At 34.6% G+C, this 245,469-nt stretch overlaps 4 protein-coding genes and 1 non-coding gene across 6 annotated transcripts; 3 read left to right on the top strand and 2 right to left on the bottom strand.

Moving 5' to 3' along the window:
* Window positions 1-1,730: 1,730 nt before the first annotated feature.
* Window positions 1,731-10,327, bottom strand: RBBP9 (RB binding protein 9, serine hydrolase). Its single transcript, XM_051975870.1, has 5 exons — window positions 10,186-10,327; window positions 6,927-6,969; window positions 6,136-6,241; window positions 3,076-3,161; window positions 1,731-2,078 (listed from the first exon to the last, which is right to left on the bottom strand). Exons 1-5 carry the CDS (start codon window positions 10,285-10,287, stop codon window positions 1,852-1,854), a joined length of 564 nt encoding a protein of 187 aa, XP_051831830.1. The 5' UTR covers window positions 10,288-10,327; the 3' UTR covers window positions 1,731-1,851.
* Window positions 10,328-28,472: 18,145 nt separating this feature from the next.
* Window positions 28,473-64,123, top strand: SEC23B (SEC23 homolog B, COPII coat complex component). 2 transcript variants are annotated; one of them, XM_051975864.1, is made up of 20 exons: window positions 28,473-28,563; window positions 31,806-32,040; window positions 32,868-32,925; window positions 34,002-34,088; window positions 35,738-35,974; window positions 36,066-36,151; window positions 38,086-38,230; window positions 39,463-39,621; window positions 40,161-40,276; window positions 42,144-42,267; window positions 43,782-43,862; window positions 45,920-46,009; window positions 47,319-47,425; window positions 48,093-48,246; window positions 49,197-49,274; window positions 49,603-49,764; window positions 51,096-51,182; window positions 54,517-54,672; window positions 55,523-55,588; window positions 60,647-64,123. In XM_051975864.1, exons 2-20 carry the CDS (start codon window positions 31,820-31,822, stop codon window positions 60,734-60,736), a joined length of 2,304 nt encoding a protein of 767 aa, XP_051831824.1. In that variant the 5' UTR covers window positions 28,473-28,563; window positions 31,806-31,819; the 3' UTR covers window positions 60,737-64,123. The 2 variants fall into 2 exon arrangements, with proteins under 2 accessions (XP_051831824.1, XP_051831823.1); XM_051975863.1 differs by having other exon boundaries at window positions 28,535-28,638.
* A 1,160-nt stretch (window positions 64,124-65,283) lies between these two features.
* SMIM26 (small integral membrane protein 26) lies at window positions 65,284-67,711 on the top strand. Its single transcript, XM_051975872.1, has 2 exons — window positions 65,284-65,482; window positions 67,384-67,711. The coding sequence occupies exons 1-2, from the start codon at window positions 65,365-65,367 to the stop codon at window positions 67,548-67,550; spliced, it is 285 nt and encodes a 94-aa protein (XP_051831832.1). The 5' UTR covers window positions 65,284-65,364; the 3' UTR covers window positions 67,551-67,711.
* Window positions 67,712-74,215: 6,504 nt separating this feature from the next.
* Window positions 74,216-231,903, top strand: DTD1 (D-aminoacyl-tRNA deacylase 1). Its single transcript, XM_051975869.1, has 6 exons — window positions 74,216-74,500; window positions 91,569-91,659; window positions 106,123-106,358; window positions 128,262-128,362; window positions 216,643-216,816; window positions 231,302-231,903. The coding sequence occupies exons 1-5, from the start codon at window positions 74,458-74,460 to the stop codon at window positions 216,793-216,795; spliced, it is 624 nt and encodes a 207-aa protein (XP_051831829.1). The 5' UTR covers window positions 74,216-74,457; the 3' UTR covers window positions 216,796-216,816; window positions 231,302-231,903.
* LOC127552591 (U6 spliceosomal RNA) lies at window positions 151,425-151,530 on the bottom strand. Its single transcript, XR_007951460.1, has one exon. It is a non-coding gene; the product is annotated as a U6 spliceosomal RNA (small nuclear RNA).
* Window positions 231,904-245,469: the final 13,566 nt, after the last annotated feature.

The raw sequence follows: 245,469 nt of genomic DNA, 5'->3' as shown, positions 1-245,469 counted from the left end.
GTGGTGGAGACAGGATTTGAACTGAGATAAGTGCTCTATGACACTACATATGCTCTCCCTATCCTTAAAAATTTTGGCTATGCTAAAATGGCACTTTGCCCTCCACAAAGAGATAATATGGAGATTCACATTAATGCCTTAAATGACATTGGAATATCAAGCATAACAATCCAAATTTCTTTTAAAAAAAGAAAACTACATTCCCTTTTCCAAACAGATCTGTCCATATTTCAGAGTTATATGAGAACAAAAAAAAAAATTGGTAAAGCTGTAGTTGAGCTAAATGTACTTAATCTTTGAAGGAAGCAAAAATCTAGAGACCCAGTCAAGGAACCCTTAGGATTACTTATTGATGTTCAGGTGTTTTCAGTCATATATGACTCTGTGACTCCATCTGAGGTTTTTTTGGCAAAGATGCTGGAGTGCTTTGTCATTTCCCTCTTCAGCTCATTTTACAGATAAGGAAACAGGCACACAGGGATAAGTGACTTGCCCAGAGTCATAAAGGCTAGGAAGTATCTGAGGCCAGATTTGAACTCAGGAAGAGGAGTCTTATTGATTCTAGGCCCCAAGAATTATTTAATCAAAGCAGCTTATATTGATGTTGAGTGGAGGTTTTTTAATAAAGAGAGAGAGGCAGTATTATCTAGTGAATAGTGTGCTGGAACTAAAGTTGAGACCTAAGTTCAAACCCACCTCCCACACCCCACAGACCACTGGGCAAGTCACTTAACCTCTGGGTGGTTCAGGCAATTGTCTAGGCTTAACCAGTTTAAGGATTATAAAATGTGTGGGCTAATGGAGATCACTGATGAAATCCTCCTTGTAAAATGCAAGACTAGTTACAAATCCCAGTGGAATTGTTTCTCTCAGTATCTTCCCATTAACTCTTTTTCTTTTAAAATTATCTTGACCTATTTTAGTCCTTACGTCTCTACGGCCATTCATCTAACAGACATTTTCCTAACCACCCAGTCTATATTGTGTTAGGGGCTGAGGGATAAACTTTATTAATTTTCAAAGACCAGTCATTTGACTGACTTGAATTTCCCACTCTGCACTTGAGCAGACAATTTTTGTGAGGTGCAGTGGCCCCAGAAAGTCTCCATCCAGTATCCCAAACCTGTGAATGTGAGCCTTTAATATGATACACACAGCCAGTCACTAAATCCATACCAAATCGCACTCACAGGGTGCTAGCATCTGGAGGCCAAGGATTTCTTAAGGAACACCCAGGCCTTCATTTTATAGATGTAGATAGATTCTGAGATTCAGAAATGGGTTCTCTGACTTTCCAGAGTTTTCTTCCCACCAAACCTGTTTGTTCTCACCACCACCCATAGCCCGAGGCGCCCTCCAGTAGAACAGGTGATATTTCTGTAGCTACTCCCCAGGTAACGTGCACAGCAAGAGGCACGCCAGCCTTCGTACCTTGGCTGCAGGAGCCAAGGAGAACCTGTGCAGGAGAATGGGACCCATCACTCTCCAGGACTGGGCTACTTTGTTAGGAAGGGGAGTCTTTTCCCACTCTCCACAGCACAGCCACAGAATATCTGTGGTCTCTCTTAATAGCCTTTGGTTAATGGCTGTGCCCTCAATCAGCTGCTACTCCCTGGAAGCACGGCGTGTGCCCCAGCTTCTAAAACTTCCCTCCCTGCCTAATGCTAGAAACTTCATGCCCAGGGAATAATTATTCGCAAACCTAAAAAAGAACACTGAAACAACTGCGCTTTGCTTTGAGCTAAGTATTTGGGCAGTGTTACTTAATCTCTGCGGTTTATTGTCCTTTAATGAGCATCCAGACTATAAAATACAGATCTGGTCATGACAGACTAACAGAGTTCACCAAGGCTAAGCAGGTACATTCAGCATAGACTGCACCACACTGACTAATTCATTAAACTCAGTATTTTGAAAGTGGCCACGGTCCGTGAATTTGTGCAATTTGGCTCCCAACTCATTGGCCACTTCCTGCTGTTCACTCCAGGGAAGGAAAGGATCATCAGTGGACCCAAACTGTACTATATGTTGGCAATTGGACTTGATCTTCTCCCACTGCCAAGGACGATTGAAGTATCCTATGAAACACAGGGGGAAAAAGCTAATCATAAGTCTGGGAAAACAACTTTTAGTATTAACTAGACACTTTACTCCATCTAAAACACAGAGGACTAAAACTTTCTGCATATAAGTCAAAATGCACTATTTTTGTACCTGATAATCAATAGGGCTTGAAACTATATCATAAATGAGGAGAGAGGAAATTGTTCCACACTCCTATTGAGATGACAAGAGTCCTATACCTATAGACTAACTAGATATAAAAGGCTTGTGCCTAAAAAGAGACCTAATTTTCCCCTCAGTGAATAAATGATAAATAGTTTTGCACAGAGAGGCTTTTTAAAAAAGTCTTCTTATACTGAATCACAGGCTAAACATGAAAACTTAAATAAGGCAAAGACCTCCCTCAACTAATAGCTTTTTTATAGTCTATGCTTGGGTGAAGAAAACAAGAAATACAGGTTGCATTTCCATTTCTTCCCCATTATGTGCTCAAAGTCCAAATTTGTTCCTTGCATTTTGGGTCCTTCCTTTTCTCTCTCCATCCTTACCTCCCCTTCATTGCATTGGTAAATATAATACATTTTTTTCTCTTTACTAATGTGGATCAGATTTGACATTATTATCAGAATGGTATAATAAAACAGAATGAATTTAACTTGTGCTGTCATGTAAAAGATGACATTAACAAAATTGGTATTACTTATGTCTCTCAACAGAGGATATATAATAAATTAAAAAAAGAAATGAAGTCAAATATAATGGATATTATTGCTTGCCTTCTCTATGAATAAGGCAGGGACAGGAGAGAGAGTTTGGAACTCAAAAATCTTCACAAATGAATGATTTTTTTTATGTAATTGGGAAATATTTTTTTTAAAAAAGCAAGGATTATAGGTGAGAATAAGAAATTTGATAATTGACATTTGAAAGCAGTGCATAGATAAATGAGAAATTAGGAATCAAAATAAATTATAGGAAAGTAGACATGAAAGGGAATAAAACCTAAATTACCACTTGCTCGTTCATTCTCATCCCCCAAATCTGATGTATATGCAGACACTAATATGATAGCATATACACGATGTGTTTCTGCATACCTGGAGAAAAGAAAATAGTGTTAACTGAGCTCATATCACAATACTTCTTTCCTAGAGTTGGTCAAAGTCAACCAAAAGGAAAAGTTTAAATCAAACTTTACTTTCTTTTCAGAAAGCCTATGACAATTTATTATGGAAGGAACTATATCCTCCCCTTCAAAATCCCCGCTTTGAAGGAAACTCAGAATCCCCAACCCAAAGGTTAATCACTGAAACTGTCTACAAACTCATAGGCTAAGTGGCTTCTGAAAATTTCAGTAAATAACAATTTAAGAGCAGCTTTTGTGGCTGAGCTACTTTTCCTGCATTACTAGGTTATGTTTGCTTTTGAAAAATATATTTCTGCCTAGAAGAACTGCACATGTTTAACCTATAATGGATTGCTTACTGCCTAGGAGAAGGGGAAAAGGATAAGGAAGAGAGAAAAATTTGGAATGCAAGGTTTTGCAAAGGTGAATTTTGAAAACTAATTTTTTGCATGTATTTGGAAAAATAAAAACCTATTATAAAAAGAAAGGGAAAAAAACATTTCTGAGCATCCTCCTACCTTTGGTCAGCTGCAGGGGCTTTTGAAAATATATATATTTTTATAAGCTTTTATAAGCTAACTTTTTCAAAACTAGAAGGACTAGTAATTTAGATGATAAGGATATCTCCTTCTTTACTAACACAGAACTCAGTTCCTCTGTAATTTCAGTAAAATCCCTCTAAATGTGTAGCAATGGTCAGCTGCAATTGCTCTGAAAGTTTTAACCCTTTTGTCTCCACAAGTTCTCCCTTCCTGAATTACCCCCATCCCTACCTTCTTATCCTTACTTGTGACTGTCTCTACTGGTCCATAATTTCAGGATGCTCCAGTCATGTTTCACTTTAATCCCTACTCTCATGCCTTCCTCTGGATAGGATAGTTTCACTAACCTCCTTGCTTCCCAGGCACCCTCTTCAACTCTGCCCCCATCTCCTTCCAGTTCTAGAATACTGATCAAATCAATTTTTCCATTGTTTCTGATTCCTGAAAATGGTATATCAGTCTCTTCCCTATAACCCCACTTATTCCAGCAACTTTTAGGATCAAAGTGCCTCTTTTTGCCTAGAGGGTTACCACTTACTAATGTGTATTTTTCCCCCATTAGAATGTAAACTAGAGGGAAGGGAACTTGTAATTTATATTTATTATACATTTGTATTTATATTTGTATTCCTCATTTGACACAATGCTTGACACATAGTAGATATCTAATAAATACTTTTTCAATCATTTATTCAATTCCCCACTGAATAAGTAATAAACATATATGAATAAAAAATTCTTTTAAAGAATTGCTTCTGATAAGCTTATGAAAGACAACTTTAAAGCATTAATAAGAAATGAAAAGCAAAACCACTTGGAGGTGGCAAAGATCATAACATTTGGGAATAATTAATTCCCATTGGCTCTTGAATTAATTCCCATTGGCTCTTGGGCTTGTGGTGGGAACTTAGGCACATTAATATACTGTAGGAGGACCTGCAAATTGATCCATTGGAAAGCAATTTGGAATTGTAAAAAGAAAATGAATAAAATGTCCATAATATTCTGATCAATACATCCCATTTCTAAGACTCCAGGTAGGTCAAAAATAGAAAGAAAGGTACTATGTACACTAAAATATTTATAGCATATTTTTTGTAATCATCATGATTATAACAATACAGATAGAAAGAACATGCCAACAACAATAAAATAGAAATTAAAACTAGACTGTAAGTATAAAGATCAAGCTTACCCCCAAATAAGAGACAGAAGAATATATTCATCCTTTTTCGCAGAGGTATGAGACATGGAAGTGGAATATAACATATATATATTCTAGACTTGAATGATGTGTTGGTTAATATTGACAAGCTACTTTCTTTTTTATTCTTTGTTATAAGAGATGGATGGCTTTTTCGATAAGGAAAAGGGGAGGAATATATTTTGAAGTGGTCATATAAAATAAAAAGCTAGCAATAAGAAAATTTCTTAAAGAGTTGCAGAAGATAAAAAATTCATTGCCCTACAGCCAACCTAGAAAGAACTTCGAAAGCTGGCTAGATTGTTACCAGATCAATATTAAAAGCTTTTCTGGCTTTGTTTAATCTTTCAGAGCTTATGTTCTACTGGCATAGTCTGAAAGAATCCAGAGTCTCTTCTCTGCCATAGTGAAGTCTCAGAATAGGGATGTGAATGGGTTTTAAAATCTTTGAGAGAATATAGCTTAACAGGACTTGGGACAAGTTGCCAAAAGAAATATCTTAATTTTTCAGGTATCCCATTTTAATTTTGCCATTTCACGGTTTCATATTTGACCCCTTCTTTCATTACACTGCTAATATGAATTTATGTGACTAGAAGATTATGATATTTGGTGACTAATTCTGTAATGTGGAACAAATACAATACTTTAAGCTGCTTCTGGATGTAAGAGGCTAAGCAAACAAAAATATTTAGTACAGTGAAGCCCTGTAACCAAGAAAGAAACCCAGCCCTAAATTGCTTATCCAGCCTATTAATTTCTACCCTCTCTTCTTTATGTGGGATAAAAGGAAAGAGTACCGAATTGGAAAGCAGCTATTATTTACATATTACAGTTGAAAACTGTTGATAATGGGTGACAACCCAGAAGTGCTGCTATTCCAATTTCCCTTTTCTTTTATAACTATGGAATAACAGATGAGAAGGGAGCGCATTCCAAGCATGGGAACAGCCTGTTTGAAGAGATGAAGATGGAAAATGCAATAGTGTGTCTGAGGAATGTGATTTTGACTGAACTGAAGAATGCAGGAAGGAGAGAGAATAAGGCCGGACAAGCAGGTTAGAGCCAACTTATTTAGGGCTTTTAATGCTAACAGAAACAAAAGCTTAGGGTGCAAAGAGGCAGGCAAGTAGAAGACATTCGGGTATACTTTTGTAGGTGTGGATAATGGCCATGAACTATTTTACAAGCAGTTATACCTCATGGCAGCAATGGCTCCAGAACTGTGTCCTATGATGATTGTCTTCTCATCACAGTTGAATTCAGACTCCATGAAAGGCAGCCAGATACTTTCTCGAGCTACAACTAATTTTAAGCATATAGATGAAAGTTAATACTATTTAATAATGATAATTACAATCATTTAAGATCATGCTACTCTCTTTAGAATGAATAGTACATAGTTTTGTGAACTTTTAAAATTGCATAGTAATTTCAAAAAAAGAGAATTTATATATTAGACAGAAATCAGGACATGGGATCAGAGCCAAGAATTTCTTGGTGCAACAGTTTGATAAGTGTCATCTGGCAGATGCTTTTATTTTGTATTCTCATGAGAAACCAACAGCCATAGATCAAGGCAATAGATAATTTTAAAATTCTCACAATACTAGTAAAATATACAGCAACATAGTCAGTACATACACTGTATACTTTAAAAACACCCTCTTAAACATATACTCTCCCCAACTATAATTTCTTTTATTCTTCATGAAAATGTGACTTTTAAAAAGGCATTTTTTCTGAGAAACTATTATAAAAATGAGAACAAAAGATCAGGCTGAAGAAAAAAAATAGAAAATTGAATTTTGCCTCATGACTCAGTGACAATTGTCCTTGAAGAAACTCAAAATGCAAGTCTCTTAGAACCATCTGTTTTAGAAAATTATTATGATGATTTTTCTTCTCTTACATCATTCCTATGCCTATGGTAAAAAAATGAGAACAGATAAAATAAGGTAGAGAGATTTTTAAAAAAATAAAAACTTACTTGGGTCAGGCATATTTTGAGACAAACACTGGAAATCGGGTATCTACAAGAGAAAGATATCTTAGGAACCAAATTGATTAGATAATACTAGATAATTTCCATAACAAATGGTTTCTGATATTACTATTATCAATTCATTTAATTATTAGTGCCTACAATGTAACAAAAATTGGCTAGGTACAGGGAAGGAATACATAGGTTATATATATTGTATGAGGTCCCTGATACATAGATTGATATTTTTCCTTAAAAGGCAATGAAATTATCCTTAAGATTTAATTGGTCCAGTTCACTTAGGCTTAAATTGTAGAAATAGCTTCCTGGTTGCCTAAGTACAAAGGCCTAGTAATTGAGGGCTCCTCAGGCTTAAAATGCTTCTAAAATGTACAACCAGCCTGGCGAATGTGAGGAAGGGAAGCTGTGTCCACCTGAATCAATTCTGCCTCCTTGTTTGCCATCCTTTCCAGCTAGTCTTTTTGTTAAGTGGTAGATGGGTGCCCATTTCATTCTATCTTGAGCCTGACAACCAAACAGCTCTGAGCCAGGCTCAGCCCAGAACACACACACACCCACCCACCCACACACTTACAGAGAATCATAGAATTTCAGAGTTGGAAGTTCTAATCCAACTTGTCCCTGAGGAATGATTCCCTCTAAAACAACTCTGATGGGGATCATCCAACTTCTACTCAAACACCTCCCAATGAAGAGGAGCCATTACTGCTCAAGGCAGCCCATTCCACATTTGGGTAGTTCTAAATTGTTTTGAAATTTTCCACTGACAATTTACAGTCTCTCTCTGCAATTTACAGTCATCACTTCTAGTTCTGCCTTCCGAAGTCAAAGGGTCCAGGGCCATATGACGGCCCTTTAAATTACTTGGAAGACAGTTATGTTTTCTCTCAGTTTTCTTTTCTCCATTCTAAACATCTACATTTCTTTCAACTGAACTTATATGGCTTGAATTCAAGGTCTTTTACCCTGATTGTCCTGCTCTAGATAGCTTCAGTCTGTTAATATTCATATACATAAAATAGGGGACTGTATTAAACCCAAATTAAACAGCTGCTCTGAGATAGCAAAATATGACAAATTGGACTAAACTTCTGATGTAGAAATTTGGGGCACCATTGACAGACTCCCTAAAAAGATAAATCAGATTTCTCAGCGCCCCAGCGCTTTATTTAAAAAAAAATTACTAGTTTAAACATTTACTTAAAAATATTTTTTTAGTGCCAACTTCTCTCCCTCTTAAATATTCCTCCCCTCATCCATTGAGAAGGCAAGAAATGTGATATCCGTTAGACATTTGAAATCTTGCAAAACATATTTCCATATTAGCCATGTTACAAAAAAAGAGAGGCAAGAAAAATAAAATGAAAAAATTGTGGTTCAATCTGCATTCAGATTCCATAAATTCTTTCTTCAGAGGTGGATAGTATAATTCATCATATTTTATCCTAAGTTTCTCAGAATTGAATTGGATCATTGTATTGATCATAATAACTAAGTCACCCCAGTTCTAAATTTTTGTGAGTGCCTCTATCCTCGTTGTTCGTTTATGTCTGAAATTGTACAAGACTCCATTTGCTTAAAGCAGGTAATTCAATTACAATCAGGGATAGGGAGAGGAAAACCAATAAGACAGTATTGGCCCTGACAGCACTTACCACTTAGGAGGAGGATGTAATGAATACACAAATACTTACATCGGAAAATGAATGAAAACAGGTTCATTAGAGAAGTATTAGCAAAGTACAAGGTGTCCCAAGCTTTAATAGCTTAAAACAACAGAGATTTTTGGGGAACTCTGCACTATTTAGTCAAGAAAGCTTCACAGCACTTACATGAACTGATACTAAGTGAAGTGAATGAATCAAGAGAAAATTGTACACAATAAGATTATGTGATAATCAACTTTAATGGACCTGGCTCTTTTCAACCATGAGGTGATTCAGGCCAGTTCCAACAGACTTGTGGTGGAAAGAGCCATCTGCGTTCAAAAAAAGAACTATGAAAATAAATGTGGATCACAACATTTCCACCTTGTTTTTTTTCTTTCTCCTTTTTTTTCCCCTTTTTGATCTGATTTTTCTTGTGTAGAATGATAAATGTGGAAATATGTTTAGAAGAATTAAACATGTTTATCCTATATTGGATTACTTGCTGTATGGGGGAAGGGAGGAAGGAAGGAGAAAAATTTAGAACACCGGGTTTTACAAGGCTGAATATTAAAAATTATCTTTGCATATATTTTGAAAAATAAAAAGACATTTAAAAGATAATAAAATGACTAGGAATTAAAAAACAAAACAAAACAAAACAAAGTTTTATAGCTTAGTAACATTTCAGGCAACCTAGAAGAGACTTCCTACTCTCACTGGGGAAAAAAAGCTGGGGCTGAGGAGATGAGAGAATTTTGAAAATTAAGTAAAAAAGGCTGAGGAAAGAGGCAAAGGGGAGCTAGTGGCTGGACTACTACCAGATTTCCATCGACAAGACTGGACTTGAGTAAGAGAGTTGTTCTGTTTTCCTTAGCATGAAGCAACAAAGTTTTAAGCCCCCTACTATGGGACATGTGCCAAAAAGCAAAAATGTCCCTAAGGAGTTCATGTTCTAATGGGGGTAAGAAGGGAAGGAAAGGAGACAACATGAAAAAAAAATATGCATACAGTATAAATCATATATTCTTTCAAAGAAGGTACCAGCAGTACAAGGAACTGAAGAGGACTTCTTGCAGAAGGTAGGATCTGACTACAGTCTTTGTAAACCATCCTCTGGAAACCTATCCTGACTCCTCACCACTTGCTCAACAAGTTGATCTCAGGCAGGTCACTCACCTCTCTGAGGCTCAATTTCCTTATCTGTGAAAAGGGATGTAATAAAATGGTTTTACTAGATACCTCACAGGTTTCCTCTAAACTGTCAAGCCTTCTATAAATAGGAGAAATTAGGATGATGATTTCAAAGGAGGAAAACATTTAAGACTTGATGTATATATAGTTTTCAGCAAAGTTTTGGGAGTAGAAATATTTCTAAAAAAGAAAAAAGCATAACTAGCATTGTTTCTCCCTGTCTAAAAATAAAGATGTAAATGAGACATGCAGGAAGAAAATAAGAGGAACTGTAGAGAAAACTGAGAATTCAGGTAACTATTTGCCTGTGACCAGTGCACAAGTCTCCTGGGACTGAACTAAGAAGGGAGTAAAAACCACATGGCTAATTCTTAAAGAAAAAGCAACATTTCTTAGAGTCTTACCTTCTCCAGCCTCTTTTTTACCCATCCGTACCAACCATGGGTCACCACATCACCTCCTCCATTTCCAGGAACAATCACAGCTTTGCTAGGAGAAACCATCATCCCAACTAGGAATGTTTCTCCAACGCACTTCTATTTCTTCACTGAGGAAGGCTGTACCTATCACGAGAGGGTAGGAGCTTAAGGCATCATGGGACTTGTAGTCTTTACAGCAATAAGGTCCTAGAAATATTAGCACTCTAGCTCAAGACTTTTCAATTCAAAATACAGTAGAAGGATTTTTTTTTGCATTTCTTTGCAACATGGCTAATATTTTTGCATGACTTCACATATATAATAGGTATATTGTTTGCTTTTTCAATGAGTGGGGGAAGAACTGAAGGAAAGGAAAGAATTTGGAGCTCAAAATTTTCAAAATGAATCTTAATAAAAATAAAAAAATAAAACCTAGTATGGTAGTAGGTAATTTGAAAGGAAGATCAAGCCAAAAAGTACAACATTTTCCTGCTAGTAACAAAAAAACAACCTGTCACATAAGATGAAAAGTTTATTTTCTGTCTTGTAAACTGATTAAAGTTAGTCTGTAACTAACATAAGACAGCCCTAGATGGCGTCTGTGTTTCCTTCTAGCTCTGTGATTCTATGGTCACTTATCAGTTCTTTGATAAATCACAGTCTCAGATCTTCCATCTTTAAAATGACAAAATAAAATCTGTCCTACTTCTTTCAGAGGGCTATTGGAGACAATCTACATACAGCACTTTGCAAGCCTTAAAAGGGATATTAGCTACACTATCAATATTTTTATGATTTTTACTGGTGTAGGACCTCCTTACAATTGGGAGATAGCTATATAACTATAACTTACTATCTTAGTTGCCTGCGGCTCATTAACTTGTTTATGGCCATACAGCTAGCTAATAGGTACCGGTAGCAAGTTTTGAAGCCACATGTTTCTGACTCCAGACCAATGCTCTAACCACTGTACAACATGGTCATCTTGCAAATTTTATAAGCCTATTGAATGACTTTTGTGATTAATATTATCTCCCACAACCTGCTGACATAAAACCAAATTTCTGTTTTCCTTAAAATAAAAGAATAGGAATTGGACTTGTGATTTCATTAAAACAGGGAATTCCCAGTTGGAGGACTGCCTTTACCGGCAAAAGTCATCCACTTCTAGACTTAGAATTGCCTATCACTGACAAGTGAAGTGACTTGCTTTGGATCAAAGAACCAGCATGTGTCAGAGCTGGAACTTAGCCCTATTTCTGGGTGGTTCTGCACTAAATTGCAATTGCCTCTTTTCTTTACAAAAAGCTTGTATTTTTCTCTTGTGAAAGACTTCTTTCTTAGTCATTTCTACTAAAATGCGTTTTTTTTTTTTTGGAAAATAGTGGTTCCAACATGATTGATATATAAGGGAACAATTTGAACATAATGAATTTTGGTATATTTATTGTTAATTTCTTCTCACAAAGACAAGAGGCTAGTGAACCACACTCATCCACATTTGGTATTACAATTGTCTACTCAATTTCAGATAACTCTCCTGCCACTTCACAATCATTCACAAGTTGCAATCCTTCTGACTCCCACATCTACAAGCAAACTTCTGTTCTTTATTCAAGGTAAAATGCCATACTTATTGTATATCTTTTGTTGCAGTAGGAGCTGTGGGCAGAGGAAGGCTGACCACTAACCCAGGAATTCCCCCACCCACCCGCCTCATGCAGACTTTCAGCCTTGGCTGAGGCCCTGGCCTCTAGTTCTGGAGTTTCTACTGCCCTCAAATGTAGCTGGGATCATTGTACTGAAACTCAACTGAAATGTAGGCTGAATAATATCTCTGTGGATCCTGCTCCTATTTATGATATTTATGTATTTCTTTAAAAAAAACCATTCTTTATTTTTAATACACATTGCTTTATGAATCATGTTAGGAGAAAAAAATCAGAACAAAAGGGAAAAACCATGGAAGAAGAAAAAAAAAAAAAAAACCCAGAAAAAAGAAGTGAACATAGCATGTGTTGTTTTATATTCAATCTCGATAGTTCTTCTGGATGCAGAAGGCATTTTCTATCCAAAGTCTATTGGGATTGCCTTAGATATTTTTGTATTTCTTAACCATTTAATATGTATAAAACTGTATTACCATTTTTTTAAAAGTTCCTATCTTTTTAATGTGTTACTAGTGATGTTTTTGAGTGTTGCTTCCCCATTTTGTTTCCCCATAAGCACTGTGGTGTGATTTTGTGGTGATTTTTAATGCATATGCCATGTTGCAGCAGAACAGACTGTAATAGTTTTTCTTTTTGAGCCTAAAGCAGCTGTTAGCATAACAATAAATTAAACATCCCCTTGGTTTTATTATTCATTTCTTTGTACTTTATATTTTCCAGAGGCTGTTAATAATTGAAGTCTGCAAAGTGCCTGTATCACAAACAGATGATATTCTTTTGAAGTCATCGCGGGGGATAAAGGCAACTCTCAGGTGACTGACCAAGGAGATAAATGTGGGACAAAGATGCCCACACAACTCATTCCTGTCAGCTCTCATGAAGTCCTTTAAGTCTGTCTCCTGTAGTTGATGGTTATACCTGAGGATTAGGGAAATTGAGATGAAGCAAAGGCAACTGAGTATCCTCCAGGAGGCCAGAAACCAACATTATCTCAAAAATCTAGTTGGGGTAAACTCCAGCTTCTGAAATAAGAACTCACTATTTGACAAAAATTGCTAGGAAAACTGGAAAATAATATGTCAGAAACGTGGCATAGACCTACACATCTCACACCCTATACTAAATAAGTTCAAAATAGGTACATGATTTGGGCATAAAGGATGATACATAAACAAATAGGAGAACAAGGGATGATTTACCTATCAAATCTTTGGAGAAGGAAGGAATTTATGACTAAAGAAGAACTAGAGAACATTGTGAAGGGCAAAATGGACAACTTTGATTACATTAAATTGAAAAGTTTTTGCACAAATAAAACTAACAGAAACAAGATTAAAACGAAATTACAAAGCTGGGGGAAAAAAAATCTTCACAGCCAGTTTTCTGATAAAGGTCTCATTTCTAAAATATATCAAGAACTGTTGTCAAATTTAAGGGATATATGCCATCCCCCAATTTATAAATGGTCAAAGGTTAGGATATCTCTCCCCTGGTTTCTCCCTTTTGTTCTGATTTTTCTCTTCCAATATGATACATAAAGCAATGTGTATTAAAAAATAAATTTATCAGAGTGAAAATATTTAATTGGAAAACATTTAAATAAAAATACAATAAAACATTTAAAAAAATCTAGTTGGGGTTTTAGGGCTGCTGCTGGGGGGGGAGGGTGTGATCTCAGATAAGAGATTAGGCAAGATGAAGGAGACAAATATGGAGATAAATATAAGGCAGGAGAAGGAGGCAGAAGTTTTAAGATTATGACAGAGGATATATAGCTTTATCCTAGCTCTTTATCATAGTCCAGGATTGAGGGAAAAGTCAGGGAAAGGAACTAGGAACTAGTCATTATTGTGTCAGGCAAGGAGTAGTACTATTCAAACTTCAGAGGAAACAAGATTGGTGCTTTGTCACCCCATCCAAGAATGCAAGAAGGGGCAAAATATGGTACTGACACTAATTCCTAACCCAGAAGTTATGCCTTTACATGAGTAAAGAGAAGAAAACTCCTAATATAATGAAGAAATACTATGGAGTAAGCAAAATCTTGAGTTAAACCCCAAAGAAAGTAGTGACTCCACAAAAGTACAAGAGATTAAAATAAAAAAATCTTGACTTCAAGGACTTGGACAGTGGATAGAAGAAAGGAAGCAAGAGATAAAAAATTAAATTGTGAAGGTCAGAACTAAATTTGATACTCATAGGCTCATAGATACAGAGCTGGGAAGAACCATCACCAGCCATGTCCTTTGGTCTCATCATATTACAGGTAAGAAAACAGAAGGCCAGGAAATTTAATTGACTTGTATAATATTACAAAAATATTAAATGTCAGAGGTAGGATTTGAACCCAAATCCTTTCCTTCCAGATCCAGTAATTTTCCCACTATATCACATTATCTCCCATACTCCAAATGTTATTTAACTAACCTGTCTAATAGACAGAAAGCAGGACAGAATTGACTTTCATGTCTCTGAGATTCATAGAAGCTAGAAGAGAGAAGAATGAAACCTAAGATTGCCTTGGTTTTCTAATCTGCTTTTTCACACTATTGACTCACAATCAAGTTTATGTGAATGATTAAAATCCTTTTCAGGCAAAATATTGTCTGAGTATATCTCCCCATTTTGTACTTGTGAAATAGATTTTTTTTAATCTAAGAGTAAGAGTTTACAATTAGATTCACTAAATTTCTTTTTACTTGAATCAGACCAGTCTTTATAAGCTATTGAATCATTACTCTCTCATTAAATGCACTAACTATGCCTCCCAATTTTGTATTATCTACAAATTTGATAAACTTTCCATCTATGCCTATGAGTCATTTTTTAAAGTATTAAATAGCACAGATATAAACATAGATCCATGGGAACCTTCATTGGAGAAACTGTCTTATAAATTGACCTTGAACTATTTATGACCTGTTTCAAATTGTCTGGTCCCAAAGTCAGATGTGCTGCCTACCTATGTGTTGCCCCCCAAAGTCCCAAGTGTTTCCTGAAATAGATTATAATATAATATTTAAGAAAATAAACTATAATAGAATATATGTAATGTTAACACGTGGTTTTCTTTTTTAAAAAAACAGGAAGATAATATGTATTTTTTTTCCAAGCTAATATGCATCCTGCAAGGATTCTTACATAGTTTAGTGGCTCTGGTTCTATTTGAGTTTGACCCAACTAATGTAATGCACACCATTCCATTTTCCCCACAAAAATAGCTTGAAAAGTTTTTCCAAAGGCTTTGCTAAAATCTAAATAAATGGTGTCATTCAGTATAGTGCAACAGAAATAGTGTTTTATTTTAGTCAAATGATTTGAGTTCAAATCCTGTCCCTTACCCCTGCATTCTTGATCGTCACATAATTGCTGTTGGACTGTTTCCTCATTTGTAAAATGAAGAAGTTAGACTAATTGACTTTACCTCCTAGACCTAAATTTTGATCCTATGATCCCTGATCTATCAATTTAGTAGCTAGAATTAGAAATTGGACCTATGATTTAATTGGAACAAGGGATTCCCAGTTGGGGGCGCTCCCTCTATTCATGAATATCCGCACTTTATTGGCAGCTTAAAATTTTTGAAAGTTTTCTCTAAGTTAGTTGTTTTTATTGTTGTTGCCCCCTCATATTTGAAGAGGAAATAATACCACGAGGGTATTTTGACTTGTTCATGAATTGGATTTAAGTGAGAAAGCTACACAAAGTTGTCAGACTCACTCTCTCCTCCAGAGTTATCCAAGTCCAGTGGCAAGACAAACATTTAGAAATTAAATGACTTGTATAAGGTCACACATTCAGTAGGAGGATTTGAACCCAAGTATTTCTTAGTCAAAGGTCCACTTTGTAGCCACTATGTTTCTTTGACTATCATCAATTTAGTGATGTTAATAATAGTATGGTATAACTTTTTCTTGATAAAGCCATACTGAAAAACCAAGGCAAATTAACTCAGTACTCTGGGATTTCCAAAATGTCTTCAATTTACCTTTCCTGGCTTCTCATATATCATTTATTATGATCAGATACATTGGCTTAAAGAGTTCTATGTTTTTTCCCAAACTATAAGACTCTGTATTTCTTATTTTCATCTTGCACTTGCCCTCTTCTCTTTCTGCATGCCATTCTTTATGTTTGACACGATCTTTCTTCATACAATTAATATTTTCCATTATAATCTGTCCTTTCTTTGTGAAAGCATATTTTTAAAAATCTCCTTTTTAGTACAACTGAAAATAGCAAGAAAAATATTTCTGCAGCCAAAACTTTTTCCAGATTTTTTTCTCTTTAGGAAAATATTTAAGAGGTCAAGAACAAAAAGCTGAGGCCTGGGGGGACTGGATTAATAATGGTGATCAAATTTAAAACAAAAAAAAAAATCTGTTCTAGATAAGATCATTGTCTTTTCCAAATCTGCAAGGGATTAAAATATCAGGGAAGTTATCTTTGATTACACCAAGAAAATGCTTGTAGGGAGCAGTCAAGGATAGAATTGAATAGTTATTAAATTGCTTTTAATTTTGAGATTTTTCTGGAATGTATTGACTTAAAAAAAGGTTTATGAACTTGTATGGGAAAAATATTAATTCTATTTTCACTAGTTTCTGACTAAAACTTAGCATTTCCTTCGATTATGAATGTAGGCAGCAAACCACACTAGAATGAGCAGTATCTGTGATTTGATACCAACAAAAAACAGATGTTTTCATATCACATTACTATTATTACAGCTATCTTTAAATACTGTTTACTCTCATCGCTACTTCAAAATTATTGTTGTACTAAACCTACCACTAGACTGCAGTAGATCCCCATAGAAGTTTTGAATTGAAACAGATAGATCAGCTTCATAGGTTGAACCAGAAGGAACCTTTGGGGATGGGGAACTCCTTTCCCTCATTTTACAGATGAGGAAATCGAAGCGCAGGGAGGTATAAGTGGCTTGTACAATGCCTCACACCTCTGAGTGGCTGAGGTGGGATTTAAACACAGGTCTAGTCCCTTACCAAGGCTGCTGACCTATTTGTCCATGCTGCTTCTAGGAATAAATTACTGAAATAACTAGCCAAAGACAACCCTAGAGGGCTCAATGAAGAGAAGACTCGTGCTGGAGTCAGAGATCCAAATTTTAATACATCAGACGCTTTTTAGCTGTGTGACCCTGAGTCAGTTCATCTTTCTCAGCTTGAGTTCCTCGACTCTAAAATGGGGGTAACAGTGACAGCTGCTTCCCAGGTTGTTGTAAACCTCAGAGGAGATGACATTTGTACAGTATCTGACACGTAGTAGGTGACGTGGACTTCATGCCTAATCTCTTTCCGTTTCAGGAAGAAGCCCGTCTAGCTGTCATCACCCATAACCAATCCCAGACTATGCTGTCTGTACAGAGTGATGTAAGACTGGGACTCTTTGTCTATGTCTCCAACCTCTGGGCATCTTTCAACAGTCTGAGATGTTGATGAGCATATATTTAGACGAGTTTGGGACCTGGTCAGCTGGGACCTTCCAAATGGCTCCTCTCTGAGCTAACTTCCCAGAGCTACCAAATTCTCCCCTGGCTTCCCTTAGAAATCTGCCCACGGTCACATCTTCTTTTCTGAGTTCCTTTGGGTTTGCCCGTTACAGTCCTCTGCCTGGAGATGGCTTTCCTCTCCTCCCCAGCATGCCTCATGGTATCTTTCTCCTTTCTCACTAACTCTGGCTGTGGATTTAGCCTGCCAGTCAATGGCATACTTACATCTCATAGCATATTCCTTTAATGGATTCTTCCAAATCCTATCAAATTTTTCTTGTAACCCTATTGTTCTCCCAAATCTATTCCATATTGACCACTCCTGGAGCCGATTTTACCTCTTTATTTTGTCTGTGACCTCTTCTCGTAAATAAATGTCCTCTTTTGGCAAAAAGAATGTCCATTGTGAATTTGTCCCATCATTTATTTTGAACTAGGAATTGCTATCCTGACCTCATCAGTTAGATATTTAATAAACGCTTCTGATGAAGTCCTGGATTACTAGGTGAGATTGGCAGAGAGAGCCTGAAGTATTGATAAAATTACTCTCTGAGACAAGCAGGAAAGGGCACTGATGGGATATAATCCTTATAATCCCACCCTCTGTGGAGGTCCTGGGTAGCCCACCCTGCTGTGTTCAGTCAGAAATGCAAGTTACAGCAAACCCAGAGGTGAAATCTCCTCTATAAATCTGTCCATGGCACACTGTCTTTCTCCTTAGCCCTCCTGCATGCCTCATGGTGCCCTCCCTCTCATTTCCCTACTATATTGATGTCTTTCTCCTTCTTCCAGCGAACTAATTCTTTAAGGTGCTACCCTTCTATATGAATTTAGCCTGCATGTCAATGGTATACTTCCATCTCGTGTAATATGTCCTTTCTCCTAATTAATTGTGAATTCTGTTAGGGAACTTGTCTTTTCCATGGTTAATTGCTAAAACCTCTTTCCTTGCTAACTATATGCTGTCCCGATTTTATTTCATACTTAATATTTCTGATGTTGATTGTATCTCTTAATTTTGTCTGTCATCTCTTTTCCTAAATAAGCCTACATTTTGGCAAAGAGAATGGCCATTATGAACTCTTAACGTTACCATACCCCAATCTCATCATTTGGTGCTGAACTCCAAACACATCATTTGGACTTAGGAATTGCTTTACTGGACATATCACTTCCTTCCAGGAAAAGCTTATTTTTCCATAAAGTGGAAATTCATGTGAATCATGAATTTAAACTTTTTAAAAATAAGTTAACAGTGTAAATAAACTGTATTAAATGTGAAAGTGAATATATCTGTACTTGTAAGAATTGAAATAGCATGGCATAGATCACTGATAGTTAATGTAATAGTGATACAATTCTCATAAGAAAAGGTGAAGGCTTTTGCAGTTTGGGCTCATAATTTATTTTTTCTAAAGGTCACAATCAGAGCATTATTTATGATTGGCAATCCAGATTTTTAGTAAAAGCAAGCCCTGGAATCTGAGACTTTTCTGAGAAGGTCACCTTTAAATTTTATTTATTTAAGAAGCTGCTGCATGAATTACATGGGCTGAATTGTTTGCTTAATGGAGTAAGTTCCTGGAACAATAACATCACTTCTAACCCGGATCTGAAACCTGAAAAAGAATTTATCTTTCTCAACATCTGCCCTTAAGAGAGTTTAGTCTTAATGCTTACATAATGTGCTTTTCTGAGTTATAGAGCAACTAAATCAAACTTCATTCATTTAAGTTTATTCAGATGTAATATAGTTATGATGTTAGTCCATATGATTTTATTTTGTTATTTTTTTTCTAATGAGTGGCACAAATATTTTATGACTGCCATCATTTAAAAAATGTTATTTTTAGTTGTGGTTTGTTTTCTGAGTTGAATCAAATTAGCCAACTCATTTGGAAAATGTAAAAATAATTCTGAAAAGTCAACATTGGACTTGTATATGTTATTTTCCACTGTTACTTTAATGCCTACTATCTGATAGAGACATCAGTATTGTAGATAGAATATACAATAGGTTTGAGGTCAGAAAGACCTCCAGATTTTGTTTTTGACACTTACTGAATGGTTCTGGACAAATGAAAGTGAGGCAAGTATTTGTGCTGAAGGCAACTTTCTTACTATAAAGTCAAAACTCTCTTTTGTTAAAGGCTCCCCTGAATTTGTTTTTTTCATTTGCCATATTTTCTAAAAACACTAAACCCAGAGTGTATAAAAGCCTGGATGTGTCTTGAACCAAGTTCCTCCGAGCTGACATAATTTGTTGTTGCACCCTATGGTGGAATTATTTGTGTGTCCTTGGGAGGCATCTCTCAGACACCAGCCAGTCTGTGTGTCAGGCTGGGACAATGCTTGTACAGCTGGGGTCCTTTGCAAATAGGCAAACCCTCAAATCTTCTTTGACTAGCAGTTCCCAAAGGAAAAGAATGAAACTTTTGCCATCACCTTGCTCCTGCCCATGGGCAGCATTTGCTGTACTGGTCCCCCTCCCATGTCACACTCATTCCTGGTATCCTCTTCTCCCTTAGTCCTTCTATTAAAATGTAAACTTCTGTGAATACTGGGAACTTTTTGAGTTCCACATGCATGTTTATTTCCCCGTGTAATAAACCTTACAAAGGTTCCTTTGTGTAATAAGTCTTGTGACATTGTAATGCCTATTGACAGTTTCCATTGACTCTGATTTCAGTACCCAGAAATCCTTACAGCGATTAAATCATTTCCCAGCAGTCATAGCCTGTGTAAGCATTGTGCCTTGTATTGTACATGGTAAACATTTATAAATGTTTGTTGAATGAAATGCTTTTGCTGATTCCTCAAAGAAAGATGGCTTTCTTACAAGTCATCCAGGATAGATATCAGATTTTTTTTGTGTGTGGTTTTAATTGTCATCTTGATTCCTTTGTTAACCTTTACTTGTTTTACCAATATACTATACAAATTATTTTTGTCTAAACTTTTGAGGAAACTCCTTTTATTATTGCAGATCAGATATTATTCTGCAATTTATAATCTTAGAGAATGCATGTGACCTGCCTAGCATCCCACAGCAGGACTTGGACATAGGTCTTCATAACTCTGAGGCAGCTTCTTTCTGGTGTCAAGTAGCCTTGTCATTATCATTGGTACCATCATGATTGTCATCATCTAAATCCCTTTTCTTCTGACCATCTTCATACAATTCATCTCCACTCGTTTGCTCACTTTACTGTCTGTCCAAATTTCTATCTTTTTCTTTCCCTTAAGGTAAATTTTTTATTTCTATTAGTGTCTAGTCAGGAGGCAATTAGGTAGTACAGGGGATAGAGTGGTGGGTCAGGAGTGAGGACTCATTTTTCTGAGTTCAAATTTGGCCTCAGACCCTTACTAGCTGTCTGACCCTGGACAAGTCATTTAACCCTATTGATCTCAGTTTACTCATCTGTAAAATGAGCTGGAGAAGGAAATGACAAAGCCCTCTAGTATCTCTGTCAAGAAAAGGCCAATGAAGTCAAGAAGAGTCAAAGAAAACAACTGGACTACAATAATCTAGTCATAATCTTGGAGAAGCTTTTTTTAAATCTAATAGTTTGAGGCCAAAGGAAAAGAATTTATTGCTCACAAGCTATGCATTTAAACAAAATGTTTGTCTTGCCTAGTTTCTAAATGGCTTATTTGTCTCAGACCTACTCTAGGATGATTGTAGAGAAAAAAATTTCATTGTTGATATAACAGTGAGGAAGCACTACTAAAATGCCATTGTTAAAAATCATTTGTGAAGATTCAATTAATAAATTAACAAAATCTCCCCCCTCCTTTTTTAATCAATGTTGACCTCAATATTAAAGAAGTTGGAAAAGTTCTTGAGTCTAAATTGTCAGTGTCTAAAAGATCAAGTAGAATTGTGGAATTCCTTGAATTGACACAAATTGTAACTGACTCCTCTGTGCCTAAATAGCATCATAGCTAGTCTTTGTGAGCTTTTATGGCTAAAAAATTAGTCACTGAAGGCAACCTGATGCTGAATCTCTCCAAACTTATGTAGGTTGGTTCTTGGATGATATACAGTCCTTTGTCAGGCCAATATTGAAAGCCTTTGTAAGTATTAGAACTGGCCAAATATTTAGATTCTGCCATCCTAACCTTAGGTAACTAAAGGTTATCTTCATGAATTTGTACAATATTGTTTTGGTTTGTTAATTCTTACTTAGTTTTTTGATACAAAAAGGAGGCTCACAATGTGCCAGTAGTGGGGATATAAAGATAGAAATGATACAGTTCCTGCATTTGAGGATCTTATGTTCTTTCAGGTAATAGTTTATCGGTATAATCATATTCAAAATAGATACAAAATGCAAGCTGATTTCCAGAGGGGGCACTATTAATGGGGAGGAGGGATCAGAAGGTTTTAGGTTAAGAGACGGTGCTTGTGTTGATCTTTGAAGGAAATTGGGACTTCTGAGAGGCAGAGGTGAGGGGGTAGTATATTCTAAGGAGCAACAGCATATGCAAAAGCACATGGAAGAAAAATTGAATGTAATGTAAGAGGAAAAGCTATGAGGCCAGTTTGACTGAATTGTAGAGTGTATGAATGGCAATAATGTAATAAACCTGGAAAGGTAGGGTGGAGTCAGATTTTAAAGGATTTTAAATGCAAAACAAAAATTTGTATTTGAATCAAAATGAGTTAAAAACTATTGGAACTTCTTGAGCAGATTTTTAAAGATTATCTTTTTAAGCTTTTAAAGATTATCTATCTTTATAGGTCTATATAAGTATTTATAGTAAAACATTGATATAGAGCTATAGAGATAGATATTACTTTGACAGTTAAGTAGGACTTCAATCCACTTCCCTGGATTGAAAGGAAAGGGACTTGAGTCAGAGAGACCAAGTAGATTATTTCTTTCTTTTTTTTTAATTTCGTAATATTTTTCCCCCCAATTATATGGTAAAACAATTTTTTAAACATTAAAAAAAAAAGTTTTGAGTTCCAAATTCTATCCCTCCCTTCTCTTCTCTTTCCCTTTTTCTGAAACAGTAAGCAATCTGATCATTTATATATGTACAATCATGTAAAACAGTTTCATATTAATAGTTTTATACAGGAAGACTGGAATATAAAAAAAGATTGTGAATAATAACATACTATAATCTGTATTCAAACAGTATCAATTATTTCCCTGGAGGCAGATAGTATACTTCATCATGAGTTCTTTGGGATTGTCTTGAATCATTGTATTACTGGCTAAGCATTTTATAATATACTTCATCATACAATATTGCTGTTACTATTATGTGGGAAAAGGTGAAGAACTTACAGATTTTAAAGTAGATCAAGCCTTATAAGCCTCAGTTTCGGCTTTTCCAAAGTCACATGATTTTAGATAAGGTCTGGACTATGTGGCTGAAGAAGCTGTATATCATCTTGTCTACTACATTTCACTGACCAACTAGGAGAACAGTAGATTTATATGACCAATCACAACATATAGAGGATGGGATTTTGGAGGTTCTTTGTCTGAAATGGATAAAAGCTGTAAGCATTTTCAAGGCTCGGGCCCTATCCTGCTGTGAAATTTTGCTTGCAGACCAGGATGGGGTCCGCTTCTCGAGATTCTAATAAATAATTCTGCTTTCTATGAGTGATCTCTGTAGTAGTCAATTTGGGTAGGTCTTTTTGTCCCAAACACTATATACTAAGTTCTCTTGGTTCTGTTTATTTCACTTTGAATCAGTTCATATCTTTCTGTTTTTTTAGGAGATTATTTCAAAGTCAATAAGAGTCTGAACCAGGATAGTAACCATGTGAAGTCTCAAGAAGGAAAGAGATTCTGGCTCTCAAGGAGATCACATTCAAATGGGAGAGCAGCACATGGCTGCTAGTTAGATTGAAAGTTGCCAAGATCCTCATGATGCTGTTTGAGTGGTCTAGATTAGTGGCTATGAAGGAGTTGTTAAGAATCCGCTTTAAATTGGCTCCAGGTTTTAGGAGTGAAAGAATTCACTCATTCCTGAATTATTAGTTGCAAAATGAAAGTTTATTGTTAGATAGAAATCAGTTTACCAAAAGACTGACTTCTATAGTGGCAGATCTATTGGAAAATGGAGTTTTGCACAGACTATGCAGTTCTCAGTGGACAGAAAGTCCTGGCAGCTGAGTGAGCTACAAATCCCTCTGCAAAAGACCTTCGTTGAAGGAAGCCATTATATTGGGTCTTAGAGGGGGCTGGGACAGCCCAAGCAGGTCAGACCCAGTGGGGGCTGAGACAGCCCAAGTTGGCTCATCTATAAGCTGGGTTTCACTTTGAGCTGGAATTTGAATAGAATTGAATGAGTTTTAATTCAATAGGGTTGGAATTCTTTTGTTCAGGATTGAACCAACTCCACCTAGATAACAGAATGAAACTGCCATATTTCCCTCGGGCAGGGTCCCTCCCTGAGGTAGAGTTGAAGATTTTCTTCTTCAAGGAATTTGAGTTTCGGGGGTCTCTTCTTCACTCAGGGTACAACAGCAAAGTAGATGGTAATGTAATGCTGCTTCTTGAATGTTATTTGTCCAGATAAAATCCTATTTGTTTCTAATGATGAATCAATCATTTGAAAGTGCCAAGGACTATGATAAGAAGCTTCTTTTCTGAGTCTTCAGTAGCTGTGAATCCTTTAAGAGCAGTTAGTTACCAGGCTGTATCTCCACCTCCTAGGATGATGCTTGTAGACACTGGATGGGAAACCTTGCTAAGGCTCTGGGGTTCAGAGTTCTTGGTTGTCCTTCCCCAGGATGCTGTGCAACTTAGTTTTTATAGTTTTCTTGGAGGCATCCATCCCCTAAATGATTCTTTTAAATATTATGAGTTTCCAGATGATTTTTTTTCTTTCCTGATGTGGTTCATCCTGCTTCTGCTATGGCTGTTTATGGCAAGGAGAGGGGAGGAGGTTAAACATGTGCAAGGAGTGTCACACTAAACATGTGAAGTAGGCATGTTACAAATACACAGCATGGTTCCACCCCAGGTTTCCTTCCATTCAATCCTTCTTTCTCTCCACCGCACCTCCCTGCCCCACCTTTTCCCAAACCAAGATTTTGCTCTTGGAGAATAAAAGGATTGAATTTAGAGCCAAAGGGATCTGAGTTCATATCCAAACTGCTATTTTTTATCTGTGTGAGCCTATTAGACAAGTTGACAGTATTTCTTATTAAGCAATTACGATATGGCTGGCATTTTGTAGATAAATACCAAACAAACAAAGGGACAAAAGGCAAAATAAGTTCCTGCCCTCAAGGAGCTGTCATTTTGATAAAAGGAGACCTGTATGCAAACAACTATATATAAACAAGGTATCCCAGTCAGTACAATCCAACTCTATTTGACCCCATGGTCATTGTCCTGGGATTTTTGAATTTCGATCTTCTTGCCTCCAGACTTAGTGGATCTGGATCACCTAGCTGACTCTACAAGAAGTTATAGAAAAGATAAACTGAAGATAAGCATAAAGGCAGTCGAATTAAGGGGACTAGGAAGGCTCCTTGTATTAGGTGGTATGAGGGTTGACTTGAAGCAAAGAATCCTGGAGGAAGATATGAAGAAAAGCATTCCAAGCTTAGGAGATAAGGATATAAAAAGCATAGTATTTGGAGATGGAATTTTTGCTAGGAACTTTCCAGGGTTTCAGTTTTTTTTCTTTTCTTTCTTTTCTTTCTTCCTTCCTTTCTTCCTTCCTTCCTTCCTTCTTTCCTTCCTTCCTTCCTTCCTTCCTTCCTTCTTCCTTCCTTCCTTCCTTCCTTCCTTCCTTCCTTCCTTTCTTCCTTCTTTCTTTCTTCTTTTTTTCCTCCCTCCCTCCCTTCCTTCCTTCCTTCCTTCTTACCTTTCTTTTTTATAATAGCTTTTTATTTTTCAAAATACATGCAAAGATAGTTTTCAACATTCATTTTTGCAAAATCTTGTGTTCCATATTTTTTTCTGTCTCCTCTTCCCCCTTCCCCTACATAGCAAATCCAATATAGATTAAACATGTGCAATTCTTCTGAACATATTTTCACATTTATCATGCTGCACAAGAAAAATCAGAATGTTGAGGTCTAGCTTTGGGGTTAATGAAATGAACCCCAAAATGAAATTAGGATTAAGGTCTAGTGGCAGGTTTGGGGTACAGATTTGGCACAAGGGGGTCTAGTAGCGGCGCGAGTTCCCAATAAAAGCATTTATTGGCCCAGAGAGCTAGATTGATAAAAGAGGTTTATTATTGGATAAGCAAAGTTAAAGTATAGGCGAAGGGAGAGATAAGGAGGGCACTGGACAGAGGGTCCAGTGGACAGAGGGTCCTTACATGGTAGCCATGTTTGGAATCTCTGCAAAGAGGGGTTCCCAGCGTGGACTTTTTATAATAGGAGACTTAGCTCGAGGGGCTTTCGGGTGTAGCCCCAAAGTTGGCTCATATCCGGGTGGGGCTGGGAACAGGTCAGATCTTCTATTGGAATTCAAAGGGACTAGGATTTGTGAGTTAAAGGGCAATTTACATTATTAATTAGGAGAGGGTGGGAATCTAGAAAGGAATCTTTCCCGGATCAAGATCAAAAAGGAGAGAAAAAATAAGCAAACAACAACAATAAAAAAAGATGAAAATACTATGTTGTGATCCACATTCAGCCCCCATAGAACTCTCTCCATTACAAGTTTATTGGAATTAGGGTGAATCACCTCATTGTTGAAAAGAGCCAATTCAATCACAGTTGATCATATAATTTTGTTGTTGCTGTGTACAATATTCTCTTGGTTCTCCTCACTTAGCATCAGTTCATATAAATTTCTCCAAGCAGTTCTGAAATCATCCTGTTGATTGTTTCTTATAGAACAATGATATTCCCTCATATTCATAAAATATAATTTATTCAGCCATTCCCCAATCGATGGACATTCATTCAGTTTCCAGTTCCTTGCTACTACATCCTTGCCATTACAAACATTTTTGCACATGTTGGTCTTTTTTCCTTTTTCATGATTTCTTTGGGATACAGACCCAGTAGAGACCCTGCTTGATTTTCAAAGGGTATGCACAATTTGATACCCCTTTGGGCATAGCTCCAAATTAGAATATAAAGGGCTGAAACTTTGAAAAAGTATACTTGAATCTGACAGTTTAGCACTTAAGGCTAATTACCTATTTGATGTGAGACAATGACTCTATTAGCATATGTTTTGGATAAATGGCTCTTCTCACTGTTTGGTGCTGGCTTAATGTTTGGTGTTAAAATAATCCTAGGCAAGGAGTAGAGGGTGAGGTGAGAGAGGAGAGACTCACTTGGCAGCAGGATGAGGAGAGAAGTTGGTGACTTTGGACTGGAGAATTGAGGATACATCTTTGACCAGCCTGTGTCATTTTGTCTGCCTTCTTCACTTCTCCTAAAGACCAAGGACTTTAATTTATCCTGACTCTAGCTGACCCCGAGGCCTCAGGGAGCTAGCTTGGACTTAACATTAGAGCTTTAGTTTTCTAAACTGTGAAATAGAAAGATCTTTGTGTGGGGGAGAGGGGGTAAGAAGGGGTAGTTAGGTAGAGCAGTGGATAGAGCACCAGTCCTGAAGTCAGGAGGACCTGAGTTCAAAGTTGGCCTCAGACACTTAACACTTCTTAGATATGTGACCTTGGGTAAGTCATTTAACTCCATTGCCTCAGCCCCGCCCCTCCCCCCCCAAAAAAAAAAGAAATAAAAAAAAGAAAGAACTTTGTCTTGAAACAGGTTTTCAAAGTGGGCCCTAAGACCATTTCAAGGGACTTATTTTCATTATAATACCAAGGCTTTATTTGTTTTTAAAAGTAATTCTATTTTTCAACCACATATTGTGGAAGGGTAGGTTTAAAAAAAAAATCACACCAGGCTGAATGCAGAAGCAAAGATAAGAATTTGTCCTCTATTAAAGTGACATTCAGAGATTTGCAAAAATATGTAAAATACTGCCACATATATTTTTTTGTTTTGGAAAATATGTTTGTCATAAAATGTTGATAATCTAAATATGTAATGTTTATTATTGTTACTTCAAATGAATTAATATTTTATAATTTATGATATGTAATGTAAATTTAGTAGTTATTTTAGTTACATTACTATCACAAGTAAACAAATCTCTTTGGCATTTTCAATAACTCTAAATGTCAAGAAAGCCTTATTTAAAAAAATCGTATTTTATTTTTTCCAATTTTATGTAAATATAGCAGGGGTCCTCAAACTCCGGCCTGCAGGCCAGATGAGGCAGCTGAGGACGTTTATTCTCCTCACCCAGGGCTATGAAGTTTCTTTATTTAAAGGCCCACAAAACAAAGTTTTTGTTTTTACTATAGTCTGGCCCTCCAACGGTCTGAGGGACAGTGAACTGGCCCCCTATTGAAAAAGTTTGAGGACCCCTGAAATATAGTTTTTAACATTCACTTTGTTTTTTTTCCTTTTTTTTTTTTGTTATACATATACATTCCTTATTTACATATTTCCATATGAATCGTATTGGAAGAGAAAATCAGAACAAAAGGAAAAACCTCCCTTTGTATTTTTTTAAACTGATTTTTTTAACCTTATATTTTTCCAGAAGAATTGTTATTATTTTTTCTAACTCAATATTTTTTTGGCAATTTGGTTGATATGGCACTGAATAAACAGACACCATTACGCCATCTGATATAGGAACCCTCATTTTTTAAGCACCAAAGTGGGTCCCGAGAACTATGGTTCCAGGGGCCCACGGAAGTTGCCTCCTTGAAAGGGAGGCCAGGTCTCCCTCAGCGCCTTGCCGAACTCCCTCAAGTTCCTCCGGGTCCGCCCCGCCCAACTCCGGGGCTTTGACGTCATCAATTCAGCTTGCTCAGTCTCTAGGTGACGGGCAGATTCGGTCACTGGCTGCAGGCGGATCTTGCAGAACTTGGGGGCGGAGACGGGACGAGAGAGAAAGAACTAGAGGAGAACTCGAACTTCCTGAGTCTTCTGTTTACCCTGACCCAACGTGGCGGTTCTGGCTTCGCCCGACCTTCTTCCTTTTCCCTTTTTTGGAAGGGGGGAGGTGCTCTTCTCTGATTGGTCGATGATAGGGCGACGTGGCGCTGACGCGCTCCGGCTCCGGGTCCAACCGGCGTCCAGCTGAGCTGGACTTGGCGCTGTGCCCAGGCGGCTGCCGGTCGCTTCCGTCTCAGGGTGTTCACGGCCTGGCTTTGGTGAGTGGAATTGAGGAGCTGGAAATTGATGGTCTGCCGCGCCTGGGGCAAGAAAAGAGAGAGGGAGACAAGAGGGTGAGAAGGGCGCGGCCCGGGGTCGGGAGTAGGATTCTGGGGTCCCCCGGCCCAAGTTGGAGAGAAATGAGGAATTGAGGGCAATTGGGGACCCGGGCAGCCCGACCCAGCTTGTGGCCGCGGATTTGTCCCGGAGGCTTTCTTTCCTTCATCGGGACTCACGGTGCTCGTGGTGTGTCCCGACATTCTAGCCGGTCCTTGTCTGGGCTGGGAAGCTGGACTGTCCGGATCATGACCCTCGGGACCTTCCCAGAGCTTTCCTCCTAGTTTCCAGATGCTCTCTGGTCTGAGGAAGAGGAATCACTAAAGTTGGGAGGGGGAGGAAAAGCACCTCGCCTGAGAGCTTTTAGTAGGTGGGCGAAGTTCTCGGGGGAAGAAGGGGAGATTTGGTCGGCATCCTGTTCGGGAGAGAACTGGCCTTTAGATTTAAGTACTTTGATTCAAGTTGTGATAGATTGCTTGGGCAGTGTTACCTAGTCATTTTGTTCCTTTTTGAATCTTCCCCTTTTGACATTTCAGTCGAAACTTGTTGGAGTACTGGCAGATAGAATGCCATTGAAAAATCAGAAAACTAAATGCGTTTCCAGCTACTTGTGTGATCTTGAGCAAATCACTTACCCGCTTCTTCATCTATAAAATGGGTATTTAGGCTCAAATCGCTTTATAAAGCCTCTTTTAACTTTAAATTTGTTACATAATTATTACTGTGTTTAATATTTGCTTAAACTACGGTATGGATCAGAATAAATCTAATGTCGTTTCTCATCATCAACCAAAATTTCTTAAAAGCATGTGTAATAGCTTAGTTTTACTGTTTGCGTTACTTATACTCTTTTTATCTGAAGGTTGGAGATGGTATTTGGAGTGTTATCTCAGTGTGGAAAAATAAAGGTGATGAATGTGCTATTTTTCAGTGTGGAAACATTGGCTAAAGAGGTGATAAATAGGAGCTGAGACTATTTCGAAGTCATGTTTGAGTTGTATGCTTGCATTGTAACAGTGCAGGGACCGTTTTACTTAAAGAAATATCAATCCTAGGATATTTACGCTAGGATCATATACTTGAGCTAGAAGTTTCCTCTTCTATAAAATGAGGTTTGGGGAAGCTTAGTGATTTGCTATAAGTTACATTTAAGAGATAGTGACTCCAGGTCCTCTAATCTCCTAGCCGGGAATCTTTTCACTATTCTTTTTACCATTTCCCAGTTACAACATGGTGTTTAAACGAATTAGGCTACTTTTTTTTTTTTTTTTTTTTTTTTTTTTTGCTGAGGCAATTGAGGTTTAGTGACTTGCCCAGAATCACACAGCTGGGAAGTGTCTGAGGCCAGATTTGAGCTTAGGTCCTCCTGACTATAGAGCTAGTGCTCTATTTACTGAGCTATGTAGCTGCCCCGGGATATTTTCTTTTCTCAGAGGAATTGGGCTTTATTTTTCATTATGTGAAAGTGCCATTACAGACCACTTTGCCAATCTTTAACTTGATGCTATAATTTTTAAAAAAAATTTTTATTATAGCTTTTTATTTACAAGATATATGCATGGGTAATTTTTTAGCATTGACAATTGCAAAACCTTTTGTTCCAACTTTTCTCCTCCTTCCCCCAGATGGCAGGTTGACCAATACGTGTTAAATATATTAAAGTATAAGTTAAAATACAATGTATGTATACATATCTAAACAGTTATTTTGCTGTACAAAAAGAATCGGACTTTGAAATAGTGTATAATTAGCCTGTGAAGGAAATCAAAAATGCAGGTGGACAAAAATAGAAGGATTGGGAATTCTATGTAATGGTTCATAGTCAACTCCCAGAGTTCTTTGGTTGAGTGTAGCTGGTTCAGTTCATATAATTTCTTTTTTCTTGGAGGTTTATCCATTTGGTTCTGATTAGCCAAATTCTGTGTTGTTTTAGGCTTTTACCTTACGTTAGTTATGAACAGAATATGAACTGACTAATAATAATAATAATAATATGAACTGGGATTTACATAATAGAACAGCTTTGAATTTAGGCTGAATTAACAAAACAGTAATAAACATAGTAAACAGTAAGATTGTATATAGTCGAACACTTTGGCCAAAGATTACAGTGGCATAACCATTAGGAACTAAATAGAAGATTCTGCGTGTACTTCTTCAAAATTAGCAGCATAGAAGAAATGGAACAGGGAAGCACAGTTCACAAAGGAACACAATTTCACATACTGATTGAAACCAAGTATTACAGAATAGAGAGGAACATATTTTTATATAGACTAGCTTAGTATCAAAGAATCAAGCACCAATCCTGATTTTCAAATGCTAAACTCAGGTTTTTTTTTTTTTCTTTTTTCTTTTTTTTGGTGAAGGAATCTTTGGATAGATTTGAATTCAGGTCCTCTTTGACTCCAGAATCAGTGGTTCTACTCACTAGGCCACCTAGTTGCCTCCTCAGATCTTATAGGAACTATATATTTGACCAGCCAAATAGCAGAACCCAAAGGAATATTAGAAATATCTTGATCTATCAAGCTTAAATTATACAAATGAATCCTACAAAGTATACCTCATATAATCACTTTTTTATGATCTCTGTGTCAAACCTCTTGAGGTAATGTGATGTTGTAGTTAGCCTGAGTAGATTCCATGAGGCTAGTGATAGAATTAAATGAGATCATTATAATATATATCATTATATAACATATAATAATATAATAAAATAATACATATATTTAAGGAATGTATTTTCTAAACAGTGTTGTATATATTTGATGAAAAGGAAGGAATTTCTATATATGTCAAATATTATAATTTTTTTCAACCTCCATTTTTTTGGGGGGAGGCTAAAATAATGTTAGTTGGTGAATATATCTATTCAGACTGACAAGAGCTGTGTTTCCTTTTCTGGTTAGTTATGATGTTTTACTTTAGGGTGATTTCACACTGATTTATGCAATATTTGAAAAATAACAAAAGACTTTATATATCTAGGTTTAATAGAATTAGTCTTTTTTTATACTAGTGACATCCCTTTGTGCAGCGAAAGGTACAATATTAATCCTAAACAGAAAATGGGGCACTGAGGGGAAAAACTATTGATATGCCTACATCTGATTGGTAAGTGATAATTTAGATTAGTTTACTACTAGTGATAAATGTGTTTATAATAAAATTTTAATGTCAGTTCCTTTTCAGACCATGGCAACATACCTGGAGTTTATCCAGCAAAATGAGGAGCAAGATGGCATTCGTTTCAGTTGGAATGTATGGCCATCTAGCCGCCTTGAGGCTACAAGAATGGTTGTCCCTCTGGCATGTCTATTTACTCCCTTAAAAGAACGTCCAGATTTACCTCCAGTACAATATGAACCTGTACTTTGTAGCAGGCCAACTTGTAAAGCGGTTCTCAATCCACTTTGGTATGAATTTTTAAAATGTTGATAAAATGATAATTAGAATAAAATATGTGTGGTACTTTTGTGATGCAGATTAATAAGTCAGTCTATTTAGAATAACATAGTTTATTAGAACTCCAATCAGTAAATATTCATTAGCATTTGTTATGTATAGGGATACACTATGCACTAGGAATACAAAGAAGGGCAAAAGCATGAGCTGTGCTTTCTAGGAATTCATATTTTAATGGAAGAGATATGAAAAATCTACATGCAAAATACATATAGTACATAGAATGTAGTCTTAGAGGGAAAGGACAAGCAGGGAGCGGAAGAACCATTGTTGTGAAGGGAGAGAGAAAAAAACCTGCAGATGGTGGGATTTGAGCGGAATTTTGAAGAAAGTTTGGAATTCGAGTTGAGGGAAAATATCAGACCTAGGGGACAGCAAATGCAAATGCACAGAGATAAAGTGTTGCATATGAGGATCAGCAAGGAGGCCATTTTTCACTTAAAAATTCATTATTAAAATAATTTTTGTAACTTCTAGGAATATTGAGAAGCATACTACCTTGATAGATAGAATTCTTAGCTGTTAGATTTGGGTTGAATGTTAGCCAAATAGATCTTTATGTGAAATAAAGTGTAGTTTCCATAGATGTGACAAGGACATGTTTAAATGATGAACTGGTATATCTGATTAGGAAATTTTATGCAGAATTTTAAAAAATCATTTCAGTAAATTATAAGAATGTCGATATATTGAGATGTATCTTAAATTTGCAAGTCAGTATTCCTTCTTTAAGGATAGTAATTATATGTCTAAATGTTTTATTTTCTTTTTATAACAGTCAGGTTGATTATCGAGCTAAGCTTTGGGCCTGTAATTTCTGTTTTCAAAGAAATCAGGTAAGTGAATTATGTTTAAAATGAAGCGACTAAAAAGATGTTTTTAACATATGTCCTTCTCATTTATGACATTGTGAGACTTGATTGCTGGAATAATAGAAACCTTCTCTGACACTCCTTTCAGGAGTCATTCTCTCAGTTCACATTGTCATTGTCTGGTTGGTTCTCCAGAATGTTGACTGTTGACTATTCCAGGATTTTAGAATGACCCTGTGGGTGTTGATCCTCTTAGAAGCTAACTCTTGAGCTCCTCTTTGGTGTGCTTGCCTTTAATTAGACAGTAGATCCAGTTCTTTAGCAAAGGCATTTACTCAAATGGCATAGCAAGAACAATAGTTACTAAGCATCCTCAACACCAGGAGCATAGTCTCCTACAAACACAATCCGGGGGGGGGGGGGGGGGGGGAAGAGTGGGCACAAAATTAAAGTACATAGCAATGAGGCACACATATAGGAAACACAAGTGGCCCGGGCAATTCACAGCTTCCGAACTAAGGTTCTTAATATATTTTCTCTTTCTAAAGAAAAGAAGATACATACATTGCAGATGATCAAGTTGACATATGTGCTACTTCTAAATTTTTAAAACAAAGGTTGTTTTGAAAACAACTTGTGCTTACACAATTGGAAAGAATACACAATAATTACTAAGTTCAGTCCTGGCAGGAATGCAGAAAATAGGTACATGCTTTTTATTGGTGATAATACTAAGAAATTAATATTTTTGAAGAGAAAATCTGAATATGTACTAGAGTTTTATAACATAAAAAACAGGGGCGGGGATAGCATCTGTTTGCAAAATGGGTTAACAAATTGGGATATTAATGTAATGTGATAATTAAGAAGGGAAAATATGAAATAATAGGAAAAATAGAAACTTGAAGTTCAATATGTGCACTGACATTTTTATCAGTGGAAAAATATAAAACTAGATAAGAAAATGAGTGGAGTTTGGAAATTAGCTTAAAATATGTTTGTGGTTATTTATAATTTAAATTATTTTTGTATTATACAATTGAGAGCTTTATAATTTTAATTTTTTCTTTATAAATACCTTAGAATGATTTTCTTTTTAGTTCCCTCCAGCATATGCAGGCATATCCGAAGTGAATCAACCTGCAGAATTGATGCCCCAATTTTCCACAATTGAGTACATAGTACAGGTAATTTGTTAGTATTACTTTAACAGTGTTCTAGAATTCTCTTTCTGTGTGTATATATTTTAAATCTTTTGCTTTTATTACTAGTCAGAACTAGGGAAAGGCAGTAGTGTTAGAAGGTTTTTGTGAGAGTCAAAACACTAAGTTTTTAAGTCTTGGGAGAAATGGTGTCGATCCTAGCTTTAGGCCATGGAATTAGTATGGTTCCCAGATAGGCTGAAATCTATGTTTATTTGTTTGTTTTTTAAATTCTAGCTTTGATGTTTAACTTGGTAATCATAGGGTTTATATAGCTATCTTTCCCTTAAAGAATAAATATTAATGATAATATTCTATTTTTATTTATTTATTTTTTTATAGATTGGGATCTTTGAATTTTTGCAATATAAAAATGAATTCACTTTGAATCTGGCTTTTTTATAAAGTTTGTCATTAAATTTTTAAAAAATGATTTAAAGTTGTGATAGTAAAGCTCAGACTCTAGATTGAATGATGATCATGAACATTTCTAGTAAAGAATTTCTTCAGTAACATAGAACAACAAACATAGAACTCTAAAAGAAAGCCGTGAGACTTTTCTGATATCTAAGTTTCTAAGCAGGTTAAACATCAAGCAGATTCATTTTATTAGAAAGAAATTGTGAGTGCTGAGTAAATTTCTGGCCCCCTTCTACTTTCCTTTACATTCGTAAAGTCAGCCTCCATTGTGCTGTGGATCTGGAGTGAGATGACCTGTGTTCAGCCCCAGCTCTGTGACTTACTCCCTACGTAATTTCAGACATGTTACCCCTACCTCTCTGAGCCTCACTTTCTTTAATTATAAATAAAGGTAAAAAGGCTGGACTGGATCAGGGTCCTTAGTATTTTTGTGTCATTGACCCCTTTTCCAAGCCTCCACAGAATAACATTTGTATTTATGCAGGTGTATAAATGCATGCAATTAAATACATAGGCTCATAGAAGCTTTGAAACTAGTTAATATGAAAAATAGTTATCAGAAATTTTTTTAAAAAGTTAAGGACCCTGCTTAAGAATCCTAGGTGCTTTTGAAGGTCCCTTCCAACTCTTAATTGCTTTTATTTGGTCATAATAGTCAGCTTGCTATTATACTCTTAACTGATTTAATAATTCCATTATGTTCAAATCAATCTCATGTCATCCTTGATATGAGAGTTCATATTAAGTGAATACCAAGATTAAGTTACCATTATTGCTTATAGTTACTTTTAGCATTAATAGTTTGAGACAAATCATTCTGATTTCTGCTTTCTTTTTTTCCCCCCCTAAATCCTTCGTGTAGACTTCTAAATCTAATAGCTTCTAGCTATTTCCTGCCTCCACACTGCTTTAAAGAAAGGATCTGATGTTAGGGAGAATGCTAGACTTCCTGCTACAATAATTTTCATTTTCTTATATGCTATTCTAGGATGATTTTTTTTCCCGGCTCATGCAAATTAAGAGGAAAACATGTTGCTTTTCCTTGCTAGACTTTTTTTTTTTTTTAAATTTTCTTTGTTTATTGAAAGTAATACTAATGATAATATAAGTAGTTTTAATTGCAATTAGAAATAGCTTTCAAGACCTTTTCTTTTTTTGGGGGGAGGGATAGATAATTATTTAAAGTTTCTTATGCCATGTTCTTTCTTCTTAAGCGAGGACCTCAGACACCCTTGATTTTTCTCTATGTGGTTGATACTTGTCTGGAAGAAGAAGACCTTCAAGCTCTAAAAGAGTCTCTACAGATGTCCTTAAGCCTTCTTCCTCCAGATGCTTTGGTGGGTCTAATCACTTTTGGTAGAATGGTGCAGGTTCATGAGTTGAGCTGTGAAGGAATCTCAAAAAGCTATGTCTTTCGAGGAACCAAGGATTTGACAGCAAAGCAAATACAGGTTTGTTTCTTGGGTGTGAAAACTCAGAACATTAGAAACTTTTTCAAGATTTAAAATATTTTGTAAACTGAGTTGTTTCTTCTCTTGTTAGGATATGTTAGGCCTTACCAAACCAGCTATGTCTACTCAGCAAACAAGACCTGTTCAGCCACAGGGACAACCTTTTATTTCAAGCAGGTAAGGTCAGATTGTTATTTGACCCATAATAAAAGAAGATTCAAAATGTTGCCAAATCTCTTTTATTTTCTAAAAAACAAATGTTTGAGCCTGTAAATTAAATTCCCAAGGCATGTTTTTTTTTTTTTTAATAACTTTTTATTGATAGAACACATGCCAGGGTAATTTTTACAGCATTATCCCTTGCATTCACTTCTGTTCCAATTTTTCCCCTCCCTCCCTCCACCCTTTCCCCCAGATGGCAAGCAGTCCTTTACATGTTGAATGGGTTACAGTATATACTAGATACAATATATGTGTGCAGAACCAAACAGTTTTCTTGTTGCACAGGGAGAATTGAATTCAGAGGGTTTAAATAACCCGGGAAGAAAAACAAAAATGCAAGCAGTTTATATTCATCTCCCAGTGTTCTTTCTCTGGGTGTAGCTGTTTCTGTCCATCTTTGATCAATTAAGGCTCTCTTTATCGAAGAGATCCACTTCCATCAGAATATATCCTCAAACAGTATCATTGTTGAGGTATATAATGATCTCCTGGTTCTGCTCATTTCACTCAGCATCAGTTCATGTAAGTCTCGCCAGTCCTCTCTGTAATCATCCTGCTGGTCATTCCTTACAGAACAATAATATTCCATAACATTCATATGCCACAATTTACTCAACCATTCTCCAATTGATGGACATCCTTTCATTTTCCAGCTTCTAGCCACTACAAACAGGGCTGCCACAAACATTTTGGCACATACAAGTCCCTTTCCTTTCTTTAGTATCTCTTTGGGGTATAAGCCCAGTAGAAACACTGCTGGATCAAAGGGTATCCAAGGCATGTTTTTGATATTTTTTAAAAAGGCATTGAGAACTTTATTTCTTATGTTCTGGACCTATAAAAATTTTAAATTGGTTTTTAATCCATTATTAATCAGATTTCCTTATATATGTGTGTGTGTGTTTGTGTGTATATGTGGTTTGGATTTTTAAAAAAAAAAATATTTTTATTGATCTGTTTTGTCCCAGTTTGTAAATTCTTTTCCCTGCTCCCAGAGAGTCATCCCTTATTATAAAGAATGCAAAAACTCTTCCAGTTTAAAAAAGATAACTATCAAAAATCTGACATTATCTTCAGTATTTCTATGTGTAGTATCTCTGCCTCTGCAAAGAAGGGGTGAATGTTCCTTTTCATATCTCTTCTTTGAAGTTAAGCTTGGGCATTATAATTTCACAACATTGAGTTTCATCTGCTTTGTTGTTCTTTCCATTTCTATTAATTTTGTCATCCATATTATTTTCACGATTCTGCTTTCTTTACTTTGTTTCATTTTATATGTCTAAACTTGCTGCTCTATAATCATTGTATTTATTGTTCCCTTAAATTCAAGTTTTAGAACTTGTTTAGCCACTCCCCAATTGGTGATCACTGCCAATGTTCTTCACTATCCCAAAAAGTACTACTATATAATCTTAGCATATATATCTTTTATAAATATATTTTTCCTTGACTTCCTTGAAATACATGCCTAGCAATGGAACCTTCATATTAGGATAGTTTTTAGTTTTGAAAAGAATGCTTGGGGTAGCTAGGTGGCGCAGTGGATAGAGCATCAGCCCTGAAGTCAAGAGGACCAAATTCAAATCTGGTCTCAGACACTTAACACTTCCTAACTGTTTGACCCTGGATAAATCACTTAACCCCAATAGCCTCAGCAAAAACAAACAAAAAAAAGTGCTTAATTTGAATATGGAGAATGAGATTTATGAATGATGTGTTTTGGGAAGCATATATATTAATAAATCATTCTGTCTGAATTCCTTGGAGAGGCATATTATTAGAAATTATTCACTACTTAAGGTTGAACAGAGGTTTATTACTGTTCATGCTTTTAAGACCAGAGTGCTTTTTTAAACTGATACTGATGGGGCTCATTTGAAATCTTGTAGGTTTCTGCAGCCTGTTCATAAGATTGACATGAACCTGACAGATCTTCTTGGGGAATTACAAAGGGACCCATGGCCAGTAACTCAAGGAAAAAGACCTTTGCGATCTACAGGTGTTGCTTTGTCCATTGCTGTTGGCTTATTGGAGGTAATTTAGATTTTTCTGTGACTTCTTAAGTGAAACAGTGATTCAAACAATGTTGGGTAGTTTTGGTTGGTGTTACCAGTTTATTAGTTGTTTAGTTTATTTGGAAGTGTTAATTCATTATTACCTCCTCATATTTGAGTGTATCATTACATAGTGAGAAACAGAGGGGGACTGGCAAGAGAAGTGGGTCATAAGAAATGCTGGCAAGTTGGTCCAAGGTTTGAACTGGAGGAATATATGTCTTGCTGAATGGGAAATATTTTCCTTTTTTTAAAAAAATTTATCTTGTTAAAATTTTATTTTCAAAACATGCATAGATAATTTTCAACATTCATTCTTGCAGAATCTTGTGTTTCAAATTTTTTTCTCCTTCCTTCCACCACTCCTTCCCCTAGATATCAAGTAATCCAGTATGTTAAACGTGTGCAGTTCTTCTATACTTATTTCCATAATTATCATGCTGCACAAGCAAAATAAGATCAAAAAGGAAAAAATGAGAAAGAAAACAAAAAGCAAGCAAGTAACAAGAAAAAATGTGAAAATATGTTGTGGTCCACACTCAATCCCCACAGTCTCTGAGTGCAAAAGCTCTTTCATCATAAATGTAATGTCCGGACTAGCTTTCTGGAGGTCCTCTGGATGGGCCTTGTTCTAAGCAAGATAGACTATTCCTGTCCATCCTCTTGGTGATTAAAGTCTTTATGGTCTTCTTCACAATCTGTGTCTGTCCCAGTCTGATCCAGTCTCAGTCTGACCCAGTCTCTTCCAGCAGTCTGGTTTAGTCATAGTCTTACTCTGTCCCCAGTTCTCTGCCCTTAAATACCCTATTATAATTACATTAACTGTAGAATTATTACATTACCATGTTCAGTACTAAGTATATGTAAATTAGATAGTCATTATCTCATCAATTCTACTAAGTTAACACTTTGGTGTAAATATCTTTGTTTCAAGTATACTTCTCCAGATTTCTGGCCCTTTACATACAAGACCATTGGAACTGGCCTGATTCACCTCATTGTTGAAAAGAGCCACTTCCCTCAGAATTGATCATCATATAATCTTGCTGTTACTGTGTACAGTGTTCTCCTTGTTCTACTCCATTTAGTGTTGGAAAAATCTTAATGTTTATAAATGTGGAGGAAAAATCATTCAGATTTTTTTTGGGAAAACTGGTAAAGCATATTTTCCTAATCTGTATGTTTTTAAAACAACGTAACTAATATCCTTAGGGCACTTTTCCAAATACTGGAGCAAGAATTATGTTGTTTACTGGAGGTCCACCCACTCAAGGACCAGGCATGGTAGTTGGAGATGAATTGAAGGTTCCTATTCGTTCCTGGCATGACATAGAGAAAGACAACGCACGTTTTATGAAAAAAGCAACCAAGGTGAGTACTTGAAACATTGGTAGTTTACCTAGTAACAAACCCATGTTATACCTACAAATCATAGAAACTGTTGTACTTGATCCATGTTGTCATTTCAGAAGGATCAATATGTGTTGGGTACTTGGAAGGTGGAATTCAGAGATCTATGATAGAGTTCTTCACTTTTAATAAATAATCTTACACTCAGTCTGCAAGTTATTTCAAGCACAACTTTTTTCCCCCATTGCCTATGAAGAGTATCCATAAATATTTGTAATTTGGCTGACATAAATGACTAATGATTGATGACTTTATTGATTTTGGCCACATTTAATTAATTTTTAAATTTGTACTTTAGTTAATGTAAAATGTCATTATGTGTAGGATTTGTAAGTTGCTTTTCTGAAGAATTAACATTATTTTAAGGATAAAATGAATATCTTTTTCACAATTAAATATAAATTTGAATTTGCCCCCTTATAAGAATCAAGAAACATATAAAAGAATATAAGGAAATATGTTGGTAATGTGATTTGAAACAGCTTTTCTCTTTGTTGCAGCACTATGAAATGCTCGCTAATCGTACTGCTACAAATGGTCACTGCATTGATATTTATGCCTGTGCCCTTGATCAAACTGGTCTTCAGGAAATGAAGTGTTGTGCAAATCTTACTGGGTACGTAAACATACTATGGGAGAAAAAAAGTTTTGTTGAAGGAAGAGAGATAGAAGATAAACCCTGTTTGATTAAGGATGGAATTTTAAATCCTAGATACAGTGTTGCATGACATCTAATTTTTTTTTTTTGGACCCTGGTCAAGTTACCTAACTCCTCTGTTTTAGTTTCTTCATTTATAAAATGGGATGAAATTTTTGTGAAGATCAAATGAGATAATAAGATGCAACTAGATGGTACAATGGATAGAACACTGGCCCTAGAGTCAGTAGGATCAGAGTTGAAATCCAGACTCACTTAACTCTTACTAGCTGTTTAATCCTGGGCAAGCCAAGAGCAGGGGGTAGGGGAGTGAGGAGTGGACGGTGAGGAGGGGAATGAGATAAAAAAACATAAAACACTTAGCATAAAGTCTGGCACATATTAAGTGCTATATAAACATTAATTATCACTTTAACAGTATTATGTTGTTTCAAAACAGTGCCTTAAGGACTATTTTCCTTTTGTATTTTTTTCTTTGAAAGTGTTCTTATACTACAGATTGAACCATACTATTGTTCAGCAGATCACTCTTCATTTGCTAAATTGCATGAGATAAAAAGGGAATATTGACAATAAAAGCTTTAAGTTACACGTATTTATAAATATATATCATGTACATATACACATACATGTATGTATATGTGGGCATGTGAATATATATTATGTGTGTATGTTATAGATAATATCTTGATTCATGGTGGAAGAAAATTCAATTAATTTAATTCTGGATTTAAGCTTTTAAAAACCTGTCCTGGACAATCTAATTTTATATTGATTCCCTGTTAAACATTCTGAAAATGGCCAATCGATTAATTACTTTATTAGCTGCTGAATCAAAGATTTTAGCAAATGAGTGGAAACATAATTTCTCACCTCTCGAGAGAAGTAAGGGAACAGATCGGTTGATTTTGCTTAAGATTTGCAACTTTAATACTTAAGAAAATTTGATTTCATTCTGTTGGTACTCTTATTACTGATGCATATTGCAATTGATAACATGACCAAGGCACTTTTCATCCTATGGCTTATCAGCTTAACTTTGTGATGAAGCCCTTAATTTCGTGAAAAAGTTTTAATATTGCTCTTTCCCCCCTAAATTTTCTCCTTCCTTGTCCTCCCTCTCCATTGAAAAGGTAACCAGTTTGACATAGGTTATCAGGTATGTAGTCATGCAAAATAAATTTCTTTGTAAGTCATTCTGTGAAGAAAAGACAGACAAAAAAAAAAAAAAAACCCAAGAAAAATAAAGAAAAAGTATATTTGATCTGCATTCAGGCTCCACCAGTTCCTTCTTTGGAGATGGACAGAACCTTTCATCATAAGTTCTGAAGAATTGTTTTGGATAATTGTATTGTTGAGAATAATTAAGTTATTTGTAGTAAATTATCATACAATTTTGCTGTTTACTGTGTAAAATGTTTTCCTAGTTCTGCCCATTTCACTTTCATGTTTCATGTAAGTCTATCCATTTTTTTCTGAGAGCATGCTGCTCATCATTTTTTTCTCAATAATATTTTTCGAAATATATGTAAAGATAGTTTTCAGGTTCATTAAAATTTTTTTTAAATATAATTTTTTGTTGGCCAAATACATGTAAAGAGAGTTATTAACATTCATTTTTGCAAGACTTTGTGTTCCAAATTTTTCTTCCTCTCTCCCCTTACCAAGACAGCAAGCAATCTGATAGAGATTAAATATGTGCAATCCTTTAAAAATATTTCTATATTTGTGATTTTGTACAAGAAAAATTAGACCCGAAAGGGGGGGGGGGGGAACCACAAGAAAGAAAGAAACAAACCTTTCTTCTTCCTTTTAAAATTCCTAGTGGACATATGGTGATGGGAGATTCCTTCAATACATCTCTCTTCAAGCAGACGTTCCAAAGGGTTTTTAGTAAAGACTTCAATGGAGATTTTCGAATGGCATTTGGTGCTACTTTGGATGTTAAGGTAAGATATGAAAGTCTTCTCCTGCCCCATTTTTTTTTTTTTAGTGTTATGAATATTAGCACTTCTTATACCATCAGGTTATATAAGTGCACAGGAAAGCATCATGGTACTTGTACCAGGAAGAAATGAGGAATGTAAATATAATAACGTTCTACTTATTTCAGTTGTCATAGTTCTGGTAGTTTGAATACATACACCAATCTTCTAGTAAATGGAAAAAAGTCATAAGGAGCTTTAAAAAATAGCTCCTGTGAAACTTTACATTTCATTTTAATCATTCATTTCTTAGACACAGAGCAGGCCACCTCAAGTTCTATCTTACCATATTTTCAGATCATGAGTATGGGAAAGCAAAAGAAGAGGCCAGTTAAGGAGAAGGTATATTCACCATAGTATTAGATGAAAATATACTTGGTGTCCAGTGTCCAAGTATGCAGAGAAAAACTAATATAGCCTAGAGGAATATAGTACTCTGGGACATTTCATTGTAGTGGCAAATGGACATTACATGTCACAGTTCATTGATGGTCATGAGGATGACCCTGATATATCAAGAAAAAGTGAAAAAAAAAAGGGATGTTGCAAAACAGAATTGTATATTGCAGGTGACAATTGAGAACTATATATAATTTAGTATCTCACATTTATATATGCTATAAAGTTTACAAAGAATATTCCTAATGACCATTCTTAAAGCATAGTTATTATCATGACCATGTTTTAGATGAGATGAGATTTAGATGAGAAAACTGAGACTGTGGAAGGTAAATTATCTTTAGTCAACCAACCTACAAGTTTCTCAGACAAATTTTGCATAGTCTGATACCATGTTTTTGTTGCTTTCTCTTAATTGCTAAATCCTAATGTTAAATTTGATAACTAAATTCTTAAAATTTTTGTTGTATGAATTTTTCTGCATCATGAGTTGAAAAAGTAGTTATTTGTTATTCCAAGAATAGTGATAAAATACCATATGCAACAACAGTTCACATTTATATAATGTACAATTTGCAAAATACTTTACAAATATTTCATTTGATTCTCACAACCACTTTTGAAGATAAGTGCTATAATTATCCCAACTTTATAGATGAAGTGAGGCAGACAGAGGGTAAGTAACTTGTATAGGATAATACAGCTAGTAAGTATCTGAATCAGAATCAATTCAGAGCTTTCTGACTCAGGCCCAGCACTCTGTCCACTGGGCCACTTTTGCTTCCTTAAGACAGTTGAATTAAATTTCACAGATGCTGACAGCAGTCTTACTTTGGATATGTAAGTTATTTTTAACATAATTTATATATAATTCATAGAGGGAATTATTAACATTTTAATCCAATAACAGTTATCCTACAGAGATCTTCAAGAAAAATTACATATTGTATATATTATATAATATATAATTTTTTTCTAGGGAGAACATGCTTTTGAATTTTTTCTGACAAACTTTATTGGGTTTGTGGGATGAATGTGGTTCTCAATTTTACATTTTGTATTCTGTAATTGTGTTTTAGACTTCTCGAGAATTAAAGATTTCAGGAGCGATTGGTCCATGTATATCTCTAAACGTGAAAGGGCCATGTGTGTCAGAAAATGTAAGTAGAATTTTTTTCTTTATTTCAAAGAAGTTGGAAAATTAATAATTCTGATGGCAGTGCATTAAATTGTTGTTTTATATTTCTTTAGATAGGAAGGATTTGTTTCTAAAAGAATTTTTTTTATTCTGATAGACTATGAACTTAGAAGCTTGCATTTAGGCAATGTCCCTAAGAGGAAACAATTTTTTTTCCCCACTCATTATGAAATTAAAGACAGTTGAGAGAGAGAGAACTTAGCTTCAAAGTGCTTATTTTCTTTTTTGTGTTGATGGCTTATTGTTTTGCTTCTTTGAAGAACTGATTTAAGTGATACTTGAGTTTTGTTGTGTGGAAAGTCCATGCTGCCTAAGAGGATTAGCTGTATTTTGGCAACAACAGACCGTCAAGATTGAGCATCAAACAAACATTTAATGATTAATTTAGTGGAAGAAGTCAGATACTGTTAGCCTCCTCATTTTCTAAGAGGGAAAACCCAGGTTATGCCTGGAGTTCAAAGAAGAGACCTAAAGCTTCTCAAAGGGCTTTCCTCACGATGACCCTATGAGATGTCCGGCACAGTGTACTTGTACATGATACTGCTTTATATAGTCACAGAGGATCATGAGACCTGTATACATCTGCAGTGATAAATAGTAGGACTGATTCCCAAAAACAAACTTTATTAGCTTTGCAGTTTTGCTAATAAGATTGACCCTGCTTCTTAACTTTTCCCAGAGAATAGGCAATGTGAGCAGATAAGATTTTGGTGCTTGATAGCCATACATAGTTCATGTCCCTTTACTTCAACTTATTTGCCTTTTTCTGATCTCTAAAGAACAATACTCAGCATATTCATTGTAATACAGGAGAAATTGAGGCAATATAAAGATTAGAGAGTTTTTAATATTTTATTTGGATTTCTGAGAAGGAAAGATTTTCTGGGATCAAAGGATCCAGTTTGGTCCCAGGGCTAAATCAGACTTTTGTCTCAAAGAATCCAATGGCGAATGTGAGATTCCAATAATTTTTATAAATATGGCTCCAAGATCAGGGAGAAAGGGATGGAAAGTAGGAATTTCCAGGGATTGATCATCAATCTAATTCTGACAAGTTGTGTGTATGTGTGGGGGTAGGACCATAAATTCTTGATAGCTTAGGAGAAGTTAGGAGCCAGGCAGTCTGAACTTAGGGATAGAGGATACCAATTAGGTAAGTGAGATAGGAAATCTGGAGTTTTATGACTCTTTTGGACTATCAGAGTGGCCAGCTACAGTCCTAATTATCTCAGTCCTAATGGTGAGGAAGGGGGAGGGGGTTTGCAACCAGGGGCATTGAGGTAGAACAATGAAGCTGAGGCAAGACAATTAGGGAACTGTGGCACAACATCATGAGATGAATTAGTAAGAACAACACTAAATGTTGGTTTGGATTTTACCGCTTTCTTTAGATGCTAGAAATATTTTGCTCTAGAATAGTAAATGTAGTATTTTTATCCTTTGGTCAAATGAATATTTTCCTCTTTCTAAAGAATTCAAATTCTAGTCTTGTATTCTCTGAATCTACAATTGTGAAAGTAAGCATTGGATTGTAAATAGGCATTTTTGCTTCTGTTATTAAAAAGTCTAAAGAAATCATATGCTTTTGAAAAATCATGTGCAAATCTTTCTGTGGACAAATTTTATTTACAGTTCGTTTTCATATAGTCAGTACACTTAACTTTTTTCTTAAGTACATATGTATATATCAAGAAAGTAAATCCTGAAAAGAATTAAATAGATCTCTCTTAATCCTTATTCATTGCATTTACTATCAGACTTGGTTCTTTTAAGTTCCCTTCAGTATAATTTGTCACTTGTATCTTTTTAAGTGATATGATGAGAATTAGTCCCAGTTTCACTTGAGATATATTAATTTTAAAATAGCACTAACTAAAATTTATAATTTTATACCTGATTAAACAAGTTACAGTTCTGTTCATTGAAACTTAAATGGAAAGATAGTTCTAAAAGTAATATTCTAATAAACTTTTTTCATTAGCAGTTAAGTACCTTTAATTTTTGTTCCTCTTCTTTTAGGAATATGGCATTAGTGGTACTAGTCAGTGGAAAATCTGTAGTCTGGATCCCACGACAACCCTTGGCATCTACTTTGAAGTAGTTAATCAGGTCAGTCTTATTCTTTTATTGTGTGTGCAAGGAACTGTACCAGGTATTGTGAGAAATATCATTTTTGAGAGCCTAGGGAAGAAGCTTGAGTAGATAATCTGATAGAAGATAGCATATGAGTTCTGTAAAAGTGGTACAGAGAGAAGGCTTTGTTGGCCAAAAGGAGGAGAGTGAGAAGATAGAGCAGATAGCATTTGAGCTGATCCTTGGAACACAGGAAAGATTTGATAGGTAAACAGAGGCTTTTCTAAGGGAAGGGAATATCATGAACAAAGGGAAATGTATAGTCATTCCTTTTGACAAAAGTAGGATGCTTGAGATTAATTAGTGGGAAATAAACCTGAGAGAGGGTAGTTTGAGACCTGACTATAAAGGGTCTGAATTCTTTGCTTTAAGACTTTTATTCTGCAGGCAGTAGAGATCCAAGAAACAGTGTTACATAGTGAATGGAGGGTCAGCCTTGGAATTAAAACAGTGGGATTAGGTCATACCTAACACATAGTGCCTCTATGTGATCATGAGCAGATCACCTAAATCTCTCCTTGTTCTAGGAAAACTCTCCAAGATCATAAATCATAGACAAGTTGCTGTTCTGCTTCAGTGAAGGAATTTCCATAATCCATATTTCCCGTTGTAGTAAAATCATAGGTGTAGATCCCAGCTTCTTAAATTGTGGGTTATGGCCCCACATGGGATTTCGTAACTGAATGTGGGAGTTGGAAAATATGATTTTTATTGTCAGTAAATATTTGACTTGTATACCTATTTTATATACCTAAATATCTAGGATAATATAAAAATTTATGTGAAAATGTGAAAAGGATTTGTGAGTGAAAAAAGTTTAAGAAGCCCTAGTCTGTATTACAGAGGTGGACAGAAAAAAAAGTTTTGAACGTATTGAAGGTTTTGGGCTAAGGAAATGAAAATCACAGCCATATTTTAGTTGCTTCCATATCTATTACCATGTTTCATAATCTTTCACCAATATAAGATACTTTAAGATACTTTTCCTGTACATCATTATTAATGTAATTATATACTCTGGCTCCAGTTTAGCACAGTTTTATTTATGCTTCCTAGGACTTGCTTCATAATTAAACAGATAACTTAAATCTCCACACTGGCAAATTACTTTGATGGTTTTTGAGATAGCATTATTTTTATGATCTTTTATTATAATATTTATAAGCTTCTTGCTAAAAATTCATGGTATGTTGCTTGTGATAACAACAGGACAACTTGCAGATTATTTGTACCTTGCAGAGATGGTATAAAGTAACAAAGCAATTCAACACCATTTTTCTCATAGCACAATGCACCAATACCTCAAGGAGGCAGAGGAGCAATTCAGTTTGTTACCCAGTATCAGCATTCCAGCACTCAGAGACGAATCCGAGTGACAACGGTTGCCAGAAGGTGAGATTTTCTCATTTGTTGTTATATTGTGTTAATGAATAATTCCTCCTGTGAATAAAGGTTTTATTATTTATTAATGAGTAGTTAAAATTCTACTGAATGATCTTGAGCCAAATTTTCATGTTTGACTTGAGTCTACAGAAAAGACCATGCTAGTTAACTACTCTCATTAGCTACTGCATTCACTTGCTTTAGTAATCATTATACCAAATTAATAAATAAAAATCACTACTTCATTTTATTCTGTGTTTTAAGCCAACCCATTAAAACAATTTAATGAACTCTTAAATGTTTTAAACTTATTTGTAATATCAGTCTAGAGGATAGAACACTATTAGAACTTTGGAGACCTTCAATTTAGTCTTGTTTTCTTCTCTTATTACTTTAGAATACTGGACAGGTTACTTATGTATATTTCCTTTAGAAAAATAGAAGTAATTATTCTTCAGGGATGATGCATGGCTAATTGATAATGTATAAATCTGATAAAACTTCAAATTTAACAGTTACTGAAAATAACAAAGATATAATATGACAAGTTCCTAAAAAACTGAGCTTTTGAGGAGGAGAAAAAATGTTACAAGATAAATTCTTTTTCTAAGTTTTTTTTCTTACATATATATATTGAGTCAGAGCTATACCATTAAATTAATTCCGGAATTTCCAGTTGGGCAGATGCACAGAATCAGTTCCAGCATATAGAAGCTGCTTTTGACCAGGAAGCTGCTGCAGTATTGATGGCTCGGCTTGGAGTGTTCAGAGCTGAATCAGAAGAGGGACCTGATGTTCTTCGATGGCTAGACAGGCAATTAATCAGACTGGTAGGTGTGAACAGCTACATTTTGGTTATACCAATGTTTGTGCCAAAAAGACCCTCTAATAATGAATCAGAAAGATTAATGATTTAGCTGGATGTGAGAGGTGGGGGATGTGGAAAGAGTTTAAGATACTGTCGAGAGTATAAACATGAGAATTAATAACACTAGTATACAAAGTGTTTTAGAAAGAAGAGAAACTTGTCAGATCAGCTGGAGGGGTTTGTAGGAATTCAGGCATAACTTGATAGGATTAGGACTAGGGTAATAAAGCAGGGAAATTTTTAAAGGAAAAAATCGGCTTAGTGGCTGATTATATGGAGTTAAAAAAAAGAGTAAGAAATAATTTAAAAGTTTGAGGTGAGACCTGGGTGATTGAGGATAAAGTGGTATCATTGAGAGAGATGGGGGAAAGGGCATCACTTTTAGGAGAAAGGCCATTAATTTAATTTGTGACTTGAATTTGAGGTAGAAAAGGAGAATATAGAGGTGGGGAGAAGGGAATAAACATATTTATATGTAATATTTATATTTGTTTTTATTTATATAAATTGATTTATGACATTTTATTTATATTGTCACATATATAACACATTTATATAAGCAAAAGGAGCCAGCTTAGATCAATGGAAGAATTTTTGAAGAAGAGGAGATGGTGAATGAGAACATGTAGTAAGGGATCAAGAAGTCTGAAGATTAAATGATTCTTTAAATTTGTCAAGAAGGATGTTATTGATGACTGTAGAGAGAACAGCTTTATTAAAGTGTGTGAGACAGCAGCCACATTGCAAGGCAGTCACGAAGAAATGGTCATGATGAAGCAGGGAAAAGAGGAATACCACAGAATCCATGTGACAATGAAAAGAAGTTGTCACATTGAGAAGAGGGGCAGCCCTAATGTCATCACTCTTATTGCAATCAGATTAACTTGTACTTGTTTTATGTGTCTTCACCAGTGTCAGAAATTTGGACAGTATAACAAAGAGGACCCCAGTTCTTTTAGATTGTCAGATTCGTTTTCTTTGTATCCTCAGGTAAGCAATAAATATCTCATTAAAGTATTCCACTTTAGAAGTTTATCCAATAATTTAAAGAATTCATTCTTTAGAAGTTAAGTCTCTAGGTCACTAAAGCTGATTCTTTCCCAAAGGGTTACAATAAAAAAAGATGTATTTGATGAAAATTTTTGTTAAAAGTGCTTTTCTGATTTTTTTAAACAGAATATGCTGACTATAATTTAGCCTCTTCTTTATGATTCAGATATCATTCTAGACAACATTTATTAACTTTTACAATACATTAATTTTCTTTCTTTTTCCTTTCTCCTGTTACTAATTTCCTATTTTTTCTTTGAATATGCAGTTCATGTTCCATCTTCGAAGATCCCCATTTCTTCAAGTGTTTAATAACAGTCCAGATGAATCATCTTATTACCGGCATCATTTTGCCCGACAAGATTTGACCCAATCCCTTATCATGATCCAGCCTATTCTTTATTCTTATTCTTTTCACGGTCCACCTGAGGTACGAATTGATGAAATTTATTTTTAGTAATCTTACATGATGATTTTTTCAGTGAACTTAATTATATGATAAGTCATTTTAAATTGTCTTTTTTACAATACCTTAACAATATTTTTATAGTAAATTTCTGAAAAAATTTTTTCACTGAAGCTCACTATTGATTTCTTTATATTATGAACAAATTATATATATGAAAGGAAATGTAGTTCTTAGTAATGGATAATAATGTTTCCAAAGCCCATTGATTTTACCTTTATAATGCCTCTTGCATCCTTTGTGTTCTCTCCTCTGACCCTGTTATCACTGATGCAGGCCCTCATCTCTCACTGGGTTTATTACAGTAACCTGCTGGTTTCTCTCTTAGCCAAGAGACTCTCTCTATTCCATGCCCTCCTCCACTCACCCATCAAAGAAATCTTCCAAAACAAAAGCTCTCGCCATATCACCTGTCTGATACAATGACAGCAATAACTGTCTTTCACCTCTAGGATGAAATATAAAGTCCTTTGTTTGGCATTCAAAGCCTTTCAAAATCTGTTGCCCTGCAAGTCCTCCTTTCCTCCCTCCCTATTTTTCAATCTTACATATCATCCCTTCCTTGTGTACCCGATACAGTAGCCTCTTTTCTGTTCCTCAAACAAAATACTCCATGTCCTGACTTCAATGGCACTAGCTATCCTTCATTCCTGAAATGCTTTTTCTCATCTCTGTCTTCTGACTTCTTTGGCTTGCTTCTAGTCTCAGGGGAAATCCTATTTTCTACAAGAAACCTTTCCTTATCCCTCCTTAATACTCTTGCCTTCCTTTAGTTGATTATCTCTAATTGATCCTGTACATATCTCTATATAGTTGTTTGCTTATCACCTCCCTCATCAGACTCTGTACTCCTTGAGAGCAAGGACTGCTTTTTACCTTTCTTTGCATATAACTGCAAGGCCTGTCACAAAGTAGTCAGGTAATTAATGTTTAATTACTGACTAACTGGAACTGGAATAGAAAAAGAGTTTTCAGCAGAGGTCAGAGACTCTTAGGAGTGGTTTCTCAGTTTATTATTGTATTTTCTCCATAATGGTCAGGGATTTTTTAAAATGTATTTAACATATTAATCCATGCTATTGAAATTTAAAACTGTCAAGCAGAAAGAAGAAAATATACACAAATTGAGAGAGAATGCAAAGATTTGTCATTTAAATTAATATGTTTATTCAGTTTTATAATCATCTGTAAAACCTAGATTAAAGTGTGAATATTTAGTAGGCAATAAAAATTTTCTTTTTTAAACTTTTCTGATAATTTCATCATTTTTATTTTCCCCCCTATTCTTTCCTCAGCCAGTACTTTTAGACAGCAGCAGTATTTTAGCTGACAGAATTCTACTGATGGATACCTTTTTCCAAATTGTCATCTACCTTGGTGAGGTAAGGTGACATAGTTACTTGCCTGATTTATTCTTTATGAACATTTCTGAGACTTCAGATAGGACCTGAATAATAATAATGATGATGGTGTTGATAAGTCTTGGATAGAAAACAGTTATCTTCATACTGTGAACAATTTTCAGGGGATGTCATTTTTTTCATATTTCCAAATTGCATTTAGCTTGATGAAAAGAGACTGGAAACATCTAGAGCTAGTTCTTCCCTAAGGGGTTATTTAAAGCAGAAACTGTTCTTTTAGACTCTCATATTTGAAACTACCATGCAACGCAGCTTTAGGTGTCTATGTATCACTGGCAGGGAGGTATGACCTTGAGTAAGGGAGCTGTAATGAAAAAACTGAAATAAAAGAAAATATGGAGATAAGTGGAGATATAGAGTAAATGAATAAAAGTTTAGCATTCAAGCAGGTAAATAAAACAAAAATCTAAAAATAGGAAGAATGAGTAAAATTTCATTAAAAAATTAAGTATATTTAGGAATAAACACAATATGAAAGAATGTGAATCCATAGTGTTGATAAAGGAATCATGTAGATTCCCTAAAAGTCATGTAACAATAACAAGCAATCCCAGGAATAATTCAAAAGGGAACTATTCATAAAAGAAGAAATTAGTAATGAATTTAGCTCAGAAATTAGAGGTCTCATTGCAGAATTAGAGTAAACACAATAGGAAAAATTGAATGAATAATGGAGAATCTTTATAAAGAATTGAAAGCTCTAAAAAACAGTGACAGATATGGAACAGAAATAGAGTATAAGAAAATTTGGCAGAAGAAAAGCCAAAGAAAAGAATTCTAAAAGAATAGGTGACTTTTATGCAAACCACAATAACTAATCTTGAAAATAAAATGCACAGGATATAACTTAAAGTTTCAGAGTTTTAGGCCTGGTATAAAAAAAGAAAAGTTTTCTCATAATTACAACATCCAGAAGTGAAATACGATGCCTCTGAAAATAGCATGTTCCCCTTAAATCTTCTCTCAGAGGATATTTGAGAGTGCGATATTCCTTTGAAGAATGGATTGGATTAGGTGCTGTTGGAGTTCCTGGCTCTGAAATTTCCCGATTTTGTATCATCCCACACAGACTCCTGTTAGATTAAATTCCCTTTCTTGTTCTAAATCTTGTACCACCAGCTGAACTATTTTCTTGATGTGCTTCGATTTCTAGAAATCCATTTATAGAAGTGACTGATAGATTCTCCTCTTCTGGGGGATGCTGAGGCAGCTTGATGGTGATATAGTCGGGAAGGCCTGAGTTCATGCTCAGTCTCAGATACTTAATAGCTTATGTGACCTTGGGCAAGTCACTTCATCTGTGCCTCAGCTTCTTCTTTGTTAAGATGGGGATAATGATGGCATCTCCTTCTCAGAATTATTGTAAGGATCAGTTGGCACAATATTTCTTTTTTTTTCCCCCTGAGACAGTTGGGGTTAAGTGACTTGCCCAGGGTCACACAGCCAGGAAGTGTTACGTGTCTGAGGTCACATTTAAACTCAGGTCCTCCTGACTTCAGGGCCAGTGCTCCATTTGCTACGCCACTTAGCTGCCTCCTGGCACAATATTTCTAAAGTGCATAGCACAGCAGTGTTTGGCACAATAGTAGGAACTTGATAAATGCTTATTCCCTTCCCCTCTTTTCATGCTATACATCATACACCCTGAAAGTCCTGCCAAACCAGAGGCATAGTTGACTTTTTAGAGCATTAGAAAAATGAATATACACAAAAAAGTGAGGGTTTGTGTTTACTTTGGTTCTTTTTACACCTCTTATTCCTTTTCCTAATACCGTCTCTACCATTATCCAGGATAGGGTGGTTTAAATTTTTAGCTCATTTGTGATCCCAGGAAATGTACTCCCTTAGAGTAAATCATGGTTTTTTGAGGGAAATGTGCCCAAATACTGAGTTCTGATGACAACGAAGCATATGTGATGCAGGAATAAATTGAGTAATTAAATTAAAAAGCTTTAGCCACCATTTCTGATGGATTTAAAGGAGAAGCAATCAGTTAATAGTAATTGTTAGAATTTATATAGTGCTTTAAGATCTGCAAAGCCCTTTACTTACTTAATTCAATCCTTTTAAAATCCCTTGAGGTAGGTACTATTATCTCCATTTTATAATTTGTAGTTGAAGAGACAAAAGGAGTCCAAGATCAGATAGCTAAGTAAATTTCTGAGGCACCATTTGAATCCTTGTCTTTCTGAATCCAAGTTCAGTTCTGTATCAAATGTGCTGCTGTCTGGTTGTCATGAGGACCCATCCACCACCTCATTTCTGTCAATGACCTTCTAGGCACTTCTGTAGTCCAAATTAAAACATGGCAACTGTACTAGGAAGTTAACCCAGGCTAATACTACTAGGAAGTTAACCCAGGCTAATACATAGGATCAAATAGCTGGCCTCTAAACAGATTCCTAGTATGATCTTTACAGAATTTTTAGGTGGTAAAAATCTTTGTAATTATCATAACTTAAACTAATATTTTCTGTGTTGCTTTGAGACAATAAGGTAGAATGGATGGGGGTGCTAGACTTAGAAGACCTGGATTCATATGCTACCTTTGGCATTTATAAGAAGTGTGACCTTGGACAAGTCATTTAACTTCTGGAACTCTCTAGGTGAAAAACAATCAATAGGTTGCATTCTATATTTATGGAACATGGGTACCATACTTAAAAGTTCCCCCGATTGAAACAATTGTTATTCTTCATGTGTAGCCTTCATTTATTTGCATGTTTCTGCTATATTACAAAACAAAGTAGCCTGGGTGATTGAGAAAGAAAGTAAGGCCTAGATGCAACAGATTGTTTGAAAAGGTGACTAGAGGCAATCTACTGGAGAAGAAAAAATACTCAAAAATAGTGTTAGTTTTTAATCCTATGAAGTGGGAGACTCTTGACAAAAATGTCAGGAAAGGGAATTGATTATGGGGTGTGGACAGGAACATTATGCAATGAGTTTTTTTTTTTTTCCAGTTTCGTTTATAACATTAACAAAGGTTAAAAAGTGCTGTACTGACTTGTAGCTTAGAATTGTACATTAGGAAATTTTAAAAGGTTCTTTGTGATTATGTGATTTAAATGTAGTTATCAGCTCCTTTGTGATATGGGATGCTTTGGGTCTCTTTTGCTTTATCATCACCTTAGAATTTTACTTTCTTGTCTTATAATATTGGTGTTTGAAATAAATTGTTATTTATTTCACTTTTGTTGTTGGGATGTCAGATAAGTTTCACAGAAAATTAAATTTTACAGGATATTAAGTATTTTCCCATTAAATTTTTTTTTTTTTTTTTTTTTTGATGTAGACCATAGCGCAATGGCGTAAAGCTGGCTATCAGGACATGCCTGAGTATGAAAATTTTAAGCATCTTTTACAAGCTCCATTGGATGATGCTCAGGACATCCTGCAAACTCGATTCCCAATGCCAAGATACATCAACACTGAACATGGAGGTAGTCAGGTAAGTTCAGAGACACTCATCACCAAGTTAGCAGAAAGTTGAAAAATTTGTTTTTAGCTTCAACAACTCTTGAAGACTATTTCTTAAGATACAAAAATATTGTGGTAGATGTGAGCAGAGAGAATAATATATGCTGATAAAATGAAGATTTTGAAGTAAACTTGCAAAATAGCTTTTTAAAAAATTATAGCTATAATGCTATAGTTAGAGAAGTTGACTTAAGAATAGAGAAATATTTTGCAAAATAAAGTGTTTCTCATTACTAAAACCCAAATGGAAGAAAACTGGATTTAGTAAAGATTTCTTAGAGTCTTAGTTTTGACATTTACTGAATATATTACCATACTTAAGTCACTTCACCTTTTATGAGCTTCACTTTTTTTCCAAAAGTAAATTGGGAATAATTAGTTACATCAGCTGAACTCCAGAAATTCTGTAAGAAGCCTTAAATAAAGTAGTGTATAGAAAGAGCTTTTTAAACTAGAACGTATCATACAAGTGTAAGTTATTATTTTGGTCATTATTTTTACTGATTAAGGAAAACAGGTTCTTTAGCAGGAACAAATTTTTTAAAAAAGGAAGTCCTTGATGGCCTGCTTAATCTAAGGAGTGTATTTTGGAATTAAAGAACTTTCAGTTCTACTTATTAATAGTGCATCCTCAGAAAAGTAACTCTTAGCCTCAGTTTCCTGATGTCAGATGAAAATAATAATAATAATAGCTGTAATAATTTAGCAAAGTTGTGATGAAGAAAATACTTTGTAAACATAAATATCAGGTGTTATTCTTTGTACTCACTAACATAAATAAAATTTATAATCATTAAATAATGTGTTTTTATATTTTAAAGGCTCGATTTCTCTTGTCGAAAGTCAATCCATCTCAGACACACAATAATTTGTATCCTTGGGGACAGGTAAGGAATGAATTTCCAAAATTATGGCAAGACTAGATATCTCTCTCCTATTCCATCATCATCTCACCCCTTCCTCTCATCCTCCTTTTGCATTCTCCAGCACTACCACTAATCAACGTTCCCTTCCATCAGTTTCAAGTACACTATCACATTGCATTACCTCAGTCCGATCATTTAACCTTTGGATTTATTTTCTCATTTGTACAATAAGAGTTGGCCAAACTAACATTTTCACAATAATATCGTTGTCAGGTTATCCACTATAGCAGTGTTTTTGCTAAAACAGATGATGATTAGTGGGTTTTGCCTTAAGTGAAATTTGATTGTCTTTATGTCTGTCCATCTGTTTGTCTCTCCCCCCCCCCCCCCCCATAGTATTATTATGTTAAATTCAATTCTGAGGCACTGAACCTTCACAATAGATATGTAGGAGCAATAAAAATTTTATGTAATTATAAAATAATTATTTTCTCTAAGATAAGTTTACATTGAAAGCTGATACTTACAAAGAATCTGTCCAAAAGTCACTGGAATTGTCTATGAAAATCTGGTTTGGAATTAATTTTTGTAAATTATTTTGAAAACTGTCTCAGTTGTATAACAGGGTAGAAGCAAATAAGGTAATTCTAAGATATGTCCCTTTTAATTTTTAAAATTTCTTTGGTAATTATTATTTCTGTTTGACTTCAGTGAAGTATCAAAATTGTGTTTTAATGTACTAAATATAAGTATTAAAATAAGTACTAAAAGGATATGAGGAATAGAAATGAGAAAGAGGAATAATAATAATAATAATAATAGTCTTTGATAACTGGCTGAATATGACAGGAAGAAATCACATGAAGATGCAGTTGCCATTCTCTTGAAGTTTAAAAATGTAGAAGGAATGTGAACTCAAATTAAGAATTATGTTCTGCTTATGTTTGTGTCTCTAGCATCTGGTATGGTTTTCTTTACACAATATGATCAATAAATGCTGTTGACTAATCAATAGGCATTAATCTGATATATTTTATTGGTCATACGCATAGACTCTTATTATTTGCTTAGCAGACTCTTGCCAGGAGTGCTGGAAAAAGCTGCAAAGTTTAGCTAAGTTATGCTGTCCTCAGTCATGAAGCTGGTAAGAGCACAATAACACTAGAATAGTATTGAGTGTAGTTTTCAAGTTTCCGTGCAGGTTCAGAGGAATTCATCAGGCATGAGAGAAGAAAATCCTAAGCATTGGGAATAGAGTAAGGAGATATTTTTAGTCTCGTTTGTCTGGAGCTCTGAAGTGGGTAGAGGGTAGTAATATGATAGAAAGATAGACTAAGCCATACTAATTAAACTCCCAAGAAATTATTTTACAGATCTAGAAAACAAAGTTCATCTGGAAGAACAAAAGCTCAAGAATTTCAAGGGAATTTAATGGAAAAAAATGCCAATGAAGGTAGCCTAGCTGTGCCAGACCTAAAACTATATTATAAAGCAGCGGTCATCAAAACCATTTGGTACTGGCGAAGAAATAGAGTAGTTGATCAGTAGAATAGGTTAGGTTCACAGAACAAAATAGTCAATGACTATAGTATTAAACAAGCCCAAAGACCCTAGTTTTTGGGATGAGAAATCCACTATTTGACAAAACTGCTGAGAATATTGGAAATTAGTATGATAGAAACTAGGTATTGACTCACACTTAAATCCTAGACCAAGATAAAATTGAAATAGGTTCACAATTTAGACATAAAGAGGGATATTAGAAAAACATAGGATAGTTTACCTTTCAGATCTGTGAAGAAGGAAAGAATTTGTTAACAAGAACTGGAACTCATAATTGAACACCAAATAGATAATTTTTTTCATATTAAGCTAAAAAGTTTTTATACAAACAAAACTAATGCAGACAAGATTAGAAGAAAAGGAATAAATTGGGGAAAATTTTTTATATTTAAGGGTTCTAATAAAGGCCTCATTTGTAAAATATATAGAGAATTGATTGAAATTTATAAAAAGCTATTCTCCAATTAATAAATGGTCAAAGAATATGATAAGACAATTATCAGATGAAGAAATTAAAATCATTTCTAGTCATATGAAAAGGTGCTCTAAGTCACTATTAATCAGAGAAATGCAAATTAAGACAACTCTGAGGTACCACTACACACCTCTCAAATTGGCTAAGATGACAGGAAAAGATAATGACAAATGTTGGAGGGGATGTGGGAAAAGTGAGACACTGATAGATACATTGTTGGTGGAATTGTGAATGGATCCAACCATTCTGGAGAGCAGTTTGGAATATGCTCAAAAAGTTATCAAACTGTACATATCCTTTGATCCAGCAGTGTTTCTACAGTTATACTACTAGTATATCCCAAAGAGATCTCAAAAGAGGGAAAGGGACCCCGTGTATGCAAAAATGTTTGTGGCAGCCCTTTTTGTAGTGTCAAGAAACTGGAAACTGAGTGGATGGATGCCCATCAGTTGGGGAATGGCTGAATAAATTATGATATATGAATGTAATGCAATATTATCATTCTGTAAGAAACGATCAGCAGGGTGATTTCAAAGATGCCTGAAGAGACTTGCATGTACTGATGCTAAATGAAATGAGCAGAACCAGATTATTATTGTACACAGCAATAACAAGACTATAAGATGATCAATTGTGATGAATGTGACTCTTTCCAACAGTGAGGTGATTCAGGCCAATTACAGTGGTCTTGTGATGAAGAGAGGTATCTGCATCCAGAGAGAGGACTGTGGGAATTGACTGTAAATTACAACATAAGATTCTCTTGTTGTTGCTCATTTTCATTTTGTTTTCTTATTCATTTACGTTCCTTTTTGATCTACTCTTTCTTGTGAAGCAAGAGAATTGTATAAATATATTTACATACATTGGATTTAACATATATTTTAACATGCATAATATATATTGAATTACTTGCCATCTGGGGGAAGAGGTGGTGGGAAGGAGGGGAAAATTTGGAACAAAATGCTATGCAAGGATCAGTGTTGAAAAATCATCCATGCATATGTTTTAGAAATAAAAACCTTTAATAATTAAAAAAAAAATACACTGATGCCAGGGGATCCTTGAACAACCAAGCAAAGTAATGGGAACTTTACTTTTCGATGGAGATTTTTGAGGTTGCTAGTGGTAGTTGAGCATCAGTGTTGAAGAATGTATTTGAAGATTGTAGAAGTCGAGGACAAGAAGACCTGTCAGGAAATTACAGTGGTGGTTTAGGCAGGTGGTAAGAAGAACCCTGTAATAAAGAGGTGGGAGGGATGTGGATCTGGAGGGATAGAAATGAGAAATTAAAGAGGGAGAATAATGATAATAATAATACTCCTTGGTAATTGACTATTAGAGGAGAGAAAAAGGAGAATCTAAAGATAATGTCAGGATTTTAAGCACAGGAATTAGGGTGAATATTTGTGCCTACTGACAGAAGACATAAAGAAGAGCAAGTTAAGAGGGAAAGAAGCTCAGGAAATATTTTGAATGTAAGCTTCTAATGGGACATTCTTCTTTTTACAGACTTTGCATTATGTCGTGAGAACTTAACTATAACTTTTAAGTTATATACCTCCAGTTAAATGTTAACTCCTTTAGAGTTGAGGCTTTTGCTTTTGTCCTTGTGTGCTCTCCAGCTAGTACTGTGCTTTGTTAAATTGAGAATTCAGCTGGAGAGGCCATAAAGACTGCAAGTCTGGAAGTTTAAAATAGAAGTGTCAAAGATAACAGTTTGGAGTAATCTGCATAGCTAAAGCTGAAAGAAATAGTAAAGTTGTTCAGGAACAAGAAAAAAGATGATTAAGCACAAATCCTTAGGAAATATCTCTGTGAGAGGTGGGAAGAGATGAGGAATCTAAAGAATGAGAAGAGTGTCCAGAGAAGAGAAGTTATACTGGAGGGGCTGCGAAAGTAATTAGTGTCACAGTTGTAGAGAAGTCAAAGAGGATGGGACTGAAAAAAAGATGTCATTGACCTTTGAGAGATCAGGGTTAGTAGCATGGTGAAGCTGGCCATATCTGCAAGGGGCTGAGAAAAAAAAAAATTACTTGGTGAGGAAGTAAAGTATCAGGTGTAGATAATTTTTTTCTGGAAGTTTAGCAGAAAAGGAAGAATGATCTGGGATTCAGGAATCCAGCCATGATAGTATTTGGATTTGAATGACTTGAGAGTTTTTGCAGGTAAATGGGAAGGAGCCATTTGTTAAGGAGGAATGGAGGAATCATGACAAGGTGGAGTGAAATGATGGCTTTACTGCTAGAGCAAGATCCTTAAGAAGGGAAGCAGAAAGGACTGGCATCAGGAACAAAGTAGGGAAGGAGGGGAGAGAGAGAGAGAAGGAGGGAGGAAGGAAGGAAAAAAAGTATGGAGGGGAGGAAGGAAGAGCCATTTGTTTTTCTAGTCTTATGTCACATTGTTCTCTTCTGTATACTCTGTATTCAGTGACGTTCTATCCTTTTCTTTGTCTTTGCTCGACCTGTTCTTGAAGCCTGATCTCTTCATCTTTTCCCTCTGTGCCAGTTGAATTCCTGTGTCTTTTAAAGCCCATCTCAATTGCTACTGCAACATTAATTTCTCGTGTCACATATCCATAATAATGACCTTATTTCCATGGCTCTTACATAATAGTGTTTTGTTCTTTGCTTCTATATTTCACTTATGTATTATAGCTTTTATATATGTCTTTCCTGTCAGACTGTCATAGATGTGAATGAGTGAGATCAGGGGACCTAAAACTAAACCACAAACTCTTTGTGAGCTATGCCTAGCATAGTGTCCTGCAAATAGATAAACTTAGTAAATATTTTTTGAATTGGATTGGGTCAAATTGAATAACGGGAATTTCCTTGGGGAAATAGGAAGCTAAATTATCTATTATTTCTGTAGTAGAAAGGGAAAGGTTTACAATGGAATTCTCATCTTGCAAAAGTATCTACTAATTGTTCTACTGAGTTTTGTGTTTAACAAAATAATCCTTCCCCCCATAATCTTATTATTTCTTTTTTCAAAAAAAAAAAATGAAACCTAAAATATCTTTATTTTTTGCTTTTCAGGAATCTGGAGCCCCAATATTAACAGATGATGTTAGTCTGCAGGTATTCATGGATCATTTGAAAAAACTGGCAGTATCAAGTGCCTCTTAAATTGAGAAAGTAGCAGGAATATTCAAGAAAGAAGACAATAACTAGACTATGTTCATAACTGTTTGAAACATTTACTACATTCCTTTTACTTTATTGTAAAGATTTTAAAATGTCATCATGTATCCCATATATTCAAAAGCAGTTTTTTTTTACATAGTTTTGATTTTTAATTTATTTGTACTCATCACTTTGTTCTGTCTTTTTTCATGAACTGTAACGTAGTTCATTGATGTTTTGGAACTTACAGGTTTTTAATCAGCTTTCTTTATCCTAACATTATAATATTCTGTAGAAACTATGGAAAACTTTTGCAACTCCCTCAAATGAAGGAATAATGGGTGTGAAGAAAATAAACTGGATGGGGAGAGTACTAGCTAAAAAGGTATTATAGGAAACTTGAGTTCCTGTTGTTTTGTTCAGAGAATTTACCCATATTACCCATAATGTACTTCCTAGAAAGACAATGTATCTGTGTATAGAACGCTGGTCCTGGTACCAGGAAGAAATGAGGTCAACAGTCATACTTGGAAAACTTCCTTACTCATGTTTCCTTGGCTAAGACACTTAATGCCCTAGGCAGCCATTTCACTAAGATTGCAGAGTAGGTGCCAACCTGCATTAGGAGAGGAAGTTTTTCATTGAGGACTATATATGGGGGGTGGGGGAGGGGGAGAGTTTCACACTAAGAAGGAGATCCCTGCAGGCCACACATTTGATACCTCTGGCCTCAGTTTGACACATTGGGATCACAGTTCCAGTCTCTGTCCCTGCCTTATCTTTCCTGAACTTCATTCTTTATTTATCCTCTAAATAATAATAGGAAAAGCACGCCAGTAGTGTCACATTAGAATAACATGATTGAGGGGGCCAGGTCCAAACTGATGCCCCCTGAGCCACCTTGACAGCGCTAAGCAAGGAGTAAGTACAATCTGAATACGTCTCTAAATTGAGTCCACAAGCATTTAAAAATATTTATTATTGGTGTATTGTTGCATATATGTGCTAAGCACTAAGAAAGGCAATCCTCTTACCCTCCCTTCCAAAAAACAAAGCCCTACAATCTCTGTTTTCAAGAATTCATAGTGTTAATGGAGGAGAGAGCATGGAACGAAGGATAAAATACAGGATAAATTTGAGAGAGGCCCTAAGGAAGAAACATTTATGAAAGTTGAATGTGCTAGGCACTCTGCTAAGGGGTCTAAAATTAGCTCATTTCATCCTTACAACACCCCTGAAAGTGCTATTATTATCAACCACATTTTACATGTGAAGAAATAGCTAGACAGAGACTGAATGATGCTCTGACGGTCATACAACTTACTAAGCATCTGAGGCTGAATTTAATTAAGGCTTCCTGCCTCTAGACCAGATCTCTGTGCATTTTGGCACCCCTTGGCTTCTTTGGCTCTAAAATGGAGCACAAAAATGGGCTTCTGACATAGGGTAAAACTTGGAGTTGGAAGGCTTTGAGATGATCCAGGCTTGGGAGAATGCCCAGAATCAGGAGTTAGTGTTTTGGTTGAGGTATAACTAGTAAGAGGTCAGTGTCATTGAATGATGGGAGATAAGACTGATGATAGAGTATAATGAGTGGTTGTCATAGTCATGTGCCACTAGAGAAAAGTATTTTTCTTTTTTTCTTTTTTTTGATAATTACCAGATAATTTGTAAGTAGTAGTAATGCCATTAGAATAATAGCTCTCAAAAACAAAACAAAAACTTTGGGGTAAGCCAGGTGGTTCAGTAGATAGAATGTTGGGCTTGGAGTTAAGAAGGCCAGACTTCATATGTGGTTTCAGACAGTAAGCTGTGTGACCCTGAGCAAGCTATTTAACTCTAATTGCTTCTAGAGTGGGGGAAATCCTTGGCTTTCTCTTTAAGGAAAGACCTGTCTTGTTCTCGTTGGGCTTTGTCAGTAAGAACAGTCTTCAAGTAGAAGGAGATTCTTTGTCTCACAACTAAATATCCATGTAAGGCCTACTCAATAAGTTCCAGGGCCAAAAACACCTTTTAGTCTACCTTTTAGATGACTGGCAGGGGGATGGCATTAGAGATAAAATGAAGCTGATGGCAATCCTACCTACCTATGCATTTCCTCTTATACCCAAACCTTTTTGGTGGGTTCTTACCATTCTGTCTGTGTCTAGTTGAAAAGCCACTCTCCCTTCCCCTCTCCTATCATGAAGAGGTGTCTGAGAACCTCTAACAGACTTTAGGATCCCCTAATAGTCTTTCCCCAATGATTATTGTTAAGTACATATTCAAAAGAAGGCTATTAGTGTTGAAAGAGTTGTGGGAAAATAGATAATACATTTTTGGTGAAGTTTTTAAAAAAATAGAATCATTTTGGAAAGTGATTCACAATTATACAGCATATAAGAGAACAAGACAGTAAAAACTAGAGCCTCTATTTGAATTGGCTTACCTTGTTACCTTGAGAACAGAGATTACATGTGTTTTATTTTTCTATTTGTAACACCAGCACTTGGCCTTGTGCTGTACTAATAGGAATAAATGTTTTAGTTAAAGACAATACTTTCTGTTCCATTTCATGAGGACAAGGATTTTATTTATCTCAACTTTTTCCCTTATCCTTAAACCATGTGATATAGTGGTCCCATTTCTATTTGACTTTGATGCAATTCTTTGAGTACAGTGATCCCTTCCACATCTCAGGGGTAGGGGTGCACTACCTCCCTGATCTGAAAAAAATCTGTAAAGTCTTTTGGATCTCCCTTTGTACCAGGGAAGTCTGAAATTTGTCTCTTTTATGAGGTGTTTACAGTATCTTATTGTAAAATTTGTTGTAAAATTAAGTATTTGATCAAAGATTGTGTCATCTGCAGCTTCTAAAAAATCCCTCAAGTTCCCATTTAATTTCATATGCTAATGCAAGATGTATTGAGATGTGGATAACTGTACTGGGTTTGGAGCAACTGTTTGTTTCAATCATTCACAATGAGAAAGCTGGGAACTGTATTGAGTTTAGAGACAGCTGGGAACATTTATATGAACTGATTCAAAGAGAACAATTTATACAATAACAATATTGTGACAACTCCATCTTGGATCAATGTAGTGACCAATCAAATTCCAAAGGACTCTTGATGGAACATGCTATCTTTATTGACAAATGAAAAATGAGACTTTTAAAAATTAGTTCATATAGAAATTTGTTTTGCTTGACTATACATATTTGTAATAAATTTTTTTCTTTTTAATGAGGAAGGGAGGTAGGAACAAGAGAAGACAAATTTGCTTGATTGAACAAAAATTTGTTTAAAAAAAGATGAAAAAAATTGTTTGCCAGACATTGTACTAGATGATGGAAATATAAAGACCAAAATGAAACAAGTCTTGCTCTTAAAGGAATTTATTGGGGGGGGGGGGAAGAAAGGGGAATGAAAGAAGAAATAATTGAATTGCCCCATACTTGAAGTCAGAAATTTGGATACTAAGAATTATATAACACCAGGCAGTGAGGTGGCACAGTGGATGGAGCACCAGCCCTGAAGTTGGGAGGACCCGAGTTCAAATTTGCCTTCAGACACTTCCTGGGCAAATCACTTAACTCCAAATGACTCAAAAAAAAAGTATAATCAAACCTTTTATAAATGAGGAAATAGAAGTGAATTACACAAGATCAGATAGATAGTAAAAGGATCAAAAACAATGGTGTTCTTGCCCAATCCAATGCTTTTTTCAGAACAGTTGGTTTGATTTCATTATGAGGCACGATTTCGAATGTTAAAAAGGTAAAAACCAAAACAACAAAAAAAAAAAAACCTTGAATTTTTGCAGACCCTGCCATCAAGTGCTTCTGGCTTCACTGGGCCCTTGGATACTGGTGGGGCTTGCCACTGTCTTCAGATAGCTCAGTTAAATACATACCCAAGGTTAATTCCATTATGTTCTTTAAAAATAAGCCCGGAGGGAGGGGTTTTGCATATAAGAAATGCTACTTTAAAGGAATCATTCCTAGGTTCGTTTGGGAGAGTGGTGACTTCTCGGATTAAAATGGTGCTGATGGTTCATTGCTGATTATGAACACCACTTCTAAGTAGTTATTTTGTTTTAACCACCAAATCATCACTTAGTGAGTAGAACATCTCCCAAATCCAGTCTGCTTTCCTTCTTAATATATCATTCTTCTCTTGCTGCATAATTCCGAATTGCTTTCCCAAGTGATTATATTTTTAAAAATAAACTAGGAGAAACGTATTAACTATTTTTCCATAATCCTTTCAACATTGACTTGCCTAGTCATCTCTGCCAGTTGTAGGTATGAAGTGAAGCCTCCAGATTAGAATTGCATTGCTCGTGTTAGAAATTTGTAGTAGTTAGTGGTATGTATTAGTCTTCCATATAATTATTCAAAGACTTCAATTCTTTTGAGAAGTTTTCACTATAATTGACTATTAAAAGGTGGCTTTCGGTTTTACACGTTTCTGCAAACTGACTACATTTCCCAAGATGCAATGCATCCCGGAGGTGTTCGTTGATGGGGAATTACACCAATCAGGAGGCCTGTTACTGACGCGCCTGCGTCTTGTCTCCCTTGCAGGCTAGGCCCTAGGACGCTTGTTTGCTCCCTGAGGCCGGTGGACCTGCTCCTTAGTCGGGGCGTCATGAGGGAGTGCGTGCCCTCCCTCTGGTACCGGCGGATGTCCTTAATCTATGCCCTTGGGGCCTGGACCTTGGTGGGCTCCATTTGCATTTCAAGCTGGAAGAGGAAGCAGACATTAGGTACCTACAGAGGGTTCCCTGGGTAACCCTAGTGGGAGGAGAGGACCAACAGCGGGTTTTGGAGTCTGAGGGACCTGGGTTAATATCCTGTCTCTGACGCTGATCAGCGGTGCGGTCTTGCGCCACTCACCTCCCAGAGCTTCAGTTTACTCTTTTTGTAAAAGGGAGGCGGGGTGGGGAGAAAGGAGACAAGAGGAGCCCCTCTTAAGGAGTCACATGTGTTAATGCCTCTACCAGCGCAGCTCTTCTCCACCCCGTGCTCCCCCTCCCCCTTCTCCCTCCCTTCCCTCTCCCTCACTCCCTTCTCCCCTCCCCCCCCCCCCACCTCGGTCTCCCCTTCTCCCCTTCCCCCCATCCCCTTCTTCCCTCTTGGGCCTCGAGGCTCGATATGGTGGGACTACCTTTGAATGGTGATGAGTAAGACTTGCTCCTCCAAGTTCGGTGGTGGTGGTGGCACTGAGCTTGGAGTTAGGAAGACCTGAGTTCAAATTCAGCCTCAAGCATTTATTAGCTTTGTGACCCTGGGAAAGTCACTTAACCTTAACATCAATTGACTTATCTATAAACTGGGGTTAGTTACAGCATTCACTTCCCAGGGTTGTGATGAGGATCAAATGAGGTAATAATTGTATAGTTTAGCACAATACCTGGCACTTAGTAAGTACTATATAAATATTAACTATTATTATTGTTGGTAGTAGTAATGATAGTAGTCCATCACATCTACTTCAGAGATGCTAGAAGAAATAATTTTATCTCCAAGAACAGTTGAGTCAAATCACAAATTGGAGAAAAAATAATTTAATTAAAGATAATAACAGCAACAAGATAATATACCAGAAATTTTGGGATGTAGCTAAAGTAGTCCGCAGAGGAAATTTCATATTTCTAAACATTTTCAAAAATATAAGGAAGGATGGATCAGCAAATTGGACAATTAACTGAAAGAACCAGAACAAAAACAAAACAAAAACATTAAACAGTAAAAACTGGATTCCTGTGAGAAAAGTATATAGTTATGGTTTGTTATGAGAGTGGGCAAAAAAATAAATGAATCCCCTACATTTGCTACCAAGTTTGGTAGGAAAGGGATTTATTGGCCCTTGGGGAAAAAAGACTGAAAAACAGTTCAGGAATACTTTTATTTTTAAAAATAGACATAAATTGACCTGTTTTAAGTTTTCTCATCTGCAAATAGTTTGTTATACTAGATGACCTTTTAGACTCTTCCAATATTAAATCTATTGTACAGTAAACCCAGATTAATTCTCTAAGAGTAGTTAAATGTTTACATATAGTATCATTTATATAATCTCTTTTTGCTTTTTGGATCAGTTTTGGTAGGGTTTTCCCTTTTTTCTGAAAACAGGTTTTTGTTATATAGGATGACTCTGGGATAGAGGGTGGGAAAGAAGAAAGGATGCAATCGGAAATTTTGGCTGTATAAAAACAAAAGACAGCAGTAAAATGTATTTTTAAAAAAATTATTGTTTATATACAGAAAGTCTAATAGAGGTTGGGAACTGCTCTCTTTAAATTCACTATTTAAACTCAAATTAGTATGCCCAGCTTTTTAGTAGGTGGTAGTAAAAGGTAAAGAGTTTCAAGGTAAAAATTAAAAGGGGCTAAAGATTGATGCTAATTCACAAGCAAATTCTTTAAGGCCCCTGATAACCAATATAGTTTGAAGCACTAAGTTTGGAGAAAAAAAAATTCTGTTCTTTAGAAGTGTTTACCAATCCTTCCCATGCTTATCAAATAAATGTATATGGCAACAATAAATATTAGTAGCTTGAAGATTTATAATATTGGTGTTGTTTTTTAAATAAAAGTCTAAAATCTATTTTCATAGCCTCAGTTTATCTACTTGTAATGATTGAGATTTATAATTCTTTTCTTAGCCAATGAAGAGGTACTTAAAGACGAAGACTCTGTTGAGAAGGCTGAATCCAGAAGAGGATTTTATGTGGAAACAGTTGTGACATATAAAGAAAATTTTGTACCATTTAGTACTAGATTCTACAACTACTGGAAATCGTGGAGTAATGGGCCTGGTCCATCAGAATGACTAATTTCTTTAATGCTCAAATCAGGATTTTGGCATGGTGTATAAATTTGACAGAAGAATTTACTTAAAAGCTTAAGTTTGTTTAAAAATATGTAAACCTTTATAATGTTTACATTTGATTTTACTGTAATACTATACAATAAATATTTTCCTTGAGACAACTATATTTGCATTTCATTAATAGATATGCTTCTGAAGTTATCTCAGGTAATTGTTGAAATAGGATTTTGTTAAGCTTAGTATCTTGAAAATGCATTCATTGTAGCTGTAATTTTCTTTTATGGTGCAGTGATATATAGTTTAATGGATTATTTAATGTTTGATGTAAGCACCTCTCCATGTCTTTCTTCTCTTCCAGTTAAAGTAACATTGGTGAGGCAATTTTGTAAATATGTTCTGAATTAGGTCATAAAGCCTTCAAAGGTTTAAAAGACCATGTACAATGTTAACTAGGATCCTCCAGTACAATACCATAAATTGGAGGAGGAGGAGAAGGAGGGTGGATTGGTGATATTATGATCTTGTTGATATTTGAATTCTCCTTTATAGATTACTCAACTGATATGCTTATCATTGAAGTATTTTTAAGGAAATTAAATGATATGGTAAAAGGAAAGGAACAATCATTTATTAGTGCCTACCATTAGTATCCTTGTGCCAGGCACAGTGCTAGGCTCTTTACAGTTGTTATCTCATTTGATCCTCTCAACAACCTGAAATAGGTGCTATTATTATCACTATTTTACAGATAAGGAAACTGAGGCAAATAGAGGTTAAGTGACTTACTCAGGGTCATACAGATAATAAATGAATTGAATTAAATCCTGACTCCAAGCTAAGCATTTTATCCATTGTGTCACTTCGCTGCTTCTAAGAAATTTTTTTCAAATAAATTACTTTCAGAGTAGTCTGAAAGCAGCATAATGGAACTGACCTAACACAATTGTGGGCTACATTTTTTTTTTTTTTTTAAAGCTATCTACTATTTCAGCAATTTTTTTTTTTCTTTTTATGTTTTCATCATTTCATCAATATACTGCTTGCCTTCTCAAGGACTGGGAGAAGGCAGGAAGGAGAAAATGTGGAATTCAAAATTTTTAAAAATGTAATTGGAAAATATTTAACGAAATAGGAATAGAGATAGTCTGAGTAGGAGACAGTAGAACATAGGGGAAAGAATACTGGTTTTGGAATCACAAAATTGAGGATTAGACCCTATCTTTTGACACATCTTACTTATGTGGCCTTGGACAAGTCACTTAAGCTACATAGGCCTCAGTTTTCTCATTTGTATAATGAAGAGATAAGAGGTCTACTGAAGTATCAGCTCTAGATCCTATGATTCACTGATAATCTACATCGATTTAATACAGATTCAGTGCAGTTTCCTAGATCTATTATATTAATATTTATATAATGATGACTATGTTCACCTGGGGCACTATAAGATACTGAGGTGCATTGCAGATATCAAAGAAATAAAATTATGTTTAGTAATCGTGTGCAGAATAGTGTTTGGTTTGGAGAAGAAGTGAGAACACTTGCACAGTATTCTTTTTTGAGTCAGAGCTTTGTTTTGCCAAAGTCATTGGGCCAAATAGCATGGGGAGCTAATTGGCAATTAGGGCCAGGGGTAGAAAGCTTATATACCAGAACTCCTGCTTGAAGCCATGTTAGGAATGCTAAGGCTGCTAACAGCAATCTTTTGTCAGATAGTAACTTGTTAAAACCAGTCAAAACAACAATTTAGTTACCTGAGTTCAAGGAAAAGTTTCCTGGGCAAGTGTTCCTTCTCAGGGCCCAGCAAGTCCAAATATTTATGTTCAACCTGGTTATCTGGGTTCAAGGAACAGTTTACTGGATAAGTGTTTCTTCTATGGGTCCAGTAAGTCTAAACATATTTATGTTAGTGATTTTAGAAAATGTTAGTAATTTTCATAAAATGCTCCAGCACCCAAGGTCAGGTTCCAGCATGTCCCCTACAATAGTTTTAGGCATTAGATTGCCAACTGTTGGAGCACAAAGCATGTTTGCTTTTTTAAAAAAAAAAGCCCTAGCACCTAAGACATAAGGGCTAAGTAAATGCTTCATTTTCTTTTATCGTGCATCATCAGTCAAGTGTCAGATTCTGTCATCTATCTTACATGGACCATTGGATTGACCCAATTAATCTCCCTACTTCAAAGCACTTTCCAATCCTCTATAAAGCTGCCAAAGTGATGTCATGTCACTTTCCTTCTCAATTAAATCCAGTGGCTACCTATTACTTTAGAGTAAAACTTGTCTTTTACTTCTCAGTCTGGTCACAGCCTATCTTTCCTGACTTATGTGTTAGTCTTCCTGAGCTCTAAGTTTCAGCTTTGCTGGTCTCTTTGTTACTCGCAGATGGCACTCTATCCTCCCTCTCCTTGCCTTTGCACTGGGTGTCCCTCAGAATTTTCTTCTCCATCTCATAAACACTGTCTGAGATCAAGTACCACCTTCTGTACATTCTTGATCCTACAATTTGTGTCCTTAACTACCCTGTATTTATTTATCTATTATATTATTATTATTTTTTTAAATTTTATTTTATTTAATAATAACTTTGTATTGACAGAATCCATGCCAGGGTAATTTTTTACAACATTATCACTCGCTTATGTTTCGTTTTTTCCCCTCCCTTCCTCCACCCCCCTCCCAAGATGGCAAGCAGTCCTATATATGTTAAATATGTTGCAGTATATCCTAGATATAATACATATTTGCAGAACCAAACAGTTCTCCTGTTGCACAGGGAGAATTGGATTCAGAAGGTAAAAATAACTCGGGAAGAAAATCAAAAATGCAAATAGTTCACATTCGTTTCCCAGTGTTCCTTCTTTGGGTGTAGCTGTTTCTGTCCATCATTTATCCATTGAAACTCAGTTAGGTCTCTTTGTCATAGAAATCCACTTCCATCAGAATACATCCTCATACAATATCGTTGTCGAAGTGTATAATGATCTCCTGGTTCTGCTCATCTCATTTAGCATCAGTCCATGTAGGTTTCTCCAAGCCTCTCTGTATTCATCCTGTTGGTCATTTCTTACAGAACAATAATATTCCATAACATTCATATACCACAATTTACCCAGCCATTCTCCAATTGATGGGCATCCATTCATTTTCCAGTTTCTAGCTACTACAAACAGGGCTGCCACAAACATTTTGGCACACCTGTATTTATTTTTTATATGGTTTATAACCTCCTTGAAAGCAAGGATCATTTCTTAAACTCAGTGCCTTTGAAACATTTTTCAAATGTACATAAGAAAATTCAAAAGAAAACATAGCTAAATAGTATAGTTATGAAAGTAATAGGCAGAATTATATACCTAGTATTTATATAGTGCTTTAAGATTTACAAATTGCTTTATAATTGTTATTTTATAACAAAATAACTTTGAGAAGATAACTCAGTAGTTTCTTCCTGACTTAAAAAAGTCCAGACCTTTGTTCCTTACACCTATCATATGTGCTGTATAAGCTCTGGTCCCACTCTATCAGGACCAGGCTTGATATAGATCCCTTCAGGGTTCCCTAGAGGATTTGTCTTTGCTACCACTGGTTTTAGCTCCTACCATTTATATTCCCTACATTTATTAGGGGCCAGTGATTAGCACCTTAATTTCATTTAAACATGAATTTATTTAATATGCATTTCATATATACATATATGTAACATTTTAAAAATCAAGATTTAGCCTCATAGAGAATAATCTTTTTGTATTCTGCTGGGCATATAAAAATGTTCTCTTTTTTGGGTGATTTAGTTAATTTTAAAAATAATTTTAAAAAATAGCCAATTCAACACTGAATATCGAGAAATCTGTTAATCTTGGCATTTATGAAGATAACAATGGGTTCTTTATAGATTTTTGTTTAGGAGCATAATTTAAGCTAAAATGGGAAAACATTTGAAACTTTTAAATATCTTTGTACTTCATGGTTTTGAAACCTCCAGCCTTTACTTTCATCCAGACTGAAGGCTCCAGATTTGTAACCCGAGGTTCTGATTGGTGAGCATTTCACTTTCTCTTGCTCATTATCAGATCCCTCACAACTTGTGGTCATTTTCATCCTGGGAATGGCATTTACCAATCCTTCCCTATATCAACTACCAACATCTCAATCAATTACTTCATTCACCATCATCTCCCAACCTCCTTGTTTGAAAGCTACCTCTATGCAAAGTGTGTTGTTTTTCCCTAGTAGATTGTAAGCTTCTTGAAGGCAGGAACTGTTTGACTTGATTGTGTTTGTATCTCCTGAAATTAGCAGTGCTTGGCACATACTAAGCCCATAATAAATCTATTTTCTATTCATTTTTTTCCCTATAAGATGCTGAGAGCCTTGACATACTTTATCTTACTGGTATTAACTTCCCTCCCAGGGTCATTAAGTGAAATATTCTTATTTACAGATGGCAAAATAGAAATAATAGTTCAATTAAGAAAATACTGTTACAGAATTAGGCTGACTTGTTTCATAGGGATGATCACTTAGTAACTTAAAACAAGTTATTGTATTCATTTTTGCCTTTTTTGTTCCTTTTGTTCTTGCCTTTTCTAATTCTTTTCATAAAATTTTTATTCATTTTGAACTTAAATATGGAAAGATAAAAAAGGAACATTTCCACATATACAGCACAATATAAAGAATTCTCTATAATATGAATTTAAATTTCAGTTAATTTTTTTTGAAAAATATATAAGTAGTACAATTTGGTTTCAAAGCTATTATGCTTTTTAATGCCTCCTAACTTTTCTTTTATTCTCTGTGCACTTTCAAATATATTTTCCCTCCCTTCCCATCCAACTCTAGAGATGGCTACCAAAAGTTTTTTTTCTTTAGAGGTAGATAGCATCTTTCTTCATAGAAAGTAGTTGATTTGAGCATTTTTAGTATTTAATTGCTCAAAGTTGTTTTTAAAATCATATTGCTATTACTGTGCACAATGTTCTTTTGCAAGTCTTCCCATGTTTTTCTAAAATCAATGAGCTCATTTCTTATAACAGAAATATTCTATCACAATCATGTACAATTTGTTTAGCCATTTTCCACTTGTCATCTTTGAAATTTCCATTTCTTTTCCACCACAAGGAGAGCAGCTATAAATATTTTAGAATGTTTTCTTTTATCCTTAATCATTTTGGAGAACAGAACTACCAGTAGGATTGCTGGGTCAAAAGGTATAGGCAATTTAATTACCAAAATGATTGAATCAGTTCACAATTTCACCAATAGTAATTTTCTTCCCTCCACATCTATTCTTAATTCTTCCTCTCCAAATTTTAAGGATCCTTTCCAACTTTTTGTGAAGGGAAGACACGCTAAGGATTTCCAAAGTGAAAGAGACTAGTAGGACCAAATGATTAGTTACTGGTTTTTTTCCCCCAGGATACAGACTTCCTTGCCTATACAGTTTAATTGTGCAGCTGCACAGTATAGGAAATAAAACTGCAAAATGAACTTTCTTTGTCACTAATCTACTTTCAGTTGTCACCTCTAGCCTGCTTCCAATTTGCTTGCCCAAAGTAATCAGTGGTTTCCCCAATATTAAGAGTGACATCTTGAATTTCATCAGGAAATCCCAAGAAGCAGCCAAATGAAGTAGTCTTCAATTACTGCTGTTTTCATTAATTGAAATTCTTCCTTATTGATTTATAACTCAGATTAGATCTAATTTCCCTGAATGAAGCTTCTAAATAAGCTTATTCCGTTTAAACTGATTAACCTATTACTAATCTATGCTTCTTTGAATAGAATTGGTTAAATTGTCTTCATGGATGACAAAATGACAAATTTGGAACTGGAAGGAAACTCAGCCACGTAATCCCACCAATATCTGAAGAAAAATCATAGGGATCGCAGATTTAGGTTTGGAGAGTTCTTAGAAGTTAGTTTAACCCTCCCATTTTACAGATGAGGAAATTGAGGGCCACAAGTTAAATGTTTTGCCCGGGTCACATGAGCAATGAATAGCTTTTGTGAGGAGACCATGGTCTGTAGTTTGGAGACCATCTCTCTCAGCATCTGTCTAATTTTTCTTGAACCTTCTTCCAGAGAAGTTTTTTATGAGACCAAGACTTTGTTTTTAATATATTTTTCCCAATATCAAGCCCAATTTGGACTATTTCCAAGTTCTATATATTTCTATCAGTTCTGGCATGTGCTAAACAGAACAAATTTGTTCCTTCCATAGGACAGCCCTTCAAATATTTGAAGATGGGAATATTTGAGTCACCCAAGTATCGATTACTGGTTGAAAAAGCCCTGTTTTTTGTTGTTTTTGTCTTACAAGTCTTAGCATAGTGTGGAGGGCTTATGTTTTCAGTAGGTGACCTAAACCCCAAACTTTTATTTAAAAAAATCATTTACAAAATACTATATCCATACAATTACTTTGCTGTTGTTCATCTTTTCCACGTTGAAGACCTAAGTAGGTCACCCCAACGATACTAATGAAATCACAGTTCTTTGAAATAATCGGTGTTGAATTAACTGTACGAGCCAGGCGCTCTCCGCCAGTCCCAGCGAGAGGGAGTCTCTCGCTCCCAGCGCTGCGACTGGGGCTTGCTCCGAGCCTTCCCGCGCCACCTCCCCAACGGAACGGGGATTGAGCTCAGCCCGCCTCTTGCCAGGCAGGTGAGCGCCGCACCTGAGGACGGACGCGGACGGCTACCGCTGCCGGGGGTGGCCCCTAGAGGGCGGCAGGGGCTGCCGAGACGCCGGCGCAGCGTGGGCCGATGGGGAGGACTCGCTAGGGAGACGGAGGAGGAACAGGAGGAGGTGGAGGTGTAAAGTGAGGAGTGGGGAGCGGGCCAGGTCCCATTGCTGCTTCCCTTGTCCCTATTTGGGCCGCCCTCGGTGGGACGGAGCCGCCATGAAGGCCATCATCCAGCGCGTCACGCGGGCCAGCGTCACAGGTCAGTGCGTGGCCGGCCAAGGCCTGTCTCCTCCGCTCGGACCCCGGGCCCCGGCAGGGTGGGGCGGCGTTGGGGCCCCCGGGCGCCGGCGTGCTCCTCCCGCCTAGGCTCATTTTGGCCCGAGAGAGGGGTTTGCCTCCCCCGGAGAGACTCGCTAGCTCCGCCCGGTCCACCCTTGCTTTGCCGGGGCAGGAGGCGACCAGGACTCTTGGTCGACTCATGGAGCAGTACTGACCCTCCGGCGTGGCGTCTGGCGTGACTCGGTCTGGCCCTCTGGGCGGACTCGGTGTCGAGATCACCCCCACCTTGAGAAGGAAAATCCCCTCACAAAGAGAGAGACCATCCCCAGAGAGAGTGACAGAGACAGAGAGCATCCCTATCTGGACACCGCCATCTATAGAGAACCCACCTTTGCCCAGAAAGAGACCGTCCTTACGTGGCGGCCACTTTCTCGTGTAACAAATTGGGTACTTGACCTCCTTCCTGTAGACTGAGACTCTTTGAGAGTAGGGACGACTTCTCCTTTCTTTGTAACCCCGGTGCTTCGAGCCGTGTTTGACTGGTAGTAAGCCCTTGCATTCGGCGTGCTTCTGAGTCTCCCATTTAGGTTCCCGTTCCTAGGGCCACAAGATCCACAGGTCGGAAAGGGGACCCCAGCCGGATCCACAGTCCCTCCCCTAATCCCTTTTACACCCTCCCTTGGGTGTTCCTTTCATTTTTGTACCGGAAACCCGCTATGAAGAAGGCTCCCCACATCTCCTTTTCTTAGTTCTAAGAGAGTATCCCAGCCTTTCCACTTAATGGCCTATTTGATAAATTGCTAAAGTCAATCTCATAGAAAACAGCTATCAATCATAAATACTTTCTGCTCCCAGGCAGCTTACATGATAAAGGTAGGGCAGGGAAGAAGAAACAGCATGTACTTTTGTGGGAATATATATGCATACATATGCAAATGAGTATATGCACACATATATAACACATTTAAAAATATATATGAAACTATGGAAAACTATACCCTACATATTATGCATATGGTATTATGTATAATGCTATATACATATGTACATATAAATATGTACATAGGCAATACATAGTAGTTTTGGGAAGGAGGGATGGCATCTGTAGAAGGTGGTGCTTGAATTGAGTGTTGAAGGAAGTTATAGTTTCCTAGAAACAGAAAAATGAGATGGGGGTGTATTCCAGGCTTTGGGGTCATGGAGGGCACAAGGGCCAAGAGGGAATTTCGTTGCTGTTTCTCTTGTGTGTAATGCAGTGAGTAAGCCAGCCCGACTGACATATAATATGTGGCGAATAGTCAAGGGTAAGAACACTGGGAAAGTGTGAAGGAGTTAGATTGAGAAGATACCTAAGTGCCCAACAAGATTGAGAGGGAGACATAATTACAACCCTAAATCAATTTTAGGCAGTGAGTTGAGGACAGATTCATAGGTAAAGATGAGATTGGGAGACCAATATTCATGGGAGGGGAGATGAAGGTCAGAACTGGGGTGGAGATTGTGTGCGTGTAGGGGAATGATGTGTAGATAGAAGCAAGACCTCGGAACTTCCTGAATCTGTGGAGTGTGGAGTAAGGAATTGAAGATACCTTGAAGTTAAGGATCTTGGTGACTGGAAGCCTGGTAGTCTCCTCTACAAGAATAGATGTATTTTGGGGGGAGGAGGTTTTTATAAAAATTTTTTGATTTTTTTTATTTTTAAGATATGTGTTATGAAATACCCATGGGGCATCCAGATTGAAATGTCTTTTAGGCAGTTCAATATTTGGGACTAGTGCTCTGGAGAGACACTGGTAATTTGGATATAATCATGGAAACTATCTGCCTACAGAATAAAAATTGAACCTATCAGAACTGATAAAATGATTAAGTGATAGAATATACATAAAAAAGAACAGCCATGTTTGTTCTCACATACTGCTTAAAATAAGATTAGCTTGGAAAGTAACCCTAGAATAAATTTACTTTAAAGGCTTCTAAAAGAAACAGAACTATAGAAAAACCATGAAGTGAATAAGAATCAAAGTCCTGAATACTTTAACTATCCGAATTGATTTCTTTTGCCCATTTCTATAGCCCAAACCAAAAAGCAACCATTTTGTGCCATTTCCCAATTAACAAACAACTCTGTTTCTATCTGCCATTCGCAGACCTGACAAAAGTATTAGTAAAATTTCAGTAAGGTAAATTGTGCCCTTATGCGTGACTCTTGTGAGCTTCAAAAGGTTAACTAAAACACATGTAATTTCACTTATTAAAGAGTGGAATTTTTTTGGTATTAGAAATATGTTCATTTATTTGGAAAAAAAATACCAAAAATGTGTTTTGTTTTCTTTGTAAAACCCAGTATCCATCAAAATATTTTGATACTTTGCTAGATCATTTGTCATTCCATAAGTTTGGGAACCTTTCTTTAATACAAATTGCAATTTTTCCTTGCATTCTTATTTTATGAACATCTTTTTCATGTTTACACATACATCCTCCATGGAATACCTCCATGGAGTATATTACTCCCCCTTATATGTGGAAATGCCAAACAAGTCTAGTCATTAGGGCAGGATAATGGTGAACATGACTCAAATGGAAAGATAATTCATTTTACAGGGAAGGAAAAGGGACCTGGATGGATTCCATGTTGTAGGGGAAAAGCAGCTTGGGGAAACATGGCTAATTAGGTCCTGAGACAACTTTGTCTTTGTTTCGTGATGATTAAAAAGGTTCAAGAGATAAAGTGTCTAGGTAATTTAATTATTTTATTAATAAATCCAATATGTTATTAATGAAAGGATAATCATTTGGCTGTCAGACCAAAGATAATCATGGCAGACTATGCTTAGGGCTTAGACGTTCTTTTAGAACCGGATTTGCAATCAACTCTGATTGGTTAACACAATGGGAAGTTGGCTCTAGTAAAATGATGGATGGAGTGACATCATATCTCCCCTGGAGAGTCATCTTTTTATCCTGACTCCATAGCTTTGGGCAATCTAATCAAAGAATTTACCCCCACTCAAACTAAAGTAGAACCCAAAGTTTTTTTTTTTTTTTTTTTTTTTTTTTTTTTTTTAATCTTAGATTAAATTCTTTATAAGGTTGGGTAGAGTCTTGACCATGATTGAGAAGTATTAATTTAATCTGATTATTTGTGATATCTTGCAAGATGCTGAATTTTTTACTTTTTGAATTCAGAATATTAGAAGGGAAGAATTCTGGATCTATCTAAATAATTGGTTATTAATAATCATTTCTCTCAGCTTAAAAAAAGTAATCCATGTCACAAGAAAGGAGTCGGGTACATTGTGGGAAAACTGTTATATATTAATGCTGTTATTCTCCTATAGAGAGCCCTGCCTTGTAACAGATAAGTATAATTAAGCAGAATGAATCACCAAGTGTTGGTCATGTTAGACAATACATATATACATACATATATATATATATAATTATATATAATATATAATTATATATCAATATATCTCATATTAATTATATATAATAATATAATGATATATGTCATTAGGCATATTATGTATTATATATGTTATATACATAATATACCTAATGACATATATCAGTATATCTCTATATCTCATTCCACAACTAGAGTCTTTCACTTTTTTCTGAGAGCAGAGAGGGCCTTGTCAATCTTCTAGAGTCAAAATTAATCAGATGTACTTTTTTTTTTTTAATTTTTATTTTTTATTTAATGATTACTTTATATTGACAACATTATCCCTTGCACTCGTTTCTTTTCCGATTTTTTTTTCCCCTCCCTCCCTCCACCCCCTCCCCTAGATGGTAAGCAGTCCTTTATATGTTGGATATGTTGCAGTATATATCCTAGATACAATATATGTTTGCAGAACCGAACAGTTCTCTTGTTGCATAGGGAGAATTGGATTCAGAAGGTATAAATAACCCGGGAAGAAAAACAAAAATGCAGATAGTTCACATTCGTTTCCCAGTGTTCGTTCTTTGGGTGTAGCTGCTTTTGTCCGTCATTTATCAATTGAAACTTAGTTAGGTCTCTTTGTCAAAGAAATCCACTTCCATCAAAATATGTCCTCATACAATATCGTTGTCGAAGTGTATAATGATCTCCTGGTTCTGCTCATTTCACTTAGCATCAGTTCATGTAAGTCTCTCCAGTCCTCTCTGTATTCATCCTGCTGGTCATTTCTTACAGAACAATAATATTCCATAACATTCATATACCACAATTTACCCAGCCATTCTCCAATTGATGGGCATCCATTCATTTTCCAGTTTCTAGCCACTACAAATAGGGCTGCTACATATCTTATATCTTTGGGATATAAGCCCAATAGAAACACTGCTGGATCAAAGGGTATGCACAATTTGATAATTTTTTGGGCATAATTCCAGATTGCTCTCCAGAATGGTTGGATTCGTTCACAACTCCACCAACAATGCATTAGTGTCCCAGTTTTCCCGCATCCCCTCCAACATTCATTATTATTTTTTCCTGTCATCTTAGCCAATCTGACAGGTGTGTAGTGGTATCTCAGAGTTGTCTTAATTTGCATTTCTCTGATCAATAATGATTTGGAACACTCTTTCATATGAGTGGTAATAGTTTCAATTTCCAGATGTACTTTTCAGTGTTGTTTTTCTTTAAAGTCATTTTGTAAATTGTTTTTCTGGTTCTGTATACTTGGTTCTTCATCTGGTCATAGATATTTCCTCAGATTTCTTTTAATTCTTAATACTTGTGTTTTCTTAGAGCACAATAATATTCTATTACATTCACATACTACAGTTTGCTCCTTAGTTGGTAGTCATTCATTTTGATCTCACTCCCCTAAATGCTGCTAAAAATCTTTGACCTCGTTGTAGTTTGTACATAGTAGTTGTATTGCTGAATCAAAGGATGTGGAGAGTTTAATGGAGTAATTTCAGAATTGTTTTCTGGGATGGTTAGATGAGTTTACAACTCAGCCAACAGTGTAATCATGGTTGATTTTTTCAAAACACCTCTAACTTAATCCATTTCCATCTTTTGTTATCTTTGCTAGTAGGATGACTATGAGACAAACCAGTTATTTTAATTTATTTTTTATTTTTAGTAATTTAAAACTTTGCTTTGTATCAATCTAAGAACTACATGTTCATATCCTTTGACCACTTGTCTTTTGGGAAAATTTTTTTGTTATATGTATTTAAGCATTTCCCATGTATTTTGAATATCAGATCTTTATATTTTCTGGGAAGACTCCTTAAATTGGCAGTTTCTTTTATTCTAGCTACATTAATACTGTTTGTTTAGAAACATTTACATTTTGTATGTCTAAAAACAGCCTGTTTTATAATTACCTTAATTAGTTAAGAACTCTCTGCCTAGAAAACCACCTATTTGAGTGAAAATGGATGCCTGACTTGAATTAGTACATATGGAATATTACTGTCACAAAAACATGAATTTGAATCTTGCCTCAGATACATCTGTTACTGAGGGTGAAGAATTGAGGATGGTATCTAAGTAGTGCACCTGAAGAACTGGGGGGGTGGGTTGTTGCTTGCTGTGTGCAGGGCCATGTGCTACGTGCCAGAGTTCTAGATCTCAAGAACTGGTAATAATAGCTAACATTTATCTGGCATTGTAAGATTTGTACAGGGCTTTACAAATACCTCATTAGGCCCTTACAACAATCCCAAGAGGGAGGTAAATAAAAAGTAATTTTAGCAGAAAGAGAACTATTAACTAGAGTGAATAGCACAGGTGTGATATAGGAAATGGTTCCTGAGTTATGTTTTGAAGGAAGTTCTAGATTCTAAGAGATGGAGGAAGGAAGAAGTGTTATGGGAACTGACTAGGCAAAGGTTAGGATCATGGGGTCTTAGAGTTGTTTATTGAAACCTAGAAGGGAGTCCAGAAACCATCTGGCAAGAAGGGAATAAACATTTATATAGTGACCAGTATGTGCCAGGTGCTGAGCTAAAGATTTTTACAAACATTATATAATTTGATCTAGACAAACTCTCTCCTGTTACAATTAAGGAATCTGAGGCCTAAGAAAAATGCTTTAGAATCAATTTAGGAGTGAATTTACCAGCCCAGGACAGTTTTGGGGGGGGAAGGGAGGGAGGCGGTTTCAGCAGGAAAGGTTTATCTGGATGGAGTGGGAGGGAGCTTAGTTAGTGAGCAGCAATGGCAATTGGCTCCCTAGGAAGCCTGAAGCAAGAGTCTGGGCAAGCCACCAGCTAAGTCCTCCTCCTCCTCTTACCCCCTCACCTCCTTTAAACCAGTAGCCTTGAGTCAGGTCAGCAGTCAGTGCAGCCCCGCAGCACAATGCCTATTCCTAGGGGAGGCCACTTGTGCTAGCCAGAAGTAAGGCCCTGCCTCTGTGCCTAAGCGAGCCCCCATTACAGTTGTCCCATTAGCATACTGTCCCTTTCCTGAAAGTCAGTAGCTAGGATCTGAGGCCTGACAAAAGAAGGTTGGGATGATGCAGGAATGGATCTTAATTCTTACATAAAAGTACAAAGTCACAGAAGAGGCAGGGAAAAAAAAAAAAAAAAACCAAAAATGAAAAAAGAATCATAGAAAGTAATTGTAGTGACCAGGGAGGATCAGGGCACAAATTTAGAAGAGAACAGTGGTGTCAAAGTGGCTACCATGAAAAGTCTCAAAGAAAAATGTAAATTAGTTTCACTGTCAAAAATAACTCCTGAAGGAGCTTAGAAAAGATTTAAAAAAGCAAATTAAAGAAGTAGAGGAACAGTTGGGAAAGTAAAATGAGAATAATGCAGTAGAATCATGAATAAAGTCAATAGCTTGATAAAGGAAGCATAAAAAAGGAGAAAATTATAAAAATTTACTGAAGAGAACAACATCTTCAAAAGTAGAACTGAGCAAATGGAAAAGTTTACTGAAGAAAGTAATTGCTTAAAAATTAGAATTGGAGAAATGGAAACTAATGATTCCATGAGACCTAAAAAATGATAAATGGATGGAATGGATAAATGAATGGAAAAAAAAAAGAAGAAAATGTGATATTCTCTTATTGGAAAATCAACTGACCTAGAAAATAGATCCAGGATAGAATTATTTTATGCAGGCAATTGGGATTAAGTGACTTATTCAGGTTCACACAGCTATGAAGTATTAAGTGTCTGAGGTCAGATTTTAGCTCAGATCCTTCTGACTCCAGGGCTGGTACTCTAAATACTAGCTGCCTCCACAATAGAGAATTTAATAATTATTGGGCTACCTGAAAGCCATGATCCAAAAAAAGAGCCTAGATATCATATTTCAAGAAATTATCAAGGAAAACTTCCTGATATTTTAAAATTAGAGGAGAAAATAGCAATTGAAAAAATCCACTGAACACCTTCTGAAAAAGATTCCCCAAATGAAAACTCTCAGGAAATTCCAGAGCTCCCAAGTCAAGGAGAAAATATTTCAAGCAGCCAAAAAGAAACTATTCAAATATGGTGCCATAATCAGGATAATACAAGATTTGGTAGCTTTTACATTAAAGAATAGGAGGGCTTGGAGTAGGATATTCAAGAAGGCAAAGTGCTAGGATTACAATGAAGAATCATCTACCCAGCAAAATTTAGTATAATCCTTCAAGAAGAACAAAAGGGATATTCAGTTTGTTTGAAAGTCTGGTAGGTGCAAATTTGTCTATTTGTGGGAGAAATCAGGAGAGCTTGAAATTTACCGGCCTATTCCATTATCTTTCCAGAACCCCCCCCATAATTTAATTTTTGATAAACCCAAAGATCCAGACTTTGGGGATTCATTATTTGAAAAAACCTTCTGGGAAATTTGGAAAGCAATATAGCAGAAACCAGACATAGACCAATATTACACTACATACCATAATAAGGTCAAAATGGGCTTTAGATATAAAAGGTGATACAATAAATTAATTAGGAAGGCATAGAATAGTTTATCTGTCAAATCTATGGATAAGGGAAGGATTTAGAATCAAACAAGATATAGAGAGCATTATAAAATATAAAATGAATAATTTTGATTATACAAAATTAAAAAGTTTTTGCACAAAGAAACTAATGTAACCAAAATTAGAAGGAAAACAGAAAAATAATTTTTTTTTTTTATAGCAGGTATCTCTGTTCAATCTCAAATATATACAGAATGGAGCTATTTACATTCCACAAAATGACTGATATGAAAATTTTTCACATGATTGAACATGTATAATCTTATGTCAGATTGCTTATCATCTTTTGGAGAGGGGAGGAAGAAAGGGATAGAATTTGAAACTTAAAACTTTAAAAAAAGTTAAAATTTGTTTTTACAAGTAATTGGGGGAAAATAAAATATTAAAAACTGTCAGTTCCATTGATAAAAAACCATATCAATTTCTAATGTTGAATCATTTGATAGTTCTAATGATTTTGGTGGTGAGAACTTTCTTTTTTGTGTCTCAAGTAGCTGTGGGTGTTGAGGAGATAGGGGCAACTCCTGTAGGTGTAGTTGAAAAGTTGTACCACGATAAAAGTTGCTTCCCAGGTTATGGCTGTGGGGTAGGATAGCAAGTTAAATGCATGTCAGGTGTTTGGAGGCAGGGCCTGCTGCTATTCTCGGGTTTTTGGATTTATGTGCCAGTCAATGTTGATTCGGTTTGGCATAAATGTTGGGCTCTTTCTCTGCGGGGTATACTGCTCTTGATGATAACTCTGGAGGCTGGGGTAGAAGCTGGATGGTGGTGGTAGGGAGTATTGCTACTGCTGGAGCTCTTGGACTCCATCGGAGTCTGATGAGAGGTGATGGTAGTGGTTTGACTCATTTGGTGTATGCTGCCTCCTCTCAATGGTTTGCTCCATTGAAGGAGTAGTAAGAACCAGTCCTAAGTGTGAAGGGATGGGTCAATTCTCCAAAAGTCCCCACAGCTGTGAATCATTTAAGGAATTACAAATCAGCCTTTGCTGACCCAGATGTTGCTTGTGAATTGGGAATGAAATAAATTAGAGAGAAGAGGAAGGAGGTCAGAGAAATGCAACTATCTCCAGTCTCCTTGTATCTTTTATCATCCTCTCACATAAAGGTATCTTCTGTTGGTCAGAATTGTATTCCTAGCAGCCACTAGCAGATTGTTCCCATAACAAAGGAGGAGTGAGAAAAGTATGTTTAAGTAAACTTAAAGAAGTAATTTAAATTTGAGACATTGGAATAATGTTGGCTTTGCATTTTTGAGGATTGTTAGAATAGTCATGTTTCTTGCTTTTATGAAATTCCTGATGTGCAAAAAAAAAGAATATTTTCTGTTTTTCTATGTATACAAAAATTTACAAGGAAAAAAAGAAATGAAATAATATGCTTAAATCCAAGCTAATAATATCTAAGATGTTTCCTTTGAACTATTTTTAGTTATTTTTGGGTTTTGATCTGATTCCACAGTAATTACAAAAATATTTAAGAACTAGATTAGCAAAATGATTGTATGTTATAAAAATAATATTTAATTGTCTTAGATTCTTTTTTTTTTAAGGTTTTAGTGATAGAGATACAAGACTAATTACATAAATTATAATTGGGGTAAGATTGAATTAATTTTTTTGGGGGGGGTTATTACCATTGTTTGTAATGGCTTCTTTTTTTATTTTTTATTTTTTTTATTTTATAATAACTTTTTATTGACAGAATCCATGCCAGGGTAATTTTTTTTTACAACATTATCCCTTGCACTCGCTTCTGTTCCGATTTTTCCCTTCCCTCCCTTCCCCCCTCCCCTAGATGGCAAGCAGTCCTATATATATGAAATATGTTGCAGTATATCCTAGATACAATATATGTTTGCAGAACTGAACAGTTCTCTTGTTGCACAGAGAGAATTGGATTCAGAAGGTAAAAATAACCTGGGTAGAAAAACAAAAATGCAAATAGTTCGCATTCATTTCCCAGTGTTCTTTCTTTGGATGTAGCTGCTTCTATCCATCATTTATCAATTGAAACTGAATTAGGTCTCTTTGTCAATGAAATCCACTTACATCAGAATATATCCTCATACAATATCATTGTTGAAGTGTATAATGATCTCCTGGTTCTGCTCATTTCACTTAGCATCAGTTCATGGAAGTCTCTCCAAGCCTCTCTGTATTCATCCTGCTGGTCATTTCTTACAGAACAATAATATTCCATAACATTCACATACCACAATTTACCTACCATTCTTCAATTGATGGGCATCCATTCAGTTTCCAGTTTCTAGCCACTACAAACAGGGCTGCCACAAACATTTTGGCACATACAGGTCCCTTTCCCTTCTTTAGTATCTCTTTGGGATATAAGCCCAGAAGTAACACTGCTGGATCAAAGGGTAAGCACAGTTTGATAACTTTTTGGGCATAATTCCAGATTGCTCTCCAGAATGGTTGGATTCGTTCACAACTCCACCAACAATGCATCAGTGTCCCAGTTTTCCTGCATCCCCTCCAACATTCATCATTATTTTTTCCTGTCATCTTAGCCAGATTGAATTAAATTTAAATGGAAAAGGATTTGAGTTTTCCATCACAATTATAGTTTGTCCTTACTACAAAGAACATCATGAATGATATTTTATTTCATATATTAAAATGTCATTCTTTGATTCTTTTGTGATTGTCACAGAAGAGAGAATATAAGAGATTTTACACATGTAATTACACAATGTAATATAGATAGGAGAAGGTGCCAGATTTAGAATCAGGAAGACATGAATTTGATTCCCATCTCCTGTACTTACTAGATTTAAGACCTTAGGCACATCACTTAAATTTTCTGAGCCTCAGTTTCATCACTTACATAAATGAAGATAATAATACTTGTACTAACAATAATACTTGATATTGTAAAGATCAAACACAATAGTATTAGCCATAGTTATAATGATGATTATATCACCTTTCATCTTAGCTATAGCAATAGTCTTTAATTTTTTTTTTCTGTCTCAAATTTCTCCTTTCTCTTAAGCCATTTTCCATATCATTGCCAGGGTGATTTTCTTTAAATTTAGGCATTACCATGTCATTCCTTTCTTTGATAAATTAAAAAAAATTTTTTTTGCTCTTTATTTTTTTTTATTAGAGCTTTTAATTTTCAAAACATTAATGGATAATTTTTCAACATTGACCTTTGCAAAACTTTCTGTTCCAAATTTTCCCCTCCCTTATCCCCATCCCTACCTTAGATGGCAAGTAATTCAATATTTGTTAAACATGTTGAAAAACACATGTTAAATCCAATATATGTATACATATTTATACAATTATGGTGCTGCACAAGAAAACTCAGATCAAAAAGGGAAAAAATGAGAAAGAAAATGAAATGTAAGCAAACAACAAAAAGTGAAAATGCTGTATTGTGATCCACACTCAGTTCTCACAGTTCTCTCTCTGGGTGCAAATGGCTTTTATTATCACAAGTCCATTGGAACTGGCCTAAATTGTCTCGTTGTTGAAAAGAGCCATGTCCATCAGAATTGATCTTTGTATAATCTTGCTGTTGCCATGTACTCTCTCTGTTATAATCTCTCTGTTAATCTTAATAATGTTATAATCTCTCTGTTGCCATGTACATCTCCTGGTTCTGCTCATTTCAGTTCATGTAATTCTCTCCAAGCCTGTCTGTATTCATCCTGCTAGTCGTTTCTTACAGAACAATAATATTCCATAACATTCATATATTGTAACTTATTCAACCATTTTTCAATTGATGGGCATCCACTCAGTTTCCAGTTTCTTGCCACTACAAAGAGGGCTGCCACAAACATTTTTGCACATGTGGGTCCCTTTCCCTCCTTTAAGATCTCTTTGGGTTTCTACTGAAGGGAAGAAGGGACCTGTATGTGCCAAAATGTTTGTGGCAGCCCTGTTTGTAGTGGCTAGAAGCTGGAAAATGAGTGGATGCCCATCAATTGGAGAATGGTTGAGTAAATTGTGGTATATGAACGTTATGGAATATTATTGTTCTGTAAGGAATGACCAGCAGGATGAATACAGAGAGGACTGGCGAGACTTACATGAACTGATGCTGAGTGAAATGAGCAGAACCAGGAGATCATTATATACCTCAACAATGATACTGTTTGAGGATGTATTCTGATGGAAGTGGATCTCTTCGATAAAGAGAGCTAATTCAGTTTCAATTGATCAAAGATGGACAGAAGCAGCTACACCCAAAGAAAGAACACTGGGAAATGAATATAAACTGCTTGCATTTTTGTTTTTCTTCCCGGGTTATCTATACCTTCTGAATTCAATTCTCCCTGTGCAACAAGAGAACTGTTCGGTTCTGCACACATATATTGTATCTAGGATATACTGTAACCGATTCAATATGTAAAGCACTGCTTGCCATCTGGGGGAGGGAGTGAGGGAGAGGAAAAATCGGAATAGAAGTGAATGCAAGGGATAATGCTGTAAAAAATTACCCTGGCATGGGTTCTATCAATAAAAAGTTATTAAAAAAAAAAAAAAAAAGAAATTGGCTGGGGGGGAGGGAGAAGGCAGCCTTTTGGTGAAATGGATAGAGCATCAGCCCTGAAGGCAGGAGGACCTAAGTTCAAATCTTGTCTCAGACACTTAACACTTCCTAGCTGTGTGACCCTGGGCAAGTCACTTTGCCTCAGCAAAAAAAAAAAAAAAAAAAAAAAAAAAAAAAAAAAGATCTCTTTGGGATTTAAGCCCAGTAGAAACACTGCTGGGTCAAAGGATATGCACCCTTGATAAATTTCTGATAACTTCTTAGTACTAAATCAAATCCCTAGATCCAATATATTTAAAAAAAAAAAAAACCCAAAACAATAATAAAACCAACTTCTTTTTTTTTTTTTTTTTAATTTTATTTTATTTAATAATAACTTTGTATTGACAGAATCCATGCCAGGATAATTTTTATACGACATTATCCCTTGCAATCACTTATGTTTCGTTTTTTCCCCTCCCTCCCTCCCCCCCCCCCCCCCCCAGGATAAAACCAACTTCTTTAGTTACTAATGCCCTTTACAGCCTGATCCCAATTTTATCTTTTCAATATAACTAAATAGATCTATTCCATGCAGAATATAGTCCAGACAAACTGCCAACTTTCTGTTGTTCATTTCTGATTCTCTGTTTCAAAACCCAGTGTATTTGTACTTGTTCCTCTTTCCTGGAATGAACTCTCCTTACCTCTGTTTCTCAAATTCCCTAGTTTCTTTCAAATCTCAGTTCAGATAAAATTGTTTTCAATGGAGGAATGGCTTTTGTTCTTATGACTGTGAATCAGTTCCCTGTGTATTTTAGAAATGAGATCTTTATCAGAAAAACTTGTCACAAAGACTTTTCTTTCCATTTACATGCTTCCCTTTTAAAAATTTAGATATATTGCTTTTGCTTGTATAAAACTTTTAAATTTTATGTAATAAAAATGTATATTTTACTTACTGTGATCCTCTCATTCTTGCTTGGTCATGGAAGTCTTTATCCATAGATCCATAGAAAGGTAATTTCTTTCATGCATCCTTTATTTGTTCATTATGTCATGCTCTAAGTTATGAACTCATAAATGTTTATTTTGGTATACAGTTTAAGATGTTGTTGTATACCTAGTTTCTTCCAGATTGCTTTCCACTTTTCTTACAGTTTTATCAAGAATGAATTCTTATCTCAAAACAATTCCAACTATTGGGGATTGTTGGTATTATTAAACATTAGTTTGATGTCATCATTTTCTTCTATTTGTTATATGCCATATCTGTTACATTGATCAATTGCTCTACATCTTACTGCAATCCAATTTTTTTGTTTGGGCGATTATTTCTTTAAGATATACTTTGAGATCTAATAATTCTGGGTTCCCTTATTTTTACTTTTTTTTTTTTTTTTTAAGGAGAGGGAAATAATTCCCTTGAGATTCTTGACTTTTTGTTCAAGAAGTATTTTTCAATATCAATTCTTTGGGATTAAGAGTTCATTATAATTCATCAATTTATGATTCCCTTTCAGTTAGTCAACAAATGTAAAGTGCCTAATATAAGAAGGCAAAGGCAAAAAACAATTTTTGCTCACACTCTGATGTCTCAGACATTAATTTAACTATATTAGCAATATAATTAAAACATAACAGTATGCTGTTTAGGTACTTTTAGGAGCTTGATGGAGATGTTTTGGGAACATTTATACATTTATTCTTCTCAAGAATAGACTTTAATTTTGGAAATTTGGAAAAATTGGAAATAAATTTTTCCAAGATGATTTCTTAATTTTAGTTTTAATAATATTCTTTTTAAAAATAATTATAACTTTTTATTGACAGTACATATGCATGGGTAATTTTTTACAACATTATCTCTTGCACTCACTTCTGTTCCAATTTTTCCCTTCTCTCCCTCTTCCCCCTCCCTTAGATGGCAGGCAGTCTTATACATGTTAAATATGTTATAGTATATCCTAGATACAATATATGTGTGCAGAACCGAACAGTTCTCTTGTTGCACAGGAAGAATTGGATTCAGAAGGTAAAAATAACCTGGGAAGAAAAACAAAAATGCAAACAGTTTATTCTCATTTCCCAGTGTTCCTTCTCTGGGTGTAGCTGATTTTGTCCATCATTGGAACTGAATTATATCTTCTCTTTGTCGAAGATATCCACTTCCATCAGAATACATCCTCATACAGTATTGTTGTTGAAGTGTATAATGATCTCCTGGTTCTGTTCATTTCATTCAGCATCAGTTCATGTAAGTCTCTCCAAGTCTTTCTGTATTCATCCTACTGGTCATTTCTTATAGAACAATAATATTCCATAATGTGGAATATACCACAATTTACCCAACCATTCTTCAACTGATGAGCATCCATTCAATTTTCAGTTTCTAGCCACTACAAACAGGGCTGCCACAAACATTTTGGCACATACAGGTCCCTTTCTCTTCTTTAGTATTTCTTTGGGATATAAGTTTGATAACTTTTTGGGCATAATTCCAGATTGCTCTCCAGAATGGCTGGATTCGTTCACAATACCACCAACAATGCATCAGTGTCCCAGTTTTCCCGCATCCCTTCCAACATTCATCATTATTTTTTCCTGTCATCTTAGCCAATCTGACAGGTGTGTAGTGGTATCTCAGAGTTGTCTTAATTTGCATTTCTCTGATCAATAGTGATTTGGAACACTCTTTCATATGAGTGGAAATAGTTTCAATTTCATCATTTGAAAATTGTCTGTTCATATCCTTTGACCATTTATCAATTGGAGAATAGCTTGAATTCTTATAAATTTGAGTTAATTCTCTATTTTAGAAATGAGGCCTTTATCAGATCCTTTGAATGTAAAAATGTTTTCCTAGTTTATTGCTTCCTTTCTTATCTTGTCTGCTTTAGTTTTGTTTGTATAGAAACTTTTTAATTTAATATAATCAAAATTATCTATTTTATGATCAATAATGATCTCTCTAGTTCTTCTTTGGTCACAAATTCCTTCATTCTCCACAAGTCTGAGAGGTAAACTATCCTATGTTCCTCTAATTTATTTATGATCTCGTTCTTTATGCCTAAATCATGGGCCCATTTTGATCTTATCTTTAAAAAATTATTTTAAGGCCATACACAATTATTTCAAGGTTACTTGTTTTTAAGCTCTTTGATAATGAGGACTATGCCACAGGTATTGAGTGATCTACATTATTCTGCATGTAGTAGTCACTCATTATGCATAATGATTAATTTTTTGATTAATTGATAAATTGAGATTCGCTTGCTAGCTAGTTTTAGTTCATTTGAACTAGTGCTTCTCTGAGACATTGTAGTGCTATGATCATATACTTGAATACAATCATTCATATTTTCACTTTTTCCCTTAAATTCTGTACTGTTTGTCTTCTTTTTTTAAAAAATTCTTTATATTTGTCATTTCTTACGATTCAATAATATTAAATTTTATTTGAGAAAATACCTAGTTCACCTATTTCCTACCTGATAGAAATCTCTTTTGTTTCCATTTCTGTTATACAAATGATGATGCTATGATTTAAGAGATTGATCTGTGTAGATATATTTGATATAGAGATGTAGATATACGTACACATAAGTATAGATATGTTATGCATATAGGTGTACATATACATGTACACAACTCTAAAGGCCAGAGTCAAGAAGACTGAGTTCAAATCCTCCACATTTACTAGTTCTGTGACTCTAGACAAGTCTATTGATTTCTTGTTTGCCTCAGTTTCCTCAATTGTAAAATGGAGATAATAATAACCCCTATCTCACAGGGTTGTATTCAGAAAATAGAATATATTTGTAAAAGTGATAAGCACTTTGATATATATGTTTTTGATATATACTTAGCACAGTGCCTCAGAAAGTAGGTGCTATATAAATGTCTATTTCCTTTCCCTCTTTGTTCTTTATTCATTTGTGTGTGTACATATGAATATGTACATATTCACATACAGAATATATTATGTGTAAATTGATGCATATATGTGGGCATCCTTTCCTTTTGTTATTTATCTTCTTGGAATATAATGGAAGCTACATTTTAGAAGGTATAGTTTTTTTAGAGGAGTGAGAACAAGATGTTGACTGAATTTGAAGCCCTACTTCTTAATGATCTATCAAAGGAATTATACATGTTTGTCCTGTAATGGGAGTTTCATTTAATGCCACCAGAACTTCTATTTGCTAACTCTTTTCTGAAGAGAAGAACATTATGACTTTTTAAAAAATTTAACCCAATTATATCCCTAAGGTATAGCTCTTGTCAGTTTTGAAATAAAAAATTCAGCTTCAGAAATTTTTCTAGATGATTTATCTTATGCTCAGATTTGTAATTCATCATTCTTTTCAAATAGTTAGCACTTTCTCCAGATATGAAATAGGAATGAAAAGTACATCAGTTGATTATTTCTTTAGCTCCTGCTATTTTGTATTGTATTCTTATAATGCTTTAAGAATTATGGGAAGTGAAAAGTTTTTTTTAAAAAACATTCTTTTATAATTGTTACTTATAACCATAACATTTAATACTTGTTCCTTAATTTCACTGTAATTTATTTATTTACTTTTCTTTTTTTTTTTCTTAGTTGGAGAGGAGCAGATAAGTGCCATTGGACGGGGCATTTGTGTGTTGCTGGGTATTTCTATGGAAGATACACAGAAAGAACTGGAACACATGTAAGATATGGACTCAATTTAAATTAGTGTTCTCCAAAAGATATTCATTATAACTGTACATGGAGCTTCCATAGCTTTGTGTTAATAAAGTGAGTCACAATCAATTATTGTCTCTGTATGGTATGACTTACCCATTTTACAGATGAGGATACTGATATAATTTGGATTACATAGTATCTCCCACAGTAACTTAGTAGCAAAAGTGGTGGCATCCCTCTTCATAGTTCTGTCCTTTTTGACATCACGGTTTCTAGTGAACTTTGTCTTAATTTATCTAAAGATAACCCTTTCTTTTCTACTTAGACTACATCTATTAGTTTTAACTTGGGATTTTCTGCTTTCATCTAGGGCTCTTATACAGCTTTCTGAAAGTAAGAAAAACATTTAAATTCCCTTTAATTTTAATGTTAAGGTTTGTCATTTTAGTAGTTTAGGAGGTAGGTTTTTTTTTTTTAGATATTTTAAATGCATTTAAGATAAGAATAGGCTTAAAAATTTCCAGTGATTGCTAAATTTTAATAAAAAAATACTCTTTAAAAATTATTTCAAGGACATCTAGTTTTTAAGCTTTCTGGGCATTACTGTATCATAGACATTATATATTCCATAATATTTTGTACATAATAGGCATTTGACACATATATATTGATTAATTGTTATACTGAAATTCTGTTCCTCATCTGTTTTTACCTCATTTGAATAATGGCTTTTCTGGGGATAAAAATTATACCCAGCGCTTCTTTCTACCAAGGTACATTATAATTTTTTACTTAGTTCATTATGTAAAAAAAAAAGGGGGAATATATATCAGCATTAGTCAAGGAACAAAAGCACAGTCACATTCACTTCTAACCAAACTTTAGAATTTATTAATAGCCTACATTAGATTATTTTATTACAAAAAGGGGTTAAGAAGGTATACACACACATGTATATTTATATGTGTGTATATGTATGTATTCACATCTTTGGGTCCCAGTCTTCACCTAGTTCTACAACTGAATAATTCAAAAAATATTCCCTCTTCCTGTAGGGATATAGAAGCAAGAAGTAATTCTTATACTTACATAAACAAAGGGAGAAGACATCTTTTACAAATGTATTAATCTAGCACAAGGATTCTTAACCTGAGGTTCATAGATTTTAGAGGAGTCTAAATATATTTCAAGGGGTATGGGGGAGGTCTATGAATTTGTTTTAGAAATATTTTTGTAGCTCTTTAGATACAGTTGGTATATTTATGTCCTATATATTTTGTTGTATGCATTTTAAAGCACTGTTCTGAGGAGGGATCCATAGGCTTCCTCAGACTACCATAGTCAGACTACCATACCTCAGACTACCTTAAGAATCTGTATTGGAGAGTAATACCATTTTGAATGTCTTTGAATTTACTGGTCTTGAGTAGGATGGATAAGGTTTCCCCAAAGATTTGTAGTATTCCTTTGATATCAGAGGCTGTTTATATGAACTCATTCTAATTCTTACTTTCTGTCTGTCCCCCCTCTTCCTTCTTGTTGAAGGGGCTTAATCTAATCAGTATTTATCATTATCTTTTAAAAAAGAATACTCCAATCTGTAAAATTATGGGCTAGCTCCCTGGAGGGCTTCAGGGTCAGCCAGAGTCAGGATAAATTAAAGTTCTTAGTCTTTACGGGGGAGAAGTGAAGGAGGCAGGCAAGCTGCCACAAGGCTTACCAAAGATCTCTCCTGGATTCTGGAGTCCAGAGTCTGCAGCCTCTTTCCTCCTCATCCTCCTGCCTCCAAGTCACTCTTTTCTCTCCTTCTACCCCCAAATCCTTGCCTCTGATTATCTTACCACCAAACATTTAGCAAGCACCAAAAGTGAGGAGAGCCATGATCCAAATATATGCTAATAAAGCCATTGTCTCACATCGAATAGGTAATTAGTCTTAAGTGCTCTGCATTCTCAGATTCAAGTACACCTATTCAGAGTTTCAGTCCTCTGCACCAATCAGACAGAAATTCTGTAGGTTAAAATTGAGTGTCAAGATATTCCATTAAATAAATGCTTAAAAATAATGAGCAGATACCATAAGAAACTAATAGCATGGATCTCAATTTTTGTTTTGCCCACCCTCTGGAGTGTCTTTAGTGCCTCTAGAAAACTTACTTGCACAATGGGATGGAAAATACTCAAAAAATTAAATTTAAATTCATTTGCAATTAAAAATAATAATAATATCATTTCAATATTTCTGAGACCTGGGTTTTTGGGAAGTTTCTTTTGTAAAATCAAATAAACAATAACAATTTATATCATCAACAAAAGGATCAGATGTTACTGAGATAGTTTTAACTCAAGTTGAGAAGCTTCTAGTTCCTTAAGAAATATTGGAAGAATATTTCCAATACTTCTTGTTATGTCAGTGTTTAATTTAATTTAAAATAGATATTTAGGTTGGGGTGACATGAAAAATGATTGGTGTCAGAATTGTCAGTTTAAATATTAAATGTATTCTGTGGTATGTGCAGAGAAACACTGGACCTGTGCCTTGTACTAAGAAGAAAATGTAATTGGGAATTAAAACATAGGCCAACACTTTGAAGCTAATTAAAGCAATATCATTGAAGCTAGATGATCATATTCTTTCTTTTCTTAATGGTATTATGTTTGAGTTGATTGTAGCATGTATAATAAAATGCTTTTCTGTCTAGAATGAAAATGATGTGCCATAGGAAGATGTATATGAATAAGGAGAGAATGAAATCACATTGTGTTGTAATCCCTCTGCATTTATTTTTCCTTTCCACTCCAGTTTGGGACTAGGTTCCATTTAAAAATTAGCATTCATATAATAGTTAAGGAGAAAATTATTTGGTGGCAATAAGTCTACTAGGAAAATTGTGGTATAGTCAAAAATGGGCTGAATTCGGAGTCAAGTCAACTTGGTTCCCTTCTCTTCTTTGTACTTATAATAATTAAGTCCCTTAAATTTTTTGAACCTCATGTAACTCACTAATATTTATCTTCCAAATTATAGAGAGATTGGATACAATCTAATGGAAGAAGCTCAGATAGACCAAACCATGTACTGAGAAATTTTCTTTGTCTTTCTCTAAGTTATGTGATCTCATTTATTTGGATATTCTCATGATCAGTGAAGATTACAACTCATCCATACCTTCTCATTCTGTGTTTTTCTTTTCCATGTTCTTTCATAGATTTTTTTAGAGTGTCTCTAAGAGTTGGAGGTCCATTTTTTAGGTCTTTTTTGTAGTTTATGGGTACTAGGGTAAGTTTTGCTGTTAATTTGTTATCCCCTTTGTTTCACTGTGTGATTGGCCCACCTTCTCTGGTTTCAGAAACTTGATTTCTATATTGAACTTACTAAAAAATGTAAATATGCTGTTGGTCATTCCCTTTGTTAATACCTAGATGGATGAAATATGTGAAAATGTGTGGATGAAATGCTTAAAGAATGTTGAAAAAGAGGATTAATCAAGTTGTTTATTCTAACTGCTATCATTCTTCATAAGACCTGGATTTTCAAGGTGTTATTATGACTTTGTACCTAATTTAAATATATGTAAAGAAAATATGTCAGGGGATCCATTTTAGTAAAGTTATCCCAAGGCCATTTAAGGGTAAAACCAAGATGACAATAAACATGAAAAATGGAAAACAAATTTGTAAAATTTTTTAAAAATGTATTTTTATTTTTACCATTATGAATTTGACAGACATTAACAAACATGAACATTTTCTTATAAAAAGAATAGAAAAGGAGTATTTCATATGATACTATGAATGTCTGTTTTTCCCCAAGTATGCTTTAAATTTAACTCAATAATTTCAACACTGCCCTGCTTTTTTTTTTTTTTTTCACCTTTTAAACTGCATTCTACTCTATTCTGTGCAATTTTTTTTTTCTTCTTTTAGTTTTGGCATAACTGTCATGCTCCCATAACTATTTTCTTTGCCTCTCCTTCCTCCCACCTACCAAAAAAAAACTTTCCCTTGCAACAAATAAATATAGCCAAGTAAAACAAATTTACTCATTGGCCTTTTCTGAAAGTATGTGCTTCATTTTATTCTAGTTCATCACCTCTTTAAGAGGTCTTTCAAATTTGTTTCACTTTGCACTCTTGTGATCATTGTATAAATTGTTTTTTTTGTTTTGTCACTTCACTTTGGATCAGTTCAAACTAGTTTACCCATCCCTTTTATCATTTCTGTATCATGATGTAATTATATTCCTCATATTTTTATGCCACAATTTGTTTTGCCAATTATTGAATACTCTCTTTATTTTCACTTCTTTGTTACAACAAAAAGTGATGCACACTCTTTCTCTTTCTCTCTTTATATATATATATATATATATATATATATATATATATATATATATAATATATATATATATATATATATATATTATATATATATATTTTGCTGAGGCAATTGGGGTTAAGTGACTTGTCCAGGGTCACACAGCTAGGAAGTGTTAAGTGTACTAGAGGCTAGAGGCTAGATTTGAACTCAGGTCCTCCTAACTTCAGGATTGATGCTCTATCCACTGCACTACCTAGCTGCCCCATGCTATAAATATTTTTAAAAATAATTTTGTTACATTAAAATTCCAAGCTGTTTCCCTCTCTCCCTCCTAATCTTATACTAGAGGGACCCAATATTTGAGACACCCCCCCACCCCTACCCCGACTTGTGAAAATATATCATTTCTTTTTCTGGAGGTAAATAGCATCTTTCTTCATGATTCTTTTGTAATTGTTTTGAATGTTTATATAACTTAGAATTCCGTAAACTTAGAATGTTTATATAACTTAGCTTATTCATTACATTTACTCTTTGAACAGTATAGTTGTTACTGTATATAGAATTCTCTTGGTTCTGCTCATTTTATTTCATTATTTCTAGCAAGTCGTTCTATGATTTTCTAAAAGTAATCTGCTCACCATTTCTTATAGGATAGTAGTATTCTCTCACAATCATATGTTAAAATTTATTTAGCCTTTCCCCACTTGAGCATCCTTAAATTTCCAGTACTTTACCACCATAAAGAGAGTTGCTTTACATATTTTAGAATATATAGGTTTTTTTCCTTTTTCCTTGATCTTCTTGGGAAAAAGACCTAATAATGATACTGCTGGGTCAGGGGATATACACAGTTTTATAACTCTTAAAGTGATTATTCTCCAGATTATTCTCCAAAATTGTTGGATCAATTTGTACTTCTACCAACAGTCTATTGATGTCACAATTTGCCATATCCTGTACAATATTTATTTCCTCCTATCATTTTAGCTAAGGTAGGTGTGAATTGGTATCTTCAAGTTGTTGTAATTTGCATTTATTTAGTCAGTAATGATTTAGAGAATTTTTTATATGATAATTTATAGCTTTGATTTCTTCTTTCAAAAGCTGCCTGTTCATTTTCTTTGTTCATGTGTCAATTTGGCAATGAAATGTATCCTTTTTTTTTTTTTTTTTTTTTTTTTAATAATAGCTTTTTATTTTCAAAACAAAGGATTTGGAACTATGCTTTTTTATAATAATCGTTTTTTTATTTTTCAAAACACACACAAAGAAAATTTTTAACGTTCAACTTTTCAAAGATAGTTTTTAACATTCACCCTTGCAAAACCTTATGTTCCAAATTTTTCTCCTTTCCTTTTCCCTTCCCCCTCCTCTAAATAGCAAATAATCTAATATAGTGTAAATATGTGCAATTCTTCTAAGCATAGTTCTACATTTATCCTGCTATACAAGAAAATTCAGAACAAAAAGGAAAAAATTAGAAAGAAATGAAAAAGCAAGCAAAACACCAACAAAAAAAAATGAAAATATTATGTTGTGATCCACATTCAGTCCCCATAGTCCTCTTTCTGGATGCAGATGGCTCTATTGGAATTGATCTGAATCACTTCATTGTTGAAAAGAGCCATGTTCATCACAGTTGATTATCACATAGTCTTGTTGCTATGTATAGTGTTGTCTTGGTTTTATTCACTTCATTCAGCATCAGTTTATGTAAGGTCTCTCCAAGCCTTTCTGAAATCATCCTCTGATTGTTGCTTATAGTACAGTAATGGAACGACTCATATTATTAAAAATTTGGCAGAGTTATTTGAGATATGAAGCCCTTATCTGAGAAAGTGTCTGTAAAATCCTATGCTCCCTTCCCCCAATTTTCTGCTTTTCTTCTAATTTTGGCTATATTGGTTTTATTTGTACAAAGCCTTTTAAATTTAATATAAGAGGGGCAGCTAGGTGGTGCAGTGGTTAGCACATCAGACCTGAAGTCAGCAGGAGCCGAATTCAGATTTGATCTCAGACACTTAACACTTCTTATCTGTGTGACCTTGGCGCAAGTCACTTTTGCCTCAGCAAAAAAAGAAAAGAAAAGTTATCCATTTTATACCTCACAGTGCTCCCTGCCTCTTATTTATTCATAATATCTCCTATCCATAAATCTGATAGGTAATGTTTCATATTCTTCTGATTTACTTCTGATATCTTCCTTTATGTCTAGGTTATATATCTGTTTTGAACTTGTCTTGGTAAATAGTGTAAGATATTGGTCTATTCCTAGTTTCTGCCAGACTGCTATCCAGTTTTTGCAACAGTTTTTGTGAAACAGGGAATTTTTATCCTGAATGCTGAAATCTTTACATTTATCATACACAGGTTTACTAAAATAATTTAGTAATGTGCTTTGTATATCTATATTTTATTCCACTGATCCAACCTTCTGTTTTTTAGCTAGTGCCAGATAGTTTTGATAATTACCACCTTTTATAATATAGTTTAAGCTCTGGTACTGCTAGAGTTCCTTTCTTTATCTGTTTCCCCCCACTAATTCCTTTGATATTCTTGACCTTTTGTTCTTCATATGAATTTTATTATTATTTTTCTAATTCAATAAAGTAATTTTTTGGTAATTTAATTGAGATCGCACTGAATAAATAAATTAATTTGGTAGAATTGTCATTTTTATTAAATTGGCTTGGCCCATTCATGAGCAATTATTATTTTTCCAATTATTTAAATCTGATTTCATTTTTATAAAAATTATTATATAATTATGTTCATACAGGTCTTTGGTTTGCCTTGGCAGGTGTGCATCTTGGCAGATATATGTTTTTGACAAATAATTTAGTCAATTAATGAACATTCTTTGTTTTCAGTTCTTTTCTACAGCAAAGAGTGATGTTGTAAATATCTTTGTTCATATGAGTCACTTGCCTCTTTCTTTGGGCTATATGCTCATTTGTTGTGTCACCAAGGCCCAGTGTAGTGCCTTTTAAAGTATACTCCCACAGTGAGATGATTCAGACCGATTCCAATAGACTTGTGATGGAGAGAGCCATATGTATCCAGAAAGAGGACTTGTGAGAACTGAATGTGAATCACAACTTATAATTTTCACCTTTGTTGTTGTTGTTGTTTGTTTTTTTCCCTTTCTCACCCCCTCTTTTGATCTGATTTTTCTTGTACAATATGATAAATGTGGAAATATGTTTAGAAGAATTGTACATATTTGACCTATATTGGATATACTTTTTTAAGGGAGGGGGTGGGAAGAAGGGAAGGAGAAAAATTAGGAACATGAGGTTTTGCAAAGGTGAATGTTGAAATTTATCTTTGCTTTTGAAAAAAAAATTATTGTAAAAAAGTATAGTTCCATATCCTTTGAATTTAATAAATTATAGTACCAAATTATTATCAATTCATAGCTCTCCCAATGGTAGGTTAATATGTACATCTTCCTATGATCCTTTTGGATACTGTCATTATTTCTTTTTTGTCATCTTTTACAGTCTGATAGATCTGAGGTAGAATTCTTGAACTGTTTTATAGATTTTTATGACATTATTCTCAACGACAGTGGAACTACCATTTTTGGATTTGAGGATCCTAGATCTGAATATATGTAATATATGTGTGTGTGTGTGTGTGTATGTCAAGGCCTATTTGGCCTAAATATATACATACACACATTTTACCAAAACACCTTTAAAAGTAAAGTTCTGAACAAAAACTCCTGAGTTAATTTTGAACTGTTTGTTACCTTTGATGTGCTTAAGACAATGAAGACTGACTCATAAGAGTTAAGAATTAAATTTAAAAATTTAGGTGATGAGCAAACTTAGTTACCTTTTTTTTTTTGGGTCATATAATCCCTTGTAAGCTCATGCTTTCCTATGCAGAAGAATGGGCACCTAGGTGCTGGAAAAATTCATTTTGAAGCTTAGCCAGGGCTATGAAAATAGGCCACAATCTTTATGTAAAATTTTCCAATAAATCTGCCAAATTAACCTTGAAGGTGTGTTGGTTTTTAACTTTTTGTCTTCCTTTGTCCTCTTTAGTCAGTTTCATTGTTCAGAGATCTCAAAATATAGATCTGGGCACAGAACTACTAGTATTGATTCATGTATTTGTTGTTTACCAGTTTCTACCTTAGAGTTCTTGGGGGGAAAAATTAGTAAAACATCATAAATCTATGTCAGAGATGGACCCATTTCTGCACAAAAAAGAAGGAATGAGAAACTTTAATTGTAGCCTTCCTGAGACCTACAATTTTTTTTTCTTATTCTTTTTTTTTTTTTCCCTTGGGGGGGGGGTCTTTTCCTAGTAGTATTTTATTTTTCCAATTACATATAAAGATAAATTTCAATATTTATTTTTGTAAGATTTTGAGTTCTAATTTTTTTTCTCCATCTCCTTTACCTTCTCCTTCCCTAAGACAGCAAGCAATGTGATATATAGGTTATATATGTACAGTCATTTTAAACATATTTCTATATTAGTCATGCTGTGAAAGAAAATTCAGAAGAAAGGGAAAAATTACAAGAGAGAAAAAGCAAACAAACAAAAAGGTGAAAATAGTGTACTTTGATCTGCATTCAGGCTTCATAGTTCTCTCTCTGCATGGACTTGGCATTTTTCATCTCAAGTCTATTGGAATTGTCTTAGATCACTGTATTACTGAGAAGAGCTAAGTCTGTCATAGTTGATCATCACATAATCTTGGTGTTATTGTGTACAATGTTTTCCTGGTTCTGTCTTCTTCACTTAGCATCAATTCATGTAAGTCTTTCCAGGCTTTTCTGAAATCAGCCTGCTCATCATTTCTTACAGAACAATAACATTCCATTACATTAATATACATAACTTACTTAGCCATTCACCAATTGATAGGCATCCATTCAGTTTCCTCAAAAAGTGCTGCCATAAACATTTTCACTTGTGGGTTCTTTTCTCATTTTTATGATCTTTTTGAGATATAGACCCAGTGGAAATATTGCTGGATCAAAGGGTTTTAATAGCCCTTTGGGCATAGTTCCAAGTTGCTCTCCAAAATGACAGGATCAGTTCACAACTCCACCAGCAATGCATTAGTGAGACTGTTTTAAAGAATATCTTTTTTAAAACTCTTACTCGACTATGTGAATTTTCTTTGTGCTTTCCTTTTTCTTCCCTATTTTGGATCCTGATTTATCATAAACATTCAATTGGTGAGACATCTGCCACCAAATCTAGGGATTAAAATTGGTGGAAGAGCTTGATGAATTCTATTTTTTATGTTAAGGAAAAAATCATGTAGTCTTAGGAAAGTGGCTTATAGAGAACTTATAGAAGAAATAGAAATGGCCCTGAAGAAAACAAAATACCGAAAAATATTTGGTCCTGTTAGAGGCTGTACATTTTTGAGCATATTGAGGGATGGATTTTTTTTTTTAATTAAAGATTTTTATTTTTCTCTGTATCTTTTTCCCCCCTGAGGCATTTGGGGTTAAGTGACTTGCCTAGGGTCACACAGCTAGGAAGTGCTAACTGTCTGAGACCAGATTTGAACTCATGTCCTCCTGACTTCAGGGCTGGTGCTCTATCCTGTGCGCCATCTAGCTAACTCTAAAGCTTTTTATTTTTCAAAACACATGCATGGACAGTTCTTTAACATTAGCCCTTGCAAAACCTTGTATTCCAATTTTCCCTCTCTTCCCTCACACCCTCTCCCAGATAGCAAGTAGTCTAATATATGTTAAACATAGTAGAAATATATGTTAAGTCCAACATTTGCATACATATTTATACAATTATTGTGCTGCACAAGAACAAATCAAACCAATTTAAAAAAAGAAGCATAATAAAATGCAAGCAAGAAACAACAAAAAAAGTGGAAAATGCTATGTTGTAAACCATAGTTCCCACAGTCCTCTCTGGGTATATATGGCTCTCTTCATCACTGAATAACTGGAATTGATTTGAATTACCTCATTGTTGAAAAGAGCCACATTCATCAGAATTGATCATTGTATAGTCTTGTTGCCAGGTACAGTGATTTCCTGGTTCTCCTCATTTCACTGAGCATCAGTTCATCTAAGTCTCTCCAGGCCTCTCTGAAATCATTCTACTGATCATTTCTTATAGAACAATAATATTCCATAACATTCATATACCATAACGTATCCAGCCATTCTCCAATTGATGGGCATCCACTCAGTTTCCAATTTCTTGACACTACAAAGAGAGCTGCCACAAACATTTTTGCACATGTGGGTCCCTTGAGGGATTGATTTTTCTAGGATTATGAAAGACAGAAGGATATCAAATATGTGAAGGGAAATCTAAAACCGTATTATTATCAAAAAATAGTAGCCAATATATTTATAACTATTGGTCCTTATGTTTGTTTTGCTTTCTGCACAACTTTTTAATGAGAATAATCACAAGCATTTTGAGATATCAGATGGGAACAGGTATGTTTTGTGAGTGATAATCCATGATAGACTTTATTATTACAAAACTGATTGAAAGTTATAGAAAAAGTGCAGCATTCTATTTGTGTGGTTTTTCTTAACTATAAAAAATTGTGATTCAGTAGCACAAAAAATCCTATTTTACAGAGCTTCCCTTAAAATGTTCTTCTAGGTATATATATCAAATTCATAGAAAATAGTATGAAATATATTAGCAATAAGGGCAGCTAGTAATAGGTGGCACAGTGGATAGAGCACCAGCCCTGAATCCAGGAGGACCTGAGTTCAAATCTGGACTCAGATACTTAACCCTTCCTAATTGTGTGACCCTGGGCAAATTCCTTAACTCCATTTGCCTCAGCAAAAAAATAAAATAAAATAAAATAAATCTAATAATAGAACTTTGTTAGTGAACCTTTATTTTTTAACTTGAAGTGAAACAAAACAGAGATGTAGATTTGTCAAAGATAGTTTGCCATGGTCACAAAGTAGGTCCATTTCAAAATCTAAACTTCAAAAGGATTCTCTCTATATAAGGTCTTTCAGATGGTCCTGATTGTGATGAAAGAAGGAAAAGAATTTATTAAATACTTAATATGTGTTAAGTAGTATGCTAAATAATGGATGACTTTGTGCTCATTGTATCAACCAGTAGGGCAACATCCTACATGAGATCTATAATTCAAAAGTTTTGTTAAGGTATTTACTCCAGAACAGCTAAGTGGATAAAGAATACCTATTATCTAGACAGGCTATTTTGTTGGATAGAAAATTTTCAAAACTTTTCTGTCATGATATGTCTTTTTAACAACTGTTGTAAACGGCAAGATTGTTGAGGCCACATTTGAATTGGAGGAGGAGAGCAAATATGACTGACATCAAAAAAAATTACTCATTTTTTAAAATAGCCTAAACTACCTGAAATCTAAGGTCCTTCTTTTTAAAGTTATTGATGTCTTTTGTTTTTATATTATAGTAATTTCTGGATATATTCATCTTTTCCTGGTGAATTTTTCCTTGTAATATTACCAATCAATTAAGCAAACCAATCAATACAATGATTTTATCTGACAGCATGTATAACATTCTACGCTCAAGAGCCCCTAGGAGGAATATACATTTCCTAAAAGCCCATCCATCTTATAAATTCAAGTACTCTTCCAGTGAAGTTGTATACCTGTGAGCCATGGTATACTGTTGCTGAAAAGTAATATTGAAGACCATTTAAATAGTGATAAAAAGGTGTATATGTATACTACAACATATTACAAATGAGGAATTTCACAAATTATCATCACAGCAGAATCACCTATGGAGAATTCAAACTCATTCATAAGAATTTGGCTCGCCTATCCACACTGGAAAAACCAAATGGATAAAGAATGCCAACTCTTTAGGTTGCAATGTACAATTTGATGGATAACCTGTAGAGTTCCCCTATTAACACTGTCTAGGACAGATACTTGAAAAGCATGATTGGAAAAAATGGACTTATTACATAGAACAAGGAATAACCAGTGGTCATTCTGTATTTACGTTCCATTGGTATTACATAATGCACTTATTATTTAGAATTAGATTTTTTAATTTCTAATTGGATTTTAGTCTATCTTTACCTTATTGAATTTTTGAATTTATTATTATTGAATTATTGAATATAAAAGAAAACATTTACTATTTTTGATTTTCTGCATTTATTAATTTTTTCCCAAAGATCTATCCTAAGTTTTCTAAGATTCTATTAACCTCCCTTGTTTCTTGTTTATTTTGTGGTTAGATTTGTCTAATTCTGAGAGGGAAAGCTTGAGGTCCCCTATTAATATAGTTTTGCTGTCTAATTCTTCCTATAGCTGGCTTAATCTTTTGGATTTGGATGCTCTATCCCTTGGTGCATATGTATTTAGTAGCACTTGATTGTTTGTGGTACCCTTTAACAAGATATAGTTTCCTTTCTTATCTCTTTTAATTAGATCTATTTTAACTTTTGCTTCATCTTAGATCAGAATTGCTATCCCTCTTTGTTTTTTTTGTTTCAGCTGAAGCATAATAAATTCTGTTCTAGACTTTTACTGTTACTCTGTACATGTTTCTGTGTCAAATGTGTTTCTTGTAAACAACCTATTGCAGGATTTTTGTTTGCTTGTATGTTTCGGCAATTGGGGTTAAATGACTTGCTCAGGGTCACACAGCCAGAAAGTTTCTGAGGTCAGATTTGAACTCACCTCTTCTGACTTCCGGGCTGATGCTCTACCTACTGCGCCACTTAGCTGCCCCAGGATTTTGTTTTTTAATCCATTCTGTAATTTACTTCCATTTCATGGGGGACTTCATTCTATTCACATACACAGCTCTTGTCTTTCCCTCTGACAGATTAATGAACTGAATGAAAAAAGTATTCCGTCAACCACTAACTTGAATCTCATAGATTTTTGACTCTTTAATATTATTGACATGACTATGAGATTCAAGTTAGTGGTTGACGGACTATGAGATTCAAGTTAGTGGTTGACGGAATACTTTTTTCATTCAGTTGTTAAATAGATGCAAAGCTAGGTAGCATGTGCTGTATCTCTTTAGCCGTGCAAAGAGTTTGGTTAGGTTTATGAGAAAATATCAATAAAGACAGTATAATTTATTGTGAAATATAACCATCTCAGTTTAAGTTGATATGCATTTTTATATAGAAATTAAAGTTTTTATTTAAAGGGAACTCCCTGTTACTTAAAGTGACAAGTAAAAGGTAAGACTTGTACCAAAGCCGGGTTTTTTTTTTTTTTTTAACTCCCCTTCTTATTTAAATTTATTTAATCTTATTTAAATTTAAATTAAAAACATGTTATTGATACCTTTTGGTTTTATATCATGGTAATTTCTAAACATAAAATTTTCCTTCTTTATAATAAAGGAAAACTATTAACTGCAAAATCAGGTTATATATCAGACTAAATCTGATGGCATATATGACATTTTGTAGTCCAGTATAGTTTTCAACCTCTCTGTCACAACTCCATTGTTTTGTATATGAGAATGAGGAAATTTTTTCACACATGAAGAAAAAATCATAGTGACTTATATGACTTGCCTATGGTCATGCAGTTTGTGCCTGTGCAGAGTATGCTCTGTGTAGAGTAATCTTTCCCCTTATCTTCTATTGCCAGTGTTATTTTCCACATATCATAGTATAATTTCAGCAAGTGTTTTTTCTACTTGCTTCTTTGGAAAATATATTCTGGTAGGAATAAAGGTGGAATGATTTTTGCTCACTAGATGCTTATGTAACATTAGATTGGAGGTGAAAGAGTGATGCTGTCCATAAATTCTACCTAGGTAGGGATCAGGATAAAGCAGGCTTAGTTATTGTTCTTTATGGTATGCATGTTAATCTAAATTTTGGGGAAGATTTTATTTTTGATCTTAAAGATTTAGTACTTGGTTATATATTTGAAGAAATGTCTTCCACCCAAAGAAGATAATGATTCTAGTTGGTGAGTTATCCACTGATGAGTTATTCACAGTTACATTCTATACCAGTTCACAAACTATTTCCCTTATTTCATAGAATCATAGTCTAGAACTAAAAGGGACTTAAGAAATTATCTAGTCCAGTTCCTTCACTTTACAGATATGGAAACTAGTAACATATTCTTAGGTGGGTGTGTTTTGAACAGGGGAAGTTGCTTATTGCTCTACAAGTAGCTTTCATGTTTTTCTTTTCAGGGTTCGAAAGATTTTAAACCTGAGGGTATTTGAAGATGAAAGTGGGAAACACTGGTCAAAAAGTGTGATGGACAAACAGTATGAAGTATTGTGTGTCAGCCAGTTTACTCTTCAATGTATTCTGAAAGGGAACAAACCAGACTATCATATGGCGATGCCTACGGAACAAGCAGAGATTTTCTACAACAATTTCCTTGAGCAACTTAGAAAGGCTTATAAACCAGAGCTCATTAAAGGTATGTTGTGCCTATAGAATAAGAAGGTAAAAAATGAAAGAAAGGCCTCTTTATGAAAATTACAGAAATTTTTGGGGAAGGTTAGTTAGCTTTGTCATCTCATCAAAAAACTGATAATATGTTAGAAATAAATACCTTTTTACCCCTACCAATTTCATCTTTTTTTTTTTTTCCTGGTTATTTTTTAACTGTGATACTAAATTATTATTCAACTTGTAGTTATTATTTGTGTTGTTTCCATTATTCACCACCTGTTCTTTTGGTCATTCATACAATTGTTCAGGCATTTAAAATGTTGGGGGAAATGCTCTAAGTGATAATAGAATTTATATCTTTTTAAAAGTTTAGTGTTTTCCCTTTCCATTACTGCCTTGTTAGAATAGGAACATTTTTGTTCCATGAAGAATATCTTGTTTTTGATATTGTGAGAAAAAATTAACAATTAGGATATTTACTAGTAGTTCATTCCCTGCCTTATATTACGAAAATTAATATGTATTAGGGCAGCTAGGTAGCACAGTGAATAGAACACCAGCCCTGAATTCAGGAGGACTTGAGTTCAAATGTGGTCTCAGACACTTAACACTTCCTAGCCTTGTGATCCTGGGTCAGTCACTTAAGTCCACTTAACCTCAGAAAAGGAAAAAGAAAAAAAAAAAGGAAAGAACTATGTATTTATTTATGTGATTAGAGTATTTGGTTGGGCTATCACTTGCGTTTTCCTACATGTATACAGAGAAGATTTGGTTTCCATGAATAATTGTTCTTTTTTTAAAAAGACAGTCCTTTTTCCCTCTGGGACTCATTGTCTATTGGAACTAGAGAATTCAGTGGGAGTTTATGTATCAGAGCTCTAATTGAGGTGCCAGCAGCTGGTAAATCTAAATTCTCTATTATTGTTCCTAATCAAAATGGCAGAGAGAGTGTTTGTGAAGGAGTTTACATTTCTCTAAAAAACAGCCAGTCAGTAAATAATTATTAAATGATTGCTATGTGCCAGGCATTGTGTTAAGCATTGGGGAATAAAAAGAAAGGTAAAAGATGATCCCTGTTCTCAAGGTGATTATATATATATGTATATACAGGATAAAGTGGAAGTCACTAGAATCAAGGAGCATCAAATAGGCTTATTCTAGAAAGTGGGACTTGACAGAATTAGAGTATAGAGATAAGGAGGGAGAGAATTTTAGTCATGGAGAAATATTTTGAATTGAGGGAAGTATTGAAGACTCAATACTTTGAGTATGGGGTGAATGAGAGGCATAAAGAAATGGGAAAAGGGAGGCAGGTTCTAAAGGATCTTGAAACACCAAAAAAATTTTTTAAAAATTTGATTCTGAAGATGATAGGGAGCAACTGCAGTTCTAGGAAGACCAGTTTGATAGCTGAGTGAAAAAACAAAAAGAAGAAAAAATAGTTTAAAAAAATGAATAAAAATTTGCCAAAACAAAAAGTAAATCATTTGAAAAAAGTACAGAGACAGTATATAAAAATACTTAAGAGAAATGGAAAGAGGTAAAGTACCCAAAGAAAGAGAAATATTTATCCATTGGAGGAAATCTCAAGATAACTGACACTTAAAAGAATTTAAGCAAACAGAACTATAAGAGCATATAAAAGAGCTCTTGGGAATTTAAAAATCCCAGATTCCCTTAATAGGACAATCTCAGAGAATGGGCCTTGCAGGCCATGTGGGCTAATCTTTATGGGACACTGACACAATTTATAGTTGCTACTCAGTAGATTAGATTTCTCTGAATGGAACTCACAATTGCTCTTGACAGCTCATTCTACTTTCTCATACCATATCTGTTAGGAAACATTTTTTACAAAGAGCCTATGTCCCTTTGAAATATTTAGTCACTACTTCTAATTCTACTCTTTGGAGCAAAGTGGAACAAGGTACCATCATTCTGCATTTAAGTCTGTCAGATATATGATTATAGATAACATGGATAACCTTCTACTGCTATAAACTGAGGGGAGAAGAAAAATTCCTCTTTGAAAGCTTTTTTTCTGAAATTCATGGCCTTGCCCTTTCATTTTTTCCAGAGGCATCCATCCCATGTATCCATCATAATACATGCAGAGTTTTTGAACACAGAACCATTTTTACTTTGGTGCTGAGAATTTTTGCCCTACAAATGGATGGTGTAGTACAGAACAGAAAAAACCCTATTTCTGGTTCGAATTCTGGCTTGTATTGCCTATGTGACTTTGGGCAAGTCACTGAATTCTCTCATCCTCAGTTTTCTCATTTGAGATCATAATGTACAGTGCCTGGCACATAGTAAATGCTTTGAAAATGAAGTTTTCTACAGGAAGATTATTTAATGATCAACTGTGATGAACTTGGCTCTTCTCAGCAATGTGGTGATCCAAGACAATATCAATAGACTTGGGATGGAAAATCCTATTTGTATCCAGAGAGATAATTATGGAGACTGAATGTGGATCAAAACATAGTATTTTCATCTTTTTGTTTGTTTTTTTTTGTTTTTCTTTCTTGTGTTTTTTTTCTCTTTTGGTCTGATTTTTTTCACAGCAGCACAGATGTAGAAATATGTTTAAAAGGATTGCATGTGTTTTACCTATATCAGATTGCTTGCTGTCTTGGGAAAGGAGAGATAAGGGAGGGAGAAAAAAAAATTTGGACCACAGCCTTACAAAAGTGAATATTGAAAACTCTAAATGTATTTGGAAAAATAAAATACTTTTTTTTTTTTTTTTTTTTTTTTGCTGAGGCAATTGGGGTTAAGTGACTTGCCCAGGATCATATAGCTAGGAAGTGATAAGTGTCTTGAGGCCAGATTTGAACTTAATTCCTTCTGACTTCAGGGCTGGTGTTGGAATGCTTACTAACTGCTAACTAATTCGAGTTGATCTAATCTTACAAGAAGATGTTTTGGGCAGAACCTGAAACATGGTACTAAGTAGAACTAATTAATACAAGGCTTGTGTTCATGAACACTCTAATTAGTTAGCAGTTAGTAAGGATTCCAACAGGCTGGTACTCTATTCATTATACCAACTAGTTGCCCCCATAAAATGCTATTGAGGAAAAAAAAAGAAAATGTTAGTTTTAGAGCTAGATTCTGTGTTCCTTCTAAATCTTTTCTTTTCTAAGCGAAATATATTCAGTTTCTTGAGCTAGTTGTTAAATTGGGGCCCTTCATTATCTGATTGTCCTTCAGCCCTTTCCTACCTTTCAGTGTTTTTCACCTTACTCCTGTCTATATACCCTGATCCAACTATATTGCTTTGCTTGTAGTTGCTCAGATATGTCTTCCATTACCTGTCTTTTTGCATTAGCTGTCTTATTCCTGGGATGCTGTTATTCACTCTGTTATTCACCTGGGTTTCTTAGTGTTTTTGATCATTATTTACGAGTCTTCTGCAGGAGGACTTTCCCTGGCTTAGTAGCTGCTCATGTTTTCAGATTATTTTTATATATCTTCCTTATGCAAAGTAGTTGTCTGAACATTGTCTCCTTATTAAACTATCAACTTCTTGAACTTGTATGATTGTATTTGTTTTTTCCTTTTCTTTCTTTTTTTTTTTTTTTTTTTTGCTTTCGTGCCCCTAGCACTTAACATAATGCCTGGGTTAGAGGAACCACTTAAGTGATTATAGACCGACAGAGTAAGGCATAGTAACCTGTTTTGTGTGTGTGTGTGTGTGTGTGTGTGTGTGTGTGTTTTGTTTTACTGAGGCAATTGGGGTTAAATGACTTGCCCATGGTCACACTTGCCCAGATTAAGCGTTAAGGATTTGAGGTCAGATTTGAACTCTGGTCCTCCTGACTTCAGGGCTGGCGCTCTATCCATTGCACCATCTAGCTGCCCTCCATAGTAACCTGTTTTAAGATTCTGGTTCCAAGTTTCCTTTTCAATATCAATAGACAAATATACAAGCAGTAAAGCTACTTGAGGAGATGTAAATAACAAAAAACATTCATTGATTTTGGAGGTGGATATAATAACATAAAAACATTGAAAAGTTACCAGAATTCATGAGGATTTCAAGCTCTCAATAACAAAATTAATAATTGAATTCTTCTCCAAATATTTCTGAAAAAAAAAATGTTGTCTAGTTCATTGATGGAATGGTGTCTCATGGCAAAGCCCTTTTTTTTTTTTTTTTGGCTTTTGTAGTCCCTTTAAAAAACAGTTGCTTCTTAACTCTCTCCAGCTGCTTCTCAAATAGTCATTTTCATCATTACTGAACCTAAATCAATGATGTAGAGTGTTTCTCTTTACCGAGCCCTCATTACCTGTTTACTGGGGAGGGATTTCTGTCAGAGATGTTCAGTAAAATATTTTTTCCTGGGACAAAGATGATGTGTGGGGCATGAAGAAAGAGTGTTGTAATGTTGATTACAGTGGTAGGTCCAATTTCTCACTGTGTGGGGTACAGCTCATCCTTCCCCTATAAAATCATGAAGTAGTGAAAGGATACAAGGTAAGACATACAGGAATTGTGATCTCTTCATCACTGCAGGAAGGAAATACATTCCCCAGATAGATGCCTAGTGTAAAACTAAGGTCACTTCACTTTAGTTATGGGTCTGAGAATTATTGACGTCTTGGATAGTGGGAAATTAGGATAGAAGTGTAGAGCTTGCATCAAGGCTTTTTCTGAAGCTCTGTCTTCTTTTTGGTGAGTAGTTCTATTTCAAAGTAGGCTCTGAAGTTAATGTGACACAGAAGAGATGGAGTACAGGAGCTAGCACTCTGTACCTTCCCTCAGATTCTGTTGTGATACCTCTTTGGGGGAGGTATGTGACTGTCTGTTGCACTCAGCCTCTAGAAGGTTCCCCTGGAATGGAAGTACTTTTAATATGATCTTGGCAGTAAACTAGGGATGCTTCATAAGGGCGAGCCTTGTAAGTACATATAGACTCATCATCTGGAAGCTGGCCATTTGGTAATGAAGTTTTGACTTGTGTCAATTCTTGAAACAAAGAAAAACACCCAGGATGGTCCAATAGTATTACGCAGGCCCTTTCTGTGGTGACTTTTGACACAGTGATAGAAAAGGGCATATAAATCATTAGGAATCTCATAATTTTAGAATTTTTTCCTTTCTTTAACACATTAATATCTTTAGTTGTTGCATCATCTTTAAAGCTTGGTTGGCACTCCTGGGGTTTAGTTCTTGAGGTTGTAATTGAGCAGAAAAGGGGTTTGAGACAAAATAATTTATTCAGTTCCTCTGCCAAATGGAAAAACGGTTCGTGATCAGATGCTTGAGAATGTATGGAGGAGACACTGATATCTGAGAGATAGAAATAAACTCTTGAAAGGCAACATCTGTGAAAACTGAAGGAGTTGACAAACAGTAGCTTTGAGTAACAGTGAAAAATGCTTCCTTTGCAAGTTTGTACCCAATAGAGCTTTTCCTTAACCCTTTTTCCTTTATGATTTGAGTAAAAAACCAACTTTTTTCTTAAATTAGATTTTGGTTAGCATTTAGAATATAAAACAAATACAAAATGGGAAAGCAAGTAAGGCAGATTTTAGGTACAAGTAATCTTTTTCTAATCCAACATGCCGTGTACATTTGAACTCTAAGCAAATTGTGAAACAGTTTGCTTGGTATTATATGAAGAAGTTGTACTGGAACTAAATAAAATGAATTTTAGAAGAACAGATAGACTAAATCAAGTACACAAAACTGTGTTGGATGTGACAAGCTGTAAGATCATCGAAAGATAAAGTTTCAAGATATCTTAAATAGTTGGGGGAATGTCAAAGATATAAAAAAAAACAAACAACCCTACTTGGATGTTATTACTTCTACCACCACCACAAAAAACAAAAACAAAACTGTGAGGGGAAAAAAATAATATATATATATATATATATATATGTATTTATTTATTTATGAGAGAGACAGAGGGAATAGTAAGAAGTACAGTTAAGCTCATCTACCATATCTCTTCCATAAAGATTTAGAAAAGACACAAAAACTTCTGTTCAGAAAATCCAGAAAAAAAAAATCATAGTCATTTATAAATCAGGAGAAACCTAAAATGAAAGCTCTGTTTTTTAAAGTAGTGATTGCTAGATCCTTGTTGATTCCAATTCTGGCTCATTGATACTTTCAGTATTGCTTAGGTATTTTTTTCTTTGAATTAGAACGTCTGCATTTTGACTCTAGTCAAAATCCAGTCTTTTGTCAAAGACACCAGAATTCTTTTTTTTTTTTTTTTTTTTAAATAACCTTCCATTGACAGAGAACGCATGCCAGGGCAATTCTCTACAGCATCATCCCTTGCATTCACCTCTGCTCCAACCTTTCCCCTCCCTCCCTCCACCCCCTCCCCCAGATGGCAAGCAGTCCTCTACATGCCGAATGGGTTACAGTATATCCTAGATACAACACGTGTGCAGAACCGAACAGTCCTCCCGCTGCACAGGGAGAATTGAATTCAGAAGGTATAAACAACCCGGAAAGAAAAACAAAAATGCAAGCAGTTTATATTCATTTCCCAGTGTTCTTTCTTTGGGTGTAGCTGTTTCTGTCTATCTTTGATCAGTTAAGGCTCTCTTTATCGAAGAGATCCATTTCCATTAGAATACATCCTCAACATGAGCTGGTGGAGCTGATTCAAGAGAAAGCAGGCTCTAGAGCAAGGCTGGCATGCTGGAAAATGGCAGACTACCAACCATAGGCAGAGAGACGTTGGGGGTCTCTGTGGTGTGCCCCCCTTGAGTGCCTCTCCATGTTGGAAATGCCCAGTGGTGGGAACCTAGAAGCTGCTGTTCCTCAAGTTGTACTTCAACCATTTTCTTCTTTCAAAGAAAAGATGGGAGACCTGGACGGGACCAGATGCTGCCGTCCAGGGGACAGAGCTACCCCTCCTTGAACCTTCATTGAGGACTTTTCTTCTATCACATTTTGATAGTTACTCTGAGTCAAAAGCACAGGCCATCAGATCTCTTAATCTCCTCTTCCCCCTCCTTCCCAACTGCACTGATTAGGAGAGATTTTTTTTTGACCTGTCTGAAATAGAGGGAAGAATTGTTTTGTTTTGTTTTTTTAACTTTTTAAGAAAAGTTAATGTGAAATAAGTAGTTTAATACTATCCAAATAAATAGGCCATAGGGCCATGCTGACTCTCTGGTATCAACATACCAATATAAGTCTTATCATATAGATATAAATTTGTTGAGTATGAAACGTGGAGATGGGAATATGATAGAGACAGAAAAAAGGGATAGTATTGGATAGTGCACATTGATGATCTTCCAGGAGAATTTAAGATAGGGATTTGGGACCTCTTTGGCTTCTTCCATTGTGTACATGTATCATGCATGTTTGCCATTGGACACCCACCCTTTCTATCTATGCCTTTGACCAACTTGTTTCCTTCAGATGGAATTTCTGCTCTGAGTTTATTAAATGTGTGGGACTGGTCTCAGGTGTTCAGGGAAACATTTGGAAAGGTATATAATCCTCTTCTTCTTCTTTTTTTTAATCAGTTATCCAAAGGAGAGAAACCTTCAGCACATTCTTTTAAGATGTGGGATTTAGAGTTCCTTTCCTACATTTAAAAAATGCATATATATACATATATATTGATATTATTCTTAGTATTGATCAATTCCTCTGAGCTTAGCAGGATTTTTTTTTAAATAAAATGCATGGAAAACTAAGAGTGAGACATTCACTAATGCCTAAAAAAAATCCTGGTTTCATCCCGCTGAGGGAAAAAGTTTCTTTAATGAGAGAGACAGCTAACCAGGACAGTAGAACTGAATTTTCACATTAAGGGAAGAGCTGAGAGAGGAACAGATTGTTTTTTCCTGTTTATTTCCATGAAAAATTTTCTCTCTTTTTGAAGAGGAAGCTATCAGGTCTCACAAAAAGAAGAAGAAGAAGAAGAAGGAAAATGTGTCTTCCACTGTGTAACACCTCTTTCTCACCACTGGCATATTTTCCTTCAAATTTTCATATATCATGCTACCAGCTTTTACTTCCATTATGAAAATAGGCTCTTAAGCCAAGAGGAAATAATGACCTACCATCCTTCCTTTCCTGAGAATTGAAGGTTAAGGTCTTTGGTGCTTCCAATCTCCTGCCAACCCAAAGTGTACACACTCAAGTCCCTTCAGCAACAGAAATAAAATTCTGCCTCGGCTGGTGATTTGGAGACTTCTTGTGGTTTTGGAAGACCTCCTTTGTTGGAAGAATGATGCTGAAGGTGTGAAGTATTGGCTAGCTTACGGCAGGAAAAACCAGCATTGGCAAGCCAGGCCACTGCAACCCAGGGCTCTTCCTTTGGAGCTACTGGACTATCAGTGACTCACTGTGTCCCTGTATTATACTAACCTGTATATACTGTGTACCATTAAAAACATCCTTTGTATTTCCATGACCTTGGGCCATGTAACTAGGAGCAACTAGTTTCACAAGATTTTGCTTCTTAACATTTCATCGTTGTGACTAGGACAGCTATTTTTAACGCATGTAAATGAAACATTTTGGGAGGCTCCTGAAGGAGCAAAATGGGAAAACCTCTGCCTGATTGTGGGTAGTCCTGCCCAGGAGAAAGAAATAAAGACTTGTACCGATTTAAAAAAAAAAAAAAAGAATACATCCTCAAACAGTATCGTTGTTGAGGTATATAATGATCTCCTGGTTCTGCTCATTTCACTCAGCATCAGTTCATGTAAGTCTCGCCAGTCCTCTCTGTATTCATCCTGCTGGTCATTTCTTACAGAACAATAATATTCCATAACATTCATATACCACAATTTACTCAACCATTCTCCAATTGATGGACATTCTTTCATTTTCCAGCTTCTAGCCACTACAAACAGGGCTGCCACAAACATTTTGGCACATACAGGTCCCTTTCTTTAGTATCTCTTTGGGGTATAATCCCAGTAGAAACACTGCTGGATCAAAGGGTATGCACAGTTTGATAACTTTTTGAGCATAGTTCCAAATTGATCTCCAGAATGGCTGGATGTGTTCACAATTCCACCAACAATGTATCAGTGTCCCTGTTTTCCCACATCCCCTCCAACATTCCCCATTATCTTTCCCTGTCATTCTAGCCAATCTGACAGGTGTGTAGTGGTATCTCAGAGTTGTCTTAATTTGCATTTCTCTGATTAATAATGATTTGGATCATATTTTCATATGTCTATAGTTTCAATTTCTTCGTCTGAGAATTGTCTGTTCATATCCTTTGACCATTTATCAATTGGAGAATGGTTTGATTTCTTATAGATAGAGTCAATTCTCTATATATTTTGGAAATGAGGCCTTTATCAGAACCTTTGATTGTAAAAATGTTTTCCCAGTTTATTGTTTCCCTTCTAATCTTGTTTGCATTTGTTTTGTTTGTATAAAAACTTTTCAATTTGATATAATCAAAATTTTCTATGTTGTGGTCAATAGTGATTTCTAGTTCTTCTTTGGTCATAAATTCCTCCCTCTTCCACAGGTCTGCGAGGTAAACTATCCTATGCTCTTCCAATTTATTTATAATCTCATTCTTTATGCCTAGGTCATGAACCCATTTTGACCTTATCTTGGACACCAGAATTCTTGTAATCATTCAGGTTTGTAATCTCAGTCATCCTCTGCTTTTTATTCTTCTCTCCTTCCTTTTTCCCTCCCAATAACATATGAATTTTCAAATTCTGTGTCTGCAACATCTCTGGCATTTTCCCCTTTCTTTCCATTCATAGGACCACTATTTTTATTCAGACCTTCATTATCTTTTGACTACACAATTAATGCAATACGATCCTCCTGTGATAAGCTTTTTTTCTCTCTTTTATCTGTCCTCCACAAAACTGTTAAATGGATATTTTTAAAGCACAAGCCTGATCATGTTATTGCTCTCCTTAGTAAACTTCATGATTTTGTTTTGTTTCTGTTTTAAAGCTTTTCTAACTAAGATTCATCCTTTCTGGATAGGTTCTGTGTTATCTTTCCAGGCTTATACATTATTCATATACTCTATGTTCTGAGTCAGATTGGCTTATTTACTTTCCTTATACATATATTCTAGCTCCTATCTGTATTCCTTTGACATTCTTTGACTAGAATGTTTTCTTTCTGCTTTTAGACTCCCTTAGTTCCTTCAAAGCTCAATTTAAATACCTTTTCCTACATGAGTCCTTTCTTGATTTATCCCATTTGTTAGTTTTTTCCTTTGGGCTTCTGCACCCCATAACCTCTGAAGTTTAAGTCCTAGCTTTGACACACAGTACTTCTCACTGTTCCCTTTTAAAATATAAATTAAAAAAAAAATAACACTAGAAGCTTTAAACAGTTCTGTTGAAAACAAGGATATTATTGTGTAGTTAATTAGAACTTAGAGAAATGGGATACTTTCATTTATCAGATCATTTAGATAAAAAGCAACATGTTTTGTCAAGAAATGTTCATGAAAATATATTTTTAAACTATATGGATTTCTCTCCTCTCCCTTTTATCCTCCCATGTAACTTCTATTTAAGAGGGAGTTAAGAATTTAACCAGTTATTGGGAATGTAATTTAAAAAAATTTAGTTTCAGTTCACAGAACAAAACAAATTATTTCCCTAACATAATACAATAAAAAAAGATGATTGCATCTGGAATTATGCCCAAAAAGTTATTAAACTGTGCATACCCTTTGATCCAGCAGTGCTACTACTGGGCATATCCCTTAAAAAGATACTAAAGAAGGGAAAGGGACCTGTATGTACCAAAATGTTTGTGGCAGCCCTGTTTGTAGTGGCTAGAAACTGGAAAATGAATGGATGCCCATCAATTGGAGAATGGTTGAGTAAATTGTGGTATATGAATGTTATGGAATATTATTGTTCTGTAAAAAATGACCAGCAGGATGAATACAGAGAGGCTTGGAGAGACTTATATGAACTGATGCTAAGTGGAATGAGCAGAACCAGGAGATCATTATATACCTCAACAACGATACTGTATGAGGATGTATTCTGATGGAAGTGGATCTCTTCGACAAAGAGAAGATCTAACTCAGTTCCAATTGATCAATGATGGACAGAAGCAGCTATACCCAAAGAACACTGGGAAATGAATGTAAACTGTTTGCATTTTTGTTTTTCTTCCCAGATTATTTCTACCTTCTGAATCCAATTCTCCCTGTGCAACAAGAAAACTGTTCGGTTCTGCACACATATATTGTATCTAGGATATACTGTGACACATTTAACATGTAAAGGACTGCTTGCCATCTAGGGGAGGGGATAGAGGGAGGGAGGGGAAAAATCGGAACAGAAGTGAGTGCAAGGGATAATGTTGTAAAAAATTACCCTGGCATGGTTTCTGTCAATAAAAAATTATTATAATAATAAAAAAAATGATTGCACATGATTCCAGGAATGAGTTAATCATTGTGCTAGGTTTCATTTCTTTGAAGTTTATAAAAACGTGTATTTAGCAAGCTTCTTCAGGGTGGATCTGATTCCTTTTTTTCTTCTGTATCACGGAGCAAGTTTTAATAAATGTTTGTTAACTGGATATGAAGCAAAGTAATATTAAGCAACTAAAATGAAGAAAATATTTTTCTGTTAATTAATTCTAAGGATTTAATTTCTCTCTGAGTAGTAAAGAGATAACTTTGACTTGAAAAGATAGTTGAAAGGGACAGCTAGGTAGTGCAGTGGATAGAGCACCAGCCTTGAAGTCAGGAAGACCTGAGTTCAAATGTGGGTCAGACACTTCATACGTCCTAGCTGTGTGACCCTGGGCAAGTCATTAATCCCAATTGCTTCAGAAAAAAAAAAAAAGGTAGTAGAAAATAGATGAGCAAAACAGTTTTATTTCAAAATTCTTTTAAAGGTTTTTTTTTTTTTTAATATTTATTTTTATTTAATAATTACTTTATATTGACAGAATCCATGCCAGGGTGATTTTTTTTACAACATTATCCCTTGCACTCGTTTCTGTTCCGATTTTTCCCCTCCCTCCCTCCACCCCCTCCCCTAGATGGCAAGCAGTCCTATATGTGTTGGATATGTTGCAGTATATCCTAGATACAATATATGTTTGCAGAACCGAACAGTTCTCTTGTTGCACAGGGAGAATTGGATTCAGAAGGTATAAATAACCTGGGAAGAAAAACAAAAATGCAGATAGTTCACATTCGTTTTCCAGTGTTCTTTCTTTGGGTGTAGCTGCTTCTGTCCGTCATTTACCAATTGAAGCTCAGTTAGGTCTCTTTGTCAAAGAAATCCACTTCCATCAAAATATGTCCTCATACAATATCGTTGTCGAAGTGTATAATGATCTCCTGGTTCTGCTCATTTCACTTAGCATGAGTTCATGTAAGTCTCGCCAGTCCTCTCTGTATTCATCCTGCTGGTCATTTCTTACAGAACAATAATATTCCATAATGTTCATATACCACAATTTACTCAATCATTCTCCAATTGATGGGCATCCATTCATTTTCCAGTTTCTAGCCACTACAAACAGGGCTGCTACAAACATTTTGGCACATACAGGTCCCTTTCCCTTCTTTAATATTTCTTTGGGAGATAAGCCCAATAGAAACACTGCTGGATCAAAAGGTATGCACAATTTGATAACTTTTTGGGCATAATTCCAGATTGCTCTCCAGAATGGTTGGATTCGTTCACAACTCCACCAACAATGCATCAGTGTCCCAGTTTTCCTGCATCCCCTCCAACATTCATCATTATTTTTTTCCTGTCTTCTTAGCCAATCTGACAGGTGTGTAGTGGTATCTCAGAGTTGTCTTAATTTGCATTTCTCTGATTAATGATTTGGAACACTCTTTCATATGAGTGGTAATAGTTTCAATTTCATCCTCTGAAAATTGTCTGTTCATATCCTTTGACCATTTATCAATTGAAGAATGGCTTGATTTCTTATAAATTTGAGTCAGTTCTCTATATATTTTGGAAATGAGGCCTTTATCAGAACCTTTTAAAGGTATTGTTACAATTTTAATGGAATATTATTTCTCTAGTACCAAATAAAGATGGTTTTTAACATTCATTTAAAAAATAGTTTTTTATTTTTCTGAATACATGCAGAGATAGTTTTCAACACTCATCTTTGCAAAACCTTGTATTTCACATTTTCTCCCTCCCTTTTCCCCACTTCTTCTCAATAGAGGGTAAAAATGCACAATTCTTCTAAATATATTTCCACATTTGTCATACTGTGCAAGAAAAATCATATAAAAAGGGAAAAAAAACCACAAAAGAAAATAAAACCAAGCAGACAGATAACCACCACCAAAAAAAAAAAAAAAAAAAAAGGTGAAAATACTATACTTTGATTCATATTCAATATCTAGTTTTCTCTGTGGATGAGGATGGCTCTTTCCATCACAAGTCTATTGGAATTGCCTTGAATTACCTCATTATTGAAAGAGTCCATCACAGCTGGTCATTACATAATCTTCTTGTTGCTATGTATAATGATCTCCTGGTTCTGCTCATTCCACTTAGCATCAGTTCATGTCAGTCTCTCCAGGTCTCTCTGTATTCATCCTGCTGGTCATTTCTTACAGAACAATAATATTCCATAACATTCATATACTATAATTTATCCAGCCATTCCCCAACTGATGGGTATCCATTCAGTTTCCAGTTTCTAGCCACTACAAACAGGGCTGCCATAAACATTTTGGCACATATAGGTTCCTTTCCCTCCTTTAAGATCTCTTTGGGATATAAGCCCAGTAGAAAAACTGCTGAATCAAAGATGGTATGCAGTTTGATAACTTTTTGAGCATAGTTCCAGATTGTTTTTCAGAATGCCTGGATCATTTCACAATTCCACCAACAATGTATCAGTGTCCCAGTTTTCCCGCATCCCATCCAACATTCATCATTATCTTTTACTGTCATCTTTGCCAATCTGACAGGTGTATAGTGGTACCTCAGGTGTCTTAATATGCATTTCTCTGATCTATATCATGATTTAGAGCATTTTTTTCATATGACTAGAAATGGCTTTAATTTCTTTGTCTGAAAATTGTCTTACATTCATTTTGAGTTCCAGTTCCCGCCCCTGCCCTCCTTTCCTCCCCAGTTTCTCTTACCTCATCCCTCACTAAGACAACAAACAGACTGAAAGAGGTCAGTTTTTGACGTATATCCATGAGAGTTATTTTGGGAAAGAAAAATCAGAACAAATGGGGAAAACCACAAGAAAACAACAACAGCAAACAAATAACAACAACCAGTTATCACAAAAAGTTGAAAATAATATGCTTTGATCTACATTTAGTCACATTCAGGCTTTATAGTTTTTTCTCTGAATGTGGGTGGCATCTTCCATCCAAGATCTATAGGAATTGTCTTGGATCACACTGTAGTGTTAAGAAGATCTAATTTCATCATGTTTCAAGATCCTTAGCATTTTTTAAGAATCTCTGTTTTAAACTAGCATTGAATAAATTTGATTTTCCTTTCAACTCTCCTCTTTTTATGAATGAACCTTTATTTAAAAATATTAAATCTTACTATAATTGATTTCTAGCTGAAAGAGAACTTTGAGGGTATCTAATCCAATAGATATCCTTATAGATAAGGAATAAGGCTTTTTTTGGTCTAAAACAATTTCTGAACCAAACTTTCCATTCATTTTAATTTATTTCTATTTAAAAAAATTGTGAACTTAAGAAAAAACACATAAAATAGACATTTACATATATTTAGTAGAACAAAAAAAGTATTTTGCAAGAAACTAGATCTGTTATATACAACTTTCTTTTCCTTTTCAGTGAATATATGTTCACTTAATAGTTTTCAAAGCTATTCTGCTTGTCTTTCTTTTTGGCCTTCCTTCCATTTTCTTCTTTACATTAAAAAATGGCTCGATGTTTGTTTTGGCTGTCTTACTCCTTTTATACTATTAACCTTCCACTTGGAGGAAAAAACTCTTGTTCCCCCCCCCCCAAAAAAAAAAAAAAAAAAAAGCATCTGTATACTGCCTTAAGGTTTCTAAAACACAAATGTTATATCACTTGATTCTAATAGAAACCTTTGGAGGTAGGTGTTATTACTACATCCATTTTACAAATGAGGAAATTGAGGCAGACAGAAATTAAATGACTTGTGCATAGTCATCTAGTCTTTCAGGCTCTATTTGGAAACTCTGATCTTTATGACTCCAGATCCATTGTTCACCATCTAGCTGCTTAGGTTATATGTGCTCAAACAATTCAAATTGCCACATTTGGCTGTTTTGAAAAAATATTTTTCTTATTTTGTGTCTTGTCTCTCTGTCAAGAGTAGAAAGAAGGCTTCATCATTGGTCCTTTTTACTCATTACTGGTCATTACATTGATTAGAATTCATAAGCCTTTCAAAAAAAATTTTTTTTTTTTTTTTGGTAATGTGTTACTGTATAATTTATTTTGGTTTTGCTCACTTTTCTGTGCATCAGTTCATGTAAGGACTTTCCTTGTTTCTCCTTTTTGTTATTTCTTATATAACTCAATAATATTCTGTTACATCCATATACTTAGTCATTCCATGTGAGATGGAAATCTTCTTATTTTCCAGTTCTTTACCACCACAAAAACATCTAATTACATTTTTTGGGGGTATATTTGGATCCTTTTTTTCTTTCTTTTTGTTTATGTAGTGCTGGTAATAGTATGCTTGAGTTGTAATACTTCAGTAACTTTTAGGGACTGGTTCCAAACTGTTTTCTAGAATGATTGGACCAATTCACAGCTTCAGCTCAAGTACAATAATGTGGTTGTTTTTGTGTAATCTCTGTAATTATAATTTTTGAGGGTCAGTTTGCAAATGTGATATTTTTGCAATGTGAGGTTTTTTTTTCCTTATTGACTTGGAGTATTTTTTCATGTTTGTTTAGTTTGTTTTTCTTTTTCTTTTTAAAATTTTCTTTTACTTTTTTTTTTTACATTTTAAGTTCCAAATTGTTTTCTCCTCTTCCCACTCCACAATATAGAAAGCCACCATCTTTCTCTTTCTTTCTGTCTTTTTCTCTGTTTCTGTTTCTCTCTCTTTCTCTCTCTCTCTCTCTCTCTCTCTCTCTCTCTCTCTCACACACACACACACATATGTAAAACCATATCATGTACACTTCTATTTATCATTTCTTTTTCTGGAGGTAGATAGCATCATCTTTATAAGTCTGTTTAGTTGATTATTTACAGTATTCAAAATAACTTTGTTGTTCACAGTTGTTCTTCAAACAATACTACTGTTCCTGTGTACAATGTTTTCTTATTTCTGCATATTTCACTATTTCATGCAAGTCTGTCCATCTTTTTCTTAATAAGTTCATCGTTTTTTTTATAGCACAGTAATATTCCTGACTTGATGGTCATCCCCTCAATTTCCAATTTTTGCCACCACAAGGGAGAGCTGCTATAAATATTTTAGAATTTTTCTTTTCCTTTTTCAGCTTGATTTTTTTTTTTCCTATGGAAATAGCTTGCTCAAATTTTTTGCACAATATCGATTGGGGGATGATTTTTGTTCCTGTACATTTGAATCATTTCTGTGACAAAAATTGTTCAAGGACCCATTGATTGGAATTGCTGCCAGTCATAAAATAAACAATTCAGAAATAGGGAAAAATTGAAGCTTATTATACCCAGAGCACAGGTATCAGTGAACAATAAATTGGTGATCTGAACACCTTGTTTCTACAACCTTATGGAGGTCTTGGTTATAAAAGCAGTATAGGTACAATGGACTTTAGAAGAGCAAATAAGAGGGAAAAGGACCTATATGTGCAAAAATATTTGTAGCAGTTCTTTTTGTGTTGGCACAGAATTGAGAAATGAGTACATGCCCATCAATTGGAGAATGGTTGAATATGAAAATAATGGAATATTATTGTTCTAAAACAGGTTGGTTTTAGAAAGGCCTGGAAACATCTATATGAACTGATGCTAAATGAAGCAGTCAGAATCAGGAAAATGTACACAGCAACAGCAGGATTATGCCGTGGTTGACTATGATAGACTTGGTTCTTATCAGCATTTCAGTAATCCAAGCCAGTTCCGATAAATTTTGGATGGAAAATGCCATATGCATTTGGAGACTAAATATAAATCAATACATGCTATGTTCATTTTTTGTTGTTGTTGTTATTGTTTTCCTCTTGTGGTTTTTCCTTTTGTTTTGATTACCCTTCCAACATGATTCATATGGAAATATGTAAAAATTGAATATCCCCCCCCATGTTGTTTTTCATATAACAGAGGAAAATTTTAAAAAAGGAAAAAAAAAAAAAGCAAATAAGGAGGATGATTTACAAATCAGAGAACAGGAGAATCAGTTAAAATAGCAAACTAGGGGGAAAAAAAATAAATAAAATAGGATACTAACTCATTAACACTGAACCTGTAGTCAGTAAACTTTACACAGATCTTAGCATGAATAAGAAAAGTAAGCCAGAAATTATCTCATCACAGTTCCTGTTTTGGTCTTAGGTCATATAATATATAGATCTAAATCACAATCTTGCAAATCCTGCTGATCTTTTCACATCTCATATTAATAGCATTTCTTATGCAAATTGTTTTCCAAAATCATAAAGTAACAATTATGACTGTCTTAGCATAAAACTATCATGGTTTTAAAACAGACTGGAAACAAAATTTATTGCCATTCAAATAACATTTGTCCAGTTGGATGCATTTCTTAATTATTTTGTAGAAAAAAACTCACTTATCTTTTATTTTAAGCATTCTATACTATTTACATTTAGAGGTTAGCATAGAGATTGCATAGATATCAGCATAATAATTATAATCTGTTTGAATTTAAAATTAGAAAAGTGACCAAAAGCATTACCAGTCAGGGCATAGATCAGCCATGTTGTGAATAATGATTTTCTTGATTAATTTATCACAATCTAATATAAATAAATTTTTTCAAAGTTGAAGGTCTATGTCAGCTATCCCTCAAATCTTAGTGTGACTTAATTTTGATAGATTACACTTACAATTCTTATTCTTATTATCTACAAGCATTTTAACTTAAAAGTTTTAAGTATGTTTTCCATCAATATTTGTTTTACTTGTAGAAGGTCAAATATCATATTTGTCTTAATAGGAAAAACATATCTCACTTTAAATGAGACTACATTATGATTTTAAATAGGACAAACTCAACCGAAGAAAATCTAGATTTATAGTTACAAATGGTACCATGTAGAATCTCAATTTTCCCAAGGGCTCTTCACTGTCATCATTTCAAATGATAGACTCTATTACTTATACTAAATCTACTGCTAAAGATTAAAGTGGCAGTCCTGAAATTTTAATTCTCATGTTTTTATTTATTTATTTATTTTGCTTAGGCTGTTGAGGTCAAGTGCCTTACCCAAGGTCACACAGCTAGGAAGTGTTAAGTATCTGAGGTCACATTTGAACTCGGGTCCTCCTGACTTCAGGGCTGGTTCTCTATCCACTGCACCACCTTAATGCCCCAATTTTCATGTTTTGAGATACATTCTTGGCTCTTTTGATACACTGGAATTGCAAACATAATCTTTGTTAACATAGTAATGAAACCATAAATGGATTTTCTTTGCATAGATTAGAATATATCCATTTGTTGGTCTTTCAAGGACAGAATTTTATTATGTTTCATTCAAATAATTCCATGTTGTGAATTTGTTTCTGTATTTACTAGGGAAATGTAACTGGTTAGAATTCTGACTGTCAGTTTTGTAATGCTGGAGAAACTGAGCAAGACAGAGATTAGAGAACAATTTAATAGTTTATTAAATGGAGAGATTTACTGGGTCCAAATGGATGCATGTTTAGTCCCAGGGCTGAATGAGACAATCCTCTCACAGAATCCAGCACTGAGTATTAGCAAGATTTTTATAGGATAACAAGAATAATGACATATTGGGGGAGGTACCTGGATGGGGATAACCTAATTGGGGGGGGAGGCACCTAGGATAGCATAATGGAGGGAGGTACTGGAGAGGTTATTGATATTCTAATGATATCTAAAATGGATAGATCTTTATCCTGTCAAACATTAAGAAGGAATGATTATAGCCTAAGAATATAAAACCTTTATCTCATCAAACTTTTTTTTTTTTTCAACAATTTATTAATTATATCTCATCAAACTTTAAGAGGGAATGATTATAGCCGGGAGTTTTAGGGCAGAGCAACTGAGGTAGACCTTTATCTCATCAAACATTAAGAGGGAAAGGTTATAACCTGAAGCAGAATAACTAAAATGGACAATTAGAGAAACTGGGTCTGGACATTAAAAGGGAACTGTGGCATGACATAATGAGAATTAAAAACTAATAATTGTTTTCCTTGTCACACTGTCCTTTTTTCCAATTTAATCTCCATATAGCTGTCAAAATAATTTTCCTAAAACTCAAGTCTGACTATTAGATTCTAGTAGCTTTACTACTATTTTAGGATCTTGACTTTAGGATCAAATTTTTATTTCATATTTATAATATACTTTCCTACTTCTATGTCTGTTTAAGTTTTAGAATATATTAAGTTTCACAGCATATAATGCATAAACAAACATCCTTATGGCTATACTCAGACTTTTTTTTTTTTTTTTTTTTTACTAATTGCATGAAGACAGTCATTAATTTTTAGACTATCTTTAGTTTCTGGCTATCTTTCACACATAAAATTTTCATAATATATTCTATGATTTGATTGTTTTGGAAGTATCACTTCAAGATCTGAGATATTTTAAAACATAATATGTAAATAAGTACTCTTAGTTTCTGTTCTTAACTGGAGAAAAAGCAGGAAAAGAAAACAAATGCCATGTGATTTTGAATACTAGAAATAAAGTTGGAAATAATACCTTTGCCTTTGAGCCTGTATTTTGTTCTTCAGAAAAGAACAGTATTTGAAATTTGTTACTAATTATAGCTCTAATTTTAGTTGTCAATTAAATACACAGTTTCCTTTTCAACTGATGCCTTTCCAGCCAGTGGGACATGGCTGGTACATGGATAAAAATGAAGTATTTAATTTGAATGACCATTTAAAACTAAAAAGTTATAAAGTCCATTATTAAAAATACTACTAGTATAAAACTATTCAAATGTGAACACTTTATTCTGTATATTAATGGCTGAAACTTAATTTTTGATAAGAAATGTCAAAGGTATAGATGTTTTTAAGAATTTAGGATTATAGAAAAAGTGAGTGATCTGGAAGGAACCTCAGAGACCATTTAGTCTAACCCACTAACTTTACATGTGAAAAAACCCCTTAGTTATACAGTTATTAAATGTCAGCAGTGGACTTGAACTTGAACCTATATCCTTTAACTTCTAAGCTAGTGATCTTTTCAATATTTTGTTAACATTTGACTTAACTAATAGTTCTGACAGGGGTCTATGAAGAGCTACTTTTCATACTTTGTTTCTGCTGCTTAGGAGGAAAGGGTGAATTGGAGAGAATGAAGCTAACGGGTAATAACAACTGTTATTAGAACTATTAATTAGAATTATTAGTCCATGATCTAGGTAATCTATTGCCCTGAGAGAGCCATTGTTGTTTCAGGCATTGAGATATTGGAATTTATCTGATGATCAGTCATTCCTAATGGAAACTGAAGTCCAGGCAGACTCTCCATCTTAATATTGCTGTTCCTTACCTACAACACTCCATTTCTTATCTTGATACTTTTATCCTGGCTGTCTCACAATCTGGAAGCATTTCTCCCTTTTTTTTTTTTTTTTTTTTTGGTGAGGCGATTGGGGTTAAGTCACATAGCCAGGAAGTGTTAAGTGTCTGAGGCCAGATTTGAACTCAGGTCCCCCTGACTTCAGGGTTGGTACTCTGTCTACTGTGCCATAGCTGCCCCTGAAAGCATTTCTTTCTTCCCTCTATCTTTTAGAATCCTTTTTGCTTTCAAACATTTAAAAAAGTATCACCTTCTGTTTGAAAGTGTTTGAGGTCACTCAGGATACTGATACCTTCCCAGCCAGGGTAACACAGAATCTGAGAGTTGGAGAAGTTAGCCTACTTCATTCATGAAATTCCTATAGCATATCTGTTATACGGTTTCTGCTTGAAGACTCCTAAGGAGGGGACCCCTCCCCCCCCAGCTGCTTCTTGAAGCTTATTGTTAGGACATTTTGTCTGATGTCATAACTGAATTAGCATCTCTGCCACTTTTACCTATAATTCCTTCTTCTGCCCTCTAGGGCCAAAAAGAACAAGCTTGTGTCATCCCTCCCTTCAACAGACCTTGAAATTCTTGAAGGCAGCTCTCATGTTTTCTTTGAGTCTTTTCTTTTAAAGCCTTAATATGCCCAGATCCTTCTGCAGAGCCTCATATATCATATAGACTGTCACCATTTTAGTAGCCTTTTTAAAAAAGTAGTACTTTTTAAGAAAAATCTTTTTTTTATTAAAACTTTTTATTTACAAAATAAATGCATGAATAATTTTTCAACATTGATCTCTGCAAAACTTTTTATTCCACATTTTCCCCTCCTTCCCCCAGATGGCAGATAATCTAAAACATGTTAAATGTATTAAAATATATGTTAAATCCAAAATATGTATACATACTTATACAGTTTTCTTGCTGCACAAGAAAAATCTGATCAAGAAGGAAAAAAATTGTGAAAGAAAACAAAATGCAAACAAACAACAACAAAAAGAGTTAAAGTGCTATGGATGCTGTGATCCACACTCAGTTCCCACAGTTTCTCTATAGGTGCAGATGGTTCTCTTCATCACAAGATTATTGGAGCTAATCTGAATGATCTCATTGTTGGAAAGAGCCACATTCTGGATACTGTGTAATTCATTGATGTTGTTCTTAAGTTTAGTGGCCAGAAGTGAAGTTATTTTTGTGCTTTTAAAATGAGATTCTTTGATAGTTATTTTAGTATCTTCATTTTTTCTAATATGTCCTATTAATGTTTCAGATGGCAAGTTTGGAGCCTACATGCAAGTACATATCCAGAATGATGGGCCTGTAACTATAGAACTAGAGTCCCCACTGGCTGCCACTGCAGATCCCAAGCAGGTAAAGCTTCTACAGACTAACATGCTGGAGAATGAAGAAGGCTTGTTTAGTTCTTAACTATCCATTACTGCTTTCACTATATAGGCCTCTCCTAATCATTACGTGTGATAATTCCTTATTTTATATATTATTTTTCTTACTAAGAATTTTAATCACTTTTTTACATGCTATCTCTTATAAAGCAGTTGAATCAGGGAATGCTTCTGGAATATGGTGGTTCTAATCTCACATGTGATAAATTTTTGTTCCCTGGCAAAGTGTCATGGAGCTCCCGGGACACTAGGGGGCAGTTGAGTAACATCATATCCTCTATTCTTTTTGTGTTTTCAATTTAGACCAGTTCCTCGTAGTGTTCCTGGAACAGATTGTATGTCCGGGAAAGTGGGAATGTGGCATTATGAGGGTCTTCCCTAATTCATGATTTCACAAGAAATATCGGTCCTGGATTTGCTGACAATTATGTCTTCCATGATAAAGGAGAAGGTTTAGAAACCAAAGACAAATTCTACATTTCTCTTAGAAAATGATAACTATTTTAAAGACCTTAATAGATTTTGAGCTATATAAGCAGGTGGAGAAGACAAAAGAGAAATTCCCTTTCTTCCCCTTTTCTTTTGAATAGTTGACTTAATTTTCTTAAAATTCTTTATGATCTTGGGAGGAAAATATTGTTTAAACTTATTGTGTGCTGAGGGACCTGAATTCTTTTGGAGAATTCTTTTTGTAAAGACAGAAATGCATAGAGAAGTGGCTGCTGGCTAGTCAGAATTGGTGAAAGAGTTTGAATTAGAACTTATGTTTCAAGTGGTCTCTCTCCTACTCAAGAAACTTATATTGGTGACTGTGCTGGATAGGGTAAGTGCTCAAAATATATTTGCTGAATTACTATTTCCTTTCATATATGTTTGGTTATTTCAAATTAAGATTTCTTCAAATGGTGTTTCTTTTTTCTATAGTTAACATTTGGTTATCAAACCCTTTAATTCAAAGACAGCAAAGAAGAGTAGTGCTTTTTGCCAGTTTTTGCCCTTGATCTTGTGAAATGTCTAAGGTAATTATTATTATTAAAGGATACTCATTTCATTCTCTTTTTTGTTTGTTTCAACTTTTAGAAAATCATGCTATATTTGAAAGTACTTTAAAAGATTGTAAATACTAAACAAATATAAGGATACAACATTATTATACTTGTTCCAAATGTGAATCTTTCTACCCTTACCTCCCTTTACCTTCCCTCTGCATCTAGGTGTCTTTAAAAAAAAAAATGGATTAAATGAGAAACAGTATAGTGTAGTGTATGCAGTTCTGGTCTTGGAAGCTAGAAGAAAAGACCTTCAGTTTTCATCTCTAATACTTCCTTCTTATGTGACAATGAGAAAGATACAACTTTTCTGAGCCTTAAGCAGTTCTCTCAGACTACAAATTATAGTAATGAAATGAAAGGAAAGGGAATAATAATATTTTTAGTTTCTTATAGAGTTGGAAAAATTAACTCTGAATTCACTCACAGTTCTTCAACTTCCTTTTCTTCTTGCTTTTAAACTGGGTCTAATTTGTTTTCTTATATTTTTAGCTTGAGTTATTCTGTTTTCTGTATATTTAAAAAAAGAATACAAAAGAACCTTTGCTGAGTATGTGAATTTTTTTTTGAATGGTTTTTCTTGAAATAATGAAAAGAGGACAGCATGTCTTTTGCATATTCATAGTTTCACCAAAGTCAAAAAATGAAAGTAAAATTTTTTCTTGATTCTAGAGAGCATTCTCAACTCCTTGGGGCATAGCAGAAACCTGCTTTAATTATGATAAATAAAGCCATTATTCATATTTTATGGCGTTATGTCTTTTGGTTAATTTTTTTTTTAATCTTTTAGAAGTTTTTACTGAAGTTTTTTTACCAGTCAGATTTAGAAATATCCTTGTATTATTTTGGATTATTGCCAATAAAAACTAAATTAATGAACTATCCTAAAAGTTGAAATTTGCATAAATTTGTTTTGTTTAGTTTTTTTAACTTAAAATAGTGATTAGTGTGAAAACATTCATTTTTTTGTTTTTATCCTAGTGCTAGGATTGGCTTGTTGTGAAGTCGTGCAATGCTGAAGTTAACCTTTAGGAGTTCTTCACAAAAGAAAATGTTAGGGGAAAAAAAACAATTTCATTATTACTATTCCAAAGTGGCTTCTTGGAGAAGTTCTGGGTTTCCCCTTCCTAGAGGTCTTCAAGGCACAAAGTTCGACAACTACTTGACTTGTTATAATAAAGCTTTCTTTTATTTATGTTTTATATTAGATGAACACTGAGATCTTTCTAACCCTATTCTGTGAATTTTGTCATAAGGGTAAAAAGTCAGCTCTTACAATTTCCCTTGAGGCATTTCAAAAGATGTAGGCATGAATTTATTTATATTTTTTGTTTTGGTATTTGTTTGCATCACATTTCTTTCTTTCTAATACCCATGCACATATAAGGAAGAATGGCCTGACTGCGATAAGAATCACAGACCTCAGAAGAAATTTTTTCCAATAAATGTCTGCATAAAAATGTGTTTTCCAACATATCATCAAGTCCTCAGTTGAAATTCCTTGAGAAGAAATACTTTATTCCCCAAGGCATGTCATCTTCATTTTGTCAAATGTTGAGGTTCGTCATGTGAAGAATTCACAAAGACCATTCTTTGCCAAAAAGCAGGTTTATTTAGGAGAAGAGGTTGAAGACAGAATGAAGAGATGTAATAGACACCAGAAATGGTAAATGTGAAATATAGTGAGAGAGCAATAGGGTTACCAGGGAAAGGGGTTTTAACAATTAACAATTAACAATTAACCAGGAGAAAGAGAATATACCATGAGGTAGGTGTATTCCATTAACTGGCAAGCTAAATTTGTAGAGGGATTTAACATCCCGAAAGAGTTAGTTTTCTGTAAGTAGGAGAAAGAAATGATGAGAGGATGAGAGGCAGTGGGCCATGTTGGGCTAAGGGAGTTAGGGTTTGCAGAGTTCTGCAAAAATGGCATGGGGAAATATAACCCTGGGGTTTGACATAATTTGGATTTCTGAGTGGATGCAGCAAAGTGAGGCTGTCCACAACCTCCACAGAGGGTGGGACTGCAAGGTTGAACTGATCTCTATCAGTGCCCTTCCCTGCTTGCCTCAGGGAATAATTTCATCAGTACTTCAGGCTGTTAGTCCCACCTAGTTACTCAGGACATCATCAATAAATACTTATTCCTTTTCCTGGCATGACAGGACCAAGAGGCCTTTAGATTGTTCCAGTAGGAATTGATATATTAGATAGATTAGATAAGTCTTATCAATCAGTAAACATGTATTAAATGCCTGTTATCAGCCAGGGGAAGGAATAAGCATTTATTAAAGTGCCTACTTTTAAAATACTATTTCATTTGATCTTCATAGCAGCTCTGTGAAGTAGGTATTATTATTCCTATTTTATAGTTAATGAAACCAAGGCGCACCAAGGTTAACATAGCTAGCAAGCCAGAGTTTCACAGTTAGAAAGAGAGGATTTGCATTCTGGTCTTCCTGACTCCAGGCCCACTCTCTGTCCATTGTGTCACCTTTGTGTGCCAGGCACTGTGCTGGTGCTAAGGATACAGAGCAAGAGCAGAAATATCCTTGCTTATAGTCTAAAGGAGGGAGACAGCATTTCAGGTACTAGATATTGAGAAGGTCTGGACCAGGGTAGTGCAGGAGGAGAGAATGCAGTGTTCAAGAGATGTTGTGAAGATAGGATTTACAAGACTTGGTCACAAATGTTATATAGAGGTGAGATAGACCAGGGAGTTGAAGATACTTAGGTTGTGAGCCTTGGTGACTGGGAAGATAGGTTGGATGGGAGAGCAATAAAGAGACTTGTGAGCAAGGTATTGTATTTGCTTTGGAAAGAGCTAATGACCCCAAAATAAAGTGTCCACCATGTAAATGGAGAAAAGAGGGTATTACTGGTTTGGAAATAGAATTGACAAAATATGACTAATATTAGCTATGGAGGATGTATGTGTGAAAGTGAAAAGTTGATTCTGAGGTTGTGAACCTGGAGTGACTGAGAAGACACTATCATCCTCAGCAGAGATATGGAAGTTTGAAGGAAGGATGTATTTTAGGGAGAAGATAATTATCTCTTTTGGAAATATTATATTTTAGATGCAGATGAGATGTTCAGATGAAGAGATCCAATAGCCCAAAGCTTCTTAAACTGTGGGTCACAATCCCATATTGGGTCACATAACTGAATATGGGGATCATGAAATAGCAAAATATTGATAAACTATGAAAACATTGAAGATTCTCTATGTTCTATAGTATCAAATATTCCAAGATTTAATTCTTTATATGAAAATAAACAAACATCCATCTCATTAGTATGCAAATTTGCTTTCATCTTTAATAAATGATAAAAGTACATGTATACTAAATAATTATTTAAATAATTTTCTTTGTGATTTATTATCAGTAAATGTTTGATTTCTGCTTGATATACCTATGTATCTGGAGTTATGTAAAATTTTCTTGGGTGAAAAGGAGTTGTGAATAGAAAAAGTTTAAGAAGCTCTGCAGTTGACAACTCCAGCTAGAGTTACTGGAAACTTAGTTGTGTGTGTATGTCTACATCTATGTTTGGGAATCATCTGCATAGAGATGAGCATTAAACCTATGGGAGCTGATGAGGTTAAAGGAAGATGGTATAACAGAGGAGGAAGTACTGGATTTGGAATTACGAGCACTTGTACTTACATCTTATGCACTATTTAAAAGTTATCTGACCTTGGGCAAGCTATTTAATCTCTCTGAGCTTCATAACCTCTGAGCTTTCTTCTGGCTCTAAATCTGTGGTCATATGAGATAGAGTTTCTAAACCTTAGACTATAGACTGCTTCTCAAAATCATGTTTTAAATGTATAAAATAAATTTTGTAGGATGACAAAGGAAACCAGTTATATTGAACTAAAATTATCAGAATATTAAAAAACAAACAAAAGTTCATTGACTTTAGGTTAAGAATTTTTGTAGTAAGAGGACCTACTATAGAATTCTGGTGGGACATGTACAGATAATGGATGGAACTTGGGATATTGATCAAGCAAAAGGCATGGAAGCAGGAACACATGGGCATGGAAACTGAGGGAAGAGAAGGCCTCCTGGAGAGCGAGAGCTCAAAAGTTTCAGAAGCAGTGTCAGTCAAGAAAGGTAGAGCCTCAGGAATATCAATTAGATTTGATCAAGACATATAGAATATTTAAAGAAAAAGGTGGAATGGGAAGAGAAACATTTGCCAGTGAGTTGGCTATACATGAAATGGTGTGACCTAATACCACTTATTTTGCATCTTTTCCTAAATTAGTACGGAGTTTTTTAAAAGAAAAAAAGACTCAAGTAATACATTTCCCAAATGAGTTAAATTTATAGATGTTACTATAGCTATTGTTGTCAATAGACTTAAAATTTGAGTACAAGAAACCGCCTATCAATTAACCTGTGGCAGAAGTAAAAATAAAAATTTTTATTGAAAACATGTTTTTTAGAGTTCAGTGTCTATAATTTATTGAATGTAAATAATAGAAGAGAAACATATGCTCAAGATATCTTAATATAATAATTTCTTTGAGCTGCTGCTATTTTTGTTCTCAGTTTAATTTTTCAGTTTTCTCTCAGTCTTTTTGTAGAAAGTCAGCATTTAATTGCCCTAATAAAAATCTGACTTGTTTACCTCTTATTTTTGAGAATATGAAACTCAAAATAACAGTGATTCAGATATGTCTGCAATATTTTTCATGTAACATTTTTTTAAAAATTTATAATCATGAAAAGAAAACTTTGAAGACCAATTTCTATGTAGCATCCTTTTAAGTTTATGGCTTTTTTGTTATGGGCCAGAACTTGAAACAAGGTACTAAGTGGAATTGAGGAAACAATGGTTAAATCTAGTTTAACATTGATTTAATCCTACAACAAATAATGGTTTCCTAGTGATGTAATGATTGGTTTATTTATTTTCAGTGTGGAGTGTATAAGCTCAGACCAACTCAGCTAGAATCAGAACTAGGGAAGACAGAGACCATGGTAGTGGTGGTCCTCCTGCCTCCCCCATAGAAACCAAGATAAATTCAGGAGGACCTCAAGAAAGCTGGCCCGGGCCCCAGGCAAGGAGATAATAAAGGATTTGGACTTTAACACCTGGCTACACTTGTGGTGATTACTGAACTGAAATGAAGGCTGCTCCCAGAGACCCCAAAGAAACTGAAAAAGAGAACATTACACCTTTTAATATACATTTTCCTTTTTCCTTTTCCATTCAGGATCATGCTGTCCATATGAAATCCCCAAAGCAATGGTTTAGTATTCACAGAGAAGCAGTGTTATTTAATGGAAACACAAAAGCAAAATCCTATTATTTATTTCCAAGGTCATTATGATGTCATCATGAAACCATCAGTGTAGAGAGATAATTAATGTGTGATCTCCACTAAACATCTATATTTTATTCCCTGTGGATTTATTGAAGTTTAATAGTATACATTTACCCACTTTATATTCCACTAGGAAAAGTCTCTTTTTGTTTCTCCTTAGTCTCTGTGTTCATAGACACTTTTAATAATCTTGTATATTTTAAACTAAACTTATAAGCTTGGTAATTTTTCTATTTAATATTTAGGTAAAATAATGTTCATGGATACAAATGTTATATTCATCATTTAATTAAAAATACCAAGAGATAGAGATGAGTCCTATTTTTGTTTTCTCCCATTTATTTCTTTTTCCTTACTAGGTCTTCAAATAATGAAGAGAAAGATAAAGAAGCAAGAGATATTAGAATAATAAATCTGAAATAATTATAAATAGCCTTTATTTTTGTCAGTGTGTAGCATAAAGAAAATGTATCTTAACTGAGGAGACCTGAGGTTGAGTTCTGTCTCTGCCAGTGGTAGTAATGTGAGGACATTGGGCAAAATAATTTCATTTCTCTGAGCTTCAGTTTTCTAGAACATCTATAGAATGAAAATAATGATAATAGTTGGCTCTTAAATTGTATTTTATTATATTTAAATTTATTACATTTATATAGCATGTCATTACATTGTAAGGATATTGAGGATAATTGTTGCTGATTTTTTATTTCCTTTGCATTTAGCACAGTGCCTGGTACATAGTCAGCACTTAATAAATGATTATTGATTGATTGACTTTAAGCTTTACAAATATTTTATATTTGTGTTACAGGTTTGAGGGTTGACAAGTATACTGTTATTTATGATTCAGAGGGAAAAGCATTCCTTTTTTTTTTGGTCCAGAGAGCAATTTGGACCATGGTGATTTCTGATGGACTTGAGTCATGTCCAAGAATGTAGGAATTCTTAACTCAAGATCTGTGAGTTTGTTTTTAAAAAAAAAATTCTGCTAATTGTATTTTAATATAATTAATTTCCTTTGGCAAAGGGGCAGCATTTGAAAGGAGAAACTGAAAAGAGCTGAACTGGAGCAAGGAGATGTTCTTTGTTAAGAGAGACAAATTTTGTTGAGGTCTGTCATCATCTGTGAAAGGTCATCAGGCATCTGTGAAGAGAAGCCTCGGACTGAAGCTTTTGGTCATACTTAGCTTTTCAAGGACTGAAGGAAGTTCTAAAATGTTATGAGCCAGAACTTGAAACAAGGTGTTGTCATTAGAGTTGATAGAAATGATGTTTAAGTTTATACCTTTAAGAGTTTACACATTAGAGGTCACACCTTAGAGCTCACACCTTTAAGAGAGTTTACACATTAGAGCTCACACATTCACAAGTACGGGAGATTCACAAGTTACACTTCCCATAATCCCACTCTTGGATGAGGAGTCAACCTTTGAATTTACACCTCTAAAAGAGCATAAAAGGAGCTGAGTTAGTGAAGTGAGTTCGGTTAGGAAGATTGTCAAGAATTGGAGTTGAGCTAGAGGCAGAAGCTGGCAGAGGCAAAAGATTAGCAAGGAGAGCTCTTGGAACCAAAGAAAGCTAACTGGGGTCTTTTGGAAGAGACGATAAAAGATTGGATTTTAACTCCTGGCTGCATTGGAGGTGATTATTACTTTGAACCGAAACTAAAACTGCCTCCAGAAAACCTCCCCAAGAAACCTGCTCCCAGAGAACCATTATATATATTAAAAAAGAAGAGAACACTACACTTAAAGATATTTTCCCTCCAACTTCCCTTCTCTGTGCCTGTCTGGTAACTGGCATGATGATATAATTCACTAGCTTCTTTTACTTGAGATTTCCCCTCTATCTTGGTTTTTCCTCAGATATGTAAAAGCCAAGGTTTAGCTGGAAATGGATGAAATTTAAATTGGGCATAGCATTTATCTTACTTTTAGTCTAGGGGGCAATAGGATGACTTTCAAGTCTATGTGATCTCTTTCTCTGTAGCTAGGTCCCAATTAGGATGAATAATGAAGCCTGTAAAATGATTATGCATATTTGAATTTGCACTATTTGAAGTCATAATGTATAAAATATGGTAATTGGTTCCAGCCCAATGGAATATGCAATACACATTCAAATAATGGGGCCAGTTTGTGGAATTCATTATTCACATTAATTAGGATCTAGCTATCAGTTATTAATAAATACAATAGTTCATAGCCCCCAGTTAGTAGAGTTCTTAACAGTTAAAAATTTACCTCTTTGACCTAACTGCTTGATGGTAAAGCTGAGATCCACTCTGCAATATCGCTAACAGAAACTTATCTGTTCCCTTGTGATTCCTTTATCAGTGATGATGTGTATGTGTAGAATATTGCTGTAATAAAAGTTTCTATGGATAGGAAAGGGATAGGATCTATGCTTTCATTGATGGAAGGTAGTTATAGGTGAGGACCCTCCTCCTACCAATGCAATTTGAAAATTTTCAGACATTTGTAGTCTTAGAAAGTTGCCTATGAAAATGGGAAGCTGGGTTCCCAGCCCAAGGTCATGCCAGCAGAATGAGTCAGAGGCCCATGATAAGTCCAGATTACCTTGATTGAGGCCATCTTTCCATCTGTGGGGTCCTGTAGGTTCCCACACAGGTAGCAATCTTTGTACAGGTCCATGGCAGTGATTCTTTTTTGTTCTTTTTGGGCAGTGATTAAGTCCATGCCTTTGAGTAGCTTCCTCTTCCTCATAATATCTCCTTACTCTCAGTCATTCCACTTTTAAGCTGTGTATACGTGATTTTTCCTAGCTGCTTTTCTCGTCTTCCAATACCAGCTCACTTTAGGACTGAACAAGTCAGTTTATGGTAATTGGCCTTGGATAAGTCATTCTTGGGGCCTTGGTTTCCTCATGTGTAAAAATGAGATAGAAGGCTTCCAGGTTCCTTAGTAGCTCTAAATCTCCCGATTCCTCCTCTTGTTTAGAACAAAATCTCAAACAGAAAAATTCATATTTTATCACAGAGGCAAAAGGGAATTACTGAAGCTTCCTGGGCTAGACCTCTACTTTAAGAATACCATTTTGACAGCTACATAGAGGATGATTGGAGAGGGTGGGGACTTAAAACAGGGAGATTTAATTGGGAGGCTATTGCAGTAAGTCTAGGTAAGAGATGATCCCCCTCCTGGATCACTGCCTTATCAAGTGGAAGAGCATGAGAGAATGGTGAGCTATACTGTGCAGAGGTACCTAAGGTGGGCTGGTCACCAGGAGAGTTCTGGCAAAAGGAAATCTACTAGAGAATCAAATTGCAAATCACTCTGCTGTCTTTGCCAAGAAAATCCCACAAATAATATTAGCATGGTAAAAGATTTGAAACTGGAAAATGAGTCTTTCCACTCAAGAGGTGTATCTGACACATTGTTGGAGTAGAGCAGAGGATGACTTCTACTAGCTACAGAAGAATGAAGCAACTGGGTCAAAGCTGAAAGCTAGTTTAGTACAGATGGATCTGGTAATAAAAGAAAAGTGATGCTGGAAACATCAGTGTGGCCCAGGAATCTGGAATAATAGCTATTAATCTATGAATCAAGGTAAGCTGGATGTGATCGAACAAAAAATAGAAGTGTTAAACATCAACATCTTGGGTATCACTGAATTTAAATGGATGGGACTGGTTGAATTTAATACTACATTATATACACTACTATGAATAGTATGTGAGCAGAAGAAATGGAGTAGATCTCATAGTTAATAAAAAATATAATCTCAAAAATGACAGAATCATAAATTTTTGAATCCAAAACAAACTGTTCAGCTTCACAGTAATGTAAGTCTGTATTCCAGTCTCTTTTGCTAAAGAAGCCAAAGTTGCTCACTTATATGAAGAACTAAAATATCTTTCATAAATAACATAAAAATATGTCATATCCATCATAGATGATTTGAATATTTAAGTAGGAAGTCAGAATACTTAGAATAACAGGCAAGTTTGGCCTTGGAGTACAAAATGAAGTAGGGCAATGCAGAGAAATAGAAGAAAACAATAGAATGGATTAAACAGATCTTTTCAAGCAAAGTAGAGGTATCAAGAGAACATTTCATATAAAAATGGGCATGATAAAGCATAAAAATAGTAGGGACTTAATAAAAGCAGAAGAAATAAGAGATGGTGAGATTATACAGAAAACCAACACAAGAAAAATCTTCATATCCTGGAGAATAAAGTCAAGTGGGGAAGCACTGCTAACAAAAAGGCTAGTGAGGTGATAAAATTCCATTTGAATTATTAAAATCCTAAAACATGATGCTATTAAAGTGCTGTACTCAGTATGTCAGCAAATTTGGTAAACATGGTAGCCACTAGATTGAAAGATTAGTTTATGTCCCAATCCTAAAGAGTGCCAAAGAGTGCCAGTTACTGAATGATTTTACTAATTTCTCATGTTAGCCCAAAGTTATATTTAAGATTCTGCAAGCTAGGCTTCAGCAATTTGTGAACAAAGAGTTACTAGGATTGTAGGCTGCTTTTCAAAGAGATAGAGGAAGAAGAGACCAAATTGCCCAATGTTTGCTGGACTATAGAAAAAGCAAGGAGGATTCCAGGAAACATCTTATGCTTCATTGATCATATTAAACTTTTGACTATATGGATCACAACAAAATGTGGCAATCCTCAAAGAAATGACAGTATGAGGTCATCTTATTTATCTTCTGAGGACCCTGTATGTGGGCCAAAAAGCAGTAGTTAAAAGTGAAAATGGAAAAACATTGGTATTGTCACCTTCTTTAGAGTACAGCATATAAAATGCCATGCTGAAAGCTGGAATTAAGACTGTTGGGAGTAATATCAACAATCTCAGAAACACTCGGATACTACTTCTGATGGCAGAAAGTGAAGAAGCCTCTTGATGAGGGTGAAAGAGGATATTGTAAAAGCTATCCTGAAGTTTAAAACAAAAACAAAACAAAATAAAACTTGATCATGGCAATTTGTCCCTCCACTTCCAAGCAAATAGATTTTATATTCTTGGTCCTAAAGTCCATTGTAGATGGTGGTTGTAGCCATGAAATGAAGAGAAATTTGTTCCTTGGAAGGAAAACTATGGCAGTTTTGGACAGCCTTAACAGAGACATCACCTTGCTGACAAGGCTTCTTATCATTAAAACTTTGGTTTTTCTAGTGGCAATGTATGACTGTGAGAGTGGGTTAATAAGGATAACAGTGCTACAAAATTAGTGCTTTCAAATTGTGGTTCTAGAGAAGATTTTTGAGAGTCTTCTAGATTGCAAGGAGATCAGATAGGAAAATACTTAAAAGAAACTAACTTAGACTATTAGTTGGTAGGACAAACTGAAGCTGAAGCTTAATATTTTGGCCACAAAATTGGAATAAAGAACTCATGTAGTAATGCTCACTTTGTGAAAGCTTATGTAGTGTGTTGTCTGTAATCTCGAATTTAAAAAATACCTTTTTTTTTTGAATGCCTCTTTTGTTTTTCAAACAATAACAAAATAAAACCTACATTATTTTCTTCTACAATTTGCATTGTGATATCTTACAAAATGATTGCCAAGCGAAAGTAAAGTGTCTGATCATAATTCTACATAGATTGTGAGGCAGATGGTATTGGGAAGTTTTAACCTGGCTAGCTTAGTCCTCTTCTCTGCTCAAAGAGGGCCTATTTTCTCCATCATTCTCTTTCTTGGAGTGTTATTGGAGTGTGTGTGTATATATATATATATATATATATATATATATATATATATATATACATACATATATTGAATTCAGAAGGTATAAATAATCCGGGAAGAAAAACAAAAATGCAAGCAGTTTACATTCATTTCCCAGTGTTCTTTCTTTGGGTGTAGCTGCTTCTGCCCATCTTTGATCAATGGAAACTGAATTAGCTCTCTTTATTGAAGAGATCCACTTTCATCGGAATACATCTTCAAACAGTATCATTGTTTTATATAATGATCATCTGGTTCTGCTCATTTCACTTAGCATCAGTTCATGTAAGTCTCACCAGTCCTCTCTGTATTCATCCCGCTGGTCATTCCTTACAGAACAATAATATTCCATAACGTTCATATACCACAATTTACCCAACCATTCTCCAATTGATGGACATCCTTTCATTTTCCAGCTTCTAGCCACTACAAACAGGGCTGCCACAAACATTTTGGCACATACAGGTCCCTTTCCCTTCTTTAGTATCTCTTTGGGGTATAAGCTCAGTAGAAACACTGTTAGATCAAAGGGTATGCATAGTTTGATAACTTTTTGAGCATAGTTCCAAATCACTCTCCAGAATGGCTGGATGTGTTCACAATTCCACCAACAATGTATCAGCGTCCCAGTTTTCCCACCTCCCCTCCAACATTCCACATTATCTTTCCCTGTCACTCTAGCCAATCTGACAGGTGTGTAGTGGTATCTCAGAGTTGCCTTAATTTGCATTTCTCTGATTAATAATGATTTGGAGCATGTTTTCATATGTCTATAAATAGTTTCACTTTCTTCGTCTGAGAACTGTCTGTTCATATCCTTTGACCATTTATCAATTGGAGAATGGTTTGATTTCTTATAACTTAGAGTCAATTCTCTATATATTTTGGAAATGAGGCCTTTATCAGAATCTTTGATTGTAAAAATGTTTTCCCAGTTTATTGTTTCCCTTCTAATCTTGTCTGCATTTGTTTTGTTTGTACAAAAACTTTTCAATTTGATATAATCAAAATTTTCTATTTTGTGGTCAATAGTGATCTCTAGTTCTTCTTTGGTCATAAATTCCTCCCTCTTCCACAGGTCTGAGAGGTAAAGTATCCTATGCTTTTCCAATTTATTTATCATCTCATTCTTTATGCTTAGGTCATGAACCCATTTTGACCTTATCTTGGTGTACGGTGTTAAGTGTGGGTCAATGCCTAGTTTCTGCCATACTAATTTCCAATTTTCCCAGCAATTTTTGTCAAATAATGCATTCTTATCCCAGAAACTGGGGTCTTTGGGTTTGTCAAATACTATATTATTAAAGTTATTGGCTATTTTGTCCTTTGAACCTAACTTATTCCATTGATCAACTAGTCTATTTCTTAGCCAATACCAGATAGTTTTAGTAACTGCTGTTTTATAATATAATTTAAGATCTGGTACAGCTAGGCCACCATGAAGGGGGTTTTTAAAAAGAGAAATAGAGGATTTTATATTTACATTTGGGCCTGGAGGTAATAAGAAACCACTGGAGTTTACTGGGTAGAGAGGTGACTTGGTCAGATGTGTTTTAAGGAAGATCATTTGGGTAGCTAAGTGGAGGATAGATTGGAGTGGGGAGAGATTTGAAGCAGGTAGATCAACCAGAATGGTATTGAACAGGAAACTAGACTTGAGATGATGGAGGCTTTGTACCAGGATACTAGTAGTGTCTGAGAAAAGAAGGTGGTATTTGGGAGAGATGCTGTCAAGTTCGAGTTGTTGGGACTTGATAATAGATTGGATATAGAGGTGAGGGCAAGTGGGGACTTGTGGAGGACACCTCTCAATTGTGGGAATTAGGAAGAAGGGGGAGGGTTTTGCAGAAATGGTAGTGAATTCAATGGTGGTTTAAGATATCTACAAGATAGCCAGTTTGAGATGTTCAATAGTCAGTTGGAGTTGGGAGAATGGAGATAGGAGAGAGATTAGGACTGGGGAAATAGATCCTGAGAAACATCATCATGAAGATAATAATTGAATCCATGGGAGTTAATGAGGTCACCAAATGAAATAGTATAGAGGAAAAAGAGAAGAGGGCTCAGCATAGGATTTGTGTAAGAGACAGAACTTACAAGAAGATCTTGACTACTAGATATTTATTCACTATAATTTGTTGCCTTTCTTTCTATATATATAATATAACAGTAACTGACAATCATGTTAAGCAAACAAGCCTTTGGACAGCTTAAATAAATGTTTTATATAAGGGATCTATCTATCTATATGATAATGTTCATCTATAATTATGATTTCAAATGGTCTGTATAAGGAGATCGAATATTACAATTAAGAGACCATTCTTAAATTTAGCATATTTTAGCATATAAATTTGGATAAACAATCTTTCCTCTAACTTTTTCAGCTGAAAAATGAGAATGTTAGAGAGACATCAATATAAACTAGTGGTATCAAACTTGGTTGTTGACCTTCATTCTCAGAGAGGACCAAAATGACATCATTATGTTAAGGATTACATTACAATATGTTCTACAATGTGTTCTACAGTATGTTCTGTGTTAAGAATCATATTACAGTATATTCTACATATGAGCTCAGAATGTGGCACCACAAGTTGGGCATTAATAGATGTGTGAACATTTGGGGTGGATTCTCTAACTTTGTGCATCTCATGTTTCTTCTGGACTACTTCAGTTCTGTCCTGCTGATAGAGTACTACACCTTCTCTGATGAGGTGGGCCATGATGGGCAGTCCTGTACCAGTGTCTCTTATGTTACATGATCAATTCCAAAGTTCTCAGAAGAGATCTTGAAAATGTCCTCATATTGCTTTTTTCTGACTACTATGTGAATGCTTGCCCAGCAGTTCTCCATAAAATAGTCTTTTTGGTAGGTGTACATTTTGCATTTGAACAGTGTAGCTAATTCATTATGGCAAGTGGGGTTACAGTTTCTGCAGCTGAGTTGGAATGCCTGGCAATTTAGTTCAAGAAAGGACCTTAATCAAATCACTATTGATCAGAGAAATGCAAATTAAGATATCTGAGATACCACTACACACCTGTCAGATTGGCTGAGATGACAGGAAAAAATAATGATGAATGTTGGAGGGGATGTGGGAAAACTGGGACATTGATGCGTTGTTGGTGGAGTTGTGAATGAATCCCACCATTCTGGAGAGCAATCTGGAATTCTGCCCAAAAAGTTATCAAATTGTGCATACCCTTTGATCCAGTAGTGCTACTATTGGGCTTATACCCCAAAGAGATACTAAAGAAGGGAAAGGGACCTGTATGTGCCAAAATGTTTGTGGCAGCCCTGTTTGTAGTGGCCAGAAACTGGAAAATGAATGGATGCCCATCAATTAGAGAATGGCTGGGTAAATTGTGGTATATGAACGTTATGGAATATTATTGTTCTGTAAGAAGTGACCAGCAGGATGAATACAGAGAGGCTTGGAGAGACTTACATGAACTGATGCCAAGTGAAATGAGCAGAACCAGGAGATCATTATATACCTCAACAACGATACTGTATGAGGATGTATTCTGATGGAAGTGGATTTCTTTGACAAAGAGAAGATCTAATTCAGTTTCAATTGATCAATGATGGACAGAAGCAGCTACACCCAAAGAAAGAACACTGGGAAATGAATGTAAATTGTTTGCATTTTTGTTTTTCTTCCCGGGTTATTTCTATTTTCTGAATCCACTTCTCCCTGTGCAGCAAGAGAACTGTTCGGTTCTGCACACATATATTGTATCTAGGATATGCTGTGACATATTTAACATATGTAGAACTGCTTGCCATCTAGGGAAGGGATGGAGGGAGAGAGGGGAAAAATTGGAACTTAAGTGAGTGCAAGGGATAATGTTGTAAAAAAATTACCCTGGCATAGGTTCTGTCAATAAAAAGTTATTAAAAAAATAAATAAATTAAAAAAAAAAAAGAAAGGATCTTAATGTCTGGTATCTTATCCTGCCAGGTGATCTTAAGAATCTTCCTAAGATAATTCAAGTAGAAATGATTCAGTTTCTTGACATATTGTCCAGATTTCACAGGAATACAACAATGAGGTCAACACAATAGCTCTGGAGACCTTCAGTTTGGTAGTCAGTTTAATACCTCTTCTCTCCTGTACTTTTCTTTTTTTTTTTTTTAAATAACTTTTTATTGACAATACCCATGCCAGGATAATTTTTTACAGCATTATCCCTTGCGCTCATTTCTGTTTTGATTTTCCCCCTCCCTCTCTCTATTCCCCTCCCCCAGATAGCAAGCAGTCTTATACATGTTAAATAGGTTACAGTATATCCTAGATACAATATATGTGTGCAGAACCGAACAGTTCTCTTATTGCTCAGGGAGAATTGGATTCAGAAGGTATAAATAACCCGGGAAGAAAAACAAAAATGCAAGCAGTTTACATTCATTTCCCAGTGTTCTTTCTTTGAGTGTAACTGCTTCTGTCCATCATTGATCTTTTGAAACTGAATTAGATATTCTCTTTGTCTAAGAGATCCACTTCCAACAGAATACATCCTCATACAGTAACATTGTTGAGGCATATAATAATCTCCTGGTTCTGCTCATTTCACTTAGCATCAGTTCATGTAAGTCTCGCCAGTCCTCCCTGTATTCATCCTGCTGGTCATTTCTTACAGAACAATAATATTCCATAACATTCATATACCACAATTTATTCAACCATTTTCCCAATTCATTCTCCTGTGCTTTCCTTTGGAGCTTTCCAAACTCTGAGTTAGTTCTGGCAATGTATGTGTCAACCTCATTATCAATGTGGACATCCCCGGAAAGTATGTTTCCAAAATAAATGAACTTATCTCCAACATTCAGAACTTCTCCATTTTCTGTTCCTGTTGGTTCTACATATGGATGGTGTGGTGCTGGCTGATGGAGTATCTGTGTTTTCTTGTTGTTAATTTGTTAGGCCAAAATTAGCACAAGCAGCAGAGAATCGATCTATATACTTTATTGCTTCTCAGCTTTAGAGTTTGCATCGAGTGCACCTGCAAACAAAAAAATCATGCATCAACACTTCTTCCACTTGGGCTTGTAGCCTTTTCAGTTTGAAGAATTTACCATTATTGTAGTAGCTATTTGTTCTCATCGAAGGTGACAGCATGGCTGAAAAAAGTGCTAAAAAGTACACAGTTTTGTGTGCTTCCATTGGTAATTGGGAAAGCAATAGAGGAACAACTGTTATCCAGAACCCAGTCAAATGTGAACTTCTCCAGGTAACCACATTTTGACATAATTTTCCATAAGCCTTCACAACTGTGACAGTACCAAAGATCTACAAACATTGTGTACAGACCTCTTGTTCTGCTCTTGGCTTTTCTCTTGGAGTGGTCACGCAGCAAATACCATCTCAAATGTTCCTTGGCCCTTTCTGAAGCCACATTGGCTCTCAAGTAGATGGCCATCTTCCAGATGGAGGATCAGTCTTTTAAGGAGGACTTTGGCAAGATTTTTGCTAAAAATCACTAAGAGACAAACCTATGATTATCACAAGTCAATCAATTTCCTTTATCTTTATAGAGATGGACAATGGAGGCATCCTTGAACTCCTGGGGATAATTTCCTCTTGCCATATAATCCAGAAAATTTCATTCAGCTTTTGTATGAGCAATGGACTTCTCACCTTGCAATTCTCAGTTGGAATAGAATCACTACCAGTGCTTTGTCACATGAAAGGAATCTAATGGCATTCAAAACCTCTTCTTCGGTTGGAACTTCAGCTAAGGAGGGATTGACTTCAACCTGAAGGAGACAGTCAGTGATTTCCACATTGATTGATGACAGTCTATTGAGAACACTATGGAAATGTTCAGCCTATCTCCCTGTTCTTATCACTAATCAGTGTGGCTCCATCAGTACTTACTACTTGAAATGCATTGAATAGATTCTTGACCCATAAATAACCGTCAGGGTATCATAAAAGTGCTTTGAATTGTTACCATCAACATAAAACTGAATTTCATCTGCCTTGTTATCTCTCTCCAAGCTTTGCATATAGTTTACCTTTTTTCTCTCTTATGATGTCTTTATTTCCATATTTTTTTGTGTGTAGTTCTGTGCTTTTAAGTGTTCAATGGATTCTTAAAAAGCATACTATTTTCACCTTTTTTTCCTTGTGATTTTTCCTTTTTGTTCTGATTTTGAACACCCACACACCCACACACACACACACCCCACACACAAAACATGGAAATAAAAAAGTATCATGTGAGAAAAAAATAGTGTGCTTCAATCTGCATTCAGTCTCCATAGTTCTCTCTTTGGATGTGAATAGAGTTTTCCACCCCAAGTTTATTGAAATTGCTTTACATCACTGCATTGCTGAGAAAAGCCGAGGCTATCATCCTGGCTCTGCTTGGTTCACTCAGCATCAGTTCATGTAACTGATCTCTCTAGGCTTTTCTAAAATGAGCATATTCACTATTTCTTACAGAACAATAATATTCCATTACATTCATATAACAAAACTTATTCAGTCATTCTTCAATTGTTGGGCATCCATTCATTTTCCAGTTCCTTGCCACCGCAAAAAGGGCTGCTACACACATTTTTTGAACACATAGGTTCTTATTCCTTTTTATGATCTCTTTGGAATACAGACTCAATAGAAACACTGCTGGATTAAAAAGAATTTCATTACTGTTAAGACTGGTTTACCTATTTTCTGGGCCCTGGTGGTGCTATGACATTTGGGTATTTCTTTATATATTTATCTGATAAGTATAATAATAGGTCTTTAGAAAAGGTTTTTCTCTTATGAATGAAAAGGGAAGGACTTTAAGAAGCCTTGTAATAACACCTTTAAAAAATAGAAAATTATGTGTTATGGGGGTAGAGTTCCACATATGAAAAGTCATATTTATACTTTTGCATATTTCTGTGTGTTTTTTAGCATATGTAGAATATGCTTTTAATATTAACATGTCAAGCATCAAAAGAACACCTATAAATATCTTGCCACATGCTATTTTTCTTGGAGAGTTTCAATTTTAAAATTTAAATTATTGAAGTTAAATTTATTTATTTTCTCCTTGTGAGGAGAAAAAGACAACACTTGTAGCAGGTATGCATCATCAAGCAACATAAACACCCGCATTGTATTGTGAGTGTTTTTTATTCTGTATAATATGTTTTTTATTCTGTATAATAGGTAGCATTTTTCATCGAGTTAAGTGTTTCAAAGTTGTTCATTTTTATAAAGTTATAGTTAATAAGTAAGTTATTTTCCTGGTTTTATTCATTTCCTTTTGTATCATTTTATACAAGTCTTCCTAGTTTTTTATTTTGTTTTTTTGCTGAGGCAACTGGGGTTAAGAGACTTCCCCAGGGTCACACAGGAAGTATTAAGTGTCTGAGGTCAGATTTGAATTCAGGTCCCCCTGACTTCAGGGCTGGTGCTCTATCCACTGCACCATCTAACTGCCCCCCTAGTTTTTTCTGAAACTTTCCCTTATCATTTAGTATTCCTTTCAATTCATATGCCATAGTTTGTTCAACCATTCCCTAATTTATAGGCGTCTTCTTGAGAGAACTTTTTTTTTAGGGCTGAATTATATTGGAACTTTTCAAACACAAATGGATTTTGTTTCAGCTGGGTTTTGATCTAGGTGTGTCAGTTAATACAGTCACTGCTTGGGCCCATCATCTTGGAAAGCAGCTCCTGTGGAAAGGTTACTGTTCCTAGAGGGACTATATATCACATCTAAAATCCCAAAAAGAATAATTCTTGTCACCAAAGTCCTTGACTCTGTCAAATTGTCCCACCTCATAAACATATATAATTTTATTTTAAACAAGAGATATTACCATTTGCTTTGCTGCTGTACCCTAAATATCTTTCCATTGAATTTGCTCCTGGAGTCTTCCTTGTGTGTTATATACTCCTTTTGAATGCCAGTTCTTGAGAACAGAGATTAGCTTACTTTTATGTGTTCTTGTACTTAATGCCTTATATCTTGGACTTGTGTGTTGGGTTCAATTTGTTCCCTGAGGAACGTGGCAAGAGCTTAGACTAAGTATCTTCCATATGCCCTAAAGCAACAATTTCCATCTGTGCCAGCAGGGGACAACTTCTGCCTCCTGCTGCCAGCTCAGATCCCAACCAGGATATGGAAAACTACTACTGCAGAGAGGAGCAACTTCCCTGTCACCTCAGGCTTTCCATTAAATAAGAACAGGAAAGTTGATGGGGAATAGAACTTCTTTCTGCTGCAGTTTTGACTTCCATCTCTTGCTGCACCCTTTTGCTGCCTAATCTAACCCATTGTAGGGAAGAACCTTCTTATGTGTGATTATATTATATATAATTAAATTTCAATTTAATTTAAATAGAAAACAAGCTTATAAACAATTATTAACCAATCTTAAAATTCCAAGACTCTGTTTGGTTTTGCATTCTCTTATTATTGGGGAGTCTCATAGTATTCTTTAAGTGAGAAAATAACAGAAGCTCTTGGATCTAGCTGAAGGGAACAGAAGAATTTCAAATGGCTTCTCAAGCCCAAAGCTAAGCTCTGGGTATTAGATAAACACTACTCTCTGTAAAGGTTCTGTGACATATGACCATAGCAAAATTTGCTCTCTGATTGCAGAAATGAGCCACAACTAGTGGGCACATATGATATATTTCTAATGGCTGCCTTTCCCCAACTGGTAATATGCAGGGGGAAGAAGAAAACTGCACATATCCAAGTTAGTGATTTTTTGTTGATTCAGTTGTAGCTGACCCTTTATGACCCCATTTGGAATTTTTTTGGCAAAGATACTGACTAGAATGGTTTTGCAATTTCCCTCAGCTCATTTTACAGATGTAGAAACTGAGGCAAAGAGAGTTGTGACATGCTCAGTATTCTACAGCTAGTCTGAGATCTATTTTGAACTCTGGTCTTCCTGACTCAAGGCTCAATGCTCCCCACACTGCACCACCTATCTTCCCTTAAAGTAAGTGAGTAGTGAGAGTAATTATGATGCATAGAAATGATAGCTGATAAGATCATGAAGAGAGATGATATAAACAAAAGAGGGCTTAATTATAATGGGACATGCAAAATTGAGAAGATGAATGTGGGTAATGATCCTTTAGTCTGATTGAGAATGATCATTTTGATAGTTGGGAGAGACCTGAGAGAGCAGGATATTGATAACACAGGGTTGAGAGAGTATCCAGGAAGAAAGATGGTCACTTGTGTGAAGTGCTACCAAGATGTCAAGTATGAGGAGGATTAAGAACACATGTGACCTAATTCATAATGTTGGTTATTGGAAATATATATATATTCATAATATATTTGGTAATCATTAATAATGTGGAGTATGTGTATATATATATATATACACACATACACACACACACACACACACACACACATATATATATATATATATATATTATTTTGTTGAGGCAGTTGAGGTTAAGTGACTTGCCCAGGTTTACAGTGCTAGGAAGTGTTAAGTATCTGAGGCTATATTTGAACTCAGGTCCTCCTGACTTCAGGGTTGGTGTTCTATCCACTACACTACTTAGTTGCCCCTTATATTTTGTTTGAATGATTATTGATAGCTTGGATTTCTTCCTGTGAGAACCTTGTATTCATATCATTTGACCATTTATCAATTGAAGAATAACTCATTAAAAATTTGATTTAATTTCTTATCAATCTTATAAATTAGACTATTATTGGAGAAACTTGTTGCAAAGATTTTTTTTTAATCACTTGACTATTTCCCTTTTATTTTTAATTGCACCTCTTTTGTTTATGAAACGTTTATTCTTATATAATCAGAAATGTTCATTTAAATCTTCTATGAGCCAATCTTTCTTTCCCTTTCTACAGATTGAGTTAATATATATAAAGTGCTTTGGAAAACTTAAATGACTATATCAGTGCTAGTTATTATTATTATTTTTATTATTATTGTTCATATTACTAGATCCAAAAGGTAATTTCTTGTTTCTTTAATTTCTTTTTGAGGTAGTCTTTTATATCTTAAATTGTATAAACATTTGGATATAATCTGATGCTTTTCTTTGATCTTCAGTGGAGTAGTGGTAGAGAGTTAGGATACTTCCACTTTTCCATCTTTGCGGATCATTCACATATCTTTTAAAAATTTTAAATGGAAAGCTGTATTCTCTTTATTCTATATACTTTAATTTAGAATAAATAACTAAACAGCCTCTTCCTCATTAGGGCAGCAGACAGGGAGCAGAGAGACCCTGAATCTCTGCCCTTAGACATTGCAGAGGCAGATGGAGTTGGGCAGGACAGTGCACTTCTCCTCTTAACTCTGGGAAACGTAAGGAATTACAGAGCATGAGGCCTGGTGTAGAAAAGGGGCTACCTCATCAGGAAGAGCAGCGTGGGGTTTTTCAGCTATCACTTCATTCTCATCAATGCCAAGGTTTAATTTAGTAAAGTTAGAATGAATGAATCTAGGGATACTCAAGAAGGTTCCAGAAGATAGCAGGAGTTTCTTGAAAAAAATCAGGTCCTTCCCAATCTTGTCATTTTTGTCAGTTGCATTTTAGTCATTCAAACATATGTGATTGTCATAATGTATAAATTGGAGATTATCACTTTTAGCATTTTTATTCAGAATTTATTTCATCAACTTTCATAAATTCCCAAATTTTGCCTTGCTGTCTTCTATTTTTTTTTTAAATTTCATCTTCTTTTTCCTGAAGTTTTAACCCTTCCCTAGTAAAAGAGACAAGGATCTTCCCATCAAATTCTTTTAGCAAATGCGTGCAGTACTCTTCTTTAAACTCATGTATACTACTTTAAAGCTTCATTTCTGTCCCTGATCTATAAAGGCAGCATTTGGCTACCAATTCTTTACTCTTCCAATGATATAGTGAATGCACTTCTGAATTTCTTTCATTCCAAACAGCTTATTCAGAAAAAATATAGAACATATCACAAATTTGTGTGTCATCCTTATGTGCCATATTAATAATCTTCACTGTATTGATCCAGTTTTAGTATATGTGCTCATAAAGTGAGTACTTGCATATCTTTTCAAGAATATCTTTCCCGTCTTCCCTTCCATTTTTCCTTCTGTCTCTTTTTCCTTTTCTGTACTCAGAATAAACTATTATCACATTGATTATTTTGGGTTTAGTTTATACATCCCAAAATTAGTTTCCAAGCTACATATTTTATTAACAGGAATATAGCAGATGATAGTATTAACTGAGCTTACCTTTTTAATTTGAAATGTAAGGCTTATAATATCCCAAGTTTCTCTTTTTTTAGTGATTATTAATAGCTTATAGTTAAGACACAACCTGTTACCTAAACAATCAATTGTTGCATTTGATATAAAGCAAGATAATTTGTGAATTTAACATTTTTCTTGTTCCATTGGTTAGCTGTGACTGAGATATATTTGTAGTCATGTATTTGTATTTCCTCAAGTGAAATCTTCATCTTTTACATATTAACATTAAAGGAAGCTTTATTGTTTACCACAGGACTTTGCACTATTCTTTAAGGTCCAGATGAATAGCACTCTTACAATGCTAGTGCCTAGGACAAAACGTGCCTTTGTATTTTTAGAAATAGTGTTTTGTTAGTTTTGGTGAAACCCTAAAAACCAGTAATTGAGTGCTTTCATGAATTCACTTATTATGTGTCAGAATATTGTGTGGCAGATAACTTTAGTGGCTATGGTTATGTTTCTTGGAAGGAGTTATGATATTAAAGTTAGAAATTTGCTTTTAATTTTGTTAAATGTAACATTTACCCGTTTTCTCAGTTTACAAATCAAAACTAGACTTTACCGTTAGTCGTTTAAGAAAAATCAGACTATAAACTTTTTCTTCTTGGCATGTTCTTATGGTTTATATTTGAAGTTAGATTACATAGTTTGGCATATATAGTATGTGCAAAAGATAAGAATATTGTGGTATTACAATTCTGTTGGCTCTCTATTTACTACTCATCTGTACTGCTTATGCCAAGACATTCCTATTTTTAAAAGTTGCAAGCTGTACTTGTGAAACATGTGGGTAGGACATGCACAGTGGCAATGTACCATTTTCCAAAGTACAATATGTTAATAGCCATATGTGATTATTACTTTTTTTCAGGATATATTTGGCTCATCATTCATAATGTCTAAATCATTTTTTGGTACTCTTGCACTGAAACTGAAATTTTTTTTGTTTTCTTGTGTTGTCTTTGCTAGTTTCCTGTGATTATTTACATTTTATGGAGAGAAGACTTTAATAAAATAGTGTTGTTGGGTTTAGCTTTTTTTTTTTTTTTTGTGGGAGAGAAGTGTCTTTTTCATCACTTCTGAATTCTTTAAAGAGTGAAGAAGAAACATTTTTCTTCCCTTGTTTTACTATTCTTCATTTAAACTAAGTATATACCTAGATCATATGGAATCATTTCCTTAAATTCTGTCTTCTCCATGAGCACTAATTATGGAAATTATCAATCCTATCTTAAAGTTCTGGTACTAAGTAGAAGTAGTTATTGTAGCTTTTTGAATGGGCTGTTAGGTTGCATGAGTGACCCCTTATGGTCACCTTTTATTTTTTTTTCCGACTATGTAGTTAAGATGTAGTTAAGAAGGTGCTAATGTGGGAAGCATTGTGCTTTCCATACATTGGCTCTTGGATATGGGAATTGTTTTCATAAAGGGATTTGAGAAATCATCTAATCTGACCTGTTCATTTTATAAAAGATGAGAATCTCAGAGAAATTAAATGAATGGTGGAGTTTAGACTGGACCCTACATCTCATGATTCCCAGTGCATGACTCTTTCTACTAAGCCATGCTCTCTCTTTTAATTCTTTCAATTTGCTCATACCACAATGTCTCAAAATATATTCCTTGAAACCCAAAGTATTTTTAAAGCATTAAAAGAGATTTCATAAATTGAGTGGATGCTCATCAGGTGGAGAGTGGCTGAATAAGTTATGGTGTATATGAATGTTATGGAATATTATTGTTCTATAAGAAATGAACAGCAGGAGGATTTGAGAGAGGCCTGGAGAGACTGACATGAACTAATACTGTGAAGTGAGTAGAACTAAGAGAACATCATACACAGCCACAAGATTATGTGATGATCAACTGTAATGGACAGCAAGATGATTCAGGCCAGTTCCAGATTCAGGCCAGTTATGTGATGGAGAGAGCTATCTACACCCAGAGAGAGGACTGTGGGAACTGAGTGTGGATCAAAGCATAGTATTCACTTTTTAAAAAATTGTTGTTTGCTTACATTTTGTTTTTTCCTCAATTTTTTCCTCTTTGATCTGATTTTTCTTGTGCAGATAATTATGAAAATATGTTTAGAAGAATTGCATATCTTTAACTTATATTGGATTACTTGCTGTTTAGGGGAGGGGATGGGAGAAAAGGAGAGAGAAAAAAATTGGAACACAAGGTTTTGCAAGGGTGAATGTTGAAAACTTCTATGCATATGTTTTGAAAATAAAAAGCTTTTAAAGAAGACTTCACAAAAGAAAAAAAATTCTAATATTACATAAGCACATACATTAAACAGATTTATCCTCTTTCTTGCATTTGTTGTTCTACATTGTGTTGTGCTGATGAAGATAACAATAACAATAAAAACAATCCACCAGAATTATACAAGTTGGTAAAATGTGAAAAACAAAGCTTGGGTATCATTTATATAATGAATGACAAAGTGGATACATCAAGGGAGGTGACAGAAACTAGAGTTTCTGTGCATAACTGGAAAGCAGTGAGTCTGGATAAGATCTGTAATTATTGGCTCAAATACTTTAGCATAGATCATGGATTACTAACTAAGCACTTAACCATTGTCTTCTCTTGTGCTGGCTTGATTCCACTTTACTTTCTTTCTTTTTTTTTTTTTTCCTTCTAATTTTGTGTAAAGCAATTGTGGTTAAGTGACTTGACCAGAATCACACAACTAGTAAATATCAAATGTCTGAGACCTATCCCAGGGCAGGTACTCCTGTCCCCTGTACCACCTAGCTGCCCTGATCCCAATATTTTTAATGGAAGGTATTACATATGTATTACAAAAAATCAGGAATTTTCCTCCAAATATAGATGAATTATGTATTTATGTACTTTGTATAAAGTGTTCACATATTTGATCTACCAAAAAAATCTATAAGCACTTAAAGGAAATTATTGGATTAGGAATGAAAAGGTTGTGCTGGGGGAATAACGAGCAATTTATTATTGATTTGGTAATTACTGAGGAAGCCACCTGGAAATGCCTTGGCATTTACGCTGCATTGATTAATTACCAGGAAGCCTTTAATTCTGTTTCCTTTCTTATGGTTTAACCATGTATTACAAATATATGAAATAAATCCAAATATGATAAAATTGTTAAAATATTTGATGTACAAGTGGGAAAGGTGGGGGAATGGATTAATCTTGAGTCTGAAAAACCTGAATTCAAATTTTAACTCAGATACTTAAAAGCTTTGTGATTCTGTTTAAGCCAGTTGTCTGTCTCATTTTTTATCTGTAAAATGGAGATAATACCACTTTTCAGAGTTGTTGATGGAGGATTTAATGAGATAGAATTTGTAAAAGGGTTTGCAAATCTTAAAGCAGTAGCAATTAATAATAATAATAATGACACATATTATATATATATAATGTTGGGTAGTTGATATAAAATATCATCTTCCAGAGAGGTAGTTTAAATCCTTTATGGTTTTGCTTAGCCTTCCTCCCATTATTGTTACTCTTGTAAAGAACTGTGAATGACATAAAACAAAGGTCTGACCATATTACTCCCTTATACATAAAATCTAGTGACTCCCTATTAGCTCCAGTATAAAATATAAAGTCCTCCATTTGACTTTAAAAATCCTTTATAATGTGTCCCTTTGCTACCTTTTCAGTCTTCTTATACCTTAATCCCTTCACACATTCTATGTTTCAGTGACTCTCCTTTATGCTATTGCTTGAACAAGATATTTCATCTCCTAATCCTGTGCTTTTTTCAGAAAACAGTTCTGTTCTCAACAAGGTCACATTCTAAGTAGGAGAGAAAATACATGCAAGAAAGTGCAGCTGTAGTGTAGATGAAAAGGCCAGAAGTTTTAAAGGTGAAAGGGTGGGATGGATGGACAGAGCCACAGGCTCTTTAAGTTATGCTGTTTGTTTAGATGATAATGCCAGATGAAGATGGGACTTAGAGGCAAGTGTGTAGAGAACCTTAGGACTCACTAGCTAGGCAGATAATGCCATCAGAAGCAGGCTATCCATTCATGTCCTATCTGAAGTCAGCCTACGTAAAGGGTAAAGGCAAAAGAGAGGGCCACTGGCATTTTTCCAGCAACTCTTGTTGGTGACCAACTGTTCCAGATGAGTTCTTTAACTTTGTCAGTATAGATCATTCCCCTAACAACACTTACTGAAACCCTTTTACCATTTAGTAAATGATTTTTGGAAATTTTTGTGTGACCAAAAATTACACTGTGGCCAGTCTGGTGGTGAGTCTCCGTGAAGTCAGGTTTTGTTTTATTTTTCCCTCAGATAGCAATTCCCAAATTGAAGTCTTTGTCATACTGAGACTTTCTATAGCCCTATACTCCATTAACATAGGATCATAATGAGGGATTGGAATAAGGCCAATAAGATTGGTGCTATTTGTAAATGTTGGTTAAAAAAATTCTAGTTATTTTAAAATTAAGCTTTTTTTTTGTTGTTGTTGTTGTTATCCTCAAAGTAATGACTACATATAAACACAAGAAGGGCCAAATTCTCCTACTAGTTGGTTAGATGAAAATACTTAATTTAATTGGCAAATGAGTTACTATTTACTGTAACTGCTGGTTCTGCATATAGATGATGTGGTGCTGACTGATGGAAGACCTGTGTTTTCTTTTTCTTTTGGTGAATGAAACTTTTATTTACACAATGTATCTATGTATCTAGAAGTAGATTTTCTAAATTTTTTTCTAAATTATTTTCTTATGTGCAAGAAATTACTATAATTTTATTTACAAAACAAAACATATTAAAATCAATGGACTTTGGATAGTTCTCATTCTGTGATGTGCTCAATACAAATGATACACACCTGTTTTGAAACATACAGAAAAGTATAAAATACAGCATTCTGGAATGCAGGTATTAATTTCATGGCCCTCCATTATCACTATAAAATTCTTTTAATCCAACAGGTATTCTTAATATAAAATTCTGTAAGAATTTTTCATGATTTATGGATATAGCATTTGGAACACTTTTCAGATACAGCAACTACACAACATTTTTCTGTGTTGTGATTAATTATTAGTAAAAATGATGTTTATAAAAACATTCTTTGCAGGATTAAAAAAAGTATTAAGAGAAACCAAATTTGCGATTACTACCATATTAGTAATTTTAGTTTAGGATTTAAAAGTTATTCCTGGAACAGAGGATTGTTCCTTATTAGTATATTCAACAATACTATTGCTGATAGTGTGATTCCATTTTCAAGTTCATAATTCACATACTATGAAATGCAGTTAGGATTAAAATAAAATTATCTTTCTGATTTAATCACAAAGTAGTATCTCTTATCATGAAAACAATAAAATATACAATATTTTTTAAAAAGCAGTTCTGAAGCAGTGATCATAAGAAAAATATTTAGACTTTTGTGGCATCAGTGAAATTTGAGACATTGAATATTCATTCCTAACTTAAGACTTTACCATTTTCTATCCTGTTTCAATAATACTGACTCAGCAATTATAAAGTAATGTTCAATGTGTAATTTGTTATTCATTATATTCAAATAATTTAACCTTTTGACACATTGTTTACTTTAAGAGAAAGATAGCTGATCTTAAATGGCTTATTCAGAAATTCTAGATTTAAAATTTATTTTTCATTCTATAGTTGTTTCCTAACCTAAGGATTTGCCTTCCATAGTTTTGAGTATTGCAGCAAGTAGAACGAGAACAATTTTTCCTTTATGATTTGTTTTTTAAGATATCTTGGAATACTTTCAATAGTATTCGGTTACTCTTCAATTTACATAGGAGTGTACTAGAAGTGTGAAAATAGCTTTTGTCATTTACATATTTTATGAAGATTTATTTTCCTCCCATTATTATTGGCAAAAATTGACACAGCTTTTCTATTTATTTTTTTCTCATAAGCAAAGATTTTGGCTGCAGAGATTTTGGGCTATGCCTATGTGACACACAAGCTATTATTTGATATAGTTCTCTAAAAGTGAGTCAGGTTAGGCAGAGGAGAAAAACAATCAAACTGCAAAATGGAAATACAATAACAGAGTGACTGATGGCTTTGTCTTACCATTTTTAATCAACCTCCTTTAACATCACATAACCTTTTTAGTTATATTGTACTACCTCAACCGACAGTGACTGAATAGATGGAATGCATTTCAGTCTCCACTAATTTATAATTACACATTAGTTTATTGGTATGTTTTTAAATTTTGGGGACATATTACAGCTTGAGGCTTAAAATTACATTAAAATATTATTTTATATTAAGGTCACATATGAAAACATTTTTACAAGTGTCAGTGTGAATTGAAGACTATTTGTATCCCAAAAACACAAAAGAAAAATATAAAAACATTTAGGTAAACCAAGTCAAAAAAATAAAATACAAGCTTAATTCAGAATTCAACGATCAAATCTCAAACACAACAAATATATGAAATCATTTCAAAATGCCAGTTTTAGATTATTTCCAAAATTATTCCATGTGACTAGATTGAAATATATAGGGTGATCTAAAAAAGACCTGTATTTTCTTGGTGTTAATTATTAGACCAAAATTAGTATAAGCAGCAGAAAATTTATCCATATTTTGCTGCATCTTTGGAGGCTGCATTGAGTACACAATCCTCTGCAAACAAAAAATCATGTGCCAATGCTCCCTCCACTTTCATTTTGACTTGTAGCCTTTTCAAGTTGAAGAAGTAGTAGCTGAATTTGATTCCTCTATGTCCTCATTGAAGCTGTTTGACAACATGGCTGACACATCATGGGAGCAAGTACCTAGCCTTGTTTCACTCCTTTGGTGACTGGGAAAGCTTGAGAGCATTGCCCATTGTCCAGAACCAGGCAAACCTAGGCCTTCATGAAACTGAGACACTATGCTGATGAACTTGGTGCAACCAAATTTTGACATAATTTCCCACAATCCCTCACTTAGCCAGTATTGTGTCAGCAAAAATGCTTTAAACAAATGACTGAATCATTCAGATTTGTTTATGGATGTAGAGGTAGTTTATAATGACAATTAAGTCTTCTGTCTTTGTTATTGGTAGAATCAGGCTTACTTTCTGTATTTTTTGATTTTAAATAGTGAATGACTTACTCTGATACTGGATTGTGTGACTGTAAAATGTTACATGTTAGAAGATTATTTAACAATTAGTGGTGTCAACTGTATATTATTTGATTCCTTTCTTAATTATTGCTTTTTCCTCCTTATTTCATTTCCATTAATTATTATTTAAAAAAAAAACTGGGTAGGTTTAAAAAAAAAAAGCAAAAAAAGAAAGTTGGCTACAAAACCTCTAGACAGTCACTTTTTAAGTTCTTTAAGAAAAGGCAAGATGTCATATTTGGTTATTTGATTTTTAAGTATCTGTTTTTTAGTATGTGTTTAAAAGCCATCTTGTATAATTGCTAATCTTTTAGCAAAATTTTTTCTCTTTAGAAAAGTTCTTAATAATGCTGGGCAATTCTAATTCCAATTCTAACCTAGGTTGAAAAATAAATTTCACGAAAACTAGGTAAAAATTATTCCAAAATTTCTTAATAGTAATTTGTTTTGTTTTGTTTTATTGTGTTTTGAATGTTTAAGAGTCCATTAAGCCCTGGAAGAAGTTGTGATGGAACATTTTACATAATATGTGTAGTGTTTATCGAAACTGAAATGGGAAATAGAACAAACTCTTTAACAACCTTCATTTAGTAACATTTATTTGTATCTCTTGGCTGCTTAGCACAGTGCTTGATCACCTGTGATGACCGCGTATTTAAAATCAGCCGGAGTCAGGATTTCAGGTTAAGGAAAAAATCTTCAATCTTTATTCGCAGTAGAAAGAATTCTCAGTAGAGGTGAAGAAAGATTGCGATAGCAATATGGGCAGCTATGACAGGAAGCCAGGTAGCAGAGGGGGATCAGAGGTGAAGGGCGGGTCGCCATAGCCATGCGAGCAGCTGTGTCAAGAGGCCAGCCAGCAGTCTCTCCTTCCCCTTCCTTTTCCATTCCCCTGCCTCCATTCACCAAAATCGTCATTTCCTATACAATGCATCAGGACTTGCACAAAGAGTGGGCAGGGCCATTCTTTCTCCAAGCATATATATTAATAGAGTATGGTCCAATTACTATTTAGCCTCACGTGCTTGGGACCTCAGTACATCAACTCGAGCCTCAGCACATTACAGTCAACTAGTAGGTGCTGAATACATCTTGCAAAGTGTGACTTTGTAATGTGAAATTGTCTTTTTTCAATTACAAGTCTACTTTTTACAAGTTTTTTTTTTTTTTAAAACTTGGAAAGTTTTCTCAGTAGATGCTTCCTAATGTTTACATGTTTTTTTTTTCTTTTAAAATCTCTTCCAAGTTAGTTGCCAAATGTTATTCCTTTAGAAAATGGTTTGAGTTTTATGGAAACCTTTTGTTTTTTTATTTTAGTTCTCTTCCAAATGTCTATAATATAGCTATTGGGATTGCCTTGTTATTCGCAGCCTAAATACCACAATGTTCCTGGAAGATTTGGTGAGCCGAATTGGGAATTTGCAGATTATGCGATCAGGTTTTAGTTGAAAGTTCAAATTATTTTGTACTGGGTGGTTTTGTTATTGTTATTGTAAAAAAGGTTATGTGTTATACTCATTATTTGATAATTGACATACTTGTGTTTGTATTTTTTCTAGTTGTAAGAGTTTGAATCTAAAAGTCTTGATTTGTGTTGTAGAGAACTTCAATTTTAATCTTTTAAAGAAGACCTAATACATGGAAATTAAAATTTACAAAGCAAATCATTTAGCTGGTGTAATTCTTTGTATGATAAAAAAGGTTTTTTAGGAAAGAAATAATTCATCATTAAATTTGCTTAGATAACAGTCTCCTTTATTGCACAATTTTCCTTAGAATAGAATTTGATTTATTAAAATTTGGTTTGCACATGACTTCAGGAATACCACTCTTCTTTCAAGCAAAATAAATACCCATTAGGTAGAGTTTAAGTATAATTAGTTTGATTCTAGTCAATAATAGCTACACTTGATTTATATCATGAAGGCTCTTTACAACACGTAAGTTTTCTTTGGCTCATTTCTATCTCTATTTTCCCTGATAAAAATTCCAGGAATTTTCATCCTATTCTTTTTAGAGGTTTCCAATCTTTTCAGTTAACATCTATGTTAGAACACTAGGTTTTGGGACTGAGGGTGATTTAGTGTTCTTTTCAGGGACTTAGTTTCCTTTGTAAAATGAGGGGATTAGGATGGATGATTTCAAATTATCTTTTTCCAGCTCCAGATCTATTATTCTGTGATCCTTTATGCTCCTCATTATCAGGTGAGGGAACCAACATTCATTCCTGAAGGCCTCTTGATATAGTGGAGAAGTGCTGAAGCTGGAAGCTACTAATCATGTGACCAGTTTCAGGTTTTTTTTTTTTTTTTCCCCCCAAAGGCTGACTCATAACTGCTTCTTAATCTTGAACATCTTCCTGTCAGGAAGAGTAGGATAATATCATAAATTTAGAACTAAAAAGGAGTTTAGAGGAGATTGAATCCATGTCCTTCATTTTATTGCTAAAGAAACTGAAACTGAGAAAGGTTAAATGATTCCCATGATCACATAACTAGTGTCTGAGGCAAGATTTGAACTTAGGTTCACTAGTCTACAAGTCCTGCATTGTGTATACTCTCCTTCTGCCTGCCTCAAATGGGGCTTTCTTGATGTAGTTGATATGTGCAGAAACCAAGGACCAGAAGTTGTGTCTTCTCTTTGTTAATAAAATACTGTACTTCAGTAAGTGAGCCTGTGTATAGCAGAACTTTGTATGGTTCCAAACCTGTACCTAGTACATTAAAACTTAATGCCTTTTAAGTAGGGCTACTTTTCTCTAGCTTAAACTGATTTTCCTTTTGTGGAGGGATACAAAAAGGCTTGGTGGAGGATTTGAAATATCCTGTATCTATTGAATATTAAAATTAGACTCTGTTCCCTTTCCTGTGCTTCTGCTTTGTAGTATTATGCATGAAATTATACTTTGTAGTAGTTTCTCAACTAGTTTAAAAAAAAAAAAAGCCCTTTCCTGAAGAGATAACAGCAGAATCTCTTTTTCTCATGTAATTTAACCACATTTCTGTGTTTAAAATGTTAATGTATGCTCAAAATTTCCATCATTGTAAATGTTTCCTTATTTGATCAGGTTGCTATACTGTTTATTTAAGTTATATTTCTCTCTTCTAACTGAATGTGTTCTTATGGTCAAAGATCACATTTCTTACTTCGGTGAAGGAAATAAGATGGAAAATAAGATAGTGTAAAGGCAGGTTGCCAATGTGGTTATGTCATGAAATTTTGATATATTCTCTTTAGTATGTTTATTGTTGCTCTGAATTCCTATAGCCCATAAAGTGTTCTTTTGGGGAGGAAGGTAGGTGGGTGGAGGAGGACTATGTTTAGTTTTCATTTGTAGTCTAATTTTTCACGTGTTATAGTTCTCTCTCATACCCTACCATCTTTAAAAAATTTTGATCTACCAAGGGAAAGAACACTTTTATTTAAGAATCCAATGACTGATACTGAGGATTATTGACAGTGTGTGTGACTGGGTAACTTTTATTCTGTTTGCTTACTTGTAAAACAGGGAAGATGGATTAAATTATCACAGATGACTGCTAGAACTTTGGACTTATTTTAAGATGCTATGAGCTTTTATATTTGTATTTTCTTTATTTCATATTCCTTTTTGGAGAGGCAGTATGGCCTATTCAATACAGAACTGACCCTAAGACCTGGAAGACCTGGTTTTAAGTCTTGTCTCTGATACATACTGGGTATGTGACATGCAAATTACTTAAACTTTTGGTTTACTGACTTAAATTATTCTATAAGGCCAAATGTTGGAGAGAGTGTTCTGACCTGTATTGATAATGAGAATTTCCTCACTTGGGTGTTTCCCATTCCTATCTCCATCTTTTAAAAAAAATAAATGGAAGATTATTTTATTTCTTTGTACAAAAATGTTGGGTGGTGGTGGTGGTATTTGTTAATGGAATGCTTTTTCTCATGATGACATGATCCAAAAAGGACATTCATTAACATTTGCAGTCCTGGTAAATGAAATATGCAATTGAAGATAACAAGTGATTTGGAATTAAAGGAAATAAAAGAAATGATTTTTTTTTCATGTTCTGTGTTTGAGAGGGGCAGAGGAAGAAAGAGGCTGATATTTCTCTTAGTAGCTCAAGGCAACGCAGGCAGCAAAAGCAAATAGTTTCTGGCAGGATTTGGTTGTGCTGTAGAGTTTTTCATGACTTGAGATCTCTTTTCTTAGAAGGTATGAAAGACTTTTCAGTATAAGTATTGATGAAACTTGGCTCTGCTGGTGTGGAGGACCAAAGGGATTGGTATATTTTTGCTTTTTAAGGAAAAACTAGCTTCTTGTTTCCTTGAAGTGGATCTATCCCAAGCAGATGACACTGATTTTCATTAAGGAAGCAATTGTACAATACCCTTAATAGTTTGTTCTCCATCAGATTAATGTCTGCTTCTCATTAACAGCAGGTGTTAATGGGACTTAAGGCAGCAAGGTGGTGCAGTAGATAGAGAATCAGCACTGAAGTCAGGAGCCCCTAAGTTCAAATCTAACCCCAGATACTTAAAGCTTCTTGGCTGTGTGATTCTGGGCAAGTCACTTAACCCTAATTGCCTCAGCAAAATAAATAAATAAACAAACAAACAAATAAATAAATAAATAAACTGTCTCTTATTAGAAATAAAGCAGAGAGAATTTGAGAGAGATGAATTTTCCTCATTATGAGATCTAACTATGGTCCAAATACTGATCTTATTTTATTTATTTATTTATTTTTGGCTTTAGCAATTTATTAAACTATCTAGGTATTTTGTAGAGAGAATACCCTTCCTGAGAAAATCACAGATCTTTAAAATATTGTTTTATTATGAGACATGGCAAAGATATCCTCTACTCTTATCCCATCCCCTGTGCTTCATCATGACTTGAAGCTGACCTTGGATTCTAGAGGTCCTCGAAGGTATAATAGGATTTGGTAGGACCTACCAAGTAAATAGGCTTGGTGTTTGGATTTGGTGAATTGAGTTAATTTTGGAAAATTCCATCATATGAATGTTGATTACCATGTGATAAATTTATAGTTACTGCATGAAGACTTTTTATTTACTTAGGCAAGGAAAGATTTTTATTTGTATCTGTGGAAGTAAGGTTCCAGATTTTTAAAATTTTGAATTAAGCAATATATGTAATTAATAGTGTCATCTATGTTTTATAGGTCTGGCTGATTAGCTCAATAAAAATGCCATATTAATGTAATTGTATGTTATTTATCTCAATACCTTTATTGCTCATGAGGTTGGAAGTATAATAATTTGAAGTAGTCAAATTCTTTTTAGATTACTTGTATTCCATGGGTGCCTTTAACCTTGCCCAGCTGTCTGTCATGAAACATACACGTGTAGAGAAGTATAAGGAATAAATCCATTACCAGTATATGCAGAGGGAATGACTGGGAAGGTGTATTGCTCATGAATTAGTAGTTCTATCTTTGTATGTGAAAGATTGTTCTGTTTTTTTTTTTTAATAAGACTGTAGAGTTGGTAACTAAATTATTTCATTTATTCACCTATTTATTTACCCATATATCAATATCAATAGCTATTCATTTTCATCTATCTATAATAATAATTATATTAGCAAACATTTATATTGTGTTTTAAGTTTTACAAAGTGCTGTACATATCTTATCTCATCTAAGCTTTACTTACCCACCCACCTACATATTTACCTACCTACTTCTCTCTTTCCCTCCTTTCTATCTTGGGCAGACTAGAAGTGCTATGGACTTTCACAATCTTGCTCCCACTGCTGATTGGTACAGAAGCTTTGACTTGGTCTATTTCCTACTTAGCTTGGTCACCCCTCTTAGGCAACTGGGTAGCTTCTTGCTGGGGATGGAGGAGTAAGGAAGGAGAAGTATTTCACTATCTTGATGTCAGACTTACTGAAGATACCTAATTTAGCTTTGGTTCTCTTGTAAATCAGCACTCCCGAGGTTTTGAAGTCAAATGATGCTTCAGCCTCATCCTCTCCAGCAGCAGCCAGCACCTTTACATCAGAGTCCTGTAAAGGACACAACTCAAATAATGTAGTTGAAGACATCAGTTTTATTTAGCCAATATGACATTTGGAATTACACACAGGCTCCTAGCTTGCTGTTGATGGAGGATGTTGGATGTCAGTTGTAACTTTTCCTTGTTATTTCTTCCTTGTGCTTGTCCCTTTTTCCTTTAAGGGCTTTTTGTGAGGTGAAATTCTCCTGTGATAAGTCCTGCTCTTAAAGTTTTCAGCAATTTCCTTTAACTTGTCAAATTGCTGAATAAACTTAAACATATGGGTGAAAGTGGTATGGTTAATGCTAATATAAAGGTTTAGTCTTGGTTCTTCCTAATTAATGAAAGGAAAAATGTCTATATGTATCTATATGTCATACCTGATATATCGATCATTTAATCTATTGTGTTTATTTCTTTACATATGATGAAGGTCGGTGCTATTTTAAAGCTAAAGAAACATTTCAAATCGTTTCAAAATGACATACTTTTTATTTTTACCTAAATCCAATTGGCTTGAGTACAGTTGTTATGGAAGCAATAGTCTTATGGGAAGGTTGTTTAGGTCATATTTATGAAAAGTTCTTGTTAAGTATCTTTCTATTCATGGTGCTCTATAAGTTGTTTATAAAGCTAATTAAGCAGATGCCAAGCCTGCTTCTAATATCTTGTAGGCTAAGAGCCAGATATTCTTTATTCAGTCTAGTGCTAATGTCAGTTTTATATGAGCTGTCTTGTACTTTTCCTCTTCATCTTTTCCTAAGAGGCTTTGTGCCCATTTGAGTTATATTTTATGAGGAAAGTAGTTATGTCATAGTGTTCTATCTTGTTAATGAAGAGATAAAACAACCAGCAGTAGTTTTTTTCAAGGCAGAGGAAAGAAATAAAGCCAAAGCAAAAATTATTTTTTTTTTCAATTAAAACATATGCATGGACAATTCATCATTAGCTCTTGTAAAACCCTATGTTCCAATTTCCCACCCCCTCTTCCTCTACTCCCTCCCCTAGATGCACAAGTAGTCTAATATATGTTAAATATGGTAGAAATATATGTTAAATCCAATATATGCATATATATTTATACAATTATCATGCTGCAGAAGAAAAAAAAAGAGAAGCCAAATAAAATGCAAGCAAGCAACAACAAAAAGAGTGAAAATGCTATATTGTAAACTACAGTTCCCACAGTCCTCTCTCTGGGTATAGATGTCTCTTTTTGTCACTGTACAGTTGGAACTGGTTTGAATCATCTCATTGTTGAAGAGAACCATGTCCGTCAGAATTGATCATCGATAGTCTTGTTATTGCCATGTATAATGATCTCCTGGTTCTGCTCATTTCACTTAGAACTAGTTTATGTAAGTCTCTCCAAGCATCTCTGAAACCATCCTGTTGGTCATTTCTTACAGAACAATAATATTCCATAACATTCATATACCATAATTAGTTATCCTCCAATTGATGGGCATCCATTCAGTTTCCAGCTTCTTTCTACTACAAAAAAGACTGCCACAAACATTTTTGCACATGTGGGTCCCTTTCCCTCCAAAGCAAAAAATCTTTAAAAAATTCTAATTCTTTAAAAAAAAAATGTTCAAGAATCAAAGAAACCAAAAATATAAGACTGGAATGGGGGATAAGCAATTATTAAAGTAGGGATCAATATTACAAAGTAAAATTCAGTAAGTTTGGGATTGACTAGTGATTGAAGAGTGACACTCTTCAAGATACTTAGTGACTTACTGATTTTCTTGATATTTTAGTAGATCAAAACCTAAATTATAATCTTCTATTTCTCTTTTCTTTAGCAATTACTTCAGGCTAAGACAGCTGTTGACATTAGCACATAATTAGTTTCCCAGTTTTTTTAAAACCATTTTTCTTTGGAGCAGCTAGACAGTGCAGTGGATAGAGGACCTGAGTTCAAATTTGGCTTCAGATACTTCCTAGCTGTTTACCTCAGTTTCCTCATCTGTAAAATGAACCAGGGAAGGAAATGGCAAACCATTCTACTATGTCTGCCAAGAAAACCCAAAATAGGTTGCAACGAATCAGAAATGACTGAAAGTGACTAAAAAGATAACTGCAAAAGAGAAAAAAAAAATCAATATGTTCTAATTACCCTGAATCATTGAATAGTATGCACATGTCATATCCTCAAAATAAGGATGGAAGGCTTTTCTGTTTTGGTAATGTGTCTAGTAACTAGAGATGCCATCAGCACTCTTAAGCAGGTAATCACATCCACTTAAAACCTGGCCCATGGACCAGGATACAAATTTTGAGCATTATGATGCAAAAAAAAATCAGTGCAATAAGCCCTTTCAAAGACTTATTGTACAACAAGATTTCATCAATCAGAGCTTTCATTAATTGCCTAAAATGCACTTATTAAGTTTACTGTCATAGGAATTTTATGTGACCCATAAATAGTATATTTTATTAGGAAAATGTGACATCCTTCAGGTTTAGAGTTTTAAAAATGAAACATCAGTCTTAGAGAAAGAATAGAATACCTTGAAACTGCAGCCAAAATATTGGTTTACTAAAGTTAATGAGAAATTGGGCTAGGAATCACTTTAATATAGCATTATAAAAACCTACATTGTTTAGTTGTAACTAGATTATACATATGGCTATACAACATGGATTTTAGTGTCTTTGTCATCTTTAGTGTCTTTAGTGTCATGGATTTTGGTCTTTGTTATCACCCAAGAATGTTAATAATGGAAAATAACAAATTTGGTAAGACCAGGTTTGAAAAGCAGAACAAAGTTGTTTTAAGGGCCAGTGTGAATTGGTTTCTGCCAATTGTGTGTTTCAAAGGAGGTCTTTTAAATTTCATAAGGATGCATTAAAAATTAAAAACTGGAGTACTTCAAATCCCAGTAGCTGGGGCAAATTAACTAAACTGTGATTTGAGGAGTGCCTTTTTGCCAAGAGCCCTCAGAAACACTTTCATCTATTCTTTCATGGATGACTGAAATTCCTTCATTAGAAATTTGTTTGCTGTTCCTCCACTCTTGGCACTTCTAACCTATACTCCTTTGGGTTCTTTTTCTTTTCCAGTCTTCCTAGAACATCTTTTATGAGCCCATTATCATGTAGGATTTGTAGTCAGATGATTTGGACTGGTACTCTTAAGTTTAGTTTAAGATTCATTTTTCTATTTTTCAGAATAATATATACAAGTATGTCTGTATTTGTGCATGTATGTAGATGGATATAGGAATGATATCTAAGATCTTCATATGGTTGATTTATAAGGGCCAAATGAGATTATGTATAGTGTAATGTTCTCTGTTTTGGTTTGCTTGGGGTCTTTAAGGCAGCCTTCGTTTCAATTCAGTAATCGCCAGAAGAGTAGCCAGGGGTTAAAGTCCAAATCCTTTATCATCTCTTTTCGTGATGGTAAGCAGCTTTCTGGAGAACCTTTCGGTCTGGCCTTGGTCTTAGTCGGGGAAGTGCAGGAGGCCAGGCTAGTAGAAGATTGAATTGAATTTCTCCCCTTGGTTCTGAGAGCTTAAACTCCTGCCTCCAGTCCTTTGTCTTCTCTGCCTCTGAGGGCTTTCTGAGTCCCAGCTTATATGCTCCACACTGAGTATAAACCAATCATTATATCACTACGAAACCATTATTTGTTGTAAGATTAAATCATACTGAACCATGCTAAACTAGATAACCATTGTCTCATCAATTCCACTTAGTACCTTGTAAGCATCCTTGTTTCAAGTTCAGAGTTCTGGCCCATGACAGTATAGTACTTTGCATCTTTTAATATTTATATAAATTAATATCTTTTGCTATTATAAGTAGTTTAGATACTAGCCAACTAGCCAGTATAGAATAATGATTTTGTAGATAAGAAAACTGAATACCAATCCTGCCTCAGATATCTCAGACCCTGAAAAAGGGAGTCGGCCCCTCACAACCTCAATTTTCTTAGTTGTAAAATAGTGATAATAGTAGCACCTATTTCACAAGGTTATTATGAAGCTCAAAAGAGATATGTTGTTTTTTTTTTTTTTTTTTTCCTCTGAGGCAATTGGGGTTAAGGGACTTGCCCAAGATTACACAGTTAGGAAGTGTTGTGTCTGAGGCCAGATTCGAACTTGGGTCTTCCTGACTTTAGGGCTGGTGCTCTATCCACTGCACCACCTAGCTGTCCCTCAAGTACTTTTTAAAGCTGAAAACATTACATAAAGGTTCACTGTCTTTTCCTCCTCGTAGACTTTAGAGTGTTTATAATAAGACCTTTTTTTGGGGGTGGGGATGGGAATGCAGTTGGAACTAGATGACTTGCCCAGGGTCACATAGCTAAGTGTCTGAGACTGAATTTGAACTCAGGACCTCATTACTCCAGGGCTAGTGCTCTTGTCCGCTGTACCTCTTAGCTGCCTCTAATAAGACATTTAGTAAGTGTATATTGAATTCTTTTAGGCTATAAAAGAATTGTCCCATTAATAATAATAAATTATGCTATGTTAAATTTTCAGATATGTAGGTAAAGATTTGTAAAGCAGTTTCCATATACTAGATAGGCACCATGTCAGGTGTAAGGAATATAAACAAGCAAAGCAAGATCATCCTTACCTTTAAAGAGGTTTTATTTTGATGGGGAAGACGACATATGAAGGGGGACTGTAGTGTAAAATGGGGAAATACAAGGTGAAAGGGGGATTCTTCTTTATCTCCCTTTGGAGCAAATTAAGTGTCTGAGGCAAAATTTGAACTCAGGTCTTCCTGATCCAGGCCTAATGCTCCATCCACTGAGTTACCTAGCTGCTTCTTCTAGTTATTTAGGTCTGTCTTTATCTCTGTAGAGAGTGTTTTGTAATTGTTTTCCTATAGTTCCCATGTGTGTCTTGATATTATTATTATAACAATAATAGCTAGAATTATGAAATACTTTTATTTATAAATATTATTCCTTATGTCCAGGAAGTAGTTAGTATTATTATCCCTATTTTACAAATGAAGAAACCGAGGCAGATAGAGGTTAAGGAAAGGTACCCAGGGCCACACAATTAGTAAATGGCAGAGGCCAGATTTAAAGTTAGGTCTTACTTTTTCCTACTCTAATGCTCTATGCATTATATCAATTTGTTCCCAGTCTCCTAGCTGGCATCTGGATTCCTGTTATATATTTTGTAGTTATTTTGATTGAAATTTCTTTTTAAAAAATCTTTTCCTGCTAGATTTTGTCAATTATCAGAAATGTGGATATGTGTTTATTGTTTCAGTTAATATTTTTGTACCTGACATTTTCTAGATAGGCCATCTTTTCATTTGTAAAAAGTTGTAGTTTTGTTTTTTCTTTGTCTATATTTCAGTTTATCTTATTATTACAGTCATTTTTTGTATCATATTAAATAACAATAGCAATAATGAACATCATTTTTTTTGGATTAAAAAAAATTTTTTTTTGAAACCTTCCTCATTATTTCATTATTTGTTCATGGCTTTAGATAGTTACTATTTTCTATGCTAAGGAAAAGAATTTATTCCTATGCTTTAATTTAAAATCAAATTAATTTTAATTTAAAATTGTTCATTAGAGTTCATAGTTTTATTTCATAGGCTGCTAAGTGGTGCAATAGATAGAATACACTCTATTGTACACTCTGTTTGGAGTCAGGAAGACTTGACTTAAAAATCTGGCCTTAGACATCTGAGTGACCTGGGCAAATCACTTAATCATGGGTGCCTCAGTTTCCTCATTTGTAAAATGAACTGGAGAAGGAGATGACAATGATTGCCATTCCAGTATCTTTGCCAAGAAAATCTGAAATGGGTCATAAAGAGTTGGACACGAGTGAACAAACCTTGTGATGTAGTCACACCATCTCTCAGACACACCTGCCTTCTCTCCATTCATGCCAGCACCATCTTAGTACAGGACCTTGCCATCACTTACCTAGATTATTGTTTTAGCCTTCTGTGATTTTCTTAAAGCACAGTCTTGGTATGTCTCTACTCATTCAAATTTAATGACTCATAATTGTCTCTGTAATCAAATATTCAATCCTTGTTTTTCATTTAAAATCTTTTTTCACATGCCCAACTCTTCATTCATAGCCACATTTCTCTCCTTCCTGCTCTTTACCATCCAGCCAAATTGGCCCTTTTGCTCTTCCTTGTGTGCATATAAAATACAACTAAAATATCTGAATGTAAACAATAAATATATGCAATTCATTAAGTAGAATTATGTAAAGAAAGATTAATATAGAAAACTTTGAGTTGAAATCAGATGATTTGCTTATATTTGTTTCTTTTTCATTGTATATGATCAATACCTACATACAGAAAAGAAAAAGGACTCATTGAAAACTGTTATACTTAATGATCATTTATGACCTTTGTTATATTGTTTATTTTCCAACAAAAAGCATGATAAAAGATTCGTCTGCTTATCTAGCATTGTTCAAATTAAGTGACTAATTAATTACTAATAAATAGTTGGTTTACAAATGTGATAATTCTTGAGGACATTCATAGGGATTTCCAGAAAATAACGAAGCACATTCAGTTATGTTCATAGGAGAAAAATATAATTTAAAAAAAACCCCTAAAATTCTTTTTTACTTTATATTAATTTTTTGGGTTGGGATATTTTATAATGTATATAATATGTTAGTGTAACTGTGTGTATGTGTGTGTATATACACATACACACAGATAATGGGGGGATCAACTTTTTAAAAAAATTAATCAAGATGTATGATAAAAATATTTGAAGACTACAGTTGAGGACCAAACTATGACAAATGACAGATTTCTGTTCAAAATTTGAATGGGCCGCTTCATGATACAGTGAATTCCTCAGGGGGATAACTACCAGGATAATTTATAGGACTAGGTGGTTGAATTAGGTGACTTTCTAAGATCCTTTCTAATGAAAAGCATTCTAATTCTATGAATGATAATTCTGAAATTCTCCTTTTTTTTTTTTTAACCACAGAAACGAGCCACAATTTTATCCAAGAGAATGACAGTAATGAAACAATATACCAAAACCCATAGTCCACAGCCAAAGTGATTCTTACAGGAAATTTTTTCTTTCTTTCTTTCTTTCTTTCTTTCTTTCTTTCTTTCTTTCTTTTTTTTTTTTTTACTGATAAAATATCTGTGGTTTTCTTTTTCTTTTCTTTTCTTTTCTTTTTTTTAATAATTATAACTTTTTATTGACAGAACCCCTGCCTGGGTAATTTTTTACAACATTATCCCTTACACTCACTTCTGTTCCGATTTTTCCCCTTCGTCCCTCCACCCCCTCCCCCAGATGGCAAGCAGTCCTACATATGTTAAATGTATCACAGTATATCCTAGATACAATATATGTGTGCAGAACCAAACAGTTCTCTTGTTGCACAGGAAGAATTGGATTCAGAAGGTAAAAATAACCTGGGAAGAAAAACAAAAATGCAAACAGTTTACATTCATTTCCCAGTGTTCCTTCTCTGGGTGTAGCTGCTTCTGTCCATCCTTGATCAATTGAAACTGAGTTAGATCTTCTCTTTGTCAAAGAAATCCACTTCCATCAGAATACATCCTCATACAGTATCATTGTTGAAGTATATAATGATCTCCTGGTTCTGCTCATTTCACTTAGCATCAATTCATGTCTCTCCAAGCTTCTCTGTATTCATCCTGCTGGTCATTTCTTACAGAACAATAATATTCCATAACATTCATATACCACAATTTATCCAGCCATTCTCCAATTGATGGGCATCCATTCATTTTCCAGTTTCTAGCCACTACAAACAGAGATTCCACAAACATTTTGGCACATACAGGTCCCTTTCCCTTCTTTAGTATCTCTTTGGGGTATAAGCCCAGTAGTAGCACTGCTAGGTCAAAGGGTATGCACAGTTTGATAACATTTTGGGCATAATTCCGGATTGCTCTCCAGAATGGCTGGATTCGTTCTCCCTCACTCTTAAAAGTGTAAATTATGTTCATAATTCCTTGGACATACCCACCCACCTAAATATATGTTTGCTTTTAAAAATGGGAAAAGTTAAAACATTAAGAAACATCATTAACTTGAAATCCTACTTTTCTATTCCTAATAACTGAAATGTCACTATACATTAGTTTAGTGATTGCTCTTCTTCATTGTGAATGTTAAATAATTATCTGTAGCTTTCACATAAACATGATTTAGGTTACAATATTTGCTAGAAAATATGTATGCTTGAATAATGGATATGACTAGAAAGAAATTCTCGCAGATTGTTGTTTTTATAACAAATTCTGGGAGAGAAAAACCCCATAACTTTAATTTTGAAGGTCGGTATAACTACAAACAGGTATAGCTAGTTAGAGGTCAGAAGGGTATGATATGACATAATATGAGATAAAAAATTCAAAACCCTTTGAAAGCTTTGTAGATAATAATGAGCATTGAAATTTGAAACATCACGTGCATTTTTAATATTTCTACTAGGAAAGAGATTGCAGCGCTCTTAATGTTTAATGCATTGACTGTAATAGAAGACTAAATTGATCTCCATGGTCCCATTTGTTCCATTACTGGTGAAAAGGAAATGAATTGATTTATATTTTAGCTCTTATTTAGGAACTAGACACCACAATTAGAGAATTCAGTAGGATTAGAACCCTGAAGTGAGATTTTCTATTTCTTCTTTGATTAATCAGCAAACATTTATTAAATAGCTACAATGTGAATAAAATCTGAAACGGGAAAGAAATAGCTTGGCCATTGTATATGACATACTATATAATTATCAGGAAAAATTAGATTATAGACAATATTTTAAATAAATAAATATTTCATTTTTCTATTTTTTATTCAATCTTCCCTTATCTATTTTAAATTTTATATAATTCTTTCTACTTTTCCTTCTTCCCTTTCTCCCTCCTCCATTTTGCTTTTTTAAAAAATAGAGTAGGAAAGGGAAATGGAATGCTTATAAATTAATCTCTTCTTTTGTAAAATTATTAATTCTTTTATTTTGATCATTCTTGATAAAATTGTGAAATTCCATTGTAACATTTTTATATCTTTAATACAATTCGGCACCAGTTGTCTCCTTTAATGTTTTACCTAATGAATGAAAAGATATATGAAAGAAAAAAATTTATTAAACATTTACTATGCTTTGAATTTTATAGTAAGTCTTGGTGATGTGAATAAAAAAGCAAAAACTTGAATCTGATTTTTTTTTTTAAATTTTATTTTATTTAATAATAACTTTGTATTGACAGAATCCATGCCAGGGTAATTTTTTACAACATTATCCCTTGCACTCGCTTATGTTTCGTTTTTTCCCCTCCCTCCCTCCACCCCCCCCCCCCCCCCAAGATGGCAAGCAGTCCTATATATGTTAAATATATTGCAGTATATCCTAGATATAATGCATATTAACTTGCATCTGATTAGAGAGAAAACCCATTTACAAGAATTGGCCCATAGTTTTGGTAGAAATTTATAGAGATTGACACCTTCCTTCCATGAAACATGGCAGAGTTGTTTAATCATGGTTCAGAATGTTTGATCAGAGTTCCTGAACTGGGAGTGTGGTGAAGGTAAAGGTAATGTAGGGGTAATGTCCTGTTTGACAGGGCAATTAGAAGATGAACATGGAATTAGGGAATGAAAGGTTACATGGCTAAAGTTTGCTTTAAATACTATGCCAAAGTGAGGCTGCCAATAAGCTGAACTTTGGGTTTCTCAAGACAGAAGTTACGAAAACAAAATGGTTAAATCTCTATCTAGTTCATGATATTTTTTTCTCCCTTCAGATCTATTTCTTTACTATCTTCATTTTTATGGATCACTGAGAATAGGCTGCACTGTTATTTAAAAGTTAGCTAATATCATCCTTGGGAAATAGGATGCCCAGAATAATATTTGATCATGTTAGTGTTATTTACCTTTTGATGTCAATCTAATGGAGAAGATGTACTTGGTCAAACATGAACATGTTTTGCTAAGAAAATATAGCCTTAATCAATCTGTGTAATATGTTAGTTGATTAATATGTGACATATATATCTTATAAAATAAATAATATAATACTTTATAAAATAAAAAAATAATTTTTAATGTAAGAGGAGTTCCATGATTTGTTTTGAAGGTAACAATGAATGAATGAAACTATTAACTAGTATTTAATTTTTTTAAAGGATTTCTGTATGTCACTATTTATTACTCAATTACTACATAGTCTGTAAGTCCTTAGTTTTTATCCTTTCTTCAAACATTTGGAAAGTGAAATTCTTTATTTCTGTAACCACTGTGATTGAGCTGCACAAAATGATATTTATTCCAATTTTGGAATTTTTGGGGAGATTTTATGGAATCCATCATTGCACTGCTTTGGTAAGTATCTTTGAGGATTTGATTTCTTCCTTGTGAATTGGGGGGTTCTGTAGGATTTCTCTAAAAATTCAGGCTTTAGGATCTGAGCCAAGGGCACAGATCCTTTAAACTCCTCATTTTGTTGTTTTAGAATTTTTAAAAGTAGTATATTATGTAATAACAGAAAAAGTATTTTGTTATTTAAATAAGATCAGAATTGTGGGATTGATGCATTTTTTAAAAAACTTTTTGTGAACCCTAAAACTTAGATAAGTTTCTGTGCATTTTTTAAAAAACTTTTTGTGAACCCTAAAACTTAGATAAGTTTCTGGTTTTTCTAATTCTGGATTCTGGCATGGATATCATTTCTGTCTCAGAATGAAAAAGGATGAAATTTTGAGGCTGTGAAACTCCAGGAAGAATAAAGTACAATGACTGTGTTGGGTTATAGAAGATTATGAAGCAATGAAAAAACCTGATGAATTTTTCATTATTTCCATTTGCCCAGATAAATTTACTAGAATATTCAGTTTTAACCCAAAGTTGGCATTTTGAGAAAGTTTAGTAAGTTTAACATTAACATTAAAATCTTGGTTTAAAAAAATAAAATGGAAATGAAAGTGTTAAATGAAGTTTGAAATGAGAAGAACCCTAACTCTAAAAGAGTTTACTTAACTTTTAGGAAAGATTTTTCTTTTCTTTTTCTTTTTGCCATCCTTTCTCAAGTCCTTACTTGTCCTATTTACCTAGTGAGTAAAAACAAAACAGAAATTAGAATTCATGGCTGCTGTATTTTTAATCAGCCTCTTTTTCAACTATCAAGGCCGCTTATATTTTGATTTTGTTCATTTTCTCTGTTAACAATTCATCATGTTAATAGCCAATTTGATTATAGTTAAGTTAGTATTTTTCCCTTAAGGTGACCAAAAAGTGTCAATAATTATATTAAATACAGATATTGACCTTACATATAGTTGTCAGTAATATTCCCTCTTTAGTGTTTCATCTTTCTTTTCTTGCTGTTTCTTAGATTTGAAATTTCTTTGTCCAGTAAAGTAATAGTATTACAAATGACATTTGGGAATTTTTGGTTCAGAAGCTCAAGCATTTCTGTTCAGTCTTGAGAAGAGATTTGGACTGTTAGATTTGTGTCACATCCAGGAGTTTTGAAAAAGATGCATTCATTCTTCAAGAAAGTAGAGTAGAAGCAAGAACTTTGCTTAAGCAGCAGCAGCAAGCATCTATAAAGAGTTACTGGTGCCAGCCTCACTTGGGATTTAATGAGATGAGCTGAAGGGGCAGCAAGAGAACAATAGGTGAACCTGGACAAAGGGACCGCACCAGAGAGGAGAAAATGCAGTGGGTTGTCAGATGACTGAAGAGGGTTTAGCTCTTCCTCTTTCCAGAATGGAGAAAGGGAGACAGCATCACACATTGGCCAGCTAATAGTTCTCTAATATGGTAACAAATCTTAAAATGTTTTGCCTTTCAGTTATCTCTTTTGTTCCACAAAATTATTTATGCAAAGTTTCAAGTATAATGAGGGAGGGAAGAATAAGGGGAAAGAAATCAGTGATAGCTAGGTTGATTCCAGGCAAAGTACTTCACCTTTGGTGAAGTATATCCTAAGCCTAGAAAGTATTCACTTTCTACAAGTCATCTCTATTAGATTTCCTGCCAAACAGAAGTAACTGGATGCATAAATCAAACTTCTTCCCTTCCCTTAAGTTATGGTTATTAATTTTATATACTCACCATTTATATTTAGATAATTTCTGGAAACATAGCAACAGAATGACTTATTTTCTTTTTTGGAGAGAGAGTTTGTTGATAACAAAGTTATCTTTGTTTTTGATCAGGAAGAACATGGTATGAGTTGCCATTCTTTTTCATATAGAAATATTCTTTTAACTTATTTTCTATTTTGAATCACCCATTTCAGTTAAGAAGAAAGATTATTGGTGATTCACAGTAGTACTTAGTAGTTTCAACAGTGTTTATTGCCATTTGACAATAACATTTTTAGCATGAATCATCCTTGTTTTAGATTTATTTATCATCTAATTGCTTTCTGAACTCAATTCAGCTTATCTTTAAAAAATTAAGCAAGTTAGTACCTATGTTCCATCTTAGGTAATAATGGAGGAGAGATTTTTAGATGGTGTTTTGCCGGATCCTTGAGGTAATAATGTCATCAATAAGACAAGTAATCAGAGAAGTATAGATATTAATATTTAAATGGACTATACACATTTTAGTAGAATTATATTTTTATATTGATTCTTTAAAAGTTGAGTTATTGGAGGAAAATTTGGTTTTTGAATAGAATTAAATAATACTTAAGATTTCAGTAAGCTTTTAAAAGTCATATACATTGAAGAGGAAATAAAACATTGATCATAACCTGCCTTATTTTGTCTAAGAAATTGTCCCTTGTGTAGCAGCAGCAATCTCTAAAGCTTTAGTAATTTGCTTTAATTTCTCATCATTATCAAACTATTTTATTAAATTGAATTCAAAACAGCTGACCTCAGAGCCAAGAAGACCTGAATTCAAATTCTACTTCTGATAACACATGACTGTGATCCTGGGGAAGTCACTTAACTTTTCAGAGTTCTAATACTATAAATTACAAAGGTGTCATCTACCATTGGCAGAGGGAGTTCCCTAATCTGGGAGTTCCCTATGGTTATAAAATCCAGAAATAAATCCAATCCTTATTTCTGTCGTTGTAAAGTTCCAGCTTGTATGCCAGACACAATGCCAGGTTGTGGACATACAGAGATAAAAAAGTAAGCATGCTTTCTCTTGGGGAAAACAACATGTACACAAATATAGATAATATAAAGTAATGAAATGGAGAAGACAATAACACCTGAAGGGAAAGGAACAGGAATATAATAAAGGATGTGGCAGCTGAGGAAACTGAAAGAAATTAAGGATTTGAAGAATTTGAGGTAAGAAAGGAAATGTCTCTGCCTTGGGGGGCAGAAAGGACTTTGGAAGACATTTAGTCCAGTGTTGTTCTTCCTCCCCTCCCCCCCAGTTTTATAGATGAAGAAATTGAGACCCATTGGTTAATGACTTTTCCAAAGTCTCACATGTAATTAGGGGTAGAGCAAATAATTAGAATTCAAGCCTTCTGACTCTTGAACCTAATAATCTTTCCACCATACTCTGCTGCCTTCTTGATAGAATTATTGCAGGCAGACAATACCAAGAAGTGTATAATGCAAAGTGTACAAAAGGGAATAATGTGCAGAAATTCTGGATCCTTTCATGCCAATTGAGTTGTATATATTTTATCTAAGTGAAAATAGGGAAATCCTAATGCTTCTTGAGCAAGAGAATAGTATGATCTAATTATTTCTTATTCCTTTTTATTTGCATTTTCTAACTTCTTGAAAAAATCTTTGTTTTTGTAATAATTTGATATAGAACTTTAACATATTTAACATGTATTGGTCAATCTGCTATCTGAGGGAAGGGGGGGGGAAGTTGGAACAAAAGGATTTGCAACTGTCAATGCTGAAAAATTACCTATGCATATATATCTTGTAAATAAAAAGCTATAATAATAAAAAAAATAAAAAAAATAATTTGATATAGAATTCTTAAGGTAAGATGAAGGGACATAAAACTAAATCTTGATATAAATGAACAATTTTTGCCTGATTGTTGCGATTTGCTCAAGTTATTTTGGAAAATGTTTTGAATATTAAACACTAAAAATGGGCAAATCTTACTCTTGTGTTCACAGTTTAATGGTTTGTGTATTTTAATAGATCACTGCTTCATTAGAAATGTACAAAATAACATTTGTTAAACTTGGCAAAATACACATTATTGTTAGGAATCGGTGGCCACAGGAATCTGACCTCTATGTTTTGCCATCAGCTACTAAATCATAAACTCAGGAATGAGGCACAGGTCCTTGAAATTCTGTTACATTTGAGATTTGTTATTATGTGGAGGGAAATGATTATTTCATGAATTATGTTCAGGATTCAATTTAGTGGACTTTTCAGAAATTAATTGTTTTATCCTTAGGTATAGTTTTTTGTCAGCATTGCTTTATAGCAATGAGTTCTAGATCACCATTTACTTTGAAGAATTAAAAATTGAGAATCACAGAGAGTGAAGAAAAGATGTATAATGAGTGTGATAAAGGTACAATGTAGAACCAATAGAAACTCAGCATATCAGAAAAAATATATATAAATAAAAAATTATGTGACAGAAAGAGAAGATGGGCTGGCCATGTAGCAAGAGTGAAAGATGTCAGGTGGATAGTCCAAGTGCTTTCAGGTGCTTCACAAATACCCTTGTTGTATCAAGAGAAAGTGAGGAAAGCCTTCAGAAGTATGTTGTAAAGCATGTTCAGAATTTGGGGTGAACATGTACAAAAATTCATGAGATGAGTATATATGGATATTTTCTATCACTGTAGGGAAATGCCAAATGGGAATGAAAATCATCTAGATATAGGTGAATGTTTAAATATCAGAATAGTTTAATAAATGCCTTTAAAATAAAACCTCAACCTCAACTATGTATTTTATTGAATTATACTCATTCTAAAGCTGTTTATAAATCTTGAATATTCCTTGAGAAATTGGATAGTCTTTAGTAATTCATTTTGCCTTTTGTTAGATCTTGGTGGTTCTTTGTAGTTTTTTTGTTTTTTTGTTTGCTAAGGCAGTCGGGGTTAAGTGACTTGCCCAAGGTCACACAGCTAGGAAATGTTAATTGTCTGAGGTCAAATTTGAACTCAGGTCCTCCTGACTTCAGGGCTGGTGCTCTATCCATTGTACCATCTAGCTACCCTTCTTTATGTTTTTCATATCTCTCTCTGCAGTTTTAAAGAATGGTTATAATAAGGACAATTAGTATTTATATAGATTTTATAGTTTGAAAGTGATTTACAAATATTATTCTGTTCTTATAACAGCCCTTTAAAATTATCTTTCTTCCTGATAGATTGCTGGACCTGGAATCAGGAAGACCCAAGTTCCTATCTAGCATCAGACACTTACTAGTTTTGTGACTCTGGGCAAATGATTTTATTTCTTCCAGCCTCAATTTATTTCTCTGTAAAATGATGATGATAATAATAGCATCTACCTCTCAGTTGTAAGGGCAAAATAAGATATTTATAAAGTCTTTTGCAGACTGTAAAGTGACATGTAAATACTAGCCTTTTTTCCTCATCTAATTTTACAGATGACGAAAATGAAGTATATGGTAGATAAGTGACTTACCCACTATGTTTAATATGCAAAATTGGATGGCATTAACTGGCTAGTACTGAAATGGCCCAGGTAATAAAATTCAAGACAGCCGCAATGAGGAAAATTTAGAATTTATTTAGTACTGAGCTCGGGTCGGAGTTCTAATCGAATTCCGTACCTTACAGAACTAAAGACAGTCTTATAAACATTTTTTGTTTGAGCTTGTTACATTTCAATCTGTGATTCGCATTTTACAACAGGAAGATAGAGGGTTTTACAGGATAAGAGGAGAAATCCCACCAGGGCATTAACATAGATAGATGGTTTCGGGACCACCCTCTCAATACCACCCTCCGGAACAGATATCCTTAAGGGTATTGTTGAGCCGGCCTTTTGGAATGCAGAAGAAATCCCCCAATCTAGCTGAGCAAACTTTCTTCTGCTGGTCTCAGGCGGAAAGGAGGGGAGAGGAGGGCTATTTGTCCATTTCAGTACTAGAGATTCTTTCTTGCTTGCATGGACTGTGGAATTGCATATAATGCATATCTAGATAAAAGTGAGTTTTAGAAAACTTTGCTAAATGAGGGAAGAAATAGGAAACAAAAGGCCAAAATGCCTTACTATGAATTGATATGATTAAATATGAAAGATAGATAGAAGGGCAGAAATGGTAACGGCAGGGTCACTGGAAGTTTTAAATAGTTCCTTGAATGTTTACTGTAGCTGTTTTCTACTTTGCATAATCTGCTGGTTGATTTGTAAATCTATCAGTATGTAAAATAAAAATAAACATCTATTCAGCATTTGACAGTTGACTTCATTTGCAAGTTGATTTTAAGTGTAATTTAGAACTGTTCATTTTTATAGAAGACTAATATTGCAATATCTGAAATATGCTTTCATGATCATGCCATCACAACATTAATCTTAGAAATTGGTCTACATTCATTTACATTTTTTGCATACATAATAAGTATATAGCAAGAATCTCACATAAATTCCAAAGTATTTTAGGAAATGACGATCATCATGTGGTCTTCAAAGTAGATAGAAGAGGTGGAATGACAGGTGAAAAAGAACCCATCCTTCTATTCCCCAAAAGCAAGAGGGAAAGAGTAAATGGCATCACATTTCCCTTCCAAAATAAGACACAGTTTGTTTTGTTCTATGTAGCCAGCAAATGTTTCACAATGTAGGATGCTGATATTTCTCCTAAAAAATGGATATTTTGTGTTTTTATGTCACCTTCATCTCCAAGTTCCTTTTTACTCCCCCCATCTGAATGCCATCTCTTGTAACAACAACAACAAAAAAGGAAAAAAAGGAAAAACTGAAGAAAGTCAATCATCACCCTGAAATCTGATAGTATTTATAATGTTCCACACTCATAGGCCTCCACTTTTTCAAAACAAAGGATGGAGGTGATAAGGTTTAGATTTAGGGAACCAAAATGAGATTAGGGTTTCTGGTGGTCAGGGAGTTAAATGATAAGGTCTAGTGTCAGGTTCGGGATTCAGGGATCCAAATGGAGAGGTTTGGCTCCCCTGCACCTCCTTGGAATTCGGCACAAGGGTAAGGAGTTTTGGGGATTCCCTTCTGGTGGCACAGAGGTTCTCTGTAAAGGAATTTACAGACCCAAAAACCTAGATTGATAGAAGAGGTTTATTATGGGGATTGGAAGTAAGGTTAGAAATCCTGACAGAGAGGCATAAAGTTTGGTTAGGGAAATAGGTGAGCGTAAAGAGAGGATAATATTGGAAAAGAATATTATTTCAGTGGGCAAATCTATGGCTATGACAAATGGAGTTTTGCACTGAGAATGCAGTTCTTAGTGGACAGAAGGTCCTGGCAGAAAAGGGAGCTGCCAAGATCCATCTGCAAAGACTTTAGTTGGGATGGAAGCTTATAATATTGGTTGTCTTAGTGGGGACTGGGAGAGCTCAAGTTGGCTCAGATCTAAGGGGCTGGGACAAGCCCGGATCTCCTATTTGAATTCAAAGGGATGCTTTTTCACCAGGATTTGTAATTGAATCAGAGGCTCTGGCATCCTGGAAAGACAACTTGTCTGGGGAGGATATGCCAGAAGGGTTTGGGAATCTGAAAGGAATCAGAGATCAATCGGAAATACAGTTTCTTAAAGGGACCACAACCCGCTTCAGAGATACATTTTCTAAGCTCTTTTCCCAAGTCAAGCTGTATTGTTGTGATTATGTGAGACTATATCTGACTCTGCAATCTTTTGAAGTTTTTTCTTTCTTCACTTTGATAGCCAAGATTCTATAAGAATCTCTGCATTCTAGCTGTCTTTACTTTTTCAACTTCCCTTTTCATAATTAAAGTCTTACGTTCTTGTTATTTGACTTGCTTCTACATCTGTTCTCTTCCAAGTCACTGGTGATTTCTGTATTAAAAAATCTAGAAAGACAAATGCGTATCTTTCTCCTTTCTGACTTTTTAGTTTTTGATATTGTTGACTACCTCATCCTGTTGCACAATTCTCCTTGGATTTTCAAGTCATTGCTCTATCATGGTTCTCTTATTTGCTTGGTAATTCCTTCTCTTAGTTTTCTTTGAGAGTCCATCATTTATATCCTGCCCACTGTGCATGAGTGTAGCCCAGAAATCTGTCTACTTTCTGTCTTCTATAGACTTTTTTTTTTTGTGATTCCATCAACATCCGTGCATTTGACTATGATTTTTATGTACCTGACTTCCATATCTATTTGTCCATGTTCTCACCTCTCTCATGAATTCCTATCTATTATTGCCACCTCCCTGTTTAACATCCTGGATGTCTGGATGTCTCCTGACCCCTTAAACTCAAATTGTCTAAAGCCCACTCATCCTTTTTTCTCATTTCTCTAAAAGTACCATTATTTTCTCTTTGCCTAGGTTAGGAGCCATCCTCAACCTTTCAATGTCCTTCACTGCTCATATGCAACCAGTTTTCCTGTTTGGCTTTTTAAAAAAAAAAATCCATTTTTTCAGTTAAGTTTTTTCTTTCATTCCTCTTGCCCTATTAAGGAGGGGAAGGAGATCCAAAAGTCACTTAATAAATATATTTAGTCAAGAAAAAGCAAGTGCCCATGTTGACCATGTGTATACATATGTTAGCATTGTGTCACCTCTGTCAGAAGGGAAATAGTCTTATTAGGAGTCATGTTCTGATCATTATGTGGATTGGTGGCTCTAAGTCTTTCAAAGTGTTTTCCATTGTTATGTTGATCAGTTTGCTGGTTCTGTTTACTCTGTATGAGTTCATGAGAGTCTTATTAGTTTTCTCTGAAGCTGTCCCTTCATTTCTTAAAGCACAATACTATTCCATTACATTTATATACCACAATATGTTTAGCTATTCCCCAGTTGATAGCAACCCTCTTAGTTTTTAGTTGTTTTCCATCATTCCACAGAAACTTAAATGAGCAATTTTGGTTACTTAAAATGAAAAAGATTTTGCACAAACAAAATCAGTTAGCTAAAATTAGAAAGTGGCTAAAAATGGATTTAAAAAAATCTTTAAAATCTTTTAAAAAAATGGCACAAGAGATAGAACATTGGACTTTGAATCAAAGACTTCAGTTCAAACACTGCTTCAAACACTGTTGGAATCTTTACAAATTAAGTCATTAGAGTTGATAGAGACAATAATTATCTAATTTAGCATCGTTCAGTATCATTGATCTAATCTTACAAGGAGAAAGTTTTGAGCCAGAACCTGAAACAAGGTACTAAGTAGAACTAATTGACACAGTGCTTGTGTTCACACCTTTACTCATTGGAGTTCACAAGTATGGAAGATTCACAAAGTTAACTGTGTAATATTGTGAATTCACACCTTCCTTGAAGCTCTTAGGGCCAGAGAGCACTCTGGGAAGAAACCCATAATCCCTCTCTCTCGCATCCCACAATCCCTCTCTCTCAAAGGAGCATAAATAGAGCTTCAATGAGCCAGTTAGGTAAGTTTTTCAGAGCGAAGAAGCTGCAAGTCGAGAGTGGAGCTGAATTTAGATTGAGAGGGGAGCATCAAGTGAGTTCAGCCAGAAGCCCTCTCTGAGTGAGGAGTCTTACTTCGGAATATTGACTGGGGTCGGAGAGGAGCACTCTGGGAGATTGAGAGCCAGAAGCTCTCTCTCAGAGGCAAGACAGATTCACTTTGGTGCTGGCTCTGGAGGCTGAAGAAAGCAGAGGCAGAAGCAAAGGACAAAGCGGCAAGAGCTCTTGGAACCAAGCAGAGAGATAGACCTCTAAGCTAATCGGGCTATATTGGAGACAATAAAAGATCTGAACTTTTACCAGCTGGCTGCATTTGGGGTAATTATTGAACTGAACTGATACTAAGGCAGCCTCCAGAAAACCTCCCCGAAAAACCTGCTTTCTCCCAGAGAGAACCATCATATTATATTATATTTTAAAAGAAGAAAATCACCACAAAACACCAACTAGTTGTTAGTGCAATTCAATACTGTCTTAGTTTTCTCAACTGTAAAAGGAAATATCACCTATTTTTCAGACTTAAGAGAAATAAAATGAGATGACATGTAATTTGCAAACCTTAAAGCACTATATAAGTACTAGCAATCTTTTTCTTCTTTTCTTCTCCTTCCTCTTCCTCTTCCTTTTCCTTTTCCTCCATCTTTTTCATCTCCATCTCCATCATCATCATCTCCATCATCATCATCTCATTGGGTCTGGAGTCTGGAATACCTGAGTTCAAATTTGGCCTCAGGTATTTGGACTTTCATTTTTATTGTTTACATTCAGTAGAACCATGACCAATAACATTTTTAGCTGAGTATTAGGCTGGAAAAGATGATCAACTTAATATGTGAAGTTTTTACAGTTTACTTTCCTCAAACTTAGCTAAAGAAGATAAAGGCTAACAGTGTTGTAGTTATTATTCTCTCCCTCTTTATCAGAATATTTGATAGGATAAAAGATCTTATGTTTTGGAATATCAGAATGCCTCTCTCCATCCCAAACTACTGGAATGTCAGATACAGGCTTATCAAGATGCCTCTCCCCATCTCTGGGGTTCCTCCCCCTCATGCCTCCCCTCACCTTGTCAGAACCCAATTGTCAGAGTCCTGTTCCCGCTCTTAGCACTCTGACTCTGCCCCCACCTTATCTACCCCCTGAGTCTGAGCCGCATGCGTGTATGTATGTATATATATATATATATATATATATATATATATATATATATATATATATGTATGTATGTATGTCATAGAACTCACATTGTTTGCTGGATTCTTGGAGACAATAGTCTCATTCAGCCCTGGGACCAAACCATGGATCCATTTGGTCCCAGTATATCTATCTTTCCATTTAATAAATTATTATTTATCTATCTCTATCTTGCCTCTAATCTCTATCTTGCCTCAGTTTCTCCAGCATTACAGGGTAAAAGTTCTCCTTTTGAAACCAAATAACATTTTTATGTCTTTATTGGAAAATATTTTAGCTCTTCTGTGTTGTCAAAGCTCTTTTCCCATTATCTCAGCTATGAAAGTATATAAGTTGTTTGGTATTAAGATGTAAACTAGTCAGTTAGGGTCTTGGTTTACTTTGTAAAATAAAAAAAATCTATTGGGAAATCTGTAAGATGACATGCCGCATTTTAAAAGGAATTCTTAACTTTAATATGATAAAATCAGCTATCTTCAAATAGTTGGACTAATCACTAATCTCTTAAAATAACACAGAAAATGACCTTTTACTTATGTTCTCTGAGGTATATTAGGTGGTTTGTTTTTCTTAGGCAGAAAAACATCTTGTGTGAATAATACAATGAAGCTTAACTGCAAAATTTCCCCCTGCAATTAGTATAGCCCTAGTATTCTAGCTTTAAATGAAAGTGCTGTTTTTATAATTAAAGTCTTTCATATCCTGTTGTGCATTAATTTTTTTTATTGGATGTTCCAGTATTTGACATGTGTGGCATTTTGAGGGTATATGCATCATATCCCATCAGGTGTGCACTGCAGATTATCTAAAAATAGAAAATAAATAACGGTGTAAACAGGAGAATGGAAAATAGTGTTGGTGGAGAGTGAATCAGCTTTGGTGACGTCAAGCATGTTTTTTTCTTTATGGTACTGTCTGTTATTTTTACCTAGGTAATCATCACCTCTGTGCCACTGTGATTTTGCAAAAGAGTCACAGGCTAAACTTATTTTAACTATGCATGTGCTCTTAGTTCCCCTTGACTTTTTTGGGATTGCAAGTAAATATAAGGAGTAAATTGGAATTTCACTGGGTAAAGAATATTGTAATTGATAGTGCAAAAGGCAAGAATGCTGCTTGACTTGCATTGAATTTCTTTAGACTTAAATAATTCTTGTGCTAAGTATGGATGGTTTTCATCAAGTCAAAGAGTATAATATTGGAAACCCTGCTTTTGTTGTTTTAAAAATCTATTCAATGTGTGAATGTCTGTATTTTTAAGTTTTCTTCTTCATAAGACTTGATCCTATTAATATACTAAAATAAAGCTAATCACTTTTTATGATTGTATTTAATTCATTAGATCAGTAGATTAGACACTAAATAGCAAAGTATATTGCTGCTTAATTCAGTAATGCTATAGATACTTGTGAAAGAATAAAAATCTTTTTAAATATGATTAGTTTACTTTTTGAAAATAGGATCAAATGGTATGTGAATATTATAGAATATTATTGTTCTGTAGGAAATAATCAGCAGGATGATTTCAGAGAGGCTTGGAGAGACATGAATTGATGCTGAGTGAAATGAGCAGAACCAGGAAATCATTGTACACAGCAACAGCAAGATTATACAATGATCAATTCTGATGGACATGGCCTTTTTCAACAGTGAGCTGATTCAGGCCAGGTCCAATAGTCTTGTGATGAAGAGTCATCTACACATAGAGAGAACTATGGGGACTGAATTATCACAACATAGCATTTTCACTTTTTTATTGTTTGCTTGCATTTTGTTTCTTTTCTCATTTTCTGTGTAGCATGATAATTGTGGAAATATATATTGAAGAATTGCACATGTTTAACATATATTGGATTACTTTCTTTCTAGAGGAGAGAGTGAAGAGAAGGGAGGGGAAAAATTTGGAATACAAGGTTTTACAAGGATAAATGTTGGAAATTATGCATTTGTTTTGAAAATAAAAAGCTTAAGGGGCAACTAGATAGTACAGTGGATAGAGCACCAGCTCTGAAGTCAGGAGGACCCGAGTTCAAATTTGGCCTCAGACACTTAACATTTCCTGACTGTGTGACCCTAGTCAAGTCACTTAATCCCAATTGCCTCAGGGGAAAAAAAAGAAAGAAAAGAAATGAAAAGGCTTAATTTTAAAAATAATATCAAGCTCTCAGTGCAATACCAAGCAAAGAGGTAGTAAATATGTTGGCTGGTATATTGGTTAATATCTTGTGATTTAGGTGACCAGATGCTGAATTATAAGGAAAGAATTTTTCTATTACAGGTACATTTCTTTCTGCTAATGTCATTGAGTATCATGAGAATGCTATATAAATATTCATGTATGATCATGTTTCCATGATCAAATAAAAATGCTTCATTTGGCCTCATTATATTGAACTCAATATAATGAAAAAAAGTCCATATTCCATTGAAAAGAAAATTTTGTATATTTAACATTTTGAAATTCATGGTTATGCTAATACAGATGTCTCTTGTTTACACACTTTAAAAAAAATAATTTGGCAAAAAAAAAAAGTCTTTCCAAATGAAAACCTGTTTTCATTAAGGAATTTTTAGGTGTTTCCCTCCCTTGTTCATTCAATTGAATTTAACAGATTTTAACATATTTTATACAAGGCAATGTGCTAAGATAATAAAGATGAGAATAAAACATTCTTTGCTTACAAGTAGTTTATGGACCACTGGTAGAGTTGATGAAAAGAATAACACAACTATAAGTAACAAAATAAGTTATTCTGCCATTTAATTTTTTCATCATGTCTTTCTGATGTTATGGAAATAAATTTTTCTTACCTGCCAGTTTCCATTCTCAGGTTCTCTTGAAATTTTATGATTGATCTGACTTGAGCCTAACTCTTGGCATTTCTGGTCTTCACACAAAGATGGAGTCCAAGCAAATTGACTTTGTATTTGTCATGTTTCTGTCCAAGTTCTATATAAACAACACTGATTTCCTAATTCTTCCTAACTCATACAACAAAACAACTGCATATACTTTATTCCCAAAATTAGAGCCATTTTCAATTAAACTGTGTTTTGTTCTTGAGCTCTTTGACATCATTGTTTTCTTTTATGATGAGTAAAAATGGTGCCATTAATCCTTAAGTTTCATGTTATTCTGTTTTGCTGTTGACTAGGTTGATGGGAAATAAAGACATTTAGGGAAAAGTTAACAATAGCATTGAAAAATAGTTGTCAAAAATGAATGCTAAAATATAAAAGTAACATGAAAGTTTGTACCTTGTTTTTGAATGCTTACTTACTGTAAAAATTTAGTAAAATGACATTAGGGCAATGACATTTGACACTGGGAATTTCACAGGTTTTTGCATTAGAAGTCCATTTTGTGTAATAAGCTCAAACTTCTCAAATATTTATTGTATAAGCTGGATCTTCTGAGAAAGTTTATGAGACTCGATGGATGCTACTAGGAAGATGCTAGTTAAGGAAATTCTCATACATTGAGAGAATAGTGGCAGTTCTTTTGTATTTCTCTTTCCTACTTAAGATTCCAGAGAGCTCTGCATGTTTAGACAAGGAAAAAGCTATGCTTGCTTTGATTTGAGTATAGCTTTTCTTTATAGAGTTGTTGATACCTTTAGTTTCCCTTATGTCATACTTGTGTTTTCTGCCCTTTATGATCTCCCTCTCTATTTTACCTCTCTAAACCCTACCCAATATGCCTTCTTTCAAGTCTGATAAAGGTGAGGAAAAGAATTAGGATCAAGGAGAGCTCCCTGAGACCCTGCTGGTTATCTCTTTCCTCGTTGACATTAGTCTTTTAATCAGTAGTCATTTAATCAGTGGCAAATTCAACTAATATTATTTTTCCATCTTGTCTATGAGAACATTACTTGCTGTGTGACCTTGGGGAAGTCACTTAATCCTGTTTACTTCCGTTTCCTCTGTAAAATGAGCTGAAGAAGAAAATAGAAGAAAATTTTCTTTGTGAAGAAAATTTTGAATTTTTTTGGGGGGAGGGATATTAAGGGACTTACCCAGGGTTACACAGCTAGGAAGTGTTAAGTGTCTGAGACCAGATTTTAACCAGGTCCTCCTGACTTCAAGGCTGGTGCTCTATTCACTGCGCCATCTAGCGCCCCCTATTTTTTTTGGGGGGGGTTATTGTTTTTTGGTAAAAAAACATCATGAAGAAATTTGACCCACAATTTGCTGAAATCCAAATATATTATTCCATTTTCTGTTAGTCTCATTTTCTTATCTATCAGTCTAGCACTGATATAATCACATTATATTTTCAGATAAAACAAAGCTAGGAGGTATAGTTAAAATCTTGGATGAATTAAGATCTAAAAATATGTTTATAAACTAGAATGCAAATTAGTAGGGATTAATGTACAATTTTGTACTTGAGTTAAAGTGCAGCAATTCTACACTAACACAACTATGAAGGTTAGTTCAAATCTCTTTTTTAATTCTGAATTTCTTATCTATCTTGTTTTTCTCAATTTCTATGTAATTTATGGATATTCTAGGGTTCTTTGCTGTTATTTAATGTTTCTCCCAGAGCACTTAGGATAGACCTTAATATATAATCAGTGCCTAATAAAAATTAACTTACAAGTTTATTATTTACATGTGCTGATGAATTCTCAAATTTGTCTATCCTACTCTAAACTTTTTTCTAACCTCCAAACTCATATCTCCAAAAGTCTTTCAGACATCCAGAATTAAATGTCCAGTAAATATCTTAAATTCAATATATCCAAAATGGAGCTCATTATCTTTCCCCCTAAACTCTCCCCCTACTTCCTTTCCCTATTGCGTAGAGGCTGTCACCATTGCCCCATACCTCTGGTTTGCAATCTGGGAACCATGCTAAATTCCCAAACCTCTCTCACCACATATCCCATCTGTTGCCAGAGCAACATCTCCCGACTGTGGCCTCTTTTATCCTCTGACATTGCCGCCCATGTTAGTGCGGCCCTCATCTTCAACTCTCTGATTAGGCCAAGTGCCTGCCTGTGGGTTCCCCTGCCTCAAACTTTTATCCCTCCAATACATCCTCTCTTTAGCCACTAACGTGATTTTCCTAATGGCAGGTTTTATCATGCCCCTCTGCTACTCAGTGAACTCCAATGCCTTGCCTTCATTTCCATGATCAAATAAAAAGGCTCGTTTGGCCTTTTAAAACCCAAAGCCCTCCCCCCATCATTCCCTTACTCCCTTGACATGTACTCTTCGGTGCAGTGACCACAGTTTCCTAGTGGTTCCAAAGGCAGACTCACGTCTGGACCTTTTCTCTGGCTATCCCTTATATCTGGAATGCTCTTCTCCTTTTCTGACTACTGATTTCCCTAGTTTCCTTCAAGAACTCTAGATTTCTACAAAAAACCTCCCTCTGTTGCTATTCAGCCATTTTTGGTTGCATCTGACTCTGTGACCCCAGTTGGGCTTTTCCTGGCAAAGATATTGGAGTAGTTTGTCATTTCCTTCTCCAATTCATTTCACAGATGATTGAAGTAAATGAGGTTAAATGACTTGCCCAGGATTACAGAACTAGTAAGTGTTTGAGACTGGATTTGAATTCAGGTCTTCCTGACTCCAGGCCCAATACTCTATACTTTGTGCTACCTAATTGTTGATTATCTACAATTTATCTTGTCTATAGCTTGCTTTGAATATATTTGTTTGCATTTATACTCTGTTGCAGAAAGTACAACTCCAGTCATCTGGTCACATAACCTAAATGCCAAACTTAAATTTACCTAAGACTATTTTATGGAGAACTTGCACAAGGCAAGCATAAGCACTCACATGGAGGTCAGAAGAAATAGTTCAATGGCACTCTCTGAAGAACTTTAACTCTGAAGAACTCTTTTAAGACATGGGACTGCCCAACTTGGTGTACCTGCATCAAAACAGAATTGAAATAGTGCAAAGGGAGTTTGAGATGCATCAGTGTAGAGACATCTCCACCCCAAATGTTCAGATGGGTTGTTTGTATTCAAATTGTATAAAATCCTTCCAAATTTCTGTTGGAATGGCCAGCCACACTTAAACACCTTGGCCCCAATGTCATACTGTGGTTGGTACTCTTTCAATATGAAAGATGAACCACATTTGTTTGCATGTTGTTTCTCCATCAAATTATAAACTCCTGGAGATTAGGAACTATTTGTTTTTTTGCCTCTGTGTCTCTAGCTCTTAGCCTGGCACATTTGTTCATGTTAAGTTGTTTTAGTCATGTCAGCTCATTGTGGTGGCATTTGGGTTTTACTTGGCAACGACACTGGCATAGTTTGCCATTTCCTTTTGCAACTTATTTGAGGAAACTGAGGCAAACAAGGTAAAGTGACTTCTGCAAGGTCCCATAGTTAATAAGAGTCAGGCTGGATTGAGCTCAGCAAAAGGAGTCCTGACTCCAGGCTCTTTCTCCATTGTCCCACGCAAGTTAGCTGGCACAGAGGAGGTACTTAATAAATGCTTATTGATTGATCACTACTTATGGACACACATTGTTTTCCCTGAAAAAACTGAGCTCCATGAAGACAGATGCTGCTTTGCTTTTATCTCTGATTCCCTAGAGCCTAAGAGTAGCAGGGGTATAGGAGGTACCTAACAAATGCTTGTTGATGGACTAAATGTGGAGATTGGTGGATTCCTCCTTGTGCCTTCACTTTATGTTTGAGGTGCCCTTTCATTTAACATACTGCTTTGAAACATCAGGAGAGGAGCATGACATGAGATGTACATTTGAAAGCTAATATTCAACAACTATGGTAGGTAGATTTGTCAGACCAAAGTTTCATGTCTGTCCACTTTTTTCATAGATTTAACAGTAGAGTCATTGCATCTGTAGAAGTCTCGAGGGCAGATAATGTGCTGATGTAAATACATAATTTGGATTTATAACTAATAAGTTGTTATTTTCTGTTGTAGTCATCTAGAAGTTTCCTATAAAGCAGTGAAAATAGTAGGCAAATTAATATTTAATGGTTTTCACCCACAAATGTGTTAGTACTATTGGCTGTTCTTTTTTAGATCTAGTCTAGTATAAAATAAATCAAATAAAGATCTTCTACAACAGCATGTCTAGTTATAATTCTAGCAGAGGATCTGATAAACTCTGTGTTTAAATGTTACCAGATCTCTCTAGTAATGGAATTACTACTTTAACTTTCTGTTTATTATAGCTTCTACAAAAGACTTCATTCAGGTTTTAATTTCCCTAAGGTTCTTAATCACTGGCCTACCAGAAGAGGTTGCTTGTGAGTTATAATAAAGGCTTTCAGCCTTTGCTGACAATGAGGGCAGGCCCCTTGTTGAGACTAAATCAGAAGGCTACCTCTCGAGAATTTATTTATTGAAAGGTGCCCTTTGCTTGATTTTCTTTGAGTCACTCTTTCCTTTCAAGCTCATGTCCTATTGGCATTTAAAAACTATTTTATGTAGTGTTCTGACTTTTAGGTTTGTGCCCAGTAATAATAATGCTTTATATTTAGACAATGGCTTTCTTTCCTAGATCTTGAACTCATTCAAAAATATTCTCATTAAATCTTCACAATGCTTTTTTTTTGATGAGGCTGAGAACCATATTTATCTCTATCCTTTCCCCCTTCTCCATCTTCACTCTATAGGTGGAATAGCTAGAGAACAGAATGTGATACTTTTCTTGGAAACAATACACTATATGGGAAAGATTTGAGGATGGACCTCTTAGCAGGGGTATCGCTTTTTGTATGGGAATTAGTTTGACTACTCGAATGATTCTGGCATACATCGACATCCTTGTCTAAAAAAAACAAGATAATTCCATAGTTCTGTATGAGAATTTGAAGAGAAGATGGATCAAATTCAAATTACTCAGTCTGATTTAAAATATTAATTTCCCTCTAAGATTCTAGTTACCTATACTTTTAATTAACTTAAGTCTGTCTTAAAGTTATTCATTGTCCTTTCATGGACCCTGAAAATAAGTTTCTCTCATTTCTCAGCATATAGATTTAATGATGACTATTTTGAACATGGTTCAGCGTTTTGAAAAGTTTTTTTTTACTATAATATTTATTGATAAGCTTTCAACCTCCCTTCTTTTCATTACCTAACCATAGTCCTTGGAAAGCAGTCAATCCTAGATAGAACAAAAGGGATTTTTGTTTTGTTTTGTTTAAGTACAAACGTATCTTATTGCCTTTATGATCAAATAATAGTGTGTAAAATATTCTTTTCGACTTTTATAGATTTTTTTAACAGCCTGATCTCCTTTTACTTTTCTTTTCTTTCTTTTTTAAAATACTTGCAAAGATAGTTTTTAACATTCACCCATGCAAAACCTTGTGTTCCAAAATATTCTCTCTCCTTCTTCACCTACCCCTTCTCCTGGACAACAAGTCATCCAATATAGGTTATATATATACAGTTCTAAACATATTTCCACAATTACTGGCGTTACTCTTCTATTAATCTGAAACAAGAAAAATCAGATCAAAAAAGGAGAAAAAAATAAGAAAGAAAAAAACAAGCAAGCAAATTGCAACATGATGAAAACACTATGTTGTGATCCACATTCAGTCCCCATAGTCCTGTCTCCAACACAAGTCTATTGGAATTGGCCTGAATCACCTCATTGTTGAAAATTGTTGAAAAGAGCTACATGGATCAGAGTTGATCATCATCATATAATCTTGTTGATGCTGTGTACAGTGTTCCTTTGGTTCAACTCATTTCATTTAGCATGAATTCATGTTAAGTCTCTTCAGGCCTTTTAAAAATCATCTTTCTGATTGTTTCTTATAGAACAATAATATTCCATTATATTCATATACCATACCTTATTCAAGCACTTCCCAACTTGATGGGCATACACTCTTTGCCACTACAAAAAGGGCTGCTACAAAAATTTTTCCTTTTTTCTTTTTTTTTAAACTTCTTCAGGCTTTAACTGTTTATACACAATATTATATTCCCCTGAAGTGGTACTGCAGCTGCATTTTGGGTATGCTGCCAGCAAATGACATCCCTTTGCCACAGTGACATCACAAAACTTGATATTTTTCTTGTGGTTCAGGGTGGTGATTCTCTGTTAAATTTACCCTATGAATTTCTAGTCACATGTTTTTAACTTATTAAAAAATGAATCTCTGTTGAAATTTATCTGACTTAAGCTTTATAAGAAACATAAAATCAAATCACTAAAGCATAATTTGTTAGAAATAAACTTTAAAAATTCATGTGTGTATTTTTCTCACTATTCCTTAAAAGCTTATTTTATGGAATACTATTTTATGATAGACCATAAGAGATCATTCATCTCTTTGTTTCTTCTTTTAGAGGTAAATGTTAATGTGGTATCAATAACAACTGTAGCTACAACTGGCATTTTTATAAACTATCAAGATTTTCAAAGCCTGTTATCTGTTATCTGTTTATCTGTTATATTGATTTCCCTAAACATGAAAATAGATATTTAAAGGTATTATTATTTTTACTACTCTTTTTACAACTGAGGCTCAGAGAAGTTGTGACTTTGGCATGGTCACACAAGCAGTAAGTGACCGAATTTGAACGCAGGATTATGTGACTTCCACTACATCTTTCTTTCTATGATATCAAGCTATTTTTCTTTCTCTTCTTTGAGGTGCTTGAGAAATATCTGGCCAGCTAGATCCCATCTCTTTTTTGATTTCTTCTAGCTATTCTTCTTTTGCCAAAGTCCATTTCTTTCCCAAACACCACAAGTCAGAAATTGCCAGGATACAGCGCTGTTAAGTATCGTAGAGTCACAAGCATTTTCTCCCAGGTGCTGATACCTGATAACGGGGTTTTCCATAAGCCAACCTCATCATATGGCAGAACCCTCTCAGCCTAATGCCCTTTCCCAGCTTCTTGCCCTGTGCCATCTCCTGGAATTTCCTTCCTCCTCCCCTCCATAGAGGAATGAACAGGGACATGCTACCTTTTCCATAAAACAACTACACCTGTTGTTAGACTATCCTACATATCACCTTATCTGCCCAATGTTCTTGATTTAACTTTTGATCTTGACAAAAGAATTTCTAATTATAGCTCATCTGGGAATGAAAGAAAAGAGAAGAAAAAGTTGCCATCATTCCATCCTCTTGTTGTACTGGTAACAGAGTTTGTGTCTACCTTCTACCATTGAGAAAGAGGCATTTTCCCTGTATTTTAAAATTTGGAAATATTTATTCTGATTTTTCACAATGACTTCTATAATTAACATCTTAATTGTTTTTCCTTTGTCATGACAGGTTCCACTCCTCTCCTAGAATAATAAGAGTCAGGTTACTAGAACAGTAATGCCAGGCACCATACTGCATTGGTCCACCACTTGTGGATCAAATAATATAACCAAGCTTCATCATAACTTAGCAAAAGCCCATTTTAACATTATTTGGTTAATCACCCAAGATAGAAATTGTACTGATTTTCTTATTAAATTGTTTCATCTTGTGTTTTCAGAACAAATGAACAATGCTTGGCATATGCCTACCTTCCTATAATTGAACAACAGAAAGAATGTTACTGTCTCTAAACTGTTCAGAAGCAGTACCAAGCTATTACTTTACCCTGGATATCTTTAATTGTTAGGAAGATTTCCTAATATCAAGTTTACATAAGTCCCTTTTCACCTTCCACCCGCTGTTTCCACTTCCACTATGGGGGGCCAATTACTCCTTTGAAATCCTCTTGTATCCTTCTTACCTGTGATGGGCCTTCACAGAAGCTCTCCTGGCTTTTCCTCTTCAGGTGAAACATTCCAAGTTCTTTCAACAGAACTTGCTATCCCATGGAATCTTTTCTGATAAAATACAAGCTTTTTGAGAGAAGGGATTACTTCAGTTTTTTGTATTTATATCCTCAGTGTCTGAGAAGGCATCTAGCTTAACATAGATCATTAAATGAATGTTGGTTTGTTAATTGAAATTTATAATACTTTAATGTTATCATATTCCTTGGGAAAACTTTGAAATTTTTTTCTTGAACATCTTTTATGATGCCCATATATTCCATATTTTTCAATATTATTTAGATGCAGTCCTGATACATCAGAAAATACAAATTGGATGACTTTTGGTATTGCCTTCTATTCTTATGATGAATTTTGGCTATAATGGAAGTCCTGAGATGTGACTTTGAAGTGTGAAAGTAATCCATGTCAGGGTGAAAAATTTCATCATTTGAAGAATCTATACTCGGCACTAAAATACTAGGCTAAGTTAAGAAAAAGCTAAAAACTCTGATTCCAGGAGTCTCAAATTATAACCTGGATAACTTTCAGAATATTATGTTCCTTTCTCAGGCTAGAATCATGATTTCTCCTTTACCAGAGGAAAAAGAAAACAATTTTTTAAAGGTTCGAATGCTTTTGGGACATCAAAAGACTTGTGAACCAACATTTGAATGAGTTCATTGAAAAGGAATCAGAAACATATGAAATTCAATTGTCTTAAGTTTGAAAATAGGCGGGGGGGAGGGAAGCATTGTCAAAATGTGTTTGGGCGGGAAGTCTTACTAAATCCTAAATGTCTAAAAAATAATAATCAGAATATAGCATGGTTAGCATATCTTAAGACAGACTCTGAAGTTTAACATAAAAGGCAGTAAGTGTAATTTCAAAGTATTACAGCAATACTTCAAAAACAAGATAGACTAAGCTTGGGCAACATGCAGTTGAGCAACATACTCAGCATATGCCAGCAAGGTACCTACATTCTTAACACTCAAAATATACAAAAAACTACCTTTCAATGGAAAAAGAAGTGGTAAATATAAACCCAAATTGATTGCATAGAATTAAAAACTTCATTAATATAATTGATATTAAGCTGTGTGAAGTTTTCCAATAAAGTGGATTTTCTTGAATTTGTAAAATAGAAGACGATTATAATAATCATCCTCCCTATTGAGCAGGAGAGAGTACATTGTTGTCCGATTCCATTTTATAAGGGATTATAGGGAGAAATGGACTGCTTCATCCAGAATAGCTAAAGCTACCAGAGTGAACTTGTGCACCAATCCCATATTCTATTGGCAGGCGTATGATGGCAGAGGAGCCTGGCTAAGGCAGCAGAATTGCCCCGGATTTACTGCCATCTTCCCATTTAAGTAGATCCCCTGGCAATATAGTGTAAAAGATTGTACTTGTACAAAAGCATCTGACATAGTCATGTATCCTCACTATCTCTATTACCATCCCATCTCTGGTTCAGATTTTCATCTTCCTTCTCTGTAATAGATTTGCATGCTTCTTAGGCAGTTAGGTGGCAGGGTGAATATAGTGCCAGGCCTACAGTCAGGAGGACTCATCTCGATGGGTTCAAATCTGTCTTCAGACACCTGGAAGCTGTGTGACCTTGAGCAAGTCACTAACTATCTCTGGACCTTTGACTTCTTCCTCAGTTTTCCATGTTCAACATGAAGAAGTGATCTCTAATGCCTTTTAGAATTCTGAAATTCCATAAGTCCCAATTTGAATGGAGTGGTATAATACTTAGCATTTTGGCACATGAGAGTTACATTGAAAAGCTTGACCCATTCATAAACATCGCCCTATATAAGGCAACTTACAAAAATGACAGGATTCCAAATGAGACAATGCTTCAACAGTGTTAAATCAGCATAATAGAGAATCTTACAAAGTCACCATTTTCCCTCCATGAGTCATATTATCTGAATGGAAGATGTTAGAGCAACAGAAAGAGATTTTATGATCAGATTAGGAATCTAAATATGCTACTTTTCAAAAAATAAAAATATTCAGTGAAGGCAGATTTAGAAAAAAATGGAACACATCTTTTTTTAAAATTATAACTTTTTATTGACAAAACATATGCATGGATAATTTTTTACAACATTGTCCCTTGCATTCACTTTTGTTCTGACTTTTCCCTTCCCTCCCTCCGTTCCCTCCCCTAGATGTCAGGCAGTATTATACATGTTAAACATGTTATAATATATCCTAGATACAATATATGTGTGTAGAACCGAACAGTTCTCTTGTTGCACAAGAATAATTTGATTCAAGGTAAAAATAACTCGGGAAGAAAAACAAAAATGCAAGTAGTCCACATTCATTTCCCAGTGTTCTGGGTGTAGCTGCTTCTGTCCATCATTCATCAATTAGAACTGAATTAGATCTTCTCTATCTCGAAGATATCCACTTCCATCAGAGTACATCCTTGTACAGTATTGTTATTGAGGTATATAATGATCTCCTGGTCCTGCTCATTTCACTCAGCATCAGTTCATGTAAGTCTCTCCAGGCCTTTCTGAAATCATCCTGCTGGTCATTTCTTACTGAACAATAATATTCCATAATATCCATATACCACAATTTATTCAGTCATTCTCCAATTGATGGGCATCCACTCAGTTTCCAGTTTCTGGCCACTACAAAAAAGGCTGCCACAAACATTCTTGCACATACAGGTCTTTTTCCCTTCTTTAAAATCTCTTTGGGATATAAGCCCAGTAGTAACACTGCTGGATCAAAGGGTATGCACAGTTTGATAACTTTTTGAACATAGTTCCAAATTGCTCTCCAGAATGGTTGGATTCGTTCACAACTCCACCAACAATGCTTGTGTCCCAGTTTTCCCACATCCCATCCAACATTTGTCATTATCTTTTCTTGTCATATTAGCCAATCTGACAGGTGTGTAGTGGTATATCAGAGTTGTCTTAATTTGCATTTCTCTGATCAATAATGATTTGGAACGCCCTTTCATATGAGTAGAAATAGTTTCAATTTCATCATCTGAAAATTGTCTATTTATATCCTTTGACTATCAATTGGAGAATGGCTTGATTTCTTATAAATTAGTCAATTCTTTATATATTTTCGAATTGAGGCCTTTATCAAAACCTTTAATTGTAAAAATGTTTTCCCAGTTTATTGCTTCTCTTCTAATCTTGTTTTCATGAGTTTTATTTGTACAAAATTCAGCTTTGTTTTTAAAAAGTAGGGAATATTTATATCATAACTTAAATATCAGCTTACAATTTTTACAGCAAGTTATAATCTAATAATAATTTGATTCAACTTCTTTCCTTAATCTCTTTAGTAATTCCATGGTCATAGCCAGCTCCCCTTTACCCTTGCACTAGCCTCTGAATTTACCTGTAATACTGCTCCTTCAACAATTGCATCCTTGTTTACCTTCTAACTTTTTAAAAACTTTTTTTTTAAACTTTGTTATTAATAACCTTCTCTTTTTCCTTCTTGATTTTTCTCTTCAAGTTCTACTACTTAATTGGCCCTGATGCTTCTTAATCTTCTTTAGTCATTTTATATCCTTCTTAATCTTGATCCTGCCCCTCTTTCAATTTTAATAGAATCTGGTCTAATATCTGGGTTTGAAGATTGTTACCTAAATTTCTGCTCTCCAAGTTCAGTCTTTCGTCTTCATTAATCCAAAACATTCCTTCCCCTTATATTCTTAAGTCCTCTCCTCCTACTTTTCTCTCTACCTTCTCCCACAGAAGCAAGAAGTCAGGAAAGAACTCCCCATAATTAATCTAGATTATAAATTTAATTGACACATAAGTGTAATGACCGTGCTAGCACCCAGACACCCCAGAATCAGCCAGAGTCAGGATAAGCAAAAGTCCGTCTTTAGGGGCAGATGTGAAGGGGATGGAAGAGAATCTTTGCAAGTGCCTTCTCCCTTGTCTACCACCTTGAGTGTGACCCTGGCTCATCTTACTTCATCCCCTAGTCCCTTCTACAATCCTCTATACACCAATCATTGAGCCAGTACGTGTAGTGGAAAGGAAGCATATTATCTAATTGTATTGTCCAATCAGTAGTTAGCTTCAAGCGCTCAGCAGTCCCGACCTCAGTGCATCAACCCAATAGTTTCAGCCCTCTACACATAAGTCCATATATGTATACAATATGCATATCTATATATACATATATACGTATGTACATACAGATTTTTTTTTTTAGTCCAAATATAACTTGATTGTATGACAGTGAATGAGATAGCTGAAGAGATCTTAGATCACACCAAGAGAGACAAAACAGGGAAATGATAGTCTCACTGTACTTTCCTAAGATCAGATTATATTGTATTCAGTTCTGGGTATTTCACTTTTGGAACATTCGAATTTGACAAAATTAGAAGAGACGTAGAGGGCAGCCAAAGAACACATAGAAGTGAGACCATATGAGAATCAGCTGAAGTAACTGGAGAGAGTTTGGGTTTGTAAGAGAGGACTTAGAAGGGCATGATGTGGAAGAAAATACTAAATTTTCTTTGCTCAGCTTCAGGCAGAACTATGCCATTAGACATAAGTTTGAGAAAGACAGATTGATTGAAGGAAAAACTTTCTATTAGAAGTTCCTAAACTGGAATGCACTACTCCCAGAAGAAATTGATTCTACTTTCCTGCATATCTTCACATAGTTATTATACAAAGCAGTGGATTGAGTACTAGACCTGGATTCCAGTCTTCCTCAAATGGCTTATTGGCTCTGTGATGCTGTGCAAATCACTGAACCTTTTATTTTTTTCCTATGTGGGATGGTGATATTAATAATACATACTTCACAAGTTGTGAGATCAAATGAGATAACGCATATAAAGTGCTTTGCAAGTTTTAAAGTGCTCATATAAATGCTAATTATTATTCTCATTCTTAATAGTAGAGCAGCTAGTCTAGAGAGCTAGTCTTTCTCAAACTTATGTCTAATGGCATAGTTCTGCCCCATGAAGTCGAGCAAATTTCTATTTTTTTAATGACTCCCAACTTGATTTGAAAATTGATACTTTGTGGTATAGTTTGAAATCTGTTATTATAGACCCCTTCATTATAGCTTTTTATGTTCAAAATATACACAAAATATTTGCAAAACCTTGTGTTCTAAATTTTTCTCCCTCTTTCCAGCATCCCCTCTACTAGACAGCAAGTAATACAGTACAGATTAAACATGTGCAATTCTTCTAAACATATGTCCACATTTAGCGTGCTGCACAAGAAAAATCAGATTGTAAAGGGAAAAAATAAAAAAGATAAAAATCAAGCAAACAAATAACAGCAACAACAACAAAAAGTGAAAATACTATGTTGTGATCTACATTCAGTCCCTATTGTTCTCTCTGGATGCAAATGGCTCTATCACAAGTCTATTGGAATTGGCTTGAATCACCTCATTGTTGAAAAGAGCCAAGTCCCATCAGAGTTGATCATCACATAATCTTGTTGCTATGTGCAGTATTCTCTTGGTTTTATTCACTTTACTTAGCATCAGTTTATGTAGCTGTCTGGGTCTTTCAGAAATCAGTCCACTGATTGTTTCTTATAGAATATCAATATCATTATATTCATATACTATAACTTATTCAGCCATTTTCAACTGATGGGTAACCACTTAGTTTTCAGTTCCTTGCCACTACAAAAAACAGCCCCCAAATTAAAAGCTTTTAGAAATATTTAAAATAATGGTAGCGGTATTTTTTTGGGCATTGAGCAGTTTGAGGGGTACTGCTAAAAGTCTTACTTTATAGTAAAGCATTTAAAATATGCAATCCAGTCTTGATGATTAGTATTATTATGCAATTCTACACTGGTTTATGTCTGGATTTTCTTGGATGTGATCAAGCAAACTATGTTCATTATAGATTGTAATTATTTAGAATGGTGTCCAATAGGAAGGGAACAGAGGATGATGAATAATTTTTTTTAAAACAAAATGGACAAAACATAAGATTGTCCAGGATGAATGTTGAAAGCCTAATTTATTATAAATATAAATTTTCTGGATCTAATAAGGATTTCAGATCTGGTAATTTTATTTTTGCTGGTATAAATCAACTTTGATTTTTCTTTCAGACATAATTTAGAAAATAAAATACAAATTTGAAAATTATATAATGGACTTTATTGTCATAGTTAAAATTCACTTCTCTCTGCTTAATAATTAAATAGTAATATGTAATTGTATTTGAAATAAAAACTGGTTTTCTATTCCATATGTATATCTGTTGGTCTACATGTTTATAGGTGGACAATTCTTTTAGATCCTTCATAGTAGCAATTGAATTAAAAAAATATAAAAACTCATCACAGTTTCGACAACCATTTCATCTTAGTGTACCTCTGCCTGTGTTTTAAAATATCCCAGTAGAATATTATTGTTCTGTAAGGAATGACCAGAAGGATGAATACAGAGAGGACTGGCGAGACTTACATGAACTGATGCTAAGTGAAATGAGCAGAACCAGGAGATCATTATATACCTCAATAACGATACTGTTTGAAGATGTATTCTGATGGAAGTGGATCTCTTCGATAAAGAGAGCTAATTCAGTTTCAATTGATCAAGGATGGACAGAAGCAGCTACACCCAAAGAAAGAACACTGGGAAATGAATATAAACTGCTTGCATTTTTGTTTTTCTTCCTGGGTTATTTATACCTTCTGAATTCAATTCTCCCTGTGCAACAAGAAAACTGTTCAGTTCTGCACACATATATTGTATCTAGGATATACTGTAACCTATTCAACATGTAAAGGACTGCTTGCCATCTGGGGGAGGGGGTGGAGGGAGGAAGGGGAAAAATCAGAACAGAAGTGAATGCAAGGGATAATGCTGTAAAAAATTACCCTGACGTGGGTTTTATCAATTAAAAAGTTACTAAAATAAAAAAAAATAGGAAAAAAATATCCCAGTAGTATTTCAACTAGAATTATAATTTGCCTTTTGTATTAAAAATTAGCACCATTTGAATGCCTTCCTTTAAATTCTTATCTTTGTGCAGGGGATGGTAAAGACAGTTATTTTGAATAGTAAACCATTTTTGCTCACAAGAAGTATTCAACAATAGATTCTTTTCTTTGTTATCTCCCAGCTGACTGAAAAATGTAGAGCAGATAGGTCAAATATATAGCCCCAAACCCTCCAGCCCATAACACTCTTGAGTGTTGTGCAAATCAGACTAAAATGTAATTGATAAGTATTTAACAAAATAAAGAAAAATTCAATAAAATATAGGTAAGATTGCATTTAAATAATAAGTCAATTGGCAATCTGCAGGGATTCTTATTAGTGGTCCTCAGTTCTAATTGTGTTTGCCAGCACTGTTGTAGAAAATATAAGATTACCCTGGTATTTGTTTGTTTTTTTTAATAGAGGATAGAGAACACAATGGATATGAATAAATGTAAGTAGAAATGTTGATTTTTTTTTTACTAACTAGGCTCTTTATTCCCTAATGTCTTTGGAGGCATTTAAAATTTTTTTATTTTATTTTATTATCAGTTCCAAATTCTCCCTCTCCTTTTCCCCCATCCTTCCTTATCTGTAGAGAGCCAGAACTCTGGAGAAGTATACTTGAATTATAATACTCTATTATAATTACATCATCATAGGGGTCAATCTTGTAGAACTATATTAAGTAGATATTCACGTACATGTACATTACATGTACTATACTGTACAGTACATGTACATGTACCAAACTAGAGAACTATTAATCACTATGCTAAAGTAGATAACCATTGTCTTGTTAATTCCTCTCAGTTACCGCCTTGTTTCAAGTATGCTTCTTCAGAGTTCTGGCTCTCTACACTTAGACAACTATGTATAGATAAGCAATTCCACTTAAAAATAAATTTTCCATATTACCATGTCAAAAACCAAATACTTCAATCTGCCCTCTGAGTTTACTTCTTCATCTTAAGGTGATAGTATGTTTTGTCATGAGTCTACTGGAATTGTGGTTGATCACTGTGTTAATCAGAATTCCTAAGTCTTTCAAAGTTCTTTGTCTTTATAGTATTGTTGTTTTTGTATAAAATATTCTCCTGGTTCTGTTTATTTCACTTTGTTTCAGTCTTGTAAGTCATCTTTGGTTTCTCTGAAATCATAATTTTTATTATTTCTATATGGTACAGCAGTTTCCCATCATATTCATAGAACAAAAGTTGTTCATCTATTTCCAAATTGATGCATGGTCCCTCAGCCTCCAATTCTTTTCCTCCACAAAAAGAGTTGCTACAAATGTATTTATGCATATGTCTTTTTTCCTTTTTCCTTTGGTCTTTTTAGTGTATAGAGACATAGTGGTAGTATTGCTGTGTCAAAGGATCTGTCTACATATGACTTTAATAGTTTTTGAGCATAATTCCAAATTGCTTTCCAGAATGGTTGGACCACTTCATAGTGGCACAAGTTGTGCATTAGTTTTCCTGTTTTCCTACAGTCTCTCTAGAATTTGTCATTTTTCTTTTTGTGTCATCTTAGCTAGTATGGCAAGTGTGAGGGGGGTAACTCCAAGTTATTTTAATTTATATTTCTTTAATTATATGATTTAGAGCATTTTATAATTGTGTTCTTAATAGTTCCTGTATATCTTGACAGTTTGATTCCCAAGTATTTTATACTGTGTATATAATTATTTTAAGTGGAAATTATTTTCTCTGATGGGTTTTGTTGGCAACATACAGAAATATGGGTAATTTGTGTGGGCTTATTTTTATCCTTCAACTTTGCTGAAGTTGCTGATTGTTTTCATTTTGTTTTTTAGCTGACTTTCATGAGTTATCTAAGTAACTCATGAAATCATCTACAAAAGATGATAATTTTGTTTCTTCTTTGCTTATACTTATCCCTTTAATTTTTAAAAAAATTTTTATTGCTCTGATTATCACTATTTTCAGTACTAACATCCTTGCTTTATCATTGATCTTTTTGTATTTCCTCTTAGATAAACTCTTAGTTTTAGATAAAATACTTATCATTAATAAAATGAATATTCATTCCTATGCTTCTCCTTTTTTAAAAACAGATATGAGTGTTCTATAATGTCAAAGCTATGAATTATGTTTCTAATTTTCCTAATACAATAAAATAAAAATATGTTCCAACTCTTTATGTAGTATTAAAATGGATTGTTATTTAAATGTTTGATAGAATTTGCTTATAAATCTAACATTCCTGGATTCTTTTTTGTTTGGAAATTTATTTATGTCTTGTTCAGTTTCTTTTTCTATGATAGGGTTATTTAAGTATTCTATCTCATATTTTGGTAAAATAGGAAATTTATATTTTTGTAAATAAATTCATCTATTACATTAAAATTGTCAGTTTTATTGGCATAGACTTGAATAGAATAAAGTCTAATAATTTCTTTTATTTCTCTTTATTATGAATTCAACTTTTTCATTTTTGATATTGATAATTTTTTATTTGTTAAATCAGATTAGTATAAGCTAATACATACTTATGTACATATGTATATGGATGTATATATGTAAAACAAGCTCATAGAGCTTTTTTCTTTTTTTTTTTTTTTACTATTTGCCTTCATTTTTATTATCTCTTTGATTTTTTGGGATCTCATTTTGATGTTTATTTTGGAGTTTTAAATTCAGTGATATTTTAAGGTTTTTTTTTTTTTTTAAATTTGTATGCCTAGTTTTTTAAGGTGCTTTTTCACTTTTATGTATGAATTTTCCCTTAAGTACTACTTTGGTCATATTTCAGTATGTTACCTCATTACTGTCATTCTTTTTAATGATATTATTGGATGTTTCTATAATTTGTTCATTGACCCATCTATTCTTTAGGATTGAGTTATGTAGTTTGCAATTAATTTTTAATCTTCTCCAAAGGCTTTTTGTCCATGTAATTTTTATTGCATTATGAGTGGTAATGCTACATTTAATATTTCGGCTTTTCTGCATTTATTTGTGAGGTGTTTTCTCCCCCCCCGCCCCACCTCACCCCACCCCTCTCTCTTTTTTGGCCCCAATACATGCTCAATTTTTTTTTTATGAGGATGCCTTAACAGCCTGGAATAAGTATTATTACTTTCTATTCCCATTAAGAATTCTCCAGTGGTCTATCATATCTAATTGGATTAGCTGAAATTCTATTCAGCTTTATTTCTTAAAAAATTTTTTTTTAAAGAGTTATTTATGTCTGAGAAGGCTAAATTGATAATCCCCTCCCTCCTATTTTAGTTTTACTGTTAATTTCCATCATTCATTTAACTTTTAAAAATATTGATGCTGTGACATTTGGTTGGTTTAGTTTTCCTGTTTATCTTTAATAATCATGTCTGTTTTTGTTGTTGTTTCCCTCTCTCTGGCCTTTCCTTTCCCTCTCCCTTTTGTTCTCCCTCTCCTTCTCCCTTTCCCCATTTATCTAGTTTACATTACAGATGTTCTGTTGTCACCCACTATCACTATCTTGACTGCATAACTTCTCTGTTGTATAAAAAGATTTTTTCTTATATTCCCCCAATACTCTTCTTCCCCAAATTTTTCATTCTTCTTTTAAGGTGATCAGAATATAACAAGATCATTCCCAAAGACCTCAGTATAATTAGATTCTTTGTGGATGAAAAAAAAATGATTTTGTAAATGAAAATGCTGCTTTAAAATACTTTTCAAAAATATTTCTTCTGAATACATCAGAATAATTCATTATTACTTTTAAAATATGACAGCAGAAATGACCTTGTTCAATAATGATATATACCTGACAAGGTATAAAATAGGAAAATGCATTTTCACCAAAAGTGTTTGCTACTATGATAGATGAAATTGAGTGTAAAGTAACCAGAAAAAAAGGATAACAATTAATGAATGATGAGGTCTTCCAAATGCTTCTGTTTTCAAAGAATGTTATAGTGGTTATATTAAGTCTCAGACCATTGAGGACCCTCTTATATGAGATTCATAGCATTCAAAAGAATTTGATCCTGATTCTCTATAGGAAAAATCAAGAATATTTATCACTTGCAATAACAAAAGTAATAGATAGTAGATAGATCAGAGATAGGAAGTACAAGTGAATAAATAATACTCATAATTAATTGGGGGGGAGAGAATGACTTCAAGAAATTGTTGCTAGTGCTGTTATGTAGTAGTGAGATATGGAATACCACCACAGCCTCCAAATAATTGAAAATATAAATCATGCATAGACTACTGGGAAGACTTGTGGTATGGAGTGTGCATTAGGTGCAATATATAATCAATGAAGAATTTTAAAGAACACGAGTAAAAGTTTTCATCCAAGAAATTCATGCTAGGAAATTAAAATGGATTGGTCACATGTTGAGAGAAATATAGTGGTAGCCTGAGTGTTCCACTGCTGTGTTTTTGAAATCAGGAAGACTGTGTCCTTGTACACATTGAGTGGACCCCTTGTGCTGAATTCTTTTTTTTTTTTTTTTTTTTTTCTTTTTTGCTGGGGCAATTGGGGTTAAGTGACTTGCCCAGGGTCACATAACCAGGAAGTGTTAAGTGTCTGAGGCTGGATTTGAACTCAGATCCTCCTGACTCCAGAGGTGGTGCTCCATCTATTACACCAACTACCTGCCCCCCTTGTGCTGAATTCTAGGAAGGATATGGACAAGAGTTACTTGGAATGGAAAGACATTGATAAGTTATGATTTGAATCAGTGGAGAAAGCATTTATATTCCTGAATTTACAGATCCATTGGATGTTGGAAGTATAATTCTTTGATGTCACAGATAGATGCTCTGTATAATGGGACATTGCTACCACTGTGGCCCTAGTGCAGAAGAAAGGAAATAATTGTTTTTTCCTTATGGCTCTTATAAATGTTTTGTATCAATAAAGGCACACTGTCTCCTGTCAGTAATTATATCTTAGATTACAGAAAATTCATTTTATTTAAAAATCTATTTAACCTTCATCATACTTTATTATAACTAAACAGAAATAATGTAATATGAATATATTGAGTAAGAGATATAGGTATTAACTTTTGCCTGCAAATAATTTGAGACTAATGGGGGAGAGGGTTGTGAAGGAGAAAAGAAAAGGCAAAACTTATTTTGGTTAAAGTATCTGAATACCTAGGGTGAAATATTACCTGCCCACTTATTATTACCTTTCCCTTCTAGAATCAGTTTTGTCAGTCAGCATTTATTAAGCTTATAGACCTGGCACATCTGCTCTGAGAGATAGTAACCTACATGAATCAATAGTGACTAGAGTTGTCAGCTTCTAATTCAGCTCGGAGAGGTCCAGGATTATCTACATATTGGTGAAATGTATACCTCCGAAAACAAGATTGACAGAATGTAGAAGCTATTATACTGATTCCCAGTAGTCATTTAACAAACATTTATTAAGTACTCACATGTGCCAGGTACTGCTCTAGGTGCTGGGGATACAAATATAATTAATGAACCAATTCTGTTCCTTCCAAAAGCTTTAATCTTAACAATGGGGATGTGTACATGTATAAGCATATATAGAATAAATAAAAATAAAAGGGAGGGAGAGGGAGAGAGAGAGAGAAAGGAAGGGAGGGAGGAAGAGAGAAGGGGATAATGTGTAATGAGACTGGCAGGATAAATGAATATCTTTAACAGAGAAGGTTGTATTTAGTCACAGAGGAAAAAAGGAGTCACTGGAGAGTATTGAATAAGGGCTAGATTTATCCTTCAGGAAAATAATTTTGGCAGCTGAAGCAGGATAAATTGGGGTGGGATTAGATTTGTTCCAGGAAGAACAATTAAGACATTGCTGTAATCTAGGTAAGAAGTGACCAGGTTTTGAGTTAAGGTGCTAGAGATAGAGAGGCTTGGGTGTGTAAGATGCTATGGAAGAAGAAATGACAAGATTTGACAACTGGCTGAATATGGGGAGTGAGGAAGCTAATGCCATTACGATAGACTGGAAATATTTGGAAAAGAGGGGAAGATAAATTCTATTTCAGACATGGTCAATTTGAGATGTCTTTGGGACATAAAGTCTGAAGTGTCCTATAAGCAGTTGAAGTTGAGAAGGCAGCTACCCACATGCATCTGTGAGTCAACAGGAAGAGAGAGTGTAGTGGGCACAGGACTGAGCCCAAAGCATGAGGATAGAGAGTCTGTTTAGAGAAGGTAAAAATTGGGAAAAGATCACCATCAGATGGGATGGTTAAGGTATTATTTGAGAAAAGGACACAGCCAGTTGGATGAAGAAGTCAAAAGATGGGTTACAGGATTGATATAAGTGAGAGAAAAGAAAGTGGAAGGAACTGGGTAGACACATTTTTCAGGTTTTGGTTGACAGAGAGGAGAGAGATTGGTCAGTAGTTTAAGGATTTAGTGAAGGTATTTTAAGAATTAAGGAGAATTAGACACGTTTGGGGGGCAATTAGGAGGCACAATGGATGGAGCACCCAGCTTGGAATCAGGAAGACTCATCTTCATGAGTTCAAACCAGGTCTCAAACACTTCCTAGCTGTCTCACCCTTGGCAAGTCACTTAACCCTGTTGGCCCTGGGTTTTCCTGAATGTTCTTTCTTTAGACTTTCTCTTATAATTCTCTTATAATCCCACTGATGCTTCTCCTCATTCTTCTTTTTTGGATCACTGTCTCTCTCTTGCCTGCTTTCCCTAGGCATTCTTGTGGGTTTTCCTAAGCCACTTTTCTTTCTGTGTTCCTATAACTCAATATCCAGTCTTGGTTGTTGTCCTTTGTTCCTAAAAAGGACCAAAATTACTTCCCCATAGTAGAATCATATGAGTTTGAGATGCTCTACCACAAGTAATTCCCATGAACATTTGGGTAGATTCTCTAACTTTATGCATCTTGTGTTTCTTTTGAGCTACTAAAGTTCTGCTTTGCTCATAGAGCCCAGCACCTTCTCTAATGAGGGCATACTATGCTGGGTGATCCATATCACATCATCAATTCTAAAATTCTCAAGAGAGACTTGAGATTGCTTTTTCTGGCTACTATTTTAACACTTTCCCAATGTGAGTTCTCTATAAAATAGTCTTTTTTGGCAAGAATAGACTTGGCATTTGAACAAACAACATGGATGGCTCATTGGAGTTGTGCTCTTTGCAGTAGTGTTTGACTGTTTAGTTTGAGAAAGGACCTCAGTGTCTGTTACTTATCTTGTCAGGTGATCTTCAGAATCTTCCTATGACAATTCAAATGGAAAAATGGCATTTTTGAGATATGCTGTCCAGGTTTCAGAGGCATCCAGCAATGAGGTCAGCACAATGGCTCTGTATATTTTGTTTGGTTGGCCTTCTCATATCTCTTCTCTCCCACAATTTCTTTTAAAGCCTAATTAGCAACCTAGCCTAATGGAATTCCAGTCCCAGATTTTTAGTCAGCATCTTAAATTAACAGTATTCAAAATGAAACTCATCTCTTTACTTAAACTGTTCTCTACTCCATATTTCCCTTTTTCTGCTGAAGGTCTCTTTGGATCATCTAATCTCATCCTTGACTTTTTTAATTTTCATATTCAATTTCCAAATCTTGTTACTTCTATCTCCATAGCATCTCTTCTTTTTCCTCCACTCACATGTCTGTAACTTCTTACCTTATCAGTTTTACAAACCTAATTTGTCTCTGACCTTCCATTCCTTTATCCACACAGGTGCCAAAATAATTTTTCTAAAACACAAGTTTGACTATATTATCTTTATATCTAAAAGAAAATCAGGTATTCTTGGTTGTTTCTATAAAAAATTACAATTTTTCAATCTAGCATTTTATAACTTCTATGCTTACAGTTTCCCTTTCTCAACTTATTTTGCCACACTACTATTGATCCTATATTACTAAAAATTAGTTTTTTATTTATCAAAGTACATGCAAAGATTGTTTTCAACATTCCTCTTGCAAAGCCTTGTGTTCCAAATTTTTCTCTCTCCATCTGTCCCTTCAGCAAACCATCTAATATAGGTTAAACATGTGCAATTATTCTAAACATATTTTCACATTTATCATGGTATACAAGAAAAATCAGATCAAAAAGAAAAAAAAAAGAGAGAAAAAAAACAAGAAAGCAAACAGCAACAACAACAAAAGGTTAAAATACTATGTTGTGATCCATATTCAGTTCCCATAGTTCTCTCCCTGGATGCAAATGGCTCTTTCTCTATTTATCCATCAAAGTTGATCATTATTACATAATTACATAATTTTGCTGTGTCCAATATTCTATTGGTTCTACTCACTTCACTTAGCATCAGTTCATGTAAATCTCTCCAGATCTCTCTGAAATCATCCTGCTGTTCATTTCTTTTTTTTTTTTTTCCCAAGGAACATATATTCTTTTTTTGTTTTTTAATTATAGCTTTTTATTTACAAGTTATATGCATGGGTAATTTTACAGCATTGACAATTGTCAAACCTTTTGTTCCAATTTTCCTCCTTCTTCCCCCCATCTTCTCCCCCCAATGGCAGGTTGACCAATACATGTTAAATATGTTAAAGTATAAATTAAATACAATATAAGTATACATGGCCTAACAGTTATTTTGCTGTACAAAAAGAATCGGACTTTGAAATAGTGTACTATTAGCCTGTGAAGGAAATCAAAAATGTAGGCGGACAAAAATATAGGGATTGGGAATTCTATGTAATGGTTCATAGTCATCTCCCAGAGTTCTTTTGCTGGGTATAACTGGTTCAATTCATTACTGCTCTATTGGAACTGATTTGGTTCATCTCATTGCTGGAGATGGCCACGTCCATCAGAATTGATCATATAGTATTGTTGTGGAAGTATATAATGATCATCTAGTCCTGCTCATTTCACTCAGCATCAGTTCATGTAAGTCTCTCCAGGCCTTTCTGAAATCATCCTGCTGGTCATTTCTTACCGAACAATAATATTCCATAATATTCGTATACCACAATTTATTCAGCCATTCTCCAACTGATGGCATCCACTCAGTTTCCAGTTTTTGGCCACTACAAAGAGACCTGCCACAAATATTCGTGCACATACAGGTCCCTTTCCCTTCTTTTAGATTTCTTTGTGATATAAGTCCAATAGAAACACTGCTGGGTCAAAGGGTATGCACAGTTTGATAACTTTTTGAGCATTGTTTCAAATTGCTCTCCAGAATGGTTGGATGTATTCACAATTCCACCAACAATGTATTAGTGTCCCAATTTTCCCACATCCTCTCCAACATTCCGCATTATCTTTCTCTGTCATTCTAGCCAATCTGACAGGTGTGTAGTGGTATCTCAGAGTTGTCTTAATTTGCATTTCTCTGATTAATAATGAGTTGGAGCATCTTTTCATATGGCTAGAAATAGTTTCAATTCCTTCATCTGAGAATTGTCTGTTCATATCCTTTGAGCATTTATCAATTGGACAATGGCTTGATTTCTTATAAGTTAGAGTCAATTATCCATATATTTTAGAAATGAGGCCTTTATCAGAACCTTTGACTGTTAAAATGTTTTCCCAGTTTATTGTTTCCCTTCTAATCTTATCTGCATTAGTTTTGTTTGTACAAAAACTTTTCAATTTGATATCAAAATTTTCTATTTTGTGATCAGTAATGATCCTCTAGTTCTTCTTTGGTCATAAATTCCTTCCTCTTCTACAGGTCTGAGAGGTAAACTATCCTATGCTCTTCCAATTTATTTATAATCTCATTCTTTATGCCTAGGTCATGAACCCATTTTGACCTTATCTTGGTGTACAGTGTTAAGTGTGGGTCAATGCCTAGTTTCTGCCATATTAATTTCCAATTTTCCCAGCAATTTTTGTCAAATACTGTGTTCTTATCCCAAAAACTGGGGTCTTTGGGTTTGTCAAACACTAGATTATTAAAGTTATTGGCTGTTTTGTCCTTTGGACCTAACCTATTCCATTGATCAACTAGTCTATTTCTTAGACAATACCAGATGGTTTTAGTAACTACTGCTTTATAATATAATTTTAGATCTGGTACAGCTAGGCCATCTTCATTTGATTTTTTTTTTCATTAATTCCCTTGAAATTCTTGACCTTTTGTTTTTCCATATGAACTTTGTTGTTATTTTTTCTAGTTCATCAAAATAATTTTTTGGGAGTCTGATTGGTATAGCACTAAATAAATAGATTAGTTTAGGTAGTATGGTCATCTTTATTATATTTGTTCGCCCAATCCAAGAACATTTAATATTTTTCCAGTTGCTTAAATCAGACTTAATTTGTGTGGAAAGTGTTTTGTAGTTTTGCTCATAAAGTTTCTGATTTTCCCTTGGCAGATAGATTCCTAAATATTTTATACAATCAGTAGTTACTTTAAATGGAATTTCTTTTTGTAACTCTAACTGTTGGGTTTTGTTAGTGATATATATGAATGCTGATGACTTATGTTGGTTTATTTTGTATCCTGCAACTTTGATAAAGGTATGGATTGTTTCTAATAACTTTTTAGTAGAATCTCCGGGGTTCTCTAAGTATACCATCATATCATCAGCAAAGAGTGATAATTTGGTTTCCTCACTGCCTACTCTAATTCCTTTAATCTCTTTTTCAGCTCTTATTGCCAAAGCTCTGCTGGTCATTTCTTATGTAATAATAATATTCCATAACATTCATATACCATATGGGCACCACTCAAGTTCCAGTTTCTTGCCACCACAAAAAAGATTGCTACAAATATTTTACACATGTGGGTCCTTTTTCCTTTTTTATGATCTCTTTGAGATACAAGGTCAGTAGAGACACTATAGGATCAAAGAGTATGCACAGTTTGATAGCCTTTTGGGCATAGTTCCAAATTGCTTTTCAGAATGGTTGGATCAGTTCACAATTCCACCAACAGTGTATTGTGTATTAACCTTATATTACAATTAACCTTACTTACTGGCATAGGCTATTTTCCATGTGTGGGATGCACCGTCTTTTTACTTCTATTTCTGTGAATCCTTTAGTTCCTCCAAGTATTGATTTGGTATTTCCTCTTTCTTGAAGCCTTACCTAATCATTTTAGCTGCCAGTGCTATTTTCTTTCTTAAATTATCTTCTGTTTGTTAATCTTTTTTGCTTCTAATTGTTGTATCTTCCAATAATTTGTAAATTCCTGGAAGGTAGAACTTTCTTCTATGATTTTTATGTTTTTGTTTACTAGCCTATTACCTTGCATATAATAGGCCATTAATTAACATTTGCTGGAAATTGCAAACATTATAGTTGAGTACCAAATGCATATATCATGGTAAATGATTATGTATTGATTTTACTGTTATTTCATCTCAATGGTGTTAATTGCAGATTTCCTTTAAACTCACTTATAATCTAATATTCACTGATTAACCTTTTTGACTTGAGGATATGGATCTACAAAGAGTTTGAGTAACTTGATCTGTGAGATAGAATAATTTTATTAAATATTGCTTCATTTATTGTTAATTACAAATAATGCTTATATATTTATATGTATATTAAATCATTTAAATTTTTATTGGTTATAACTTGATAGCAGTATAATGTAATTGCATTTCATTAAGAGTAATATATATTAATTAAAGTTTATCTTTAAAATGAAGAAATGGTGGCATGGGGAAATGTAATTCATATAAAGTCAAGACTTTATTTAAAACCAAAGATATGGATTGGCCAATATATGGAATGCATTGAGAGGCAGGGTTATGTGTGTAGTGGTTAGTGTGTCAGCCTTAAAGTCAGGAAGATAAAGCTTAAGTCTCACCTTTGAACATATTGGCTATGCAATTCTGGGCAAGCCCCTTAAGTTCTCTGTGCTCTGTAAAACTGAAAGTGGCAGAGGTGGCCAAAAGAATAAGAAAATGTTCTATGTCTAATAGTTAATGTCCTCAATTAAGGAAATTAATTTGGAAGTTCCTGACTCTCACTATGCCATGAATAATTTATCTTCTTACAGCAATGAGACTACAGTACAGATGTAGTCAGTTTCAGCAATAATTAATGCCTTGTAGTCTTTAAAAAATAATAGTAGCCTTAAATGGCTACTATTATATATATATATAAGATCTAACTTATATAGTAAAAGACTTCTTTGGAATCTTAAAAAGGAATTGGCTCAAATTTCCATCTGTATTATAATCTATAAAAATTCAGGTCTTGCATTTTCCTTTAGTTATTTTCTTCTCACTCTAATTAGATTTTGCTCATATGTAGAGCAGACCAATTTGAGAGCTAAAAGCTAAATTAAAATAGTACAAAAACAATGCCATACTTTGGCATGTTCCTAATAAGAATAAAAAAAAATTCACAACCATATGATTGGGGAAAATCTGTACATTATCTTTTTAAGTAAACATTTGATTCAAGAGAAATCATTTACTAAAGGCATGACTAAAGATTAAGAGACTTTTACAACTTTTTTCTGCTTTATTGCTGACTTGCTGAGCAGGCCTTCATTACCATAGCATACTTCTGTTTCTCCCCAAAATAATATGGGAATAATAACATTTTCTCTTGATATACCTTTTCAGAATAGTGAAGATTAATAAGATGATGATTGAAGCCTAGGGATCAATAATTCTGAGTGTGATTGATGCCTTACCTTAGAGAATTAGTTATATGAAAAGGACTTTATATAAATTACAGATTACTATGTAAATCCAAACCATTATTTTTAGGCTACTTTAAGCATCTTTTGCCAAGTTATATTTTTGGAAACAAACAAATAAAAAAAATGACTGAAATCTGATTGGTTTTCTTTCTATATAAAATAACTTTCATATTTTTAGTACTTTATGCATACAAAATTCCTTTATATGTATATCATTTAAGAAATAAACTTAGACAAGATTCCCTAAAAAATTAAAATTTGCCATCATTCTTTTAAAAAAAATTATGAAAAGTTGATTAAAGAAACCATATAATTTATCTATTTGAGAGAAGTGAACTCTTTTGGATTGCTATGTGTTTTTTTTTTTTTAAGATCTTCCATAGAAGAAAATTCCATAGTATACTTTAAAACATACATAGTATATTTCATGGTATCTTAATTATTGAGTCTTCAAAGAAAAGCAAGTATAGGTGTATGTTATCAGCAGATCGGATCTGGATTGGACAAGATGGCCTCTCCGAACCCTTTCAACTCTAAAATTCTGTGATTCTGGGACTGAGCTATTTAAAATGAGTCATGATTAATATTATTTTGCTATAGTTTAATCCCTGTTGGGGTACTTGCTTCTGACTGAGGTTATGTTGTATTTTTGAAGACAAATTCATATGTTGCATATGTATATATGTGTAAAATATATACAAATATATTTTCCTTTCCCTCCCCAGCTTTCAAAACTTGAAAAACAGCAACAGAGAAAGGAAAAAACCAGAGCAAAAGGACCTTCTGAGTCAAGTAAGGAAAGAAATGTCTCTCGCAAAGATGATCCCAGTGCTAGCAGTGGGGCAGAGGGAGATGTTTCTTCTGAAAGAGAACCGTGATCAAGAAAATACTGTTTTCAGGTATATATCCTCGTCTTACCTCATTCTGCATCCTTTTATATATTACCCATTTCAGGAAAACTGCTGTTTTTGTTGCTTTTTGATCTTACCTTTCACCTCTTTGTGCTCATGCAGATCAATCTTTGTGCTTAGGATGCATTCCATCCGCATCCCTATTTATAGAAATACTTTTCTTCTGTCCCTATCCATTTTAGACACCACTTTTGCCATGAAGCTTTTCCTTATCTCCTTTAACCAAATAGAATTTAATCTCCATCCTCAGCCTTGGGTTTTTTCCTTTGACTTTGGAGTAAAAGAAAGAATGTTAGGTTTAAAGCAGGAGGAAATCTTAGGAGTTATTGACTCTAATCTTCCACAGTCCCTCTCCCTCCCTTCCTCCCTTCTTCCTTTCCTCCCTCCCTCCCTCCCTCCCTTCCTTCCTTCCTTCCTTTGTTCTTTCTTTTTCTTCAGTTGAGGAAATGGAGGCTTAAGATAAGTAAGCCACAATTCAATTCTAAGACCCTTTTCATTGTGCCACAGGAGACCTAGGTTCAAATACTTCCTTGGATAGTTATTGTCTATCTATTCTTGGTTTGTCACTTATTCACAATTTTCTTCTCTATAAAATGAGAGGTTCTATTTATTTTAACTTATCTGAAGTTCTTCAGCTATAAATTCAATTATATCTTTCAATTCGACCTATTTGTGCACATATTTTATCTCCTTTATGAAATATAAGCCCTTTTACTATTAAGTGAATGTTGTCATTTTTTTTTAACTTTGTACCTTCAGTTTCTGTGCTTTGCACATAGTGGGGATTTAATAAGTATTTAATGACTTGAATTTTTGAAATAAAAAGAGCACATTTTGCTTTCTTTATTGTCTTCTACTCTTCATTTTCATTATTCTAGTTTAGGCTCCTAGATCTTCAAGTCTGTATTACTGCAATTGGTTCATCATTTGTCTTTCTGCCTCTAGTTTCTTGCAACTCCAGTCTGCATACTCTTCTCAAGATAATCTTTTTAAGATAAAGTTTTTGCCCTGTTATTGTCTTATTCAGGAATTGTTGATAGCTCCCATTTTGCATTATGTTCAGTCTAAACTCTCATGTTTATTTTTCAAGGACAGCTAGGTGGTGTAGTAGATAAACTAGGCCTGAAGTCAGGAAGTCCTTAATTCAAATCTTGCCTCAGACACTTATTAGCTTAAGTGTAACAACATTTAATCTCTATTTGCCTCACTTTTTTCATCAGTAGAATTGGGCTAATAACATCTACCTTTCAGGGTTGTTGTGACCATCAACTGAAAAAATAGTTGTGGAGAGCTTAGCACAGGGTCTGGAAAATAGTAAGCACTATATAAAGGTTAGATCATTGTAACTATAATGACCTGAGAGATTAGATTACTACCTCTCATTATAAAAATGTTATTTTGAAATGTTACTTTGCTATAGAGGATATATATCCTCTATTTATATATATATATATATGTGTGTGTGTGTATAATGTAAAAATAAAGCAAAGCCTAAATTCAGTTATTTTGAATCTCATAAAAGCACCGCATAACTGAGACTTTTTTAGTTTTGAATACCATATAGAAAGCAACTATTGTTATAACTTACAAAATCAAGCCATCTCAAAAAAAAAAAAAGAAAGATAGCTAGTAACTGTCTTGGGGACATTATTAATGTGCTGTTTGTCACAGAAAACAATGTTTCTTTTTGAAACTGAGAAAAGGTACTAGTAAAGGAGTTTTCTGTGTATTCAGAAGAAAACAGTGACTATAAAATTCTTTTCTTCAGTTTAATAAATCGGAGAGCTGTGCATATTTCTAGTCATCCAGGTTCACATCTTTAGTGTTATCCTTAACATCTAGCAAAGCCGCTGATACATAGAGGAATTTAATAACTGTGATTGACTAATATTTTAGGACTGAGAACAAACTATAATTACCTTGATTATGGTTAAACTTTTTCTTGTTTTCGAGTTGTTGGTAATCTTGCTTTATTAGCAGCAGTGATTAAAAACCCTGTTGGTCCCCTCAAGCTTCCAGTTTCTTGCATAAGTCTTTGTAATCTTTAGCAGGGTTGTTTAGATTTCCTCTGACATAAATCATCTAAAGTGTATGGTTATCCTCTGAGACAACAAATCTTGGGAGTTTCTCCTATTCTTGATAGTTCAAGAAATTGCTGTGCATGATCTCTCAGGGGCAGCTAGGTGGTGCAGTGGGTAGAGCCAGGCCTGCAGTCAGGAAGACTCCTCTTTCTGCATTCAGTCTGATCTTAGACAATTACTAGCTGTGTCACCCTGGGCCAATCACCTAACCCTATTTGACTCAGTTTCCTCATCTATAAAATAAGCTGGAGAAGTTAATGGTAAACCACTTCAGTGTCTCTTTTAAGAAAACCCCAAAGAGAGTCTCTGAAGTCAGATATTATTTTAAAAAATGACTGAACAGCTTCCCTAAGGATACATATACATTAATAGTCAATTCCTCCTCTCATCCTTCCTTATTAAATATTTGTTGTTATTTTTGTTAGTACTGCTAGAAAGAGGAGGATCAAAGAAAAGTTAGGACTGCTGTCAATGGGAACAGCAACAACAGTGATGATGATAGGTCACATCTATATAGAGCTTTAAGTTTTGTAGAATGCTTTAAATGTATTATTTTATCGTTGGAAAAACCCTGTGGAGTAGATACTATTTTATTCCTACTTAACAGATAAGGAAACTAAGGCTTAGAGAGATTAGTTGGCAACAGAAATAGACAAAGTTTATGAATTTTTATTTTGCTTTTATTTTTTCAGCCTTGGAGATGTCATTTAGGAAAGAATAACAAAATTAGCTACTAGGGAGTTGGTACCCATGGTCACTTCAAGGAGAATAAGAAAACACCTAACTGCCAATATTGAATTCAAGTCATCTTATTTAGATGAACTACATACTTGGGTACTGAAAAAAACTGATGCTCTGATGTGATTAATGAGCCAAATATTAACTATAGTTGAAAAATCATGAGGAATGGTACAGCTGTCATAATAGTGAGGAGGGCAGATGTTCTTATTGTTTAAAAAAGAAAATGGATAGAGGCTGCAAACCATAGGTTTGTAAGCTTGACTTGATTCCTTAGAAAATTTTAGAATGGATCATAAAAGATGTTTATTAGTAAGCATGTAGAAAAAAGATTGGTGATTACAAAGACTCACCATAGCTTTAGGAAAAACAGTCACATTTTACTCTTCTTAGGAGATTTTTACTAGGGTTAAATATAAAGTCTTATACTTGTGAAGTTGTATTTTCTTTTTTTGACAGAATATCAAACTAGAAGTTCAGAGGAATTCTGGTGATATAGTTTACCCAGGCAATTCATGTTGTTCTTTTTGGAAAAAACTGAAAGAATTGTGGTCAGAAAATGGTAAACTTGTTTGTATTTAGTACAGACTAGACAAATTGGACTCAGAGAGTATATCATTGTGTAAGAAGACTGACTACTCCTTGCTTACAATAGACCAGTAGAAGTTTATTACAGGAAAACACAACACAGACAAATGTGTTGCAAGAGAATACTCCTTTTAGGAAGCAGAACCTCTTTTCAGATCTTGAAGGCTAAAGTTTGTCTTTAGGAAACCATGTTTATTTTCTATTAGTTTTGGCTTTTTTGGCCTGTAAATCTGTATTTCTACAAGTAAGACTGTCTGAGAAATTGAATAGCAAAGACAACATTGGAAAGATTTTTAAAGTATAAGGACAATAGAGGTATGTCTCCTTATGTTGTAGTAAATGAAGGATATTTTTCAAGATGAAGTTAACCATGTCAGAAACATGGAAAATATATGAGCCTTTTTTTCTTTGCCTGTATAACATTGATCTGGAATTATGTCTGCAGTGCAATTTTCTAGGGATCCATGCTTAGTTCTGTATTGTTTAGCATTTTCATCAATGACCTATTTAAAAGCATAGAAAGCATGCTTATTTAATTTGCTGATAACACAAAGCCTGGAGGCAGAGCTAACTCACTATATGACAATCAGTGTCCCTAAAGATCTTTACAGGGTAGAATAATGACAGATTCTTAGGTAACTATAGGAATAGGTCCTCTGATTTCATTGATACAAGGTACTCACAGGTAAGAAAACTCCCTTTATCAATGTAGGTCAGCATCTTTCTATGTAACTGACATGCTTAAAGAATTGGTTTGAGTACGTGTCAAAATAAGGGCTTTCCATGGGAACCACTTTAAATGCAATTGGGAAATGTTTAACAAAATAAATACTAATACAGTACAACATAATAATGTTAATTATTTATGTTAATAATGTCAGATTTTCTAAGTCACTGTATGCCCTGTAAGGATACATTTCTATTTGAGTTTAATACCACTGGACTAGAGCTATAAGAGGTTAAATGATTTAGCCACAGTCACACAGCTAGTATCTGTTATAACTTGAATCCATATCCATCAAGTCAGAACTTGAACTCTGTGCTTCCTGATTTTCTTGGTTCCAAGACCAGCTTTCTGTCCATTTTGCCATTCTTTCTCTTGACTGAATCTCACTAGGAGAAATTCACTAGGATTAAATGTAAAGTCTTATACTTGTAAATTTTTTTTTTTTTAAACCAAGAATGAGATTGAGGTGGTGGGGGTGGTGGGATGGGGTATGTGACCTGTTTGGGAAAAAAAAAATCTAGAAAAGTAGTGGACTACAAGCTTAATATATATCTGTAGTATAACATGGCAGCCAGAATTGCTAAGGTGATTCCTTGGGTTGCATTAGAAGATGTATATCTTTTAGGAGTAAGGTCTGGTTAGGGAACATGTGTGGTATTGTATTCAGTTGGGAGTACCTTAGTTTAGGAAAGATACTGATGGACCAGGAAGCACTTGGGAGGGAAAGATCTTGAGGCCATATCAGATAAGGATCAGTTGAAAAACTGGGGATGTTTAACCTGAGGAGACATTTAAGAGGGACATAATATATATGTTCAAGTATTTGCAGGGCTCTTCTGTGGAAGAAGAACAGATCAGAAGCTCTGATAAAAATTGCAGAAGAAAATTAGTATTAAAATCTTATAGTTTTTCATTCTTTTGGTTTTGTTTAACTAATTCTTAATGTCTCTTTCTTTGACTCATTCATTTCCATTTGTTTAGTTCTAATTTTTATTTTTTAATTATTTTTATTTTATTTTATTATTATTTTTTATTATAGCTTTTTATTTACAAGATATATGCATGGGTAATTTTTCAGCATTGATAATTACTTGCAAAACCTTTTGTTCCAATTTTTCCCCTCCTTCCCCCAGATGGCAGGTAGACCAATACATGTTAAATATGTTAAAGTATATGTTAATTACAATATATGCATACATGTCCATACAGTTATTTTGCTGCACAAAAAGAATCGGACTTTGAAATAGTGTACAATTAACCTGTGAAGGAAATAAAAAATGCAGGCAGACAAAAATAGAGAGATTGGGAATTCTATGTAGTGGTTCATAGTCATCTCTCAGAGTTCTTTCACTGGGTGTAGTTGGTTCAATTCATTACTGCTCTATTGGAACTGATTTGTTTCATCTCATTGTTGAAGAGGGCCACATCCATTAGAATTGATCATCATATACAGTATTATTGTTGAAGTATATAATGATCTCCTGATCCTTATGAACATCAATTCATGTAAGTCTTTTCAGGCCTTTCTGAAATCGTTATTGTTCATTTGTTGTTGGACATTTCTTTCCGAACAATAATATTCCATAATATTCATATACCACAATTTATTTAGCCATTCTCCAGTTGATGGGCATCCACTCAGTTTCCAGTTTCTGGCCACTACAAAGAGGGCTGCCACAAACATTTTTGCACATGTGGCTCCCTTTCCCTTTTTAAGATCTCTTTGGGATATAAGCCCAGTAGAAACACTGCTGGGTCAAAGGGTATGCACAGTTTGATAACTTTTTGAGCATTGTTCCAAATCACTCTCCAAAATGTCTGGATGTATTCACAATTCCACCAACAATGTATCAGTTTCCCAGTTTTCCCACATCCCCTCCAATATTCAGCATTATCTTTCCCTGTCGTTCTAGCCAATCTGACAGGTGTGTAGTGGTATCTCAGAGTTGTTTTAATTTGCATTTCTCTGATTAATAATGATTTGGAGCATTTTTTCATATGGCTAAAAATAGTTTCAATTCCTTCATCTGAGAATTGTCTGTTCATATCCTTTGAGCATTTATCAATTGGACAATGGCTTGATTTCTTATAAATTAGAATCAATTTTCTATGTGTTTGGGAAATGAAGCCTTTATCAGAACCCTTGAATATAAAACTGTTTTCCCAGTTTATTGCTTCCCTTCTAATCTTGTCTGCATTAGCTTTGTACAAAAACTTTTCAATTTGATATAATCAAAATTTTCTATTTTGTTATCAGTAATGATCTCTAGCTCTTTTTTGGTCATAAATTCCTTCCTCTTCCATATGTCTGAGAGGTAAACTATTCTATGCTCTTCTAATTTATTTATAATCTCATTCTTTATGCCTAGGTCATGAACTCATTTTGACCTTATCTTGCTGTACGGTGTTAAGTGTGGGTTAATGCCTAGTTTCTGCCATTCAGTTCTAATTTTTAGAAAATTATTTTCTTCAGTAAGTTTTTTTATTTCTTTTTACATTTGGACAATTGAACTTGTTCCTTGGATTTTTTTTTTTTTTCCCATTTCACAAATTCTGTTTTTCAAAGAGTTGTTTACTTTTTCCATTTTTCCAAAATATTTTTTAGGAGTGATTTTCTTCAGACAATTTTTGTGTTTTCTTTTCTAGAGCATGCGTTCTCTTTCCTCATTTTTCTTTTAATTCTCTTTTAAAAATTTTTTTTGAATTCTTCCAAGAGATCCTTGTGAGATGGATACCAACTTACATCACCCTTTGAGACTTCATTTGAAGATGTTTTGCCTGTAGTATGCTTAGGATTTGAGGTGTGTTCTTCCCTGGCTCCATAAAAGCTATTTATGGTCAGAGCTCTTTTTGCTTTTTTGCTCATTTTTAAAGATTGAGATATGCTCTTAAAGCAAAGGGGAGATTTCTGAGCTTCCTTTACAGATGACAGCAGCTTCACACTGCCCTGGGGTTGGTGCTGCTGACTTTCTTCTTTTGCTGGGTGGGCATGGCCAAGTCCTGCTTGTTATGCTGGATTCAAGGGCTCATTATTTGCCTTCAATAGTTGTGTTGGAGCTAGTCTGCTGATCCACTGGCTTCTGAAACAGGACAGAGCAGTAAATGTTGCTGTATTTTGGCTACGAACCACCCACCAGATTCTCCCACGTGGAGGCTTCTCTGCTCTGGACATTCCTGTGTTGGGTCTGCTCTGAGCTCTATCCTCCCCTACCTAATTGTGACAGGCCTTTCCTGAAGTTCTTCCTTCTGCTAGAAATTTGTTACACTCCAAATATTTGTGGGTTCTGTCACTCCAAAACCAGTTCAGAGGCTTGATCTGGTGTTGATCTGAGCCAAAGACATCTTTGCCTCTGCTTCCAGTACTAAAATCAATAATAATTCCTTAATAATTTGAGTTGTTTAGTTGTAAAAGGGTTTGCCTTGGGAGGTAAGGGATTTCCTCTCATTGGAGGCCTTCAAGAAGAAGCTAGACAACTATTTATTGCTTATGTCTTAATAAAGTTTTTTTTTGGGGTTTGGATTAAAGGAATCTAAAAGGGCATAGTTAGGGGAGGTGGGGAGGAAAGGAAGGTACCCGATTGTATGGGGGCATGATGGGACATTCAAGGGTTTTGATAAAGGCCTCCTTTCCCAAACACAAGAGTGTAGCCTGATCATAAGTGAAGTGGCTTGGCCTCCTCTTCAACTACAATTTAGGGAGGAACTCTTTACCTTAGCCTACAATCAGAGTGGCCTCTAGTAGCAAAGGGTATGTAAGTATTAGTATTAGGGCCAAGGTACAAAATGCTCTATAACCTTGGAGTACTAGAACATTTTGTTCTGTGAGGTTACACCTAGAATCTCAAAGCAATGAATGACTGGTAAGCTTGGTAGGTAGGTGGTTCAGCAGATAGAGTGCTGGTGCTGAAGTCAGAAGGATCTGAGTTCAAATGTGGCCCCAGACACTTACTAGCTGTGTGATTTTGGGCAAGTCATTTAAATGTTTGCCTCAGTTTCCTCATCTGTAAAATGAGCTAGACAAGGAAATGGCAAACCATTCCAGCATCTTTGCCAAGCAAATCTAAAATGGAAGGGTGGTGCTGGTGATGGTGTCACACTAAAATGACTCAACAAGAATAACAAAAAGTTTATTTACATTTTATAGAGAACCTCAAAAGAAAAAAGGCAATGTGAACATACTGAGTTAGTGACAATATTGGGACTGGGTTTCTTTCCTGTCTATATAATATTCTATAGTCTCCAGAGACTTTTTTTCCCCCTAGTCAGATGAGGGTTTTGTTGTTTATTTTGCTTTTTGGGAGCAGGATGCTGGTGGTTGTACATTGCTTTGGTTTATTAATTTTTTCTTAATAACAAAAGGCACTGTTCTGTGTGGTTAAAAATAACTTTAAAAGCTATCCTAATAGGATTTAAACCTTTGAGTTCATGATAGGATATTATAAAAGCCTGAAATAGATTATTTTTTTCCCCAGCTCTTTGCTATTATTATTTTTTAAAATTTTTATTGAAGCCTTTTATTAACAAAACATATGCATGGATAATTTTTCATCATTGACCCTTGCAAAGTTCGAAATTATCCCCTCCTCCTCAAGATGGCAGGTAATCTAATACATGTTAAATGTGTTAAAATATATGTTAAAGAAATGAATTATTTTTTAAACATCAAGCTAAAATATGCAGAGAGGGGTTTGTTTTTTGTCTCCTATTTTCAAACTAGGCAGCAATTATAAAGCTCAGACAATGGATTAATACACTTCATTACTAGATGACTCCAGAAAGTCTAGACAATTTACCTTTTATCTGTATTATGGATGTCATATAGTGCCTTGCAGATAATGGTTGCTCAATGTATGTTTGCTTGTTAAAGGAATGAATTATTTGGAGGATGGCTGGGTGGAGGAATGATTTCTCTTTTAAAGGTCAGAAGAATAAGTTGCAAAGGCAATAACATTCCTCCAAACATGTTTGGAGATATTCAAATATGTTACATTTGAAAACACAGGTACATAGAAAAATGTAGTATCCAGCATGTTGCCGAATGCAGCTGTGACCTTTTCTCCTTAAAGATAGGTAGTTACTTACATACCATTTCTTCCCATTTGACAACAAACAGCTAGATTAGTTAATTGCTACTTCTTAGGAGAGGGTAGCATGTGATTTCCTGAGGGAAGTAGATTATTTTGAAATTATTTGTGAATATTTCACATTAAAGTATACTCTTTTGCATTGAATTTTGGCATATGTGATTTGATGTATTCTCCAAAAAGCAGACAGAGCACTAATTACCCTTCCAAAATCTTTTTTATTTTTTTTTAATTGATTGCTAGTTTAATATATTTGAAGTCTTCTTTTTCTTCCCCTTTATGTTCAATCTCTGTTTTTGTTATTAAAATGTCTATTATATGAACTGCTCACAATTCAGGGTAATTCTAATTAGGTTGGCTTCTTACTTATTTGAGGGAAACTACTTAGATACTCTCTAAACTTGTTGATAACCTTCACTTAGCGACTGCATATGTAGCAGGTACATTTTAAGTGCTTGGATTTCCTCAGTTCCTTGTTCTGCAGTCACATATGAAGAAGTTTAAATAATGAGAAGAGAGTCCAATTAACCTCCTTTTAATAGAATCCATGTGTGAAGGCTTTATGTAAAATATATTCACTCCTTTCTCTTTCCATAATGGCAATTATATATATATATATATATATATATATATAGGAAAGGATCATGTATCACATAGACTTTGTGTCTTTTACTCTAACTAGTACAAAATTATGCAGAGGAGTATCATAGAATCACAAAGTCCAAAGGTATTTTAAAGGCCTTTTTGATTATTCAGTAGACTGAATCTGAGTAGCTCTATGATCCATTGGTGCAGGTTGCAATGCCTCCATCCTGTGAGATTATTGTCCATGTCCTTCCATAAAAGATCATCATCAGGATCTATTTTAGTGTACTAGAGGCCATCATGTGGGTAATTAAAAAAAATGTGCCAGTGTAATGTTTTGAATATCCATCTATATTCCTTGCTCTTACCAACATGGTCAGCTCATTTCTTCTTCTGGTCATAACCTGACCTTGATAATGTCTTTTATGCCATATTTTGTATGTAGGTTAACATTGGCAATCATTATTGTCTCCTATTTCTTTTATCTCATTCATAGTTTTTATTCTTCTGAGATTATGATTCACACTCATATAAAGTCAGAAGGGACATTATTGTTTTTATAAGATGAACTTTGAAATAAGCTAATAGTTTGGATCATTGAAAATCGTATGTTGATTCCCAAATACATTAGAACTTCTAGACTTGATGCCATTAGAACAACATCAGCATTCAACAAATATTAAGCATGTGTGATATGTTATGATATATGAGTGCAAAGGAATATTACTATTCTATAAGAAATGATGGTCAGGCTGATTAAAAAAAACTTGAAATGACATGAAGTGATGATGTTGGGTGAAGTGAGCAGAACTAGGCGAACATTGTATACAGAAATAGCAAGATTGTGTGATGATCAAGTATGAAGAACTTAGCTTTTGTCAGCAAAGCAGGCATCCAAGACAGTTCCAATATACTTGGGATGGCAAATGTTGCCCTTATCCAGAAGAGAGAATTATGGAGATTGAATTTGGATCAAAGCATCCTATTTTCATCTTTTTTGTTTCTTTGCTTTTTCTTGTGGTTTTCTTCTTTTGTTCTGATTTTGTTTTCACAACATAACTAATGTGGAAATATGTTTTAAATGATTGTACTTGGATCATGTATCATGGGGAAGAAGTGGGTAAGGAAGGGAGAAAAAATTTGGAACTCAAAATCTTAGAAAAGTGAATGTTGAAAACTATCTTTACATGTAATTTTAAAAATTAAATACTATTGAAATGTTAGAAAAAAATAGCCTTCATATGATTTTAACGCATGTCCCCAGCAACCTCCCTGCTATCAGTGCTCTGTAGAACAAACTATTAATAATATCTAATTTGTCATGGTGTACACAGAGAATTTGAAGTTCTGGGCTTATAGTTAATAGTTAATAGTTTATTACTTTATAGTTTATAGTTAATTAGATATGGGTATATCTTTGTACTTAAAAGCAAATGGGTTGTTGTTCCTCACTTATTGCTACAATGTATTCCTGATGATTCACATTGTAGGATATAAGTAGATATATTTTACATTTGCTCTGCCATACAGAGTCCATTTCCTACATTCAATTCAATCAATATTTTGAGGTTCCAGCAGAATATGGCAGGAGCTTATTTCATATAACCACTAATTTTTTGAATTGTCCAGCCTTGTCCTTAGTTGTTTGAGCTGCTTTGTTGTTATTCAGTTTTGTCTGATTCTTGTGATCCCATGGACCATAGCATGCCATGCTCTTCTGTTTTTCACTAATTCTCAAAGTCTGTCCAAGTTCATGTTTGTTGTTTCCATGATACTATCTATCTATCTTATCTTCTGCTGTCCCTTCTTCCTTTTACCTTCAGTATTTTTCTCAACATCAAGGTCTTTTTCAGTGAGTTTTGCCTTCTCATCATATAGCCAAAGTATTTATGCTTCAGCTTCAGTATTTGACCTTCCAGTATAGCCTAAATTAATTTTTTCGAATGTTGACTGATTTGACCATTTGACCAAGAGATGCTCAGAAGTTTCTCCAGCACTATAATTTGAGAGTATCAATTCTCTGGTGCTCAGCTTTCCTTATAGTTTATTTTTTCACAGTCATACATTCTACTGAAAAAAAAAAAAACCCATACCTTTAATCACACAGGCATTTGTTGGCATAGTAATGTATTACTCTGCTTTTTATTATGCTTTCCAAATTTGCCATAGCTTGCTTTCTTGTTGAGACAATTGAGGTTATATGACTTTCCCAGGGTTACACACCCAGGAAGTGTTAAGTTTCTGAAGCCAGAAAACTCAGGTCCTCCTGACTTCAGTGCTATATCCACTACACCAACCAGCTGCTCCTATGGCTTTCTTTTCAAGAAGCAAACACCTTTTAATTTCATGCCTGTAATTGCTATCTGCAGTGCTCTTTGAGACTAAGAATATAAAATACCATTTCCATTTCTTCTCCCTCTGTTTGTCAGAAAGTGATGGGAGTGATTGTTAAGATCTTAGTTTTTTTTATGTTAAGCTTCAAGCCAAGTTTTTACACTCTCCTCTTTCATTCTTATCAAGAGTTCCTTTTTACTTTTTTTTCTTCTGCCATGAGTATGCTATCTATCACCTGAATATCTGAGATTTTTGTGGTTTCTCCCAGAAATTTTAATTCCAGCCTTTGATTCATCTAACATTTGCATGAATGTACTCGATATATGAATAAGATAAAGTGATACTCTACAGTCTTGTTATACTCCTTTTCCAGTTTTAAACCAATCAGTTCCATGTTCAGTTCTTGCTTCCTGGCTTTCATACAGGTTCCTAAGAAGATAGGTAAGATAATCTGGTTCTCCCATTCCTTTGAGGACTTGCCACTGTGATCCACACAGTCAAAGCCTTTGATTTAGTTATTGAAACGGAAGTAGATGGCTTTCTGCAATTCCCTTTCTTTCACCATAATCCAGCTAATGACAATTGTCAAGTTGATCCCTAATTCCTCTTCTCCTTTGGAAACCAGCCTGTAATTCTCCTAATTCTTGGCTCACAGATTACTGAAGCCTCATTTGCAGAGTCTTAGTATAATCTTGCTGGTGTGTGAAATGAACACAATTTATCTGGTGATTTGAATATTCTTTGGCATTGTCCTTCTTTAGGATTGGGACATAAACTGATGTTTTTCAATCCTATGGCCACTGTGGAGCTTTCCAAATTTATAGACCTATTGAGTGCAGCACTTCAGCAGCATCATCTAGGATTTTGAATAGCTTAGCTAGAATTCTGTTACCTCCTCTTCCCTTTTTGTTAGGAATGCCTCCTAAGATCCACTTGACTTCATTCTCCAGGATGTCTGACTGTAGATTGTAACCATGCCATCATGGTTATCAGTGATGTTAAGATATCTCTTGTAGAATTGTATATTTTCACAGCCATTTTTCTTAATCTCTTCTGCTTTTGTTAAATTGGGCTAACTCTTTCCTCAAATCTGTATGATTAATATTGCCCTAAAGGACCTAGAAACATCTTGGAGTATAGAAGTGACAGAAGAATGGGAATGCTCTTCAGCTCACATTGTTAATTTAAAATGGGCACCTACCTGCCTGTGTATTTGTCCTATTCAGGAGCTGACCCATCTTGAGTGTTATAGGAGAAATATTTTACAATACTTAAAGTGCTCTTACCATTGTCTTTTACCTGCTTTTATCACAATAGTTTGTCAGTCAGCAAACATTGTTAAAGAAATAACTATGTGCCAGACACTGCTAAACATTGGGAATACAAAGAATAGCAACAACCAAACCAAACCAAACAAACCCCAAACCCCAAATAAAAAACCTCAGATCCTGCCCTATGGAATGCAACAACTGGGTATATACGGCATGGATAAAAATAGTATAGAAAAGACAGCCTTAGCAGCTCAGCGGGAGGTTGGGAGGTTTTTTATCAGGTGGGCTTTGAACTAAGTCTTGAAGGAAGTCAGGAAATAAGAGGTGGAAGTGACTGAACATTTGTATTATTCTGAATTCTTTGATAAGTGTCAGTAAAGTTAGATATTAGAGATCCTAGAAAATGGAGAGATTCACATTTTTCTAAGGAAGAGACACAATAGTCATCGTCACCTTCCCTTCCCCCCAAACTTCATTATGTTTGTTATAGTTGATAATTTGGCAATGTGGGGGCTGTCAGCATATTATAAGTCAGATTCTTAGCAGTTTAAGAAAGAAATTTGTTTTCTTTTGTTTTTTTCCTTGCATAGGATTCAGAGGTATTCTTTGGACTCTCTTGAGTAATTTAGTTCAGTAAAATTTATTAAACACTGGGTGTAAGCTCTGGTGATTAAAAACAAACAAACAAACTATTTGCTTTCAGGGAATTTACATTCATTACCAAGGGGAATATGCTATGTACACAGACAAGTAAGTAAAATATAAATTGAGGAGCTAGAGGGTTCCATTAATAAAAGGAGATGAGTCCATTCCTGATAGATGACCTGTTCAGTTTTACTATGTCAAATTGAATGGCCAAATAGAAAAATGGCCTTACAAGGTTACTTCTCTTAGAAGACTCCAAACTAAGAGAATAAACCTAGAAGAATGAATGAAATTTGATGTCAGAGTCCTAGCAAATGACAGGTATTTTACAAATTAAATTTGATTGAGTCATTCTGAAAAACAATTTTGCAAAAAAAAAAAAAGTCTTTATTCATCTTATCGTGTTTGTTTTCTTTTTAGTGCATCATCTTTGGGCAGAAAAGTGGAACCTGAAGAATGCCCAGAAGACATAAAGTACCTACACCTCAGAAATGTGAATTAAAGATTTTGGAAAGGAAAAAAGGGAAAAAAGCAAGACAGAAATTAGAAATTTATGTCATTCTGCATTTAAAACCAACCAAAGGAATGTTACTATTTTCTGTTTTTGCTGTGGCCTAATAGTGAAAGTGAGTCATATCTTTTTCATTGTATTCTTCATTTGGTTTATCCTGGCTCCTGAATAAGAGGCAAGCATTTTAAATACATATGTAGCAAAAAGCACATAATTAACATTTCTTAATTTCCGATATTTTTGGCTTGCATTTTGAAAGAGACAGTCTTCTATCATTTAAAACTGGATACTCATTGCATCTTCTGTTGTGTTTGTATTAGTGTTGTGTATATTCTATTCATGCTTTACATGACACTGGGGTAGTATGTAACTATTGTGTCAATGTTTAAGGTATAAAAAAGAACAATAATCATTGATAATTTACTGTGTGAGCCTTGTGTATCTTTTAAAGTTTCTCTTTTTTCTAACAACAACAACAACAAACCACTTTGTTATTAAACAAATTCTGCTACCTTTCTGTCTAATAGTATTTTTTTGAGATAAAAAAAAATCAAGCTTAATGCATTAACAAATGATACTACTGATTTCTATGTGGAATGATATTTTGACAAAAGCATCATATAGTATTTTTAACTTTTCTTGATATAAACAGGGTTAAATTATATAAAGGGTTCCCCCTATTCTTCTTCTTTAGTTCTCCTTTCCTTTCTCTGGTGGGATGGAATCTAAAGAGAAGTTATCTCATTTATCATCATTTGCATTTGATAATGTTTTGGTTAGAAGTGAGATAGAAGTATTTGGGGGAAGTGAAAAAATAGATAATTTGGGAATTTTTATGTGTGTGATGTATGCCTGAGATTTCAACTTCCCAGGGAAGCTGAGGCTGGTGGATCTCTTGAGTTTGAGTCTTCTTATCTGCAATGAATGAGCTAGTAGAATCAAATATCCAAGTTGGGCATCAGTATAGTTAGCACTCAGGAGCAGAGGGTCATCTTGGTTTTTCGAAGGAGGGGAAGGGAAAACCAAATTAAATTAGAAATAGAATAGGTCAGAAAGTCATGTGAGAGACAGACTTTGTTTCAAAATTAACTGTCTATTAATCGTCTAGGCGATGACATAGAGTAGAAGGCCAAAATTTAGAGGTAGCTGACTGTAGCTAATTATTTGGAATTGTTAGAGAGTTTATAATAGATTTTTCTTTACTGATTCTCATTTTTCCAGGAGATGAATGGTTTCCCATTTATCTAAGTAAATGTCATAATTTCAATAAGAATTTTAAGAAACAACTTAAGAATTTGCTTTTTAGTCATAGATTTTTACACATTGCATCCTGTCTTTAAATATATACTCTATACCTAGAGAAGATTCAATTCTTATTTGATATTTTTGTAATATCTGAACTAGATTTATACAAGACCATCAACCCAATTTTGTTACTTTTATTTAGAGGGGCAAGCATTGCAGCAGATAGTATTAGAGTATATGTATATGGGGTCAGGAAGATTTCATTCAAATCCTGCTGCAGATGTTTGTTATAAGTATGATTCTGGGCAAGCTTTCTCAGCTTATTTCCTCATTTGTAAAATGGGGATAATAACAATACCTGCCTTAAAAGTTTGTTGTGAGGTCTGAGGTAAAATATGTAAAGTGCTTTGTAAACCTTTAAGCACTTTATGAAGTTTAGCTTTCATTACTGTCTAATTCTGGAGTCAAAGTATTTATTTTAAATTAAGTGTGAAAAAACATTGTTTCATAAAAATGCATTGATTATTTTTTAAAATTGGGTGACCAAGAAAGTTTTTCTAATTTGCTTTATTCTGAAATAATTTGGTAAAAATCCTTTAGTTTAAACTTTGGGCTTATAAGTCTATGGGAGGATCACTATTTTACAGAGAAAAATACTACTCACTTTAATAGTTCTGAGATATGATCTCTTTGGTTTTTGACATTCTTAACTCCTCCCAGAATCATGGTCACAGAATTTCAGAAGGGACTCTCAGTGGCTATCTGGTTCACTTGTTACTTGAACTATACTTTTTTCTGTTTTATACAACTATAGCCATCCAATCTTTGCTTAAAGACATTCACTGAGGAGGAACCCTGTGCCTCCTGTAGCAGCCTATTCTTTTTATATCACTTTAGTTATTACAATATTTTTCTTTACATCAAACCTATTGCTCCTAGTTTTGCCTTCTGGTGCCAAGCTGAACAAATTGAATCCTTCTTTGATGTATTAGTCTTCATATACTTCAGGTTTGCTATTGTGCTTTGAGAGGCAGTGTTCTGTAGTGGTTAGAGAACTGAGCCCAGAGTTAGGAAAACCTCTGATCAGACCTGTCTTTGACATATACTTTCTGACTGTAGGTGGCTCAGTTAACCACTCATTATACCTTTCCCCTCTCCTCCCCCAACCTCCACCTCCAATTTTCTAAGACTTAAATTTCGGGAATAGTACAGATGTGCTCTCTGACTAGTGAAATCACAGCTTCAGTAAAAATTAAAAAGCTAAATAACCACACCTACTTCTTTCAAGTAATTTTCCTTTGCTATAACCTTAAGTCTTTTCATCATCTTTGTTGACTTGTATGGACATTCTAGCTTTTCAATATTCTTTCTTAAATCTGATATATAGAATTGAACTGTATTTCCAGTTGTACTCTGACCAGGGCTGAGTGCATCATGTATCATCAACTTCTTGTTCCTGGACTGTATGCCTCTCAATGGAAACTAAAATCACATTTGCTTTTCTGGCTGCCATATCAATGTTGGTTCATATTAATCTTCCAGTCTTTGAGGACTTCTAGATCTTTTTCAGACAAACTAGTGTTTAACTCTGCTTCTCTCAAAATACTTGTGAAGTTCTTTTTTTGATTGAAATGTAATATTCCATTTACATCTTATACAATTTCATTTTTTACAATTAGTTCCATTGTTGTAATTTATCAAAGAAGCATTTTTTGAAGAGGTGAGCTAAACCAGAGGTTTATGGTCTATGGGCCCACAACACTCCTAAGTGCAACTTTAGAATGAAAGGTAATTGGGAAATATGTAACAAAATAAAATATATTAAAACATAGATAATACTGCATTTATATATACATATATATGTAAAGATCCCTATGGGCCACATGACTCAGTATATGTATACATATATATGTATATATATATGTGTGTCTATAGATATGTTAATATCTATATCTATATATCACTGGCCCCTCAACTCATTTCTATTTGAATTTGACACCATTTATTTAGACATTGTTTTGCCAATTAAATTCAAATTCACTTCAAAGTGATTTGAATACTGTAGGACTCAGCTGTAGCAATCCTGCAGTGTGGATGCACTTTCCCTATTATGCTTCATTTTTTTTTATGTCCTTTCCAGGACAGAACATAATCAGAGATTCCATCATTAGTTAAGATTTGGTAGTCAGATACACTACAGTCTTCATTATTTTGTTCTAATAGGAAACAGATAGAATAGTTAGGAAAGTTGCCAAGTTTAGGAAATATCTGAACAATGGAAAGAGACCAATAAGAAGGCAATACTTTCTGACCTCATTTTTCTTTGATGCTATTGTCTCCCCAAATATTTTGAGTTTACCTGGAATAATATTACATTTTTGTTAGCCTGCTTTTCATCATGACATATATTTTCATGATAATTGATAGAGATTAGCACATTAATACAGAATGACCATAAAAGAGGAAACTTTTCTACCATGTGAAAATAAAATATTTCTATATTGTATATCTTTCACTATAAGAAAAGCTAAGAGAGAAGGAAGCATCCTGAAGAATAGATAGGGCTCAATACAACTTAGGACAAGCTAAACTGTAGAAGGTAATGAAAGAAAAAGCCAAAAGTTCTCCCTGAAATATGTGGTCTTGATAAAGTTATTAATTTAGTTTTCTCATCCATTCTGGCCATAGATTGTTTCCAAACTATTCAGAGTAGGTAGGATCAAGGACTGAAATTAGATAGTGAGCCACAACTCTGTAAAATATAAGCATCAGCTTTGTTTTTATGGGGAGAGGGTGGCAGAGGGGAACTCATTTAACATGTCCAAGCATTTTCTGCTTATTTTTAAGACTCACTGTTAGTTTATTAAAGCATGTGAATGGAGATGGTAGTTTTGAAGCATACTATGTATGGCTCTCTGGAGGCCTTGGCAGACCTGAAACTTACTTCTTTAAACAGAACAATAATGCAGATAACACTAGTTGAAAGGATTCATTTAATCTTCCTTTTGCAGATTTACTTCTTAGTAAACTTTTCTTTTTAGTTTACCTTTTTAGTGGTTAAAGCTCTTGCTGCCATTTAAAATATAAACTACATGAAGTCGTGTCTTGGGACTAGAAACTCCAACTCATATCCATCTAATTGGTAGAAAAAATAAATTCTTTTTATTAAATTATAGCTATGAGGCTGATGTCTTTGCACATCTCTGCCTTACCTAAATCCAATTCATATTCAAGTCAAGCCATCACCCATGATGTCATTAGTCCTCTTTGAAAATGGATGGACAACAGCTATCTTGACATTCAGATTTTTTTTTTTGATAACTGTGAAAGGAATTTTTCTACAAAAAAAGCCCTACCTTGAGGCTTAATCATAGGATGGAGTTGGCTCTGGGGCCTCAAAGTTTATCCCAGCAGAGAACAAACTCTAGTAAGCCCTTCCAAGTTAGAAAGATTTTATGGGTGGCCCTGGTGATTTACTGCATTTTTTTTTTTTTTGTTTGTTTGTTTAAGTACTTACGATTAAATGGAGAGATGAATGCTTGAGTCACAACAACTCAAGAAAACCATCTACTAAAGCACCATAGGATTGTGATCTACATTATTGGAGAAAACCCAGTTTATGAATCAAAATATTTAATATTTCAGATGTTGAAATATAAATTGAAATGTTGAAAAACTTGAAGTATTTAAGTATAAAGAATGAATAAATAGTAGGTTTAACTCCATCATCTGTCATCTCTGCTCTATTTTCTACATGGTAAAGTGCTACTAAAAGTCTTAAAAGTATATTAAAGGGTTCCATCAACTAGCTTTTATTAAGTGGCCACTATGTGCTAGGTCTTATGCGGGGATACAAAGAAAGGTGAAAGACAATTTTTGCTCTTTTAAAAAATAATAATAGCTTTTTATTTTTCAAAATACATGCAAAGATAATTTTCAGCATTCACCCTTGCAAAACTTTGTGTTCCAAATTTTTCTCTCTCCTTCCCCTCGTTCCCACTCCCTTAGATAGCAATAATCCAATATAGGTTAAACATGTGCAATTCTTCTAAACATATTTCCACATTTATCATGCTGCACAAGGAAAATCAGATCAAAATGGGAAAAACAATCTATAAACATCCTCTTCTCCATTATCTAAAAATAAAATCCAGACTTCCTCTGTCCTGATAGTACTTCAATTTATTGTCTTCTATTTACTTTTTCCCTATCTAGCAAGAATTACCTATCTTTATTACCTCCATCTTGATAGTCACATGTTCTTCCACCTCTTGCAAGTGGGCCCCTTTTTTGCCATTAGTCTAAAGAAATGACTCTCTCAAAGATTACCAATAACTTGATTATTTTTGCTGGGATCCAGTGGCCTCCTTTCTTTTCTTCCAACAAAATACTCTGTCTTACAACTCTAGGAATTTTAGCTATCTTCCCATATCTGGAATGCTCTTTCTTCACATCTCCTCCTCTTGGCAGTCTTCAAGTTCCAGTTAAAACTACAACTTCTGCGGGAAGCTTTATTCCCTTAATTCTAGTGTCCTCTCGTTCATCCCCTGACTCTGTCATTTTATCCCATATGTAGATTGATAGTACATAATGTTTACATGTTTTCTCTCCTGTTATATTATGAGCTCCTTGAGGGTAGGAACTTAAAAAAAAACTTTGTATATTCATTGCTTAGCACAGTGTCTGGCACATCATAAGCATTTAATAAATAGTTATTGATTGCCAATGGACACTACTGAGTTTTCATCCTTGACTTTTATGAAGGATTTACCACTGTAGGGTGCCTCTTCCTTTTTAAAAATCTATTCCCATATCTTCTCTAACTGGGTTTCCTTCCTATTTAAGTCATTCTTTTAACTCTAATTTGTTACTTCATCTTTATTTTGCCCTTTAACTTGGAGTAGGCACTCCAAGACTGTCCTCAGCTCCTTTCTTCTCTTTTTTATGTTCTTTCAGCAATTTAATTCACTTGTATAAACTTCACATTATCCTTTCTATATGGATAACTCTAAAATGTGCATCACCAGTTTTTACCTTCCCCTTAGAAATATCTCCACCTGCATATCATTAGCCTAAAATTTTATATCTAAAACAGAACTTGTAACTTTTTTCCCAAGATCTATCCATTTTCTTATTTTCTTTTTTTGTTGATAATGTTGTTTCCCCCCCAGGCATTAAATTTAATTCCAGGAATTAAAATATCAGAGTAATTTTTTTTCCCCTGAGGCAATTGGGGTTAAGTGACTTGCCCAGGGTCACACAGCTAGCAAGTGTTAAGTGTCTGAGGTCAAATTTGAACTCAGGTCTTCCTGACTTCAGGGCTGGTATTCTATCCACTGCGCCATTTAGCTACCACTCAGACTGATCTTTGATATTTTCTTTTTTCATCCAGCACATAAAATTGTTGAATCTTGTTTTTTTACCTCTCCAAAATTTCTTATTCCATTCCCATTTTTTCTTAATTCTCTGTTTCAGCCACAAATTCTCTTCTCCCTTGAATTATTCTAGTACTGTCTTAGCTGGTTGCCATTATCTTTAGTGTCTTCCCCTCTCTAATCCATTCTTCATTGTACTACAGTGTAATTTACTCTGTTTTTAACTTTTAAAAATTTACTAATTAAAAATAACAGTAACCCCATTTCATATTGACAACATTTTTATGAAAAATAATCTTATTTAAAAAAATTTAGCGAGTATGGCATTGTTTAACAATTTTGTAAATATCTTCAAAGTTTAGCTTAATAGAAGGCAGCTAGAAACCTGCTTCTGCATTCAATCTGTTAATGATAGCTATGTTGATTTTTTTTTAAAGTACATGAAGAAAACCTAGTTTCATGTAGATAAATAGTTGGGAAAGGAAAGAGTATTTTAGTAATATTTTTAGATAATTCTGGATATTCTCTGGTACTATGCCAAAACTTGACAATTGATAATTTTGTAAAGATTAATTGCAATGAGGAATCTGAAACCATATCAATGAACTTAATTGGATAGACCTATCAGCAAGGTAAGCCAGTACATAATGGATAGAGGGCTGAAAATAGAGTCCAAAGGTCAAATCTGTATTGAGGCATTTCATAACTGTGAGACCTTTGGCAAATCTGTTTGCCTCAGTTTCCTCATCTGCAAAATAGGGATAATAATAGCACCTACTTCTCAAAGTTGTTGTTAGGATGAAATAAGGTTATTTGTAAAGCACCTAGCACAGTGGTTGGCCATAGTAAATGCTATACAAATATTAGCTTTTATTGTTATCTAGAACTTTAAACGAATCTTTTATGTGTGCATGATTTAGTAATATCATCCAATGATCATTTGGAAAATAATGGTTTATTATGTTATGGAGATCTTCAAAATGAAGATATGTTTCCTTTTATAAATTAACAAATCTACACACATATATCAAATGTCAACTATAATATCACAGCAATCTCATTTATTAATATGACCACTCATCAATTCAGAAAAGTCTTTAAGCATTAGGAAGCAATCAAACTTACAGAAACAAATACAAGTTTTCCAAAATTCTAATTTTCACTTGAAAGCTTGAATTTTATCATTGACAGCAAATACTTTCAGTTGTTTTCTTTGCAGTGACACACTCATTTTTCATTTTCAAGAAAACATCTGCCAAATATTCATCCGAATAAACATAGTTTGCCTGTCAGCTGTACATGTAGCAGGGTTGGCCTTAGCAAGGAGAAGGGCCATGTTTTCATTGGACACCAAAACAAAGGAAGGTATAGTGGAGGATGATGTCAAGAGGTTGTGAGAACAAGAGAGAAGAAGAGAGGAGTCATCTTTAAAAGCTTCCATTTTCTTGGTGTAAGATGAAATCTTTGACAGAGGAGAGGCAGTGGTGTTGTGGAACTCTTGAGGAAAGAGCTTTGGAATAGCTACTGCAGGAAAAAAGACTACCTTGCTGAAGTGAGAGTCCAGTTGAGGTTAGATATAAGTAAATTATAAATATGAAGTGGATTTAACACAGTTTTCTAATTTTTTCTAGAGTGATTTAGTTAAGGTGACTTCCTTCATTTCCCTTTCTCTTCTCCTGCATTAGGAATTGAGGCACATAATTAAGGTAATCCAAGGTTGAGATTGGGCAAGACTATTTAGTACCCACATATTCAGAGCTGGGCCTACACACCTAACAGTGTTATTCTAGACAAGACAGTTTTGGTTTGCTTCTGTTTCTTCAACTGTGAAATGGGGATCACAATGGCATCCTACCTCAAAGAGTTGTTGTGAAGATGGAATGAGCTATTATTTGTAAAGCACCTAACATGGTATATAATAAATGTTTATTTCCTTTCTCTTCCCGTAGACATAGGCTGTCCACCAATGCCTGGAATGCATTCCCTCCTCACCTCTGCCCCCCAGTACTTTTAGTTTCCTTCAAAGCCCATTTCAAACCCCACTTCCATTTCAAGATTTTTCGGTTCAAGCTGCCAGTACCTCTTCCCTCCTCCTCCTCTATTTTCTATTTATTTTGTATATTTGCATCTCCCCACATTTCCCTGAAAGAATGTAAGTTCTTTGATAGTTCAGATTATTTTATTTTTGTGTAAGGCACTATCACTACTCCTACCCCATCCTCACACCTCCTATCCTCCATTCTCTCAATCTCCCCCCCCAAAACCCCTGTGCCTACTGCCTGGCACATAGTTGGAGTTAATAAATGCTTGTTGATTGATTGAGAGGGCCTGAGCCCTATGAGTAGGGAGGATGCTTTCCTTTATTTGCATTTTTCTTTGTCCTAGGTTTATCCAGTGTCAGGTTGGAAAAGGACTTTTGAGATCAGAGGATCACATATTTAAAAGAGCTATTAGATAGCTATTTTATCCAACCCCTTGGCTTTACAAATGAGGAAATAAATTTCAGAGAAGCTCAATAGTTTGCCTAATATGACAGAGTAAGTCTCAGGTGGGATTTTAAGACTAGTTGGCTCTTTGCATTGTACAACTACTGTAATTTGTGGAGGAGAAAATTGAGGTCAGGAGATGAACCATCCAGCCCAAGATGGTGGAGTGGTAGGGTAAAGACACCAGCCAAAGTTCTCCACAGGGGGTCAGATCACATCCACAGCAAAATCTCCAGTTGAGGACAAGAAGACCAAGCAGGTCAACTGAGCATTAGTGGAAGGATCCACAGGTGTTTAGCCCTAGAAGAGATGAATTCTTACAGATTGGATCCTCGTTAAGTGCTAGAAAATGGAAGATTAATCTGGTTCAGGCCCTGGAGGGAGAGTTGAGCACAATGGATAGATTAGTAAAAAAGGACAATCTCAGCCCAAGGAAAGGAAACCACTTCTTCCCATTTAGAGATGTCCCCAAGAGGAATTGATGGCTCAGTCAATGCCTACATTTCTCTTCCTGCCAAGGCTGGAATGAACACTAGATAAGTAGGGAGCAGAGAGGATTTTCAGACATGACCCCGAGGGCTCTAGCAACCCCCAGAGCTCATGATTCCAGCTTTGTTCTCTCAACCTTCTTCTGTCTCTTCCTCTCCCTTATCTCTGGTCCTAAGGATGGGATTAGGGGACTCTGCTTAGTGTTTCTGCTCCTTACCCCCTTTCTCTTTTCTCTTCTTCTTTCTTGCTCCTCCCCAACCCAGAGTAATGTGCTTAATGCACAGGTGTTATTACATCACTTCAATCTTTGAGGGCCTTTGTAATGTTGGCTGAATAAAATACAAACTCCTTAGTTTTCATGGATCCTCATAATCTGGTGTCACCTTGTATTTTCAGCCTGAAGCTTCTTATAGGTTTACTTCAAGGCTTAGTTCAGATGTCATCTCCTCCACTGGTGCTTTCCTTGGAATCTTTCATATGAAAGTGAATTTTAGTTCTTTGAAAACACTTATCTTATCCCTCCCCTACTAGATTGTAAAGTCCTTTAGGATCATTTTTCATTTTTTTTTGTCTTTGTTTCCTTAGTGTCATTGTAAAATACCTTGCATGTTGTAGAAAATTAATTGAGAACAAATGCTACAAGCTTTTAGTTCTTTAGTTTTATAAGTGATAATGTACCTCTGAAAGAATAGGTGGCTTGCAAAACTATATATTTTTATTAAAATACCAATTCCACTCTATTCTGCCCTGTTCAAGCCTCATCAAGAATACTGTATTCTGTTCTGGATATCACATTTCAGGAATCTATTAAATGCTAGAGAGTTTCTAAGGAGCCAGATTGTAAAGCCATAAGAGGATTGGTTGAAATAATGGGATGTTAGGTCTGAGGAAAAGAACAGAAGAGGGGAACATAGTAGTAGTCCTTCATTATTTGACATACTGTCATTTGGAAGAAAGAGGCCTCAAAGGTCAAAGGGCAGATTTTGGCTGAGTAAGATTGGATAGGAAATAGGATTCCTCTTCATTAAACAACTTTAAACAAAAACTCTTGGCTGTGTTTGTTTGTTTTCAGTTGTGTTCAATTCTTCGTGATCCCATCTGGGATTTTCTTGGTGAGAAGCTATATTGTTATTGCAGTTTTAAAGCAGATTAAAGCTATGTCATAACACGTGATAGAGAATACCTCCAGAAGTAAATGTCCTCATTATTATATAAGGAATATTATCCCTCATAGTAGAAATGATCTTTTTTAAAAACTATTTTTGTAGAGATTCTGGTTCACTGGAAGTCATAGAAAAAATTAAAATTCATAATTTTTCTTTTTTTAAAATTCTGAACTTAACAAAAAAATTATATGAATGTTTTCATTTACATGGCAGAGCCAAAAAAGGTCATTACATGAAACCACAAATCCACGTAATGAATATCTTTTTCTCTTAAGCATATGATAAATTTAACATGTTATCTCCAAAGCAGTTCTTGTTGTATTTTCTAACAATTCTTCCTTCACTTCTCTTCTGTGCATTAAAAAAATGCCTAACGACTCTCTTTTCTTGCTTTTATTTTTTTCCCATTTTTGGTAACTGTCACTATTCCCTTTTCCCTCCTTAAAAAATAGGGGGAAAAAATAAATTCCTTGTATCAGAGGATGTCAAACCAAACAAATCCCCATGGTGACTCTGTCTGGAAATGTATTTCACTGAAAATCTGAAAAGCTCACTGCACTTTGAGTCATCTTTTATTAGAAGGGTAACATTTTTCAACGCTGGTCCTCTGGAATTGTGGTTGGTCATGTTGATCAAAATTCTTACGTCTTTTGAAATGATTTTGCTTTAAATATTGTTATTGTATAAATTGTTCTTCAGATTCTGTACCCTCCTTTATGAGTTGGTTCTTACAAACTCCTCAGGTTTTCTCTGAAAGCATCCCTTTCATCATTTCTTATGGTTTAGGAATATATTAATATACAATATCAAGTATTCCTCAGTTGAGAAGATACCATCTTAGTTTTTAGTTCTTTGAGATTACTCTCCCTTCTCTTCCAAAAAGGTGCTGCAATTTTTTTTTTTCAATTGGAGTTGTTCTTTGTTCTTGGAGATATTTACTTAGTAGTTTATTGCTAGATCAGGGGGTATTCTCATTTTGGTGACAGTTTCTAAATTGCTTTAGAGAATGGCTAAACCCATTCACAGCTTCATCAAGTATGCCTATTTTCCCACAGCCCTTCCAACACAAAATTCCCTTTTTATTAAATCATTTACTTTTACATTTTTGAGTATAGTATCTCATAACTATTAAGTATTTTGCAATAAATTAGCATGATATGATGGGAAAAGAATTAGATTTGGAGTCAAAATCCTGGTTCTGACTCTTAGCTCTTCTACTTAATACTTTGGGTATGACTTTGGGCAAAGTACTTTCCCTTCTTTGAGCCCCAATTCCCTCATGCACAAAATTAAAAAATTAATTAAGATTCTGAAAAATAGAATGGGCTAAATAAAAGCCAATAATTCTGTGAGATAACAAGAAATATTAAAACAAAGTCAGAAGATTGAGAAAGTGGAAGAACATGCAAAATACCTTATAATAAGAACAATTGACCTGGAAAACAAATGGAAAATGAAAAAATTTAAGAATTTTTGGAATGCTTGAACATCATAACCCAAAAAAAGATCTTATATTTTTTTCATATTTCGAGAAATCTTAAAAATTGTCCAGAGCTCTTAGAACCAGAGAAAATAGAAAGTAGAAATGAAATCATTTGTTGCCTCCTGAAAGAAACCTCAAAATAAAAATTCCTAGAAACATTATAGCCAAAATTTAGATCTTTTATTTTAAAGAAAAAATAGCCCAAGTAGTCATGGAGAAGGAATTCAAGTGCTATATCACCACAGTCAGGTTTAATAGGCGCCACTATAAAGAGCTTGGAATACTTCATTTCAGAAGGTAAAGGATATAGGTTTATAGCTAAGAATAATTTGCTCAACAAAAAATGAGTATAATTATATAGGAGATAATGTAGATTTTTAGTGAAATAGAGGATTTCTAAACAGTTGATGAAAAGACCAAAGCTTTGTAGAAATTAAGAAAAACATAAAAAGAGAACTATGAATGAATAGTCCTAAGGGACAAAGTAAGGATTAATTACTTGAATTCTGATATGAATAGGTAACATACTTTCTGGACCTTATCATCATTAGGGATCATAGAAAGAGTACAATGAGAAAAAAGGCCTGAAGTGTTTTGTTATGTCTTGATAATCTTAAGAAAAAAGTAGGAAGAGGTAAAAAAGAATATGCTGGGAATATGAGAAATGGAAAGGAAAGTTAGGGGAAATTATTTCATAATCAGAATGAACAAATTAAAAAATACACATTTCTCTCTATATTTATGGATGAAAGTGGGGAGCAGCTGACAAATTTCACTATTAACTCAATTATTCAAAAGAGGCAAGAATAAACACATATAGGTTAGGTACAGAAATAACATTTCACTCAACAGAAATAGGAGAGAAAGAGGAGAAGAATGAATTAGAGGATTGATTAAAAGAGGGATTAGTTCTAAGTAAAACAAACTTTGAATGAGAATACATAAAAAATTCATGGCTCATTATAATAAAGTGACAAAGATTGGAAATTTGAGCAAGTCCCCATCAATTGGTGAATGAATGAATGAATGAAGTTCTATAACTCTGATGGAATACTAGTATGGCATAAGAAATGATAAAGGGAATGGTTTTAGACAGATATGGAAAATAGTGAAATGAACAGAATGAGAACAATATATAAAATGACAATACAGTAAAGACAAGTTTGAAAGAATTAGGAACTCTTATAATATAATTGAAGTGGGAGGGAAACTGTTCCCTTTACTGAAGTTTTGTTCCCTTTAAGATTATCACTAAACTGTGTTCCCTTTAAAATTAAATTGTGTCCCCTTTTTGATCTCAGAGATCAGGATCTCTCCCAGGCTCCATGGAGTCTAGAGAATCTTCCCATCTTCCCAGGATGAGAGAAGCAACACTATTCAAGGGCAAATTGACTCCCATAGATCTTTTTGAAATTCTATTCTCATTCAATCGAGAAATCCTTGTCTGATCAGCTCAGGCTGTCCCAGCTCCCACCAAGCTATATAACAGGTTCCCTTAAACTCACTCCTTGCAGAGGACCAAGCAATTTGCTAGGACCTTGCCAGCTGGGCAAATTCCATTTCCCCAGTAGGACTCTGCCACTATAGAAGTCAGTCTCTTAGCAAACTGATTTCTATCCAACAATCAACTTTCATTTTGCAATTAATAATTTGGGAATAAGTGAATTCTTTCACTTTAAACCTGTGGCTGATAAAAGGGGATTTTAACAACTCTCTTATTGCCACTAACCTCATCACCAACGGGAATTGAGGGGATACAAACCTCATCATAATGATCAATATTATTCTTAAGCATTAATAATAAAACATGATCCCCCTGATAGAGCGATGAAA

This window comes from Antechinus flavipes, chromosome 2 (assembly GCF_016432865.1).
Source record: "Antechinus flavipes isolate AdamAnt ecotype Samford, QLD, Australia chromosome 2, AdamAnt_v2, whole genome shotgun sequence".
NCBI lineage: Eukaryota > Metazoa > Chordata > Mammalia > Dasyuromorphia > Dasyuridae > Antechinus > Antechinus flavipes.
Note: the sequence above shows the minus strand (reverse complement) of the source record. Positions and strands in the feature narration are given on the sequence as shown.

Bases quoted from the DNA above. Each gene is read 5' to 3' on its own strand.
- RBBP9 (XM_051975870.1), bottom strand. From the start codon at position 10,287: ATGATGGTTTCTCCTAGCAAAGCTGTGATTGTTCCTGGAAATGGAGGA. The intron at 6,970-10,185 runs GTAAGACTCTAA...TTTCTCTTGTAG, and splicing joins TAAAAAAGAGGCTGGAGAAG to ATACCCGATTTCCAGTGTTT. The intron at 2,079-3,075 runs GTAATTTAGGTT...TGTGTTTCATAG, and splicing joins TGAGAATGAACGAGCAAGTG to GATACTTCAATCGTCCTTGG.
- SEC23B (XM_051975864.1), top strand. From the start codon at position 31,820: ATGGCAACATACCTGGAGTTTATCCAGCAAAATGAGGAGCAAGATGGC. The intron at 35,975-36,065 runs GTTTGTTTCTTG...TTCTCTTGTTAG, and splicing joins TGACAGCAAAGCAAATACAG to GATATGTTAGGCCTTACCAA. The intron at 36,152-38,085 runs GTAAGGTCAGAT...GAAATCTTGTAG, and splicing joins CAACCTTTTATTTCAAGCAG to GTTTCTGCAGCCTGTTCATA.
- SMIM26 (XM_051975872.1), top strand. From the start codon at position 65,365: ATGAGGGAGTGCGTGCCCTCCCTCTGGTACCGGCGGATGTCCTTAATC. The intron at 65,483-67,383 runs GTACCTACAGAG...TTCTTTTCTTAG, and splicing joins GAAGAGGAAGCAGACATTAG to CCAATGAAGAGGTACTTAAA.
- DTD1 (XM_051975869.1), top strand. From the start codon at position 74,458: ATGAAGGCCATCATCCAGCGCGTCACGCGGGCCAGCGTCACAG. The intron at 91,660-106,122 runs GTAAGATATGGA...TTTTCTTTTCAG, and splicing joins CAGAAAGAACTGGAACACAT to GGTTCGAAAGATTTTAAACC. The intron at 106,359-128,261 runs GTATGTTGTGCC...TTAATGTTTCAG, and splicing joins TAAACCAGAGCTCATTAAAG to ATGGCAAGTTTGGAGCCTAC.